Source organism: Vulpes vulpes, chromosome 9, assembly GCF_048418805.1.
Source record: "Vulpes vulpes isolate BD-2025 chromosome 9, VulVul3, whole genome shotgun sequence".
NCBI classification, from domain to species: Eukaryota; Metazoa; Chordata; class Mammalia; order Carnivora; family Canidae; genus Vulpes; species Vulpes vulpes.
Window position 1 is genome coordinate 27850501 of NC_132788.1, and position 288358 is coordinate 28138858.

Here is a 288358-nt window from a genome sequence, read left to right on the forward strand (position 1 = left end):
CTTAAAGTAGGCTCCATGACCAGACTGGGGCCTACTGGGGGGCTTGAACTCACGACCCTGAGATCAAAACTTGAGCTGAAATCAGGATATGGACACTTAGCTGACTGAGCTGCCCAGGTGCCCCTGGAACATATTTTTAAATACAATCAAACTACTAAGCATAGTAACAAAATTAGAGGACAAAGTTATGCCATCTTTATATTCATGTTAATATTTACATCAGAATTTGAAATTTTTAGTCATTACCAAACTCAAAACTATCGTTGGCTATATATAAGATCAATATAGTATTAATGTACTACAAATTTACTTTAACTGAATACAAAGTAGATAATTTGAAAAGAATCTACAAATGAATTATTTTCCTGTTGTATGAAAGCAATAGATATTTAGCCAAATATGGGCCAAACTAGCAATGCTATTACAATTCAAGAGCTGCTGACACTCTTAACTACCATTTCTTAAAATAGAAAAGGAGTATTCATTTCCTTTCAAGTGATCCTTATACTTTCATATTGTATTCTGCAGCTCTCATTGTTAAAGTCTAAATTGTTGAACATTTTGATACAGAGCTCTGTAAATGGAATAATAAATCGCTGGCCTTAAAAATACAACCTTATTAAGATAAAATGTACAGTTATTTCATCTATTATGAGTGTGCAGTTTAATGATTTTTTGGCTAATTTATATAGTTGTGCAACCACAATCCACATTAGAACATTTTCATTTCCTAAAGAAGTTCCATCATTGCTTCTACCTCAAGGCCCTGCTTAAGGCTTGCTTCCACCTTAAGCCCTAGGCCAACACTCTTTACCCTTGAGTCTATATATTTGCCTTTTCTAGAAATGTCATGGAGATGGAATCATGTAATATATTGTCTTTTGTGTTTGGCTTCTTTCACTTAGCATGTTTTTAAGGTTCATACATTTTATAGCTTTTATCAGTGTTTATTTTTTCCTCCTCCACTCCTTTTTATTAATAGATAGTATTCAAGTGTATGGATATACCACATTTTTGTTTACTTAATTATCAGCCAGTGGACATTTGGATTGTTTCTAGTTTTTTATAAACTGCCAAACTATTTTATATAGTAACTGTACTTATTTTACATTCCCACCAGTAATGAATGAATGTTCCATTTCTCTATGTCTCCACTAACACTTGCTGTTTTTTGTCTAACTAAAGCCATCCTAGTGGGTATGAAGTGGTAATCTTACCGTGGTTTTAATTTGTATTTCCCTAACGATTAATAATGTTAAACATATTTCATATGCTTAGTAGCCATTCATCATTGTCTTTTTTAGCATAGACTAATTTAGGACCTGTGTCCTAAAGGATGAGTTTTTGCACATACACACATATATATATCTCATATATAGTTATATGTATATAAACGTATCTATGTAACTAGTACCCCCAAATACAGCATGCTAGGCATATGATTTAATTACTAACTTTTATCACTTTCTGAATGACGGAAGACCCTTATTCTTCTTACTATTTATGTTGTTATATATTCTACTTATACATGTTGTAAAAACCCGTAAGATAGGGATGTCTGGGTGGCTCAGCGGTTTAGCGCCTGCCTTCAGCCCAGGGCGTGATCCTGGAGTCCCAAGATTGAGTCCCACATTGGGCTCCCTGCATGGAGCCTGCATCTCCCTCTGCTTGTGTCTCTGCCTCTCTCTCTCTCATGAATAAATAAGTAAAATCTTAAAAAAAAAAAAAAAACCCATAAGACATTATTATTATTGCAGTTTTAAACAAGTAATGGTAATAGTCATTTTAAATTTACATAATTACTCTTGCTTGGGTTTTTTTTCCTCCTGAGGATTTAGGATCATTTTCCTTAATCAGGACTGCTGGCAACGACCTCTTTCAGTTTTGTTTGTCCAAAAACATCTTTATTTTGCCTTAATCTTGAAAGCTTTTCCCCTGGATATAAAACCTAAGGTTAGCATTTTTGTTTTTGTTTTTCTTTAGCAATTTAAAGATGTCATTCTCTAGTCTTTTGGATTTCATAGTTCTGTTGAAGGGTCAGCACCCACTTTCTGCTTTTTAAATTTTGCTATGTCTTTTTTCTCTGGTCCTTTTAAGATTTTCTCAGTCTTTAGTTTTCAAATTTTTTATTCTGATGTGCTCCAGATGATATGTTACAATAGAGAGGATGTGGCATTTCCTCTATTAGGCAGAATCAACCCCTGTAATAAGTAGAAGGATATGACCCCTGTAATAAGTAGAAGGATATGGAATTATCTTAATCCAATGGAGGAATGAGTTGTATGTATTCAGGCTGGGCTGTAAAGTTTTAGTAAGACCCAGTTTACCTCTGGCTCATTCCTGTTCTGTAGACATTGTTTCATGGGCTTTTGATTGAGGGCTTGGTGGTCTGTCTCTGTCTCCTTAGACCAAAAACACTAGAAAATTCATTTCTGCTTTTTGATGGTTTTGAGCTTGTCTCTTTACATTCCCACCTACATAGCTTCAAAAAAAGTGGTAAATATCTCTGGGAAGAGACCGGTCTTATGTTTGTGATAGACCTTCTCCCTCCAGACAGACTCTTGTCCCCTAAGCACTATGAAACCTTGGGAGATTTTGCTTTGTTTTAAGAACCTTCTGGTACAATCTTCTAGCCTTCTATACCATTTCAGAATTCAGCTCATGTAGGTGGAAAAATAAATTATTATGTATATTTATGGGTCCTTTAGTTTCCAACTGATTTTGCTAACCCCACACAATTGCCAAAAGCTTGCTGGATTGATCTCTTTCCCTTAGTAAAAAGTCCTTCTACCTGGGACAAGGTCTGATTGAGCCTCACTTCCACATCTAAAATATATAAATTCTTCTCAAAAATCATCAGCACACCTAGGACAGACAGCATACCTGTCTGGAATTTTAGTTTGGATTATCTTCCGATTGCTTCCATAGATCTACAATGTATTTAAAAACATGATTTTTGCAGTTTATCCTTTTAAAACATGATTTTTGCAGCTTGTACTTTTTTTTTTTTCTGATTGTGGCAGTGAAGGCTTTTAGAAAGTAAGTAACTTTTTGGTAGACATTTAGTTCAAATTGATTCATAAAAATAGTAAATGGTTATTCTGAAGAAAACAGACTACCTTTGTCTTACCATTTTTCATTGAAAATCCTAGCAGTAGAATTAAAGGTTTTTGTCTTTTCTTAACCTGCATTTTCATCTCTTCAGAAATATATTGTTGAACTACATCATTAAATTGAATCTCTGAAGTCTATGTACAGTTAGGCCTCAGATCCACTGGTGTCCCCAGAAGTGGATGTGCCTGTTTGATAATACTCTTAGTATGCTTATCCTTCCCCTCTCACTCCTTTAAAAACAACCTAAAAATATTAAATTTCAATATAAGACTAATCTTTGAGAAACTAATATGTGTGCAGGATAGTGGTTTTCAGTTTTTTACATTAACTAGGCAACTTGAAAGAACAAGACTAACCTTAGAGAATACTTATATTGTGGCTAACTATATTAATAACAAAATGGTAGGAAAAAATTGAGTTTATTATTTATTGCTTTGTATGTGGGGGGAGGGAATTTACAAAAAAAAAAAAAAAGGAAAAAAGGAAAAATAATACTCTCTTTTATTAAGGTTTTCCAATCTGGTTTGATGATCACATTACAAAAAAAATCCAAACTTTTAAGGATAACTGAATGAGAAAAATGATTGGAATTTCAATAGTTAGCACAACCCAGATCATTTTTACACAATCCTGTTAGATTGACATCATAGATAAATTCCAGTTTATCTACAGAATAGCTATTTATACATATAGGATTTGGAACCTACTTTGGAAGCAACTTCAATCTTACTCAGAATTACCTTATTACTAAATGTTTACATTGCTACAATTTGTGAGAAGCTGAACTGAGGCAAAGTTTGGCAAATAAAATTCTATAATGGTATCACCTAGGAGGATCCTTTGGTTAAATCATTTTATTAGAAGACTAAGATGACCGAGTAATATTTTGTAATCTAGTTTAGTCTATATGATTTATTATATTTGAACAGCTATAAACTCTTTAACAAATACTGTTTTGAAATAACTAGGCTCACAATTAATTGGCATTTTTATAACCAAAGGACTTCCTAGAACTTGAGTTCTTTTCAACAAAATTGTTACCTAACAATAGCAAAGTTGAAATATTTCCCACATTATGAACACATCCACAGAATTATAGAATCATACAGTTTACAAGCTGAATGGTAACTTAGCAATTATCCCCCACACCTCATTTTATAGTTTGTCAATCAAAAGCCTAGAAATGTTAAGTGTACTGTTCAAAATCACAGGCCCTTGCTGGATTTTATTTTTAAAGATTTGTTTATTTTAGAGAGAAAGCACAAGTGAGTAGGAAGAAGGGCAGGGGGAGAGAATTCTCAAGTGGACAACCCCCCCCGCCCCCCCCGGGGCAGAGCCAGACACAGGGCCCAATCCCAGGACCCTGAAATAATAACCTGAGCCAAAACCAAGAATCGATGTTCAACCATCTGCACCATGCAGATGCCTCTTAATTTATACATTCTTTATGAAGAACATAAATACTTTCCTTTTCATCATCTTTTAGGAAGATGCATCATACTAATGATAAATTTGGAAAATTATTTTTAGGATATATGAAATTAGTATGTTCCTGAAAAGAAATGGCTTTAAAGTTGAATTTTAGGAAACAGTGTTATTTTTCCATTTAGTCATAATAATAGAAACAAGGGAAAGACCTTTAGGGGTGCCTGGGTGGCTCAATCAGTTGAGCATCTGACTCTTGAGCATCCAACTCTTGATTTTGGCTCAGGTCATGATCTCACTGCCCTGGGATAGAGCCCATGTTAGGTACATTGCTCATTAGGGAGTCTGCTTGAGGATTCTCTCTTCCTCTCTCCTTTACCCTCTGCTCCTACTCCCTGCTTGTGCTCTCTCTCTCTCTCAGTAAATAAATAAATCTTAAAAAAAAAAAAGATCTTTAGTATTATATCATTATAGGACATTTTAGTTTTCTGATAAAGTCCTAACAGTATGCCAGGTAATTCATAATAGTGAACCAAACCTCTTGTGTATTTAACCCATTTTTACAGAACCACATTTGGGACTAGACTTTTTTGTCTGTTACCTGATTCTGTATATAATTTTTTTATTAAAAAAAAAAATTTTTTTTTTTTAAAGGGAGATTCGGGCAGCCTGGGTGGCTCAGCGGTTTGGTGCTGCCTTCAGCCCAGGGCATGATCCTGGAGAGCCTGGATCGAGTCCCATGTCAGGCTCCCTGCATGGAGCCTGCTTCTCCCTCTGCCTGTGTCTCTGCCTCTCTTTCTCTCTCATGAATGAATAAATAAAAAAATCTTTATTTAAAAAAAAATAAAAAGGGGGATTCTGTAACCAGAATAGTCTAGATCTCACTTAAAATTTATTTATCACTTCACTGTGTTTTTTGATGTTACTTCTAGGCCAGGAGGTACAGCCTAAACTGAAGTCTTAGCATCCAAGGTAAAAGCAGATTAAATACAGAAATGTTTTCCTGTTTTCCACAGTGATGGAATAAAGAATGGAAATTGGTGTGGAAAGGGTTGGTTCCTTCTGAGGGCTGTGAGGGAAGATTCCAGGACTTTGTCCTTACCTTGTAGATGGCTAACTTCTCCCTGTATCTGTTCACGTTGTCTAACCTCTGCCTTTCTCTCTGTCCAAATTCCCCTATAAATTTTATAAGGCCCAGTCATTGTATGAGGGGCCTACCTAACCCCCTATGACTTCATCTTAACTGATTACATCTGCAGTGACCCTATTTTCAAATAAGGCCAGTTACAGCTACGCTAGAAAAAGCACATAAAATTCCAGATCGACAAATCATACTACGTTATTCAAATGGCAATACACATTATACTTACAAAATTTATTTTTAAATTCAGGGGTATTAATACATGCGCAATGTTGTGCAACCACCATCTATTTCCAAGGAAAATACATTTTTAAAACCTAGTTTTTATTAGTAAATCTAGATAGATTTTGAGTTATTATTGACTATGATTACTGAATACAAACCAAATAGGTAACGCACAGTCTAACAAATGCCAGTGAATTTACTGAGAAAATAACAATATTTAAAATCTGTTGAAACTGTCAGTGCTACACCTGGGCTAATAGGAAAAAATAGACCTCAAAACTAAATACAACACAGAAATAGCATCCTAAGATGTCAGTGAAAGCCCCGCTACTTTGGGAAAAGCAGCTCTGTGATGTTGGTAAGCAGTTAAGGTAGCTCTAGTGCTGTCTTACAAGATTCTTAACCTGGGCCTGGAGGAGCCGGTAAAGTGCCGCAACACGCACGGGCTAATACAAGCAGCCGGGGGGGGGGGGGGGGGGGGGGGGGGGGGGGGGGGCGGAGAGCATTCACTGCTTTAATGAGGGTCTCAAAAGGATCTTTGAATTTAAAAGTTCTTACATTATCATAAATGAGGGACGGGAGACGAGAGCCAGAGGTGGACGGTGGCCAGGACCCCGAATCCTCCGCTGCGCTGGTGCGCGCGAGCCGGGGCCCAGCGGGCGGGCCCAGGCCTGCCTCCCGCCCCGCACAGGGGGCGGGGCCAGGGAGACCGTGCCCCCTGCCCCGCCCCTCCGGGAACCCCAGGGCGCCCCTGTTTACCTCCGGGTATCGGACACCCGAGACAAAGGGGGAAGGGAGGGAGGGGCCTTCTGGGGGAAACTCCACGGCGGGAAACGCCTGACTGGAAGGTCGTTTTGTAACCCCCACGAGAGGCGGGAACAGCCGCCGTCCCGCGCCCCTTCCCAGGTTCCCCGCACCTCTGGCCTTACTGGGGTTCTATCCTAGCCTCAGCGACAACGGGCGGAGCTGGGCAGTCGGCCATCCAGGCAAGCTCCTCAGCCCCTCTCCATTCGTGACTCTGGACGGGACCAAGGCGACTCTGTGGGGTCGCACGGCAGAGGGACTGCGGCCCCAGGAGGAGACAACGCTGTGGGGCCGAGGAGAGCCAGAACCTGGACAGTGGTCGGGAAACGGGTACGGCGGGCTGCTCGTTACCTCAGTCCCGGGAAACCGTGCCGCCGCCGACCCCTCGAGAACCACCCTGTTTCCCCGACTCGGTATTTTTAAATCTGGCGGGGCTTTCCCTTTCAGGCCAGCCACTCCCCCCGTTTACCGCCCCAGCCAGTCACCGTCAGGCCCGCCATTTTTCAAACCCTTTTCCCGCCGCCAATCAGGATCGAGCAGTACATTCCTCTCCTGACCGGTTCTAACGGGTCTGGGAGTTAACGACCTGGGCGACCCACCGAACCTGCTAGGCTGGGGCTGGAGGGGCGGGCCTGGTGAGACACCGACCAATCGGAGGCCTCCCTGGCGACAGGGTGGGGCCTACGGGAGTTTGAATAATCACCAGAACCAATCAGAGGGGCGGGGGTGTGGCCTGTGGCCCGGCTCGTCAAGTTGCCGTGGCGCGGAGAACTCTGCAAAACAAGAGGCAGAGGATTGCGTTAGCGATAAACCAGTTCACGCCGGAGCCCTGGGAAGGAAGCGTCTCTGCTGGCTCCGGCCTCTCCGCGGGACTCTGAGGAAAAGCCGCCACCAGGCAAGAACCCCGTTTAGCCCCTCCGTGTTCGTGGGCCTGCCGCTTTCCCTTTCCCCATGGCCTTTTAGCCGGGCCGGGCACTGCGGCTCTCGGGGTTCGAGCCGGGGAGCGGAGTCTGAGGGGAGGGCCGGGGAGGGCCGGGGGCTGTGGAGGGCGGGAAGCGGCGTCCGGGCCCGGCTTCAGTCGTTTTTTTGAATGTCGGTCGCGAGGCGACAACTCTTTGAGTCGGGCTGGCGAGGTGGAAGCCGGGAAGGCATTTCTGTCAGGAAACGGGCTTCGACGGCGCCCCCGGCGTTCCCTGCCTCAGCCCGGGCCTGGGCGGGCGGCGGCGCTCCGGGGCCTCCGGAGAGACGTGGTGGCCGCGCGTGAGGCGGGCGGGCGGGCGCCGGGAGGAGGGCGTGTGCGCGCAGGCGGCCGCCGGGCGGGCTGGTGGAGCCGCGGCGCCGGTCGCCGTCCTCGCGAGAGGGGGCGGGCGCGTATTTGGGCGGGAAGCGGGGCCCCGCGGGCGTCCGCCCACCGCTCCTCTCCCCACCAGGCCGACGCCGCCCGGCACCATGGGTAAAGGAGACCCCAACAAGCCGCGGGGCAAGATGTCCTCGTACGCCTTCTTCGTGCAGACCTGCCGGGAAGAGCACAAGAAGAAGCACCCGGACTCTTCCGTCAATTTCGCTGAATTCTCCAAGAAATGTTCGGAGAGATGGAAGGTGAGAGCGGAATTCGGGCAGCGCTGAGGGCTTTTCGGATGTGTTTTTCTGGGGCCAGGACCTTAAACACGGAGGTGACTTGTAACCTACTGCGGTGGTGATTCGCCCAGATACTTTGAGTTTGGGGCAGACTACCTGAGGTTTTCGTTTACTTCCAAGACTGCAAAAAGTAAAATGCGGCCCGAAAGGAAGACCTTGATCCCGTTTGGGTGCCTGTGGCTCACATTGCTTATGTACTTTTATACCGCCTCTCATGTCCACAGACCATGTCTGCAAAGGAAAAGTCGAAATTTGAAGATATGGCAAAAAGTGACAAAGCTCGCTATGACAGGGAGATGAAAAATTATGTTCCTCCCAAAGGTGACAAGAAAGGAAAGAAGAAAGATCCCAATGCTCCTAAAAGGCCTCCGTAAGTTCGTCTTCAGATGGGTCAGATTGCCCCTTAATTTTCCATTCAGTTTGTTAACACTGTCGCTTCTTTTCAGGTCTGCTTTCTTCCTGTTTTGCTCTGAACATCGCCCAAAGATCAAAAGTGAACACCCTGGTTTATCCATCGGGGATACTGCAAAAAAGCTGGGTGAAATGTGGTCTGAACAGTCAGCCAAAGATAAACAACCATATGAACAGAAAGCAGCTAAGCTAAAGGAGAAATATGAAAAGGTACGTTGTCTTCCCTTTTTAAAGCCAAGGTTAAAATGAGACCTATTTTCTGAAAAAGACTGTTAGAAATAGGTATCAGCTATGGAGTTAAGTTTAATCTTGTCCTTATGGTTGTCAGCTGTATTTGGAGAGCCTAGTGAAAATTGTACGTTATAAGCTAATTGAAACTTACCTTTGTTTTGACTGAAAGCAGTGTTTGTAGCATTGGTAGATTCCTACATAGACTCTTAAAGTTCTGGGTCTGTTACTTTTCAGAAAGGGAAGGCCAAATATTTTGTTTTATGTAAATATATTTAAGAAGTGGAGGGGAGTAGATAATGTGAGATAATTGGACATTGATAGTGAAAGTTCTGACATCTACTACAGCCCCATCATTTTATACCATTGACTTTTTAAAGCTGGAGGGAATAAATGCTCTCAAAACTGAGTTTAGATTCTGCATACCTTTTTAGACAGTCATCAGGGTTATTGGTCAATGATCTTAGATTGTTTACAACTTAGTGGTTTTCACAGTTGAGTAATGACACCGGATGCTGATTTTATTTTTCGACAATATTTCAGGATATTGCTGCATATCGCGCCAAGGGCAAAAGTGAAGCGGGAAAGAAGGGCCCTGGCAGGCCAACGGGTTCAAAGAAGAAGAATGAACCAGAGGATGAGGAGGAAGAGGAAGAGGAGGAAGAAGATGAAGATGATGAGGAAGAGGAGGAAGATGAGGAATAAATGGCTATCTTGTAATGATATGTGTGGAGTGTGCGTGTGTGCTCAGGCAATTGTTTTGCTAAGAATGTGAATTCAAGTGCAGCTCAATATTAGCTTCAGTATAAAAACTGTACAGATTTTTGTATAGCTGATAAGATTCTTTGTAGAGAAAATACTTTTTTAAAAATGCAGGTTGTAGCTTTTTGAGGGGCTACTACATACAGTTAGATTTTAAAGCTTCTGATGTTGAATGTTTCTAAATATTTAATGGTTTTCTTAATTTCTTGACTTGTGTATTGTAGCACAGCAGACTTGTAGGAATTAGTATCAATAGTAAATTTTGGGTTTTTTAGAATGTTGCATTTTGTTTTTTAAAAAAAATTTTGTAATAAAATTATGTATATTATTTCTTTTGTCTTTGTCTTGATATGCTAGGTTAGTTTTCACCCTAAAAATTCTTAGAGTCTGGAGCCATGTCAAGATTTTCTTGTTAATTTCTGCCTAATAGTTCTTAGAGTTGATTGAGTAAAATGTTTGGTTAAAAGTAAAACATGCCCTTATTCTAATTTACAAAGTGTTCTTTAAAAAATAGACCTGGAATTTAATGAACCTCTACAATTGGTGCAGTTTTACAAAGTGAGTAACTTTTTTTCTTGACATTGCTATTGATTTATTACTAACTTTTCTGTTGGGTTTTTTGTTTTTTTTAAACTGACACTGTTTTTTGGGAAACTGTCTTTAATAAAAGGCAGAGGAGCTAAAACAAGTACATAACCTAAAAAAAACTTAAAAACATCATTAGTAACAGGTTTAATTTTCTGTTGATTGTGAATTAGTTCAAGGTGAATACTAGAATGCATTTTGAGTTAAATCTTTAAAAATGTAGTGTGCTATTAAACTTTAGAATTTTGGATAACCTTAAAGCATTTGAGGTAGTTATGGTCTGCCATGACTAAATTTCACTAGGGTTTATATTTACTGGGTAAATCATTATTTGAGAAATGCTCCGTTGAAGGAGCAATTTTGCTCCTCTTTGAATTAAGATTACCATTTTGAAGTTATCAGAGGCTTCTAGTGAAAATCGACCTCTGTTGGCAAAGTGATGACAGAACAAACCTATTTGTTGATTGTTTTATACTTGATCTGATAATCCTGATTACCTATCAAATTTTAAAATAGTCAAAAGTCTTATTAAACAACCATGGCAGTTTGTTGTCTCTCTTATGCCATATTGGGGTAAGTATGGTTAACTGGGAGTGAGTCAGGTATTAGCATAATTACCAGAATAAAGAATCAAAATCTGCAGACCTCTGATTGCCCTCCTAATCCCAGTAGTTGCACATTTAAATATGGAGTGTTGCTGATCAAAATGAAAATTTTATTTTAAAAAATAATTTCTAGTGTTGAGTGGCTTAATAGCGCGAAAAAATTAGGGTAATATGTTTTTAGAAACAACCTTGGTCTGAATAACAGTTTCCCAGCTCTGTATAAATACTAGCTTTATGAACTTTGACCTTACAGCTTCCCATTTGTAATACAGGGTCAGTACATGCTTCACAGCTTTTCAGTGTTAAAGGAGAATTACAGCTATCCAAAATTGGTGCATAAAGGGATGTTAACTAAGAGTTAGTAAAATTGAAAGAGGGCAAAAGGGTTGTTTCCTTAAGGATTTCTAAGTCTCGTAAGTTAGACCCCATGAGGCAGACCTATCAGATTTCTTGTCATCTTTTGGGGAGTTTTTGTGATTGCTTTAATTGTTCTTTATATAAAGCATGACACATCTAAGCTGTGAGAATGACTCATTTCTTTTAATTAAGAACTGCTCTAGAATAAGTTGAGGATTTAGGGTGAATCATCCCATTTAATATTTTCTAAGTGTGGATCAAAATTCAAATCCTTCTGAAAAATTGTATCAGTAAAATTTTAAGACTAGGTATCTTTTCAAGGATTGGGTTCTGTTGGAAAGCACTGAAATGGGAATAAGAATTAGTTTCCAGGGATTCCTGGGTGGCGCAGCGGTTTGGCGCCTGCCTTTGGCCCAGGGCGCGATCCTGGAGACCCGGGATCGAATTCCACGTCGGGCTCCTGGTGCATGGAGCCTGCTTCTCTCTCTCTCTCTCTCTCTCTCTCTCTCTCTCTCTCTCTCTCTCTCTCTCTGTGACTATCATAAATAAATAAAAATTAAAAAAAGAAAAAAAATTAGTTTCCACCCCAGACCAGCTAGTACATGGAGGTGTTATAAGAACTCTTATTTTAAGAAATAACACATCTTAGTAATATAAAATGTAAAAGAGCTATGTAGTAGATGGTCTATATACTTGATTCCCAACTGCCTGATTCTCCTAGGAGGCAACCACAATAATTTAGCCTTCAAGAGAGACTTAAGCTTAAAGAATTTTATATATATATATATATATATACACACACACACACACATATACACACGCGATCATACATTTTATATGTATTGATTGCTCTTCCCCTTATTCCTATTTTAGAGAATGTTCGATCAGTACTGTACAAAAAAACTGATACATTTCAATAGCTGCATAGTATCCCATTGGATCGTAATTAGCTCTAAAAGTCATTTTTCTTATGAATAATATTGCCATGAATATCCTTGTTTGTGATTTCCAAAAAGTCTTTAAAATTTTTTTGTACATTTTAAGATTTGATGATTGTAACTGCTAGAACCTGTACAGTTGACCCTTGGAACAACATGGGCGTTAATGGACACCAAATCCTGCCCTTACAGTCGAAAGTCTATATAATTTCTACTCCTCCAAAACTTTATTAATAGCCTGTTGACTAGAACCTGTATCGTAATATAGTTGATTATAACACATACTTTGCATGTTATATATGTGTTTTATTCTTTTTTAAAGGAAGTCTTTCCTTTTTATTTTATTTTTTTAAGATTTTTATTTATATACTCCTGAGAGACACACAGAGAGGCAGAGACATATATAGGCAGAGGGAGAAGCTGGCTCCACACAGGGAGCCCAACGTGGGACTCGATCCCGGGTCTCCAGGATCAGGCCCTGGGCCGAAGGCGGCGGCACTAAACTGCTGAGCCACCCGGGCTGCCCGTTACATTTTATATTGTATTTTTAAAGTAAGTTAGAGAAGAGAAAATGTTACTAAGAAGATACTGTACCGTAAAAAAATCCACATTTAAATGGACAGTGCACAGGTCAAACGTATTTGGTATATGCTGGAAACCTCTTATGTTTTGTTAACTAAAGCCTGCCAAAATTGCTCTCAATAGAAGTTGTACTGATACATACTCAACAGCAGTGAATGTTTTAGAGTATCGATTTCCTCATCTCAGCAACATAATAGTTATCAAACTTTTTTTAATCTTGTATTTTAATTTACAAAAACTGGTTCCTCCTATTAAAGAGTTGAGCATATTTTTAAGGGCCATTTATTTCCTGTGGTCTGTCTCAGGTTTTTGTAATAGTAATCTGTGGAGAGTAAGGGAAGTGACTGTGACAGGCATTGTAAATACTTTTCTCCTTGTCATTTGCCTTTTGACTTTATGATATTTTCTTTATGCGAGAATTTATTTTTATGTAGGCAATTTTATTAATTCTTTAGTGGTTTTGGGAGGCCCTTCCCACCCAAAGATGATAAAAATTATCCACTTTCTTTTAAAAATGTTATTATTTAATTAAATCTTTGATCTTTCCGGAATTTATTTTGGTCAAGGACTCAGGTAGGGGCTCAAATTTCTTTCCAGATGGCAGCTACTACTTTTGGTTTTTTTATTGGTAAAGCTGGGCTAGAAGATCCTAAGGTTTCTTATATATTGAAGCAGTCAAGTGGAAACTTGCTCATTAGATGACAGTATGCCTTTTTTTAAGTATTTTGCTTTTTAACAGCATTATTTATTATAAGTAGTAGATTATAAGCTTGTCTTAGACTAGTACAAATATAGCATTATCTTAAACCCGACTATTACAAATATGCCACTAAAAATGTTTTATAAAGCAGTAATGATCTTATTTCTTGAAGAATAGCAAGAAGAAAGATAAAGGAGCTGTTAGGCCACTGCATAAGATCCAATCCCTTTAAAACATTTCACGAGAAATAACCCATTTTTAGACTCCTCATGGTATTCTTGTTGGACACTATGGCATTTTCAGAGAAAAGTAGAATATTGGCAGGAAACGCAAAGATCCATAGACTGTAGACAGGGAAAAGGACTGGGAGTGGTAAAGTGATGAGCATACACAAAAATAAGATGTATGAGGGCCATGAATTTTTATTTTTGTATAATGCTCTATACCCTGTGCCAGAAACATAGGTACTCTATAAATACTTATAAACAAAAATACTGTGATGAAGAGGACAGCTACTATTTAATTCAGTCTTGTTGGATGGAAATGTAGGTCTAGGATTTCCAAGTACCCCAAATTTTCAAATGGAACCAAAAATCTAGATTTTTATTTTTTAAAGTGAAATCTGAATCAAATATTAGCAATGAATTCAAATGTCAGGTTCAAAGAAAACGTCTATAGGTAAGATTCTACCCAAGGAATGCCAGTTTGCCACTTATATAAATTAAATAGGTAAATGTAAGATGATTAATATTTACCCGTTAGGACCGTTGCTAAGTTTATGTGTGCTTTCCAGCTAAGCAGCATTGTTTTGATAGTTGTATAAGAAACTTTATTTCACCCTAACTGGAAACTCCTCTAATTTTTTATCCCGTAGTAAATGTATGTATAGACATTGTTTCTGAGATCGTAATGGAATTTCATTGTGCTCCTGAACCTCTCTTCAGGATTTATAGTGCAGACTTTTCCCTTAGTGAGCTTCTTCTAGGAGTTACCATATCTATGGAATAGTAGGCTCAGGAACACAGAGCGTTATATTAGAAGAAAAGAAACATTTAAGCAACATGGAGCATCAAACTTCAGAACTGGAATTGATCTTTTATGTCAACTGATCCAATGTCCTTCCTTCAGGAAGACGTGGCAGTCAACTAGGACATCAGGTAAGATAATAAAACACTAATTCATTTACTTTTGTTTTGTTATTCTTTGATTCTTCACATTTTTCCAATAAAAATGAGATGGCTTATACAAAGGATAAATTAAAATACAGACAGGGGGCACCTGGCTGACTCGGTTGGTAGATCATGCAACACTTGATTCTGGGGTCATGAATTTGAGCCCCACATTGGGCATAGAGATTACTTAAAGTACAAACAGACAAAGAGAAAAACAAGGTTATAAAGGAGATTAAGAATGAGATAAGATGAGAAGAGCTTATACTTGGGACTCGGATTAGTTTGAATAGGTCTCTGTTTCTTACTGGTTTGGTAACATCAGACAAGTCCTATAACCTTTCAATTTCCTCATCTATAAAGTTAGAAATTTTGAGGATTAAATACAGTAATATAAGACACCTGAGTGGCAAGAGATAATTAATAATAAATATTAGCTAAAAGTATACATACCAATACGTATGGGTTAAGATAGTTGCTGTGGTAGGAGTATCTGATTCAGTTGAGATTTTTTTTTTCACTTGAGATTTTTAAAATCATTTTATTTTTTCATCATGATAAGTGTACTGTTTAATCATCATCTCCTGTTTCACCCATCCCCCTATGCACCTCCCCTCGGCAACCATTAGTTTTTTAAGTCTGTTTCTTGGTTTGTCTCTCTTTTTTCCTTTGCTCACTGGTTTGGTTCTTAAATTACACATACAAGTGAGGTCATATGGTATTTGTCTTTCCCTGACTTACTTTGCTTAGCATTATACTCTCTAGCTCCGTCCATGTTGTTGCAAATGGCAAGATTTTCTTTTTTATGGCTGAGTAATATTCCATTTTATATACACACGCATGTGCACACACATCTTTATCTATTCATCTATCAGTGGACACTTGTGCTGCTTCCATATCTTGGCTATTGTAAATAATGCAATAAATAGCTGCAATAAATTGCAGCTGTAAATAGCTGCAATAAAAATAGGGGTGCATGTTTCCCTCTAAATTAGTGTTTTGTATTTTTTGGGTAAATACCCAGTAGTTGATTACTAGATCGTAGGGTAGTTCTATTTTTAATTTTTTGAGGAACCCAGTTCTGAGATTTTTGACAGTCAAGGTAGAAAGGAAAACTACATTGCATGTAAAACACAAATAGAAATTCTTCCCACATGGTTCCGGAGGTACTGATAGAGTTGTTTATGTCCTTAACTTTATGTCCTTGACTCTTAACACTAAATTTGAACTTGGACAAGGTATTTAATCTATTACATATATATATGTGACTTCCTGTATGTTTTAGTTGCCTTTGATTTTACAAAAAATATTTGCTAATGACATCTTGGGAATTGCTTTCTTCACTTAACATTATCCTGACTTGTTTGTTAACATTATCCTGACTGACTTGTTTATAAGTACTTCATGCTCATTGCAGTGTAATGATTATGAGTATTTAAGTTGTTCTTGGGGTTTTTGCTATTGTAAATGGCAGTGTTATAAAAATTCCTGTACCAGTCTCCTGGTGTTCAAGTGCACTTCCCTCTGGTAACCCCTGTAAATTCCAGCTGTCTCAGCAGCACCTAACTCTATTGTCTGCCTCCTCAGCTCACCAGTGTCACCTCTGTTTGAGCTCCATTTTCCCGTACCATGATCATGAAAGTTCTCCCAGACAGACAGACAGACAGACATGGTAAACCTGAGGTTTACCTTACATGTTTCCTTTGCAAGGAAAGTATCAGTCTCCTTTGCCTTTAATCCAATCATTAAAACAGCCCATATATTTTATACTTTATAATTGTTTAGGATAGCAGGGTAAGCCCAATACCAATTACTATGTCATGGAAGTCCAGTTGTATTTTCTACGAAAAGTTTTAGTTTTGCTTGTACATTTAAACATTAAATTGGAGTTTATTTGCCCATATAAAAAACCTGAGATATTCCACTTAAAGACATTTTCTTAAACATTCTTCAAGATGCACTTAGTTCTACCCAAGGGTTAAATCAGACTGCTAAAAACTATATTTTACACATGCTATGTAAGTGATGTGAAATAGAGATCATTTATTCCCTTAAGGATAAACATTTTACCCCAATTTAAGCAGCAGCTTAACTTCTGAGCTTCATTCGTAAAGCATGGGTAGTGTTCTCTCACATATGAAACATAGGTACACACATGTAGCCTTTATATAGGGTTTGCAGTGTCACTGTCTTGATTAAAAACAAAATTTAAGGCTTTGAAACCAGATCATTACAGCTAATATTTATTACTGTGACTATATGCTGGGAGCTATCCTAAACACTTTATATATATTCATACAATATTAGCAAAATCCCACAAAATAGGCACAGTTATTCTCCCCAGTTTGCAAATGGGAAAACTGAGGTGAAAGGTTCAATTAACTTTCCAAGTTTACATGAGTAATTTGTAGTGGAACAGAGATTCAACACAGACTAGTCCACCATACTATATTTATTCAGATGAACAGATTGTAGCATCATTCTATTATGAAAATGAGGCGTCCTCCCCATCCCAGCTCTGCTCGGATGTGGGCTCAATTAGGGGCATTTCAAAATCGTCAACAATTGCAAAACAATTATTGGATTTGGTTTAGAATCCATCGTTCCTTTAATCTCAATTCCAGGAAATAGTGGACTACAAACACCATTCTCTGTCCATTTTCCTGCAACTGACTGATTCTAATGAATGATAGGCATTTTCATAGTGCTTGATATTTTAAATCTACTTTTACCTAGATTAATTTTCACATACCTAAATGACTGGCCTACTAGTTACCTGGCTCAGATGAAGTACTTACCATGTTTTCCATTGAATTATAAGTGGATTTTTTTTTTTTATTAGAATCTGTCCGGAAATAAAATATATCCCAAGATACCTATAAGACTGTGTCTTAACGGATGAGAGGTTTACTCCAGTCTGGTCCTATGTGACTTTTTCAGATCTTTGGTATAGCAGCTGAGAATTAGAAGATGTGACAATAGCCAAGTCAATTGAAAGTTTCTAAAATCAATACTGTCATTTATTGGAACATTAGCGGCCATATCTTTTCTTGAGATGGTGAATACTGTGCCACAAGGTCCTATGGGCTATTTCTATTTTTTTGGTAGGTTTCCTTTCTCTCTACTCACTTGATTGGTCAGATTGTAAAGAGTTTTGACTTAAAGAAATTTTTGCTTTCAATGGGCAATTTTATAGTAGAATGCGGTGCCAAAAAAGATATGTTGCTGAGTTGGTTTTTATAATTGAATAAGTGACTTTAAAAAAGAAAATTGCTATACATAGGCAACCAGAGGCAAAAATAAACCTTTATGTTATGTTACCTTCCTACTATATGTAAGCTCCAAGTTTTCCAAGCACATTTTAAGCAGAATTATAATTAATATTCAAGCATATATTCAACATATAACTATATGATATTTTAGCTATTATGTTAGTGTTATAAAGATTAAAATCAAATTATTTCAAGCATGCAGTGTTTGGATTTAGAAATGATTACGAATACTGAAAAAAAATTCATGGATTAAAATACAGTATTTTATTTTTTCTCACCTAAAAAACAAGCAACCCAGAATTAAGATATACATAAACTTCTCAAAATTATCCCTAATAAAATTTGAATTTTATACAATTTCTACAGAAACATACAGTGTATCAAAATCTGCATAAATCAAATTTATAAAATGTGTAGAAATGCATAGTGATATTATTAACTTACAAAGCAAGGATATGGGAATTATTTCCAAAGCAGGCTACAGTAGAAAATAGTCATATGGCAGCAGCTTCTGATGTTTTTCATGTTTGGTAAGGTTTCTGATTTCAATAATATAGAATCATTTTCATAGAGTATCAACGAATTGCACAAAATACCCATTTAAAATTTACATGCACAGTTTATGTGCCACCTTTCTTAGGCCTATGCATAGTTAACAAGTTATAATCTATTCAACAAGGAAAATGGAGCCTATTTGCAAAGACACAAGTAATTAAAGTACCAATTCTCTTAGTTTCCTTTTTATTGTTGATTTATTTTGCAATTATATAAGCATATATAAATGTATTCTTTTTAAACATCCCTAGAGATGAATGAAAGTTAAAATGGTTGATCACAGATCAGTAGCAAAATATAAATTGACAATTCAAAATCATAAATAAAATTGTTCAGGATGTTTAACTCTGACTCTCCAAATTTAGGAGCTAAGCTTGGAAGAAACAAATTTGTAGGCTTTTCTTCTAAACAAATGTAGATTTTTTTTTCTTTCCTTTTTTAAGCTTTAATTAAAAACAGTTCCCTCTGGCAGTAGTTTGTGAAATTCCTTTCATTGTAATGATATCATGATTACAAGATCAAAAATGCTTAATTTACTTGCCATTTCCCACTTCATCAGATTTCTTTTTCCTTTTTCTTTCTTTCCTTTTTTTTTTTTTTTTTTTGTACTCAGTGTAGCATTTTAATCTTTTGGGTAACAAAAGACTTATTTAGATTAAAATTGAATTGACCAGTTGCACTATTTGGTTTTCCTATAGTAGCTACTATTAAATAAGTGTTTAAATCCAAACAAGTCTTCTTTTCACTGGAAAAATACTAATAGAAATATGCTTCCTAAAAAAAAAAATTAAGAAATACTAGGGAACTAACAGCTAACTTAACAGAAGTTCATATTTATTAATGAACTATATTTTTAAATAGCCTTTTTTTATTTAAAAAAATGTAGAGGGAATTTCATTTGGATGAAGATATACATGAAACACCCATTTACTCTTGGCTTCAGAGGCTGCACAGCTTAGGTTATAATGCACAGGAGTTTTGTAAGGCTGAATCTAACAAGGGCTTGGGAATTCTTACCTTGGTCAGAATGAACCTTTGATGTGTTTACAGCGGTGTTTTACTGTTTTTGTTACCCCTGCACACTTCAAGGTTTCAAAATTAAGGATTAATTTTCTGTAGTGATAAATATTGGAGAAAAGTAAATCCCAGATACTAGTGGACAATTTTTCTCTAGTTGATAGTTCCCCTTTGCTATCTTAGCAGTCAGTATCAACAGTGTTGGGAATGCCAGCAAGTAAGGGAATTAATGCCATATAATCTTCAACCCTATGAAATAGCCTTGGATGTTCTATACTGTATTTTCTTTTTCAAGCCATACAACATTCAATTTCAGAGCAAATGGTAGCACATAAATTCGTTTCTGAGTAGTAAGAATATTCCTCATACAGATGACAATTCCATCATTACTGTCTTATAAATTTCATCAAAAGCTCTTGAAATATATACTGAGAAATGAAAGAGGCACTAAATGTCTTGAAATTCACCTTTCAAAAAAGCAGCATGACTGTGAAGGAAGGCCACCTTGGCTAAGAACCTGTGGCAGTGCTTCATAAGGATGTAAAATTAAATAAAGACACAACAGGTTGATAATCACCAAGTTATATATGAAAGTCTGGTTACTCCAACCTTTTTTCAAGTGTGTTAAAAAAAAAAAATCAAACTGCCTTTCAGACCCCTGAGTGTAATCCCAAAGAAGACAACAATGCTTTTAACTCTATTCTAAATAAAACAGAGCTAAATGCACAAATTACCAACATCATCTTAAAACAAAAAAAGATGTAAACATCTACAAAGTTTAAGGTAAAAGCAGTTTTGTAAACAGTAACTGCAGATGATAATGTTATTGTAAAATCACAGTTTATCAACGTCCTTCAAACTGATCAGGAGGTTCTGGGTTCGGAGCTGTACAGAGTTAATAATAGTTGCAGCAGGTTTCAGGCGATTTTCAGTCCTGTATAAATGTACGTGTCAGTAGGTAGGTTATTGGTTCCTTTTATTCTTTCTAAACACTATGGATGTTGTTCATTTCCCACTTTTGAGTCATTTTACTGGAGTCGCAATTGGAGATGAACACTTGATGTAGGACGTCTGAGCGATCTAAGCACTTTCCTGAAGGAATGTGAGTAAATCTGTGCAGACTCTGCAAAACAAAGGACAAAGGAATTTTAAATTTGTACTCTTTTTGGTATCACTGACATTAGAAGTCATTACCTGACTTTCCCAAGAAGATAATCCAAGCAAATCGGGTGGCTTAAACCAAACATACCTCAGACTTTGGATTTTTCCTGATTGTCAGTCTTGTAAGCCCCTTTATTGTTAAATCATAATGTACCGCTGGTACCTGGTACCTCAAATTCAATGGTATACAAACTTCAATTCTGTCTTCTCCTCCAAACCTACTTCTTCAATTCCCATCCTGGTTAATGGCAAATCATCCTTCCAGTCCTCAGGACAGAGACATTTCATGCTCCACTTTCCTTCACTCATTCAAATTGTAGCAGTCACCGAGGACTGATATTTGCAATGTCTCTGATCTATACCTCCCCAGGCCCACTGCATATGGCTTAGGTTAGTCCTCATCCTCTGTTGTAGATATCTTCAGTATAGCTCAGGGCTTCTCATACTGTAATCCTTAGACTATGATTGGGTTTGTAAAGTCAAAACTATGTTTATAATAACCCCATTTGCCTTTTTCATTGCACTGATGTTTATACTGATGGTGCAAAAGCAATGGCAGGTGCAAGTGTTGGGCCCTGAGCATAAATCAAGCAGTGACATACGTGTGCTAGGAGTCTCATTATTCATGGCCATACAGCCACAGCTAAAATGCTAGTTTTACTTAAAGATGTCTGTGATGAAACAGTAAAACTTATTAGTAGGGGAAAAGGCAGAGGAAGTGAATCTCAAGCAGACTCACCACTGAGTGCAGAGCTCAATCAATGTGGGGCTTGGTCTCATGACCTATGAGATCATGACTTGAGCTGAAACCAAGAGCCAGATGCTCAACCAATTGAGCCACCCAGGCACCTCTACCCATGAGTATACTTTTAAAAAAATTTGGAGATGAGGGATGCCTGGGTGGCTAGTGGTTAGGCATCTGCCTTTGGCTCAGGTCATGATCCCAGGGTCCTGGGATCAAGTCGTGCACTGGGCTCCCTGCTGGAAGCCTGCTTCTCCCTCTGCCTATATCTCTACCTCTGTGTCTCATGAATAAATAAATAAAATCTTAAAAAAAATATTTGGAGATGAAATGGATAGTATGCATAAAACACTTTGGTATAGTGAGGTACAGTGGTTTTCTTAAAGGAAAGCACATGTACCCTTGTTTGACCTGAGAGTCCAATTAGGTGCTTTTTCTCATGTAATGTCATTTTGACTTGAAAGGATAACTCTAGACAAATCATGATTATTCAAACTTGGGACTGGGTAGACATTTTCTAGAAAATGAAGTAAGCCTATCACTTAAAAACAGCAACACTAACCTGACAGTACTTGCTGCCACTGATAGGATTTGACTTTTCAAGCACAAAATTAGAGTTGTAGAAAGCTTGTACCCAGCATGAACTTGACAGAGTCACCATGAAATCAGTTGTTATATTTGTAATTTTTTGACACTGTATAATGAAACGTGTCAACATCTGGAAGATCTATATAACTTAGTGAGCCAATATTTTTCACACAAGCAATGCATGATGTTACAAAAGCAGACATAGGTAAGAGACCCATTCAGAGCATTAGACAGACCAATGGATTTTAATGTAACTTAGGGCAAAATGTTCACTTATAAGTTTCAGATTCTACATTGCAAGTAACTTTTCAGAAACTACCACTTATTTAGCCGTGGAGTAGCATCAAAAAAGAATACAATTATCTGAAAAGGCTATTAACCCTCTCTTTTCTAACTGCATGTTTGAGGCTAGGTTTTCCTCATATACTTTAATCCAACATATCAAACTGAATGCAGAAGCAGTAGGAGAATCCAGTGATCTTCTATTAATCCAGACATTTAAGGGGATTTGCAATATCCTAAAACAATGCCATTCTTCTCACTTTTTTAAAAAAAATAGTAATTTGTTATTCAAAATGTTATTTATATTAACATGTAGTAGCTTTTACATGAATTAATACATAGATACAAACAGAATACCATATAAATACATACTTATAAAATTTCTCAGGTTTAATTTCCATTCAGAAAATACTTTTAGCTATGACCTAGATAAACAAAATCTGTTGTGGGGGGGTCTCAATAATTTTCAAGAGTGTGGAGATAATCTAGAGACTGCAAAGTTTGAGAACTGCTGAATGAACCTATATGCTTATCAGTCCATACTTCACAATGTTCCCAGAGTTATTTTCCTAAAAGTATCCACTGTTTCACTGTGTTGCTCAAAAAAAGTCATGCATTCTCCAAAACTTACAAAATGAAGCTAGTGTTCTTTCAGGTGGACTACAATTTAGGGAGACTAAACTAAACATGATTCCCAGAGTTTTCTACACACTTTAATTCCGTGCCTTTGCTCACCCAGTTTTCTTACTTATCCTTTATTAAAAGACTTTTTATATCTCAAGACTTGGTACAATGATACTTCCTCTATGAAACTCATCCTAAATAATTCCTCCTATTAATCTCTCTTTTGTTAACCTATGATATGTTGCTTATTTTCATTTCTGTGGTTTTTTCTTTTCTGCCATTAGAGTATTTTTTTTTTAATATTTTATTTTTTTTATTCATAGACACAGAGAGAGAGGGGCAGAGACACAGACAGAAGGAGAAGCAGGCTCCATGCAGGGAGCCCGATGTGGGACTTGATCCCGGGTCTCCAGGATCACACCCCAGGCTGCAGGTGGCGCCAAACCGCTGCGCCACTGGGGCTGCCCTGCCATTAGAGTATTTTTTAAAAAAAGATTTTATTTATTTATTCTTGAGAGACATAGGCAGAGGGAGAAGTAGGCTTCTGGCAGGGAGCCTAATGCGGGACTCGATCCCAGGACCCCAGGATCACACCCTGAGCCAAAGGCAGATGCTCAACTGCTGAGCCACCCAGGTGCCCCTCTGCCATTAGAGTATGATGTGCTTTGATTTCTTTTTTAAGCCACCACATCATCGGGCCCTAAGGAATATTTAGTAATGTCTGAGGCACAAATGTATATTCAATGCTGTGGCCTTTGAAATATCTAAAATATACTGAATTACTTCTGGATGATAGTTTCTGGTCTGCAATAGCCTTCTTTTACTATTTTATTAATACTGTTCTCACTGACTGCCATCATTTATTGTTAATTATTCATCTTTCTTTGTGGAAATAAATGCTCTGTTCTTCCGAGTTTATGTTAATCTTCTCCTTCCCAAGTTGTTATAAGAAAAAAATCAGCAACTGACACATACTTCCCACTTCATAATAAGTACTTATGAATGATGATAACTGGAAACATAAAGCTGGGTCATAATAACATCACTACATCGCAAATAAGTAAGACATCTGCAAGACAGACACAGTACGATACCAACTACTAGATGAGTAAATAAAGTTGAGGGTTGCCAGGTTCTTTCAGTTTGGGGCAGCTTTCCCAACTCTGCATCTCACAATAAATTGATTTAGTCAAGTCTAGACACTGAAAATTATACATAAATACATTTACATGTTGGGATCTTCAACTTGGCAAAGAACTTTGAATATTCATAGCTAAAAGAGAAAAACTGCTCCTGTGGCTGATGTCAAGTGAAAAACTAAACATGACCTTTAAAGCAAGCAACAGGCAGTATTTACCCAGTTGCAATAAAGAAGTTGTGAAGTCTCAGACTTCTAAGTGTTATTTGTTTGTCTCTATCTCCACCTGCTGGACAACATGAAATATAAACGCAATATGTAAAAATATTTATACATATATAATTTCAGTAATATATATAACTTTTTAATAATTTTACTTTAATGAATGACTCATTTAGGTTTAAAAAATCAGATTTTGATATTAGAACAATGGTGATAATTGCATCACAGAATAGGTTTTCCCATGCTGCTGAAATTAGCAGTGGGTCTTGGTTGATATTCTGTGACCTCATTACATGACAACCTCACACCAGAGAATGAAAGTGATGTTTCTTTATGGAAAGAAGGAGTCACTCAGTGCTCAGGGAACAAATGGCTAAATGAAAGGCAAATGCAAGTCAATTTGAATGCACGTTTTCAGATTTATACATCTAAATTCCAGATGGTAGATGGTATTAAAATGAAATAGCAAATAATATTATTTCAGGACTTGAAGTGCACAATACCTTGAAGTACTGCCATTCCTTAAATTCATTTAGATTACAGTGTGTAATCATAATTTTTGATCCATCAGGCCCCTTTGTTAAACACTGGTCATACTGCATGAGTTGATTTGCTTCGTTGATTCGAAAAAGCTATTAAAAAAAAAAAGAAAATAACAAGGCACTTTCTCTGCTTATATACACTATTTTTTAAAAAAATTTAACTCATAATTAAACTCAATGATTATCTTATTTTTAAATAATTTTTCTGTATTTTTAGAATTCTATGTCCAAAGATAGAAACTATATTGATTTTGATATTAGGGAAGACTCCTGCTAACACTTAAAATATTAAAAGATTATGTTCTTTAGCCTCTTAAATATAGAATGGGTCATTAACACATATTTATTATGTATCCACAGTGTAAGCAGATGAAAAAGTGGAAAGAATGCTGATGAGGTTTCATAATCCTAATCAGAGACAAGAACAATATACCCACATAAGGAAATAAGAAAATATTATTAGTGAAATATGCCTTCCTGGCAGTAACATCCCAGCTTATTAGTGGGAAATGTGGAATACTGAAGAGTACCTGCAAATAAAATTATTAGAAAGCTAGGCTATACATGGTTATATACTCACATAGGACTATATTCTAATCTCATGTCAGATACAAATTCTAGATTTGGAGTGCTTATGTGAAAACCTAATACTGCTATCATCTCCCTCATCTAAGTAAATGCTTTAGCACTGTCAGTTTTTTTTTTTACAGACAGAATTAGCAAATTAAAAAGCACACTAAATCCTGTGATCATAAAGAATGGCTGCCCCAATGCAGCAGACTATGAAAACATAGAAGTGTGGTTATTCACCTGATTGCCTCCCATCCTGTGGCAGGGTCCTAGTTCAACAAATCCTCCATTTGTCTTCCCCATGCTGTCAATGCAGTAAACAGTCTCAAGCCCTCTGATCTACAAAAACGAACAAAGAACCAAAAAGTGGGCAACAGTTTAGCATTCATGTGGAGACATCAAGTAGCATGTTGAATCCACTTGTCTGGGCTCTGGGAGAGAGATTTGGGCTGGAGATAGAAGTTTGAGAGTCATCAGCATGAAGACGGTTTAAGGCTATGAGACTGAACAAGATCACCAAGAGGATTCATTCTCTTTATGTAGATGGCACTGTACTAATCAGGAGTCCTTGGAGATTAAAAGATAACCAAAATGTGGTCTGGACTTCAGGTGCTCATGGTTTAGTTAGGAGTCAAACACAACTTGCTATAACAGAAACAGAGGTGAAGTAAGAGTATGAGGGGTGGGGGGGAAAGATATTAAACCAAGAGGAGCACAGCATTAAGTGTTGGCTTCTTTTATTTCCAAACCCAAAATGTTGGAATTCCTTAGGGACAGATCCTGTCTTCTTTTATCTATATTTTCTCCCTAAGTGAGTTCATTCAGTTTCATGAAACAATCTACCTGCTGATGGATTCAAATGTACTTTCATCTCTGGGCTTCAATATCACCTAGTCTAATAACTACTTGGCAGCTGCCCCTGGGTGTCTCACAGGCACTTCATACAACCAGAACACCAATAAAGAACTTGCCATTCCCCAACGCTTCCCCCTCATCCCCTCCACCAGCGTCCCCATCTCGGCTGCCACCTCAGCAGCTACTCAAATAAAAAACAGAACTGGTGGGACGCCTGGGTGGCTCAGCGGTTGAGTGTCTGCCTTTGGCTCAGGGTGTGATCCTGGAGTCCCAGGATGGAGTCCCACATCAGGCTCCCTGCATGGAGGCTGCCTCTCCCTCTACCTAAGTCTCTGCCTCCTTCTCTCTGTGTCTCTCATGAATAAATAAATAAAATCTTAAAAAAAACCCCACAAAAATAAAAATTGGTCATCTTGGCCCATATCCTTCACATCCCCATCCATTAGTGATTGCCTCTAGATGAATTATGTATCTCATTTGTCTGCTTCTCTCTGTTCCATTTTTGACAATCCTGGTCTCAGCTACCACTGCTTCCCACTGAACTACCCTACTAGTTTCCTAACTGGCATCCTTGTTTCTACTCTAGGCTCTCATGACAGGGTAATTAAAAAGCAAACCATAAATCAACTTATGTTACCTGCTTAAAACCCTTCCATGGCTTTCTACACCCATAGGATAAAAGCCTCCCTCCTCATTAATCTCCTCTTTTCTGATTATCCCAAAGGCAAAGCATTCTTGGCTCAGAGCCTCCAACCTTACCATTTTCTTTCCTTGGAACACTTTCTCCTGACTCTCTGGTTTGTCATTCAGATCTCAGATTAAATGTCACCTCTTCAAAGAAGCTATCCTTAATCTGTCCCTGCATCCTCCTGAACATCACCCATTTATTTCCCTTGTAGGCTTTACCACCATCCACCATTACCTTCTTTGTCTTCACTGTTGTTCTCTCTTTCCCCCACTCACCCAAGGAGAGAGACCTTTCCCCTAATGAAAGGGACCTGCTTGTTTTGTTTCATGTGTAGACCAACTGGCACATAGCAGGCCTTTGACCACTAGTTGCTGAATACATTATTAAGCAATAGTACCTAGTTTTGAAAGTTCATGGCATGTTTAATATGCCCATGAGGCAGCAGCATAAGGCTCATGGGTGAATGAAATCAGAAATGAGGTTATAAAAACAAGTCTGAAGAAACAAATGACACCACCAATCAATGCCTTGGCCTGACTTTACTTCTTCTCAGTTACCATTCATTCATTCATTCATTCATTTGACAAGCACTGTTTGAGTCCCTACTGTATATGGGGGTCTCCGCATTAATCCACTGGGACACAATCATGAACCAGGTGTTAAGCACGGAGACTGGCTGAGGGATAGGCAATCATGAGTGTTACTGAGAACCCATGGAAAGATCAAGAACTCAATCTTTCTGATGGAGTGGGGAAGAGTAAGAAAGGCTTTTCAGAATTTATGTCTCTAAATTGAGAGCAATAGGATAAATTAGAATTAGGAAAAGGGAGTTGGAGTAAGGGGCAGGGAAAGGATAGGAGCTGCAGGGAGTGGACAGCATTCTACGATGGAGAGCCAGAAGTCTGAAAGCTGAGAGCAGGGGACACAGTGGTTGGGTCATCAGGGGAGATGTTAATGGTCCATTGGAAAGGTGGGGTAGGTTACCAGACAGTTTTTAGAGAAACTTTGCCCCAAGAATTCTCTTTCACTCACACATTTCCAATCTCTCTCTGCCTTCACCCAAACTGAGCCTCCAAACACACACACATTTTGAGATCTGAATACCGGATGGTACTTACTTCTCCCCATTCGACATTTTTGGGAGGTAGAGGGTAGTGTGAAGTTATATCATAAGCTATTTCTTCCATGAACCATTTGAAACTTTTGCAGTTGTGATCTTCTCGAAATTTTTTCAGCTCAGATATATCTCCATATGGTAATGCCTTTGATTCAGGACGACTAGCATAAAAGTAGTCTTTATATTCATCCCACCAAACCTCTACAACTCTAACGTAATTCTGTAAAAAGGAAAATATCATTATGAAAAAGAAAATTATCAGCAATGCCATAAACAGCCCATCTTAGACACACAAAATATGAACAACATGTAACAAACTCCTATTAAAGGCACCTGATATTTAATCAAACAAATGCAAGTGAACTAAGGACTCTAACATGTCAATTGCTAAGGATAAAATGTCATCATGTTCATCAAGAAGAGATGGACAGAATGTGACATCACTGAGCTTAAGATTATATATTCTAAGATCACATGTTCTATCCTGCTTCTAGAGGAAGAAGGTGAAGCCCAGAAAGAGCTTAGGAGAGGCTGGCTGGAAACTGATGCTCCCTCACCTATAACAATCTCTTTCTATTAGAACCGCACTATCAGCAATGTGTGGGGAAAAGGCTCATTTCGAAAACCATCACAAAAAAACAGTAACTGTTGAATAAAACACGTTTTTTTGCAAGTGGCTTTTTGGATCATGTTCCAACTATAATAGAACCATTTTGCTATAACCCAGAATTAGTTGGATATTTTCCACAGTTGATGTACTTTAAGGAAAAGCAACAATAAAATAAGCTGACATTGTGATAAATGACACAGATCTATCTTCTAAGGTTTAACTGAATGAATGCATGCAAGCATGAATATAACAGATTTAGTACATCCTCAATCTAGTCCCTTGGTCTTCTACATGGTTCATTAGCCAATCTTCTCTATTAAAGACCAGAGGGTAAGTATCTTTGGCACAGTGGGCCACACAGTTTCTGAAGGAACTATTCAGCTCTGTTGTAGTGAGAAAGTAGCTGAACATGATATGCAAACAAATGGGTGGGGTGGTGCTCCAACATAACTTTACTGAAAAGGGCTGCATTTGGTCCACAGGCCATAGTTGCTGATCCCTGTTTTACAGCAGGAATAGAAAATTAAAATTCTCCTAGGCTATAACTACCATAGAGTGAACATGGGTGAACAAGGGCATGCTGTTGCAAAAGCCCTTGGAAGAGTTTTATGTGGTAGTATCTTAAAAGAACACACATACATACATACATATATATATATATATATATTTTTTTAAGATTTTATTTATTTATTCATGAGAGACAGAAGAGAGAGAGAGAGAGAGAGAGAGAGAGAGAGAGAGAGAGAGAGAGAGGGAGGCAGAGACACAGGCAGAGGGAGAAGCAGGCTCCATGCAGGAAGCCCGATGTGGGGCTTGATTCCAGTACTCCAGGATCACACTGAGCTGAAGGCAGATGTGCCCAACTGCTGAGCCACCTAGGTGTCCTGAGAACACATATATTATTGCTAGCTATTTTTAATTTTTGCAAATTCATCCAAAACTAGACACAGCCCCTGTCTTCTAGACACTAATGAACATGAATAATTAAATGAACACACATAAGGTTACAGCAACAAAAAGAAGGTACATTTAAAGCATTTGGGATGGAGAGGGCCAGAGGGGCACCATGCAGGGGCATGGGACAATTCAGTCTTAAAGGAAGTGGTTAATTATGTGGGAATAGCATTAAGAGCAAAGAGAAACCCAAAAGAAGTATGACAAATCATGGCGCATTTGGAATCCTAGGAGCAGTTTTCCACAATTTACTTTGTTGTGTTTTGTGAAAATTAAGAAACATTTAGTGTCTGATATACACTAAGCACTCAAAAAGTGTTAGCTATCATTTTTTTAAAAAAATTATTTTAAAAGATTATTTTTTTATTTTTTAAAGATATTATTTATTTATTTTTTAAAGATATTATTTATTTATTCACGAGAGACACACAGAGAGAGGCAGAGACATAGGCAGAGGGAGAAAAGCAGACTCCCTGCGGAGAGCTTGACGTGGGACTCGATCCCGGGACTCCAGGATCATGACCTGAGCTGAAGGTAGACGCTCAACCACTGAGCCACCCAGATGCCCCTATTATGCTTCTTTTTTAAGGATTTTTAACTTTATCCTTTAGCTGAGAGTCTTCAAAAGATTTTAAGCAGCTACAGACAACCAGTTTAATTTTCAGGGGAATGATGTCAATAGTGGGCAGAGGATGGACTGGAGGGGTGGCATCCAATGGCAGAGAGCCAAGTAGGAGGCTATTTAATACCTGTGTGAGAGACTTGGGGACCTGCACAGAGCATAGGAAGGAATGGATTACAGAGATATGTATGAACTAGAATCTTCACGGCTTGGTAAGCGGGGAGGGCAGGGGGGCAGGAAGGGAGAAGACTACCCTTACAACCCCCTCAGGTTCATTCATGGGCAAACAGAATATAGGAAAAGATATTGCTTTTGAGAAGAAGTTCCAAAGTTCAGCTTTGACTACACTGAATTTGACATGCTGGAGGGCCATTGAGAAGATTAATTCTAGGGGACAACTGCCCATCAAAGTCGGAAGCTCAGAGAAGACAGATGAGCTGGATAAATAAATGTAAGCCACTGGCACACAGTGGTTGAAGTGGATGATACTAGAGCTGGAAGGAAAAATAGTGCCTGGCACACTCTAGGCACTCATGAAGTGTAAACTGAATGTTACACTTATCGGGTTGTTTTTACAAAATGTACAGTTAATTTTCAGAATGAATAAAGATTTCCCTCTCATCGATTTTCCTTTCCCTTATAGCACAAACCTTCATGAATCAATGTGACTTTTCATGAATTCTTCGTGATTATGAGTCCAGCTCCAAGGGCACTCTTTTCCTGCCATGCCAGTCAGGTCTGTTGTTAATTTGGTGCTCTTGGTTTTATTGTGAATATTTTAATCTCATGTCCTTTTGTAGCTGGGGCTCCAATTGGCCATTTCTATGACAATTTGGCTAGTTAGGAAGCTGTGTTCATTCCTAAGGCCTTTCCATTTCTGCTTCTATTATCTACTTTCCCTTAAGGAATTATCCTAAGTTGTACCTGCATCAAATAATAAACTTCTGCTTTTGACTTGGTTAAGGGCTCCAGAAAATGAATGGAATCAGACTCCTATGCTCTTAGAATTTATGAAAGCAGCCCAACTAAAGAAACTTCATAGCTGCTCAGTCAGGAATAGAGGACTTCATATCCCTAGCAGCAGGACATTTAGCCTCTGTGTGAAGCTTTTCTGGTTTGCCCCTGGTTTGAGGAACAAAAGATATTAATCTTTTGTAAGCATTGTTCAAAATTGATTTTGTTTAATCCCACAAACTCCTAATATGATTAACTTTTCAGACCAAAAAAAAATAATATTTTACTTTGTGTAAGTAACAGAAGCTGATATTTTCCTTTTAACTACTTTCCCACAGAGTGGCAATTTTGTTTTTGTTTTTTTTTGTCTTGAAATATCTTCTCGTGGAGAACATTCAATATAGAAATCTTAATTGGAATGGGATACAATGAATACTCTTAAAAAATAATAAGATCCCTGATGAACATAGATATCAGCAAAAATCCTCAACAAGATATCAGCAAGCTGAATTCAACAATACACTGAAAGGTTTATACACCATGATCAAGGGGGATTCATTCCAGGGATGCAAGGATAGTTCAATATCCACAAATTAGTCAACATGATAAACCACATTAATAAAAAGAAGGATAAATATTGTATAATTTTCTCAATTGATGAAGAAAAAGCATTTGATAAAATTCAACATCCATTTATGATAAAAATTCTCAATAAAATGAGTATAGAGGGAACATATTTCAAAATAATGGAGGTCATATATGACAAGCCCACAAGCCAACATCATACTCGATGAAAAGCCAAAAGATTTCCATCTAAGATCTGGGACAAGGATTCCCACTCCTGTCACTTTTATTCAACTTAATGTTGGAAGTCCTAGCCATGGCAATCAAACAAGAAAAAAAATAAAGAGTATCCAAATTGGGAAAGAAGAAGTAAAGCTGTCACTATTTGCAGATGACATGACAACACTTTATATAGAAAACCCTGCAGACTCTATCAAAAAGCTATTAGAATAAATGAATTCAGTAAAGTTGTAGTATACAAAACTAATATATATATATATATATATATATATATATATGTCTGTTGTATCTCTATATACTAATAACTATCAGAAAAAGAAATTAAGAACAATAACATTTATAATTGCATCAAAAAAATCTAGAAATAAATTTAACTAAGGTGGTGAAAGACCCATACTCAAAAACTATAAGACACTGATGAAAGAAATTGAAGACAATACAAATAAATGAAAAGATATACCATACTCTTATGGTATAGCTTATGGATTGGAAGAATCAGTATTGTTAAGATGTCATACTACCCAAAGTAATTTACAGATTCAGCGCAATCTCTATCAAAATACCAACAGTATTTTTTATAGAACAAGAACAAATAATCTAAAAATTTGTGTGGAACCACAAAAGATCCAGAATAACCAAAGTAATCTTGAGAAAGAACAAACCTGGAGGTCTCATGCTCTCTGCTTTCAAACTATACTACAAAGCTATAGTAAACAGAACAGGATAGTATTGGCACAAAAACAGATACATATATCAATGGAACAGAGAGGCCAAAAATAAACCTAGGCTTATATGGTCAATTATTAAAAAAGGCAAAGGGGGAAAAGATGGTTTCCTCAAAAAATGTGGGAAAACTAGACAGCTACTTGCAAAAGAATAAAACTAGACTGCTTTTTTATACCATATACAAAATAAACTCAAAATGGACTAAGGCTTACATATAAAACCTGAAACCATAAAATTCCTAAGAAAATATAGGAAGGAAGTTCTTGGACAACATTTTTTTGGGGTCTATCTCCCCAGGCAAGCGCAACAAAAGAAAAATAAGTAATTAGGCTACATTAAACTAAAAAGTTTTTGTATACTGAAGAAAACCATCAATAAAATGAAAAGGCATCCTACTGAATAGGAGGATATTTGCAAATAATCCAACCAAACAGGGGTTAATACCAAAATATATAAAGAACTCATATGACTGCATTAAAAAACAAACAACCCAATTAAAAAATGGGCACATGACCTGAATAGACATTTCTCCAAAGACATACAGGTGGCCAATAGACACATGAAAAGATACTTAACATTACTAATCATCAGAGAAGCACAAATTAAAACTACAATGAGATATCACCTCACAGTTATCAGAATGGCTATTATCAAAAAGGCAAGAAATAACATGTGTTGGTGAGAATATGAAGAAAAGGGAACCCTCCTGTACTGTTTCTGAAAATGCAAATTGGTGCAGTCACTATGGAAAATAGTATGGCGATTCCTCAAAAAATTAAAAATAGAACTATCGTACAACCTAGCAATTCTACTTCTGAGTATTTATCCAGAGTATAAAAACACTAATTCAAAAAGATGTGTGCCCCTTTGTTCATTGCAGCATTATTTATAATACAATTTATAATAGCCAAGATATGGAAGCAACCTAAGTGTCCAATGATAATACTGAAAGATAAGACAGTTGTGGGGTATATAGATACACACACACACACACACACACAATGGAATATTACTCAGATATAAAAAAGAATGAAATTTTGCCAATTGTGAGAAATAGATGGACCTGGATGGACAACATGGGTGGTATTACATTAAGTGAAATAAGGCAGAGAAAGACAAATACCATATGATTTCACTCCTATGTGGAATCTAAAAGACAAAACAAACAAAGCAACACAGAAACGGATTCATAGATGCAGAGAACAAACTGATGGTTGCAAGAGGGGATAGGAATAGGCAGATGGGTGTCATAGGTGAAGGGAAAGGGGAAACAATGCACAGCATATGGAATAGAGTTAATAATATTGTAACAATTTTATGGTGACAGATTGTAGCTAGATTTATTGTGGTGGTCACTTCATAATGTATGTAAATGTTGAATACTTGTGTACTGTATACCTGTTAAGTAATATAACATACATAACATTATGTATCAACTATACTTCAAATAAAACCAAAACAAAACAAAAACATAAGGTGTTTCATGAATAAGTGCAGCTTAAGTTAAAAGGGAGAGCTGGCATGACTGCTTAAAAGATTTATCCCATTCAAGCAAGCTGACAGTTAAGTGACTACCACAGCATGTGGTATATAAATGTGGCACATGTGGTGTTCATAGTTTCCTCGGCTTCTCTCCTTTTATCCATTACCACACTGTCTTGATGATCATAGCTTTGTAATACAGCAGGAAGTCCAGAACTGTGATGTCTCCAGGTTTGCTTTTCTTTTTCAACATTCCTTTGGCTATCTGGGGTCTTTTCTGGTTCCATACAAATTTTAAGATTGTTCCAGCTCTGTGAGAAATGCTCATGGTATTTTGATAGGGATTGCTCTCCTTTTATCCAAAAACTCACCTTTAGAGTTGGAGAAGACCCAACATAAATGGGTGGAGGATTCCCTTGCCAACCCTCAAGACGGTAGATGTGTCCAACACGAGAGCAAGGGACAAACAGTAATTTGCCACCACACTGCCATATCTATCAAGGAAAAATATATGTGGAAGTTGTTTCAAAGATCAAAATAAATTATAGTTGAAATTTTGCCTTATAGATAGAATATAAAATCTAAATTAGATACAGGGTCCACGGGGAATTCATAAACTAAACACATCTTAAAATAGGGCCTTTTTCAAACTCATATAATAACAAACAAGGCAACAGGAAATGCAGTATTATTATGCTTCTAAGTCCCTTTTGTGTATCTGTAGCTTTAAATACCCTCTTCCCAGTGTAACCCTGCAAAGTCACACAGATTCTTCATTCCTGATAGCATTCGCCATTTCCACTGCTAATGTATTTCCCACCTGGGTGATTCAAACTGGCTTCTTCACCTCCAGCTTCTCTCTACTCAGAGCTATCCTTATATTTATAGTAAGAGATTATTCTAGCTGAAGGGCAGCTTTGGGTTATGTTAGTCCCTTGCTTAGTGTCTTCAATAGGTTGCCACTGCTTATCAAATTCAGTAAAAATCTCTAGACTCCGCATTAAAGGCTCTTGTCCATATAGTCCTAACGTACCTGTCCATTTCCTCTTCTTGGATATCTTTCTTACTCATGCCGTCAGAGTCTGCTAAACTGTGTTCCTCACTGTCTCTGAATGTGTTCTTCATGTTCCTACCTTTGTACCTTTCCCCATTCTATTTGCTTTGAGGTCTCCTTCCCCTCTCCTTATCTCTGCTTATCGATAGCATGCCCACCTTTCTAGTCGGCTTCAAATTCTACCTCCAATATGATGCTGTTTCTTAATCACACCAGTTGAATGCCAACTACCTTCTTATCGTATTATGAATTTCAATAAAATTCTAATCTTTTCTTATGAACCCTAAGGTTCTTGACAGCAAGGTCTGAATTCTTCTTCTTCTGTATCTGGCCATTTAACACAAGAAACAGTAAGTATCTGTTTAATTCAAACTGTGATTACAGTTCTCATTCTTTCTTTTGGGCAATGGGAGGAAGGGGTTGGAGCATTAACAACAGGATGGGTACTGCAGGAAGGCAGCTCCAATGTCAGTCTGAGGATGCACATTCATAGCTGGGATCTGCTTCAATCCCGAATCATCATGTGATAAAGGATAACTGTGTCAGTGGATGGTCAAATGTGGCCCCCATACATGCAGATTTTCCAAAGGGCTTTTATAACAAAAGGCTTCAATGTACAGAAAGCCTAAAGGGTAAGATGGGGAGCGGGAGGAGGAGAGGTATTTTTATTTTTTAAAAACAGGGGCAGAGGGAGAGACGGAATCCTCTAGTAGACTCCCTGCTGAGCATGGGGCCTGACATGGGACTCAATCCTGGGACCCTGAGATCATGACCTGAGCTGAAACCAAGTCAGACACTTAACTGACTGAGTCACCCAGGCACCTGGTATTTTCGTTTTTGAAGTTTGCTGGATCCAATGGTGAGATGAGCCATGTAAATATGTAAGAAGTCTGGAGTTTGCATTTTGAGCTATTTTTCACCAAAGCATGCATTTTTGTTAGTCATTCTTTATAATTTAGACAAATGCATTAAACAGCTTTTTCCCCCAAAGAAATCAGCCTTATCCAAAAGTGACAAAAGTCAGTAACTACTTAGAGAACTACATTTGTTTAAATGAAATATTACCTTATATGAGATCTCAAAGTTTTCACCACCCCAAATCTGGAGACCTGGATCATACAGACCCAGTTCAAAGAAGAAGTCTCGTTCAATGGCAAATAATCCACCAGCCATGGCAGGGGACCTAAGCAAAGAAACACTGCAATAACTATTAAGGAGAAACCCCTAGTACACCTCCACCAAAAGACAACAGCCTTTTTGGAACACAGTCTAAATAAAGCATAGAAGAGACAAAACTTATGGCCAAACATTAGGAAATTACAAAGCCTTCACAAAACTGTTTACAATTCTTTAATGAATTTACTGATTTCGATCTGAAATCCAATTTATAGTTCATTACAGAGCATTGCATCATTTTGCCATCAGAGGGCGCCTCAGGTCCTTTATTGGTGTGATAATTTAGCCTCTCATTGAGAGTTAGTTAAGATAGAATTTTCTCTTTCACTCTAAAAATACCGAGCCATACAGCCATGGTCTGCTAACTGCTCCTACAATGATTTATGACTCATTCTAGGATGAGCGAAACCATAGACCATGGAAGTAGTCTGTCATTTTTTAATTTTATAGCTCAGAGGCATGCCAAATAAGGGTGTAAATCATGGTAGAATAGTCACAGTTCATTCAGAGTTTGCAAATGTAGCACAGAGATGACACAGGAGAATTAGACATTAGCTATTTACTGTGTCGGGGGTAGGAATGCAAAAGGGTGATCTCTGGGGCTTCTTGAAAGGAATCTTGAATTGGGTGCTTTTTAGGGACAAGCCACTCGTGTCTCTAGAGGAAGTGATAAGGGGAATCATTTTCATCCTGTTCCCCATCCCTCCCCCATAATTAATTATTGATGCATCATGATTCTTAAGTTGACTCCTCGAACTCCTCCTCCTTCCTCATCACACCTAATACTCAATCTGTCACACATTCCTATTGATTATATCTCGAGAAGGTATCTTGAACCCTGTCTTCTGCTGTTCTACGTCACTGCTGCTACCATCCCAGACCAAGCGCCCACCACTTGGACAGCTATGGTAACACCCCATTGTGTCTTCTCTTCTATTCTGGCCATCCAAGTCTAATCACATGGCAGACAGAGGAGACTCAACATGGGTCCAGGTGATGCCAACCTCTCCCCACTCTCGAGGTTCAGGGAGCTGCTTTAGCCTGGGTTCTTCACTGCTCTGCTCATGCCCCGAATACAACAAACTCTCTTCTATCTCAGGGATTCACCGATGCTGATCATTCTCCCGAAGTAAGTCTTCCTCTTCCACAAGGCTGACTCCTTGCCCTTTGGGTCTCAGCCTGAAGGACCCTTTGTCAGGGAGGTTGTTTTGGCTCCTCCCAGCTGGATTAGGTTCTCCTTCCCATAAACTCCACGGACCCTCTGATTTTTCTTCAAACTGCTTTTTGCGGTTGTTGTTCCAGTTATCGGTGTAATGATCGGTTTAATTTCTGTCTCACCCATTATATTTTAAGTGCCACAAGAGAACATATCTTTGAAAAATGCATCCCCAGAAAACAATGCCTGACACATAGGAAACACTCATTAAATATCTGTTGAGTGGATAAGTAATAAATTAAGTAATACTTTCAACATTAGAGGAAATCGCATCAAGTGAAAGTCATTCTCTTAGCCTCTTCTTAAGGTATGCTGCCTAACTCGGTACGCAGAACTATTACAACTTTGGTTATTTTCATGTCACATTTATTTATCATTTAAAACTACTCTATTATAATTGTGCCTTTTTGATCTTTAAAATGTATTCCTGTTTATCTCAGTATATATTTTAAAATGCATCTTAATATGAAAACTGGTGAGTTATTTCAAGGGAAAGCTTCACAAAGTTTTCTAGCCCCCTTAAAAGATTGCTTTACTAACCAAACCCATAGAATTGGCAGAAATACAAATAAAATCATTGCCCTTTATTTTTTATGCCCTGAAGTACTCAGTAAATCAAGTAAGTAAGCAGTAAGTTCCTGGACTGTTTCTTTTCTTCTTTCTTTTTTTTTTTTTTTTTTTTTTTAAGATTTTATTTATTTATTCATGAGAGATTCAGAGGGAGGGGCAGGGACATAGGCAGAGGGAGAAGCAGGCTCCCTGCGGGGAGCTGGGTGCAGGACTTGATAACAGGACCCTGGGATCACACCCTGACCCAAAGGCAGAGCTCAACCACTGAGCCACCCAGGCGCCCCCTCCTGGACTGTTTCAAAAAAAGAACTTCAAAGGGAAATTTGGAAAGTGTCAAAGCTTAAAATTCTGTAATTTCCTTATGTTTGCCATCTTACTATCTGGATATCATGAAATGCCCATATCCCGCCAGCATTTGCACGACATTGGAAACATCTTCCCAAAACAGAGTTCTAACACATCAATAGTATAAGAAAGAGAGAGAGACCAAAAGCAGAACCGTAAGATCAGAACAAATTAGACATATTAGAAGCTATACTAACATAAGACAAACAATATCACTTGGAGTCACTCTTGAAAAGACAGTAAATGTTTCAATTAAACGACCAAAAGAATAGAGTAGCATAAACTGTTCTATTGGTCCTGTAAGAAAGGACAAAAGCCGATTCTGGAATATAGTTGCCTTTTAATCAAATACTCTTCTGAGAAGAAAGTAATAAGGATTCTATGTAAGATTTTTCAAAGTCATGTATTTTTATGCATCAGACTTAACCAGTACAAAATTAGTACTTATGAGTTAGAATACAAAACAAAAAGAAGAAAAGACAAGAAATATCCTGCCATTTGCCTTTCATTGTTAACACTATAGCCAAAGGATCGAAATGGACATAGAACGTGGATTAGAAATAATTTATGCATTTTAAATTTACAGAATGAAGTTATGGTCAAAAGAATAAAATGTGATCTCTAGTCTAGTAGGACGAGAGGGCAAAGATTTCTTTCACTCGTATTTGAAACCAATGCCATAAACCTTCCCCTAGACCCCCGTGTACCCCCCCCCCATGCCAAATGGAGCTTGCATTTAGGGAAAAAGCAATTACAAAGGAGCGCACATGAATTCATATCTTGCAATGAATGCAAAGGAAACTCTTACAGAATCTGTGACAGCATCTATAGTTTTAATAACACATTTTTTAGCTTGGCAAGAGGTTAATATGTTAGCAGAAAAGAAAAACGTAAGTGATTTAGTGATTACCGATATGGTTCAGTTTTTGTCTTTCTCATTCTCTTCTCTCGAGGGGTCAGAGGCACCCGTTTCCAGAGCATACTCCAATCCCATGCTCCTCGGGCATACCCATCTTCATCACCACCCCCTTGGGGTATAATTTCATATGTGTTGCCATTTATGACATCTATAATCGGCACAGTGCAAATGGTTCTGTGTTGGGTTGATGATGGCAGCAAAGATGAAATGGAAGGGTATGTGTGAACCCACATATTTATACAAGTACATGGGGAAGGAAAAAAAAAGTACTTAGATAGACATTCCACATAAGAAAATGAAGTAATAATCTTTACCGATAAGGTTCAGTTTTATGTTTTCTTTTGGCCTTTTCCTTGTGGCTTAGAGGAATACGTTTCCATAGTAAACTCCAGTCCCAGGCCCCTCTGGCAAAACCATCTTCATCCCCACCTTGCTGTGGTTCAATGGAATAATCATTCCCATCTATGTAATCTATTAGAGGCACAGTACATGTAGTTCTGAAACATTTACAGAAAATGAAAAAGCATTTAAGAACCCAAAACTGACTAGTTTAGTATGCCTAACCATATTATCTCTTTTTATTGTTGATTTTCTTTTTCCATCAGGAGACTTTAATACCTAATGGGGAAAAAGAAGTAAATGAATGTTTTCAAAAGCCAAGGAGCCCTTTTTTGTAAGAGGACACAGGAGACTTCCCTCAGCTTACAGACAGATGTCAGGGACAAAGAACCATGTCTTTGAACTTAATAGTGCTTTCTCATTTTTAGTTTTGTCCTACAGACAACTTTTCTTAGTAATTTTGCACTATTTACGAGATTTTCCTGCTTGTTATTTTCCCTCCTTATTCCTCCCTTAAAAAAAAATGAGTATGAATGTGTGAGTGTGAATGAGCATGAGAATGTGCGTGTGTAAATGTGTGAACGTGAGATTGTGTGTATCTGAGTGTAATGTGAATATGAACATGGTGAGAATGTGTATATCTGAGTGTGGTTGTGGATGTGAATGTGTATGAGCAAGTGTGTGTGTACAGAAATAATACCCGCTACATTCTTAGAGGTTCTCCTAACCCTGTTGCTTTCTATTCCTTTGGAAAAAGTTATTAATGAAAATCTGTTTCTGTTCCTTTACTTGATCTTCTTTTCCTACTTCTTTTATTGCAACAAACAGCTTTCATTGCACACACACACAAAAAGTACTGTGTTGTATTCCTGCTTTTTTTAAAAAGAAAAAGAAAAAAATTCCCTCAAAACCTGGTGAAGAACTTAAGTAATGGCCTGAGAACTCAAAGTCAAAAAATACCTTGTATTTGGGCTTCATAAAATGCTAGTACTACTCTATCACCAATTAGGTTAAGGATCAACTCTGCAAAGATAATTTTGAAAAAAACAAAACAAAACAAAGATAATTTTGGCACCCAGCTTGTTTTAATGTTCATCTTATCAGACAGGATTTTAAAATGCATTTCCTGAAATAGAGATTGCAGCTTTTCATAACCATGTAAAGGTGCTTTTCTGATATTTAGAAACCAAGGAGAAGAGAAAAACCTACAGGGCTTAGAATTCTGATAGGGGGGAAGTGGAATTGAGATAAGTGCTTTATTCTCTGCAACCAGTAGATTCCCAGGGGACCGTGGGGGTGGGTTCACTGGGGGATACGTGTGGGATTCCCACAGGACTCTGTGAAAAACCACTTCCTCATCATGCCTGAGGACCGCTAGCTTTCATCTGGAGAGGTGAGGGTGTGTTCTCTTTCTTTACTTCTCATGAGTCTCAGATTTCTAAAGAAATAGTGTGAAGTGTCTCAGTTTGATAGTTTATTAGCTGTTTGGGGCAAATCAATTCACTTCTCTAGGCTTTAATATCCTTTTCGGTATGACAGAGCTAATAATATCTATCTTTCAGGGTTGCCATGAGGATTAAATCAGCGTGTGAAAAATGTTTATGATAGGCCTTCATACTAAATCTTCCGAAGACTGAAACCCCCCAAGCTCTCCCTTTGACTCATGTCATTCACCACAAGGACATGTTTTATTTCCCTTGATTCCTGAATAGAATTCTGGACCAAAAGCTTTCTATTGTTTAGACATTTTTGTAAATGTAATGGTGATGGCCACATTTCCATGGACTAGTTGTCTATTTCTAAACCTTAAAGTTTCTATAGGAACCCAAAACCCTGACACGTGTCACAACTGGTCCTTTTTATCTGAAGTAATAATTCAAAAGGGCATAAAGGACCAATAGGTAAAATTTCAAAGCATGTCTCTTCAAGTATTTAGAATTGTTACTACAGTGTAGAGGGAGCAAAATTGCTTGTTACTTTTGGAGAAAACTTTTGGAGCTAGAGGATGTCTGTTCAATATGCCAACCATAAGACAACTCTGGAGTGAGACACCCTAGGTTCATCCCAAATGCCCGACTGCCTGTGTCTGGATCAACCCAAATTTATCAGTCTAGCTCCACCCCAGGAAACAACTAGCTGAATGCTAACGCTTAAAGCACAAAGCTTGAACTGGAATCCGAAGAATGAAAATTTTATTTGTCCCTCTAGGGCAAGGTTTACTTTTCACCCAGGAAAGAAAAAAAAAAAAAGCAAGGTAACGTTACCTGTCCTTAGATATGGGAGCTACAAGTGGTGCATACCAGTTAACCGCCACCTCACAGTGGGCATCAAGGTATATCAAAACCTTAAAAGAAAAAACAGGCAGGGTGAAAGAACACTCCTCATATATGGCACACTGTATATCACACACAATTTAAAATTAGATGCTACTATAAATCAGCACAAGAGTCAGTTCTGACATAAGTTATCCATTTAATAAAGCCAGCATTTTCATTAATTAAAAAAAGGAATCTAAAGAGTACTTAAAAACGTATATGATCTTTTGGTTACCAGATCCAAGGTGTTGACATTGTAAATTTCCAGTGTTTCCTACCTGTCCGAGTTTGGCTTTCTGAGCACCAATACTTCGTGCTTGAATCAGACCTTCCCTTCTCTCATTTCGAAATACCTTCACCAAGCCATTCCACAGCTTAATGTAGTCATCTAGTTTTTCTTTTAAGTGTTCTATGAATAAAAAATATTCAATGAACATTATAAATTTTATTTATGTAGACCAACTACTTATACTACTATTTTTCTCAAGAAACAGGAATAGGCAACAGGTACTTTGGGCAATTTTAAACAGACTGAATGTTTATAGGGAAGTAAGGTAAAGTATATTACTTGAGTGAATTTTTGAACTTAATATGCCTACAGAGAACTGGTGAGCCTGAAAGTGATCAAACATCTCTCCAAACATTAGATATATTATGACTAGGCCAGGTGACATGAAATCTTTTTTTTAAAATTCACATATTTAATGTCGTATCAAAGCTTTAAGGCAAACATTTTGTTTGCTTCGGCAGAAGTAACGGCTCCAGATTTCTGAAGATACACGGACTATAAATAACATTACATGACTTTACTGGAATCTACATAAAGTATAGGTTAACATTTGTTTCTGGGCCATCTTCCTCCAGCTATAATCAGTGTTGAAGGTTGCAGTCTTGGTATTATAAATATAGCTCCCATTAAGTTGGCAAATAAGAATGAAAGGATCCAATTTTCTCTGTATTTTTGGTATCGACAAATGCATGTATGTATATATGTATGTGTATATAGAGGTTTATAAAATATGTATCTATATGTATATGTATTTAAATATAATACTGATTTATATATGATGAATAAATATACATGTATATATTGCTATCTGGTAGAGGAAACTGCTATAAAAACAAGACACGGGGTGCTGGGTGGCTCAGTTGGTTAAGTGTCTGCCTTTAGCTCAGGTCATGATCTCATGGTCCTGGGACTGAGCCTCTGCCTTTGCCTGCTGCTCTCCCTGCTTGTACTCTCTCTGTCAAATAAATAAATAATCTTTAACAAAAACAAACTAGCGAACAAAAAAATGAGACACATTTGCCAAAGTTTAAAACCTTGGTTTCCCAGTAGCTAGAGAATAGTTTTTGTTTGTGTCACAATGAGCCCTTGAAAGTGGCCCGTCACAGCCACAATTCGCTCTTGGATCTCTAAAGAGGTTTCTTGGGGACACAAAAATTATTTTAAGTTGTTTAAAATATTGACCCATGAATATATAAACAACAAAGAAGCTATATTTATTTACTTATTTTTAAAGGTTTATTTACTTGAGAGAGAGGCCAGGGTGGGGGGAGAAGAAGGGGCAGAGAGAGAGAAACTTAAGCAGACTCCACTCTGAGCACAGACCCTAATGCGAGGCTCGATCTCACCACCTTGAGATCATGACCTGAGCTGAAACCAAGAGTCAGAACCTGAACCAAATGCACCATCCAGGGACCCAGAAGCTATATTTCATGATGTGCTGGTGGTTAAGTGGTCAAATCAGGCTGTACACTTAATACCTGACTAATTTTTAGGGAGCTTATAATTAGCAATACACCTACACATGGGTATTCAAAATTGAGAAGAAAAAAGTTACCTTTTTCTATTTTGGCATCTAATTTGAATGAGTATTACAAATAAAATTCTCATGCTGAAATTATATTTTTCCCCAGAAAATCTAGGTACTTTTCCCTTCAATTTAAGTGATTTTTTTGTTTTTAAATCTTACTTTCTCATTTTTCTCAGCTCAGTACAATCCAAATTATTTTTTAAGACTTTATTTCTATGAGAGAGAGAGAATGAGAGAGAGAGAAAGTAGGGGGAGGGGCTGAGGGAGAGGAGAAAGAATTTCAAGCAAACTTCCCGCTGATGGGGAGCTGATGTGGGGCTTGATTTCACAACCCTGAGATCATGACCTGAGCCAAAATCAAGAGTCAGATGCTCAACCAACTGAGGCACCCAGCACCCCGTGTCTTGTTTTTATAGCAGTTTCCTCTACCAGATAGCAATATATACATGTATATGTATATAAGTAATCCTAAATTACTTTTTAAAAGGCCCTTCTGAATAGTATCTCAGTGCTCTTTTGGCTATGCAATCTAAATAAATCTAAAATAAATTGTTATGGCCAGAAATGAGTTGATGGCCTGTTCTTCAAATTCAGATTCTTAGTTCATGTGGTCCAAAAGATTTATTGGTTGATCAAATGACTTCTGGCTTCTTTGGGATCTCAGACTGTGGTCGACTCCAATAATGTTCAAAATATTCGCCCCTCCCTGGAGAATAATTCTTCACTCCAACCCCATGAGGGCAGGCTAGACCATGTGCCTTGCCCTGGTCAATGAGAGGACAAAATGACATGAGGCACTTGGGAGCAGCAGTGTTAAAATCCCACTGGTGCTTCACCATTACCTCTTCCTCTGCACAAAGCCAGCAATGTAGGAGATTGGGCTGCCCTGCAATGAAGATGTGGGGCAGAGCCGGGGCTCAGCCACAGAAAACACATAGTATAAACCGGAGAACTGCATACACTGACTGCGTGGAGTCCTGTTTTCCCTTGGTCCCACTTAGCCTCCGTTGGCTGATGACAGGCATGGAGGAGTGTGCTCTGTTTCCCACACTTTGTTTAGAGAGAAAACAGTATTTTCCAGAAACCCAAGTATTGGGAGCAGCGAGCTCCTTTGCAAATTTTTATATTAGTATTTTGTCATTAAAAGAAAAATTATAACTCAAATTTTCAATTTCTGAATATACTGGAGAAAAAACAAACCAAGTTTTCACTCACAGGACAGGACTGACATATCTTAAGGTGGTTTTGAAATTGGGAAAGTTAAAGACTTTCTGTTCTTCTATTCATGGGTAGCCCCAACACATGCCTCTCTGAGCTCTGTAAGTTGAGTGGGCCTTGCACTTGATTACTGTTAAAATGTGTTAAAAGGCTGAATATTAGAGGTTTGTAGCAACAGGAACATTGATCACAAAAAAATGAAAGATGGACAAAAACAGGTCCAAAATTTTGTTCTCCTTTTCTGAAGCCAAGCAGTTATTTTAGGATGGGAAACACATTTTAATGTATCTTTAGTTTTTTTTTTTTTTTTTTTTTTAAGGACATACTAAGCTCCTACTTGCATTAATAACATAGGGCTTCTTAAAAACAGCATAATCACATACATGAGATTTCTCAGTTGTTTTTGTAGATGTAGGTTTCCTAAATCTCAAATAGGTTGGTAGCAACAGTATCACTTTAAAACATATTTTCAAATATTTATCTTGAGACAGGAATATTTTTTTTAAGATTTTATTTATTGATTTGACAAAGAGGGGGAGGGAGACGGAGAGAGGGAGAGAGGGAAAGAGAGAGAGAGAGAGAGCTCACAAGCAGGCAGAGGGAGAAGCAGGCTCCCTGATAAGCACGGAGCCCGATGAAGGGCTCAATCCCAGGACCCTGAGCCATCCAGGCACCCCAGGAATAGTACTTTTTTTTTTAAGATTTTATTTATTTATTCATGAGAGACACACAGAGAGAGGCAGAGACACAGGCAGAGGGAGAAGCAGGCTCCATGCAGGGAAACCCGACATGGGACTGGATCCCAGGTCTGCAGGATCAGGCCCTGGGCTAAAGGCAGCACTGAACTGCTGAGCCACTGGGGCTGCCCAGGAATAGTTCTTAATTAAAACACTCCTGTCACAGAAAATTACAACCAAAGTAAGATGTCTGAGTTAAAGGGCATTTGATAGGACTAAAAAGTTTAAAGTTTATGTTCTTTACCATAATTAAAAGTGATTATTTGAAAAAAGTGATTAGTTGTTCAAAGATGATGAAAAAAAAAACAAAAAACCAGGCCATATTGCTATTTCTTACTAACATATGTTAGCACCGAGATCAAGATTCTAGTCACGTCCTTGCCAAAACAGCAGAGGTTTATCTAGACCTCAAGAGTTACAAATTAAGTTTTGGAGAAGGCTTTTGTAAAGCTGTTCTGAATGGTATTTTCATGCTACTCATGTTCTGTCTTCATCTCTAGCATGTATATTCAGTGATATCACTATTCTTACACAAAAATTCTCTGCAAAACTTATTTGCCAAAAAAGCAAATATCCTGTTATTATTGAGTAGCCTGAGCTCTTTGGTCAATTTTCAAAGAATTCAATTCAGTTTTTTATGACAGTTTTGTGGAGTTAGGAAACATCCACATCTGGGTGTCAGCAGCATAACTTCATTTTTAACTTAGCATGCTGATTTGGGGTCTGAACTGTAGGATTATCTATCTTCTAATACTTGTGCCATTAAGAAGATATATTCAGCTTACAATAATGGATTTACTTAAAGAAAAAAATGTTAATTTAAAAAGCCCACTTATCTGGAAAACCACTGCTCAATCTCTTTCTTGCCAAGTTGAACCAAGACTAACCAATACCTCTCTAAATGTTATAACAGCTGACTCCTTAAAAAGAAAAAAAAATACAACACAATTTCCTTTTAGTCAATATATTAAATCAAATATAGAACAAAATAAGCTTTAGTAGGTACTTTCTATCATAAATAACAATGGTCCTCAGTTTCTGGTCAAATTCAGTATTTGCATCATTATTGAAGGGCAAAATATGGGCTATTAAATAGGTATATGGATTTCAGTTGACAACCATAGATGGACCATCGGGTGGTATTACACTATATAGACAATTGCATTTTTTTGGTCTTTCAATAAATTATCTCCATGACCAAATTTTTGCAAAATCCAAGGTGCAAAGAATGACATAGTGTAAGATGGTAGTTAAATACACAGATTTATGAGCCTCTAGATTTGGATCCATCTGTTAACTACTTACTCTGTGATGTTTGGCGAGTTATTTAACATCTCTGAGCCTCAGGTATAAAATAAAGATAATATCAACACCAGTCTCAAGGACTGTTTTAGAATTAAACGAAATAATTCATATACAATGCTTGGCACAGTGCCAACTTCTGATAACAGATGCTATCAATAGATGCTAATTATTAATTTTTAAAGGCTAATTGTTTTAAAATTACATTCTGTAATTGTTCATAATTAACTTTTTCATAGACAAAATGGCAATTTTCCATAGCCATTACCTTTATTACTGAAATCATCAATTAACACAATTTCTGCTAAATATTTCCTCGGAGTCCTTTTAATTACACTGTGGACTGTTCTCATGAGGGTTGACCATCCTTCATTATGGAAGACGATGACAACACTGGAAGTCAGCAGGTTTTCATCATAATGCCAATACTTGCATCTGCAAAAGGAAAATTTCACCGTATATATTTAGAGGTAATCTATAATGCGTGGTTTCAAGCTTACTGTGATTATGTTTTCTGATTGGATTAAATATTATTGACTTAACCAACGTTAAGTGAATGAAATACAACCTTTTATATCTTAACAGAAACACAAAACAGAAGAGAGAAGCTGCTATGAGATGCAGTGACTCATAGAGTCCCTTCCTAACCAACTGGCACTTGCTGTGCAGATAAAGAGAATTAATTTCTGAATATATGCTTCCCAGCTGGGGATGCTTCAGATATTATTTACAGCTATCATGGCTGGGTTGTGTTCTTTCCCCCAGGACTTAGATCTCAGTTTTTCTTTTTTAAAGCTTGACTTTCTAGTGCAAAAGATTTATTTCACTTGCTGTGTACAAACCACTATGTAGCTGTGTTTGAAAGCTGTTCTGTTCTAACGTGGCTAAAACATTCAGAAAAAAAAAAATTAAATAGGCTGACCAGTAGCAATGCAGCAGACATGAAAGAATTTAACTATTGAATGAATTTTAAAGGTTCTAGTAATGTTAGTTGATTAGCTAAAGAATACTTAGCTATTTTATACAAAATTATTTGAAACTGTAGTAGGAATAAAGTTGCCAGAAGCCTTTTTCTGAAAGGAAACTCAAAACGAGGCCTGATAAATACTCAAGGAGCCAGGGAAGGTTCAGTGAGTTTCACAAAATATCTACTTTAAAATGTCCTCAGGTATATATGTGTGTGTGTGTGTGTGTGTGTGTGTGTGTGTGTGTGTGTATGTATGTGTATTCATGCACATTTATATTTCTGTTTATGTTTCTTAACCCCAAAGCTTTTCTTGAAGTAAATAAGCAAATAATCTTGTTCCCAATATTAAACATAAAGCCATAAAAGCAGTAATTAACATTATCAGCTTGATAATCTATAGCAGCATTTAGAATAATAATCATTAAATAAATAGGGCCTGACCTGATATAGTTGGAAACAGCCTTTTGTCCAGGTGTTTATTTTCCTCTCAAAAATTGTTCTAAATGTCTATGTTCTTAGTGGTTTCTGTAGAAATGCAGACTGAATCTAGTAATCCATTTAAGTCTTATTTCCTATATGTCCATTTTCTCATTAAATGAGTATTAGTTACCTATTTATGCCATGCTCTAGGTCAGGCGCTACAGCTATAGCATTGAAGGGGTCAGCACAGTCTCTGCCCTTAGCAAGCCATGGTCTTACAGGGGATTCAAGACACAAACTAAATATCTATACTTTCCCTGAGTGTGTTAGTGCAAAAACCAAGGTGCATATGACAGGTGGACCTCACCTAGCCTCAAGATATGTGGTCAGGGAGGGCTCCAAGAGCCAGTGATTTGAGGGTGAGACTAGAAAGATGATGAAAAAAAAAAAAGAAGTACTGGGCCTCAAGAAGTGGGGAGAGAGCGGGGAGGAAAAGATGAAAGCACAAGAATGATTCATGTGCATATGATGCAGATATTGTAAGAACTTGGAAGATCTATACTTATAATTAATTAAAATGTGAAAAATAAACATAAGTTAAAGAGAAAAAATTATAAAGAAAGGCATTTGCAGTATAACAAATAACATCATGTACTTATTATGTGCCAGGCACTGTTCTAAATGCTTTACTTTATTAACTTATTTAATCTCTGAACATCACTATGAGGTTCATCCTATTAATGTCCCCATTTTACAGACGAGGGGACTGAGGCTCAAAGAGAAATGATTTGCCTACAGGCAGGCAATAAACCTAGACTATCTTGAATTTATAAGAAATCTTGTTAAACATGAAACAAATGAAAAAATACTAGCTATACCTATGTATCAATGGCTAAGAACTGACCTAAGATCTAAGAATTGATGATGAAGCTGATGATCATTTCCATACAAGGCACCCATGAAGTATACTGTTATGTCATGGAAGCCCTCTTCCCTGCCCCTGGCAGCCAGGAAATGGCCCCAGTAATGGGGGAAGGAGTGGTGAGGTATGGCTCCCTCTAGTAACAGTTAAACCAAGAGCACTTTCTAGTGTAACCCAAAGTTGAGATGGGCCAAATGCTCTTTCAGAATAACAAGTTAAAAAGTACAGGGACACCTGGGTGGCTCAGTGGTTTAGGGCCTGCTTTCGGCCCAGGGCGTGATCCTGGAGTCCCAGGATTGAGTCCCACATTGGGCTCCCTGAATAAAGCCTGCTTCTCCCTCTGCCTGTGTCTCTGTCTCTCTTTCTCTCTCTGTGTCTCTCATGAATAAACAGATCAAAAATCTTTTAAAAAAATACAGTAGTGGGGGGGAATACATATCTTGAAAGATGTGATGAGTGTTTCTGGAGAGAAACCAGCCCAGGCAGATAGTATAGTATTAGATGGGTAAGAATAATAGTCCCCCAAAACAAACTCTAACCATGATGGAGGCTCAGGCAACCTTTTTCTTTCTCTAACCATTGGTCTTATAGCAGCAGAACTGGATGGCATGATAGCAATTTTGATTTATAACACACCACAGTTGGTGAAAATATTTAAAACATGGAAGGATGGGGATCCCTCAGTGGCTCAGCGGTTTGGCGCCTGCTGTTGGCTCAGGGCACGATCCTGCAGTCCTGGGATCGAGTCCCGCATCAGGCTCCTTGCATGGAGCCTGCTTCTCCCTCTGCCTGTGTCTCTGCCTCTCTCTCTATGTCTATCATGAATAAATAAAACCTTTAAATAAATAAAGTATTAATTAAAAAAAAACATGGGAGGACATTTGGGACTTAGTGTTTTCTAAGGCAAAGGATGACAGCTTGGGAGGTGCCTAGATGTCTTAGTCAATTAAGCGTCTGACTTTTGATTTCGACTCAGGTGGTGATCTCAGGGTTGTAGCATTGAGCCCCACATGGGACTCCGTGCTCAGAGAAGAGTCGGCTTCAGAATCTCTCTCCCTCTCCCTCTACTCCTCCCCCTTCTCGCTTTTGCTCTCTCTCCCTCTCTAAAATAAATAAAATCTTAAAAAAAAAAAAAAAAAACTTGGGAAAACAAGCAGACAGGGACTTTGAATGGGAGATAAAGGAGCTGAAAACACAGAGGGACTGAAGGGGTGGGGGACAGGGGGAAGGTAGAGTGCACCCAGGGGACAGTGTGCATGGGGGGACATCGTCACTGTCCTACGAACTCTGCATGTGCAGACAGTTTAAAGGTCTGAGTACACTACCTTGCCTTCTTCCACAGGACAGAGGACGAGTGAGCTGGAGTAGAGTGCATTATCTCACCCTTTCATCCCCTCTTACCTATGTACAGTTTGGAAATTACTCCAAAGAGGGACACCTGTGTGGCTCAGTGGTTGAGCGTCTGCCTTTGGCTCCAGGCGTGATCCTGGAGTCCTGGGATTGAGTCCCCACATCAGGTTCCCTGCATGGAGCCTGCTTCTCCCTCTGCCTGTGTTTCTGCCTCTCTCTCTCTCTCTCTCTTTCTCTCTCTCTCTCTCCGTGTCTCTCATGAATAAATAAATAAAATCTTAAAAAAAAAAACCACAAAAAACCTCCAAAGATGTAAATTGGATTGTGTGCCAGTAACAACTCTCAGTGTTTATTTTTCCTGTCTGTCTAAAAAATTACAAAATCAATATACAACATAGGGGTTTATTAAGGTGAAAGTTCCCTCCTTTCCCTCTTTCCATCTACGTCAAATCTCACCTCCTAAGAGAAATCATGATTAATAGTTGGCTATGAATTTTTAAAATACTCTTATACCCATGCAGACACATGTGTGTATATATATATAGACAACATATATCCAGATTAGTATGTATAAATTCTTCTTCTATGTGAATATGTACAGACTTATCTTATTATCTAATTCTTTTTTCACTATTGCATAATATTCCATAGTATGGCTGGTCCATAATTTACTTAACCATTTCCTTATCAATGGGCATTTCACTGGACTCTAAAAATAATGTTACAATGTTCATCCTTATGCTTTTGCGTAGACATCTTTCCTATAAAATGCTCAAGGCTGTGTGCTCCTTAAGGATAGGAGTCTCATCTATTTTGCTCACCATAATCCAGCACATAATAGCTGCTCCATAAATATTTATTGAATTGCTTTGGGGGCATTTTTGGAAGAATTGCTCTGGGGATATTTTTGGAAGATCTCTTGATGTATTCTCTTTTCTCAGTAATGTTCACTGTCCATACTACAACCCTTTTATTTTGAGGCATCCTCAAGAACAAGTTCATATGGTAGGGGAGGAGGGGACACAGAAAGGAGAAGGAAAAGCATTTCTAATGGGGAAGGGTAGAAAATCTACAGGGAACAAGATGGGAATAAAGCAGATGGAGGAAAGGACATGCACCTGGCCTCTAATTCTGAACTTGAGCAACAGGTGTGGCTGTAGCACAGAACAGAAATAATGTTAAGGGGTATTTAGGCAGAGAGGGTTAAAGACAATTCCCTTTCCCACCTCTTCTTTGCAGTCTCCCTTGGTTCTAGGATGGAACCGGAGTACCTAGAATTTCCACATGCTTTCAGGGCGAACAGAGAAGGTAGCTGAGTGTTAAGATCTAGGGGCCTGCCAGGAGTCACCATGGTAAGGGGTAAGATGATACGCAGCAAAGCTACGGGGTAGAAGGCTTAAGCCAAGGACTGGCCCTCAGGGTTCAGAGGATCCACAGTACCAGTGAAAGCCAAAGTAGAGGTGAATCCCCGGAGTGGGGCAGGCATGAGAAGGGACCATCTGTCCCAAGGGCAGCAGAAGTGACCAGAAATCACTGCAGCAGGGGTTCCTTCAGCAGCAAATGAAAAGAGGTCAGCGCTCCTGGGAAGACGGGAAGCAGCAGCAGAGGTGGGGGGTAACAAGTCCATTACTGCCCACAACACCTCAAGAATGCAAGACCTTTCTATCACCAGGATGCTACAGAAAAAAAGACCAGACACAATGGAGAAGAAATAGCTCAGAGAGGGAGTTTGAACTTTAGGCTACTTGGACACTGGCCCAAAGGAGACCTTTAAACCAATACAGATTGGGTCTCCTTAAATGACTAGCTTTCGTTGGCCACCATCAGCCTGAATGTAGGCTCGCAAGAAAGTTTAGCTCTTGGGATGGTTCTCTGATTTTCCATTGTTACCTGAAGCCATTGAGTGAAACATACAGAAACAGAACTCATAATATACAAAAGCCTTAGCATTGAAAGAAGGACCCATGGTATTGAGGTAAAACCCCCTATTTTGCATCATTTCTCTCACTTTACTAGTGTAGAATTTATAAGTTCTAATGAGGAAGGCCAGCTGAAACAAGATTGCCACATTTAAATGGATGGGTTTTATTACAGACTTCTGACTAATTTCTGCTCTCTGGCACTTCATTTTCCAAGAGAGCTTATAAATCCTCTAGTGTCAAGGACAAATCAAGGTCACAAATATTCACATTCAGATCACAGGTTTGCAATGATTAAAGCTAGTTTAATAGCTTTAATAAAGCTCTAGGTATTCTTAGTCATTTAACAGTATTTTCGTGGTGGCTATTTGGGCCAGGTGCTGGGCATTAGAAGAAAGGATGGGAATAAAAATTCTCACGGTGACTTTTCCATAATTTACAGAAGTACATTTCAAAACCAAAAATGAAATGCCTGGGTAAAATTTACTTGTATTCTCTCTGTACCAGCTATGTTTTTAAGATCTGTAGCTTGATATATGGTCTCTTGTATTTAGATTTTATCAATAAATAATATCTAATTCAGCAGACTATGAAAAACATAACATTTTTAGGCTGTAAACCCCTGCAATCCATATATATGGTCACTAATCTATGGCAGTGTGTGTACATGCATACACACACTTTTTTTTGGCATAGGAAACAAATCCTCAATTTGGGGAATACTTTTTTTTTAAACTATCTACTTTTACTTTTAAATAAATTAGGAACCTTTCCTGTCTCCATCTAAAACCTTTTTTGCTCATTCCCATGATAGAAGTAGAAAATTGCTTATGATTTACATGAAACAGCGCTGACACCCAATGGCTGAATAAATTAGTAATGTAGTATATAAAATTTAACTTAGCATTCAGAAACCAATATACATTTTCAATGAAAGAATTATCACTGTTAAACCAAATCACTCAAGCTCAACAGACTGGGAGGAGTGGATTTTACCCAAGTATTTAGGTTCTATGCACTCTGCTTGGAATGACACGAAATAAGCTCCTTGAGAACATACTATGGTAGACTTTATTCCTTACAGTTCATTACACATACTGAAATAAAGAACTTAGGCATCAAAGAAATTAATAAATTATATTTCCTGATCACCATTCTCTGGATATGGCTCCTTTCTGTCAACGTCTTTCCCAGAAGAGCTTGCTATAATCCAGACGTAGACTTGTCAACATAAAGGTGCAATATTACAACCCTTAATTTGGATACAATTCCTTTACAATTGAAAATTATATTTGCACTGGGTATATGTTCTACAACCATATCATACTGTTAGTTCACAAACCCCAACAACTTTTCTCCCCTAATTAAGGGGAGAAGCCGTTAAGCCAACTGTTTTCCATTCTGTGTTTCTGCAGTTGAACTCAACATAAAATACCTTGTTTACACTTAACTGCATTTTACATTTTTTGGGTTGGGTGCGTGCTCCAGCAGGTTCTGCTCTCTTTGATGATTTTTGTCAATTGGTTTATATAACCATCTCTCTTCATTTTCTATGTTGAAAATTGGATTAGTAGAATTTCTATCTCTGTATCTAATGTTTGGATGAATCTAATATGGATGAATATGAGAAGATGAAATATAGTGCTTGAAAGCTATGTGTAATCCTTGAGAGGCTGCTATCACTCCACTCATCAAATTCATCTAACTGCACTATCAGACTACATTTCTTTACCTAGTTCCACAGGGATCTGAAAACTTTACTCAGATCTGGCTAAATCAATATGAATTAGGTATCCCACAGTCTCCTGGTCCACTAGTGTAAACTCATTTTTTTTTAGATACAATTACTATTTAGACTCCTTTTCATAGACCCAAGCTGGTACCTAGTGAAGGTTACTTTTTTAAGTATGCATACGTGATTTCTCCTAGGATCTTAACAGAAGTACATCAGTGTCAAGTTTCCAAAATCAAAATTTCTCTCTCCTCTTTGATAAACGTAAGGCAATACTTTTCCACCTCCAGCTTTCTACAATCTCTCTTCTTCTTCACAATACCTCTGTATTATTGATAGCACTTCCTCTCAAACTTATCTGCTAAGTTCCTCAGTACCTATAAGAGGCTATAAGAGGCTTTATTTGTTTACAGATTTATTTATTTAGAGACAGTGAACATACGAGTGAGGGGAGGGGCAGAGGGAGAGGCAGAGAAAATCTCAAGCTGACTCCCTGCTGAGCGCAGAGTCCAACATGGGGCTTGATCCCATGACCCCTGAGATCATGACTCGAGGCAAAATCAAGAGTTGGACGCTTAACCAAATGAGCCACCTAGGTGACTCATAAAAGGCTTTAAAAACCTCAACAATTTAATGTATTCAGGTGCTTCCTTTCCCATGCTCATTATATTTGGAATTTAATTCCCTCTTTAGCGTGGTGTTATCAAACTTTCAATATGGAGATCACTCCTGCATCTAAGAAACAAAAGAGTATGCACACGTCTATTTTTTTTCATGTAAAACCACATAATATGCCCTGATAATCTGCCTACTCTGCTTTTTAAGAAATTTTACTCCAAACAGATTTTTTAAATGATTTTTCCTTGGTTATCTTTGGCAGACACCATTGGGGATACATGCCTGGAATGTCACCTGCTTTTCTGAAAGCTGTCCATCACTCACAATGCCCAGGTGCATTTCTCTAAGAGTCTCCCTCAATAATAGTCAGAGTAGAAGTCATCCTGGCTAGCTGGATGGCCTAGCAGTGAACACTTGCTCAAGCTGGCCCAAAGGCCCCCTACTTGAACTCTGAGCTCCTGAGATTCTAGTTGATTTCCATTAAACTCTTGAATGATCTTGTGAGGCAAGGGCTGGGCAGCTACTTTCATGGATAAACAGAGAGAGGAAGAAGTAGAAATGAGAGTCTATGAACCACAGAAAGAACATACGACTTTTCATTTCCTGGTTCAGTCAAGTATACTTCCTGACCTTAGGTTCCTGAAGATACTCCTATATCTTTTCAATTAATTGCTTGCGACCTCACAACTTCCACCCTTTTTTTTTTTTTTTTTTTTAGTTTAAGCTAGTTGAGTAGTAGTGTTCCTGGCAAATAATCCATGTTTAACATGCGACTCTTAACATCTGGTAAACTTTAGTTCATTATGTATATGTCTCCAACAGAATTTAACTTAGAGATTTTTATTATCATTTAATCAATCTATCTCTTAAAATTTGAGATTAACAAAGATGATCTTCAATGATCACTGCTGAAGTTTACAGAAAGATGAACCAGAGGTGGCCTTACCAGAGGCTAGTATTATTTGGTACGTCCTAAAAAATAATTTTTATAAATGTACAAAATTGAGCTTAAGAGAATTATACATGATAACCAAATAGAAGGCTGGTATGTTAAATTGATGTGAAAAAAAAAAACCCACAAGTTTTCATGTAGCCTAGTAATCACTACAAAATTTGCCTACAAATTCTTTTTTTTTTTTTTAAAGATTTTATTTATTTATTCATGAGAGACACAGAAAAAGAGAGGCAAAGACATAGGCAGAGGGAGAAGCAGGCTCTATGCAGGGAGCCCAATGTGGGACTCGATCCTGGGACCCCCGAATCACGACCTGAGCTGAAGGCGGATGCTTAACTGCTGAGCCACCCAAGACGTCCCAAAAAATTCTAATTACAATAGGAATGTTGCTTGGTGAGCATGGAATCTTGACAGTCTTACCAGTTGTGAAAACTCATTCATCTTCATCCACAAAAGGGTTGATTGAACAGAGTAAATTCAAGCTGGCTGACTCGGGTCCCCTCTCCCATGGATAGCTGGGGGTACAATGATCAGAGAGTTCCTTTGGCTCTATTCTTATCCCCATGTAGACTATTTCCTTCTTGACAATATATTCTTTTACTAGGCACAATAAAAGGAAGCTTTTTTTTTTAATTTAATTATTTTATTAAAATTCTACCTCTCGATGTCTTTAAGAGTTTATATTCCTTTCCTTGATTATTAGAAGCTCTAAGATGATCTAGTTCTTCTTCATTCTTATCAATTCCTCTTATTGGTCAGTCTTCCCTTGAAGGTCAAAATTCAGTCTATAATAATAGAACTCATTCTTCCTTAACCATCTACAAGGTGAAAATGTCAGTATAGCTAATTATTAGAAGTTCTGCTGTTAGCCAGAAGACAATTTTCATGTATTACATTAATAATATATATTGGTTAAGTTGACCTCAGAAACTTTTTTAGGAATACACCTCAATTTTGTACTCTATCAAAGAATACCAGGCATTCTCTTCATTAATGAGTTAAATATCAATGAAAAAGAGAATAATAACCTTTAGTTTCTGCTCTGTTGTGGTTAAATGTCAAAATCATTTAGTTGGGTGTACAAGAGTGTTTCAAGTATACCACCTTTTGGGATTAAACGGGGGAACTGAAAACAGCTTTGTCATGCTTGTTTCAGAGTGTAGTGTATGGTGCCATAGTTGGAAGGCGGGATACCAGAAAGGGTTTGAAAGAAGGGAAAATGGGTTGCTTTAGCTCATACCCATACTCTCTGTCAGGTCCACCCTCCCCATCAGTTTGATCTAAATAAAAAACACATGCTTGCTGTGTGTGCCAGGCTCTAGGACAGGTGCCCCCCAGTTCTACCCAAGTAGCTGCGTTTAAACTTTTCCTGGGCCAGATTTCATTTTCCAGGGCAGAGCGGAGGTGTATGGGTTTATTTCATGTCCAAAAAATTCATGTATTAGAGGAAAGGGGGGAAATTCTTGGCTGAGCATAATAACTAGGACCAGAAACACTTTAGCTCATCACAGTGGATTCCTAAAGAAGCAGCCATAAAAAAGAGCTAGTACATACCACTGATTTATGTAGTTTATGTAACAAAGAGCAGGGCCATTGTCTATCAGCCCAGAGCACTTGTGGCCTCCTGAAACCCAGGGCTAACTGAAAAGCATGTATCTGTATTTGTTTCCATTCTCTCTAATCTTCTGTGAGGGAACCAGTTTCCTGCCCCTGCCCCCTCCCAGTTAGTGGGAGACAACTGTCTAGTCATCAGCCATGACAGCTCACCCACCCATGATCTTCAAAACACAGCCACAGTACGGTTAGATTTCACAGCTCCAAAACACCAGAGGCTTCCTAAAGCTTACAACACTTTTGGGTCCCTCAGCTTGGGGTCTCTGTAGCAACCTTAGATAACGTGCATGAGTCTGGGACAGAAATCTTCGAGTCTGGCTTGACAGAAAACCTCTGTCTCAGCCATCCCACTGATGCTCCTTCTCATGGTGTGTGTGTCCTGACAAACCAACCAGCGAAGGGCACTTTCTCCATTTTGAGATACTCTGAGAAGTAACATAGGAGAGAATCTCACAGTTGACAGGTATCAAGAGTGGTCACACAGGGTGACTTATGTCCCTCTGGTGAAGACACTACTGGCATCAAGGAGCTCAGGCCATGGATTTAGAGAGCACTGCCTAAGTGAGCAGCAGTGGAAAGCCCCTCACCTCAGTGAATTACAGAGAAGGAACTTGAATAACCCCCGAAGAACCCAAAACGATTCTTTCCCAAACATGTATTCAACAGCCCCAGCTGGCTCCCGGAACTAGGTGGGAAGAATCTGAAGAAGCTAAAATTCTAGCAGAACGGACAGTATGTGAGCCAAATAGTGTCTTTGCTCTTAGTTACTGTGATCTCATTTTACCCCAGACTGGGGAAAGGCAGTTGTAACAGCTCTTAGAGTTTCCAAAGCACTTCCTCACGCATTAATTCCTCTGGGTTGCACAGGAGCCTTCTGGGGTCTCTAGGACAGGCATTAGTATTATCCACTTTCTACATCAGGGGACTGAGGCTCCATTAGGTTATATGATTTGCTCAATGTCACACTCAGTAATGGAGGCGAGGTTTTAAAATGAACCCTTTCTCTTAAACCAAAGGTTTACTAAGAATTATATAATATACCCCTCAAAAAAAAAAAAAAAAAAAAAAGGAAAATGAATTCCTTACTTTCACTCAATCCTACATGGCCACTAACAGAATGACTGCACACAGCTCTGTGGATTTCTCTGCCTGATTTTAAGGGTTGAGAATACTAAATAATACATCAGGGCAAACTAAGAATGCTGAACTGTGATTGTTTAAATGTCTTCAAATTTATGTTTTTGTTTTTTTTTTTAAAAGGAAAACATCCTTGGACAGATGTGCCCACTTAATGATCTGAAATGTCAAACCATAATTTAAGAAAAAACCTGGCAGGGAATCTATGACTGGACATATGTTCATGTGCATTTCTTCAAAACTCCCTGGGAAGGGAAAATGAACATTTCACAGTGTGAACCATATGTTTATAGCTATATTGGACTCTCATTTCAAATATGAGCTTACGTGCCATATTCGGATGTTACAGAGGCACCAGCTCATCCAATAGCACCATATTTGAGCTGAAACAACGACCACTAACAGAAGTAAGGATCAAGTAAGGTGCCATGGTGTGGATAATGACACTAACAGCATGAACACAGATCTGCACCTATTAATTTATGCTGCATCTTATTCCACAAAGGACTCTGGGCAACTTACAAACACGCAGAGAATGCAACGATATTATGAAAATTAAAGATAAGAGGGGGAGAAGATGGATAAAGAAAGAATGAGGACAAAAAAGGAGGAATTGAGAATGAGGTGTTAAGAGTACATACCAGTGGGCCCAAGGTCTCTCTTGGGCACAATTCTGAGATATTGTTCACAAATAATACACTACAAATACCACTACCCTGGGTTAGGCAACATGGTAGCTTTGGGTGCCCTCTAGCCCCTACTTATTAGTGGGGAGGCCATAATTTGGCTTGCATTTCCTAGCAGGGAAACCCAGTCTGATCTGTGTGTTTAGCAAACCAGTTGTTCCGGAGAAGTATAATAATCTTAGTGTGAGGACCAGATGGGACTTTTTTTTTTTCTAGAGGTCCTCCTTATGGCAAATGCAGCAGTGAGTTTCACTGGGCTGTTATTCATGAAGGCTGTCAATGGAGACCAATGGCATTACACCAAAACACAAGTTAGTAAAAACAGTTGTGCAGAGACAAACTTGGTAATTTAAGTTCAACACAGATTTGAAAATCACACTTTGCAAACATTCTTTAAAATGTTTATTGAGTCATCTCCTATTCCATGTTTCATCACTCAGTAAGTGAGTGTGTGCCTTCTCAATGTACTCTCATTACAAGAAGGAAATCACATCTACCATATGGAGGACTCATATTTCTAAGAGCAAATTTTGATGCTGTTAATGACGAAAGGGGTATAAGCTTACAATGATAGCATGGTAACTTTAGGTTGGAGTTAGTAAATAACTTCCCAACAAAGAAGTGTGAGATATCAATAGAGGCTGTGTAATATTTACTTATGGAAGTCTTTTTTTTTTTTTAGATTTTATTTATTTATTCATGAGAGATAGAGAGAGAGAGACAGAGACATAGGCAGAGGGAAAAGTAGGCTCTTCACAGGGAGACCGATGAAGGACTTGATCCCAGGACCCTGGGATCACAACCTTAGCCAAAGGCAGACACGCTCAACCAATGAGCCACCAGGTGCCCCTACTTCTGTAGTTAAACACTGACTGATGCTAATGCTCCTATAGCAAAATGAGGAGCTGCTCTAGATCATTTTTTAAAGACTCCCAATTATTAAAATATGATCACAGATTTGGAAAATAGTACATAATGTACAGCAGTTAATATTTATTGATTCACAGAGCAGACAATTTCTGGGGCTAATAAGAATATATTAACTGTTTAGTAATTCATCTTGTTTAAGGTATTAGGAAGCCAGGTTGTTCATTTAGCATGTAATATAATTGACACATATGAGATGTTTAATAAATACGGTGGTGAAGAAATCTGGTAATACTATTTCAAGAAATCATTAAAGCAGTCTACCTCTTTTCCTGCATTAACTGAATTACCTTTACCTCTCTCTTACCTCTTTGCTTCCTTGTAACTCTCCAGAAAATCAAATCCTCTGTTAGGAGGCTAAGGAGTCCCCAAAAGTGAGTTGAAGTTAGTTATCAAAAAGTTTATGGCTCAAAGATGAGATGGAATTTATAAGGTAAGAACTGAAAGGATATGCTAACTCCCCCTCTGAAGAAGGCAGAGGACAGGAAATCTCAAACCATAATTTTGAAAAACATTTTGGTTCATTAAAATTGGGCAGGAAACCCAAGAATACATGTCAGCTCTAGAAGTGACGTACAGGCAGTTGTCATCTGGAGACAGTAGATGATCAATGTGTTACCTTCTCTCCTCAGAGCCCCTGTGTTTCTAGTAGGTCTAGAGACAGGTCATATACAAGGGAAACCAACTATCAAAACAAAAGAAAACCAAAGAGCAAAACAAATCTGTTCTCTGTGAGGTGAAGGTTTGGCAGAGCAGTGTAGACCAAAGATACAGTAGACAGTGGAGGGGAAGTTCCAGAGTAAAAAAAAAACTAGTAAAAGGAAATAGTTATTAATCCTTTCAACTAGTGATTCCACTAAGAAATCTGTCCTATTGAAGCAATCAACAGTGGACACGATGATTGGGCCACAAGCTTGTTCATCGCAGCATCGTTTATAATAGTGAGAAATTGGAAACCCAGTGACCTCAAATGAAGGACTGGGGAAATAAATTCTGGGCATCCATGTAGTGGAATATCTTCATTAAAAACAAAACAAAACAGAATTTCAACCTGGCAGTAGGTGATTTTTACTTTTTTCATTTTCTTATCAACATACGCTTTCCTCTTTTGAAACCTTTAAAATTGCTACTTCAGACAACTACAAGTGAAAAGAACATTACCAGGCGGCTTTGGTAAGCAGCAACCCCTGGGGAAGGGGTCTATCCTAACTCTTTTCTTATTAAAGCTATCACATGAAGGCTTTCCCTGGAGCTAGAGCCTTTACCTTAGTAACGGAATTAGACCAAACCTTGGCATCAGCTTTGTAGACGGCTTGGCTGGAATGCATCTAAGAAGTGAGGGCACATTTTTAAAGAACATTACTATTTACACTCATCTGCTTTTTGGTTCAGTAACAGGATAATTGAGGGATTCGCAAATCATACTTAACGGTGCTTCTGCATTTCATTTCTGCCAGTCTCTTCCTTCCTGATACTAGCTGGTTACTCTACCTTTTTTTTTTAACTTAATTTTTTTAAAAAAAATTATTATATTTGTTGGACAGAGAGAGAGAGAGAGGGCGAAAGCGAGCACAAACAGGGGGAGGGGGAGGCAGAGGGAGAAGCTGACTCCCCACTGAGCAGGGAACCTGATGTGGGACTCAATCCCAGGACCCTGGAATCATGATCTGAGCCGAAGGCAGATGCTTAACAGACTGAGCCACCTGGTTACTCTACTTAATTCCACCTGATTATAAAGCCCTCCAGAAAGTTGCCATCCTGTTGGGATGGATCAAAAGCACCCTCAGAACAGAGCTGCCGAGAAGACTACTGTTGCTCAGAGGGCTAGAGCAGCGAGAAGAAAAGACAAACGTGCTGAAGTGGGAAAAGAAAACACAAAGATATAAGAGCTCTGTTGGAAGAAATCTTTTATGAGGGCCAGCTGCCAACTTTTGGAAGTTCATAAATCCAAGCAGGAAAACCAGAGCTTCTGAGTTCCAATTTCGTATTTCAGATATCACTAAGCAAGTAGGCTTAATTATCACCATTTCAGAAATAAAGGATTTCATACGGTGGAAAAAATTATACCTCTTTACAATCTACCAAAAGACTTAGAAAGCCTCGATGTTCTGAAGCAATTCAGGAATGTCCAATTATGTTTTTCAAGAGTGAAAAGGTCTGCCTTTTAAATTCCTTTACAGGGAGCAATGAGTGGACATCACTCCAGAGTAATCTAAAGAACCGTACTGATTTAATACTCTGACTTTTTAGTTCCTCTGCTCTCCGAGGGCCCTTCTGATCCGCCCTGCCATTTGCGGCCAGTTTGCTTGTGTCAGAGTGCCGCCTGTCATGCTGATCTTTTATATGAAAGCCTTCATGAAAGAAAGGAATTGTCTTCTGCAGCTTCTTCATTACCCTAGACACTGGAAGGCAGGACATCATTTCCCCCTAAAATTTGTATTCACAAAACACTTGTTACCAAAATAAAAAGCTTTTTTTTTTTTTCAAGTGGATAAACTCAGTACCACACAGGAGCAATTTAATTGAATCTCTTTGTACCTAAAATCTTATTTTATGAAGCTGATAGCAATCTCTGACAGCTTTATTCTGGGGAACAACAGACAACTAACTGTAAGGGTTACTGTCACAATTTAAAGGGGGAAAAAAAAGCACTCTTCTATTTACCTCCAAATTATTCCCATCTTAATTTTTAAAAATTTCTCTATGAAATCATCCATATGCTTTCCCACTGGCACTCAGCAGCTCTGAACCTCTGCAACCTGTTAAAACTAGTGGCTACACTTCAAAGCACGTTTTATATGTTCGGGTTCTAGAAGTATATACACATTTGTATTATCTTGCTCTTTTATTCACAGGACTTTTGTAAATAACTTTCCCATAATCAGCTGTGGGATGAGGTCTCTCTAGTTTTACTGGGCCCCAGGAGTATGTAAACTCTCCCAAGCGTCACGCCTGCAACTTCTGATCCTCAAAAGCCACATTTCTTCTCCTGCCATTATTACAATTGGAATTCATGGCCGAGAGAATTCATGGAATTCTCTGTTTCTCTGAGACCAAGACTAAAGTAACAGGTGTGATATCCTTTTATTTATGTGCTACCTGGAAATAATTTGAATCATTTCTCTTGAAGAGGGACGATAAAATCTAAAATTAGTAAGTATTGCTGATAAAAGCCTAGACTAGTTATAGGAAATTAAACAGATTCAATACAGGATCTAACCAGTAGGGTAAGGTAATGCACTTGGGGCCTGAGAGCAAGATCCTATCAAGTTAAATGGTCATTGGTACCTCTGAAATTCAGGTTAGGTGTGCTAATCAACAGAGACTACTTCATCACTGAATCTAATAAATATTCCAAACATTGCAGAAAACCTCCTGTGTTTCATTGCCCATGCCACAGCCAGCAGCAGCCTCTGTTGAGCACATTCTGGCATGATTCCTAATTCCTTCCCAAGACCATTTTAGTAGTAAGATATAGTAATGGAGGTGGGAGGGAGGTAGGGGTGGAAAGGAGAAAAGAATGATTAATTATGGAGGTATATTTATAATAACTAGGCCAGTTTATTTCCATTCTTTGAAAAGAAAAACTTAATATTCTACACTTTTTGGTCTTGATATTTCTAAAAGCCATTATCGTATTTTCTTTTTTTGGCATTACAAGGTAAAAAATTACAAGGTAAAAAAGACTCAGTTTATTAGAATTACCATTTTCAGTGTTCCTGAAATTTGCATTTACCATAATGGGGTAGTGGGCACTATATTCATTAACTATATACTAAATACACCTGTGATTGGGACGCCTGGGTGGCTTAGCAGTTGGGCGTCTGCCTTTGGCTCAGGGTGTGATCCCGGAGTCCCGGGATCGAGTCCCACACTGGGCTCCCTACACGGAGCTTGCTTCTCCCTCTGCCTGTGTCTCTGCCTCTCTCTCTGTGTCTCTCATGAATAAATAAATAAAATCTTAAAAATATGTATTTCTGTAATTAACCTGAGCACCATATTCAAATATACAAAAATGCAGTGGGTCCTTATAAATCCTGGAGCCTGTATTTGTTAACCTGTGCACTCCCTAAAATTTGTTTGTAACCCCAAAATCAATACTGGGGACACTGTTACAGTCATTTGTGAACATGTGCAAAGCAGCAAAAAAAACCCACAAAAAACAAAAATGTGAATTGCGACTTGAGCTGCCCACATGCAGACACAAGAGGATACTCTACTTTCCTGTTTCTGACAATTGTAAATAGGGTCCTTTTCATAGTCTATTTAGGGTCACCTTCTCCTCAGTTTTGTGCTTTTCGTTGGTGATTTCACTGTTTGAAATGGTTCCCAAGCCTAGTGCTGTCTAGCGTTCCTAAGTGTGAGAAGGCAGTGCTGTGCCTTCTGGAGACACGTGTGTCAGATTGGCTTTCTTCAGGCATGAGTTCCGGTGCAGCTGGCCATGAGTTCAATGTTCAGATTCAACAATACATGTTAAATAGGAAAAAAGGAAACCTAATCTTTCTGTCAATTGCTGCTGCTCAAAAGGCAGGTCAAATGCTGATCAGCTAGTCCAGGTTCAAGGGGTTGGGAGCCTTGTGTCAGGCACACGGCCATGGGTCAGGAGGAACCAGAGACCATCCTCACTTCAAGACTCATGTCCACTCAGGCCCCAACAACCTCTGGTGCCTTCCCTGCCCAGGTCCCTCACTCTTTCTGCAGAAACTACCTTGGTCTGGATCTTTCTTCTACCAGTGGCCTGTGCAATATTTATTGGTCTGTCAATTTCTCCCCTGTCCCCTCTCCCAAAGGAATAAATCATGTTTAATAATAAAAAAAATACATGCTAAATTCTTAGAAACACACATATATCAAGGCTATGTATTGGTCATCTAATGAAATGTTGTGACCAGAGGCTTGTATTACAGGACGATTACAGGAAGAATCTAACCTTGTGTCTCCCCTAGGAGCAATGCTTCTGTATTTCTAACCCCGTGTTCCCAGTGATCTTATAGAACACAACTACCTTGATAACAAGGATCAACTGCACAGCAAAATACACATGGACAGAAATTCAATTTCACCAATAAGGACAGCTACAGAAAAGTCATCTATAAAGTTTGTCACTCCTTTGCACTGCCTAATATAAAGGGGAAGCATGACAGGTGAATGAATTTCTGTTTTATAGGTAAATGTTGTTGGTTGCATTGTAACTCTAACTTGCAAAGATTTAAGAGATAGAGACATTCTCTCAATTAAATGCTTTGAAAACAATTATTATGGCAGAGAACAGGACTTTAACCAGCAGGGTCATAAAAAGTCAAGGTAAGTATGGAACATTCTGTAAATCATTCAGGGATACCTTATATAAAACATGTGCCCTGAAGATTACAGGAAGGTGCAAAAAGGAAACAGGACAGAGACAGAGTGAGAGAGAGGTCTTTACCATGAACTTGGTAGTAACCTAACCAAGAGCCAGCCACTCAGAAGGGAGTCTGTTGCACAGAGAAACCTACCCTCTAAAAGACAGTGTGATCTCTTGCTTAAATGACAGTCTAACACTAAAAAGAGATGCTTAGAGTTAAAAGAAAAGCAGGGTTAAATTAGAAAACATTTATACTTTTAGAAATGATGAAGGTGTTCACTATTATGAAATATTTGCATACTAAACCCCACAGCCAGGACGCCTGGGTGGCTCAGCGGTTGAGCATCTGCCTTTGGCTCAGAGCATGATCCTAGGGTCATGGGATCAAGTCCCACATCGGGTGCAGGCAGTCTGCTTCTCCCTCTGCCTGTGTCTCTGCCTCTCTCTGTGGTCTCTCATGATTAAATAATTTTTTTTAAAAATCTTTAAAAAAAAACCACCTAAACCCCACAGCCCTGATTCATCTTCATATTTTCTTCACTTCTCTTACTGATGCCAATTACAGGTTCGATCACCCCGTACTTTTGAGCAAGTGGTTCTTTACTGTGTGCTGACATTAAGGACCCCCTTATGTTTTCTGACTTCAGGACTATTCCTCCTAAGTAGCAGAATGTGGGGGATGAAAGACAAAGATGAGGCTAAATACCACACACCTAGTATGAGGAGAGACCTATATAGGAGAAAGAGCTTCTGTAGGTTTCTCTATGCCACACCACGGACAAGGGTGGCTTCCAATCGCTGGGACTTCCAACCAGCAGGGCTTTCATTACCTACTATGTTATATGCCTTTATGTTCTTCATCACATTTCATCATCACAGTGACTTTATGGGCCAAGTATTTCCCCCACATTTGTTAGAAGAGGCAAGCAAGGATCTCTAAATATTAGTTATCATCCTTTGCTTTTTCAACTGTGTATGGGATCCCCAAGAGGTACATGAGGTCATGTACACTCATGAACTCAGTACTCTCAGGTACCCTGTAGTACCCCTTTTTTCCCTCTAGCTCAGGAACCCTGCAACAAAGGGGCCTCAGCAAGCTGGCCCCACTGCTGCACCTGCTATAAGACAGGGTTATGTTGAAGGCACTTGCCAATCTGTGCTAAGGCATGGTTTTCTATTGCTGCAGAACTCACTGGATGGTCATCTACTACCAACTTTGATGTACCTTTAAATAGGAAAATTTGTTGTCCCAGAGTTCTGCAGACATTCTAGTGAGAAGTTCTTTCATAGCATCTCCTTGGTACTTGGGTATGGATGAGTTCAGGGGCCTGGCAGGGAGCATGATCTAACTTGACAGGCACTGTACAAATGTGCCCATTCCTTTAACACTGATCCTCTGCTCTGGGACCACACTCAGGGGCCTTTCTGCACAATCCTTATGATGGCTTCTTCCAACTTAGAGTAGCAGAGACCTTTGCTGCAAATAGTTGGGATTTTATTTATTTTTTTTAATTTTTTTTTAAATTTATTTATTATAGTCACAGAGAGAGAGAGAGGCAGAGACATAGGCAGAGGGAGAGAAGCAGGCTCCATGCACCGGGAGCCTGACGTGGGATTCGATCCCGGTTCTCCAGGATCGCGCCCTGGGCCAAAGGCAGGCGCCAAACCGCTGCGCCACCCGGGATCCCAATAGTTGGGATTTTAAATGCTTACATTTAAAGAGAATCACTCTGATAACATTCTTTTTTGTTTCTAAGAAAAAAAATTTTCTTACCATAAAAATGTCTCAAACTTAGAATGGCTATTCTGATAAACACTTTCCTGATCTTTTACCTGGTGTGGTGAAATATCCCAGAGGCTTGGATTACACCTCCTGGCAGCCACATCATCCTGGGTAGTTGTTTACTTTTTGGACTTCGGATTCCTTAGCCACAAAATGAGGAAACTATCGGGGACCTCTCTGGCTCCAATTAGCTCAAAATTTTGAGTCTATGAAACACTTCATACATTATGAGCAAGGTTTTTGAAGTGTCCAAGCCATGCTCTTTAAAAATTGCCATGTGGCTCTGCAAGTGCAGTCTTTGGCACCTGGTTTCCATCCGTTGTGATCAGCGGTTTACCGGGGCCAACTGAGGCATGAGAGGAAAGCAGAGAACCAGCTGTAGGATGGCAATGGACAGATGAGGCGAAACCGTGGATGGGAGTGTGTGAGAACTCAAGGTAACCCGTTTGCTTGGGAGGAGTAGGAGAATATGGGCATCACTACCACCATAAACAGCACATCCTTGCTGCCTCGTTGGTGCTAGCAGGATGCTAAGCATGCCACGAGCCTTAGGTCACACAGGAAAGGCTGGTGAGGCCGAAGCATAAGGTACAGAAGACAGTGTGGGGAGTGATGAGCTTACAGAACAAGTTTTTTATGTTCTCGATAGCATGTATGTATGTATATAAATGGATGGGGAGAAAGAATTTGACAAATATTCAAACAGTAGCTGCCTCTGGGATGGGAGAACAGAGACTTTGACTTCTTGGTTAATGTGCCAAAATGGGTTTCCTCCACTCCCTGGAGCTGACACATACAATGGTTAACAAGAGGAGACATTCTCACAGCAGGATTACATCTGAGAGATACCAGCAGGGTTTAGCTTGGCAATATAAAATGGCTGATTGTCTTCTAGCTAATTCATTCTGCTCCCCTTCCTGCTCCTGGGGAAACCAAAGAAGGGTGAGCCTGGTATCCTGGCAGCCAGTCTGATGTTCTCTCTGCCAGGTCGGGCATAGCGCTGAGGGGCTGGGCATCAAGTGCAGGTTTTGCCAAACAGTGCGAATTGCTAACGGGCTGGAATCAAAGCAGTACTCGCCTCTGCCTGGATATGGCATAGCTAAGTTAATAGATGTCGCATCTATTGTTACTTTCCAAGAAGCGTTGTCATGCCTGGCGCTGGCCCAGGAGCTGCCAGGCTCCTTAGCTCTTCCAGGAAGAGGAGGCAGTGCCAGAACAGAAAGCACTCTGCTAAGCTGGAGTGGTAACAGCTGCACACCAGCTGCTTGCTGGCCGGTTCTATTCAGCTTTTGTATCTAGAGAAGCGTTGCGGAAGACCCAGGGGAGAATGTAGAAACATAGGAAAAAGTAATTTTCCAATGGAAGAGACCTTGGAAGATGTCTAGTGGTTTCCAAACTGAATTAAGGAGCCCAGGATTTCAAGGAGGTGCACAGATCCAAAGCATAGAGTCACGAAGGAAGTCATCTGAAGAATGGATTCTGGGGATTGTGTGGCAAAACAAGTTAAAAGCGCTAAAAACACCTTCTTTTTACGGATATGGAAATTGAGACTCAGAGAGGACTATGGGGAGTATTTTCTCAAAGAACTCCTACTCGTATCAAGATTGAGACATAATTAACAACCAAAGTGTGTACAAACACAACGTACTTTATTATGGACACTGGTGGGAAATATAAGACTTAATTTGACTGTCTTATAGAGCTGGCTTTTTCTGGTTTTATTGTGTATCTGTTTAGTTTTACAATCATTAGAATAGAAATATAAGCACCTTCTGACTATTCAGGTGTTATACAGGAGATCTTTTTCTTTTGAAAATGGAAGGGTGGGGTGGAATGAAAAAAAAATTAAAGCATCACCTCAAGTTGCTGTATTTTTCTTATTAAAAATTTGGTCCTAAAAAAAATTTTTTTTGGTCCTAAGACTAATTTTAACTTTGTAACTTATTTTGTCTATATAAACTATACATATAAAATACCAATAAAATAGCATGGGGGGGTGTCTAGCAATTTGCTGAAGAGAAAGATCTTGAAAGGAGTAGCTTTGCAGATGTCCCGAACCAATGAGCTAGCAGTTTGGGAGCTTACAGCTTATCTGTATACTGTCTGATAAAAAAATTGTCATGCTAAGGGGTGCCTGGGTGGCTCAGTCGGTCAAGTGTCTGCCCTCGGCTCAGAACATGATCTCAGGGTTCTGGGATGGAGCCTCACTAAGGGCTCCCTGCTCAGCAGGGAGGCTGCTTCTCCCTCTCCCTCCCTTCATTCATGCTGGCTCTCTCTCAAATAAATAAAATCTGTTAAAAAAAAAAAAGTCATGTTAATACTATTAGTTTCATTTATGATGCATTTGCATGGTGTATTGATATTCTAGTACTAGCACTAGACTTTAGTAAACATAACTTTTGAGCACTCTGCTGTGAATTCCTGAAATGCCAAAAATAGTCAACACAAAAACATTATTACGATAAAGTACCTGGCCAAAAAATCGTTGAGCTCTGAATCCTTGGGGTTGAATCCCTGTTTACTCCCACAAGATTCTTCCTGAATCATTAAATTATTTATGATAAGAATAAAATACTCCAAATTTGGAGACTTGTTGCACCATACCATTTAAAACATTTCTGTCCCAGGAATATTAAGGCTGGCCATTTTGTGTGTGTGTGTGTGTGTGTGTGTGTGTGTGTGTGTTGCTTTATCCATCAGTCCCATGTAATTAGTCTAGTGATAGAATCTCATACTATCAGGTCATCTACCATTTTGCAGATATTCTAGCACTTTTGTAATATAAAGTTCTTCTTTATCAGTTAATTAAAATAGGGTCCAATTAAATTTTGGATTAGGTAAGTGTCTTAATGATCTAAATCATCACTAACCATTGAATCCAGTGAAATTACCAGAGAATCAGGTATAAGAATTCTAACTTTATAAAATAACAAAATTTGTCAGTGATCAAACAAAGACTAAAGATGACAATTTTTTCTGAAGTCTCATTTTTATTATTTATCTAATAGATTCTAAAATCTGTAAGTGATGCTTAAAGTAGGATTCACAGATCCCTGGGATCCCCAAGATTCTTGCAGGAGCTTTGTTAGGTTGAAATTATTTTCATGATATTAAGGCCTTACTACCTTTGTTCACTTTGTTGATACTCTCTCTGATGGGGCAAAAGCAGTGGTGGGTAAAACCACTGTTGCCTTAGAACAAGTCAAGGTAACAGCACCAGAAGGTACTTGTGTTCATGGTATTTCTCATTGTCCCACACTCAAAGCAAAACAATGTCATCTATGCCAAATGTCCTTGATGAAGCAATAAATCTTCCTTGATGAAGATTTATTAATTTTATTAAATCTTGCCCTCGAGTACATACCTTTTTAATATTCTGTGAGACAAAAATGGGAAATATGCAAAAAAATATGCTGCTATATTATGATGGTTGTCTCAAGGAAAAGCACCTGTACAATTGAGTTCCAAGCTGAACTAGCCAATTTTTTCATAGAATGACCTTTTTGGTTATTTGGCCTTTTCTCAACTGTAGGTGAAGGGCACCTGTCACTTCAAGGAAAACATCTGACCTCATTTATTTCTGATGATAAAACCTGAGCTTTCAAGCAATTTTGGAATTATGACTGCTTCCCAGGAGTTCAAAGCCTTTCTAATGAGAACTGATGATGATATATATAATGGAATGGTCAATATTGGGAAGATGTACATTACTTGGGATAGGAGCAGGTGTTACTTCATTCAGGGGAAAAAGACTAACATGCAATATAGAGTAGCAACAGGGTAATTAAGGGCTCCTTGGTATGACTGCAGATTCTGTGTGGCAACTACTTTTCCAAAACTACTACATGTTGTGTTCTGGCACAGTATCAAGGAAGAATATCCACAATTATCTGAAAAGGCTATTAAAAATACCCCTTTTTCAATTACATATCTGTGCAAGGCCAGATTTTCTTCATATATTTCAACCAAAACAACATATGGGCATAGACTGAATGCAGAAGTAGATATTGGAATCTAGCTACCTTCTATAAGCCAGACATTAAAGAAATTGGTAAAAATGCAAAATAAGTCTACTCTTACCATACATTACATTTTTTTTTCATTTTGGAAAATTTGTTTTTCATAAAATGTGTTAACATTTAATGGGCTTATTACTAGTGAGTAATATATAACTTCTGCTTTAAATTTCAATATGGTTAATTTTTATAGATCGGTCCAACATAAACCAAAGTCTAATAATTTGGGGCTCTTAATAATTTTTAAGCATGTAATGTGGGCCTGATACCAAAAGGTGAAAAACTGCTGGCCCACAGAATCTGAACAGGCCAATTCGCTAAACAGGTATTTTGTTGTCGGTTTTACCTTTACATAATTCATTCTAATATTTGCTGGTACATAACTAAAATATCACTGCTGTACAATGGTCCTAATAAGTATACTAGGGGATCCCTGGGTGGCTCAGCGGTTTAGCGCTGCCTTCAGCCCAGGGCATGATCCTGGAGTCCGGGGATTGAGTCCCACATCGGGCTCCCTGTAGGGAGCTTGCTTCTCCCTCTGCCTGTGTCTCTGCCCCTCTCTCTCTGTCTCTCATGAATAAATAAAATCTTTAAAAATTTTTTTGATTTAAAAAAAGCTAATAAGTATACTATAAAATTATCTTTGCAGGCTAATAACATAAGCATTGTCAATATTTATTACTTAGAATAATTTCCCTCACCAACAAGTATTAGTGATCATCCAGATTTAAAAAGGAGGGAGGTGGAATAGAAATAAGAGTTAATTCAAGAGAAGAATGGGTTGAATAACTTAGGATAAAGTTCAGACCAAATGTACTCAATTCTGAAAATGTCATCAGTGGCCACCACTAACTGCAAAGTGGGATTAAATCAAGGGCAAGATTGGGTCTTTTTTTTTTCTTTTGATAGTGGAGTAAAGCACAGCTCCTTGATTACACCCCAAGTATTTGTAACATGGAAAAAAACTGAGAAAGATATCCACGTATCTATGAATGATTACTGTGATCCCACTGAATTTCTGCCACAATGTAGCCTGAGACTCATGACAAAAACCTCCACTTTGAATAACTAACTTCATTTTACACCAAGGATCAGATGTTCCTACTTATTTGGCTCATTCAATCAATCCGTGCTTATTGTTGCTTATTCTTTTCCACAGTGCTATAAACCCCATCTCTGTTCTTTCCATTGTATTACCACCACCCTCACCCTACCCACTGAAACATTACCTTGACTGACTTCTTAGAGCAGCGATTCTTAATCAGGGGAGATTTTGCCCTACCTGGAACACGTGGCAAATTGTTGTTGTTGCTGTCACAACCAGGGACAGGGGTGTGTGTGCTACTGGCATCTAGTGGGTAGATTACAGAGATGCTGATAAAACATCCTACATGCACGGGACAGCCCCTATGACAAGGAATGTGATAGTGCTGAGATCGAGAAACCCTGTCTTAGAGGCAGAAAAAAAAATCTGCAATAATGAGATAAAAAGCCCTTTGCCTTTTCCTATCTCTGTTTTTCTTTTTAAGAAAGTTAACATACTGGGATGCATGGGTGGCTCAGCAGTTGAGCATCTTGCCTTCGGCTCAGGGTGTGATCCCGAGATCGAGTCCCACATCAGGTTCCCCATAGGGAAGCCTGCTTCTCCCTCTGCCTATGTCTCTGCCTTTCTCTGTGTGTCTTTCATGAATAAATAAATAAATCTTAAAAAAAAAAAAGTTAACAAGCTGTAATATCCTGTAGTGTACCCCCCTGGCCATTAGTTTAGCATCACTAGCAAGGCAATGTGCTCTAGAAGCCAGATTTTGAAATTGATCGCCACCATCTTATAGTTATGGGACCTTCAAATTACCTACTTCTCTGAGCCTCAGGTACATCACCTAAAAATACAATGCAAAAAGTATGCACTGTCTCAATATGATTATAAAGATCAGAGACAGTGTATTAAAGACCCCAGCATACTGCCAGAGTAGGTGCTCAATAAAATGGACAACGATGCTATTGATCTTGTCACTTACTGAGGATCCTCTGTCTTCATTACCTGCATCAGAGAAGAACGCAAAGCACCATCACAGTGACAGGGCTGAGTCCATGGAAGTAGCAGTAAACTGCATTTAAAGTGACAGAAATATTTCCCAAAAACCACATACTAAAGTATAAATAAATGCCCTAGGGCTGGAACCTACCCTTCTGTGTCTTTCTAGATCAATGGCATACGTCCCCTAGCACACCCTTAACTCCAACCTGTCCTGCCCCTAGCCCTAATGTCCGACATATGTTGACTGTGGAGGCAGACACTAGGGCCATATGACAGAAGCTGAAGATGATTAAGCAGCAGCCAAACCCAATCTCGGCTGTTTCACTGTCTACTTAGAAGACAGATTCTTCTTTGCTTGATTTTATTTTTTTTTAAGATTTTTTTATTTGAGAGAGAGAGAGAGAGAGAGAGAGAATGAGTAGGGGGAGGGAGAAGAAGAGGGAGAGGAGCTGAGCAAGGAGGGCCATGTGGGGCTCAATCTCAGGTCTCCGCAATCATGACCTGAGCCGAAGGCAGATGCCTAACCGACTGAGCCACCCAGGCGCCCCTCTGCTTGATTTTAAAGAAGACTGACTACCTGACGCTACTTTCCCACTAAGTTATGGTTCACACATGCCTTGACAAAAACTTTCAGCAGAGCTTATCTGCCTTCCTTCATTGCTCCTTTCCCACTCTCTCATTCAGAGAAGAAACAAGCACAGAAGCTCTTCCTAGGAGGCACCTGCGCCAGCAGCCCTGCAGCAGAGCACGCTGTGGCTCAGGAGGGAGCTCCTGCCTCACGAAAGGCAAGACACAGCAGTTGGCTGTTCACATTTGCTTGCGGTGAAGACTTCACAACTCTTTCCTTGAAAGTGACAGCAGTGCCTCTCCAGGGTTGGAAGAACATGCCGTTTGGATTCTCCAATCTTTCTCCAGAGCCCTTTATCCTGGTTTTTGATTTGCACACTGGGACCTGCTATTCTGGAGAAGGAGCCAATATTTTTCTTTTGATTAAAATGGCATTGCTTGTTCTAAAAAAAAAGTTGCTAGGTTATTAAAAACGTGATTTTCCCTCCCACACATTGACTACATTTTGGAGAGCGGAATCTCCCTGCAGGGATGCCGTGAAGAGGAAAGCAGAACTATGGGCCATTTCCTAGTAATACACTGAAAGATATTACTGAATTTAAACTGTATTCTAACATAATTTTGACTCATGCCATTAGGTTGACCTTTTTACAAATGTTCACCTTGTATGTTGCAAGAATGATGAGTAATTCTATTTGTAAGATACTAAGTCATTTTTTTTTACATACTCAAAGTGAGCAAAGACAAGTAATTTACAAATGCATTCAAGAAGTTGTACAACAAATTATTCATCTTACTACTTCTACAGTACTTGCTTATGAGAAAATAAAATGGTACCAGTGATCCTGATTTAACAGTTCTCCACTAAAGACTTGTCTTCACTGTGGCGAACGCTGTCAAAACTGCCCCACAGATTGAGGAGTGGATGTCAGCCTGAAACTCAATTTACCAAAAGGAAGGAAGGCTTGACCTGGTTCAACCACTTTTAAAGACTGCCATCTCTCCCAGACCCTACTTTGTGCTCCTCGCCAAAACTAGTCCTTTCTACCGGATATCCCAGAGGTATCTGCATGTGCATACGTGGAAGCAGTTAGGCTGTCACCTTGGGTTTTTCCAGCCCTATTGTTACAGTATTGAGACCTGGCTCTAACCTGGCCTAAGTTTCTCCCAAGTGTGAGGGCCAACGTGAGTACTCCTTTACCGATCACTACTTTCCAGAATGGTTGTAGGGCTTCCAGAATAAATAAGGGAATGGGTTCTTCTTTTCCTTAAATGTTTGTTTATGCTTGGCTCAACAGTTAACCAGTTTCATGTACACAGTTAATCTTTAAACATGGAAAACACCTTATACTTTGACTTTGCTGTCATACTATGGTCCTATGTCCAGAAGTTTGGCTTTAACTACCATTTATTTAGGTACAATTCAGACATTTCTGCTACAACACCAAATAGAGATGGATAGATAGATGGATGAATAGATATCTCAAGGTAAATATCTGGTTTGCAAAATCATGTATTTTTTAAAAATTTAAAAAAAAAAAAAGGATTTAAAGAAAAAATAGGAATAGGACCAGACTACTCTAAACTTAGAGAATGCTGGCACCAGAGCTCTGAGGAGGACAAAATTTGTCAGTATAGCTAAAATCACCACTGACATCTGTCTTTGTACCACAGGCCATGCTTCACAACCTTTAAACCCAGGGGCTTGTGTTTCCCTTCCTGTAGGTCCTGGGGGACATTTGCCTCCAATACAGAGCAACTTCACCAAAATGAAAAGTCTGACCCAGAGATACCCCTCTCCACCAATCCATTTCTTCTCAGCTTCTCTGGATGCACTAGCAGCTTCCCCAGATAGCTTAACAGAGTAGTAAATGTAGTTTCTGGGTCCTGAAGCCACTACCCTTCCCTCCCTCTCTTGAACTGTAAAAAAAAAAAAAAAAAAAAAAAGTATTTCTGCAGGATTGTCAGCTTTTTTCTTAAGGTCTTCATAAATATATTGTTACAGCAGTCACTTTGCAAGAAATCGTGCCATGATCACTGCCAAACATTTACAAGCAGGAGATGTAGGAACCCCTAGGACTTCCACATTGAATTGATATCATTGCTCTCATTCCCCAAACACAAAAGAGCCAATATGCATTAAGGAAACACACACTGGAATAAACAGGCTGTGTCTAATGGTCCTGGCTGCATCTACTGGTCGGAGCTGCTAAATTACCAGAGTAAGTGGAGCCAAGCCCCGTGGGAAGGGACGTGTGTTCTGACGTCCACACTGCACTGTGGCTGCCTAGGTCTGTCTATGCCTGGAGCTCTCCTTGGGGAAGAATTGACAACCTTTTAGCAGAGGACAAGGACTAAACACTTTGAAATGATTATTAGCTCCAAAACTGAGATGCTCTAGTAGGAAAAGGCACCAAAAAAAAAAAAAAAAAAAAATTCCCTTAACCTCCATGGCAGTGCTCCCCACAGGTGGGAAAGTTATCCTAAAGAGGAAAGAGTTTTTAAAAAGAATCAAGACTTTCCTTCCCCTGAAATTGTCTGTTTTGGGGGTGGATGTTATGGTATATTCTTGTGGTGCCTCTAGAAATATTTTTCTGGGATGCCTGGGTGGCTCAGCAGTTGAGCATCTGCCTTTGGCTCAGGGCGTGATTCTGGAGTCCTGGGACTGAGTCCCACATCGGGCTCCCTGTGAGGAGCCTGCTTCTCCCTCTGCCTGTGTCTGCCCCCCTCTCTCTTTCTCTGTGTGTCTCTCTCTCATGAATAGATCTAAATAAATAAATACATACATACATACATATATATATATATATATATTTTTTTTTTTTCTAACTAGCCCATAGGAAACTCACTCTAAATCCCTGGTGGGGGGGTGGAGGGCTTTAAAAAAGCAAATATGAGCCACCTGAGTTTATAATTTTTCATCAGGCACACCTTACACTTTTGTAAAACTGGTGATGGGAATGGAGAGGCAGATAAGGCAGGGAAATGAAGCTAAGTCCCTTTTCAATAGAGCAACTTGGAAAGTGACTAGAGAATGGGAAGAACCCTTACCAACCAAATGAAGTCTTGGCAGAGAAGACTGTTTCTACCAAGGGAAATGAGCCATCCCAGAATACCACCAAGGAAAGAGCGGCACTCCAGATTGCTGTTAGTCTGCTCATGGTGGCTTAGAGCAAATACCCTCTATTTCGAGGATTTTTAGGCTCACTTTTGTAGTCCTCTTCTCAACTGCCACGGAAATTGGGGTGATCTAAGTTACCTCCCGATCTCTGTAATAATTCCACTTTGGCTAAATACATCTCCTGTTGTCAGCCAGGACCTTAAACAAAAATCAGCTCTGCCACCATAATTGAGAAAACTCCAAAGTACAAAATGTGTGTGTGTGTGCGAGTGTGCGCAAGTTCCTATGTGTGTGTCCAGAAAAAATGGAAAAAGAGAAACTAGGCATTAGGACACAATTTATTTTTAAAGTTAATCTGGAAAACCTCTGAACTCCCCAAAAAAAAGTGGCTTCTAAGAGTAAAAGTTTTCAAGTCAGTTAGAAAGTAATACTTTTGGGAGAAAAAAAGCAGCAATATGTCCATCATGGGTCATCTGAAACCAATTTCAAATGTGCTTCCTGCAGATTAGATCTAAGGTGCCAAACTGTAGTTTGAAAAATAAGACACGCTTTGAGCCATCCATGAGAGGAAAGGACAATGTGTTAGTAACTGTGATTGGTATAGTTTGGAGGTCCACCATATATTCTGATAATAGAAATTGGGACAAAGTGTTAAAATACATATGTGTATATAAGGTTTATACATTATTCCAATAATTTGTTTTAACCTTTTATGACCAGCTCCTTAGAGTTTTTGTTAGCTCTAATCTATGGGTCATATATAGAAACTGAAATTTAAAAGGAACTGTACTATTTCAACTAAATAAAAGTTTTGAAAATAGCATCTGCTTTATAAATTATAGCACTGTATTCTAAAAGTGATGTATCAAAGACTTTAACATGAATAGAAAAAGAAAAAAGCTCATGATCACAATTCACCTTAAATAAAATCAGTGTATAAACACAAATATTTTGGAATCAGGTAAGAAGAGAATTGTCCAGTATATAAGGCATGAGTGTCAATGTAAAATATCTTTAAAAAAAAATCCTTCAATTTCCCAAAGATAAGCTTAAGGAAGTTATTAACAATTAATCATATTAACATTTGCATAGCTCTTAGAATTTTTGAAGCACTTAAACATCTATTATTTCACTTTGTAAATGCAATGAAGATAGGTTTCTACAAAATAGAAATGCAATCGGTGTGTAGGTAGGAGGAAAGGTTAAATATTATAAGCAGATGAATGTGCTCAAGAAGTCAAAATATTTAATTCATTTGTTTGAAACAAAATAGCTTGGATTATATACCTCTGATTGTCTGCCTTCTTGGGCAGAAAAAAAGGGCAAGAATAATTTCCATGCATTTGCATCAGCAGTTAGTTCACAGCAGGGGAAATAAAATCTGGAGCTTTATTTGAAGAAAATCTAACATATTCACAAACAGATCATTCCACCTTTTCCCACAAGCAGGGTCCCCATCCTGCTGGGCTCTGCATGAATTCATGTAAAGCCGGGGAGAAAAGTGGCTTAGGTAACTGAGCTGTGGGCAGAGCAGCTTGCTGTATCCCAACCATCCTTTTCTGTTAATAGCACCATTCCCTTCAAAGCCTTGGATTTATCTTTGATTCCTCCTTCCACTCCATCAAGCTGCCAAGGCCTACTGATTCCAACTCCTCAGTTCTCTTACATACACTGAGTCTCCTTTGTCTGGTTCTGTAACCTTCACTGAAGCTCCCACTCAAATGCTACTACCCCTCCAACGGGTCTCCATCCCCTAATCCATTTAGTGGGTCCATCCAGTTAGTGGGTCTTTCCTGACCACCAATCAGCATAGACTTTGGCAATAGCCCTGTGGTCTTTGAAACATGACCCTACTATCCTACTAGTTTTTCTACACAAACTACCTGATCCAAGTAGACTATACCACCTGCTTTTCTCCTAGTCAATGCATGTCTTCTATATGTGTAACTCTTCCTGAGAAAACCCTACGCATCCTCCAGGCTTCATCCCTGGTATTCCCTCTCTCAATCTTTTTCTGACCCTCCTGGTAACTTGACATGTCTCTCCTCCCTCTGAACCACATCCTTCTGTTCATCCCTTTCCTATGATCTTACGGTATAGATTTCTTTCCCTTATCCTCAGGGACAGATGGGGAGCCCCTTAAAGGCAGGGGCTGTATTTTGTCATTATTGCATCCCCTGATGGGTTAGCACAGTGCATTGCTCATTGGAGACTCTCAGTATCTGCTGAACTGTGAAAAAAACTGTATGTGTTTTTTATAGAAAATTTGTGTGAAGGCAGGTGAAATCATTCTTGGATCAGATTTCTAAAAAAGAAATAGGCCTCCAGTTCACTCAAAATACAGTTACTCACTCTTTTAACAAGCAATCAACAGCCAGTAAATTACTCAGCCAGTGCATGTAATTCAAAGCTGTAACATACATAAGTATGAGTCACCTTGGCAGCTGGACAGTTCTGTCTTGCTTCTAAGGTAGAGAACATTCATCTGAAAAGACTATGGAACAGCCACAAGAACAAAGAAGTTGACCACAGTGTCAGATGTCACAGTTGGACAAACAGCCCCAAAGCTTTGTTTCTAAGCTCGGCAGGTGGCTCATTTAAATGTCTGACGGAGGCCAGAGCACAAGGCGGATAAGGCCTATATTTTCCAAAGCTGCAAAAAGTCAGCAACACCAAGCCAGTCTCTGGTGGGCTCTGTGTAGCATACTCTCCATGTGGGATGAGCATGAAGGAGGCTGTATGTGTGTGATATGGATGCATGCTATGTTTTCCAGTAAAAGGAGAAAAGTGCTACTATGCATATTAGAGAATATGCAAAATTTAGGAATGTTTTATTTGTTGTTGACTTTTTTAATTTAAGACTATCTACATCCTAATTTATGAATTACTCTATTTAGAAATTATTTATTCTGCATTGAATTTTCTGTGTTCAAAGAGGAATGAAGTCTTTCTCTCTTTTTTTGTAAGATTTTATTTATTTATTCATGAGAGACACAGAGAGAGAGAGAGAAAGAGAGAGAGGCAGAGACACAGGCAGAGGGAGAAGCAGGCCCCATGCAGGGAGGCCGATGCAGGATTCGATCCTGGGTCTCCAGGATCACACCCTGGGCTGAAGGCGGCGCTAAACCGCTGAGCCACCCGGGATGCCCTCTCTTTTTTAAGTATGAGAAAGAATCAAGTTTGAAAAATAATCTGGATTCAGATCACCTGGGTGGCTCAGTCAGTTAAGCAACTGACTCTGGGTTTTGGCTCAGGTCACAGTCTCATGGTTGTGGGATCCAGCCCTGCATTGAGCTTTAATGCTCAGCACGGAATCTGCTAGGGATTCTCTCCCTCTCCTTCTGCTTTTGCACTTTCTCTCCCTCTCAATAAAGACAATCTTGGGGGAAAAGTTCTGAATTCAGTCTTAAAGAAGTTGGAGGTGAGGGCACCTAGATGGCACAGTTGGTTAACGATCCAATTCTTGATTTCAGCTCAGGTCATGGTCTTGGGGTCCTGAGATTGAGCCCCATCTCAGCCTGCTTATGATTCTCTTCCCCATAGCCCTCTGCCCCTCCCCCTATGCGCTCGCTTGCACTGGCTCTCTTTCTCTCTCTCTCTCTCTCTCTCTCTCAAAAAAAAAAAGTTTCTGGGGGTGATAGTGTTTAAGTATTTTGAAGCATAAGAGTTTTCTAACTAGCAAAGAAGTTTAAAGAGGGACTTAGGAGCATTTGCTAAGATAAGATAGCCTTCGATCCTTTTGTTTGAGCAGGAACACCATACTTACAGGAATGATACACAGACACATGCAATGTCTTATTTCTAAATACTCTGCAAGAGAAAAGAGTATGGGAAATGATCAGCCTATGCAAGGCATGGAAGAGAGGGAGAGGAAAGAGAAAGAACGAGGGGAATGCAACGAGGAAGGCAAGAAAGAAAAGACAGGGGAGAGGGAGGAAGGAAGGATATTATAGGAGACCAAGGAGGACTCAGAGAGATGGGGGGGGGGGGGGTTCAGGTGGCAATTGGCGGGTCTAAAATACTTATCAAAGGAGAGGTGAAGGCTTTGCCATCATGGAAGGTACAGTAGAAGCAAGATGATGTAAAGATAAGGCAGTGCATAACATTTATATTTTTCAAAAAGCAAGAGGACCTTAAACTTAAATAGTAACTCAAAACACTAAAATTTTGACAAGAGGGTATGTGACCTCAAGAAAGTGCCACAGCAATAGTAGAATAATAATAATAATAATAATAATAATAATAATAATAATATTCAAGAACACTTAAGTTTCTAACCACTAGGCCTATAACAGGAGACTTTCAGCCTGTTATGTCATTTAATTCTAATGCCAATCCCGGGAGATAGGTATTGTTAGACCCATTTTAAGGATCCGAAGACTGAGGGTTAGAGAGGGGAAATAACTGGTCTAAGATCTCACCTCTGGTAATGGAGCCAAGGTTTGAACCCTAGCAGATTCCAGGCATTTGAGTCATTCATTCATTATCTCAACAGATATTTACCAACTGGGTGTCAGCTACTAAAAGTAGCTGGTGAAGAAAATAGACCATTCCTTGCTCTCAGGACCTTATCATGTAGTAAGAAAGGCAGGCAATAAACGACTAAGTAAACTGGTATCTCTATAAATTTGATAAACTGTTAAAATTAGATATATACTGAGAATGAAATGGCCAGAGGACAGCATTAAAAAATAAAGCAGGGTATTATCAAATTAGACAGTGTGGTTAGAGAGGTTCTAAACCTAAAGAATGGTACAGAGCCAAGCACAAGAAGGGAAAAAGCATTCATTGAAGAGGGAAGAGCATATGCAGAGAGATGAGGAGAGACTAGCCCAGCTACAGTACTGGGAGCAAGGAGCACAGTAGCAAGAGGAGGCTGTCAAGGCAGGAAAGGGTTGTGGCTGCTGATCAGGAGTCTGGGTTCTATTTCAAGTGCATCAGGAAGACAAAGAATCACTACAGATAAGCTAGATTTGTGAGATTCAAATACCACACTGGCTTCCGTGTGAAAAGGCAGGAGGCAGAAGCTAAAGTGGAGAAACCATGAAGGAGACTCTTGTGGGATTCCAAGAGAGATGATGGTGGCATGGACTTGGCTGGTGGCAGCAGGGATGAGAGAATGTGCCTCAGAAGTAATCTGAGACATATTCTGGTGGCAGAAGCTAAAGGCCCTGCAGACAGACTGGATGTGTGGGGGTGAGGGCGAGGAGAAAGGTGGTCTCTAATCCCTTGTACTTCTCTTCTTGGTTTTCTTAGCCTATTTCTTATATTGAAAAGTGAGCTAGATTTATACTGGCATTTTAAATGATCTATCTTTTATAAATAACTCATGTGTTGGGGATCCCTAGGTGGCTCAGCGGTTTAGCGCCTGCCTTTGGCCCGGGGCGTGATCCTGGGGTCCCGGGATCGAGTCCCACGTCGGGCTCCCTGCATGGAGCCTGCTTTTCCCTCTGCCTATGTCTCTGCCTCTCTCTTTCTCTCTCTCTCTCTGTGTGTCTCTCATTAATAAATAAAATCTTAAAAAAAAAATAACTCACGTGCTAAAAATCTCAGTTTTGACACTAAGTTCATGCCGTGACTGTAACACCACACCAAGGCATAGCACCCAGGGGAAGACATACTTTGAGGTGAGGTGTGGTGGAAAGATAGGGCTTTCTCACCAAACCACCTCGGGTTGAACCACAACTTTGCCATTTTGCTGGGCAAATACAAAGATGTCAGAGCTCCCAGCTTCAGATTTTACCTACCCAGGTAAAAGCTCTCACAGTTTGGGTGGAAGAAATTAGAACCTATAATAAGTCCCAGTATGTACTGTAAGGTCGATCCATGTTACTCTCCCCTTCCCTTCCTTTCTCAGTGATGAGAATGCCATCAATAGGTCTTCAAAGAACTTTCTATAATAGAGATGAACAGTTATGTTTGAGTACTATATTTTAAATAACTAGGACACACTCTGGATAAGGGACTGCAGAGCCTCCTACAGGTCCTAAAGAGTACTCGAGTGGTGGTTCTAGCTCTGTAATGGCCACCCTTAGCCCCTGACTGGAAGAGTACAGGACTCCAAGATAAATTCAGGTTTCGGATAAACAACCATTTTTTTAAAGTATAAGTATGTCCCAAACACTGGTTGGGATATATTTATACTAAGTGTTTTTCACTGTTCATCTGAAATTCAAATTTAACCAAGTGTCCTCTATTTTTATTTGCTAAATCTGGCAACCTTATGACTAGACAAGCCTCTACTTTGATTTGGAATAAATTGCTCACTGTCCCTTGAGACGCTCTAACCCCTCTCACCATCATGGTTCTGTACTTCTATTCCTTCTTTCTTTTCATATTTCATTCATTCCCTCTCACTTTTACCAATTACTGTGTGAATACCCAAAGCCTTGGGATTCAAGAAACAAAAAACAAAGAAACCAGACAGATGAACATATGGGAAGGGGTAAAGAAAAAGAAGGGGGGGTGCGGGGAGGCAAACCATAAGATACTCTTAACGATAGAGAACAAATACGATTGATGGAAAGAGGTGGGCGTGGGATGGGCTGGATGGATGATGGGTACTAAGGAGGACACCTGTTGTGATGAACACTAGGGGTTGTATGTAAGCAATGAATCCCTGAATTCTACTCCTGAAACCAACACTGCCCTGTATGTTAACTAACTAGAATTTAAACAAAAATTTGAAAAGAAAAAAAAAAAAATCTATTGAGTAATACTATATTATTCTTAGTGGTCATAAGGAATGCTGCTGTGGGGTTGCATAAAGGTGTTTATATTAACAGTACATCCTCAGAATACATTTTGAGAGTTTTCTGGTAGCACGGAATTAAATTTGCTCTCATGTTAATGGAGGCTATTTAGATCCTATGTGAATAGAACCAGTTATTAAAGAAACTGGAAGAGAAAAGCTTTGAGTTCACTAAATAACCACTGTCTATCAAAAGGTAAGGGTCAGAAATCCTTTCTTTTTAAATCAAACTACATGAAAATAATTTGAAAGTTTAGGCCATAGTTTTATAGTTTGGGCACTTCTTTTACATAGAGAGTTCCAGTGTCCGAGTGCAGTACTGAGAAAAAAAAATTAAGGGAAACATCAGTATCTAGTTAATTATAGGAGACGTCTAAAGTAGCCTTACTACTTGTTATTATTCCACAACAAGACAAGGAGCTTGATCCAGAATGAAAATCAACACATTGAGAAAGTCTTGTTATTAAAAAAATTGTCGCTGGTACTAAACAAAGTATTTAATAGTTGGTTTACATGCTGACACAAGTTCATGGTCTCATTGTGGACTGGTAACAAAAACTCACAGACTCTTGCCAGCCAGGGACCACATCTGAGTAGCACTGATGTAAAAACCTCAGAATTTTGTATGTCATACCTTCAATCTAATGGCATAAATGAAGCGATCTCCTCTTCCTGGCCATTTTGCAGACTGAAGAGCCTTTTATTTCCTTGAAATTATTCCTTGAAATAAAGGCAAAAATATTTTCTCCCTTCTAATAATCTAACTAAATATCTATCAAAACAATAGTTGCCCCAATTTTAGAAAGAAGAGGACGTGTGCTTACTCTTCTTGTCGTAAGTCATTGACGCTGCGGTCCAGTGAGATCATGTCACTTGCCACCATGTTAAATCCAAACTCTTTAATGCTGGCTTGAATTGCATGTTTGAATTCTGGTCCCAAAACCAATGGCTTCGCGTTCTCTCCAGGGCCACCAACCACTCCGTGAGGCTCAGGTTCTTTGGGTTCAAAGTTACCAAGGATCCCTGGACGTAGCACAGGATCTCGGTAGGTGAATGTCTGAGGCTTAAATGTGAGATACTGCCTCTGCATTATGTCTTTCTGGTTATCTCCACCAGCATGTCGCTCTTGTTCATTTTTCGCCTTGTTTTTTCTTCTAATAGACTCTAAGTCCACTTCTACGCCTTCAACATGAGGCCATGGTACAACAGGTTTGAATCTGTCATCCCCAGGAGCTAATCCATCGCCTCCTCGGTTAGGCATGGGGTTATTGACATCTCTGTCTTCCTACACAAAAGGGAGGGGGACATATAATGAGTACATGAAGGCAAACCACAGCAGAGTTCATGATATGATTTTCATGTTTAATAGAAGACTGAGGCAAAAAAAAAAAAAAAAAAAAGAAGACTGAGGCAACTAAAATGATTTAAAATTTTAAATAGAAACAGGCTATTAATCAGGAGCTCCCATTAAAAGATATCTTTTGTGGAGAGGCAGGAGGACATCCCAAGAAAGAGACTATTTCCTTGCCTTACCATTCCCAAATAAATGAATGGATTTTTTTTTTCATCTCTCTCCTTTAAAACTAACTATCAAAGACCTCTTAATAAAGCACATTGTTATGGATTAAAGCAATGGATTTTTAGGAGCTCTGACAAAAACAGACATTTCATAGGCCATGTACAGTGTGTGGTTTTCCCAGATGTCCGGTGTATGATAAATATAACTGTTTGTCAGTAATACAGCCATATGGTGGCCGTGGTATTAGATGTCCCCCACCATGACACTGGCTTTGTGCCTCTAAGGGCAGAGGAAAAGGCAGGGACATGCACTCGACAGTCGGTATTTTCTACACAGTGAGAGTTTAGCTGAATTCAGGACTATTTTTAAAAACAAACACACAAAGACAGAATGTTAAAGACTTACCCAAGGCAATTTTGGCTTTTAAGCTACCCCCAATACCTAGTTGGCCCCATTCCAGAGGTAGCCCAAGTAGAAACAGATTTGGTGGGTGCAGATACTCTGTAAGGGCTGCCTCCTGAGACTGTGGGGACCCTCCTCATCACCTATGCAGATCCCTCCATCAGAAATCCTGAGTGCTTTTGCTTCTGAGGCATTCTATGTGAAGTTTTTGCTAAATTAGTACCATTCTTTGCACAGGGCAGTGGTTTTCAACATTAGTGTCACCTCAGCGGCTTAAAAAAAAAAAATACTGACGTCTGTGTGCCAACCCCAGACTTTGTGATTTAATTGGTCTGGGCATTCTGAGTTTTAAAAGCTCCTCAAGTGATTTTAATATGCATCCAAGCTTGAGAACCTCTAGCTCAGAGGGAGAGCTGCTAGCTATAATTAGACAAGAGGATTACTGCATATGCACAGCTGGGAAGAGGCAAGGTGAACTTGGAACCACAAAATAGGCGAATAGGTCCTGCCGCTTCACACCACACTGAGACCATCTGGGTCCTCCAGAGATTCAAAATAGAATGAGTACCGTCTGACCAAAATGTGTCTACAGTGGTAGAACTATCTAGAAAAGTAAAGTTAAAAACTTGATTTTCAAGAGCACAGAAGTAAAGTGCTAGGTGTAAGTTGCTATCTGCTGGTACTTGATTGAGAAACAAAGATTCTCTTTAGAAAGCCAGTTAATTCAAATATGATTTTAGCTGAAGTTTTGGTAAGGGCTAGCTAGCTAAGGACTGATTGGGGCGGGGAGGAGGAGGGTTGGGTGAAAAAGGTAGGTTCTGGTTCTCCTGTCTCCCCTTTTATAGAGGCCATCACAGCTCTTTGAGAATCTGTCTAGAGATGTTAAAGGCACGTATAAACATACATGTGTGCATGTAACAAAACAATTTTCTTAACATGGGACTTCAATTTTAACTGACTCATGAATTAAAAAGGGAACCTGATGATGATACAAGTGGTCCAAAGGTGAATCCAAAGAACAAATATCTAAAGATCAAGAATACTGCAAAGGATTTATAAAAAGTTGCAAAACTGGTAACATTGGTCAATATCCACAAGGCAATAACCAATTGCACCACACTGTACACAATTTCCATTTCAATGGATGAGAAGCTTTTGCATTACCATCAGTATTCTATCATTTCTAGCACTGTAAAATAGCTCAAAGATAAGGAAAGGGCAAGATAACCAGAAAGTGAATCAGAGAATATACCTAATAATCTTTTTGGTCCATTTCAAAGTTTTCCCACAATTTTCCTCACTAACACAAAACTAAACATAAAATGCAACACTCAGCTTGATTATATAAATGTGATACCTTTCTTCAGGCATGTGTTATAAGGTAGATAACACTTCTGAATCAGGTTTCGATCATCACACACCACAGTAGCAAGGATTTAGCTGGAGCCTAACCTGTGAGCCCTACTGATTTTGAGGACGGAAAAAGTATATGTCTCTCCAATTTATCTCCTGGTTCTCTCCAAAAGAGAAGTATTGTGGCAGTGTGGTAAGCAAGTTAAAAGAGAAAAATCACTGCAAAACTCTAATATACTGGACCCAAGATATTGATATTGAACCAAGCATAACACATAAAGAAGAAAGACATCCCTCACTTCAATTTTTCACATCAAGGCTCCAGTGAATTGGTAACTGGGGAGGTAAAAAATGACGGGAAGGAAAGGTCAATAAATACAGAAAAGCAGATTAAACAGGTCATCAGATGTCAACTTCCAAAACCATAGCATCTACCATGGGTTGCCTAAAATTCTAAAATGCAAAGTGCATACTGGAAGAGTATAGAATATAGCAATACATGAAATTATAGCACATGTAAGACATGCTATAGTTTAGGTTGGCCTATGCTAATGCAAAACTTGGCGAATTTAAGTATTTCTCAAATTTACCCACCTCACCAGGAGAATATTTAATGGATTTAAACTTCCTACTTATCTTCCTCCATATTAATTAGATGTTTTCTTTGACTTAACACTTCTCTGTCTAATCTTGCACTGCTGGTGTCCCTTATAGTTCTTTTAGATGTCTACCTATCATTCTACCTTCATTTCTGGATTATGTCATTCTTTTCCAAGCATCACGACCAGATTACATCAATCATTCCTACATCCCTTTCCTCAGCTGACATCACATTTAAAAATAAATAAAAATACTTTGATAAGAAATACCTTAAGAAAAAAAAGATTTTTTTTAATTTTAGTCGGGGGAGGGGCAAAGGGAAAGGGAGAGAGAATCCCAAGCAGACTCTGCACTGAAAGCAGAGCCCACTGCGGGGCTTGATCCCACAACCCCAGGATCATGACCTGAGCCAAAATCAAGAGTCCAAGGCTTAACCAACTGAGCCATCCAGGTACCCCAAGAAACACCTTTAACTAGAAAAATCACACCAGTATCTTTTCTCTAGCTCCACTTTCACCTGCTCTTCCTAGGTAAATGAGCAACAGGGACAAAGAGGTCAGGAAAGGACGTACTCAAAACAAGGAGGTGCCAGGAGAAACAGGGTGTGCTAGTAGGCCGCGCCTCCCCAGAGTCTTAATAACTTGCGGCAGAAGTTGGGAGGTAGAGCAAGTGCTCCACCGTCAGTACCTTGGTTTCTCTCTGATTAGCTGGAGATGGATTCTTAGCCAACCCATGTCTGCTGACATTTTGTGCTGGCTGAAAACCATTCACTCCTGCTCCTTCAGAGGACTGAGAATCACTGCACTGGAGGGTCAGTGGTCAGTGGTCACAAGAGGAAGGGTTGGGGTCAAGTGATTTTCTGTGTTTAACTAGAGCTGAAAACAGAAAAACCCAAGATTAAACAGAGACCTTACTAGTCCTTGAATATCTAAGATGTTCTCCCTTATGAAAAGAGACCTATCCCAAGAGGTGCCTGGAGGTTAGTCGGTTAAGCATCTGACTTTGGCTCAAGTCATGATCTTGGGGCCCTGGGATCAAGCCTCACACTGGGCTCTGCACTCAGCAAGGAGTCTGCTTCTTCCTCTCCCTTTCCCTCTACCTCCCTTGCTCAAGCATGTGTTCTCAAATAAACAGAATTTAAAAAAAAAAAAAAAGATCCAGAGGAGCACCTGGGTGGCTCAGTAGTTGAGCATCTGCCTTTGGCTCAGGTCGTGATCCTGAGGGGTCCTGGGATTGACTCCCACATCAGGCTCCCCACAGGGAGCCTTCTTCTCCCTATGCCTATGTCTCTGCCTCTTTCTCTGTGTCTCTCATGAATAAATAAATAAAATCTTTAAAAATAAATAAAAATAAAGATCCATAAACTAGAAAGAGATTGAAGGCCAATGGCAAGGCCTCTGTTAGCAACTAGGGCAGAACTGAAAATGGGGAAGGGTGTGGCTTATCAGTATTACATTCTGATAGAAGAAATAACTCCTGAAAGAAATAGACTCACATAGCAGGGATTTCTATTCTCCTTCCCCCCTCTCTGCAAAGGCCAGGTTATAAACCAAAAGGTAACAGAATGGAGAAAACAGCATGGTTGACATCATAATAATTGCCCCCACTAAACGAAATCTAGGTCGGCACTTCTAGTACTAGAAATTAACTTTGGCAGGGTAGCCACTACTCAAAGGCTAAGTACTACACAGTAAGCCAGATTGACCCAGACTTCTTCCAGGGCCTGCAACACTGAGACTGGAAGGTGGACAGGGGCCTATTACATAATACCTAATGATCAGTCCTTTTATTTTCTCTCATAATTTATAATACACTATGGCAACCACAGTTTCAAATGGGTAAGTTAGTGCTATAGTTTTAACCACCTACAGAATTTACCAGGTTCATATGGGGGCATTTTGAGTCAATTAAATGCCACTTCTCCTTAATCAAATAAGCAAAATACAATATATAATACAGATCCTGTACTATCGTGAGTACTACTGAAATAGGTGTCTTCTTAAAAAGTTAGCTATGTCACATTTTGAACATTTAGTCTCCTTAATAAGAGAGATTTCCATTACAAAAAGAGGCTCCCAATAAATCCCATAGTTGTGCAACTAGTTGGTTTTCGCAGATTTGGATTTTCATACATATCATATGGTATTCTTAAGAGAAGTATCCATCTGCACTGACACAATTTTCTGAAGATTTCTGCACATTTTGAATAATCACGGTCAACTATAGAATATCTAGATATGGCAAATTTTAAGTCTTGGGCTCTTTTCAAAATTCAAAACGAAATTTAGTTCAACCAAAGTAAATGACCGAGTGGGTTACGATTACAAAATTTATTATTATTTTTTAAGATCTTATTATTTGAGAGAGAGAGAGACACAGCATGGGGGGGTGGTCAGGGCAGGGGCAGAGGGAAAGAGAGAAGCAGACTCCCCACTGAGCAGGGAGCCCAACTCAGGGCTGATCCCCAGGACTCTAAGATCATGATCCAAGCCAAAGGCAGATGCTTAACCAACTGAGCCATCCAGGCGCCCCATAAAATTTACTTTTTAAAAACCATGTCGAGGCTATGCCTTTTTAAAGGTATCAGACTAAACTATAAATTCCTCAGTAATAAACATTTTCCATTTTCAACATCTAAGTTAAAACTATAATTGAAAACAGGGAGATTTCATGCAAAATCCTTCCCCTTATTAATACCATGATCTCTAATGTTCTATTTTGTAAATGTGAAATTACCATTAAGCAGCTCATGCCAGCAGTTCTAAACTCAGCAATCAGTTCCGAGTATATTCCTCCAGCAGCCCCATGAATATTTCTAACACTGCTCTACCTGAATTACCTTAGTATCTGTTTACAGGCTTCTCCCCAGCCAGGCTGAGGGCTCTTTGAAGATAGTGAGAGTGTATCTGTGTGTCCCCCCAGGGGGGTAGACGGCAGGGACTCAGCGCATGTTTCTTCACAGACTGAGTTAATGGAGAACTACCTGTGGGTCATCTCTTATGCTGCTGGAATCTAAACTGACTTTGGGGCCACTGTCTTCTACCACCGCTTGGCTTGATTTAAGCTAGCATTTTGAGAATCCAAATGAAATCACTAAAAACATTATTTTCTCCACTAAAAACATTGCTTTCCCTACAAATCTAAAATTCGAATAATCCTTTTTTTAGTTTCTCCTCTTCTTCAGATTTGGATAAATCATGTCTGCGAGTGAAATTTGTTACTTCATGGAAAATGAGTACTTTATTTAAACATGAGAAAGTAAATCTGCTGGTGTTCATCTTAGTCCTCCAAGCCAATTTATCTTGCAAATGGTTTCATACTAAATTTGGTGCTTGTTTTAAAACAGTCATAAGATAAGAGATTCTAAACCGGGTCAGAAAAATATCAGATAATACTCAAGGGGGAATAAATTAAAAGGAGAAATAAGCCACTAAATGACCAAAATGTAGGTTAATGCCTACAATAGGAAAATAACAAACTGGTTATCCTTTTACATAAAAAAACTTCTATTTGTAAGACTGCTTAATGGCCCAGATAAAAGTTAATATCACAGACAACTAATGGGGTCTATGAAACATGAAATTTAAACATATTTATGCAATCCAAATAATTTTTTATTTTCCAGAGACCTTATGAAAAATGCATGCCTCAGCTCATGAACTGAGTCACATATATACTTCATAGGCTTAACAAATATTTATTGTGAATATTTAGCATTAAATCTTTAACTGATTTGAACTGAATTTTAAGAATCAAGCACGCATATCAAATAATGAGCACTGGGTGTTTTTCTGTATGTTGGTAAATTGAACACCAATAAAAATTAATTTAAAAAAATAAATAAAAAAAATAAAAAGTTAAATTGGTCAAGCAAAAAATAAATAAATAAATAAATAAATAAATAAAAAAATAATGGTCAATAAATCATTTTGTAGTAGGTTCCAAAAGGTGATGAAGCCATAGTTGTCAAAGTTACGCCATCATTTCAGTGGTAAGAGTACCAACGACAAGACAAGGTGGATCAACGCCACTTAAAAGCTTCAACTCCCATGGGTATTAAAAGGCAGATATAATACCTCTTAGAAATCATAAAAGGATATAGTGGGTAGATTTTTAACTCTCTTTGTGGGCTAAGCAATTACTGAGTTTCAAAAAGAAAGCTAAGAGGCATTTTCATTCTAAAAATGGCATATAAGTTATGCAAAATATTTTAATAAAATTGCTGATATTTTACAATAAATATTCTATCATGTTATTCCTACAAAATGACCTGTCTGAAAATAAGAAGGCATTAAAGAGGAGGAAAAAATGAAAGCAAAGCAATGAGAGAAAGATTATAAAATAAAATCTGTGAAGATTTCTTTAACACATGAATAATTTACGTATGCATACATATGACATACACACATGGAGAGAGGAAATGCACATTTAAAGACCAGACAGCTTAGTAGGATAAGAAGTAAGAAATTATCCCGGCTGAATGGACCCTTCAAAAGAACATTGATGGTATTTCATCAGGTGGAGAAAGGAGGAACTACTTAAAAGCTCAATTGCTTGAGAATAAGGTCCCATCAGCTCCTCTTTGGCCCACTCACATGATGTTCTGGAACCTTCTTTCGGTTTAAGCCAATCAATTCTACCTTTTTACCTAGAAGAGCTAAGAATCTCTTCACTCTCTTTCCTAGATCATTTTTAAAATACTTCAAAAGAGCAATCCTAACACCATTCCTTGGTGATCACACTGTTCACACTCTTTCTTAAACCCAGGACAAGTGTCTATTTAGTCCTATCCTTTGATTCTCTTTTCCAGTGCAACAATGCGTTTTGTAATCTAATACCTGCCAAAGCCAGACACTTTAATTCCTAATTCTCCTTCACATTTGGCAATCCCAGTGAAAGCATGTAATGATTTCCAACTCATCCTGAAAATGTTATTGGAAATTATGTCACCAGCACAACCATTAATAATTCTTATGACACTAAGGAAAACGTTTTACTGAGTGAGAGAAGAATGAGGTCAAATGTGGTATTTGTGTTGGGAGAAAATGTTTGTAATACCCTTTTGAAAGCTGAAAAAGCAATGTCCTATTATCCCTCTAGGGGAGAAATTCTAGAATGAATACAGCACTCCCACATGAAGTGTTACTACTCTCTGCAGCTGGAAATGCATAAAACAGCCTTTCCTCTACTGCTTCCTTGCTTTGCCCTGAAGCTTGGCTTTCATAACAGCTCATGAAAAAGTACTGTAATGTGTGGCTTCAGAACACATACATTTTGATTGCTGTAAGAATCTCTTCCTGTAAATCTTAAGGAAAAAAAAAATCTCAAGGAAGAAAGTATCTCAGAGTTTTCAGGGTGGAGCTATCATCTTAAAAAGTGTAGAACAACATTTTGCTACCCTGTCAGGACTAAAAATCCACTTTAGAAGGGTGTGTCAAGGGAACTTAACCCTTTGAGACAGAAAAAAATACATTCAGGGTAGATTGAGGTTATTTATGTAATAAACGTTTGGACATTTTACTTTTCAACTATCAACAGGTTGGATTCCAAGAGGAAGGCTCATCCAGTGATACTCTAGTTTATCATAATTGTTCTTTGGCACGGAGATTAGTATTTACATGTATCATTAAAGGCAAAAGAACTGTCCTTTTAGTTTTTCAAATATTACAGGTCTACTATCTGCCAGGCGCCTTGTGCCCTACCACAAAGGGGGTGGTAGGATGCAGGAAGGGATGTCTGAGTGGGCTGGCAGTGACTGAATCTCTGCTTTGAAGCAGCAGACACTCCCCAGCACATAGGTGGTGAATAGCTGGTAGGTAAGGAGGTGGGGGGAGAAAGTGGAGTTTGGCAGCTAGTCTAGACTGAGGCAAAGGCACAGAAGCATAAAAGAACAAATGGTTTGGTGTAATGAGCGCAGGGGACATATGGGGAAGCGGCAGGAGAGGAGACTTGAGATACTGGCAGTGCCTCCAAGCGCCTCTTAAGAAATGCCAAGAAGTTCAGACTTTATGGGAGCCATGAGAGGGGAGCATGCCAGATCAGAGCTGAATTGTGGAATGAGTACTCTGATGGAGCAAATGAATGGGAAGAGGCGCCAAGATGTGTTCAATGGGATAAGGAAAAAAAGAACTTAGAAAATATGGGAAAAAGCAATGCAGGAGAGAATTGCAAGGAGTGGACAACACAGCTAAGAACTGCAGGCAAGTTGTTAAATTAATGAGAATTCCAAGGTCTAAAGGTACAGGCAAGGGAGTTATTTTAGTCTCAGTCCTGCAGTGTGACTCACTCACCAGCTCTCTGCTCTGTGACGTTGTCAGAGGCCCCAGGAGTATGGATCCAGAGGGCCTCAGGAGTCCTCATAATTACCTCCTACCCAGCTGCAGATGGAACTATCTTATTTGCTATTATATCTAGAAGGCCAGAGGCATTTCTGTGATCCTCCTGTTCTGCCCTAGACATTGTTCTGAAATAGTCTGATAGGTGACAAATATGTGTTGAGCACCTAATGCTGTACAGGCTACAGGATACGATGTTGGGCAAACACATCCCTGCTCTTGTGAGCTCTCTGTCCAAATGGGGGGGGGGGGGACATACAATTAACCAGTCACACAAATATGGTGCTCTACAAGACTTTTGAGGAGAGTCCATCTAATCTAGGATGCTAGGAAAGGCGTCCTTGAGGATGAAGGACTGCTGAGCAGAGGTTTGAAGGATGAGAAGAAGCTAAGTCAGTAAAAAGAGGAAAGAGGGGTGCCTGGGTTGCTTAGTCGGTTGAGTCCAACTCTTGGTTTTGGTTCAAATGGTGATCTTATGGGTTATGGGACTGAACCCCAGATTGGGCTCCATGTTCAGCAGGAAGTCGGCTTGAAGATTCTCTCCCTTTGCCCCTCCCCCCACTCACACACTCTCACTCTAAAATAAATCTTTTCCTAAAAAAAGAGGAAAGAATATTCAGGGATAGAGAACATGTTGTGCAGAGTCGCTACAGCAAGAAGTTCTGTGGTAACCAGAAAGAACTAAATGTGGCTGGAAGGGGAAGACCTGGAGAAGTCTGGTGCCAAATATGGCAGACAGTGAGTAGTGGCCCGACTAAGCAGGGCTCTGGTATCATGGTAATGACTTGCGTTGTAATATGGAAGCCTGAGCAGCAGTTCATAGTTTTGATGCTCCTACCATAGACAGGAGCATTCTGAAGAGAGCCCACTGGCTGAGGAGTAAGAGAAGACACTGGAATGAGGCCTGAGTGGATGAGGGTTAATCAGGAAATGTACACACTGAAGGATGGATTCAGGTGGTGTCAGCGATGGCTCTGAGGTGTCTACCATACAAGAGGACGCTATTCGCTGAGAGAGAAGCACTAGAAAAGACTGAGGTTGAAGATGGTGAGGCCCTTCTTGGACATGCGGACTCTGAAGTATGCTTCTGAAACATTCAAGAGAAGATGGAAACATAGAATTTGTATCTCCATAACTGGACTAGAGATGATAAATTTGGCAGACATCTTTATATAGATAATAACCGACATAAGGACCTGGATGCTATTTATGAACTGACCATAAAGTGAGAATAGGAGAGGATCCACTGACCTCGCCTTGGGGAATCCATCCCTTAGAAGACTGGTGAAAGAGAGTAGGACTACCAAGGACAAAGAAGACTGGCCCAATATGTAGGAAGAAAACCCAAACCAAGACAGTAGGTGTGGGACAACAAGAATGGTCAACAGTGTTAAATGCTGGTTAAAGGCACGTAAGAGGAGCACTGGGATGAGCAAGAGCCATTCTAATGGTATAATGGGGTCAGGAGCCCAGGGCAGGTGGGTTTGAGGTGTGGAGTTGGAAGGTATAGAAATGGTGCAAGCCAAAGTAGGCACATGTGTGAAAACTGCCCATAAAGAGAACAGAAATGGCGAGATAGCTGGAGGAAAAGAGGTGAGGTGAGGAATTTTGGTTTGTTTTTAATGGGAAAGTCCTGAACACCTTTAAAAGAAAGGCAAGGGCAGCCCTGGTGGCTCAGCAGTTTAGCGCTGTCTTCAGCCCAGGGCGGGATCCTGGAGACCCGGGATCAAGGATTCAAAATCCTTTGCCTGGCTTTCTGTCACCCCTGAATACACACTCAAGCTATCCCCATATCCTATTCAGCTGGCCCCCTTCAGGAGATCATAAAAACACATTCTCAGCCTGGCCTCTAGTTTGGCTCCTGCTATCAGCCTTAGCCTAGAGAACTGTCCTGTTGCTCACCTCTTTCTTTCTAGATTTGGTTCCAATTCCTTTGATAAAGATTCAGCCCTGCCATCTGTTCTAGTTCCAGTAAAGTTTTCCCTCTCATGAATTTCTACTCCTTAATACTTTTATAATTCTCTAACTATCCCACGTGCTAGTTTTTTTTCCCCCCAGACTAAAAGCTCTAGCCGAGGAGAGTCTTAGTCTTATACTCCTTTTGTGCAATAGGAGTTTGTATTATGTATCTTTCTTTCTCCTAAATTCTCTGACATTTTTATTTCTTTATTCTTATCCTCCTATGTAAAATAACACCTATTCAATACGAAACACGATGGCCCCTGAGCTCCATATTTCTAGAGGGAAGTCTGCCTTGTGTTGTTTAGGTGGATCTTGGGGGAACAGCAGTGAAAAGTTTGATTTAAAAAATAAAATAACTGGACATTGTTAAGTATGTTACATTCTCCAATGCTCACAACAATCCTATGATCGGTCCTATAACTTTACTTTCACATTTTATAGCTGAGGAAGTCAAAGATTAGAGAGACTAAATAACATGTCCAATATCACGTAATTCAGCAGGGACTGCCCTAGGACTTGAACCTGTCAGCATAATCATGAATTCTGAGCATTTAGCCACAATGCTAAGCCACTTGACTTACAACTACTTGATGATGACTTCTACTTTCTAGAAATTTACAAAAAATTTGAGAGGCCTTTAAAAATGTTCATCTAGTATACACTTTCATGTCTCTTTATTCTTTCTTATATTTTACAAAGCCGGTCTTTGGCAAGTATTTACACCAAAGAAACAGCCCATTCTGGCAATCTAAACAATGAGATGTGCCCTGTCAACAGTTTTTTCAGTCTAATGTGTTCAATGATGATTTGCTCTGACAGCATGTGAAATAATGGAAGGACATTTTAAACTAATTTTATACAAAGAATTAAGTCAGTCTTCTCCCATAAGTAAGGACTAAAATATTTTTGGTCCTGTTAAGCTGACTCTTCTAACTGATGTACTTGCTGTGAATTCCAAGCTGTTCAAACTCCCGCTAAAAAATACTTTTGCCTCTTTGTTACTAAAAACATTCCAGAGGCCACGGAATAAAACCAAATTATTCACAAGCCTGTGATTATGAATTCACTAATATTCTACTCTAAAATGGTTCCATAAAGATGATAGAAGAGAATTACATCGTCACAGGAGCTTACTACATTTTTCAGAACATGCTGCCCATATACATGACCGGAGCTCCAGTTTTTTTCTTTTCATGGTGTAAGAGATATCACTTAGGGAAAGGAAGAAAAAGCCTCCCAGAGTATATACCCACAAATGCCACAGTACATTTTCTAGGATACACTAGGGTGCTATGAAATCCAAAGGAAGGTGAGGAGTAGCATATCAAGACACTGCTTTCGTACAGAATAACATAGGGTGTTTTCCTAATCTAATCTGACATACCATGTAGTAAGTAGCTTATACTTAACATCAGAATGTTAAAAATATGACATTAACCTTAACTTTCCAGTGCTTTCCAGTTCCATTTCTTAATCTTGCTAACCACCACCTTTTAGAAATTAAAAGTAGGATTCTAACTCTACCATAACTATGTTTATAATACTGACATCTCTTTCTAGAATATCTTAAAATGGCACTGGGGGAGGAGGAAGCATAGCAGCTATTGAGAAATAGGAAGCAATTCTATCAGTTAGTGGAGAGAAGCCAGTCAATCAGATATATGCTAAATTTAGCCACTCTAATCCATTCCAACCAGCTTCATTTGGTCTCACATAAGCTAAGAAGTAGAACTGAAAATCTAAAATCCCTTTGCAACTAAAGGTGAAATTCCAACAAAAAATATGTACAGTGCTTAGGATGGTCAAGTCTCACCAAATACCTCAATTTTATTTTGACATAATTTTCTGATGACCCTAAGTCACTTAGGTATTTTTTTTTCTATGAAAAAGATTTCCTTTTTACCTGGCACAATTAAGGTAAGAAAAACATTTATCTTTATATCTATGAATGAATGGAAAAAAAGAGGCTCACTGTTACTATAGCACATGCCAAAGATAGCCTGCCAAAGATAACCTGCCAATGTGTCAGTCAAAGCATTGTCAAAGTTAGCAAAATTAGCAAAGAACCCCTGAAGACTTGAACAGAAAAATGGAAAGAGTTTAAAAACAGTGGTAAATCAACTTATCACTAGAAGTATTTTTATTGAATGCTGATGATGCATTCATGATGATGATGATGATAAGATGGTAGGGTAAGGAAGACGTAGAAGAGCCCTTACAAGGTTACCAGCACTATTCCAAGTGCATTCCACCTAACTCTTTTCATCCTTGAAGTAACCCTCTGAGCTGGGTACCATCATTATTCCATCCTGCAGATGAGAAAACTAAGGCACAGAGTTTAAGTAACTTGCTGAAAGTCAGACACTCAAGAGGTGGTAGGGGCATGATTCAAATCCAAGCTCTCTGGGCTCCAGAGCCCATGTAATTAAACATTACTCTCTCCAGCAGGGAAGGCATCCACAAGGTTTTCAGAACTTTTAGCTATATAAATTGACAGCTTTAGGATTTTTAAAATACCAAAACCAAAAATATATTCCTTAGAATTTCAGAGTTCCCTTTAATAAAAATCTTATTTTATTTTAAAACCAATATAATGTTATTAACAAGAATTTGTAATAAGATAGTTCAGAAAGGGCTTTTTTCAAAGAAGTAAATTTCCAGAAATCAATTCGTACTTCAAAAAGCAGTAACAACTTACTATGAGGCCCACTAGCCTAGGTGAATATCAGGATGTAGATAAATGCAATATACCTGAGAATGATGCATTCGCATGATTTTTTTCTACAGAGAAAAACAAAATTATTTTCAGTTAGTAACTATGGCACAGGAGACCATTAAACTGAGCTGCTAAGCTTGCTTTTCTGATTTCACAGAAACACAGAAGGGTTTTCAAATATCTTCTATTTGTCTGCCACTGACAAATATGAAGTAAATAAAAGAGGGCTTTTCAAATTGACACTAAGGAAGAGTTACCCCCATTTCTACTCCCTGAGGTACAAGAGTATTTCTGAAAGACATCCTCAGTGGGACCATATGCAGTCTCACAAAGATCACATTTTCAACAATTTCTTGCATAGCTTCTTCAGGGTATGCCTTCACTAGCCTTCTAGAAAGCTAAAAGTCAGTGATGGTTTCAAGAATCATAAAATCTCTTTTTATAGTATCAGTGGTTCTCAACATTTTTAGGGTCATGAAGATCTTGGATCCTCTCCTAAAAAAAATAAAAATACAAATAGTACATTGTTGGTAGAGTTCTTTGTAGAGCCATCTGGCTGTATGTACCAAAATCCTTAAAAACACTCACTTTTTCTGACTACAAAAATTCAGAGCTGGGAATATATTCTACAGAGATCATTCTAATTACAGAAAAAGATATTAATACATAAGTGTTCACCGCAGCATATACTAGCAAATAGACTAGAAACAAATAGAATATTTATAACAAGAAAACAACCAAGAAAATGATGTTACCCTTATACAATTGGATAGTTCATAACTATAAAAGTATTTAAGAAAAAATAATTCTTGGGAAAATTTCTTATGTTAGTTTTTTTAAAAGTAGAATACATGCATTGAATATACAAACTGCTTATACCATATAGTCCCAAATACAAAAAAAAAAAAAAAAATCAAACAAACCAGAAATGACTAGCAAGAAAGAAAAGTAGTAGCTGTCTCTGATGGGGAAGAGTTAGCTGATATTTTCTCATCTCTTGCTTTTCCTTAGTTCCCTATATTGAGCATACAGTTTGTATGAAGTTTTTAGAGTTATAAGCTTCCTCTAAACTTTTGAAATTTATTAACAAAACTCCATTAGAAAACAGTTTATAATAGTAACCTGAGATTTTGTTTTCCATTAGGAGGTTCTATATCAATAAACAGTGAAGTTTGTTGATTGCCATAGAGGTCACCGTACATAATTTAGTGATGAAGAGAATATACAACAAGTGCAGTTGAGAGAAGGCTCAGAGAAACAATATGTACAACCACAAGAAAATTAGGCATAAAGTTCACAAACAGAGCATAGGTAGGAACATTTTTCATTTGAGTATGCTACCTGACTTTAGACAATGTTAAAAAAACAAAAGAAAACAAAACCAAAAAACAGCTTCAGTAAGTTTTTAAAAAGTACAAAAAACATTGTAGTAAATTCAATGACTCACTCAGTCATCAATTATCAATTTCTTAAAAGCAAAGAGGAGAGAATTACATTGTAGGACATCCTCTAAAACAAGACATTCATGGGGTAGAAAAGCCCTAGTGCTTTATATGACGATGTATACTTTTTTTTTTCAAAAAGAACACTTTTTCACACTATATTCTCTACTGATCTCTCCTGCTTATTACACCTGCTCCCAGTTCATCCTCAAGACACTTCTTTAAAGGGAGGTAAGTTTTAAAAATGTTTAAGTCAAAAAATTAAAGAGGTTAAATTAAAAGCATTTCATTTCTAGGATACAGAGTATCATAAAACAAAGAAATTAAGTTGTTGGGTGCCAAAATTCAGTGCAATGAGAAGTGATTAAGTTTTAAAAATTACAGAACATATTGAAAGTATTTTGAGATCCTCCAATAAAAATGAAGACTAGATTATACCCCTAAGAGGGATAACAAGTAGTACATTTACAACATGCAGCCTAACCTAGTTCAAATTTTGAAAATCAAGCATGGGACACCTGGGTGGCTCAGTGGTTGAGTATGCCTTTGGCTCAGGGCATGATCCTGGAGTCCTGGGATCGAGTTCCACATCGGGCTCCCTGCATGGAGCCTGCTTCTCCCTCTGCCTATGTCTCTGCCTCTCTCTCTGCCTCTCATTAATAAATAAATAAAATCTTTAAGAAAAGAGAAAAAGAAAATCAAGCATTTCTTTTGTTGAGAACACTTACCCCCCATTCACCATCCCACAAGGGATGCGGTACACCAGGTAGGAGGCATGTGGCAGTCAGTTGTCACCATATTCCAGCCCTTACTATCCACAGATCTAAACCAACAGGTGGAAGTGGACCTACATGAACCAGATTGCTTTTTCCGCCTCCAACTACAGATGGAGGACAGACTGCTAAAACCAGTGGGGAGCAGACTAAGAGAGCAAGTCATTTTCTTCACCAGAAAATCATGGGATGGGGGTGCCTGGGTGGCCTTAGTCAATCATCTGTCTTCAGCTCAGGTCATGAGTCTCAGGGTCCTGGGATTGAGCCTCACATTGGGCTCCCTGCTCAGCAGGGAGTCTGCTTCTCGCTCTGTCCCTACCCCCACTTGTGCTCACTCTCATTCGCTCTCTCTAATGAATAAATTTTTTAAAAAACATGGCAGGAAGGATGCATGTTGAGTGTAAAGAGACTGCTTAAACAAAGAAGGGTTTGAAATTCAGGAGATTCCAAGCTTGAGTTCATGTAAAGACTATCTCTTGCATGGACTTCAAGAACCTCCTTGAGCATGGCTATAAAGTGAAGTAGAGTACAATTCTGGTGACTGGATAGAAACAATAAACACGTGATGTCTAAAAACAGCACAAAATTAGCTGCATGTAAAAATTGTGGCCCAGCCAATATCATACAAGGCAAGGAGCTAAAAGTGATTCAACTGGGTTAAAAGGAAGACGACTTTAGGTTTATGATGAATGGCATGAGAATGAACTTCCTTGAACATGGATTCAACAGGAAAGATAGGAGATAACCAAGAGAAAAAAATGATCTTTGTCAAGAACAATGTGTTTTGGAGAAACTACAGCAAATCCATTGCAGAGATTGTGAGCACTGTCATAACCACCCACAACTCCGCTCCAGAACTAAAGGACTTACCCACCCCCCCTCCGCCCCGCCTGCTGGTGGAGATGGCTGTCAGCCCTTGTTGGGATCACCTCTGCTAAAGAAACCGCCTTGCCCAAAGTCAAGCCTCCTTCAGGGACAGTCTGCACAAATCCCTGGTCACTGTAGAGGTAAAAAAGGCCCAACCTCTCCACTCCAAATTGGAACAATTCTGAAGGACCATCCCAGCTCTAGGAGCCCCCATGGGGTTGGCTAAGGACTGCGTCAAGTTGGTTCACAGCTCAATTTTTTTTTTTTTAAACAGCTTATTGCTTTATAGAAGGGGTGGGGGGAGATGTCGGAAGGCTCGACTTTTCTGGGTGTTTGTGCTTCCAACCTCTCCCTTCAGAGCTGTTGATCCTCAGATCCTCTCTCCAATAGAAACTGCATCCTCACCTCCATCTCAGAGTTGGCTTCCTAGATTGCCCGACCTGTGGCAGAAGGCAAGACTTGTATTTTCCTTGAAACATTCCATAAGCAGATATATATATATTTAAATCAATTTCCTCACTTACAAAATTGGAATAATATGTTAGTATAGAGTTCCTGCAAAGATTAAATGAGGTAAAGTATAAAACACCGAGTGCCTAGCAACACCAAATATGCATTATAATGTTATGCCATGATTAAATGATTAAATAAGTATTAAAATGTCTTTCAAATCAGGATTACCATTTAAAACCTTCTGAAGAAACATAGGTAAGATGTTGTAAAGAAGGGGACTCTGAAAATACAAGAAGTTATTCACTTTTGCTTCCCCCATCAACCCTTTTCCCATTTGTTTGTTTTCCTCTCTGTGCCAATTATTCAACATTACATTATAATCAAATTATGAAAATGTCTTAGGAGGAGAAAAAGGAGGTGAGGATCTCACCCAAAGCAAAACAGATCCCACTCATTCCAGCAATTCTGAGACTGACTAGGGCAGTAGGTCTTGGGCTTGTTATTTAAAAATACAAACTTAGGAGCTGACACCATTTTCTCCCCAAGATTCTCATGCAAAAGGTCTGAGGGTAAAGAAATTTTTGTATTTAAAAACTTCCCAAGTATAAGAAAAGTTGCAAAGAAATCTCAAACTTCAGTTTTATTTTTTGTAGTAATATTGACACTGGGACTTTAAACATGTATATATGAAGCAAATAAGCAAATATATAAACAAGAACCAAGATTTTCAGAATAACAGACATAAATGTATTAAAAAAGTAGAGTTAAATTTAATTAGAAATATCAATATGATGATTAAAAGAAGTAAACATATTTCCTTGCTTAAAGGGCCTAAAAGCAGGGATATAAAAGAATAGACATGCCCAACCCTTAGATCTTGGTTTCTAAATACCATGCCCTACTAAAAGGAACTCAGCTCCTTGGAGAAGTGGCTGATTGTAGATCTGAAGCAGAAAATCACAAAGTGAGCCAATTTAGTTGTGTAAGAAAGAAAGTAGCACTGAAAAAAAAATAATAGGGAAATTTGATTTAGTGAGATTTACTCCAAACAGAACAATTATAAGGGAAGAATTAAGTCTTTACCTTAACTTTTAGAATAAGCTATAGACCACCCATTTGGATGAAATAATCAGTTCTGAATGAACATAGTCTCTGGCAGGAGCCATGCTTTGGGATGCCAAAACCTTTTGGTGAAAGGTTGTTGGGGAACAGAATATTCACATGGTACCAAAGTAATACTCACACACACTTGCTATGTACAAAACGAGATCTGTCAGTTAGCACTATAAACAGGTGATTAAATAGCATCATTAATAATGGGATAATCTGGCATCACTTGCCTCCTGAAGTGATGTGGTATGAAGTCCACACATCAAAGAGATATTTTTTACCTAATAATTTTACCTATTTTTTACATAATATTTTACCTAAACCAAATCAAGACCTATACAGGGAGAAAAGAAGGAAGAAGAGAAAGAAAACAAATTTGTCAAAATATTGACAACTGTCAAATCCAAGCGGTGTTCCCATGGGTGTTCATTGTATTGTTCTCCTAAATTTTGTGTGTCTATGTTTATTGATTGACTGAAGGTGACACACAGTTTTACATTAATTTCATGTGTACAACATGGTGATGGGACAAATCTGTACACTACGTTATGTTCATCACAGCATGTCACCATACAGCACTATTACAATACCACTGACTATATTCCCTATGTTGTACCTTTCATCCCGGTGACTTATTCATTCCCTCATGGGAAGCCTGTACCTCCCACTCCCCTTCCCTCATTTTGCCCATTCCCCACCACCTCCCTTTGTATATTTGAAGAACTTTTTCATTATAAAATGCTTAAACTTTTTGCTCTTAAGTTCTTTGAATAATTTAGTTTGACACAGTTTGGACTAACGAAGTAAAGGAATTCCTAAAGAAGGCAAATATTGTGGGACCCAGGAAATTTAACAAAAATCCCCTACCCCTGGACAAGCAGAGCAGGACTGACTCCATTTTGGGCTGCACCCGCCTTGTGCCCACCTGCTTAGTGCTTAGGGCGCTGCCCCACCCTAGTCAAGCCACAGGGCACACCCTAATGGAAATCGGCTCAGTGATAGGCCAGTTCAAATGGATACTATAGGTAAAATGTAATTCAATCAGCCACCTGAGTGTGTGGACCTACGTGACTGTGCAACTTTCTGCGATCCCACTGGCCACTGGCCCCTATAAAGCTGCTAAGCCTCTTAGTCTTGGGGTCCAAGTCCCCCAAGGGGGGACTGTGTCGGGTACACTTGGACCCAGGCTCGAGCTGGTAAATAAACCCTCATGTGTTTGCATCGGTGTTGGCTCCTGGGTGGTTTCTCGGATTTGCAATCTCGGGCACAACAAATAATATTGTACAATTCTTTTTAATTCACTAATAACACTTTCATTATTGAACAGACATATTCAAGAATTATAGAACTGTAATGAGAACTAGTATGATCTGCTTTTCTTGGATCAAAGTTAAACTAATATAATGCAAGCTTAGAAATCTTGTTACACTAATTTTTAAAAACCCTACTAAACTTCCTCACTAAATTTATTGACACTTAACATGGCAGGATATAGTATAAAAAAGAAATGGGGGGGATCCCTGGGTGGCTCAGTGGTTTGGTGCCTGCCTTTGGCCCAGAGCATGGTCCCAGAGTCCCAGGATCGAGTTCCACATCGGGCTCCTCGCATGGAGCCTGCTTCTCCCTCTGCCTGTGTCTCTGCCTCTCTCTCTCTCTCATGAATAAATGAATAAAATCTTTTAAAAAAATGGGAAGAATTACTGCATTTAAAAGGCAACGAAAGGAATCCTATGCAGAATACAGAGACTGTCTGACTTGACCATTTTAAATTATTTTTTAAATGATGATTTTACTTTTTCTTTTTTTAAGTAATCTCTACCATCAATGTGGGGTTCAAACTCACAACCTCAAGATCAAAATCAAGAGTGGTCAGAATTCTCAAAATCACTCGTTAGACATCTTTAAAGGACTCCTCTTTTGTTAAAAATGAAAGGCTGCTTATTTCTAGGAAGCTCCTTCCAAGTACAAGTGGCTCCCAGAACTGATTCAGAGAAGTGCCAAGGGTAGGACAGAATTTTTTTTTTTTCCTAAAGGATGATTCTCTCTATGAAGAAAATTATACTACTACTTCCAGAAAGATCCAGGGCCTGAAACTAACAGTCTGGTGCTTTGACCTTAGCAGCAATTTTATTTAAAACACTGTGAGGGAGGTCAATGATAAAGGAGTTCAAGCTCAGCTCTAAAATAGGAGTCAGGAATTCTAGTTTTCAGTCCATGTCTTCCACTAATTAGCTATATAATCTCAGAGAAATCACAGTTAAGTCATTGGTAAAATGGGAGAAATAGTGTCCAACCTCACAAAGCCATCACGAGGATCACATAAGTTGAAGTATGGGTGAGCACTTTACATCAAGTCCTATTTAAATATATTTACTCTAGAAGGGACAGGAAGGAACAGTTTAAAATGTCTAAAGTGCTCGGAATATAAAAGTCTTTGTTTCATACCTGTAACTTTTAAAAATAGCCAATGTAAAGGCAAAGCAACATAAAAACATACAGATTTTTTAAATAATGTTAAGATCTTCTCCCTGCAACAAAACCCTCCATTCATGCCCATGTTTATTGAAGGGCTACTAAGGATGTACTAGCGCCATAGAAGCAGCAATCCTGGGGCAGTGTTGGCACTCCTTGAGAGGGTAGGTACAGAAGTCAAAGGCAGCATTTACAATCTTTAAGGCAATCAATCAAATAGCTTAATTTTATGTCTTCTCAGTCTAATTCTGGCTCACATTTTGCATTCTCCTTTTAAAATTGCCATTTTTCTATCAATTCACTTTTACTGCATTATATAGAGTATCCATTTGTGACCAGATAGAAATAAAAAAACGAAAAAACCAAATGTGGTTCTTCAACACAGATTGTTTCAGGAGCAGTACTAGAGAGCATAAGGTGATGAAAACAGTGCCTGGCCCCCTTTGACTCATGCTAAAATTTAAGTATCTCTCTCACTAGATCAATCTCCCTGAACAGTAGTGACTGAAGAGTGGACAGAGTCAAATAAATTTGAATGACACACCAGTGAGGTAACTGCAATTAGTTAATATCCTTGCGCAGTTAATAAAGTCTGATGTGACAGCAAAACTTGCCAACATTTGAGTCAGAGCTGGATTTTAAAACTGGTACCGGCCTTTCACCTTTTTCAAATAAAAGTAAAATAAATAATAACTGTAATAGTTAATACTATTAAAACAGTATTGAAATAAAGTTCTCAATAGATCAAATGCCAAGTAAGGAATCTCCCAGGTCTGCATCGAGACTGTCATTTTAGATTTGTGGTTTTGTTCTGTGGGCAGGGCCGTAATTTCAATTAGTCCCTAAAGAAATAACCCTCCCCAATTTAAAAAAATGGGCTAAATAAAGACCTTAACAGGCATCTTACCAAAGAAGATCTACAGATGGCAAATAGGCACATGAAAAGATGCTCCATGATATATGCCATGAGGGAAATGCACATTTTACAAATGAGATACCGCTACACATCTATTAGAATTATCAAAATCTAGAACAATGCTGGCAACAACGTAGACCAACAGGAGTGTTCATTTGCTGCTAGTGGGACTGCAAAATGGTACAGCTATTCTGGCAGTTTCTTATAAAATGAAACCTACTTTTCCCATGCAGTACAGCAATCACGTCCCTTAGTATTTACCCAGGAGTTGAAAACTTATGTCTACACAAAGCCTGCACACAGAATTTATGGCAGCTTTATTCAGAATTGCCAAAATTTGGAAAACCACCAAGATGTCCTTCAGCAGAGGAACAAGTTATAGTATATCCAGACAACAGAATATTATTCAACACTATAAAAGAAATAAGCTATCAAGCCATAAAAAGACATGGAAGAAATTTAAATACGTATTACTTAGTGAAAGAAACCAGTAAGAAAAGGCTACATGCTGCACAATTAAAATTATATGACGTTTTGGAAAAGGCAAAACCACAGAAAAAGATCAGTGGCTGCCAGGGGTTGGGGAGGGCATAACAGGTGGAACACAGATAATTTTAAGCTACAGGATACTATGATGGTAGATATGTATCACCATACATTTGTCCAAATCCATAGAATGAATGACACAAAGAATCAATCCTGTTGTTAACTTTGGACAATAAAGATGTGTCAGTGTATGTTCGTCCATTCTAACAAATGTACCATTCTAACAAGGGATGTTGACAGTAGGGGTTGTGCATGAGTGGGGGCAGGGAGTATATGAGAAAATCTGTCCCTTCCTCTTACTTTTGCTGTGAACCTGAAACTGCTCTAAAAAATAAGGTGTAATAAAAAAAAACCTCTAATATTATTTCATTTATTAATTAGCCTCTCGTGAAAGGATTGTCTCTATACTAGTATGATTGACAGCTCACTCTATTTGAAAAGTTCAGCTCGGTTCTGGTTGCTTTATCTCATTCATGTTGACTATGACTCGGCTAGAGAATAACTCTGTAAAGGAAGCGACTATTCTTGTCTTTTTTTTTTCCTGCTATATTTCCTGCTATAATCCCTTCCTAAGTAGATCTCCAGGAAGGCAGATATTGATGAAAAGAAATAAAATTATAAACAACCAATATGACAAAGCATTTGGAAGCGGGTGGCTCCTTGTAATGAGGCATCATGACTCATTCATCTTTACACATCAAGCAACTAGCTACTGCTAGAAACAACAGGGGTCAATAAATGCTCGTAGGATAAAATGAATGAATGAATGAATGAATGGGAGCACAGGGCAACTGCCAATACTTAAAAGATATGCTTTTAACTCTCTACTTAAGATATTTTAGTATTTATTTACTCTATAATAATAGTATATTATTTATAATTTACTATTAATATAATTTATAATTTACTATTACTATTATAATTTAATAATAGTAAATATATTAAAAGAATATGCTTTTCACTCTACTTAAGATATTTTAGTATTTACTCTAAAATAGTAAATTATTTATAATTTACTATTAATAAATATAAGTATAAATTATGTATAATTTACTATTATAATTTAATAATAGTAAATATATTAATAATAGTAAATATTTACTATTATTTATACTGGATACTGTCAATCCTTCTACAATTAACACAATGTGAATAGTAATACTCAAACTAAAAAGAAATACAAAATCTAAGGGGCTGAGAATCTTTTTTTTTTTTTTTTTAAGAGTATGTGTATATAATTCCCTTCAAACACCAATTAAAAACTACTAATAGGGCAGCTCAGGTGGCTCTGTGGTTTAGCACCGCCTTCAGCCCAGGGCCTGATCCTGGAGACAGGATCGAGTCCAACGTGGGGCTCCCTGCATGGAGGCTGCTTCTCCCTCTGCTGTGTGTCTGCCTCTCTCTCTCTCTCTCTCTCTCTCTCTTTCTCGGTCTCTCATGAATGAATAAATAAAATCTTACATAAATAAGTAAATAAATAAATAAATAACTACTAATATACACACACCCTTCTCAATGGCTACTGCTGGATGTTGTTTCCACAGCAAAAGACAAATATTCAGAGAGAATTCTAGGTAAGTGCGATACTATCTCAATCCCTGTAATTAAAAAACAAAACAAAATCCTCTCACATTTGTTCAATTAGAAAAGAGTTAAAACAAAACTCTTCACCCAACCTCCGAATTCCAACAATTGCTTCAAAAGCCTGGATTTGCATAAGATTTGTTTTTATATAAGAAGCTGTATTTCATTCACAAATGAGAGGACTTCCAACCTACAGAAAACGTCTATGCTAAGATTTAAGGATAAATCAGTCTGTTAATCTATATTATCATATAAACTTTAAAGAAACTCTGCCAGAACCAAAAAATATAAGGTATTGGAATTTAATCTGTCTTCCTACCCTGTCTTCAGAAGCCAGGAGTAAATGTACTGAAGCAATTCAGTCAAAGAAATTAAGGTTATCATGAAATGTAATCAGAACTCTCTGGAGCCTGATGGCTTTATGGAGGTATTTTATAAACAACTGTCAGCATCCTTAGCATTTTTTTCAAAATAGCAGAGTATCTAATAGTATGGACTACCTTCAATAAGCAAGGTTGCAGGTTTATCAGCCCCACCGTCAATGACCCTCGGAGGGAAGTCAGGCTGCAAAATATCTATACCTCACCAAACCTGCACATTAGTTCGATGTGTATTAAATTTCCCCCTCATTGTGTATCTTAAAGTGCATTTGGTTAAACAGGTAGAAGGGTTTATTTAAGAAAAAATACAAATAGCAAAACCACCATCTCCTGTCATTTAGGTAAAGAAAAGGAGAAGTCAAAACCCTGAATCTCTGGGCAATACAGCTGTTAAACCCAATTTAAATAAAAAGGCTATGCAAGGGGATTTGGGTGGTTTTCTTTGTGCATTTTAAAACAACTTTCCGCAAAATTAACATGAATTCATTTCAGCCTTGTCAGATACAAATATATGTTGCTTTATTATACTTCACAGACATTGCATTTTTTAAACATAAATTAAAGGTTTATGGCAACCCAGTGATGAACAAGTCGATCAGTGTCATTTTTCTAACAGCATTTACTCTGTCTCTTCATAAAATATTTTAGTAATTCTTACAAGGTTTCAGACTTTTTTTCACTGTATTTGTTATGGAGATCTGTGATCACGTATCTTTGATGTTATTACCATAATCATTTGGGGTCATCATGAACTGCACTCACCCATATAAGGGCACACATAATAAATGTGGTCTGTTCTGACTGCCCCACTGACCAGCCATTCCCCCATCTCTTCCTCTCCTCAGGCCTCGGACACTAGGATACTGAAAATACGTAAATAAATTACCCTAATCCTAATAGGCCTCCAAGTGTTCAGGTGAAAGGAAGACACACATTTCTCTTTTTAAATCAAAAACTGAAAATGACTTACTTAAGCTTGGTGAGGAAGGCATATTGAAAGACAAGACAAGCTGAAAGCTAGGTCTCTTGTACCAAGCAGAGTTTTGAATGCAAAGGAAAAGTCCCTGAAAAAAATTAAAAGTGCTACCCTGGTGAACATATGAATTAGAAAGTGAAACAGCTTTACTGCTGATAGGGAAACGATTTTAATGGCCTGGACAGAAGATCAAACCAGCCACCATATTCCCTTAAGCCACAGCCTGATCCAGAGCAAGGCTCTAACTCTTCAATTCCATGAAGGCTGGGAGAGGGGAGGAAGCTGCAGAAGAACAGCTGGAAGCTGGCAGAGGTTGGTTCATGAGGTTTAAGAAGGCGTCTCCATAGTGCAAGGTAAAGCAAGGAGTGCTGATGTACAAGGCGCAGCAGTTATCCAGAAGACCTAGCTCAGAGAATTAATAAAGGCGGCTACGCTCAGAAGATTTTCAACGTAGTTGAAGTGGCCTTCTATTGTAAGAAGATGCCACCTAGGACTTTCATAGCTAGAGAAGAGACGTCAATGCCTGGCTTCAAAGCACAGGTTCTCTTGTGAGGGGCCACTCCAGAAATTCTAGGACCCTCAAGAATCACCCTGAATATATTGTCTGTGTTCTGTAAATGGAACAACAAAGCCTAGGTGACAACACATCTGTTTACAACACGGTTTACTATTTTAAGCCCACTGTTGAGAACCACCCAGGAAAAGAAAATTCCTTTTGAAATATGACTGCTCTTTAACGATGCTATTGGTCACCCAAGAGCTCTGATGGAGATGCACAAGGAGATCCATGTTTTCATAGCTGCTAACACAATGTCCATTCTCCATCCCACAGATCAAGAAGTCTTATTTAAGAAATCTATTTTGTAAGCCTCTAGCTGCATAGTGATTCCTCTGATGGATCTGGGCAAAGTAAACTGAAACTTTCTGGAAAAGATTCACCATTCGATGTACCATTAACATCTGTGACTCATTGTAAGAAGTCAAAATATCAACATTTATAGGAGTTTGTAAGAATTTGATTCCAGCTCTCACAAATGACTTTGAGGGGTTCAAGACTGCAGTGGAAGAAGTAACTGCAGATGTGGTAGAAAAAGCAAGAGAACGAGAATTGGAAACAGAGCCTGAAGATAGGACTGCGTTGGCCCAAGCTCATGATAAAACTTGAACGGATGAGGAGTTGCTTCTTCTGGATGAGCAAAGAAAGTGGTTTGAGATACAGGCCTACTCCTGGTGCAGGTACTGTGAAGACTGTTGAAATGACAATAAAAGGACTTAGAATAATTTTACATAAACTTAGTTGATAAGGCAGCTGCAGGGTTTGAGATGGTGGACTCCAATCTTGAAAGAAGTTCCTGTGAGTAAAATGCTATCAACCACCATCATATGCCACAGAGAAACCGGTCATGAAAGGAAGTGTCAACTGATATGGTAAACTTCATTGCTGTCTTATTTTAACAAACTGCCATAGGGATCCCACAGCCATCAACACTGAGGCAAGACCCTCCACCAGCAAAAAGATTACAACTTGGTGAAAGCTCAGAATAGGTTAGCAAATTTTAGCAATAAGAATTTTTAAATTAATGTACATTTTTTTTAGGCGTGATCCTATTGAACACGTAACAGACTACAGCATAGTGTTAATATAACATTTATACGCACTGGGCAATCGGGCAGCCCCGGTGGCTCAGTGGTTTAGTGCCACCTTTGGCTCAGGGCGTGATCCTGGAGACCTGGGATCGAGTCCCACATTGGGCTCCCTGCATGGAGCCTGCTCTCCCTCTGCCTATGTCTCTCATGAATAAATAAATAAAAATCTTTAAAAAAAAATTTATATGCACTGGGAAAGAATTAACACTGAATCATCTTAGAAACAGTATCCAGACATCATTCTCTGTAATCATTAAAGCGAGTTTCAAAGATCTGAAAGCCTGTAAAACTGCAGTTGTTATTGTCTATCTCAAACCTAATTATTAAAACAGTTTCAAAATAACCGACAAGAAAAATTGTAGTTTTTAGATGCTTCTGTAATTCTAACATTTCACTAAGTACAAATGAGCTTCTCAGTTAATATTAAAAGGTAAAGGTTTATTCTGTCACATAATTGAAGAATTCTTGAGACTGGCACCCCGTCAAAATAGTTAAACCTAGGGGCACCTGGGTAGTGCAGTCGGTTAAGCATCTGCCTGCGGTTCAGGTCACCCCAGTGGGGTGGAGCTCGTGTTGGGCTCCCCGCTTAGCCAGGAGTCTGCTCCTCTCTGCCCCGCCGACTCTGCTCGTCTGCATGTGTGCGTGCGCACTCGTTCTCTCTCAATATAGTTAACTCTAAAGCAGTATGAGATTTTCTATAATTGACCTTACTTCCTGAATTTCTTCATATCGATTTCAGTTGTAATTTTACCCTTCTCACAAATGAAAGCACAGGCATGTTTTAATTTCATGCCTTTGTAAGAATGTCCAGAGAAACAAATTCACACAGACTTTTCTGTTTTGCTTGTTTCTTTTAAATAGAAGATTACTGTGCTCACAGCTAGAAAAAGATACTAATGTCACTGCCACTGGAACAGTGATCCCAGAATGCTCCTTGAAAGGATCCCTTGAGCCCGACATCTCCAAATCCTGGACTTCTCAGGTACTCAGGTCAGCAACGGGCCTTCCACAGGCTAGCAGCTCTGATCCTTATTTAATTCAGTTCCCCTAGGCTTCAAGTGTATTAAAGACAGAAAAACAGACTTAGTGGGTTAATTCAGAAACTCCTGGATAACTGGATTGGCTCCTTCAACCAACCACCTTTGTGTACCCACCATGGTCCTGGTGGACTCACCTCTGGGAGGTAACAGAGAGGAAAGTCATAGTATCTGCCTTCTAACAAGCTTCGATTCTGGTGACGGAGAAAGAAAGCAGGCAATTCTGATAGGGTTACAGAAAGGAATGGGTCCACGTGTCCAAACCACAACTTGGCTACACGAGCTGGCATTTGGCCATCACCAAGGCAGCCGAAGTATGAACATGGGCTGGATGCCAGGATGCGTGGGTACTGCCTCTGGTATTAGTGTTGAATAACACTTTGGAAAATGCTGTCCAACTACTGGGGCTCAAGGGAATATAATGGGAAAAGAAATCCATAAAACTGCAAATTTGGGAGCAAGTGAAAAGCAAAGGTGACAGCCTACTACTTACTGCTGGAATGCACCAAGGCATTCTACAAACTCTCTGCTGCCAAGGGCTGGTAATCTGATTCTACCAGGCTTGAGAACCTGGGTTTGGCTTCTTGATTGGAACAGGTCCACCGAGTGTGCACATAAGTGTACATGTACCAAATGCTTCACTTTTCCTTAAGGCTCATCTGGCCTGTGTCTCTTTTCTGTTTGAAGATTTCTTACAAATGAAGATTTCTTACAAACTCCGGTGTTTTCTTAGGTGCCTTTGGTCTCCTAGGGACTCAATTTAATCACAAAGAGATCTTGCTCTTTCTCTTGGAACACACTCTGTGTCCCAGAGGAGCAAGCTAGTTAGAGATAAGAAGCCTGAAGCCACTATGACCTTACAGAGTGATCTGGGTCAAATCACAAGTTAATGACTTCTCTAAAGAAAGCGTCTTTGGTATCAAAATCCAAAGGCTGAAATACTTATCACAATGTGGACTCATAAGAGCTTTTAAAGAGCTTTGTACTCTTTCAAAATGAACTTTAAAGGAAATACAACCTTCTATTAAAACATCAAGATTAAGGATATAATCTGATGATCACATCCTAGTTAGGTCTTCCAAAAAATAAGTAATATTGGGTTGTATATTATTTTCAGAGGTGTCCTGATCTTCTTTGCAAACCAGAGATTGAGGTTTACTGAATTTAACTGGAGCAATATTAAAGTCCATATATTAACTTTATAAAGTAAAATATACATTAGTAAAGTGCAGTAGTCAACATTTCAGAAAATGTACAGAAGAACCCATTTAAATATCTAAAAGCTCTCAGTTCAAAAATCAAAGTTACTAGAAAAACTAAGAAGAATCCTTCGGAGTAATAGGAAAGCATGTTTGTGTAATTCACTTAAGGAAAAGAGACTTAAAACCAAAGTTGGTAAAAACAGCTACATTTGATGTGCTGTATGCATGGCAGTGCTTTAATATTTACCAAAACAGCTGTATTTTTGTCATTTATCTTTAATTTCATAAGACTGAATTTTATTACAATTTTTTTGGTTGGCAGACCTTCAAAAATAACTAAGAAGTAATCACCATATAGTTATCAAATTATAGTTTTCAGGATATGTGCAAACAGGCTCCTTTATTTGATTGTGAAGTACAGTGCATAATAAAAATATCAATCCAGGACTCTAAGACAATGTATGATTATTCATATTTGTTCATCACAATTCAAATGTGTTAGAGATGGCTGCTCATTGCCTGATCAGTTTTTACAAACATTGCCAGAAAAATAATTCCTTTTTTCATACTGGCTTTCAATCTAGTTCTCCTTTACATGCTCAAATGGCAAATGCTTAGCTTCTAAGAAATTCCCAGGGTTTATGGGGAACCATTCCTCACTGAAGCAGCCTGAAGAGCACAGAATTGAGGATCAGGTTTACCAGCTTTAATTCTGCAGTAAAAACTCTGTCCAGTATTAAAAAGAAGAATACCATTGGATAAGAGGAGACTGTAAACAAATATTTTTTTCTTATTTAGCTTAAGGATCTTGAATACTAAGAATCCATCAGAGCACTCAAATAAGGAGTCTTCCATTTATCATTTGGTTGGCTGGAAATTATTAATGTGCACATTTTCTCAGATATTTAATACATTAAAAGCCAATTAGAAAACTCTTATGTCCCAGTACATTATATATACAATTATACATACATGCCCAATATAAAATTTTTTCTTGAAGTGATGTTAAAAAAAGAAAATCAGGGTTGCGGTTTCAAGTTTTAATATTTTCCATAAAAACACTTCAAGATTTTGGTCACTGTACTCAATTTTAAGAAACCTACTTTTGAAGAAATAATCATTCTCTATTTAATGCCCAATGATAAACAGAAGGAATTTTCTTTTTTTTTTTTCAGAAGGAATTTTCAAACACTGAATTCACGCTATTATGTTCATTGTCTTGTGTTTATAAGTCTAATAGATCTCAAAATATTTTTAATAATTGTTATAGCAAATCACATCTTAATAAGCTATTACAGCTACTAAAGAGGTCATCATAGCCAATAAAAAAGGAAAAGTCAGTGGAATCAGAAGATAGTGGCAGACCAGTGTGACCTGGAGTTAATCCCTTAATCTCTTTAGATCTCAGTCAGAACTTTTTGTTTGTAAAGAGAGAGAGGGAGGCAAAACTAGATATTAAAAATAAAATAAACATCAGTGGTTGCCAGGGGTTGGATGGGATAAATAGGTAGAGCTCAGAATTTTTAGGGCAGTGAAAATACTCTATACAATACTATAATGATGGACGCATGTCATTATATAGTTGATCCTTGAACAATAAGGGTTTAAACTGTGGATCCAAGTATACAAGGACTTTAAAAAAAAATACAGTACAGTGGGGCAACTATTTTCTCTTCCTTAGGATTTTAACATTTTCTTCTCCCTAGCTTATTTTAAGAATACAGTATATAATACATATAACATAGAAAATATGTGTTGATAGAGTACTTGTTATCAGTAAGGCTTCCTTCCAGTCAACAGTAGACTATTAGTAGGTAAGTATTTAGGGAGTCAAAGTTACAGATTTTCAACGGCACAGGGATTGGGGCCCCTTAACACTGTTATTCAAGAATCAGCCATACATTGGATTTGTACAATGTACAAATCCAAAGAATGTATAATATCAAGAGTTGAACCCTAATGTAGGCTATGTACTTGTGGGGGATGTTGCTCACAGGAGAGGCTATGTAAGTGTAGGGGCAGAGGGTACAGGAAAAATGTATCTTCTCAATTTGGCTGTGAACCTAACACTATTCTTAAAGTCTTTAAAAAGATAATATATATAATATACATATTATCTAGATTATATATACTCTATCTATAGCCTAGATAATGTAAACTCAAGACACTCAACTGAGTCCTATCACCTTCCTAATCACTGTTGAAAAATCTGTTTAAATAGACTTTAAATGATCTGAAACTTTAAAAAGCTTTTTAAGCATCCAGTAGTTATTTGTAGGGCACTATGGATACCATTCCTTTATTTAATAGACCTTCTTAATTGCTTGTATTTTCTGTAGACTTAAAATTATTTTTAAGAAAAAAGAATTATCAATTAAACATCTTGAAAATATTTCTTAAATCTGCCTGCCTATAATTTATCTAACTTTAAAATTCAGTCACTTTGTGTAAAATTAGTGTTAAAAGCAAACATTTTTCTCCATATCTTCAACTAATCTAAAATAATCCTGGCATTACCTTTGGATGACCTCTCTGAGATTTATTATTTTGCAGTATAATACTTGTGCTGCCCTTGTCAGCTCTATGTAAAAGAAAGAAAGCCATTGTGACTCACCCTATAAAAAATTCCCATAAAATTACAGAGCAGCCAACCATACTACCTGCTGATATGCGGCAGTCTTGTCATTAAAGATATGAAATTTTAACCTGAAAACTCAAAAGTTGAATGTGTTTTTCACACTTTGAAAATTGATAGGCTGTAGAACTCTTAGATCATGATATCCAGAGATACATTAAAATAATTGCAATAAACCCAACTGCTATTTTGAAATAATTTTTAAAAGTAATTTTAAAATAGGAGCCCATAATGCTAAATAACACTAATATCTAAAAGACATGGAGAATGGAAGTACATATAAAATCCAGTCAGGCCCATCACAATGCAATTTCATTCAACAAAAGCATTCAGGTAATGTGTGTGTAGTCATACCTGCACTTGTTACCACTATGGTATTCTACACTTAATTTCCTCAAAAACTAAAGATAAATCTGAAAATCTGTTTTGTTGCCTGTGTCTTTTATTATTGAAAATCCACATAGGGACACCTGAGCGGCTTAGTTGGTTAAGTTTCCAGCTCCTGATTCCAGCTTAGGTCATGATCTCAGGGTTGTGAGATGGAGCCCCATGTCGGACTCTGCACTGGGTGTGGAGTCGGTCTGGGAATCCTCCCTCTGCCCCTTCCTCACCTTAAAAAATCCACATAGAATATGCATAGACTTTCTTATCCAGTATGGTAGAAATGACAAGCAGTATGGTATGACAAAAAGAATGCCAGATTTGTCATTGAAAGACTCAGGTCTCTATCATTACTCTTTGGAAAAGCTCATCATGCTGGGTATGCTTAGTCATAGGTAAAATGAATAAATGGAACTAGCTAGATAGTTTTTAAAGGTACTTGTTATAATCACTTATGTACCTTTTTCGTGCCCAGACTCACACAGATTTTTGCCTCAGTAGATCTTGTGAGGGTACAAACAGAAATGCATATTTTGAAAATTTTTTGAGGTGGTTCTAGACAAGCATCATCAGGCTAAGAACCCCTCGAAATGGTTAACTTGAATACAAAAACAAAGTAAGATAATCCAAAACCTAGAAAACGATCTCACATGTGGCTACTGAACACTTAAAATATGTGCCAGTCTAACTTGAGATGTGCTATCTAACCATATTTCAAAAGAAAAAAGAATTTAAAAGATCTCAATCTTTTTATATTGACTATAAGCTGATAGGACATTAAATATAGTAAATTAAATAAAGTATTTTAAAATTAATTTTACCAGGACGGCTGTGTGGTTCAGTGGTTGGGTGCCTGCCTTCAGCTCAGGGCGTGATCCTGGAGTCCCGGGATTGAGTCCCACACATTGGGCTCCCTGCATGGAGCCTGCTTCTCCCTCTGCCTATGTCTCTCTCTGTGTGTCTCTCATGAATAAAGAAATCTTTAAAAATAAAATTAAAAAAAATAAAATTAATTTTACCTGGGTTTTCAAAACTTCTCAATGTGGCTACCAGAAATTTTAGATTATATAAATGACTTGCATTTATTTTCCTGTTGTACAGCACCAGAATAGAGTTTCAATAAAGTATCTCCTACAGAAAACATTTCAAGATTTTAATTTCTGTTGAATTATCAAAAAAAGAGGAATGAGATTAATATAGCAAATATAAAAGGAAAAGGAATAAAGGTGATTTTCTACTCTCCTTGGCTCCTGGAAAGGTTTGTGCACAGGTTACCATTTTTCATTTTGCTCTAGATGGGTTCACGAAAGAGTCAGTGTAGATGACTTTCCAACTGTTGAAATTCTATCTACCTCAAACACATGCTCCATGCCCATAGGGACTCCAAAGCATAGGTTTCCTGGCATTTTTCCTACCAGGAAACAAGTGCTCATTCTTCTGGCTGGAATGAGTCATGTTTATGCTGCAATGTTTCTGTGTAAGTATAATTAAATATTTCTTGAATTGTTAGGTGCCCAGCTCTGCCTGAGCACAGAGGCATGCAAAGTCAGGAACTTTCTGCGCTGGTACCCAATGGACGAAGGCTAAGGATGGGTTGGCAGATGGGGCGAGAAAGGAACCTGAGGAAGTGGCCTCAAGGCATGTACACATTGCTGAGGAAAGCAGTGATGTAGGCTAAGACTGCTACAGATAGGGAGAGTAGATTAGGTGCTGGGGAACTACTGGCAGGTGCCAGGGAGTGGAAGCACACCTGCAGAATTAATTGATAGTGAAATCTGGCTAAGTGATTCTTTTCCTTTGGGCTCCAAGTAACTACACAAAAATATCAATGAGACATTACATACGTTCACACAATCAGAAGAGTTAGGGTTATTGGCAACATACTGCATTTTCCAATTCTAGTCTTGGGAGCAAGAGAGAACAGCTCTGGACAAGGAATTATTGTAACACAGAAGTTCTTCTCCAGCCCAGCTGGAAAAAAATACTGAAGAGCTAAGAAATGGGTTAACCAATGCAACTTTATTCAAAATGTAGAATGATAAAGCAAACTTTTCTTCCTGGAGAAGGGAAGACAGAACATATCAGCTAAGAATATTTTTAAAAAGAACAACCATGGTAGAGGAATGTGGGGGGAGACTTACCCTCCAGATATTAAAATGAATTTTGAAATCACAACAATTAAAACTTGGCACCAGTATAGATAAGAGACAGATTATTGAATCAAAGTGCACAAACAGATACAAATATATATTAAAAACCAAGTATTCAGAGGCACCTGAGTGGCTCAGTTGGTTAACCATCTGACTCTTGATTTCAGCTCAGGTCATGATCTCAGGGTCATGCGATTGAGCCCTGCACTGGGCTCAATACAGTCTGTGGAGCCTGCTTAAGTTTCTCTCTCTCCCTCTTCCTCTGCCCCCCCCCCTCTGCTCACATTCTCTCACTCTCTAAAATACAAAACAAATACAAAAAAAGAACCCAAATAAGTATTTAATAAAAGGTGGTACTTCAAAACTTTATATTATTTAATAAATGATATTGGAGCAACTGGCTAACCATTTGAACAAAAGATAGATCTCTAAACCATCCCACTCACCAAAACAAATTCTAGAAATAAAGATTTAAACGTAAGAAACAATTCATAGAAGTATTGAAAGAAAACAATCAAATTGAAAAAGGACTTTCTACACATGGCACCAAAGATAGAAACCAAAAGAACTCATTTGTAGGTTTGATTATGGAAAAAACAGTGTTTAATTCTCTATATCCAAAGCCACTGTAAGATTTAGGGGGAGATGGCAGGCTCAGCATGGTCTCATCTTTCTGAGAATTCAATTTAAGATAGAACCACAAGGAAGGAAACTTGTAACAGGCAAGAGAAAGGCATAAGCAAAAAGGAGTCTTTCTAGAAGACAAGAAGCAAATGGCAGAGGGCTGGGAGATGAACCAGGCTAAAGAGAGGTAGTGGAGATGGATGCCAGTCCTGTCCAGACTACAGAGGAGAGGGAAACTTCTGGAAAAGCTCTGGTCTCTAAATTCCCAGGTGTAGATGGGCAAGGGAGAGAGAAGGTGGGCCCAAAGGGTAAAGATGCTGATATTCTCATTTTATAAAGTAGGGAGGATCAAGAGAGGCTGATAATGAAATACAAATATAGATGATGATGTGTGTTATTTTGAGCCAATAAAGGTTAAATAAAACAAGAACATCTAAAAATCTCTACTTTTGGTAGAATGAAAGGTAAACATAAAAAACTAGGTCAAATTTGCATCTTTTATATCAAGGAGCAAAAAGAAACTTTCCATTGTTAAATCAAAATTAGGAAGACTTGCCTATTTTCTAATGCTGTTTGAGAAACAGTACAGACAGTAGCTTTTCACTTTTAGCTACTTAAATCTTTAACCATGATTAGTATTTTAAATTTAAAATACAAAAAAAAAGAAAGAAAGAAAAGAAAAGAAAAGAAAAGAAAGAAAAGAAAGAAAAGAAAAGAAAAGAAAAGAAAAGAAAAGAAAAGAAAAGAAAAGAAAGAAAAACAAAAAGCTGGGGATACATTTATAATTATATGGCAACCAAAGTGTTAATAGCCTTAAAATTCCAGCCAATCCCTCCCATACAAAAACAAAAACAAAAACTCTTGCAAGTTTTTAGGAAAAACACATCAATGGAAAAGAATGGAGAAAAACATAAGCAGGCAATTTACAAAGGAAGATATTTAAATGGTTAATAACAAAAATGATGCTCGACTTCATTAGTATTTTTAAAATACTAGCTAAAAACAAGATTTCTTTACCTGTAAAATTGACAAAATACGAAATGATAATTTCATATCAGGATCAATGAGGTTTCCAATTATTAGTAAGAGAGTAAACTTTGTAAAAGGCATACCCTTTGACTCAACTATTAAAATTCTAGAAATCTGGAGCACCTGGCTGGCTCAGTCAGTAGAGCGTATAACTCTTGATCTAGGAGTTGCGAGTTTGAGTCTGATGTTGGGCATGAAGTCTACTCTTTAAGATTTCATTTATTTTAGAGAGTGTGTGCACTCAAGTGTGCACACAGGGGTGAGGGAGGAGTAGAGGGGAGGAACAAGGAGACCTATGCAGGGCTTGATCCCATGACCCCAAGACCACAATCTAAACTGAAATCAAAAGCTAGACCCTCAACCAACTGAGCCATCCCAGAGCCCTGAGCTTGTTTTCTCTATTTTCTCAGAGAAAAATAGAGAAAGAGAAAAAGAGATAGAAAGACAATTCTAGAAATCTATCCTGAGGAAATCATAAGGCTACGGATGACTAACAACCTAAGTTACTCCTCTCATGTACATATATTACTTTAAAGATAAACCAGGAAGAAAAGGTGAAAATACGGTATTTAAGAATGTGCACACAAAATTAGCTATATTTCTTATCACAGAACTGTTTATGATAGTAGCAGAGAGGTGGGATGCAACCTAAATAGAGGTTTGACTTAGTAATTTCTAAATAATTCAGAAAATATGATACAGAAGATAGTTTTTAGAGAAAAAGTCAGACTGCTAAACTACAGAAGTAAAATAAGCCTTACACACCCCCCTTTTCAAAAGTGTTTATAGATTTTACATGAAAAAATACATAAGCAGATGTGAGGAAATGTTAGAGTAATAAATACCAAAATTTAGCAAGTTATCCTCAGGTGGTAAATCATTCTTTATTCTTTGCATTTTCTACAAAAATTTATTATTTTTTGAACTGCAAAAAAAAAAAAAAAGCCTTTATGATGGGGCAACTCTCATGGCAGGATCAACTTTCATTCTGGGGTAGCAGGCACATGATTAGCCCCGGGTGACAAAGGTAGCAGGCCCCTTTGGAGAAACTCTAGAGTCCCGACAGTCCCAGGTACTAAAAATAGTTCTAATTGACACAGCTGTAAGAAGGAAGGAAAAGACAAGTTACCACGACTTTTGGACTCATGTCCACATACAAGGCAACACCGGAAGAGAGCAGACACAGTCCACTTACTGGACCGTGACCCCCAGCAGACAGGGACGGGAGATGTAGGCAGATGCAGATGTAGGCAGAGAAGCTGGTGACGGCCACAGTGATGGACACCAAAGCGCCCAGACAGCTACAAAGGCAGTCTCCAAAGACAGTGGCAGCAGAGGATGTGTCACATCTCGGCTGCAAGCTGAGTTTTCTAAATCCAGAACTACTTAGCAGGAGGAAGACCTTGGACTGGACAGTAGGACAATCTTTCCTCACCCCACCTGCCCCTCCAGTGACAGGCTTCCTGGGGCCAGTGCACACTGCACAGATGTAAGAAGGGTAACTCTCCCTCATCCTGCCATATTCCCTTCTATTTCCCATTTCTTAGAACATAAGAGAGGCAGGAAACTCTTGGAGAACCTAACAAGGAGTTTGGAAAGTCTCGGTCCACACAGTAGAGGCAAGCGGGCTCTGAACCAGAAAGATCAGGTCTCAAACTTGGCTCTACTGCTTCACAGTTTTGTAACTGGCAAGAGAGGTCATCTTTGTCTGTAAATTTAGGATCATGATAGTACCTATCCCAAGGAGATGTTGTGAAATAAAAACAAGCTCCTACCTAGTCCGTATCCAACACAATGACAGCCTTTATTAGGAAACACCAGGCGGTATCCAATCAAGGGCCATGTCAGATGGTGCAACAAATGCTGTAAGCGGCCAGGAAAAGATAAGGTTGCGAGCGGGAATGAGCAGGCCAGGCTTCCTGGAAGAAGAGGATTTGAACTAGACTTTGACATCTAGGTAAAGATTGAAGAGGCAGGAAACAAAGTAAAGAGGGGGTAGTCGAAGACAAGACAACTGCGTGATCAAAGGCAGGAAGACAGATCCAACCCCTCATTAACGGATTTTTTGGGCTTTAACCACCGTAGATCTGCACTAGGCTTGGGAACTCACGGGCTTAGAAAGAAGTAGGTGGCAGTGGTTTCTGCCTTCTATAATGTCTGGTGCAGCTAGACCCACAGTGATCTGTGCTCCTCCTTCAGAGAATTCCCATTCACCCCAGCTGTCTGAGCAGCCAGAGATGAATCAGGAGAAGCACTTTTTAAATAACGTTTGCTTCTCAAGTTTCCGGAAATACAGGAATGTTTCCCCTTGGCAAAATGAACAGTTGATATCATACAATATTAAGCTTGCTAAAGAGCAATATCACTGTCAGAAGAAAAAAAAATCAATGCATATTATGAACTTGAAAATCAGACTTCCTAATAAACAATTCAAAGATAGGATCTGCTGTGTTTTCTTTTAGAAAGATGTTCCTCTCTTCCTCGCTTTAGAAGTGTAAGATCAGATACCCTTTTACAATAGGACTGCCACTTTTCTCAAAACTTCAAAACCCACTAGGAGACGCAGAAGTCTGAAAGTTCTCTGCCTTCCTATTAAGGAAAGGCTGCAAAATGGCTTCCTAATGAGCTGATAAAAAGATGTTTGTAGGGTTCTGGACAACCTGGCTAAAGCATTACTAGGCACTCCAAGCCAATTAACATGGAAGATTGTAGGACACAATCAGCAATTACTGGAAAAAGGGTGCTCTTTCTAAGATGTCCTCCTTGATATCACTTGTTGGTCACATGGCCTGAATGGGAGTTGGCATTTTCATTAAGTTAAAACAATGTTGAATTGAATCCTATAGACTGAAGATGACGTACTAGTTTGGCTCAATATAGAAATAGAATATAACCCAGTTCTCTTTGCTCAAAATAGATTGTATTTTAGTCATACAAATAGCTGTGAATTCATTCAAAGCACTTAAGTTTTCTTCTTTATCTGGATTCCATAGGCAGCAAAGTGCATTAGGAACAGCAAGTACTTTGCAATTAATCATATGTGAATTTGTATTAATACCTGGCTCTTCCATTTCCTATCTGGGTAACTTTGGCCAAATTTGTAGTTAATTGACTTAATTCTACCACATACTGAAAAGGATAGGAGATGGTCTATCTAAAAACATATCCCAAAAATAATTTTAAAAATATTAGGCAAAAAGGAGAAATGAAGGCAAGAAAATGAGGGGGGGGGAAGATAAATACAAAATTCATCCTAGGGGTACTTGGCTGGCTCAGTCAGTGGAGTATGTGACTCTTGATCTTGGGGTTATGAGTTTGAGCCCCATCTGAGGTGTAGAGATCACTTAAAATTTTCATTATAAAAAGTATTATACAATTTCTAAAAATAAGTAAAAACTTTGGCTCTGAACTTTAAAAACATTAAAACAAAGTCAAAATAATAATTTACAAAGCCATTAGGCAACTACTCAATCTGAACAATTTTGGGATGGATCACAGATTTTAAAGTTTTATTGCAGGAATTACATCCTCTATGAAAACATCTAGCATATAGTATCTGTCTCATAAGTGTACTTTCCTTCAAGATTTCCTGTGATACATCTATTTTAATCTGAGGTTCAAAAATGGTATTTGAGAAATGCTCCTCCAATCTTTTTCTCATTCCGAACATTACTTTTGTCTCACTGAAATAAAAAGCAGCACTCACACTCTACCTTACAGAATTTCAGAATTATAGAATATTGTACTAAAAAATGGAAATACCTGTATCCTACAAAATATATTTCCTGTAACATCCTTTAGGAGCACACATTTACCTCCCACTCCTTAGCATACTCTAAAGACACGATAGCCCTAAATAAAAAAATACAAAAAACTATTAGCAAGCTATGGAGAATATACACTATTCAAATAACTAGAATAACATGGTCTTGCACATGGAATCCTAAAATAATTTGTAGGAGGTTGTCAGCTCTTTGATATTAGTGTGTTAATTAGGATTCCCTAGAATAAAATGGTATGTCAAGAGAGATACTCATTTTTTTCTTTTCTTTTTGAAAGAATAGAAACCTACAGATTTTAGAAAGCAGTATCCAAGAACAAAGTGGTCTTAGAACATGGCAGCATGTTTTAAAAATAGTTTTAAAATAGATTAATCTCAGTGGCTTTCTTTCTACCTTGAATAATCAAGGGAAAGCCTGGCTCTCTGTAACGGAAAGACCTGACATTTTCGTTCTCTTGGCATAAAATTGTCATGTTGCAAAAGGTGAGTGACTTTCAATAGAATGCAATTAGATTAATTCCAAAGGGCTGCTACAGAAGTTAGATATATAATTGGTTAGCTAAATGGCTTCTTCCCTGTACAAAATAGCTTAATAATTTCTTTAGCTTTATAAAAATATTTCATTTTATTTAAATAGTTAGGGAAGGAATTCTTCAGGCCATGAATGTTTGCAGCAACTGGGACTTTCTTGTTCTATACACGGATTGCCAATTTTCTAAGAATTAGAAATCAATAAATGCTAAGACAATTCAAAGTAAATTTCAACTTTTGTTGATTCAGAAGGAACACGGTGAATCTTATAGTGCCTGAAGGTCACTTGTGAGAATGCATCATTATTACAGAACTAGGATTCTCATCTAACCTAATCCTTCCAACAGATTCTCATTTGTTCCTTCCTACCCTAAATAAACCTTGTTACCAACTGGCCCCTTACCCAAAATAAAAGACAATCAGACTTAAAGTTTATAAATCCTTAAGAACTTTTTGTTGTTAAAAAAAGTTAACTTGAGTAGAAAGTAGATGAGAGGCACCTGGGTGGCTCAGTCAGTTAAACAACTGAAGCTTGGTTTCAGCTCGGGTCATGATCTCACAGGTGGTGGGATCCAGCCCAGGTCTGAAGCCAAACTCAGCAGGGAGTTGGCTTGAAGATTCTCTCCCTCGTCCCCTCCCCCCACTCACATATGCTTGCTTGTTCTTGTTCTTAAACAAACAAATCTATCTTTTAAAAAAAAAGGTAGAAGTAGAATCTCCTTTGCAGGGTAAGGATAGTTCATACCTAGTGGGTGATCACATACAGGACTCTCACAGGCAAACCTGGGTCCTCTTAGGAGATGAAAGCTATCCAGGCATCTGAACTGTGCCATGGCATGAGGTAAGTCTTATATGGTGATGCCGTCATTTCCTTCTGATGATAGTGACAACGACATGACAATGCTTGTACTAGGAATATCACATCATCATCATCTATTTTAGCAAGCGGAGCCTATATTACAGACCCTATTTTAACAACTCCGAATATACTAATAGTCCACTGAAAAGAGACACCATAGGGTCCCCTAAAATTCGGTCAGAGGCTCAGTAACTTGCCTGAGGTTTTAAAGCTAGTGTGAGGCCAAGCTAGGATTGGAATTTAGGCAGTTGGGCTCGCCCTAGCCTCAACCACCACAACATGCTGCCTCCATCATACCGCTTAGCACTTGTCCCCTGAATGTTGGATCTTTCTCCTCTGAACTACTCTATTCTTTAAAACATAACTGTGTTCTCTGTCTGTAGCACAGAGTATCTAGAACACAATGCTCAATAGATTAACTATATATCATACATATAAAATTGGAATTACGAAATCCTTCTCACATGTATTTCTTTGCCTTTATTCTCCTCAAAGTGTGCTCCAGAAAACATGAACTCCTTTTTTGATTTTCTCTCTGCCTAGAGGGTTTCTACCCCTGAGACTTTTTGCAAATCTAGTTCAGTTGCATCATTCCATTTACCAGTCAGATTCCAGCTCAAATATCACCTTTCAAGAGGCCTTTTATGACCATCGATCAAAAACAGTTCTCACCTCTCATCCACAGCACTCACATGGCTCTAAGACGTCCAAAGTCTTTATCATTATTTCAATCTCTTTACTGTCTCCACCTGCCCTCAGCTCTCTCTGAGGCAACCTAGGATAGTGTCTGTAGCACACAGCAAGTTCTCAAACATTATTTACTGAAATAACAGGGTTAAAGTTAAATACATTTTTCAAGACTTTTCAGTCTTGTGACTATTTTTTTTTTAAAAGATTTTATTTATTTACTCATGAGAGACACAGAGAGAGAGAGGCAGAGACACAGGGAGAGGGAGAAGCAGGCTCCCCGTAGGGAGCCTGATGTAGGACTTGATCCCAGGACCCCAGGATCGTGACCTGAGAGCCAAAAGCAGATGCTCAACCACTGAGCCACCCAGGTGCCCACTCTTGTGACTCTTTAAAGGGATGAGGGCATAGTAAACAGTTTTTACCAAATTTATCCAGCCATGAGAATTTTTTATTTTTAATGGGGCCCCTCACAGGAGGGCATTCCGGGAAGGGCCACAGAGATGTATCTACTCTAGGAGAGGGTTCTAGACACTGCTTCAAGCAGTGGCCTTCTCTTGGGCAGCCCCAGTGGCGCAGCGGTTTAGCGCCGCCTGCAGCCCGGGGTGTGATCCTGGAGACCCGGAATCGAGTCCCATGTTGGGCTCCCTACATGGAGCCTGCTTCTCCCTCTCTGTGTCTCTACCCCCCTCTCTCTCTGTCTCTCATGAATAAATTAAAAAAAAAAAAAGTGGCCTTCTCCCCAAACCTTTTTTCACTAAAGAACAGGTTCAGGACAATCATTGAAGCAAGTTAGCAGCAATGTAAGGAGGAGAATTTGTGATCACAAAGCTGAATACCCAGTTAACTTATTTATATATTTCCCACTTGAAAAACTTTCCACCTAGCTTTGATAAACCTCCCCCCTTCTCACATTTTTATGTGTCTGAAAACTCAAAACCAACCAAAGAAAGGAGGAGGGCTTTGCCTTTAGATATTTTTCTTAAGGAGAACAAATAATAGTAGCCAAATCTGGGAAAGAATATTTTACTCTCAACTCAAAGTATCAGCTCGTACGTGTCACTTCTTTATATTCTTTTTCACAATCGTGAAGTTAGAAAACTAGGGTTAAACAAGCATTTATATTCCTGGAGGCAACTTTTCAGTCCCCACCACCCTCTAATTCCTCACACGCACAGAGCCCTGGGCTTCTGCTACACCCAACTATGTGTGCTTCTTCCTCCCCCTACCACACCTGGGATGTAAGGGAGGCCAGGAATCATAACATGTAAACATGCAGTAAGCTGTGTTTGAATCCTTCTGACAGCTCTGAGAGGCAGTACCAGCTCCATTTTACAGATCACAGGGGCAAGGCTCTGAAGAATTAATATACTCCATTACACCTAGGAACGAAAAGGATAGACCAAGACTCAAATTCAGAACTGTCAGGATCTAAAGCACATCCACCTCCCACTATCACATACACCACCTCTTCATCTCCCAGCTTCTCTCCAACCAGAGCTTGGACATGCCGGGGTCTGGGCTTTGGGATGAGCCCCAGTGAGAGGTGGCTAGCCAGGATGGAGCAGAAGTAGAGAATCACGTATCTCCCCCTTGGGCTTATGCTAAGGTGTGTACGAGTCCCAGACAAGAATAAACTGTGTCCAGAGTTTAATATTTGACAACATTAGGTACTATGGAACCTAAGCTTAAAAAAAAAAAAAAAACCTGACAAGTAAAATAACCATTTTTCACTATTTTTCATCCCTTTAGGAGACAAGATTTGAGGAAGAAGAGAAAGGTCTTCTCCATATTTCTGAATTAAGTTGATTGGGAAATAAATTACTTTTATCATAAAAGTCTGGTTCAGGGTTTATCAAAGCCATCCTCCTGTTTTCTTTTTCCCCCATATACTTGAAATTTCTTTACTGTTCTAAGAGAACATGTTATAATAGGTTCCAGATGCAATATAAATTTATAAACACTTAGATTACGGAAATCCTGCATAGCAGTACTGTTTGATTTAAGACAGGAGTATAATTTCAGTGATAACAGTCTGAAACTCTGATTACTTCCCAGAGTTTGTAAAAAGAAGGCATTCACGGAATTAGATCCCTACTATCCACTATCCATATCTTGACAATACTAAATGATATATAGTTCCTTCTGTTCCCCCCCCCCCCCCCCAAAAAAAAGATCTAAACATTTCACCTTCTTTGAAACACATATACCTCTCAAATGTACTCTGACTGCCTGGGCAAAGAACTTAACTTTGATATGCCTTAGTCTGATATTTAAACAACAGGAATAAAGGACGATAATGTTCAGGAAGCATAGCAAAGTACAAACATGGAAAGGGCTCAGAGGTTAGGCCATTACACAATGGCACCATAATCAACAGATTAATCTGTTTTCATGACAACCAAACAATCTTCATATTACCAATTATTAGTGCCTATCCCTGCTCCAAATTTCAAGTTCTTTTTAGAAAGTCTTATAGAACACATAAGATGTTTTCATTTTAAACAACTTGAATACATTCCAACTTTTGACTCTCCATCATTAAAATATGAACTAGGAAACTGTATTGCAGCTTTATATAATTTGATGTAATGCACCACCCAAAAGGGTTTTTTTTTTTTTTACAATTAATTAGGAAATTATCAAATAACTAAGTATCTCATTCACACCTGAAAGCAAAGAGAGTAAGCAGTTTGTAGTTATTAGTAGTTTCCATTATTAATTTGAAGGCAGTTACAGTTACTCTTTGATGGTATAACATCAACAAGAGGCACATTTTAGTTTTAGGGTTTATTTTTTTTAAGATTTTATTTATTCATGAGAAACAGAGAGAGAGGCATAGACACAGGCAGAGGGAGAAGCAGGCTCCATGCTGGGAGCCCGATGTGGGACTCAATCCCGGGTCTCCAGGATCACACCCTGGGCCGAAGGTGGTGCTAAACCGCTGAGCCACCCGGGCTGCCCCAGTTTTAGGGTTTAAACTGTCAATCAGGGGATCCCTGGGTGGCTCAGCGGTTTAGCGCCTGCCTTTGGCCCAGGGTGCGATCCTGGAGTCCTGGGATAGAGTCCCACGTCGGGCTCCCAGCATAGAGCCTGCTTCTCCCCCTGACTGTGTCTCTGCCTCTCTCTCTCTCTCTCTCTCTCTCTCTCTCATGAATAAATAAATCTTAAAAAAAAAATAAACTGTCAATCAAAGCCACATGGTAACTGTATTCTTTTTCTTCATTATTAAGGCCCACCCATGTGACATTTTTGAAAGCATCTTTGGTTTTTATGCCAGATCTCCGGTTTCTCTACTGTCTTAAGAGACTACACATCTGAGTAAACCAAACATAAGTTCCTTTACCTATCTCATCTAAGTCACCAATTTAATCTTAATAGCTGTTTAAGAGGAACAACTTTCACAATAAGCATGCAACAGAAATTCTTTTTTTTTTTTTTTTTTTTTAGGAAGAGAATTTTTTTTTAGAAAGAAAAAAAATTTTTTTTAAGATGTTGTATTTATTTATTCATGAGAGACAGAGAGGCAGAAACACAGGCAGAGGGAGGAAGCAGGCTACTCACAGGGAGCCCAATATGGGACTCGATCTGGGATCCTGGGATCACGCCCTGAGCGGAAGGCTGACGCTCAAGTGCTGAGCCACCCAGGCGTCCCTGGAACAGAAATTCTTAACGATAATTACAGGTTGCCCCAAAGAGGCTCATGAGGATGAGGACAACTCTGTTCCTACACTGAGAAATTGTCTTCAGGATCTAATGTTCCAAGACCTAGGTTTCTGGATTATACTCAGATATTGAGGGCACAGGGAAGGGGGTGTTTTTATGCCACTTTAGTTCCTTTGCAGAAAAATCCTAGGATCCTGGAAGAGTTATCAAGTTTACCCCAGAGAAGGTAGAGAACCAACTCAAGAATTTAAAGGTCTTCTGGAATGCAAAGGTATGAAGTTCAGAGTACGATTCCAAATATGAAACTCACTTCAAAGTCTAGAACTAGACCCAGTCCCTCAGATCCCCCCTTCCATTTTTAGAAGCTTGTTCTGCTTATTCATCATTTTAGTATGCTTTAAAAAATAACTAAATTTAGTTACAAATACTCAAATGAGGCTGAAAAGTAAAAATAATCCAATTATAAGAGATTCCAAAACCTAAAGGCAGACTTTGTAGTTTAATTTCAAGACCAAAGGAAATAAATGGCTTCATAAATACCTTATGCATGAAACCAAATCTTATGAACGAGTTTTCATTACTAAACCAGTGCTGAAAATTAACATCTGCTAACTTAACCCAAGTCTAGGTTGAAATTTAGCTAAGGAGATCTAAGTAAGACAGAGCTTCTTGGGGTTACAAGCCTTTCATTGATCTCTTCCATAACAAAAGATGGAGAGGACATTTTCAGGTTTCAGATTTCATGCGCCTGTGGCCAAAAGCCAGATTACATTTATCTCCTATAAGATATAATCTTAATCAAAGATTCACATGAAACCACCTCCCAAAAAGTAAGTAGATTCAAAACCTGATATTAGTTTCATTTTATTATCAGCAAACATCATCTCTCCCTCGTTTCTGAAGATAATGAATTCTTAAATTTACACTCAAAACTACGGAAGATTACTGGAATTGTGCAAATGTTGGCAAACAAAATTCCAAACAGCTTTCCAGTTTCTAAGAGTTGCAATGTACTGTGTACTAACCCTCAGGCAATAAGACGGGCTTTCCACGATGATAAGTAAATTGCCTACTTTAAATTTAAATGCCCCTTAAAACAACTCAAGGCACGTACAGAATAGGCCTCTATAAATACTGTATATTAACATGTTCTATTAAATCTGACAATAAGAACTCCAATTAGTTTATATCATAAGTCTCCTTAACATTCTATTATCTCTTAATGCTTTTAACATTCTGTAAAGTGAACACAGTAAAATAATAAAGTCATGAAGCAATTAGTTGAACCATTAAAGAAATATTTAATTAGTTCCTAGACTATCAAAAAGAACTTAAATCCATTTACAAATAGGAAAGTTGAAAACTAAGTCTAATTACTTTCATAGTACAATTCTATAACTATATAGTATATGAACAAGATTTATATTAACCCAAAACTCAGTAAATAGAGCAATAAATTCTTAGTGTTGTTAACAACTGAATATGTTTATGCTTTTTTTTTTTTAATTTAGTAGTCTACAGTTTTTGGTCCAATCATCTGTTTTATAAGCCACTCAGTACTTCCCTAGTAAATGACAGATTTCTTTCAAAAGAAAGAAACCAAGTTAAAATGATACTTTTCCTTAGCCAGAAAAAAAAAAAAAGATGTATATGTTTATGTATACATATATATGTATATGAACATATAAAGTTTTGGGATTTTGATTAAATAAAATGTAGTACTCCATCAGCAATAAACTAAAACTAAATACTAACAAGTCTGAGAGGTTATGAATTCCTTTTTTCTATCTTGTTGTTTTCTGGGTGATCATTCATTTACACAGAAATTTCTCCAAATTTCATATTATACATACTATACAGAGTCATGCTACATATCATAGTTATTCTTAACTGTCAAAAAAGATCGATAAAAAGTCAGACATCTTAAACTATAGAAAAACAAGTTTTACTTTTGTACAAAAACATGCTTTATCTTCTTTGATCACCATACCTCAAAAACAAATTTGAAGTGGGGGGGAAAGACACGACAGAGGCAGCAATAGACATAAGATGCTGGGGAAAACAATTTCTTCTATGTGTCTTGAGAGCCCTATTCAAAATCTTCCTCTCTGGCTTATATATGAAATTTCTATGATGGTAATGCCTTTAAGGTTAAAAAGTAAGAGATGGGTTAAAAAGTAAGAGATGTTACTCTAACAATTTGTTATACAAGATATAGAAACATATTTAAGCCAAAGGGCATTTATTATAAGGATTCAGGCAAATGTTACAGAATTCAATCTGCAGTTAGAACGGGCAGGTCTCATGGAAATTAGAAGGTATTAAGGCGGAAGTAGTTTTGTCTCTCCATAACATCTTTCTTCTCTGCTTCTAGAAACAAAGTCTACTTCATTGCTTTCTCTGATGACTGGTTTCCTCAGAAAGATTTCTAGGTTTTCCTCCCCTCAATTTTACTTTTTATGTGACTCTGATGCTTAAGGAGTTGACTGTGATGCCAGGCCTACGGACCAACTCTGCATCATCTCTAGTAGACAACACCCATTTTTGAGTAGATTCAAAAATCCCAGGACTGAAAACAGTTGATCTAGCTTAGATACCCCTGTTCCAATTACCTATATCTATGGGATAGACAGAGAACTGAGACCAGGATATGGCTTGAGAGGTTACAAAAGAAGTACTGAATTATGTTATACAGAGGATGATATTAACCACTAGCACAAACAGGAACATTGAAGGAGACAGGACCAGGCAGGTGAATTTTTATTCTTTCCGTATAGTTTAATTCTCTTCCCTACCCCCTCTCTTTTTAGACTGATTTACTTTAGAGACAGAGCACAAACAGGGCAGGGGGGCAGACAGAGAGGGAGGGAGAAAGAGAATCTCAAGCCACCTCCCTGCGAAGTATGGAGCCCAATGTGGGGCTTGATCCCATGACCCTCAGATCATAATCTGAGTCAAAAGCAAGAGTCCGACACTTAACGCACGGAGCCACCCAGGCGCTCCAATTCTTCTCCCTTTCAAGACAATGATGACAATTCAAGAACTCAACTGTAATATAAAAGTGACCTGCCTCTTCTAATGATATGGTGACCAGGGCCAGTCTTTTACTGGTTAGCATTTCTGATACTCAAGACAGCCTTTTCTAAGTGGGGAGGCTCCACATAGAGAAACTAGAAACTGTTCTGTGAGGGACAACTAATATAAAAACAGACGAGCCAGCTTCAATTTGAAAGTGAAGTAAAATAGGAATCTTTAGTTTATAAAGGTGGCTATCTTAGCAAGAATATGGCTGAAATATAGAAAATCATAATACATGGGGGCAGGAGGGAGGATGCCTATCAAATTCAAAATTCTGAAATAAGGAGAATCCCTTGAAACCAAAACAAGGACATCTTTAGGGCTAACTGAACAATATTACTTCATACAGAAACTGGTAAATACATGCCAAATGCCATTACAATAATTATCTCTCTTTCCTCTCAAATTTCTAGTTTCTACTTGCTGCCTTCCCCTACAACACGTACCTACACACACTCCTCCCTCAGCCTGCCAAAGCTCTACTTTTGCAGGTAAGCCCAAAAGTTAATTCTCCTCCAAGGACCTGCTCTTTTCTACTTTCCAGGTACAATTCATTCTATCTTATTATTTAACATATAATACTACTGTCTTCCCATTTGCCCTGTACCACAAAGGAGGTTGTCACTTTCCTGAGGACACAGACTGTATCTTAGTCATCTTCGTATCCTCGAGGCCCAACACAACGCAAGACACCTACAAAGTCTAAGTAGTTTTTTTTTTTTTTTAATGAGTCACAGATACTAGAAATAAACTCAAGAAAGCCTCAAGGAAATGTTTAACAGTTTCATAACAGGTTTCCAAAGGAAAGAAAGGAAAATCTCAGCTGCATCCTTAACACATGAGGATAGAAGGATGAAAATCATGCTTTCCTGCATTAAAATAGCTCTGGTATGGGTATAAGACAGAGTATCAGACTGGGCGGACCGCTGTTCTACTTAGTATGCAAGTGGCACTTGGCAAAGAAAGGCTATTCTTGTCTATATTAAGAAGTCATCCCTATCGCATCCAGTCCAGGTCTGATTTTTGTCACAATACTATTTGGCCCCAAACTTTCTCACATGAACTTCCAAAGGAAGACTCTATATCTAGTACCATGTTGACTATTAAACTGCTGTCTCTCAGCTCCAAATCCACTATATAATTTTTTATAGTACATTTTGTTTTCCTCTCCCTCCTTCTATATTCTGCTTTGTGGTCTGGAACCCTGCCAACATTTCTCCTTGCCAACCGCCTCTGTTAGGCTTCACCAACAGGGGACGCAAAAGAGATTCATTCTTTGCTTGCTGTTAAAGTTCAGACATTTTGCCAGGACAGCTGTAGGTGGCTCCAGCCTCTAGCATTTAGCCAACCCAGCTCCATTAGTTTCCCCCCAAAACATTCTCATTGTATTCTAGAGATACAATAGACAGCTGGCCAGGGTCCCATCATGCCACTCCCAGAGATCTGAACCCCAGCTTGCTGGGCCTTCCTGGGAGTTTCTAAATTCTGACGATCCCAACCTCTTCCTTTTTCCATGCCGTCACCCCTCGACCTGCCCTAGATATGGAAGCTCTTTCAATAACTATTCTGTTTTACTCTAGATCCCAATTTTGCTTTTTCAATTCTCCAATACATCTTGCCAACTCTAAGACCTACCTCTTTATGCTACTATGCAAAACCACAGACTTTTGCTAACTCCTCCAATGACATATGCCCTTTCTGTGGTCCCCTGACTGCCAATAGCAAAGAGGTCTGAGAATGACTTTCTGGTAACACATCTTCATCAACCCTGAAAATTCTGTACCTCCTGTCTTTCTGATAGTAGATAGAAAGCTGGAATACAAAGAGTATGGACTGTTAACAGTTGTCAGGAAAATTTAAAAAAAAACAAAAACAAAAACAAAAAAAAACAAGAAACTACTAAATCTATTATCAAAGAGGCAAATGAGGCAAAATTTTAATAATCCATGATTCGATGTGACATAAATTTACTGAACATCCATATCACTGTTTGGTGATAATGAGTGCCTAAGAGAAACTTAAAACCTGGTCTTGTTGATTGGAGTTTAGCAAACAAGTCTGAAAAGCATTTGGGTCAACAGTTAAGAATCTTTTTTTTTTTTTTTTTTTTGAGAGAGAGAGACTTTTACAAACCTTATTAAGAAACTTACATGCTGTTATGTTGTAGCAAAGACTTTTGTACCTCCAGACAAAAGTATTTTGTATTCTTCCTTTTCTTTCTTAATAACCTCCTTGGGACACGTGGCTCAGTGATTGAGCATCTGCCTTTGGCTCAGGGCCTGATCCTGGAGTCCCGGGATCGAGTCCCACATCAGGCTTCCTGCATGGAGCTTGCTTCTCCCTCTCTGTGTCTCTTACGAATAATACATAAAATCTTAAAAAATAAAATAAAGAAAAAACACCTCCCCTAACCTCTTACTTTTAGCTATTCAGATGGCCACCCAGAATAAAGACACATTTCCAACTTCCCTCAGAGTGACTACCTTTTGGCCAATGGAGTATAGTTGAGTGGGATCTGTAACAGATGAAGAGAAGGAAACTCCCCCTGCAGTTTCTTTCCTTCCTACTGCTAGAATGTGGACAGGGTGGTGAAATCTCAGACCACACAGATGAGAGCAACTCTATAGGAATAACAGAAGAACAAGGGAGAAGGCGTATGGATCCCTGATGATGTCACATGGTCTATGAAAGTTGCCAGATTAGTTTGGCTAATTACGTAAGAGAAAAAAAAAATCTAACTTTCTAGATTTCTGTGATAGTCAAATCTGTATTCTAGTGGATATAAACTCCAAATACCTAGTACTACCCCCTTAAAATTCACAGAGCCAACAAATACAACTGATAACTGGACCTTTGGTTTGCCCTTTTCATATTTTCCCAAAGGAGTTTGGGTGGCGGTAGAAATCACCTGTTTCCCAGCAGGTACCATCCAAAGACTTCCAGAGACATTTAGGTACACTAAATACAGAGTGAAAATAGTCAAGACAGATGATGTTAATTTTGTACACACAAGAGCCTTGGAGCAAAGGAAGAACATCCATAATTACTACAGGGAGTTTCTAAAGAAAAGGTGGTACTTTCAGGGTGAACTTTATTAGACTCATATTTTAAGAAGCACCTCTTAATCTTGCTTATGCAGAAAAATTGATCCACATAGCATATGTGATAGGGTTTTGGCTTTATGTGCCTACAGGATATTTATATAAAAGCATTTATTTGGTTTGGGGGACCTATTTTGGTATTTTCATGATGTGAAAGTAGTTTTCAGTAACTGAGAATTTATGCACTGGGCATCTATTTCCATGTGAACAGTAACCTAACATGGGTTATACTTAAAACCATTTGTCTCACAACCAAAGTCAAGGAACAACCTGTGTTGGGATTCCCTGTATGAAAGAAATTCCTCAGTATGAATATTTGTCGGATTCATTGGGCTACTAAGACCACAGAGAAAGATGTAGGTGACTGCAAAGCAGGGGCTGTCCTAAGAAACCTATTTTAACTGATCAGGAGGATTTGTGTGTGTGTGCGTGTCATTGTAAAATACTGTGTCTGAGAATTTACTACGGTCATTTTTGACAAAGAGCAAGATCAGTGAGTTGTGTCCCATTGGAAAGCAACGCGTGTCAGGACTACGGATGTCAGTATCAAACAGGGGTTCAAGTTGGAGGATTAGGAATGCACGCCAGTGTGTGTGTGTGTGTGGGGGGGGGTCATGGCCAGGAGACAAGGAGTACTTGTCAATGGAACAAAGGCTACTAGAACAATGTGGATCTCTCCTCTCTAGGACAACAGGAAGAGAGAGACTATAAAACAGGGCCTACCCTCAAGGAGCTTAAGACCAACTCTGAATGGTGGTTGAGAATCTGCCTTAGGCTCAGGGTGTGATCCCAGGGTCCTGGGATCGAGTCCTGCATCGGGCTCCCCACAGGGAGCCTGCTTCTCGCTCTGCCTATGTCTGTGTGTCTCTCATGAATAAATAAATAAATAAAAATCTTAAAAAAAAACTGACCAACTGGGAAAACAGTTCCATACTAAGGAGTATTACAGTCATTCACAGTCCTGTCCCATAACAAGGAGCCTTTCTGAGATTGGAGATACCGAGTGGACTATACTTAAAGAAAGCTTCATAGAGGTAAAACCTGGATGGATCTTGAAGGACGGCAAGATTTAGACAGCTGGAGGAGGACATGCCAAACACGAACACGTAACAGGCTAGTTGCAGAATTCAGCAAGTCTGGGCAGTTAGATTCCTCCTCTGGAGACCAGTGCATCTGTCCACAGACATGAAACAGTAACCTAACCCAGACAGCGCCGTACTTTGATTCGGCTATTAGCAAACCGTTCTTTCAGGACAGTAGAGTTCTTTACAGACAGAATCAGTGACCAGGTCAACTTGTGAAAGACAAGCTAATAAAAAAATTTTTTAAGTTTTATTTCCTGTAAGACTTTTCAGGGCTTTTAACATACCACTGTGCCCTGTGAATCTCTGAGAGGGTGATACAACATGCAACATTTCTCAACCTTACTGACCCAAGAACCCTTTTAAAGTAACCCCTACTCTGTTCACAGAACACAGTTCAGAAGTGGGACTTGGTGGTATTGAATCCGGCCTGAAAGGGCAGGCTCTGCTGTCAGCCTGGATTTGCACTCTGCTTCTATTACCTATGAGGCCAGATGACAAGGAAGGTATTTAACTTCTCCAAGCCACAAATTTCCTCATCTGTAAAATGTCAGAAGGTTAAATTAAGAATTTAAACACACCTAGCAGAGGGCATAGTAAGAATTCAATAAAAGTTCCTTATTAGTCATTTGATGGTTCAATCAATTTTCACACTAGAATTCTGCTCCCACAGTGCTGTTATTACATACAATTATAAGCATAAATATATGTGTGTTTAAAATAAGATTCAAGGAAAACAGCCTTCTCACTGCACAGTGACACAGGTGTAGCCCAACTACACAAAGACTAAAAGAAAGGGCATAATTTTCGTTTTTAAATGTTAATATGGAACATAGCATTTAAGAAAATCCAGGAGTCATTGAGCTGAATCTGCAGGAAGAAAACTTATTCTTCACAACAGGGAGCCAATAGGAACAAAGTTAATAAATAAAATTAAGAAGACAATGTATTTACCACACCTCATAATTGACCCCATGGCAGTGACTTGGATTTCTTAATACTTACTAAGCAGAGGTTTAAGAGCTTTGGAATGGTTCAGCAACCACAACTGAAAATTAAATTGGGGACTAGGCTTCTGGGACGAGTAAGGAGGAGACAATAAAAACAAGTAACTTCAGTAGTTGCTCCTCCAGTTTTGTTCTCCCTCAGATCACTTGTTTTGCTCCATTTAATTGATGGTTTAGCCAGAGGCACCCAAAATTATTTTAAACATCAAAACTTAAAAATTAAAAGCATCGGTTTGTTTCCAAGGGGCAGGTTGGAAAACAATTCAATTTTGTAAATATAGTGTACACGACAATTTAGGACCTATAATTCCCAACACACTTGTATTTCTTTTTTTTTTTTCTTCCTAATGTCGTCTTCCCTTAAACCATGTCAGTGCTAAAACGACCAGATCCTAAAAGATGAGTGTACAAGACAACGTCCTAAAAACAATATGTAAATTAAGATATTTCTACAGTAAAATAAAATGAGCAATCCACAAAGTAGTATATATGTAGTCCATGTCTACTCTTAAATTCAGGCAAGAAATACACCAAACAGATCATAATTAGCTTTGAGTAAGATGGATTATAGGTGATTTTTAGTTTCTTTGCTTTCATTTTTTAATATTTTCTACAATGAATATATATTTATATTGAGAAAAATATATTTAAATTTTTTAAATTTGGGAAGGGGGGGAACAGAGGGAGAGAATCCTTGAGTAGACTTCCTGCCAAATGCAGAGTCCATGATGGAGCTCAATCCCAGGACCCTGAGACCATGACCTGAACCAAAACCAAGAGTCAGCAGCTTAACCCACTGAGCCACCCAGGAGCCTCCAAAAAAGAGTATATTTCAGAAATAAACAGCATTTTCTGATGTGGGAAACAAAGGCAGAAGAGGAATTATTGCATTTTTTTTACTCCCTACAGTCCATTGACAAGTCCTTGAAACAGGCAGAGGGACATTGGAACTCAGTTGCCTCAATGTTGATACTTTGCTGAGGGCAAAAGGCAATCTTGGCCTGACCCCACTTTAACATATAAGAATTCCTTTAGAAATGTCATTTATCTCTAACCCCGCCCCCCCAAGATACATGCTGGCAATCATTCCCTAAGCATACGACCCACCAATATACATCTGAAGGGTTTCATGATTCAGGTGTCACTAGGCAGTAATATGACCTTTTCCTAACAACAGCTAACCCCCTCAAGGTCCTGGTAACCTTGCTTCCAAAATACCTGGGAGGCTGTTTACAGTATCCCTCATCCCCTCCCAACTTGAAAATCACTCCTCATGACCCCAGAGCAGCTTTTTCTGCCCACAGGTCCTGTCCCCATGCTTTAACAGAACCACCTTTTTGCACCAAAGATATCTCAAGAATTCTTTTTCGGCTGTAGGCTTTGAACCCTAACGTCATTTTCCTCTTTCCCTGTTTTAAAACACTGGTTCCTTGAAGAACAGAACTTTTAAGGCAAAAGCCACAGCGTAGAAGACTCAGCCCCTTTCCGTTTCTAATTCAAAATGGCAAATTCATAACAAATTCATGTAAGTATTTTCATTCCTTTAAGCACTTTTGAAACCACGTACAGATTATTACACTCATCCAAGAAGGAAGAGAAAGAAGGGGAAACGAGGTGTAAAACTTCAAGTCAAATGCTTTCCTAGGAGCTCTGGTAACGTTACCCCAATGCAAACCCAGAAACGATGCCTCACCTCTTTTGCAGATGAAGGAAAGGAGGCTGAGGGAAGACCAGTCGCTAGGCCAAGCTCACCGAGGCTATCAACAAACAGTATTTATAACAGGACAACTAATGTCAGAGTCCGTTGTATTTTTACTAAACAATGATGTCAGCTTTTATTTTTAATCCACCTTGTTCTTGAGGAGCTACATCCCACACAGTAATTTTAAACATCAATGTAACTTCCCCAGAATATTTAGTATTTATGGAGATTAATATTCACAGTTATCAACTTATTTTTTTTTTAAAGAAAAACACACTTAGTGGCTTAAAATCCCTCTTTCCCACTCCCTACACAAATGATTGGTCTAAACCATGACCTTGTACTATTCAACGTTCCTTCTCCTTTTCGATGGCACACCTTCTCTTCTTCCTCCTACACCTTAAAGCTCAAACTCCCTACCTTTCCTAGTAAAGGATACTGTAATTCACTTGAATGTACCTTCCCCAGGAATCTTTTTTTTTTAATTAATTATGGACTTCAGTTTTTCAAAATCTCAATGAGGCAGCAACAAGAAAACACCACTATCCTATCAGATTATCCCAAAACCATGAGGTTGCTGAGTCTCCTAAACCTACAGTTTCCCTCTACTTATTTGACTAGCATGTCATTTACCTAACAAGAGAACTGTCACAGTTCACAAAACAGCAAATACAAGACGGGCAGGCGCTAAGGCTTACATAAGGAAATAAACTTTCCCAGCAGCACAGATTCGATCTCAACTACTTCCTGATAACTAGCCCACAGTAAACGAAATTCTACATTTAGTATTTCTGAGCTGTAGCCCGTGCCAAATATCCAGTACATTTTAATTCATTACACTGCCGGAGACAAGAAGCATGGAAGTAGGATCACAAAATCATACAAATGTAGTACCCGTATTCTTAGAAAATCAAGGAATTCTCGCAGTGAAATTGTGGTGATCCAAATCCTAGAGGATATTAGCTTCCCCTACCCAAAAGGAACTTTTCCGTTTTTCTTTTTGAGACTTGCTCAGCTTCACTCCTAGCAATAAATTAGGCATATAAGAGACATTGCCCTTTCCAGATTTCAGGTGCCACTATGTGTACCATTTACTCTTGAAATACATTCAATGAAGGCACACACACTACATGCTTTCACAGAACAGCGAAGAGACTGGAGCCGACCTAAGTCTTCTCTGAGCAAGGCAAAGGTGATTTCCCAGTGATAATGAGCCAACTGAAACACAGCAAATTTCTCATGCTTTCTGCCTCACCATAAACCAGCTGAAGCATGACAGTTTTGGTTATTGTTGTACTTTTTTTTTTGAGGGTCAGTCGTCCATCACAAATGTCTTTAAATAGACACTTGGGATATCCTAAATAAAAACAAGTATGGGTACTGGTACTGGCTCATGAATTTAGGAAATAACTAAATCAAATCTACATCTGAAGGGAAGGCAATAGAAGTAAAACAGGAATCTGAATAAGGCTTTGTATATTTTCTAATCTTTATTTTTTAACCACTTAAACTCTGAAATGGACCATTGCCTATAGTCACCTGATGAGATGGAAGGAATGGAAAGTAGATTGAAACTTACTTTTAGGACACTAACATTTCAAAATCTCAACACCACTATTCTAGATCTTTTTTATTTCTCAAAAACATTATCTGGAAAATGTTCCACATAGTATTTTAAGTTTGATTCAATTTTCATCACTGCATATATGAGGCAATTTTAAATTAAGCCCATGCCAAGGAAAATCTGCAGTCTGACAGAAAGCAATCTCTTGCAAGAAAACCAAAACTCTAATTTTTCTTCCATTTCTAGTCAGTATTCATAGGATGCAACAGCTTCTGAGAGCATTTGGTCAAAATGAGACATGTAAGAGGAATTGTGGGTAGGGGCATATAGAGATTGTAGAAAAAGCAAAAAGTTCTTTTAAAAAGTTATCTGTATTTTAGAAATGAAATTTTATCTTTTCATTAGTTTAGACTCACCACAAGAGTTACAGGTATGCTAAAGAACTGTGAAGGTTTGGTTATCTTTAATTAAAAAGAATTGGGTATATTCAGAAAACATAACCCCTGCCTGTGTTAGAAAATCAGGAGTAAGTTGCTGGCTTCATCATTCGGAGGCAACACGCTGTGTGTCCTAATGGCAGTCTTGGTTTTTCTAGCTATCTCGAGGTCAATAGAATATATGGCTGACCTTTTTAACCTTGAAGGAATCATTCTCACATTTAGCACCCACTGGGACCCAAAGCAACCGACCAACTGCTCAACAAATGTCTCACAATCGACAAAAGAAATCCTATGTCCCAAGGAGGTAAAAAATAGATTTCAGTTATTTTCATGAAGAATTGAAAAAAATACTAGGAAAGTTACAATTCATTAGAAAACAATCCCGAATATATGTTGCCTTTACTGTTACCTTAAGTTCCCGATATTCTATATTAAAAACCTACTCCTTAATTTCCACTTACAATTGCCTTTTAGCTACTCTTCATCAGCCTTTCTGAGTCATAAATCATTGCACAAAACATACTTGCTTTTAAACACAAGCACCTGTTATTTAAACTAGAGAAGGAGATGCAAATGAGTACATTTCAAGCCATTCACTTTATCTTCGGGAAGTGATTTTTGCCAACGCATAAGAAAGTTTTTTAACATTTACTTTTCTCTTAGTGTTACCAGTTAATTGAGCAGAGGTCAAGGATGATAACTGCCTCTTACAAAGCATGATTGTGCCACGGTGAAACTATTTATTAGGCTCTCTGGCTGAGATTCTCTTCGGGTTAGTCACAGGTGTGGGCCTGCTCAAGAAAGACTGGCTGGCACTCTTCCCTCCGTAGTAATTCATGGAAAAGTGAAATGAAGTCCTGGTTTATTAAAAACTTTCCTCAGATATCAAAGAGGATGTTGGAAAAAAAAAAATCTGAGAATACCCATACTTCAGATGATACCAGTTCTTTTCTTATGCTAAGGAAAAAGCAGGACCTGGGAAAAGGTGTGGTATATTACCTTTGCAGGTATGATATCACTCTTCAAAATTTTCAGTTAACAACTGATCACATGTATGCTACATTTGTTTTAAAACATAAGTTATAGGTGCCATGGTTTGGAGTCTAAACATTAAACTACGAAAAAAACAAGAGTTATCCTAATTTCACAAAGAAAATATATTTCTTTAAAATACCAAGGCACTTGGAAATCACCCTTTTTAGCTAATTTTTAGAAGACAGAATTTCAGAAGGCTATTTGCTAGAAGTATTTTTCTCTTTGCCACCCACCAGGATCTCCCTGAACTGTAAGCAAATTTATTTTAATTGACCACCACAATGCAACACTATTCTCCAGCCTTCTTTTACAAACAGTGGACATCAAATTTCCTCTGAGACCATCACACAGAGAGCAGCAGTAAATGAAAGTACATGCCTATATTTCTGCATTCCACCAATCCTTTGCTTAAATGTTAAAATGTAATTATATATTTTAAATGATCAAAATTTCCAATTTTGACAGTGATCTTTTTAGCTTAAACCAAACATTCAACAATAGTAGAAAAATCTGCATGTGCAAAGTAGTAAGATTTCAGTCATTTCCATTCCATTACTCTAAAAAGCACTTTGTAGTCATTTATTCTGTATCATTATTGAGAGCTTATTTGCCAAAAATCTAATGGATTTTTTATTCATTTTAAATCACCCTGGCAAGACTTTTGAACAGGAGGTTTTAAATGCTTTCTTTCTAAAGAAAAGATGTAAAACCCTGCAAACAGATTGTAGAGGTAACAAATACTGACTTACATGGGAGACACCTTACTGTATTAGAGATTAAAAGACTAATCCTGTCAGATTAAATTTTAAGAAGCATAATGACTAAATTGTCTAATAAGAATTGCATAGTAAAATATTCAATTGCCAAGGAAATATTGGGGCAAGAGGTTTGGATTTAAGTCCTCCCAAGTAAGCATAATTGAAACTTATACCTAATAAGCCAACTATTTTAGAAAATATATTAAGTTTTGAAATGGCTATATTATGAAATCAAAGATTCACTTAGGCACATGGGCTGTTATTGTCCAAAAAACTCCAGCTGGTAGGATATATTGCACGGCAATTTTCTCTAGGCAAATATCTCCCATCACAAAGATGTATTTGCCATAGCTGCATTTAACAATCAACCAGACAAAAATTTAATTGACTTACCCCTACTAGATTTTTTCCTGAGTCATTTTTGAAATGTTTATACAATTCACAAACTATATCTTAATAGAAATGGAATCTACATATCATGCTTCTTCCTAGTTTTCTGTATATGAACATCTTTTTCTTTCTCTTATCTATCCTATCTACCTTTCATATAATCTGGCAAAACCAAATTTACATGACTCTTTTAAGTATACTGATCATTTTTGGTTTCTTAAGGGCTTTAAAGGAACTATTTTTCCAATAACATGCTAATGAAATGCATATAAAATATTTAAGTTAAATTGAATAAAATTTAAAATGAAGTAAGTGCTGACAAATAAAGAACCTCCAGAGCACTTCAAATATCATGACTTAAGTACTTATCTTTTTAATAGTAAATTGTACTTTTTTTTCTATTTAGCCTTTCTAGAGTTTAAAAAAAAAATTCTCAGAAGCATAAAGATATATTGGTATTATGATAATACTTCAAGTGTTAATTCTGAAGATTCTATAAAACTGTTCACAGGCATCTCATACTACATTGCGAACCTGAGACCACAGTTTCACTTCAATAGCTAGCCTCAATGGCTTAGTATGAAATCAAAAGTTCCAGCTGGAGGAGTTAAGCATTCACACATTTGTAAAAGCTATCTGCAAACCTTGCTCACATCAAAGAGTATCTTATCACCGTGAGTGTGTGAGAGTGCGTGTTTGGTGTTTCTAGTAAAAGGGGAAAAAAAAAAAATCAAGAGTCAAAGGATAATTACAGTCTAAAAAACAGAAATGGTAGCCCACCCACTGTCTCATAAGAGTGATTAAAAAAAAATAAAAGCTTTGGGAATTTCTCAGTTAATGTTTACTTAAGATTTACTCTTTAAAATTTTATTTAAATTCAATTAATTAACAGTGTGTTATTAGTTTCAGGGATAAAGAATTCAGTGATTTATCAGTTGCATATTAACACTCAGTGCGCTTTATAAGAATTGGTCTTAAAGAGTAAAGTGTACACATTACCAGTGAATACAAAGTACTTCTCAAAGTACTTCAATACTGAAGTACTAACGCATATTGTAAGATATTTTATAAAAGAACTACAAATGCTAAAATTATGTTTAAGCCAGATAATCATTAAGCAACTATGTTTATTATTAAAGAAAAATAGCATACTTCCTGAGGCCCAGATGTATTCTTAAACCCAGGGACTCAATAAAAGATTAAAGATTAAAAAATGATTAGGTCATTTATTTTATTCTCATACAGAACTGCTCCCAACAGTATATGATTTAATTTTAATTCAGTTTAAAATATCTTTGGTAATAACAAATTCCAATTGCTTTGCTTGGAAGCCTATTAGCAGACTAGTTGGTATTGATATAATACTACAGTTAATTGTACCTTCTAGATTTGGGAAACCAGGCTGCTCTGCAGCAATTCTATAACCTAATTAGATAATGCAAAGTTAATTTTTTTCCTCAAGTTTCAGTGTACCAGTTCTTATATTCAGTGAACTGAATCAGATCTCCCTATTGGCATGTTTAAATGTTTCTCTGGAGTAATGCTTTAAAATGCTACCAAGCCCAAAAGGGAATTTATAATGGAGCAGAAATGAGAACGTTTCTCATTTTGAAATATTCAGGATTCTTAGCAAATGAAGCAACTGAAAGGTTGCTTCCCTCTCCAAAACAGACTTCAGCCCTGGGTAACTGCAGTTTATGTTGCCTCAGCATTGCTTTCAGGATCACAGGACTGAACTAGAATTAAATGGTAGACCTCACTGTTTAAAAAAAAAAAAAAAAAATTTTTACCTGAAATGCTGAGCAGGCGATTTTGCTATTCTGTTTCTTCCTGTAATTACACGTCAGGCAAATTAATGTGTTAGAAGCTAAAAACTGCCTAATACTCTGTGGATAAAGTTTCTTCTCCAACTTCAAATATGAGAATGCTGTTCTGGTCGCAGCCTTTTATAAGTTACTGGATTTTAGACCAAAAGAACGCAAAAAAATGCCTACTATGCATTATAATCATTTTAATATAATGTGTATAGCATATAAAGTATATATTTCCACAAGCACTGAATTATGGTTTGGCTTAAAATATGTATGTACAGATGTGTCTCTATACACACAGGGGGGGCTTAGAGAGGCACCTGATTCAGGCAGAACAAACAGAATCCAAAACATGTTAGTTCTCCCTTTGATAATTAAGTTCTCTAATAAAACCCTTCTTCCTCTTTTTGTATTTTTCTTCTAGTGAAGGTGATTATTCACCACTTGAACTTTTTCTTCCGAGCCAGCTCCCCTGGGTCATTACATTTACTGAGATGCCCGTGAGGTGCCACTGTAGCCCCTCACCAGGACCCAACTGCTGCAGGTGAGTTTAGCAGGCAGGGAGGCACACGCTTCCACAGCCACTTACGGAGTCCCTAACTTTGATCAATTCTTGCTCAAATGCTGCAATATTTGAAATTGCTGATGGTCCTGCTCTTAAGTTATCTTTGCCCATATTTTCTACTGGGCGATGTTCTCTAAATTTTCTACTTCTGCCTATGCCTCCTTTCATCTCGTCTCCCACCCCCCTCCACACTCTACCTCCCTTCTTTCAGGTAAGAAGGCCTTTTATGAGTTTCTTTTTTCCTACTCCTATTTCTCTCCTCTATCCACACACAGTTCCTTTGTCACCAATCCGGTACTCAAGCTTCAGACATATATTCCTGCCAATGATTTGCACACTTTGCATCTGGTCCTATTCTGAGCTCCATCTACCCAGTAGACACTAAGATATTACATGCCCTCCCTACCCCCAAAAATAACTACAGGCCAAACCAAACCAATGTTTTGTTTTATTCCCCTCCAATCTACCCATCCTCTAGACCAGTACCTCTCAAAGTATGACCCCTGGACCAACTGGGGAGCTAGCTAGTTACAAATTCAAATTCCTTGCCTCACCTCAGACCTACTGAATCAGAGATTCTAGCCAGGAGGCTGGAGTACTTTGCTTTAACAAACCCTCTAGGTGATTAGGAGGCCTACTGAAGTTTGAGAACCACCACTTTAGATAGTTCTATTCCTTCTAAGGTCTCAGCATACTCCCCTTCCAGTATCCAGAGGGCTCCTCCTCCTACCAGCAACACCAGCTAATTCTACTTTCATAATCTTTATCTCTCTCTCTCTCTCTCTCTCTCTCTCATACTAATTGTCTTGGCCCCTTTCCTAACTTTAGGCCTCATGTCCTAGCAGACACTTCTCTCCTCACTGAAATCCAGCCTGCACGGTTTCCAGATTATTCCGTTTAGCCCAGCTCTGCCATTCACAGTATTCAATCTTTCAGGGTTCAGATGCTTTCTAGAGTTCTCTTTCCCATTCTTCCACTCCCCAATCCCATCTTCCAGCCATGCAGTCCCCAGGGATTTGCTATAACCATTTACGCCTTTGCATATACAGAAAGCTTTCTAAAGAGCTTTCTGACAGCACCTAGACCTTACAGACTAGATACTGCCTTTTCTGATTCCACAGGATCTGGTGGACTTAGCTAATACAGCTCCTGCCTTACCACTGCAACATGTTTAAAACAACAACAAAGTCATTACTCATTTTATCAAGGACCATACAATTTATCATCCAACCCAGAGCCCATTTATATCTGCAAGCTTAGCAAATACTGTACTCCCTCTAAACTCACCATGTTCTAGGTCACACTGGCCTTCTATTTTTCAAACATTAGACTCAAGGACTTTGCACTTTCTTTTCCCTCTGCCTGGAACATTCTTCCCTTAGAATTGTATCATATACTCATTCTTTGGCCTCAGCTCAGCCACTGCCCCCTGAACTTCCCTGCATGGTCCCCACTACCTGTTTCTCCTTCATGTTATCCTTTATTGTCTTCAGTGTTTTATTTGAAATTACCTCCCTACTGTCTCTATGTCCTCCTTTCAATGTAGTCCACTTGAGAATGTCTATCTTGTTAAAAATCTTAGTGTTTGATCAGAGCATAGCTCCAAGTCCAGATACACGAGACTGATCTGGCTCTACCCCTAAGTAAATGGCCTGAGGCAAAGAGTTCACCTCTCAGACTCAATGGTCTCATCTATAAAGTGACAATTACAACGGACTTGCATTAGAGAGTTATTGTTACAATTAAACATAATACAAATAGAATGCTCACCTGGCACGTAGGAGTCAAGTTATGTTATCTGTTATCATTGCTATTATTATTTACTGTTCTATAGGATTTCCAATGCCTAGAGTAATGGATGGTACTCAGTAGACACTCAATAAATATTTGAAATACTTGAGTGAATTAGTGAACCAAGAGCTGATGATGAATGGATGTTACTACTCCCACAACTCTACTTCAGAAGCTTCCAAAAAGCTTCTCTAAGTCCTGACTTAATCAAGCCCCAACCCAGTTCCTTGGAGTACCATTTAATTCCTTTCAAAATGTGGCCCAAATTCACTTTTCCAATCTTAACTTTTATCACTTTGTTCTAGTAAAACAAAAAAACAAAAAAACAAAAAAAAAAAAACTTTCTTCTCACCATATCCTTTTAGTGTAGAATGTTCTTCCTTATATCTCTCCCTGATCCGACACTCCAGGTCTAGTCAAATGCCACGCTCCTGCCTCTGCACATGCACCTTCTCCAGCTCTGTAAAAACCTGCTTCTTACTACTGTTATTGACACAGATCATCTCGCCTACGAGAGGAGACCTGTGTTCTTGCCACTTCTGCATCTCCAGGGCCCAGCTCAGTGCCTTGTGGAAAGCAAGCCCCAGATATATTATTTTGAGCAAATGGGCAGTTAGAGGTTGGGAGGGATTATAAAAAGACCCAACTTTACATATCAAAAGAAAACTGCCATTATTATGGACAAAACATCTGTGCAGTTATTAGGTCAAGACTTGAGTAACATCTTTATTATGTCAACACTTTTCATCTCCTCCACCATCCAGTACAGCATCTCCAATGCCTAGAGCCAGGGGTGGCATTTGGTAAACACTCAAATATTTGACACTTGTTAAGTGACTCATGCTTATAATAAAAATATATCTCCCAATTTTACAAAAAATTCTGCCCACAATGTTAAGGCATATTTCACCCTCTCACCCTTCCTCATCTTCTGCCATATAAAAGCCAACCATAAAATCATTCCTTTCATAGACTCAAGCTATGTTCATTTTATTATAGAAATTGTAAATTCTTAATTTAATCACTTCTCTCCTTCTGTCAGATTGTACATTCATTCTTCAGGAAAGAAAATTATAATTCAAAACACAAACAAAGACAATGATCTAGGTTGAAGTCAGATAATCACAATCATTTTCCTACATTCAAGAGCCACTCAAATCTTGCTGACCAACTCTTTTTTAGAACTCTGGAGTTAGAATTTACAAATAGTCTGTTTACAAATGGTCCAAGCTCAGAATTCTGATTTTTCATTCATGTTGCATTATTTTCTCTCTCCTCCTGCCTCCAATTTAGGATTGGCTGATCTAATGCAGCTTATACTAACACCAAACTGTTGCAGCCCACACCTTATCTCCCATTCCACACAGCCAGTCTCAATCACAAAATAGTTACCCAAATTCAACTGGCTCTTTAACACTTTTTCACTCCTTCTTTACTAATAACCATGCACTCTCTGATGGCTCTTTTCCACCTTCTCCACCTATAATTTGGCTCTTGACAAAATATTCTGTGACAGCTCTCAGTGTTTCCTTATATTGCTACTGGATTAGGAAGAAAAGAAGGAACCCAGGCCATGCATGTATTGAATATCTCTTCAACTAGGAGATCTCTTTACAGCAGGATCTTTTATTTAAGGTGTTCTTAGTATTCTCCAATGGGGTCTTGCTAGAAGGAAGGTGAAGAAGTGTGGTACAGTAACAGGACTGATGCCTCACCTTTGACCACTGGATGGGCAACCCATCCACAAAACCCACAGATCTAGGATTCTTAGGAAGGTTTGCATTTCTAGGGTGTCCAGACCTAAGGGGGAGACATCAATGAAGGCTTCAGCACCTTGGTAGATGGGGTAGATACTCCATGAGCTACTCCAAGAAACATAAACCCTGCCTTCAAAGGATTCAGTCAGTGGTTTACAGTAAAATGCAAAAGCTTCTGAGTCTCAATCCCCTCCCCCCCAAAAAGCACATATACATAGATGTCTGCATTAATTTCAAGAGGTTAGGGATGCGTGGGTGGCTCAGAGGTTGAGCATCTGCTTCGGCTCAGGGTATGATCCTGGGGTCCTGGGATCAAGTCCCGCATTGGGCTCCCTATGGGGAGCCTGCTTCTCCCTCTGCCTGTGTCTCTGTCTCTCTTTCTCTCACGAATAAATAAAATCTTAAAAAAAAAAAAAAAAAAAGTCTGCATTAATTTCAGGAGATCTATAATGCCCAGAGTTCCCAGGCTTGGTATTATGGGAGTTTTTCATTACAGGTGGGAGGGAGGACAGTTACACAGAACAAAAACAAATCCTGAGGCATTTCAACTGAAGAAGTGAGACAACAGTGACCACTTAAGGCACTACACTTTTGCTAAGTGATAGAGCTCTATTCCTAATGATATCAATGGAGCTTCCATTTGAAATCAAATCTTAAGGTCAAGAGCAGAGTCTTTCAGGTTGCAATCAATCGTCACAGAGATAAAAAGGGTTTGGTAAGGTGGAACTGGAATGTGACAGGGTAATCAATTCAGTCACTCAGCCTCATTTAAGAAATATTCTTCTCAACGGGTCTTAGTTTGCTTATTGCTTAACACCTCTCTGCCTAGGAGGATTCCTGAATTAGCCCTGCTATGTATGCTCTAAACCCAAACGGCATTAATGGTTTGACTAAGGTCGCATTTGTACCTACAAAGAATCATCAGTTTACCAGCAGCTTCTCACCAAATCCAGTACAGGATTGGTACAATAAAACCACTGAAGATCTCTCAACATTTCCATTACAAACCTTTATTGTCAGAGGCTTATAATTCAGCTTTAAATTCAGGACTAAAACTTGGGATATATGGTCTGAGAGTTACTATAATTTATTTAATTAAAAGGAACTTTCTGCACCTTGTAAGTACTAAACAGATGGTCTTAATAAACGTTGACCTAAAAATATCCAGAGGATAAAGCCTAAAAAAGTAAGCCTTCCCATAACCATAAAATAGAACATAAAAATGTGTGAATGTCTGTCTTCAGAACTTTGAATGTGACAAATAATCAACCTAAACCTCCTGACACCTTCTTCTCCACTCCCACATCGAATCAACTAGTCCTGATACCTTCGCATCTTTAATAGCTCTTGAATCAATTCTCCACTTCCAGTCACCCTGCCAATCCAAGCAACGTCATGTCCCATCTGAACTATTATAACCTCCAATAGGATTCCTACTATCTGCTCTCTTGCTCCAAATCAATTTATACTCCCTGCAGGAAACCAGAATGATCCTTCTAAAACACAAATCTGATCACATCTCCCCTTCATCGAAAATCCTTCAATGGCTTCCTACTGCTCTAAAGACCCATATCACATTTGCATCCTCATTCCACCCCGCCCCTCCCGCTCCATGTTCTAATTATATTGGTCTTCTTCCAGTTCCTCAGTTCACCATACCACTTCCAACCTCAGGACGTTTACACATACTTCTCCCTTTAAGGAATGCCTTCCTCCCACATCCAGATCAACAACTATTTGTATTCAAATCTTCAGCTTTCAACTCAATAGTTATTTCTTCAGGTAAGACTTTTATGGCCAAATTCCTGTTCTTTTATCCCCTATGGCTTTTTTTCATACCAGCTAGAATAATTTTTATTTGATTTGTAGAGTCTTGCTTAATGTGGAGTGTTCCCCCCCGCCTCCCCAGGCTGTAAGATCCATGAGGTTAGAGGTAAGTAGTTCAATAACTAACATTAGGGATGCCCCGGTGGCTCAGCGGTTGAGCACCTGCTTTCAGGAGTCCCGGGATTGAGTTCCACATCGGGCTCCCTACATGGAGTCTGCTTCTCCCTCTGCCTGTGTCTCTGCCCCTCTGTGTCTCTCATGAATAAATAAAATATTTTTAAAAAATAACTAGCACTAGTACATAGCAGGCACTCAAAAATGTTTGTTGAATAAATATCATACACAACAGAGTACCATTTGAACAGTAAGATCATCTTTCATATCATTCACCTCAGAAAAACAGCAAAAGGCCCTGCGAGAGGACGGAGATAACAAATGTGTTTCTCATCTTGACCACGGGTATTAGGTTTTATAATATGGACCTCCATACCCCCAGATATAAAGTAGTAGTCCTGGCTTAAAATAAAAACAAAAACAAAGGCGCAAGTTGCTACAGATTTTATTGCCCGGAACATTGAAAGTACAAGACAAACAGTGGCACAGGGTGAAGCCACAAGTACAAGCCTGCCAGGGTAGAGGCAGAACCTTTATTTTTATTTGGTAGATTGTTCTAGCCTATTTCAAGCCATTTACAGGGATTTATAGGGGACCCCCCCCCCCCAAAAAAAACCCACAGGTGGATCGGCATGAAAGAAGAGGCAGGTGTCTCACAGTGGGTGGAGGAGTCTGCAGTCATAATCAAATGAAAAAAACTGGAAGGCGGAAGGGAAACTCAGGAGTCTGAATCTGCTTACTAGCAGAACCTTCCCTAAAGGAAATGTTCTAGTGTTAGATCTCAGAAGTTCTTAGGATAGTTTTTAATAAAAGGAGGCAAAAGTCTCTTATTTATGCTCATGATGATTCATAAGTTATGCCTTAAATTGCTTACTTAACATTTGCCTATAAGATTAATAAAAGGTTTGGGCTTTCCTGATACACAAGCAGTCTTGCAACGTCAATTACATGTAAGAAGCTACCTTCTCTCTTTGGTAAGTGACAGAAATTACACTGGACCCAGTGACAAACTATCAAATAAGTTGGGCCAAAAATCAAGATATCACCACCTGCTATTGAATAATCAGCCCTGTGGCTTGGTACTTATAATAGCCACCCTAATACAGTATTTCAAAAAGAGAGGAGTCTTGGTGTAGATGCTCCACCATCTCTTTAAAAGACCTGTCCCGGAACTACAGGACATTTTGAATATGGCTAGTTTTGTCGGACTTTCCTCAGTTTCTCTCCTAGAAAATGGAGTTTTAACACTTCTAGCTCTCTGTAAAAGGCCATTTGAGGACTTAAAAACTCCCAACTGCAATATTCAGTTATCCTTTATCAATCATTTTGAAAGCAAAAAAAAAAAAAAAAAAAAAAAAAAAATCCTAGAGGTCACCGTCAGCCTGTGACACCTAGGAGGCTTCACACCACAAACACACTAAAAGGAAAACTTAGAACTTCTTATTATCATTACCTTAGATGACCTGGATGGGACGCCACCCCAGGTTTCACGAAGAGATTCCCCTTCAGTTAAGACCTCACATACTAAGTCTTAGGAGTAAAATCTAATTTCATCCTATCGACAGAAACTGATAAGGAAGTCTCCCGGGATTCTTAAAAGGATGCCTTCCCACTCAGCTTCCTGATGCTAATGTCAAGGAAAGTTAATAAAGGAGATCACAGAGACGCAGCGTAGAGAATATTTGCAAAAGGCACCTGGCTACACAGCCCAAGTCCTCCCAAGGCCCCGGGGCCGCGGGGCGGCTCTGAACTCGGCACCGCACCCTCCCCCCCCCCGTCACCCCCAGGGCAGCGGGACATCCCGGGGCACCCCGGGCCCCGGCGTAAGGGGGGGGGTGCGGCGGCTCGTTTTCCGGGGAGAGCCGGGCCGGGGGCTGGGGGAGTCGGTGAGGAGCCGCAGTGCCGCGGCGCGGGGCTAGACCGTCCACCGCGAGGGGCGGGGCGGGGGGGGGGGGTCCCGGCGAACACCCGGCCCCGGCGGCTGGCAGGTGCGCCCGGCGGAGCCGCCCGAGGTCCGCAGCGCGGCGCCCCTCGGGGTCGGCCGGGGGGCAGACGGCCAAGCCCAGCCGCACAAGTTAGTTTTCCGGCGCGGGCAGCCCTTGCCGCAGCCCGGGCGGAGGAGCCGGCCGCACACCCCAGCCCGGCACGGCCGCCCGGCGCCACGCGGATGCGGAGGCGGCGACCTCCCCGCGCAGCGTGGACTCCCGGGCCACCGCGCCTGCCCGCCCGGGGAAGCGGGACCGAGAGCCGGTCCGGTCCGGTCCGGGGCGAGGGCGAGGGCGAGGCCGCGGCCGCACACCCACCCGGGCTCCCGGCCGCCGGCGCCGGGGGGCGGCGCTGTCCGTACGAGCCGGAGGCGGGGCGCCGTCTCCCTCCCTCCCTCCCTCCCTCCCTCCCTCGCGGCGGGCCGGCGGGCGGGCGGGCCGGGGGAGCCGGGGCTGCGAGCATCCCCCGACGCGCGGCGGCGGGAGGGGAGGCGGCTCGGGGCGGCCCGGTCCCGGGCGGCGGCGATGGCACTGGCCGCGTCTCGCCTCCTTCAGGCCTGCTCCGCCACAGGCCGCAGCCTGGACCAACCCCGCGGCCCCGGCCAACCGCGGCGGTCCCCGCACGGAGGAGCGGGCGGCCCGGCGGCCCAGCCCCGCTCCCCGCCACCCGCTCTCCCCCGGCGCCCCTCCCGCTCCGCCCCGCAGTCCCGGCGTGGAGCCGGGGCGGGGAAGCGCGGGAGGAAGGGGCGGCGAGGGGGCGGGCCGGCGGCGGGCGGCGGGCGGCGGGCGGCCGGGAGCCGGTGCGCGGGGCTCGGCGCCCCCGACCGGCACCACCTGCGGAGCTGCGGCGCCGCGACCGCCCCGGCCGCCCCGGCCGCCCCGACCGCGACCCGACCCCGACCCCGACCCCGCCGCGCCGCGCCCCTGCCCCTGCCCCCGCCGCGCGCGCACAAAACAAGTTGCAGGTCGCCGCCGCCGGAGGGGGCGGGCGGGTCACTCACCCTCATCCTGCTGAGCGGGCTCGGGTCGTCCGGGCGCGGGGACAGGGAAGACCAGAGCAGCACTAGCCCCAGGAAGCTTCCCACCACCAGCAGACTGCGTAAGAGGAACCCGATCTTCAGCCTCATCTTCCTCGGCGGCGAGACACGGAGCCCGGCGCAGCCGCCGCCACCGCTCTCCCCTCCCTCCTCCCCCTCCTCCGGCTCTGCACCTCCTCCCTCCCCCACCCGGCTCCGGCTGCCGCCCTCCCAGCTCCCGATCCGGAACTCCCCTCGGCTCTGCCTCCCGGCCCTTCCCCCGCCCCCTCCCCTCCGCGGCGCCCCTGCGCTCCGCCGCGCCCCCCGCCCCCGCCCCCGCCCCCGGCCCCGGCCCCCGCCGCGCTCCAACCGCCCCTCGCCGCGCTCCGCCCGGCTTCGCTCGCAGCCCCTCGCCGCTCCTCCCCCTCCCGGCCCGCCGCCCGCCTCTCCGCTGACCACGGTGCCCGAGAACCGCTTCCCGGCCCCGTTGCCGTGCGGCTAACTCGCTCTTCCCCGGGGCTGCTCCCAGCCTTCGCCCCACGGCTCGGCTCTGAAAGCTGCCAGATTCCCAAACTTTTGTGCTAATGATGGGCCGTAACTCTGCCCCCAAGGCCCGTGCCCTCCGGGATCCCGCGGCCCGCCGCCCGCCGCCCCCCACACCCAGCCCTGCCCTGCCCTCCCCTCCCCTCCCCTCCCGCGGGCCCGGAGCCGCTCCCGGTCGCCCCCCGCCCGGAGCCCCCCAGCCCCGGGCTTCCAGGAAGCCAACCAGGAAGTCAGGGCCGCCGCCGCCGCCGCAGCTCCACGTGGCTGATTTATAGCTGGGAGGATTTTTTTCTTATTGATTGTTCTTGCTTTTTCACACGGCTCCTTAAGGAGGTGGATTTGTAACTGAAAGGCCCAGGTGTGATGTGCACGTATCACTGGCCTGGAGGGGCTCGCCTGGAAAGCCAAGATCTCACTTATTCTGGGGCGAATTCGAAGAATGCCCGTCTCCTGATAACACCAACCTTACTCACGGACCGAGGATTTGGGGTTTTTAAGACAATGCTCTACCTTCGTTGCGTCCCTCAGACCTGATTTTTGCCACTTGATGGAGGTTCCTTGATTTCTGTTTTTCAACCCCTTTTCTGCCCGTGAGACCTAAATTATACAGGAAAGGATGTTGGCAAATGTGTAGCCAAATGCCTCACCCTAGGGGAATAATTACACAGCCGTATCTCCAATAAAGATGCCAGTCACTTTATTGCCAAGGTTATGGGATTACCTTGTCAGTGCAGCGTATCTTAAACTGCCTAATTCAAGTTAAATGGAATGGTGATGTCTCAAATCTAAAAGGACTTTAAGAAAAGTAAAACCTAAAAAAAAAAAAAAAAGTAAAACCTGGTTATTCAAATTTTTAAAATGATATGGAGAGTTTGAATTCTCCAGATAAAGAATTGTACCAAACTAACTTCATGTACTTCATAATTTGGGTTACATTACCGAGTATATTGGGGAATTCTGTAGATGCCATAATTTCAGAATTTCCACAAAATATTTGAAGTGATGTCCTTGTGAACGACATAGGGAAATGTAGAATGGATGACAGTTGTAGGTAGGGATATTCTTGTTTGGCTGAATAATTGTACACAGTTGCAATATAAGCTACATATATAGAGCACGTGGAGGAGGGATATCAGGTGTTGAACACAAATAACTATCTGACTCAGCATTTTTATCAGCCAGGTAGGTTAAAAGCTAGTTCTTTTTAGTATAAGATGAGGGAGGTTTTGCTGAAGACTTCTTTGGTGAAAAGGACCTGAATATTTAACTGATTAAGTATGAACCTGCTGCATAACAGAGAAAGCTAATGGCCCACTGCTGGGTCAATTCAGGTCAAATGTTGGATCCCAGAAATCGTCTGTTCCTAAGTACGCCAGGTGATTCTGATCCAGATAAGCTGTGCGGGGCCTTTGGAGAAACAGTGAAAGGGAAGGGGTGCTTGGAGAAAGATTAACCTGGATATTCTCGGGAGGCAGGAATAAGATCATTTTGTGAACCCAACTTGAGCTGCTCAGAAGGGAGGAGGAGGACACGTTTGCAAAGTAGTCAGTTCCCTAGACAAAGACTGGGCTTAGAACAGGTGACCTTCAAGGAATCCTATTCTGATCACATGAGAGAATAATTCCGTTTCAAATCAGCAGCTAAATGAAGTTAAACCTCTTGTTTGTGCTCTACTTTTACAGAGAAGACAGGTTTTGTTTTTTATTAAGAAAATAGGAAGCTTCATTTTTACTGCTATGAGCATAGTTGGGCAGGTATGCAAATTTAAGTGGTACTTATCACTCACTTAAAGTAATAGGAATGATTCTTGGGCAGAAATGGTATTCAGAGATCAGGCCATCCTCCTTTATTTAGTTTTGCATTTGGAGAATGCAAAAATTGTGTCAAAGGATACAGAGTTAGAAATTGACAAATGAGTATGTAGTTGTAAAAGCCCATGTTTCTCTGAGTCCTAACAATGTTTGAAAGAAACTAAAAGTATACTTAAGATATATGCTCATTGCAATATTTGCTGGGAGGCAGCCTCTGTAGAGTGACACAGCTCTACTTAGAGAATGAGTTACATGCAAAGTTTATGACAAGGTTAGTCCCTTAACCACTCTGCCAAATGGTGATTATAATACTCATTTCACATTATTATTAGAAGGAATAATGGAGGTCAAGTACATATGCAATAGAATATATGTAAGTATATAAAATATAAGGATAGTGTGGTGGAACAAGTCTCAGTTGTGTATGGGCATATATATATATATATATATAATTTTTTAATGAGTGCTACAGTTATTGTATGACAGGGATTTTTATGCTGGGATACTTCTAGTTTGTCTCATCCCGGGTTTACCGAGGAAGAGGATAGAGACTAAAACTATAGTAAAGGACGTCGGGCATGGCCAAGAGAACACTGCCCTCTGTCAGGTATGGGGTCGCATGTGGTGGAGGAGGCCAGCAGAGGGCTCAGAAGCAAGGGAACGGGACGGGAGAGAATTTGTGTGAATGCCTAATGTGTGCATGATGCTTCACATTTGTTACTTCATTTTAATCGACGCAACCTGGGTAAGGTTGGTATACTACTGTCCTCAAGCTGGGATTCAAAGCAGATCTTTCTAGCCTTGAATTCTTGGCCACTGCATGCAGACTCCTCACCAAGCTGTGCTAGCTTTCTGGACCTAGAATATAAATAAGTGTTCTCAGACAGGATGCAAAAGGTCAAGGCCTAAAGATTCGTTAGGTTTTTAATTCTCTCTGGTGCCTGCACTTTTAAAGGAGAACCCACCAAAAGGAATTGTGTCCATGCTTGGGTTGCAGTTTAAAAATGTAGTGCACTCCCTGGGGTCTCTGGCCACTCCTTTCTGTTTTATGCTGCAACCAGGCTGAACCTGAGTTGCTAAACGTATCTAGAACTCCCTTGCCTTTAGGCCTTTGTATAGGGAGTTCTTTTTGCCTGAAATGACACCTTCACAAAAAACTTACCCGCACTCCCACCCATATTCCCCCCCACCCCGTCACCCTCCCCCCATGTCCCTCCCTACCCAATGTACTGGGATAGATTGGTACCCTGCTGGGTGCTACCACTGCACCCCACACTTTTCCTTCTCTTCTAATTACTACTACGTTGTAATTGCTTAATTTCTTTTTTCCGCTCTCAGATCAAGAGGTACATGAGGATGGAATGAGGATGGAGTTTTTTTGTTTTTGTTTTTAAACAGTGCTTTGCTTCTGCGACTATCCAGCAGCTTTTTTTTTTTTTTTTTTTTTTTTTTATGATAGTCACACACAGAGAGAGAGAGAGAGAGGCAGAGACACAGGCAGAGGGAGAAGCAGGCTCCATGCACCGGGAGCCCGATGTGGGATTCGATCCCGGGTCTCCAGGATCGCGCCCTGGGCCAAAGGCAGGCACCAAACCACTGCACCACCCAGGGATCCCGAGGATGGAGTTTTGTCTGTCTAGCTCATCATTATATTCTTATGCTTAGTGTGTAGAAAGCATTCAGTATTTTGTCAATGAAATGCTGAATGAATAATTGGATGGAGACTGTAAAGTGAAGATGAAAGGTAGACAAGGGCTCAGAGCTATGTCAACTGATCTTCCTTACGTGGAGGTTTTCCTTCTGAGGATAAAACTTTAGAGGTTGTATCTAATTAGAAAAGTGATTATTTTGCATGTTGTCAGCAGCAGCTGGTAGACCATTGTTTTCCCCTTTACTCTGCATCCTTCTAGGGCTACTCAGGAAAAAAGGAAAATAATAGTTTAATTTAAATTTAGATTTTTGTATTTACTGAGAATCCACTCCCCGCCCTCTGCCAAAAAAAGAAAGAAATTAAGTTGTATTGAAGTGGGAACATGTAGCCATGGGCAATTACTATCTACAACTAAATTTCAATTTTAGGTATGTCTGGCTGCCAAGAACTCAGGTTAAATTAGAATCAGTGACCTATAAATTACTGGGTAAATCTCCTATTACCTATTCTGTAAACATTTAATCACCTTTTTTCAAAAAAGAACACCCATGGTTGTACTTTTAAGTCAAAAATGTATTTTATCTTTCAGAAAAGAATTACTATTTAGATACTTTTAAAGTGTTGATAGTTTAAGTTTATTGAGAATATATTAATATGTATTGTGTTTATTAGTTATGTCTTACTGCATGACAAACTACCCCCAAATTTAGCACTTTACAACAATAAACTTATGGGACACCTGGGTGGCTCAGTGGTTGGGCATCTGCCTTTGGCTTAGGTTGTGATCCCAGGGTCCTGGAATGGAGTCCCACATCAGGCTTCCCATGGGGAAGCCTCTCTCTCTCTGTGTGTCTCTCATGAATAAATACATTATTTAAAAAAAATCTTTTATTATTTCACGTAGTTTCTGAGAGTCAGGAATCCAGGAGTGGTTTAGTTGGGAGGTTCTGGCTCAAGATCTCTTACAAGATTATTGCCGGGCCATCAACAGGGGCTACTGTCATCTCGTGGTTCAACGAAGCTAAGAGAATCTGCCTGCAAGCTCACTCACAAAGCCAACAGGCAGGCCTCACTTCCTCACTGGCTCTTGGTGGGAAACTTTAGTTCCTCATCACTAGGGCCTCTCCACAGGGCTGCTTATGACATGGCAGCTGGCTTCCTCCAGAGTAAAAAGATCTGGGGGGAGGAGAAACAGCTCAAAAGGGAAGCCATAGTCTGGTACAATATGGGAGGAGACTAGACAAGGGTGTGGATGCTAAGAGGTAGGTGTCTTTGGAGGCTTAAGAACATTGGGAATCCAGTATCTGGGTCAGAATACTAGTTTTTTTATTTATTATTTGTGTTAACTCAGTTATGTAGTATTCGTTATAATATGCTGAAATCTTTCAAAAAGAATCCAGATCTTAAATCATTGCTTATTTCTGATACCTTGCAAAGAAATACTCTGTCTACTGTCTTCAACTATAACATAAAGGAGTTAGAGCAAATGATCTTTAATTCCTTTCAATACTGAAATTTTAAGACTTTCTTGTGATGTTAATGTATGACTGAAACTTTAAAATTTATACTTTACCTTGCTGTATTTGTGTAGAATACAGCAAAGTAAAATTCTGCCTTTATACTTTTTTTTTTTCTGACATGGATTACTGTTTCTATCATAAGCTTAAGAGAGATGGATAATTCCTAAATTGTGCTCATCTGGAATAAAAGACTTTTGTCACTAGGGCTTCCATTTGATGAGGTTAATGGTCTCCTACAGTGTTTTGAAGGCAAAAATGCTTATTTAAAAGCCCTCTTAGATTTAACGCTGTAGAGCACTACCTCCTCATAATTCAGCACTGTTTTCAGACTCCCATGATTCAGAAGCACTCTCCTGATTTTAACCACTTATTTAAGAGGTGATCGAAGCAAATTTTATCTTGTAACCACTCTTGTGTGGAACCTGTTCAGCAGCATCCCACTGCTTAAACCCAAATTTAGTATTAAACCCGTATTTCTCAATTTATTACAAAGACCTCTGTGAGTTTGCCTCTGCTTACCTCCACAGCCTCATGGCTGGTCAATGACTTCTTGCAACTCAAACTACAGCTACAATGACCTCTCCATTTCTGGAGAGAGGCCAAGGTCTCTCACTTCTAGAAAGGCCTTCATGCATCTCATTCCCTTACGTGGAACACTCTATGTCAGCCCTGACTCCCTTCTACCTAAGTCCTGATCATCCTTCAATTCAGTCTATAGTTCAGTTCTTTCAGAAACCTCCTGAATGGGGGTACCTGGGTGGCTCAGCAGTTGAACATCTGCCTTCAGCTCAAGTTGTGATCCTGGGGTCCTGGAATGATATCCCACACCAGGCTCCCCACAGAGAGTGCTTCTCCCTCTGTCTATGTCTCTGCTTCTCTCTCTCTCTCTCTCTCTCTCTCTCTCTGTCTCTTGTGAATGAATAAATAAATAAAATCTAAAAAAAAAAAAAAAAAACCTCTTGAATGTTCTTTTCAGACCCCATCCTTTGTGAGGTTAGGAGCCCCTGCCTCATGCTTTCAAAGCACCCCATGTACTCTCCACTGTGGCACATAGAGTTCCACTTTCTAATTGCTCCTTCAGTGGTCTGTCACCCCCATTAGACCAAATTTCTTAAGGGTAAGGGTCATATTCTCATTTGTGATTGTATTCCTGGATGTTCATCATGCCTGGCCCACAGGAGATGGTTAATATTTGAGAGTAAATGATTAAAAGTAGATTTCCTATGTTCACTGTTCATACACTCACCCTGTGTTTTAAGCATAGAGAAGTTTGGAAGCATTGTGTAATAAAAGTTATATTGTATACAAGGCCCAGTGGGGAAATGCGAGGTCTGGAATTCATTCCTGGATATGGAGTCATGTCCAGCCTCTCATTTCTGGATCATTTATGGTGATGTCTATGTATAATCTCTCTGTAGTCTGTACCTCTGTTTCATTTTGCATGTGCACCTCTGCTTATCTCCTCTGAGATGTCTGAAAAGGCTTCTAGACCTAGTCCATCACTAAAAATAATCTTACTTACAACTAATTTAAAAATATGTCAGGTAGTTCTGCCACTAAAAACTAAAAATCTTAGGAAATGAAGCTCCCTTCTTCCTGCACACTACTCCCACTCCACCTCGACTATGAAATTCTTTTTTTTTTTTTTTAAGATTTTATTTATTTATTCATGAGAGACACAGAGAGAGGGAGAGGATACCCAGATCCCAGGACACCCAGATCATGACCTGAGCCGAAGGCAAATGCTCAACCACTGAGTTATCCAGGTGCCCACGGCTATGAAACTCTTTGCCTTCCTTTTCCCTCATCTTTATGAGTCTCTGTCTTTCTACAGCTTGATATTGTGTATAGAAATGGAGATACATTTTCTTCCCCCATGCTTTAGTAATTTCTAATTAACAGATCTTAAGAGGGGATAATCGCTAAATGTTTTACATAAGTATTTTAGAGTTCAGTGACTTTGGCCTTTTTTAGGAGCTGGGATAGGAGAGTACACTGTTCTAAGTTTTTACTGACCAAAATGAGTACTTGAATTCTTAGATAATAAACTGATAGCTGTTTGAAACTACCTATCTGCTCACTGATGCAGAAGTTTATATGCACAAATTCTAACAGGACTTACAGTAATACCTCAACAAATGTCAATGTTAAAGACTTCTCATGTCTTTTAACCACACTCTGCTGAGAACTTGAGTCTTTATTCATTGAATTTCATATTTTAATTTCATGAAATTTTAGCACTTGGAGGGAAATTAGAAATTAAGGGCCTAGCCAAATCTCTTGTTTTACATGTGACAGGTGGGGTTCTCTGTCCCTCTTCTGACATAGTTTCTTTTCATTCCACTCTGTTGCATCAAAGTGATGCTCAGAGAGATTATCAGTATTAGAAAAAGAGAGGCTAGTTTGTCTTGAAGGTATCAGATTCCCATAGTAAAGAAGGTGAGATTCTGGGCTATGTGTTTTGCTGAATCTCTGGCCTGACTGTGAAAGGTGTAGATGGATAAACAGAATCTCTGGAAGGATGTAAGATGTGTAAACCAGGAGGAAGAGACATTTCTGTGATTGTCCAAGGCAAACTACAGCCTAAAAGGCACATGATGAGAACAACGAAGAAGTCCTTTGCGCCACCTTCTGAATGTTTTTTTTTTTTTTAATTAATTGTAAGTGGGTGATTTTTAGTAATGGACTTGTGCCTTGAAGCTATTTCAGACATTTCAAAGGAGATAAACCAAGTTGCATGCAAATAAACTGAAGTATAGATTCCTGAGACACATGCAAGAAGATTATCCTAAATGATGGAATTAGCGCCTGGGCAGGGAGAGGATATCTAGCAATTCCAAACCTTCTATTTCCCTGGTGGGCCATACTGCATTTTGCTGAGGCCTGAATGCTTTCTCTTTTCTGCAGGTATTTTCTAACAACTGAACAATGAACAGGTACATTTTCTCTTTATTTGAACATGTGGCCCTATGTTAAATGACTATATTTGGAGAACCACATCAGGGAGATGTGAGCCAAGAGTGCTGATCTTCAGAGAAGCTCAATATACTGTCATTTAGATAAATGACCTTTTGGCGTATTGCAAGGAGTTTTGAAATTTGAAATTTAATTATATTTCTTTGTGGAGAATGGTCTATGAGGACTTGGTCTCATAGGATGTCATCTATTTTCAAACTGGGTAAAATGATTTTTAACAAATCAAACCACTTTTATGATCTTTTATTGTATATGTATAGCTGTTTCTATTCAACTCTTTAAAGCATGTATCATGCTAGGCATTGTTCTAGATGATGGGATACAGCAGTAAACTAAAAGAACAGAAATCTCGGTTCTCATGGAATCAGATAATAAACAAGCTATGTAAATCATTATCTATTATTACCAAATAAACTGATACATCACTTATAGGCCAGGCATTGGTCTAAGAGTTTACAAGGTTAACTCACTTATTTAGATAGTAAAGCAGAAGATAAATGCTAGGGAGGCAAATAAAGAAGGGAAGTGGAATTTGGAATACTGGATAAGAATGAGGAAGGTTGGGCAGCCTGGGTGACTCAGTGGTTTAGTGCCTACCTTGGGCTCAGGGCATGATCCTGTAGTCCCAGGATTGAGTCCTGCGTTGGGCTCCCTGCATGGAGCCTGCTTCTCCTCCCTCTGCCTGTGTCTCTGCCTGTGTCTCTGCCTGTCTCTCTCTCTCTCTCGCTCTCTCATAAATAAAATCTTAAAAAAAAAAAAAAAAAGAATGAGGAAGTTTTCAATTACCAGTGGTCTGAGAAGGTCTCATTGAAAAGACAGTATTAAAGGGATGAAGGAACAGGCCAAATGGCTATCAGAGGAAGATGGCTCCAGGCCTAAGGAGCAGCAAGTGCAAAGGCCCTTACGCAAGAACATTCCTGCCTGGTTTAGGGAAAGCAAGGACTAGAGAGACTGATAGCTGATAAAGTGAGGGGAGAGTATTAGGGCAAAGCAGTGACTGTGGCTTTCATTCAGAGTGAAATGGGAAGCTATTGATAGCTCAGGGAGTGGGCAGCATGGTCTAATTTACATCTAAATAGGATCACAGCCTCCAGCTTCTGGATTTAATATGTGAAGGAACAAAGATAAAAGCAGGGGCCAGTTAGGAGGCTATTTTTAATAATCCAGATGGCAGGTCATGGTAAAATGGACTAGGATTAGGATAGTGGAAGTGATTAAAATAGGTCAGAATATGGATATATTTTGATTATTCTTCAACTATTATGGTTCCAAATAATCGAACTTTTTGTTTTGCTTTCAGAGTCTCCATAAGTAATTAAATTAATAGTCTGTAAAACAAACTCTTTAAATGCTCTGGCAGCACATTATTTTAAGAAGCTGTGTAAGCAATTACTCGACAATTTGTTCTAGATTTTCATATATATGGTATAATTTCAAAGGAACAACTTCTGTTTGGAAATAAAATCTCCCATGCAACAATGACAGTTTGGATGCCAGGATCAATTGATCTGACAAAAATAACTAAAAATGACAGGTAAAATATTTTTTAAGTCTTTCTAAATGCATCCATGGATAACAAGAAAATAAAGAATACTAAGATCAAAGATGGAGTAGAGAGGATCAGTTAAACACCAAAGCTAGTTTTTTGTTTAATGGCTTTCTCCAAACCCCAGATACCTGAGTATCACTTATATTCTGAGTTTAAGGATTTAGGAACAGAAAACAAATTCAGGATCCGCCTCAAGTGGAGAGTCTAATAGTGCCTCCAAAACTAGGACCGCAAAGGGTTTCATCCCCAAGGTGAGTGAGAACTAAAAATAATCCATTCCCCTTACTCCCTAAAGAGAAACCTTCCTCTGCACATACCCCACATCATCTAAGAAATTAGTCATTTAAATTGGCACTCATGGAATTTGTAGCCAAAATCCACCACCTGGATGGCTAGAAAACCCTCAAATCAAGAACTTAAAGTGGTCCTAGACCAATCATGTTATGAGGCATCTGAAAAGCAAATACAACTCCTTTTTGAAATAACTCTTTTTACCTCATGCTTTGAAAAATATTCTGTTCCTGTGGTCCCTAAGAAAATGAGTTGCTCACTGTTGAAAATCACTGAACACCCAAGGTACCGTGAGGGCAGTTTAGCAGAAACAATGTACTGCAAAATACACTGCTAAAAAAATCAGCAGTTGAGATTCCTGGATGCCTCAGCGGTTAAGCCTTCAGCTCAGGACGTGATTCTGGAGCCCCGGGATCGAGTCCCACATCAGGCTCCCTGCATGGAGCCTGCTTTTCCCTCTGCCTATGTCTCTGCCTCTCTCTTTCTGTGTCTCTCTCATGAATAAATAAATAAAATATTTAAAAAATTTAGCAGTTGGAATTATTTGACACTAAAAAATCATACTTAATAAATTTCAGAAACAAAAAGAGCTAGGAGTTTTTAATATTTGCATATATTGACCCATTCACAAGGTTTTACCTATGTTAATAATTGTCACACCTAACCTTTTAGCTCAGACTTGTTTTCTAAGCATTAGACCACAGGACATTTCCTACTTAGAGCTTCCAAGTCAACATTTCCAGAGTGTAATTTGTTTGTTTTCTCACTAAATCATCTATTTTTCCCAGGTTCCTGATTCTATTGACACTTTAAAAAGAAATTTCTAAGACAAATTCCATAGTTTCTTCTAATTTTCCTTCCAGATACAGGTATTAACAAGTCAGGACCACTCTATTACTGATACTTCCTTTTGCATCTGTTCCCATTGCTATGACTCAGTGTCCCTTGCAGTTTATCATGTTCCCATCTTCCAATCCCTTGTTTCTTAAAACCATTCTTCCTACTACTACTAGAATTATTTTTCTAAATATAAGTTTAATAAGTGAATGTAAGTTCAATCATATCACTCTTGGAACAAAAACCTTTAGTAATTCACCCATAAAGGTGGTAATCCATTGTATCCTGGGGGTATAATCCCCCCAGATAAAGTAGTAAAGCATAGTGTCAGTGATCTGGTTGGAATACATCCTGAAGGTTGTATGTTTCATGAACTTTTTGGCACAGCATGTTAGAAAACTAGATAGATGGTGGAGAAGGAGATGATCCTGTATTATCTTACTAGTTAAGTCCTTGAGAGAAAATATGTCTTATTGGGCAAATTCATTCACAGCAATCTACTCTCCTGCTTTGGATGTGAGAAGTGGTGGTAAGTGAAATCAAGTACATTCACAACAAATTGACAAATGACTTCGGGATTAAGTAAACTGAAAAAGTCAAGATAACGCCAATAGAAAAAGTGGCACAAAATGAGGGAACACGAGTTTGGAAGTTTTCAAGACTTAGAGGAAGAACATACATGAATTAGGATAGGCTAATTACTACGACAAAAAATTTCAAATTTCAGGGGCTTCATGCGATAAAAATGTACATTTCTCTCTGTAGGTTGGTTGAGGAGACTCAAGTCTCCTGTGGAGACCCAGGCTCTTCCTAGTCAGTGGATCTACCACCCCCCGAACAATCCAAGCTCTCTACTATATTCTTTGTATCTAGCTAGCAGTTTAGGAAAAAAAATTAAGCACATACAGGATGTCCAGGAAGTGTTTTAAAAGTCAGGTTTAGGGGTAATGAATATCTATTCTGCCCGATTTTATTGGCTAGAACTCAGCCACATGTCTATTGGTAGGTGAATAGTTAAATGGTGTATTTGGTCCTTCAAACCACGTTTTAGAAAATATTTGGTAACATGGGAAAATGGAAAAAATAGAGGAAGTGGGAAAAAAAACATGATATAAAAGTAAGTGTACTCTTGTTCCAACTCTGTTAATAAGAGAAATAACATATTTTTTACTTTTAAAAGACTATAAGGAGAGCATCTGGGTGGCTCAGTTGCTTAAGCATCTGCCTTGGGCTCAGGTCCTGATCCCAGGTTCCTGGGATGGAGTCCTGTGTCATTGGGCTCCCTGCTCCATGGGGAGTCTGCTTCTCCGTGTCCCTCTGCCCCTCCTCCTCCCCCTACTCATGCACACACTCTCTCCCTCTCAAATAAGTAAATAACATCTTAAAAAAGAAAAAGACTATAAGGAAACAACTCATTAGCATTTTGATCTCTATCTAAATAGGATTGTTGGGAATCTTCTCAACATTTTTCTATCTTATCTAAATTATTAATAATAGAAGTGTTACTTTTTAAAATAAATATTGTCACAACTTTTTAAAGAAAGAAAATGGTGTGTCTTTAAAGATTTCTGTATTCCTGGAAATTACCTATCAGAGGCTTTGTACACAGTAGATACTTAATGCATATTCATTGACTGAACTAGTACAACCAAATAGAATAATTAAATGGAAAAGCCTAAGAACAAAACATTAAGGGCAGTTATTTCCCTAGTGATGCTATTTAAATGTGGCAACTGATAAGCCAAATTACTATACTTTCTTTCCAGGATAACTTGATTTTATTTCTATGACTTAAATCATATGCTAGATGTGATACCAATACTAGGGAATAATCTGGGTAGTGTTTCCTGAAACTTATTTATCTTGGTACTACTTACCCCAATTTTAGTCATACCTGGAGTAATACATGTATTATTGCTTTTGTATTTTCATTAAAATCACCCAGGGCACCTGAGTGGCTCAGTAGTTGAGCATCTTCCTTTGTCTTAAGTCATGATCCCGGGATCCTGGGATGCTTTTATAAACATAAATTTAGCTTTTTAAGCAATATGAGTAAAATCACAGGATTGTGGTATTGATTTTTCTATACATATTAAAATAAATACATAATTACCAAGATCAAAATACATGGGACACCTGGCTGGCTCGGTCAGTAGAGCGTGTGACTCTTGATCTCAGGGTCACAAGTTTGAGCCCTGTGTTCTATAGAGAGGTTGCTTAAAAGTAAAATCTTAAAAACAATCAAATATATTTGTGTTCTACTTAATCATCTCTTTTACCTATCACCCTTAGAAATAACTGACCTATCATATGTTATATTTACCTATTGCATGTTTTAGGTTCAAGCTTCTTATGTGTTTGGGGACCATGAGTAACACATTTTTCCCACCAGAGAGAATATCTAGTTTTATGATTTATGATCTAATTTTGTGACTTTGTTCATATATAGGTACCAAAAAGTGAATCTTTAATATGTAGTATATATAAATTAACATTTTTTAAACAATTTTTTAAAAATAGTGAATACTCTATCTCCCCTATACCCACCCCATTTTCAATGGAATTCCATAGAATATTTCTATGACAAAATAGAATAAGTTAGTCAAGTTATGGAATATTTAAAAAAATTATTTATTTAAATAATCTCTACACCCAACCGGAGGCTCACACTCACAATCCCAAGATCAAAAGTCACTTGCTCTACCAACTGAGCCAGCCAGCCACCCCCTCTATAGAACATTTTTAAAGACTAGAATTCTTTGGTTTGCATGTAGCTGAAATGAGTAAAATAAAGAGATATCTATTGTAATCCTATTCCCAGAGATGATGGATAAGTAACAACAAGAGCCACAGAAGCTGGTCATTAATTTTACACTTTATGTGAGGTTTCCTTTTGAATGACAAAGAAAAACCAAACTAGGGGTTTTGACACTTAAGTAAAAAATACAGAGGGTACTATAGAATCTATGTGTGGGGAAATCCTTAGGATAGAGACCTGTTTGGGATGATTTATGCGTTGTCCAAAAGTATGGGTGTGGTCTCTGTTATTTCTGGCTTTGTGGTTATTATTATTAAGTCTTGGGGTTTTTTGTTTTTTGTTTTTTGGAGCCAAGTGTTAAGAAAGGAATGGAAACAAGTCAAGACAGGGCAAAGTCAGTAAAATAATAGTTGAGTTGCATAGCCAAACAGAATGACTTTATGGGTTACATAAGGTAGGTTAAATGAGAAACCTACATTATTTTCTTTCCCTGTGTTTTTAAAAGAAAATGAGTCTCCAGCAAAAATCCCATCTACAAAGACTTTGGAGGATTTTGTAGAACAGCAGTTGATTGATGAACATTAACATTCATTGTGAGGCACAGACTTTTGGAATAAGCCCTTTCCTGAATACTGATGACTGTAAACACCTAGCTGAGCTATTTGTTATTATTACGAATTAGATGTGACAGAGTTTCTATTATACATAACTCATTCCATCATGTGATTTGACCATTGGGTGTATTTTAATTATTGAGCCAAGACATGAATAATTGGAAAGGAGGACACCTAAGAAGAAATACTAATTCTTCTGGATTGTCCTACTTCTAAGGAACTATAAATTATTTTGTCCCCCTCTTGATATATATACATATATATATATGTATATGTATATATATGTATATGTATATATATATGTATATGTGTATATATATATATATATGACATATATCTATAAGACAAAGGTAAAGAGCAAGAATATAGAGGAATGTAACGTTCTGGATTGAGGGCCCATAGTAAGATGTCCCATGTACCCTATGTTTTACATCCTTGGACCCTAACTCCTATATAGATAGCTCCAGTGCTCAGGCTTCCTCATGTACTGTGCTCCCTCTCTTCTGACAGTACCTGATCTTTTCTGTTCTTCCTGCATGATTTAAACAGCCTGTTTCATGTATTACTCTAAATTGCTTCATCTATTTTGAAGTTGGATGTAAATTATAAATAATAAATGATGAATTTGGCCTCAGTTTTGACTGACCTCATTAGACTTTAAATGGGAATCTGAGAGACCCACAAATGTACATTCTAGTTATTTTGGTGCTGAGGAGTAATGGCTAAAGTTCATAAATAAAATAACAGAAATGATTCTCTCTTACATGTACTGCCGGGGAAACAACACAGAGAGATGTACCCCTTGGCCTGCTCTGGTCAGGAAGCTGGAGGAATCACTGGGCTGTGCATCCCCAAGAGGCGGAGCTGCAGACCTGCCTGTTAACACTGAGTGGTTCCAACTGCACTGAAGGCAGTCCTAACTCTGCTCTGTGGCGAAGACTATTGTTTGATTGTTGGTCTTTGTAGCCGCATTGCACCAAAGCACCTCTCCTTGATTTATCACAGTGCAAGAGTCTCTTTGCCTCATAAACTGTGATGTGAGCAAACTAAATTAAACTATTTTACTTGCTTTGTTGGAAGAAAGGGACCAGGGTCAAAGTAGTCCTGAAAGCACATTGTGCTGGTTTGATCCCATTTCTACAAACTTCTAGTCCACACTTCCCTTTACTCCTACTTCAAGTTGAAGACCTGGTTCATTTGTTCACTTTAATTAAGTAGTTGTAAACTGAACATGGGTGCTAGAGATAAAGTGGTGGACAGGATAGAAAAAATCCCCTCCTTTCTCAAAACTTACATGCCCAGAGGGAAGACACACAGTAAATTATATAATGTGTATTAAGATAAGAAATACTTCAGATCCAGTACCTGGTTGCATGAAGGCACATAATGCTCCCTAACCTAGTGTTTCCAAAACGGCCTCTTGAAAGACGTGGTGTTTAAGAGAAGATGAGCTGATGGACGAATGGGTGATATCCAGTCACAAAGGTGGCATGGGATGAAGCATGTGTGGAATGCCTGAGATCTGGTAAAGAAAGAGAAAAAATCTTTATGACTGGTATGAGTATTCCCAGATGGGCAATAACGAAACCAAACCAAAGATTCTAGAAGCGATCCCAAAGGCAATGTGAAAGACACGGAAACAGACTGCCAGTGAGTACAGATCAAGAGTCACAGAGAGCCTTAGCATCATTGGCTAAATACCCCAGAATATACATCAGCTTAGAGTCCCTGCCTCATCTCATCTGATAATGTGAAGAATGCACAGGTATTTATTTTCCTAAGGGCAGACCGGAGGAAAGAGAAGCCAAGGCTCTCCTACTTGATGCTATCCTTCAATTTACTCAATATATGTCCATGAATAGCTGCTGTATTCAAAGAAAGGCACATGCACAACTGGTACCAGGCACTACTGAAGATTCAGTGGGCAAGTGAATATGTGTTGAGTGTCTGCTTACACGTGACACTCTCTGAGTTGTGGTTATGGGAGGGCTTGTTTACAGTAATCTGACAGGAAAAGAGGAAAAAACAAACTAAGATGGCCTTTCTGCAAACAGATATTATACAGATGGCTAAATGTTTTCATAAACAACTGAGATGATCTCAGGATTATATCCAAGGATAAGAGAACTTTTGGGTTTTGGTGTTTAAAAAAAGATTAGCCACAGATTTCAGTTTCATGCTACCAAATTACTTTTTGTTTTAAGATCTGAGTGCAAACCATATGCCAGGCAACATATCAAGGATACAAATGGAAGTCATTGTTCCTGGCCTATGAGGAGGCTATAGGCTAGTGGAAGCTATAGACAGATGAGCAAATACATTATAGTTATATAATAACTCCTACTGACAAGGAGTTAAGGTAATATGGGCAACTTTGTACCTATTTAATTTGTTCCTTCACACTGCAAAAATGAGAGGAATGCCTTTCCTGGATTTTTTATGTTGACATAATTTTAAATAAAACAGTTGAAATCCAACACATTCCTTTTTTCTTCTAAAATTTTCTAAAGGACAATAAAGTTTTCTAAATGAGGCACATGGATGGCTCAGTCCATTAAGTATCTGCCTCCAGTTCAGGTCATGATCCCAGGATTCTAAAATTGAGTCCCACATCAGTGAGAAGTCTGCTTCCCTCTCTCCCTCTGAGCGACCCCCCCCCCACCCACTCCCTGCTCATGATCCCTCCCTCTTTCTTTCTAAAATAAATGAATGAATGAATAAAGAAAGAAAGAAAAGAAAGAAAGAAAGAAAGAAAGAAAGAAAGAAAGAAAGAAAGAAAGAAAGAAAGAAATTTTCTGACTGGAGCAAGAGGTCTAATAAAATTATAAAAGTGATGAACCATTTTCTGTTTGGGGAATTAATCTTTTTGTAATCAGAGAAGGAACAGTTAGCAAATTGCACTCTACAAATGAAATTGTTTTAGTCACAAGGAGACATTTTAAGTGATGAGGCGGTTTTCTATCAACACACGAAAGAAAATCAATAATGGATGAAGCCCCAGAAAACTTTATAAGATTGTCCAGTTTGCTTTCTTTTTTAAAAAGACTTAAATACCCTATTCATGGCATTAAGTAGAGCTTTCTTCTTACATGCTACACACCAATTTTCATGTCTCAACATGAACAGGTTTCTGGTTGTATTTCAAACCTGCAAAAGTATCATGTCTTACCATTCATAAATGATTTCATTGACATGTGCATTCAACAAATATTGAGTGCCTAGCTATACCAGACTGAGGATATACAAAGTCTTACTCTTCTAAGAGTTTATAGCCTGAAAATCTGAATGAGAGGATTAAGGTTATAGAAAGTATTTTTAGCCATTTTTCCCAAAAGAGAAGATATTTTATAATAAAAGATTTATTAAAAAAAATTAAGGTTACATTTTATAAACATTTTCAAATCTCTCTCTTTTTTCTATTAGAACTGTTTGAAAATGCTCTTTTTTTCTGGGCATCTTCCATTTAGTATTGTGCCATAAAGGCTCACATCATGAATTTGTCAAGGAGATTCACTGCCATGATTCACCTTAGTTAATTCTTTATGTTTAAAAAGGGAGGAAAGAAGGGAGGAGAGAGGAAGGGGGCAAAAGAGAGAAAGAACAGAAGAAAGAAAGAAAAGAAGAAAATGCTAATGAGCGTAGCTATCCATGAAGCTCCTTCTGGATAATGTATAACAAGAAAAGGGGAAAAAATTAAGCAAAATTTTTGAGGAAGAGCACTTTGAGAACATAGAAAGAAGGAAAAGCAAAATATAATAAATAGCATTGTACAACAAATCAGGTTTATTGTTATCCAAAGTTGGGAAAACAGGTGGTCAATACAATCTGAAGAAAATCCTCAATTACATAAGCTAAGGACTGAGATCTTAAATCAGATGTTATCAAGAGGAAATAACTTATTGCAATTCCTTAATTCAGCATTAAATTTCAGTCACCAATTGCCCTTGTGAGATCTACTAAGTGACTAGAACTATCTATGTTTCTTGCCCAGAAATAGGTCAAAATAACTCATTGTAGAATACTATGTAATGTCTGATTTCATAAGTTATTTAATGTTTAATAATGCAAGCAAATCAATCATGGGGAAAATAGTTCAAATCTGTTTAAGTTTTAGATTTGATTTTGCTGCTCTCTTTTTGAAATCTCAGCATTACAAATCAGAATTGTTCATTACTTTTGTTTTTCTTTCCTTCAGTCTCAAGTGCCAGTTTATTGAATTCATTGTATTGCATATGTAAATTTTAAAGTGCAAATTGCTTTACTTCATAGGCTTTAAAAAATGTTGATTGCACAGATAGAAAGTGTTATGAATAAGAATTCATGCCTGCACAGTAGTAGGCACTTTTAAAAACTGTCCATCATTTTGTATATACATTCTCATACGTTAGGATTAGTGAGTTAAAAGAGGAACTACCGTTTAGAGTTTCTATAAACTTGCATTTACTGATCACCCAGAGTTTAAGCACAAGTGATTTTAATAATATGACAACCCCACTCAGTAACACAGAGGCTCCTAACCAGCCCTTTGCCTTCATTCGGAGCCCATCGTCCACCATCCAGTTCAGACCTTATTGTAGTTTTAACTAAGATTTGGTAAAAATCCTTTCTTATTTCTATAAATTTGAAGAATAATTGTTTCAAAGCATAAAATACAAGAAAAGTGTAAATTGAAGGACTGAATACTAGATTTTTGTGGGGAGTTTCTGCAAAGCACACATTCACAACCCGCAGGGAGACTAATGGTGGTGCATCAAACTCCATCTCTTTCTTTCTTTCTTTCTTTCTTTCTTTCTTTCTTTCTTTCTTTCTTTCTTTCTTTCTTTCTTCTTTCTTTTTCTTTCCTTCTTTTAAGATTTTATTTATTCATGGGAGACACAGAGACAGAGAGGCAGAGACACAGGCACACAGGCAGAGGAAGAAGCAGGCCTCATGTAGGAAGCCCGACATGGGTCTCAATCCCGGGTCTCCAGGATCACAACCTGGACCGAAGGTGGTGCTAAACCGCTGAGCCACCCGGGTGGCCCCCTTCTAAAGATTTTATTTATTTATTCATAAGAGGCACAGAGACATAGGCAGAGGGAGAAGCAAGTTCCCTGCAAGGACCCTGATGCGGGACTTAATCCATGATTTTATTGTTAAAAATTAGCATTTCCTTCTGTTTTTTTCCTACCGGATATTGCAGTATGTTATAATGCTGTGGTAATCAAAACTGGAACAATGATGATGCTGCAAGAGACAGATCAATGGATTGACATAGAAGACTCTTCTGGGTCATATTCAACTGTATATGACATATGTCACTCTTCTGTATCCTGTTTATGTATACAAAAGCATATATAAGTACATATGTTTCTGGTCTTCTGAGTGAACATCTTGTGTTCCCTATATTCTGTTTTATTTCTTTTCTTTTCTACATATATATTTTAAAAACATAGTGCTATGGCAAAGCCTCCAAAAAGGCTCCCATTGTATCCCCACCTCCCAGTTTATACCCTATGCTTTTGGATCCCTTGCTCTGGGGAAGTAGGCTGTAGTAGGAGAAGATGCTCCCTCTGGTACAGCCTCTGGAGAAGCCCGATGAGACTAGGAACCAAGCCCGATGAGACTAGGAACCAACCAGTGAAGGCTGCCAACAAACAAGGGAGTGAGCTTGGAAGTGGATCTTCCTGCAGTTGAGCCTTCAGATGACTGTAGTTCAAGTGACAACTGAACCAGAACTACTCAACTCTCCCACTCCCAGAGTCCTAACTCTCAGAGACCATGTGATATAATAAGTGTTTGTTGTTTTAAAAGCAGCTTTGCTAAGTTTTGGAGTAATTTGTTATACAATAGATAATTAAAACACATGGCATGTAAATAAAATCAATAAAACCAATGTGGGTATAGGATTAGTAAGTTAGATGCTTTGACAGGTTTTGATACTTCTGTTTCATCTTAATTGTTGGCCCCAAAAGTAATCCCTTTGGGTAAAACATGTTAAGAGTGGTTCCCAACAGGACATTAGAAAAATTGACAATTAGCTTTGGGAACTAAAGTGTAACCACAGCATTATTTTCCATTTTATTAAGCTCATTAAATAGTATTGCAGTGTATTTGTTTCTATTAAAAAACATGATATTAGACTCTGGGAGAAAACCTATTGCAAATTAGTCTGGAACTATCATTTCTTTTTAGCAATGTGTAATAATATAATAATTGCTTAGTGGAAGTTCCTAAGAGATAGATTGACTTTAACATATATTTAAGCATAATATTATAGACAAACAAGTTCCTTTGCAGTATCTGAAAATAGTTTTTTCTTGTGAACATCCTCCTTTATTTTACTAAGATGGTTTGCAATCTCTGTCATTATTCTTGATAGAAAATCAAACTTCAGTAGAGTACCTATGTGAATTTTAACAATTTCTGAACTAGTGAAGTTCCACATAATGAAGATTTATTATGTAAGGGAACTGGAAAAGGCTAAAATCCCAAGTTATGAGTCAAGGCAATAGTTTCAAGCAGGTTGTGTCCTTGTCAAGATTACACCACCAGTGTTCTCTGTGCTCCACTAAGGTTGGAATTCAGCTTTTGGTACTAAATTGTCTTAATCTTGGCCAGGGAGGTAATTTCTTGGTCACAGGTTTTCCTACTTGTTTTCCTTCAACTAGAATGACTAGGGGCAATTGATTTTTTTCCATGTAGAAAAAGAATCAACTTGGAAACTTGGATCCCTATTTCACAATCTAAAAAAAAAAAAAAAAAAAAAAAATCCACAGGAATCAAGGGCTTTTATAAGAAAAGCAGAAACAGATCTTTAAGAATTTTTAAAGCAAATGTAAAAATTATCTTTATGACCTTGGAAGAATTTCTTCATCAAAATATAAAAATTGCAAATCACAAAGGAAAAGATTAGAAAATGTAGCTATATCATAAACTGTTCTCTCTCTCTTTTACTTTTATTTATTTTTTTTTCAAAGATTTTATTTATTTATTCATGAGAGAGAGAGACAGAGACACAGGCAGAGGGAGAAGCAGGCTCCCTGCAGGGAGCCCGACGCAGGGACTCCATCCTGGGTCTCCAGGGCCAGGCCTTGGGCCAAAGGCAGGCGCTCAATCGCTCAGCCACCCAGGCATCCCATCTTTTTTACTTTTAAATGGTATATTACTAACAAGATTTTTTAAGGGGAGCAATGTGATTTAATTAGTCTCATTATTTTTGCAACTTGGGTACAAAACTTAGTAATACAGAGTCGAGGATCTGGCTCCAAGATCAATTTGTGTGTGTGATTCTTGGTTGTTGTGCCTGTCCTAGCCTTATTTTCCTCATTCATATTTGTCTCAATTATATTCTGAATTTTCTTAATTTTTGTCTTCTTTTCATACCATAGTGTCTTTGTAAGTTACATCAAAAACTAATTAAAGTAGGGAATAAATAAATAAGTTGAACAAACCATCAGATTCAATTTATGCTCCCAACAAATAAGCATTTATAACTCAAGCCTTCAAAAAATTGTAATAATTTCATAATGAACAATGGACAATTTATGGAGACTTTATGGCAGCAAATACAATTATGGGTAAATTGTCTCCAACAAACTAAATTCTGGAATATCTGGATTCCCTATGACTTCAGAAACAGAATACCAAACGTATCATAAGAGATGATATTTTCCACTCATCTAAAGATTCAATTTGTTAGATTACCTCATTAATTTTATCAGCTTGTGTCTTATATTGCATTTGCTAAACAGAAGAATAACCACTCAGACTTTACCTGAGGTTCCTATAAGCCTTCTCAGAACACAAAGAAGGATGAGAGACCAGCTTTTGTTCTTTACAATTCAATTTTGTTATATGATGCAGAAGTTGCAAAGCTTTCATCAACAATTACTGACTACTTTCATTGTCATCCCCATGTGGGAGTTCTGAAAGACTGTTTGAAATTCGTTCAAGTAACAGAGGAGAGTGCACAGTGCAGCCTTCTGTGTTAAACAAAGAATAAGAGAAAAATATTCACTTCTATCAAAGGTGCAAGCAATAGAGCACCAACACGAGCAAAACAGGCATAAGCCTGCAGAAAACCATGGAAGGAAGATCAAAATTAGATTCTTTAGAAGGTGAATGTAGAAAGAAAATGCAGTGTTATCTGCAAAACAAATTTTATAAAAGAAAGTCAAATCTGAATCGACTGTGATTAGCTAAACACTTCTTCGTAAACTGAATTTCAGACAGTGGTTCAAGTCATAAGGACGCCAGCAGTGCCACCACATGCAAAACCGAGCAGGAGTTCACAAAAATATTCTGCCCCTGGCATATTCAGGCCAATGCAAATCCATCCAAATCATCTTCAATCAATAAATCACTAAAACCTAATTTATTGAAAATTCATAAGTACTTCATACTTTTTTCTAAAAATATTAGGGTTGGGATGGATTATGAATGAAGGTATATTAGAAAAAACCTACAGATTTCTTAATAACCACTTGTTGTAGTTAATTCATGTCATTAGAGCAGTTGAGCAAATTCCAACCCGGGGTGAAAAGCCCACAGCATTCTAGACTTATTCCTGCCTCTCAGAGGTCTAAGTATTTTATATCAATATCACTCTATTTTAAATGTATTAAATGATTTACTTCTTTGACACTAAAAAAGCGAAATGTCTAATTAGAGAATATATTCAAGATTTATGTTGACACCTGACAGATATTACAAGAACTTCCCAAACTTAATGCACTGTTATAAATTGTACCAATTGATCATATTAGCATAAATGTCAAAGTAAGATTCTGAATACCTGAAAGCAATATTGCTTTGGGAGGGAAGAATATAATCAGTAAATAGCTCCTGTGATAATCACTATGGTGGTTTGCATTTTCCAGGCTGCCTTTCTTTCACAACACATGGTAGGGCTGTGTTTCCCTGTGTGCTTAGAATTACGTGTGGCAAGTAATTTCTCTCGCAAGACAAAGTGAAAGAGGTAAGTGTCTCCTTCACCACATCCCTTTTTCCCTCTGGCTTTGTGATTGACCATATTTAAGATGGCAGCTGCTCAGCCAGCTGGGAGGCCTGCGAGATTATCAAAGGCAGAGTCCTACTTCCAACCTGCGACAGAAATAGAGCAAAAGAAAAAATAAGTAAAATTTATGCTTTAAGCCACTAAGATTTTGAAGTCAGTCACGGTGTCACAACGTAACCGATCTTGCTACAATACCATATACAAAAATATACAAGAACATTATTATCAAGAGTGAAATAAAGAGGTTTTTTGGCCTCTATTCTGTTTGAAAAACCACTAGTAGTTGTTAAGAGAAAGATATTCCAAATTGTGTCAGTTTGTTGGAATATAACAAAGATGTGGCTGGCAGAGTTGGGGATAGATGGTACATATTATAAGACACAATAGAAGGAAAAATGTTGGCCATGTTAGGCTGCTTATTGTGCGTTCTTTTGCATTTATTTCTATTAAATGAATAGGAAAAAGTAGTAAGAGTTTATTTTTTAAAGGAATTGATTCCCATTCCATGGGGCTCTGGGATTTGTCTTCCTGACTAGAAATGAGCCAGGGTAGCAACTTGGGAGTCTATTTATTTATGGTTGCCAAATGGTCCTTTTTTGAAATATTTTCCTTTGTAGTTCTCAACCAGCTGGGCACTCCGCTGCACCACTGTGGATGTCATCTCTGATGTCATGAGGGTGGCTGTGGTCAACATCACAACCCGCAGGCTGGGTAGCCCCCTGGATCTCTTTAATGATTCCAGAGAGTTCTCTGGCTAAAGAATGGTGCCACATCTGTCGGGCAATGTTGACAATCTCATCAAAAGTGATATGTCCCCTGTGTTTAATGTTTTTCTGCTTCTTTCTGTCTCTTGGTGGTTCCTTGAGGGCTTTGACCAGCAGGGCAGCGGCAGAAGGCACCACTTCAATCTGAGCCTGTCTGTTCTGAATGGTCAGTTTCACTGTCATCCTCAGACCCTTCCCATCACCAGCTGCCTTGGCGATGTCATCACCAAATGTTTTTGGAGACAGACCGAGGCCACCTATCTTTGGGGCCAGAGCAGACGTGGCACCGACCTCCCTACTGGTGCACTGTCAGGTTTATGAGTTTGATCGCAACAGAGTTGAGCTTAGGCAGCACGGTGGAGGCAGCGTGTGTTGGATGAACCCGGATTGGATGAACCCAGGCGACTGAAGAGGCTTGCACCTCAGCCTCCTCTGAGCTGAAAGCCAAAAGCACTTATTTACTTTTAAAATTCAAGTAATATTCTAGATACCATTGACTTTAAGGTTTTTAATTATGTTAGTTTTATGAGGGAAGGAACCTTGTTATCTTGTTCAAAGCTCTGTCCCCAGTATCTAGAATAGTAAAAGTAATAGACTTAAGGGCTTTTCTTTTTTTAAGATTTTATTTATTTATCCATGAGAGAAACAAAGAGAGAGAGGCAGAGACACAGGCAGAGGGAGGAGAAACAGGCTCCTTGCAGGGAGCCCGACGTGGGACTCGATGCCCAGACCCAGGATCACACCCTGAGCCAAAGGCAGATGCTCAACCACTGAACCACCCAGGTGTCCCATCAAGTATCTTTTTAAATGAGTGAATGAATCTATATTTTTGCTAGAAGTTTTTATTAACTGCAAGGTCAGTGTTAGTTAACAGTCTGAAACGGCTTTCCCAAGACCCAAATGCCATGTTAAGCTTCCAGCAAAAAAGTACAGGTATCCTCTGCTTTGTGAAAGTTTGTGTCCCTCTACTCTTTTACAAAATACCTACATTATTTAGTATAGTAACTGTTTTCATTCACTGAAAGAAATCTGAGGAGGAATTTGGCTTTTACAAAAAAAGTGGAGAGTTAAGATAGCATTCAGCATTTGTTTTGCAGTTATGTGGGCAGCGTGCACCCTGAGCAGAGAGAGAGGCCCCTGCCCCGCCGAGCTCCTTCCCAGGGACCTGCACCCAGCACCCAGGCTCCTTCCAGGGAACCTACACTCAGCACCACAGCATCAAGCCACAACAGCTTTGAACTGTGTCTGTGAGCATTGGTTTTATCTCCATTTATTTTGTGTATCCATTAGCAACATGTGTCCTGAGGAATCAGAAAAGCTTAAGAAAGATTATTTTTCAGACCTGGGAAGGCTCAAAAATTTTTTTTTCCGTATAAATTAATGGTAACTGCTTCTCCGCTTTCTGTCATTTTGGCTAATGCAAGGTTTCAGGGGGTACACTCTACTTTCCTACAACAGAGGAACCTGTAACATGTGTAAGACGAATGAAGAATATAATCCATTCTACTCTTCTTTATCTTCTGGAGTATAACATCTAGTTAAATTCAACCACCCCACACCAAGACAACATTAATGAACTCAGCTGCTGTGTTGCCCTAACTTTTTTATGCCACGGTGACCCCAGAAAGTGACAACATTTGTAGGATACAGGTCGGGAGGGAAAAGTCTTGCTGGGCCACATTGAGGGCTGAGGTGCTAATACACTGTTAAGAACTAACATATTTTCTTAGAGAATCTTTTATTTCTAACAAAAGTTGCTGTTTAAATGCTGATCATGAAGGAATACTCTCATGACAAGGGAGAAAGACGTTTTTAATGTTAAAGAATGCTTTGATACCCAGGAGGGAACAGAAAAACCAATAGGGTGCTTCTCTCATCTGCTCTGCCCTATTGTGTCAGGAGAAAAACACCTGGGACAAAGGAGCAGACTTGAAGCCACAGTATGTAATAAACTAGCCACAATTAAGTAAGTACCTCCAATAAAAGGTACTCTGCATACATTAGCTAATGTAACCCATTTAACAATACATGGGATGGGTTTGTTTCTTCTCTTTTCCATTAAGGAAATTGAGGCTTAGAGACATTTAATGTCCTGTCCAGGTCCTTGTAAGTGGTAAATGTCAGAGCCAGGTTTTGAATCTTTGACCCCAAATCCCATGTTCTCTCTGCAAACAGTGAGACATAAAGAGCTTATGTGTACATCACTGTCTTCAAATAGTAACGGACTCTTATGTGGCAGAGAAAATAGAAATTTCTAATACTCTAAGAGGTCAAGCTAGTACCTATGAGTGGAATCATGAAGGAAGACAGGCTTTACTTAAGAATAAAGAAGAGATGATCATCTCATGAAGGTAGAACTTCTCACCCCAGATAGTATTTAACAAGTGATTACTTCTTAGGGAATTTTAGAGGCGGCTCCTGCTTGGATGACCTCTACTTTCTTCCAACGTCAAGAGTATGGTATTAGAGTAAGTAAAAAGCATGAGAACATTCTGTTACAATATTGTCCCTCTTACATGAATTTTCTAAGGAGGGATTTGTATTTTAGACTAACTACATATGGATCAAGAGCTCAAATGAGCTCATTTGAGCTCTTGATCCAAGAAAGAAGGATCAATAATACTCCAAAGAGCTTATAAGTACCTTTCTTAGAAGACTGCCCTGTTATTCTGGAGTTTCCAGGCCTGGTGAGCAGTACATTCATTCTGAAAAATCAAAATGCAATCTGAAACCTCCACCACCGGCATGATTGCAATAGAGCAAAGAGGATCCCATTACCTTTCACAAGCCTTCCCAAAAGAAGTGAATTGACATCGACTAACAAGAAATCTTGAAATCCATAGATTATCCTACTCTGAGGAATGGATTAAGTAATTTTTCATGTGATCTTGTTGATATGCATAAGAGAAAGTACTATATTTTCAAATTTTCTCTTTTTTTTTTAAGCCACTTTCTTAGAGGGTAGTACCTTTGCCATTTCCTTATCATCTCTTCACAAATACACTTCCAGTTTTTGCTTTAGGATATCAACTACTCTAATAAATCTAGGGTTCTGTAAGAAGAGTATTTTCATCTTTGAGAGGGCACATGAGATTTAAAATAAATATATGCCACTGGCTGGTGTAGAGAACATGGAGGGCCAGTCAGCACTCCTGCTGATACCACCCCTTTCCCCCACCACTCCGTGTCTTTGCTCCTTCTCTCCCTCCTCTTTACTGTCTTTAGGCAAGAGTGCTTGGTGCCCCATTGAATCTCCAGTCCCTCGAAGAGTCTGAAATGATTTTGGAACTGCAGATGTTATCCCGCTCGATTCTTCATTCTCCCAAACCAAAGGTGGTTAAGAGACAAAACTAAACCATCACAGGGAAGGAAATTCTAAATAGGGATGTGACTGTTCAATCACTTGCAAACGATCTCCCTTTTCCTTGGCTCAAGATATCCTTCCTTACAAGGAAGGAAGAATGATCAAAGGCGAGGGAATGTCTAGTGGATGTGGATTTCAGACAATTTTGTCATTAATAGCATTGGTTAATCACCTGTTAAGTGAAGGTGAGCACAACAATATCAATAAAACTTGCTGAACAATGTCTACCTAGATAAAATATCTGTACAATTTATTTCCTGTCCCACCCTTCCTATTTTTTAAAAAAACAGGCACATAGGAATTGATCAAAAAACGATTGTTGAATAAAAAAATGATATAGCGTGATTGGGAGATAATGATAGAGATAATTGTAAATGTATAGGTAATTATAATTTCATCATCCTCGATATCCATTTAAGATAATTGCCTGGTTAAAACTGAAAGTCCTGGGCAGCCCCGGTGGCTCAGCGGTTTGATGCTGCCTTCAGCCCTTCAGGGGGCGTGATCCTGGAGACCCGTGATCGAGTCCCAAGTCAGGCTCCCGGAATGGAGCCTGCTTCTCCCTCTGCCTGTGTCTCTGCCTCTCTCTCTCTCTGTGTGTGTCTCATGAATAAATAAAGTAAAATCTTAAAAAACAACAACTGAAAGTCCTTTCAGTTCAGTAGATCCACTCAAAATGCCTAATTTTGCAATAGGGCCAGTGATCATTATTTCTCCTCCTCCTCCTCCTCCTCCTCCTCCTCCTCCTCCTCCTCCTCCTCCTCCTTTTCTAAGGATTTTATTTATTTATTCATGAGAGACACACAGAGAGAGGCAGAGACACAGGCAGAGGGAGCAGCAGGCTCCCTCAGGGGAGCCCGATGTGGGATTTGATCCCAGGACCCCGGGATCACAACCTGAGCCAATAGTAGAGGCTCAACCCCTGAGGCACCCAGGCATCCCATCATTTCTTCTTCCTTTAAAGATTGATTGATTGATTGATTTTAGAAAGAGAAAGTGTATGTGTGTGTAGGGGGAGGAGCAGAGGGAGAAAAAGAGACAATCGTAAGCAGACTCCCTACTGAATGGGGACCATGATGGGGGGCTCAATCTCACGACCTTGAGATCATGATCTGATGTGAAATGAAGAGTCTTACCGAACCTTGACCTACTGAGCTCCCCAGGTGCCCTGATCATTGCTTTTTCAATGAGCGCAGAAAATAATACAGTGTTTAAGAGTCTACATATTCAGGATTGAGACGGCTAGACTCCAGCTCCATCACTTATTAGCTTTACCGCACTGAGTGAGTTTCTTATCAAGGTTCTCTCCTCTATAAACTGAGAATAACTCAAAGGGCTATTAGGAGGATTGAATCGAATAAATCTTATAAAGGACTTTGCATAGTATCTGACATATAGTAAATATTATATGTTAACCATTATTATTATCATTAATCTATCAGTATAAAGAATAAAAAGAAATATAGGGAAGTATAACACTAATGAGTAAAAAGGTAATTTGGCTGCCTCTCATATCTGGCAATTAAATTTTAGGGGATTTTAGGGCAACCCCGGTGGCTCAGTGGTTTAGGGCTGCCCTCAGCCCGGCGCCTGATCCTGGGGACCCGGGATCGAGTCCCATGTCCGGCTCCCTGGATGGAGCCTGCTTCTCCCTCTGCCTGTGCTGTGCCTCTCTCTCTCTCTCTCTCTCTGTCTCTCATGATTAAATAAATAAAATCTTTAAATAAATAAAAATCAATTTTAGGGGATTTTAATTACTGTATATTATTTTTCTATATTTGTACATGCTTCATTACTTACGGGAAAATAAACTAGTAAACCCTACCACCTTACAGAAATACATACAAAATGATTAAAAGGTTTGTAAAGTATTATCAAATCTAAAGCTGTTAGCTGTTGAGGTTTTGTTTACTCCGTCAAAGAAACTTTTATATTTTAAACACATACTACCTCTAGAAAGTATGAACAGGGATGCCTGGCTGGCTCAGTCAGTGGAGCATGTAACTCTTGATCTCAGGGTTGTGAGTTCTAGCCCTACTTTCAGTGTAAAGATGACCTAAAAAAAAAAAAAAAAAGAAATGGAAAAAAAGAATCCACAGTCTCTTTCTTTTATATGGTACCAGGACCTTTGTTATTCTGAAGTCTGGGGACATAAAGCCATTAAAGTTTGTAAATGGATTGACAAGTGCTTCTGAGAAGCCAGGACAGAGTGAGAATATTATCTGAGAATGTAAAGAAGAATACTATGTAAATAGAGTTGCAAATCTCTTTGTATTGAGCTGACAGTTCAGTACCTTAATAATCTCACAGTCACTAAAGTTATTCAAGTTTAAGACAATCCCTGATGAATTAGTTCAATTACTATGATGTGGGCCAAAGAGCAGGGTTACATATATCCTCATTGAGAGAGGTATCATTTTATATTAGTTTTCGGGCTCCTTCAGTTATGTTCCACTGGGTTTTTTGGTTTCCTTTTTTTAAAACAACATTTAAATTTAACTTCTTGTTCACCTTCCTTACTACTTGTTTTTGTCTGGCATGATTTTTATGCCTTCAGGTGCATATGAATTATTTATGCACCGATATGATTTTCTTTCTACATCTCCTTGCTATGTTTTAAGTGAAAAGTTATGAAGGAATATTAAATAAGATGAGAGCAAAGCCAAGGGAAATGCAATTTAGTTATGTGGGTGTACTGATAATGCCAGTCGTCAAGTATTACTGGACTCAGCTGAAAAAAACAAATATGTAACTCCCTTCACCAGTTCCTTATTTTATATCACCCTAAGGCAAGATTATTCCCTAGAAGACATCATTCTGTAATATTACCTTTTCTCACCTCTAAATCTCCCTAGCCCCCACTCCAAATACCAGGTAATTTTCCTAAATCATAATACATTTTGTTAGCAGTATGGCAAAAGAGACTAAATGAATGTTGGATCATCTATTATGCCAGCAGGTAAATTACAAAGTTCCATTTCTCTGGATCAAATGCATTTGCAAATCAAATCTGCAGTAGCTACAAAAAAAAGCAGACATTGCTAGAGTCATATTTTACATTCATTTTAAGTCATAAATCTTCAGAGAGTCGTTTAAGTTCACAGATACAATTATATGTCTTTCCGTGCTGTTCAGATAAAATAGAAGAATTTGCCACACTTGTACTGTCCTATCCTAACAATTCACATTCTTAACGGGTCTTTTGCTGAGACCCTTCTCTCCCTTAATCTTCTCCCAAAGCCATAACACTCATTCATTTTTCTATGATGGAAAGACAGTTTTAGTCTGAAATCCCCAACTTTGCATTTTCATCTTCAAAGTCTCCTCTCTGTAGGGAGTTAGGCCCTTTCTTGGCTTTAAAGTAAAAAAAAAAAAAAAAAAGGAAATCATGCTTCAAGTCTAACTTGATATTATGTGTCTTTCTATTGCCTGACACCTGTTTCTTTCTTCTATCCTCACAGTTGGCCATACAATTTCTGTGTTAAATATTAGACCTCATCCATCACAGAGTTAGAGATCAGGAAAAGTGCCTATCACAACTGTTGTGAAAGAAACCATATGCTGACTTTCATCTGGCTTCCCAAGAAGGTGCCAAGTAATATATTTTAGTGGCTTGCAGCATCCAGAAAGGAGGAATATAGGGCATTGAGTCAACTACAACAAACAATCCGTGGCTTTTTCCATCTGATACCTAAACCTGCTTTGATACATCTAAGGGAATCTCTGTTTCTTTTTCTTTGGCGACTAAAGAAAACACACTGTCATGTAAAATCACCTCTAAGACAACTGTACGGTAATGGGATTAGAGTCTCATGTTTGGAGTCTAGAAAGCAAGATGGGCTTGCTGTATGATTTCTAATAATTCTCTTATTTTCTTGGTGTCCTGTGATTTGTTTTCTCTTTCTGCAAAAATACACTGCCTTTTATCTACTATCATAAGAATAGAAAACAAACCTTGGGGAACTCTCAGCCCAGTGTTTTATAAGAATTTTAAGTTTTGTGTTTTTGGCTTTTTTATTTTAAGGGTCACAAGTTCATTTACTTCCAGATATTGTCTGTTATCTGGAAGCTTTATGTTTGTAGTCCCTGTGTATCTACTATTTTAGCTACTGATATCATTCCATATTTTTTGTGTCCCCCCCCCCCAAAAAAAATGGCAGCTGTAGGGCCTTCATGTTTCTCTTTAATGTAATACCTCTATTAAGCAGTTTATTTTTTTTAAATAGCAAAGTTTTATTTTATTTTGAAAGATTTTATTTCTGTTTTATATATTCATGAGAGACACACAGGGAGAGAGAGAGGCAGAGACACAGGCAGAGGGAGAAGCAGGCTCCATGCAGGGAGCCCGATGTGGGACTCGATCCCGGGACTCCAGGATCCCGCCCTGGGCCCAAGGCAGGCGGCTTAACAGCTGAGCCACCCAGGCGTCCCTATTAAGCAGTTTATTTCAACTTCTTTCTTTTCCAGAGTGTTCCTGTTGGAAGGTACACCTTGTAAACTTCCCTCTAGTAACGATAAAATGGACTAGACTTGATAAATCTTTCTGGTATAGATTTTCAAAACTCCTATTTATCTGCTGTGCTTTTATGTTAACGAATTGAAACATCAACTTTAAAACAAAATAACTTCAGCTCCAGTGCAGAGGAAGCCAGCCAGCCACTGCGTAGTTTTGATACCAGGAGGATTTCAAAACCTTCCCTCTGTAGATGATCAGTTACACACCCACGCTGGAGCACCAACAAGAAGGTGAGGACCAGCATGGAACTGGTTGATGGAACTCTGCAAGTCCTTCAGGTGGGTCTGGCTCAAGTATAACTCGGCTATTCTCCTAGAAGTACCATCACCAGCCCCATGGGTCTGTGGCCAGTGGTCGGAAAGGAAGTCATTTCTTGTCCCTCTAGAGATGGACAGGGGAAGAGAACTGAAAGCCGATGTGCGTTGACCTCACAGCTATATCCTGATACATATCTTTTTAATACTGTGATAGTAACGAGCTACTCTTTGTTACCAATGAAGAGTATTTTGCCTTTGACAACTGAGGCTCTCTGCTTAGATCCCATAAACCTCCACTTCACTCAGTAGGGATCAAAGTATGTGTGTAAATTTTCTGCAAAAGTTCAGTTTAAACAAATTCAGATAAGGACCAATGTTTTTAGAGAAAGCTTGAGAATGTGAAAGGATCAGGTGCCTGGGTGGCTCAGTCGGTAAAGCATCTGCCTTCACCTCAAGCTGTAACCCCAGGGTCCTGGGGTCAACTGCATCAGGCTGTCTGCTCAGCGGGGGGTCTGCTTCTCCCTCTCCCTCTGCCCTCCCTGCTTGTGCTGTCTCTCACTCTCTCTCTGTCAAATAAATAAATAAAATCTTAAAAAAAAAAGAAAGTGAAAAGATGATTATCAAGGGTTCTCTTTTTACAAGCTGCTTGCCAGTATGTAGGGTGGGATGAGATGAGATGTGGCAAGAAAGTGGCTCACTTCCGCTTCCAGGGGCCCCATTTTTCATGGCTTCTCAGCCTCCACGTTCCAGTCTTTTCATGGGTCGTGAGGCGGAGCTGGAAGCAGGGTTGGCCACATAAGCAATGTTGGTGAGCAGGGTTTTTAGGAGACATGGAGGGTGTGTAGTGACTACTGAGGCAAATCCTGTTTCCTGGCAGAAAATCATCTATGCTGCTTTCTCCTCTTTTCACGATTTTTTTTTGTAATTGCTCATGGATTGACTGTGTGAATTTCTTTGTTGTTGTTTTTCTTATTTTGTTTTCTTTTCACAATTTTTGACCTTCAGAGCTCCAACAGCTGGTCTCATCTGTACAACATTAAAAGATTTATTCCCGTTGTGTTGTGTGCATGTTCAAAAATGTTTTACAACAAATGTGTATATGCCCTCGACAGAAGTAATAGTCTCATTTTACATTTGTGTTAAGTCTCAGAATACAACAGTAAATGTAAAACAGGTGCTGGAAAGAGCCTACAGCAATTATAGCAAGGATGACACATCAGTAGTTGTCATAATGACTTAACAATTAAGGGTTAGCTGAAAATCTTGTTAAGCTCAGGAGACTGCTCCGTATCATCATCATGTAGAAGTACAATAATTAAGCTGACTTGCCCTGCCATGTCGTTATTCGGAACTGAAAACACCCTTTGGACTCATGTTTCCTCATTTCCCGGCCTGCTCATTTTACCAAATGACAAGATTATGTGACTCTGGTAGGATTTGACTTGCTTTCTATTAAGAGGTTTATTTTTATGTGTTTTCTCCTAAATGCCCCATGCCCCCAGCTTAAAGCTGTGAATGAAATTGTATGTTCTGGTAAACGATGCTCAAGTCACAGATGTCTTTATTTCATAAAGTTAAATTGACTTTATCTAGTGTCATTCTTTTTCTTAGCAGCACGTAAAAACTATTTTGGGGGAAGTCAACAAAACATACTCAAAATCAGTTGAGAATCCTTTCACAGACTCCAAATGCTAACCAAATTTTTACTGATATCAATTTATGGAAGGGGAGAAGCTAAGTTTGATTTCTTCTTCCAAAAGCTAAAATTCCGGTTCACTTTTATTTTCTTAAAAAAAAAATTGTCTTGGATAAGATTTCAGGTCCATGTGTACTATTCCCACTTCCATTTAAAGGCTATAATTAAGTCTTTTGTTTGTTCCAACTGCAATTCATTCCTGGCACTGGATAAGAGCTAAAATTTTGCTTTTGCCCATTCTTGCCACAATGAAAGTGAAGTTAACAGCAGAGTGATGACTAGATTTTCTAATGTGAATTATAATACACATGACAAAACAAATTCGCCTTAATATGAAATGGAATGTAGAATTTTATTTCATCAGCCACCTGTCAAGCGAACCCACTTACAAGTTCTAAAATAATATTAATCTTTGCAATAATGTTTCATTCTATTTTCACTCTCAAAACACATCAAGTTTCAAACGCCATGCCCATTCTTGGGTTTCTGTATACTTTTACTTTTTAAGAGCAATTAACAGGGGTACCTGGGTGGTTCAGTGGTTAAGTGTTCAACTCTTGACTTTTGGCTCAGGTCATGATCTTAGGGTGGTGAGACTGAGCCCAGTGTTAGGCTCTCCACTAGACATAGAACCTGCTTAAGATTCTCTCTCTCCCTCTCCTTCTCCCCCGCCCCTCACTGCTCCTGCCCAGCCACCTGTACATGCATTCTCTCTTTCTCTCTACAAAATAAAAATTAAAAAAAAAAAAAAAGAAAGAAAACAGAAGCAGTTAACAGACTATGTTAAAGTATTGCTTTCTTCCAGTCTGGTTTTTTAAGGTCAGAGTTAAATTCAGCATGTCTTAGAACTAGGTGCTGGGAGAGACACCCTTCTTTCTGGTTCCTCTTATGCAATGTCAAGTCATCTTCTTTATTATGAAGGGGTAAAATGGGCATTGGGAAAAAGAAAACTGACCTCATAAGCTTAGGCTTAACAGAAGGTTATATATAGGATAAATATCTTTTAAAAAAGTACTCCACTTCCTGAAAAACAATAAAAATCTTCACATTTTTCGGATGAATCTTACATAGTATTAACTCCTTTGTAATTAGACAACTGAGACCTAAAATCTAAAAAAAAAAAAATTTAAGATTATAAAATGGGTCAGGAAATGGGAATAAAAGCCAGGCTTCAGACTCTTTGTTCTGTGTTTGATTGACTAGATAAAACAGGGGCAATAGCCTTCATCTTCTAAAGGACATGTTCCCTCCATTGAGTTTTTCTGGAGTTGATCCCACAGACTTCACAGTTCTCTGCCTATTAAAGGCACTTTGCAATGTGACCTTTTCTTACTTATTTGAACCAATTTGCCCGTAAATGCCTCTACTTTAGTCAGACTTTCCATGAACACACTGTGTTTATTCCCGCTTCTTTGCTAAGGCTCCACCCGTTTTCCCATATAATGCTATCTGTAATCCTGCTTTCTGCTGTTTGGCTTTCCATCCCTTAGAGTTCAGCTCTCGCCTTATTTCTTTCATCCAGCCTTCTTTTGATGCTTGCAATTAATATCAATTTCTCTCTCCTCTGAACTCTGAAACTTATACTATGTCATATTTTTATTTTGTTTATGTATGACTTTCTATCACATGCTCCTTATGAACTATATTTTATACTTTTATATCCACCACCAAAATAATCATTTTATACATCTTATTTAATTGAATCTAAGGGTTAAAAATTGCCAATGGGCTCCTTTTGTTCCTTTGTCCATCACCCAGTTCTGGTGATGTGAATTGAAGACTAGGTGCTATAAATGGAATGTTTGCATAACCTTCCGCACTACCCCCTGCCAAATTTATGTGTTGAAGCCCTAATCCCCAGCATGGTGGTATTTGGAGGTGGGCATTTGGCATGTAAATAGGTCATGAGGGTAGAGCCCTCGTGAATGGGATTAGTGCTCTTATGAGAAGAGACACAAGAGACAGGGTGTCTCCACCATATGAAGACACCACAAGAAGGTGGCCATCTATAAACCAGGAAGAGGACTCTCACAAGGAATCTGACCATGCTAGCACTTTGATCTTAGACATCCAGCCTTAGACATCTAGCCCCCAGAACCTCAAGAAATAAATGTTAAGTCACTCAGTCTATGGTATTTTTGTTATAGCATTCCAAACTGACTAAAATACTTAGCAAATGAATCAGAAAAAAAATCAGAGAATCCAAACCAAGTGGTTTAATAGAATTTAACATGAGGAACTGGTTACAAAGGTGTTGGAAAAGCTAAAAAGGCAAACAGCAAATGATAAAGCCAGAGATTAGTAATAGCAAGAAGTTGCCAGCACTTCCAGGGCTGGAGGGACAGAAAGAGGAGGAGCTTTCACCAGTCTTTAGGAGCTGGGTTGGCTTAGTGGGAGCTGAGGCCACCAAAAATAGGACTGATTGTGGGAACTGGGACCATGGAGAAGACACAACCACTGCTAGAAATACTGGCCCAAGCAAGGAAAGAAGAAGAGACATACTCTGGCTTCTCCCCATCTTCCATACTCCAAACTCCTGCTAATGACTTTTATTGGCCAAACTAATGAGAAGCCAATTGGCAAAGAAGCCTGGGCAATGTGTTTTGCAGAAATCAAACTTCTGTAGTACAGAACAAGCAGAAGAAGCAGAGAAAAGAAATCCAAGAGCAAATAGGCAAATGATTAACAATTGATAGGCCAGAACTGAACAAATCTGCAGCTATTCTATATGTGATGAAACTACAAATAGTTCAAAATAACTCCTAACTAGTTTCTAATATCTTTAGTAGGATTGCTATTTCCAGATGATCACGGTTTATTAATTTAGACTTCTTAATAATTTGATTCCTTTTATTTTCTTATAAATTAGAAAGGAAATACCAAGTCTTTTGATCTTTGGCCTGTTTCAAAATGGTCCCAACTATACTGGCATCTGTCATCTCTCAAGAAATAAATTCCAAAATACTTAACTTAGTTCTCTACATTCTAGCTGCTTTCTCCCTGATAAATTTTCCATCTGTTAACACGTTGAAAACTAATCTCATTCTTTCATTATTAGCTAAGACTTTTTCATTTGAAAGAAATAGAAATCCAAGTCTAGCATAACCAAAGTGGGAAATGTGTTGGCCTAATCTAACTGGGAAATCTGAATCTTGTATTTCAGGCATAGCTAGATCCAGGAACTTAATGATATCACTTAAATTTTATTTCTGTCTCTCTTTCTGTCTATGGTTTTCTGTCTGTCTTTCCTTACTCTGCTATGCTTGTCATGGTTTAGTTTTTTTTAAGTTTTTATTTAAATTCCAGATAGTTAACATACAGTGTAATAATAGTTTCAGGTGTATAATATAGTGATTCGGCACTTACAAACAGCACCTGATGCTCATCACAACCAATGCCCTCTTTAATCCCTGTCACCTATTTAATTCATCCTCCCCTCACCCTAGCCTCTGGTAACCATCAGCTTGTTCTTTTTTTTTTTTTTTTTTAATTTATTTATGATAGTCACACAGAGAGAGAGAGAGGCAGAGACACAGGCAGAGGGAGAAGCAGGCTCCATGCACCGGGAGCCTGACGTGGGATTCGATCCTGGGTCTCCAGGACCGCGCCCTGGGCCAAAGGCAGGCGCTAAACCGCTGCGCCACCCAGGGATCCCCATCAGCTTGTTCTTTATAGTTTAGAGCCTGTTTCTTGGTTTTTCTCTCATTAATTCTCAGATAGGCTAGCTTCATATCTGTGACATATGCAGAATTCAGAAAGAACTCTTATTGGTCTGCTTGGATTACATGCTCACTAAGAGAACTTTCAGTAAGGCCAAATCTATGGCGATTCTGTTTGGCTAGGCCTAGATCAGAAAAGTACTGCTTGTAGATGGCTTGAGGGTGTGATCTTTCCCATCCAAATGCCATTACAGTTTGAGGAGTAGGTTGTTTCCAAAGAAAAGGATACTAAGAAGATAAAAACATATACTCATTATATTCTTCCTTCTTCCTCCTACTAATTTCTTTAAAATTTTTTTGTTTTTGCTATTAGAAATTTGTCAAGCATGTTATAAACCACCTACTCCCTATCTCTTGCCTCCAGACCCAACCACCATCAAACCCTATCACTTCTTCCTTGAAAATAATTCTATTATCTGTCATTTGCTTTTATTTTTTATTATTACCTTAATTTAGACCAGGTTTTCTCATCCTTGGCGTTATTGACATTGTAGGCCAGATACTCTTGCTGTAGGATGCATTGCAGAATGTTTAGCTGTATCCCTGGTCTCTATCCAACAGATGCCAGAAGGACTCTGCACTATGTGACAACCAAAAATGTCCCCAGACATTGCAAATGTCTCCTGGGAGTTAACATATGCCCTAGTTAAGAACCTCTGAGACAAACATTTGTTATCTCGCACTTGGATTATTATGATAGTCTTTTAACTAGTGTTTCTCTTTTCATTACATATCCTTTTACCTTGCTTCCTTATAGTACTGCCACAATAGTATCCTTAAAACACCACACTGATTATGAAAATCCTTTAATAAAATTTTGTTGATTTTTCTCTACTGTCCACTGAATAAAGACCAGATTCTTTAATTCGATAACTATTTTTGAATCCATAACCTATTACTACCCAGCTTAACATAAAGGAGTATTTTTTGTTCCAACTGGACTACCCATTGTTTCCTGGCTCTGCTTGTGTTTTCCAAGTTGTTGGTCTTGCTGCTCTGCAGGCCAGCACTGTCTTCTCTCAACTTGGCTTGTCAAACCCTCAAACTTCTACACATTCCCCAAGGCCAAGCTCCAGTGTCACCTTCTCTTTTCGTCTAGGAAATCTCCCTTGTGTCTTTCTCCTTTGTCCCCAGTATACCCTTATCCTCATCTGCTTTCACCTCTTTAAAACACTTATTACATTTTGGCTCTTGTCACCCGTTCGATTCATAGCACATACATCTTGCATTGTTAGTTTTTATGTTAATATCTTATCATTCCAATTGGAGGGAAGAAATTGAAGTACATGATATTATCCCTAGCATTGGCACCTAGACGTGTCCTAGGGCAAGTTATGAATTTTCTTGTGTTTCTGTTTCCTAATTAGCTTAATGGAAATAGCTATGCCCTTTCTGACTATTTCACTTGTTTTTGTTTTCTGAGAATAAAATAAATAAAATGAATTCATCTCATAGGGATACTACAATGGACAACACAGTTTTTATTAGAATCCTCAGAAGATTTACTGTGACTTGCTATTGATGGTCAGCATACATTTGGGAATAGATGGGGAAGTGAGAACAAAATGTTTACTCTGGAGGGGCACCTGAGTGGCTCAGTGGTTGAGCATCTGCCTTTGGCTTAGGTTGTGATTCCGGGGTCCTGAGATTGAATCCCGCATCAGGCTCCCCACAGGGAGCCTGCTTCTCCCTCTGTCTATGTCTCTGCCTCTCTTTCTGTGTCTGTCATGAATAAATTATATCTTAAAAAAAAACCTTCACTCTGAAGAATAATTATTTGTGTATGAGATTGGATTAGGGATCAACTGGGTATTTTGTACTTTTGCTTAGATATTAAGTTGGTTACCACTTTAATAGTTTTCAGAGTGGTAGAAAAGATGGAAGAGCCACCTGGGTGGTTCAGTGGTTGAGTGTCTGCCTTCGGCCCAGGATGTGATCCCAGAGTCTCAGAATCGAGTCCCACGTCAGGCTGCCTGCATGGAGGCTGCTTCTCCCTCTGCCTGTGTCTCTGCCTCTCTCTATATATATATGTCTTTCAAAAATAAATAAAATCTTAAAAAAAAAGATGAAGGAGTCATGGGTACATAAACTGGTGTAGCCATCTTGGAAAATAGTCTGGTAGTTTCTGAAGTAGTTGAGCATAGAGTTACCATCTAACCCAGCAATTACACTCCTAGGTATCCCCTCAAGAGAAATGAAAACATATGTCCTCCCAAAAACTTGTATGTAAATGTTTATAGTATTATTCATCTTAGCCAAAATGTGGAAACAACTCAAATGTCCATCAACAGATGAACAGGTAAGCAAAATGTGGTATATCCTTTCAATCAATTATTATTCTGCTATAGAAAAGAATGAAGTACTGATTTATATGACAATGCAGATAAACCTTGAAAACCTTATGCTGAGCGAAAGAAGACTGTCAACAGCAGATCTCATTTCATTTACAAGAAATGGCCTGAAGAGGTAAATCCATATTGACAGAAAATAGATTAGTGGTTGTTTAGGGCTGGGGAAAGAAGAGAGAGACAAAGGAGTAATACCTAAAGGGTGTGGGGTTTCTTTCTGAGATTGTAAAAATGTTCTAAAATTGTGCTGATGGTTGCACATAAATGTGACTATACTTAAACAAAAAAACAAAAAATAACATCCCACAGGATTGTATCCTTGAAATTGTACACTTGAAATGTATGGTATGTGATTTGTATTTCAGTAAAGCTGTTATTAAAAAAAAGAAACTTGAAAACCACTATCAAAAAAAAAAAAAGTCATAGCCTACCAATGTCTTACAAAGTTTCTTGAATCAAAACAGGTAAGATAATGAGAGACTAAAATGTTAAGTCCAAGGATTGTATTATGCATATTTTTGGTGTTAATCCTTTGTTTGCTCCCAATTCATTCATATTACCCCGGCTGAAACTGTTCTGCTTTCCCTGCATCTGCATTCCTACCTGACACTGAACTTAGTTACTCGTGGGTCCATAGAATGCTATTGACTCACCAATACTAGTTCTCTGTTTTTAACTTAGCTATGTCAAGTTGTCAAACAGAAAATTTTACCAAAAGGATTATACTTGTGGTGGGATATAGAGAAGAAAATCCTGTGCTTTCAAACCATCAGGAACCCTTGAATGGCATCAGTTTCTCCCAATGGGCTTAAGTTGTGACCAGTTATATACAAAGAAAAAAATAAGTGTATGCAGACCATGACTTTTATTGTTGTCAGAGGTATCCTACTTTCTTCACTCTCTCAGACACATGGTAAAATCACCACTGAATCACTGAAGAGTTTTCATTTCTCTGTGTAGTGCATAGACTGTTCTACACAAACTCAATTTCATTTTTCTGGTCTATTTTTTCTTTTAAGTGTAATAGGAATGTATGAGCCTCCCAACCCTTTCCTGAGGGTGGATGTTTTAAACTACATGAGTCAATTGGGGAGTTTGGCTTTACCATCTTTCTTGCAAATATTGTCTCTAGTGTCTCTGACATTCTGGGTTTCTTGCCTGACACGATGGCCTTTGTGTCTTAGCACATCAGTGATTAGGTGGCTTCTCCTTCTCTTGGTACCAGAAAGAACGGCATGGAGAAGACTTTGATTCTTCCTCTTGTTCCCTTGACCCTGTAGCCTCTTTAATAGGAAAACATCAAATGGCACGGCATATATAATACTTAGCAAAACCCAGTGATAGTAATAAATGGAAAATAAATATTAACATTTGTTAAGTGCTTACTATTTACCATCTGCTATGTTGGATGCTTTACTGAATCTCGACAACTCTACGAACATGTACTACTATTGTGCCTATTTTATAGGTGAATAAACCATGTTGTAGAGGCGTGAAACAACTTGCCCCAGATCCTAGGCAGTCTCACCAATGCTCTTAATCACTGCCAAGATTCAGGTTCTAAATACAGTTGACCCTTAAAAAATGTGGGAGTGGAGGGACACCAGCCCCCCACCCCCACATGGTCAAAAATCCACACACATATTATTAACCACTAATATCCTATTATTGACTGAAAGCCTAACTGATAACATCAATAGTCAATTAGTGCATATATTGTATGTCATATACTGTATTCTTAGAATAAAGTAAGCTAAAGATAAATTGTTTTTTAGAAAATCATAAGGAAGAGGAAATAAACACATTTACAGTGCTGTGCAGTATTTATCGAAAAAAATCCACATGTAAGTGTACTAGGCAGTTCAGACCTGTGTTGATCAAGAGTCAACTGTAGTTTAGAATTTTCTTTTCTTATTTTAAGTAGGCTCTACACTCAAAAAGGAGCTTGAACTCACTACCCTGAGATCAAGAGTTGCATGCTCTATCAAGCAAGCCAGTCAGGGACCCTGAGTTTGGAATTTTCTTTGTGCATTTAAAGGAAATAACCACAAGATGCAGGGTTTCACAATGTGAGTGTTCATGTGCTGGACACCTTCTGTTTGTCCCCTCCAGATCTTCTGTACATTTCCCCACCCTGTCTTGCGCACCAGGAATTGACCTTGAATTATGTGGACAGCTCCCTTCCCTTTGGCCCCAAGGGGAGCTATAAGCAAGAGACTGGAGGGAGAAAGGAAGAGAAATCAGCTCTCTCTTGCCTTGTCACCGCCCACTCGCTGAGTCTTGCCACCATAGATGCCAAGCTCGTCATACGGCTCTTTCCACTCAGCATTTTTTGTCTCAAGTATCTGGTAACCATTTCCCCACTTTGTCTAGCTAAGGGTGGTAACACTTATAGTACCAGCCCCAGGAATTACACTAATCTTTTGTGATTTCCCTACACCCTGCCCACACCTTTGTAAATAGACCTTTCATCAAACTCTCTGTGGATTTCCCTCTATGAATATGCCATTTGTTTCTTGCTGGGACCCTAACTCCAGTCTATATAGGTGTTCCCCCTTCCTTGACCTGGTTCTAGCTTCAGTTCACACCCGTGACTTCTGTGCCCTCTGGGTAAACTCTGCTACCTTCCATAGAAGGATATTGCTCAACTCTGGGTCTTTCCTGATTCCTGCAGGTTCAAGTAGTTGGGAGAGTGGTGGGCCTTGGGAGAAGGGGAAGATGCAAAGCTTTCCTCCATTTCCAATTTGGTCTTCCCACCTAGGATGGCTTCTGGAACTGCTGATGCCGTAGTAACTAATTACACCTCTCAAGAACTAAGAGTAATTTATTTTCTCAGTGACAAGATGGCCTAACCAAAGCTGAAGAAGAATATTTCTCCTATTAGCAGGGCTGTGGCCCAGATCTGCACAGTGAGTCTTCATTACTGACCCTAAAAATCACTGTCTCCTCCTCCTCCTTCTTCTTCTTCTAAGATTTTTATTTTTAAGTAATCTCTAACCCAACATGGGGCTCGAACTTACAACCTTGAGATCAAGAGTCACATGCAGTACTGACTGAGCCAGCTAGGTGCCCCTCAGATTCAGATTATTTTCTGCTCCATCTGGGGCCCTGGCAGCATATACAAAAACCCATAATAGCTTTTAGTGGCTTCCTGAAGAATGTTATCAAATGCAATAAAAATTACTTTGGTTTGGAATTTGGGGGTGGAAATTTGAGAGATGCTCACTGATTCTTTCTTGTTCGTAAGCAACTGAGATGAACAATCTGGCTTCTATGTGGAGCTGCCTTTCTGCTTCACGTTTTCCCTGAAATTCTGAATACAGGAGTAAATATAGAGTCCTTAGGGAAGACCTTCAGAGATGCATTTAATTCAGTTTTGGAAGGGTCAAGAGGTCTTCTGGGAGGAAGTTACAGATGTTGGCCGGGGATTTTCTAGGTGGAGAGAACGGTTTGTGCGAAGGCACAGAGGCAAGAGAAAGTGTGAGAAATTCAGGGGAACCAAATACAGGATTGTGTGATTCCCAGGGTTCATCTGGTTCAAAAACATCCTCAGACTTGACCAAGGATGAGAGATCAGATAGAGAACCCACCAGGCCCCACCAGGGTATATAGCTGTTCAGGTTGCTTAGCGCCCTTGAATAAGGGTGACTAAATATCCCAGCTGCCCAGGGCTGCCCAGGGCTGTTAGTACTAGAAGTTCCATATCCCAGGAAACCCGTTAGTTCCAAACAGACTGGGATAGTTGATCATCCTCTGCTGCTATAGGCGTTGTTAGACATTTTGGACACCACCCCTGCATCAGTATGTATGCACATATACATTAATGGAGATAATGTTTTCTGAGTGTGTATTTATGTTCTTGCATCCTTGCTTTACAAGCTTATGCCTTTAATAGCACTTCTGCTCTTACAGTTTTGAGCAGGATTTCTAACCCAACGCTGTATTAGGTATCATCTAACATGACCTCCTCTTGCCTTGACAGTCTAAAGTATTTTTCCATGCATGTAGTCTCTGAGGCATCTTGAACTTTCTTTTCCTGCTATCAGAGTGAGTTTCCCTCAAGGATCTTTGAAGAACTCTCTTCCGACTTTTCTGCTTAGAGGAAATTCCTTTTGAATCTCCGAAGATGGCTGGCTGTATTAAAAGAAGCGCTGCTATGACTGGAATGTTTGAAGACTGCTCTAGAAATTGTGGGCTCATTTTGGTTTTAATTTTAGCCCTTGAATTACGTATTTAATATAGACCAATTTGCAAGAATAGCAGATGTCCCAGCTGACTTCTGTGGCAGGCAGAGCGTTCTTCCTATCTGCCATTCTCTGAGCCAAACAGCTGTGCTCTGAATCTGCTCACCAGGCAGCTGCTGCGGACCGCAGCCCTGCTGGAACCCTCTCCGGCTTTGAGGCCACACCTGGAAGCCTAGAATGTCACCGGACAAGCCACCCTGAGTGATGCACACCACAGAAAATCTGTTATCATCCTTCCTTTACATGCCTGCCGCTCACAGGCATCTGCAAATGATTTGCCCAAAAGGAACGTCCTTGTTGAGTTAGAGGCCTGAGATCTGCCTACTTCATGTAAAGACATATTCATGTTGGAAAATTTTTTCTCTGTTTTATGTTAGATAAAACATTCATCTATGATTCTATGAGGACAGTAATTATCTCCAATCTTGCAGAGTTATCATCACCATCACTACTACTATTTTCATTTTGCTGGAAAATCAGCTTTGGAAGCACAACAGGATGAAAACTGCCCAGGTTCATGTCCCGAGGAGTGACTTTCATGCTCCACTCCAGTCCCCAGGGTCACATTTTCTGTGTCTTAGCTTTGGCTAAATCCATACCAATAGAGAAAAGCTGGAAGGTTCCCTCTGCTCCGGCCTGCTCGGCCTGCTAGACATTACTTAGTTACAAATCAACAAATATTTATTGAACCCCTCCCACATGCCAGGTCCTGGTGATGGATCCCCACCTCTGTTGTCCGATTGTTGGCAGTTTCAGACCAGCTTGGAAGGGATCGTTAATGTGGGTCAACTAGCACCTGCTCCAAAGTTCTATCCCCATTTTTCAATGATTTGTGGAGGAAACATGAACAGTATTTAAGATCATTAACTACTTTCCATGCAGCTGTATACTTTTGGGGTTGAAACGGATTTGGTAGTCCTGTGGTCACACATTCTCGAGGCTGTTCCACTGACTTTTACATATCTGTGTTTATTTGCCTTTCTACCTTTCCCCTATCACCATGTGAGCTCCAGGAGAATGGGTGGAGTCATATTAGTCATAGTTTTCCCAATATTTTAGTTTAGTATCAGGTGTGTGGTAAGGGGTGCAAATTGACTGATAAGTAGATGCACAAAGGGACAGTCCCAGAGAGGTAAGTGACTTGATCAAGGTCAAAAATCAGTGGCAGACCTGAGACTCAGATTCCCTGCCTGTTCGAATCCAGTGCTCTTCCTATTTCATTATTTGTAGCAAGTTTGTTTTATTAAAATATTTTATTTATTTATTTTTTAGAGCTACAGAGATAGAGAGGCAGAGAGACATAGGCAGAGGGAGAAGCAGGCTCCCTGCCAGGAGCCCGATATGGGACTCAATCCCAAGACCCTGGGATCATGTCCTGAGCGAAATGCAGATGCTCAACCACTGAGCCACCCAGGGGTTCCTGTAGCAAGCTTTGAAACAGAATACTCAGACAAGGCTGAGCTGGTGTGAAAGCTTCCTCTCAAAGAGAACCAGACACAAGGGGTATAGAGAGAAAGTGAAACAACAACAATAAAAGTATATGCTTTCAAGCTTAAAGATTCCAATATAATGGCATGTAAGTTCTATTCCTTAACAAATCGATATTTGGTTTCACTTATATGCCACACAGTCTGGGTTCTGGAGAGGCCGCTTGTCATTTTCTTATCATTTTAAGGAATTACTAAGATGAGATATTTGGCTGAGTAACTGTGATTTGCTATTAATCATTTACCTATTAAATAATTATCTTCTCTATCCTTCTGTTGAAGGCCTTGGGGGTGTGTTCTCAGGGTCCCAGCACTATTTGGAGCATAGTTTGTAAATTCCTGATGATGTCCATCCAATCCCTCATTGATCAAGAAACTGAAATCCAGAGATGTAAAGGGCTAAAGGTTTGCTGTGACAAAGACCGTGGGAAGCAGAGCTTAAGATACCCTGGATTTGCCCACCAGTCGAGTTCTTTTTCTCCAAAGCCTTGAGATACAGCTCAGGAGATAGTGGCTGTGCAATTTCTGTGTGTACCCCATTAATACTTTATTACCACCATTTAAACCTAGTAATGAGAAAGCCCAAAAGTCAGCCCAATGTAGGTTCTAAGATGAAGTGAGAGGCCTGAGTCACACACACAGACAGACAGGTCCAGATAGACCAGAAGAGTCACTGTGAATTATTGCTTCCATATCATGAAAGCACCTGGCAAATTGAGGATTTATGGGTGGAGTTGAATAAAATTAAAAGCAAATGCTTGTCTAATAGGAAAAAGAAGCAGGAAGAATTTTGAAGAAAGCCAATATTCTACATTTTTCTGTTGAGAAGGTTAGGGAGAGGAATGTTGCTAATCCAATAAAAAATTTCCTTTTATGATGCCACTTTTACAGAAAAATTAAGCACACATAATAAATTGTGAAAGGTGTATGTACTAAATTCTTAATAGAGGTTGCCTTGAGGGGGGTGAAGCCAAATTACGAGATACGTTTATTTACATTTTTTCATTTCATTCAATTTTTCTTTAATTAGTGGAAACAAGAATGCCCAAAAAAGGATAGATTTATTTTTTATTTTGAGAATTTGATCAAATAATTAAAATTTTATAAGCCTTGTATTTAAGCAAACACTTGTTGGAGCCTCCATTATGAGCATTAAACTCAGTACTGCGTATGGAGGAAGCTTGTCAGAAATGCTGGTGTATAAGAATGGTCTAAATATTGTGCTGTGGGAATGTAGGGAAGGAGTGGGGGTGGGCTTAGTGCTAGTTTCCAGCAAAAGGTGACATTGGAGCAGAGCTTGAGACATGAGGAGAATTTCCTTAAGAAGCAAATGTGGAAGATTTCTCCTTCCAGGTTGAGAGAACAGCATGAGCTCCGTGAAAATGTGACAGCACACAGTCCTATGGGACAGGATAATAGATTTGTGTGAATAAAGCACATTCTCTTGGGGGAGGAAAATGAATGTTTGATGTAGGAGCTTCAAATGTTATGCTAGAAAGCTGGGCTATTCTGTAGGTATTAGGAAGACATAGGAAGCTTTGAGGAAATGATGCAATTTTACTTATATGTTTGAACATTAAAAAAATTATATACTATTTATATATATTTATATACTGTTTTGTAATAATTCCCCCTTCCCATTTATTAACATTTTGTGAATGTCCTTTCATATAAATATATATAAACACATTATTTTTAAATGTAATATATGGAAGAACTGTAATTTATTTTACTAAATCCCATTGATGGATGTCTAAATTAGTTCACATATTTGGATTTATTTATCATTATTTTTAAAAGATTTTATGTATGTATTTATTTGCAAGAGAGAGAACAAGAGAGAGAGAGAGTGAGCATGCATGAGTGGGGGAGGAGCAGAGGGAGCGGGACAAGCAGACTCCTTGCTGAGTTCTAGAGCCTGATGTGGGATGTGGGGCTTGATCTCACCACCTTGAGATCATGACCTGAGCTGAAACCAAGACTTGGGCGCCTAACTTGCTGAGCCATCCAGGTGCCCTTCACATAATTTGGATATATAAACAACCCTACCACAAGGATTATTTTACATATACCTTTGTTTTTGTGTGTAATTATTTCCTTTGAACAACTTTTTGTAAGTGTACTCTCCCATTTCTTTCTAGATATCCAATTTTTCTTTCATGTTTCAGAAATTCCTTCCCCTACTCCATGATTTTATCAATGTTCACTTTTATTATTGTTCAACACTGAATGTTTTATTTTTCTATATATAAATCTTTTTTTTAAAGATTTTATTTATTTATTCATGATAGACATAGAGAGAGAGAGGCAGAGACACAGGCAGAGGGAGAAGCAGGCTCCATGCCGGGAGCCCGATGTGGTACTCGATCCCAGGACTCCAGGATCCCGCCCTGGGCCAAAGGCAAGCACTAAACCGCTGAGCCACCCAGGGATCTCCTCTATATATAAATCTTTAGGCCATTTTAGATTCGTCTTGGAATACACTGTCAGATGGGGAATCTTACCTAATTAAAAAATAGTTCACCAAAAAAAATATTTTGCCAGTTGTCTTGCTGACTATTAAAGAAAATGTTTCTGGGACACCTGAGTGCTTCAGTCAGTTAAGTGGCTGACTCTTGATATTGGCCTAGGTCATGATCTCAGGGTTGTGAAATGGGCCCCTGTGTTGGGCTCTGTGCTGGGTATGGAGCCTGCTTAAGATTCTCTCTCTTCTGGGACACCTGGGTGGCTCAGTGGCTGAGCATCTGCCTTTGGCTGAAGGCATGATCCTGGAGTCCTGGGATGGAATCCCACATTGGGCTCACTGCATGGAGCCTGCTTCTCCTCCCTCTGCCTGTGTCTCTGCCTCTCTCTCTGTATCGCTCATGAATAAATAAATAAAATCTTAAAAAAAAAAAAAGATTATCTCTCTCCCTCTGCCCTTCCCCACTCCTCTCCTTCTCTAAAACAAAAATAAAACAAAAACAAAAACAAAAACTGAAAGGAATATGCTTCTTTCTTATTGGAGTACTTTCTTAAGCATACCCTAAATTCTTACTTTGGATTTAATTTTAAATTGGATTTAATTTTGGGATATAGTATTTATTCCAACCACCTATCCTGGATGCAGTGCCACAAAATATTACTTTTTGTAGCTTTACAATAGACAATACACAATAGGAAAATCTTACTATTTTTTTTAAAGATTTTATTTGTTTATTCATGAGACACACAGAGAGAGAGGCAGAGACACAGGCAGAGAGAGGAGAAGCAGGCTCCCTGCACGGAGCCCAATGCGGGACTCGATCCCAGGACTCCAGGATCACACGCTGAGCCAAAGGCAGATGCTCAACCACTGAGCCACCCAGGCGTCCCAGAAAATCTTACTATTAAGTAGTTTCCTGTATGTGCTATGGCAATTCCCCTCCATTAAGCCTCAATGTTTAGTGAAAATCTTCACACTTAATAGCCTTATGTTAATGATACTTTCAGGAGCGATGTGATTGGGAGTGTCCACGCTTAAAGAAGGTGATGCCAGAGGAGGGTCTATATGCAGAAGTGGATGATCAATGAAAGGGTGGAATGTTTAGAAAAACTGAAGACATTATTTTTTTTTAAAGAAAGTGAATCCAGATGGCTTTAGATGTTGAGGACTCAAAGCTTATATATATTACGTATCATATATATATATATATATATATATATAATTATAAATATATATAAGGTTATGTGTATTTTTTAATAAAGTAGTATTGCATTGTGTTTACAATTTTGTATTCTGCTTGCTAAAAAAATTCACATTGTTTTAGAGGCATTTTCTTTAAAGATATATTTTTGTCCTTTATAAACCTTATTTTTATTGGTTGCATAATATCCCATCTGTTGGATGTTATAGGATGTCATGGTGCTTTGTAAAGTTGCATAAAATACTTCACAATCAATGTCTCCTAGAGGTCAACCACAGAGGAATAACCTGGAAGCATTAAAAGGTGTCAGAAGAAAAGATATTTCTCTCTATGGCTCTGTTTCTCTGTGTTTGACTTAAATTACTTGACTTAATGGTTTTCAGATTCAAATGGCTTTTGTAGATTCACTCTTGAGAATTATGTGCTTGAGTAGGTCTTGCTAATTTATAGATCTAGCCTAGTTATTTACCTTCTATAATTATTTTTTAACTATAAGTATATTGTAAGTAATGTTTGATTCTTGTTCTCCTTCAGAAATTTTTTTTTTTACACAGGCAGGTGAAACAATTTTATTTCACAGTTGTCTTTAAAACCACATACTATGTTCCTCATATAAAAACAGTAGTACGATAACTATACTTTCTAGAAAATGATTATATAGACCCTCTCAAAGAAAAATACATACCATTGTATGGCTCAGACAAGTTACTTGGGAAAAATACATCTGGACTGATTCCTAAAACATACCATAAGACCACCCTGCATCTTTTGGTTCAAAGTATAGATTAGTGTCATCAGTAAGGGCCCCTGCATTATTACATATTTGATAATACACATATAGACTGGTTTGTGACTTAATGCTCCATTGGTTCATCAGCAGGTTCATTCTGCAGGTTCATCAGCAGGTTGAGCAGTCTGTGCCTTTCTCTGTGGTCTTTCTTCAAGACCTTCCAGGAATGGAGATACATCATCATCATCATAAATTGTAAATTCCAAATCTTCACCAACAATTCCAATGAAGACATTTTTTTGTAGTTAGGTCCTGTTCTGCTGGAAGTGTCTCTCCTAAGGCACACAGACCATGTTTAACCATTTCATTCAAATTGCACTCCATAAACCCAGACATACGTCTCTCCAAGTAAGTACGAGCTGATTGAGAACGGGCTCCAATGGACATGGTTCTACAGTCAAAATAGTTGGCAGATGGACCGGTTTGGAAAATGTGAGGGCCCATATCATCAGAACCAGCAATAAGCAGTCCAACACCATATGGCCATATCGTTGTGTTGGTATCTGGGTCTTCCTTCCAATTAGAGATACAAGACGAGACACAGAAAGAGGTCTGTCAAATACAAATCTGGAATCCAAACACCTGGCGCATAAAATTACATAACAGTCTAGCATCAGCAGTAAGTCCCTCAATTGAGATACTAATATCGTTATCAACATGGAGAATTTTCTTCGGATTAGCTGCAAGCTTTGACTGTGCTCTCTTCAATGCAACAAACATTGCATGGATTTTTTATTTCAGACCAACTGTGGCTGAACCTTGCCTGACAGCTTCCATTGCATATTCAGTTTAATGAAGCCTGCCCTGAGGGCTCCGAACAGTGACATCATTGTCATACTGGTTGCCAAACATGGTTCCAGCGCATCTGGCTATGGCCTCTTGCCGAGGTGCGGATTCAGGAGCGCCTCTCCTTCAGAAATCTTGGTATGCCATTAAAGTTTTAGGAATGGCCCTACACCTCTGGATAAGGAGGCACTTTCATCTTTACACAAATGTGTACTTATGGGGCGCCTGAGTGGCTCAGTGGTTGAGTCTCTGCCTTTCCCTCAGGGTGTGATCCCAGGGCCCTGGGATCGAGCCCCACATCGGGCTCCCCACAGGGACCCTACTTCTCCCTCTGCCTATGTCTCTGCCTTTCTCTACGTGTCTCTCATGAATACTTAAAATCTCAAAAAAAAAAAAAAAGTATATTTGTAACATTTAACTTAGGACGCCTGGGTGGCTCAGTCAGTTAAGTGTCTGTCTTCAGCTCAGGTCATGATCAGGGTCCTGGGATCCAGCCCCATTTCAGGCTTCCTTCTCAGAGGGAAGTCTGCTTCTCCCTATGCCACCCCCTCCCCCACCATGTGTGCTCCTGCACGCTCTCTCTCTCAAATAAATAAATAAAATATTTAACTTTATGATCCTTAATAAGAATATTATAAAATCGTCTTCCCCATTCTTTAAAATCTTATTTTTCATCATTTATTTTTAAATTGGAAGATATTTTAAAAATAAACATTAGGTAACTCAGAGAGGCTAAGTGTTTTGCATGATCCAGGACTAGAAGGTAGGTCTTCTGGTTCCAAGTTTAAAGGTTATTTTTCTTTCTTTCTTTCTTTCTTTCTTTCTTTCTTTCTTTCTTCTTTCTTTCTTTCTTTTTTTTTTATGGTTATTTTTCTCAAATGTCCCTTTAGTGTCGTGAATCATCCTTGCACTCTTTGTATAAACTCCATTTATGCATAGAGTGATGGATTTTATATTCTAATACCTTATTTATGATTTGAATCTGTATTTAGAAATGATATGGGGGGCAGCCCGGGTGGCTCATGTTTTGGCGCTGCTTTCAGCCCAGGGCCTGATCCTGGGATCAAGTCCCGCCTCGGGCTCCCTGCATGGAACCTTCTTCTCCCTTTGCCTGCCTTTCTGCCTCTCTCTTTCTCTCTCTCTCTCTCTCTCTCTCTCTCTCTCTGTGTGTCTCTCATGAATAGATAAATAAAATCTTAAAAAAAAATAGAACTGATATTGGCCTACATTTTTATTTGTATTGTGTTTTCCAGCTTTGGTGTCAAAATTAACTGTCATGTTTTTTATACTTTTCTATACTCTAGACTGTATTATGTGATATAGAATGATTTGTTCTTTATTTGATGGATTTGCCTTAAAAATATCCTAATCCTGGTAGATTTTTAACAGTTTTTCCTGTTTTGCCTTTTATATTTTCTTATGGTTTTTGCTTTACAGTATTAATGTTTTTACCTGGTTTTGTATCTATTTCTGAAAATTTGTCTATGTGATCTAGATTTTTAGATATATTGGAGCAAAATTATGCTTTATTTTCTCTTATAATTTAAAGAAATCTTTTTTTTTCTGAAGCATGCTACATTCTAATTTCCAATGTTGTTTATTTTGTGTCTTTTCTTTTACTTTCTTGTTGAAAGTTTGTTTTAGGGGCACCTGGGTAGCTCCATGGTTGAGTGTCTGCCTTTGGTTCAGGGTATGATCCCCGGGTCCTGAGATCGAGTACTGCATTGAGCTCCCCATAGGAAGCAATGAATAAATAAATAAAATCTTTAAAAAAGGAAAGTTTATTTTATTGATCTTTTGAAGTATTAGCTTTTATTTATATTAAGAAGAAAAGAGGAGAATATAAAATATATATGATCTACATATAGATCAAACTTATTACCTTTTTTCTACTTAGTCTATTTCTAAGAGAGAGCTGTATCAAAGTCACATTTCTGTTTTTCTACTAGCGATTGCTTTATAGGTTTCAGAGTTGTGTTCATAAGTGCATACAAGTTTACTACTGTTAAATATTCTTTCCAATTTGTACCTTTTATAAATGTAAAATATATCCTTTTTTAAAACCAATAAATGCCCCTTTTTAAAAATTTTATTTGGTCTAAAATAATACTGCAATATCTATTTTCTTTTGTCATAATCAGTCTGTTAAATGTCTTTATATCACTTTATTTTTTACCTGTTAGTGTACTTTTTTTTTTTTTTTTTTTGCTTTAATGTCTGCCCAACCCAGGGCTGCCTACATCTCTCTGGTTCATGTCATAAATTTTATTTTGTTAATGCGGTAAAAGAAAAACACCATGTGCTAAAGCGTTCATCTAGTCTTTATTTCCTATCCTTTGCAATGCTCAAGTAATATCTAAGTAGTAACAACATTGTTGCAGGTATCAGCTTGAAGGTGGAAGTCTTTAACAATTCAAGTAGTCTTGGATTCTGAGGCTTACATTGTTTACTTAGTGATTGAAGAGTGAAGGAACAGACAATAGAGGGGGGTTATTCTCAGCTAATATGAGGAAGTAACCTGCTTTGCATCTACAGAAGCTCTTTTGATTTTTTTTTTATTTGTTCTTTGGAATTCCTCCATGGTTTCTCCATGAATATTTTTCAATTTCTCTGCTTTAAATTTAGTGTTTTTCTAAATTTCTGGGATTTTTTCTAACATTCTTTAGTTTGGTTTCCTAACTCACTAATTTGCTCCTCAGCTCTGTCCACTTTGCTATTTAGTCCATTGACTGAGTTTTTATTTTGCCAATTACCTTAAAATTTTTTTTTTAAAGATTTTATTTATTTGAGACAGAGAAATAATGCACAAGGAGGGTGAGCAGCAGGCAAAGGGAGAGGGAGAAGCCGGCTCCTTGCTGATCAGAGAGACCAATCTAAGGCTTGATCTCAGGACCCTGGGACCATGACCCGAGCCAAAGGCAGATGCTAAACTAACTGAGCCACCCAGGAGCCCCACATTTAAAATTTATCACAGATGCAATATCTTCTTAAACCTCTCCAAATATAATAATTACTCTTATGTGGTTGATATTCTGTAGGTTAACAACCTCCTCTGTCTCTATTCTGGGTATTGTAATTTATAAAAACCTTCCATAATTCTGGCCAAGTTTATTGGTGCTGTCTTTTTATTTCTTGTCTTCTCGTTCAGAGGATGCAATTATATATGGTCTGGAGTTTCAGCAGTTATTTAAGTCATCAGGACAAAAGCCAACACTCTAAGGATGGGAAAGCAGAAAGGTGGAAAGAGTATGGATCCTGATGGCATCAATGAAATGCTACACTAGCTTTGGACTACCACCCTTCATTCTTTATAGAACAAAAATAAGTCTAATTTTCAGTTCACTTTTAGTTGGATTTGCTATTATGCACAACCATTTGCAATCCTTGATGAATGTAACTGATTCTAAAGTTCTTTACTGATTGCTCCACTAGCTTATTTTTATTAGTTTTATTAGGTCTTCTGCTTACTGAGTTTGGTGCTCCTCTCATGGTGTGGGTTCTCTTCAAGTAATTATAATTCTTGTTTGACTACTCATCTCTTTAATTAAGAATCCCTGCTTGCCTATCTGTAGAGATTACTTTGTTTTGTCAATAATGATTGTTGGAGAGAGAGAAACTGTTTCTGGGGAGAGACAGCCACATGTCCTTGGTCTGGGATCATTTATCTTTCTCGTCAGGAGTCACCTGGGGCCTAGTCCTGCTTCACTGGCACACCCCCCAAACTCTGTTATAATGAGTAAGGGCCACAGCTGCCTGGGACTTGGCATTAGCAGGGTTGAGGAGGAGCACAGAGATGCAGGAGAGTGGTCAGCCCTGCCCAGGTATACCAAGGCAACCACCTAAATTAATCACCAAGGGCTTCTAGCCCCCTCAACCCTGAAACGCCCCCCCCCCCCTTCTTTCATAAAGTAATCTTTTCCCTGAACTGCTTCTGCCCTAGTGGACATTTTCTCCTGCATGTGATAAGATTTGAGTATCCAGTCCAGTGTGCTATTTCTCAGAAATGTCTCCAATTTTTTTTCTGCTGATGGTGCTTTCTTCTGTTTTGAGGCTAATCTGGATTTATTCTTTTTAAACCATGGCCTCTCAAACCTTAGTCTGTGTGAGAATCACCTGGAGGTCTTGCTAAAACAGATTGCTGGATCCTCCCCTCCAGTGTTCCAGTAGATGGAGAGACAGGCAGGGGAGATTTGCATTTCTAATAAGTTCCCAGGTGATGCTGATACTGTTGGCTCAGGGAACCACACTTTGAAAACCACTGCTTTAAAATATACCTTTCGTTTAATGAAACTTTGGAGAGTAGTATGTTCATGTTCATGAGATTAGTTTACTGTATTAATCCAATCTCAGAAGTTTGGTTCATTTCAAACAAATTTTATTTTCTAAAGCCCAAGATTTTGATAATCGGATATTAAAAACTGAGGGGCAGACCAAGTAAAATGCTCATTTTAAGGTTATTATTATTATTATTTTGAGAGAGAGAGAGAGAGAGAGAGAGAGAGAAAATGCAGGGCAGGGGCAAAAGGAGAGGGAGAGAGAGAATCTTAAGTAGGTTCCACACCCAGCATAGAGCCCAACATGAGCCTCGATCTCACAACCCTGAGATCATGGCCTGAGAAGAAATCAACAGACACTTAACTGACTGAGTCACCCAGGTGCCTTTTAGTTTTAAGTTTTAAATCATGCCCATCATGCTTCTTGTCCATTTAAAAATATTTAAAATCTTTCTATTGCTCCTGAGTAATCTTGTATCCAATGTTGCCTTCCAGAACTCAATGTTTTCACATAGTTCAAATTCTAAGTGAAGAAAAAAAAAACAAAACCCTAGTATGTGTGTTGGTGTGTGTATGTATGAGCCTACTTAGATATCTTTGCATATATAAATATGTAGTATTTATGGACAAAGAATTTGAATATCTACATATTATTTCAGAAATCTACATTTCTTTAAGAGTAAAGGTCCCAAAGTGCCGCATACACAATCTGCAGTATAGTCAGAGACTGACTCAGATAATTTAACCATCTACTGAAGCCAATCCACTCACAGTTTTCCCAAAGTAGCCACTGGTACCTGAGAAATCCAAACAGAAGGGGGATGCTAAATATATACTGCTTCTTTTTGTCTCATATCCTGTTTCTCCTTTCTTCTTGGGAATTTATTTTCAGGCCCAAGCACATGATTAAATGCTGGTTTTCAAGATTAAATGTTCATATCCACCTTATGGTATGTTTTTAGGGAATGAGTCTAAATACATGAATGCATTTAGAAGAATTACTTGTATGCGTGTACCTGGAGGACACAGAATGTAATACACGTACTAACCTGTATGGTTTATTTTAACCTTGAGGCCTCTCTCCTTCCTTACAACAAGACAGCCTTCCTTCCTCCGAGTCTCCTTAACTTAAATATTTGAATGTGCTCTGAGGTTATATTATTCCCAGTACCTGTCATTGAGTGCTGAGCTCAAACACTGCCTATTTTAAGCTCTAACTACTTTAATTTAAATTTGCAAGTAATTATTACCCCCTCGAATTTGAAATGCACATTTCTTTAAGTGTAAAAATCACACTCAAGTGAATCCGTTTAGGTATAAATATAAACAACCTTAGAGTAAAGGAAATCTAAATTAGCCAATCTTGTATTAGCTGTAATCTGAACATATCACACATATATTTTACGCTGCAACATTCCTACTATAACCTAACAACTAAAAATACTACCTGTGTGCTTGAGGGTAAGTTATGACTGTCATGGGAACCATAATTTTGAACTTGAAATTTGTGAGCATAAATCTCAGCTCTGTTTCTGCCTAAGCCTTAACTTAGAAAAGAGTGTTTGAGAGGCTCCTTTGCATATTGTAATGATAGCATTTGGCCTGACTGTGAGCTATTGAAATCATTATCTATTTTTTTCAGACATGGCTACGTATGAAGATGTCCCCCAAGATGGGACACCAGCTATATAACACTGACCTTCTGAGCATTGCCTGACAGCAGTGTAAACACACTGGGAAGGGCCAGATTAAATGGTCACTGATGCAAGAGAATTTTCTAGGTGAAAGAAATGAAGAAAGAAGAGTAATAACATCTTGAAAGTCTTTGTATAGTATTTGGAGAAAAATAGGACAGCTGAGCCTTGAACAACAGGTTTGAACTCCGTGGGTCTACTTACACATGGATGTAGAGAGCAAGATGGAGTCACTCATGTCAAGCAGTGTCTTATGTCAAGCAGTTGTGTGAGCAGCTAATGGCAGTGCAGCTAAGACCAGAAAGCACCAAAACCAGCACAGGGAAGACACCCAGAACTGATGACAAGTAGAACCAGAGCAGGTTTACAAAGGCCCAAACCTGATTAAACTCCTTTATAGAGGGAGGATTTTGGCAGTAAGCTGTCAGACTCTCCTGACACTGACCATTTCAGGTCTGATCACATCAAAAAGGCAACTGCTATGGAAGGCTCTGCCCAATTGATCTCTCAACATAACAGAGATCCTCCACTGCTTGAATGTAATTATCAGCACGTAGCAAGAGCTGACCCTGACCTGACAGGCCTCATCTCAACTGCGTGCTCACAGGCTGACTTTGAGTTTAGTTCGTTAACTTCTTACTCTTGGTTGTTATCTTGCTTGTCGTGTGACTTTGTGTGGTGTTTTGCTTTGCAACAGACCTTGCTTTATGATTGAATAAAGCTGACACTATGAGAAGACACAACTCATGCATGTGCCTTCATAGCATGCTCATGATAGGATTGCTTCTGCAAATCTTGGAAGAGGTGAGGTCACTAGTCTGGTTTTGCTTCTTCAAGAGATGCTGGGTGCCCTTGTGCTTCTCTTCAATAAACTCCTGAGGAAGTGGCTTGTGCACTCTATAGTCACATTGTCACATTGGAAATAGAAGCCCAATATAGGGGCAGCCTGGGTGGCTCAGCCGTTTAGCGCCACCTCCAACTCAGGTCGTGATCCTGGAGTCCGAGGATGGAGTCCCGAGTTGGGATCCCTGCATGGAGCCTGCTTCTCCCTCTGTCTGTGTCTCTGCCCCCCCACCCCTCTCTGTCTCTCATGAATAAATAAATAAAATAAAATCTTAAAAAAAAAAAAAGAAGCCCAATATGGTAGCTTGCTTCATTAACATATGTGAGCCAAGGAGGCAGCAGAGAAAGTCTGCGAGCAAGATGAAAGTCTCAGCTTCATGTAACCTAATCATAGAAGTGACATCCATCAACTTTGCTGTATTTTATTGGTTGGAAGTGTCGTATAGGTTCTACCCACACTTGAGGGGAAGAGATTACACAAGGGTGTGAATAGCAGCAAATGGAGGTCATTGGAGACTTAAGAGTCTGCCTGCTGTCATAGCTAACACGGAAATAATAGAGATTGCAATTATAGCAAAAAGTAGCATCGTACTGACTATGCACCATGAACTTCTCTAAACATTTGCATTTGTTATTTACTAATCCTTCCAGCAATCCTTTGAAGTAGAAGTTATTATTATCCCTTTTTAGTAATCCACACTGGAGTTAAAAGAGCTTAAGTGATTTGGCTAAGGTTACACAGCTAGTAAGTGATAGAGCTGGGGTTTGAACCTTGACATTTTTAATTCCAGAGTCCTTATTCCTGACTACTATACTATACTGCATATATTCTATAGCTCTATACCATAAAATTATAAATAGTGATTTATACAAATACGGAAGATTTTTCTGTATCTAATTTCTGTATTTAAAGGAGTTACCTGACTATTAGAAGTATTACCTGAAAATAAAATGTTCTATGTAGTATGTATTTCTACATAGTAGATGCTCAATCTTTGTTAGTTTCCTTCTCCTAATAGGCAGCCAAGATGGGCACAGGAGCATTAGGGCAGCATTCAATGGAGTAGTCACTGAATGACTCGAAATTTAATTATGTTTCCATATTACTAGCTTCCTGAGGACCCAAAATACTTAGAATTATTTGTTGGGAGCAGAAAAATATCCCTAAGCTGAGGTGATATTAGGATTTTTGCTTTTAGAATGGCACCCAAATAGTACTTGAATAAATCATTGTGTTTGGGTAAGTGGATTTCAGTGGTGTGGTTGAATAGCATTTGTTTAGAGGAGGATTGTTTTGCTCCCCCCCTTAAAATTTTGTTATAATTCTCTGAGTCCTAGGATAAATATATTTAAATTGGATACTATAAAGAGTTCCTTTAGTTTTCTGCTAGGTCTACTCTTATTATTTTGAGGCTCTGTTTCATGCTTTTTGCTATATAACCATCTCTCCTACTAAATAAAATAGGATAGAGGTAGCTACATAATTCCAGAAAGCGTCTTTCCTACTCTTTAAAAGTATGGTCATCTATATAGAAAGTCATGGAAAAGTTACACTCTTGGTCCTCTGAATGTTACTATTGCTTCTTATAGGACATTTGGTTACAAGAATAGAGTAGGTGCAAAAATACTTTTGATTTAAAAAAAATACTTTTGATTTCAGATCATCTGAATATTCACTTTACATCTTCAGTAGTATGGATAATTGAGAACTGAATATATATGACCATATATTCCACACATGTATATACACATGTGAGAATATTGGTCACAAGGAAGAAAAACTAATTCATTATTTATTCCTTAACACATCTTTAACAGTTCTAGACCATTAACAACCATTATTAGCAAGTAAAACAATGTGCATTAAACTCATATTATTTTAAATGGCATTATGGATACCTTTTGGGATGCTGTTATGGACTGAACTGTGTCCCCCTAAAATACATATGTTGAAGCACTAATCCTCATATTTGGAGGTAGGGCTTTTAAGAGAATAGTTAAAGTTAACCATAAAGATGGGACTCTTGTCCAATATAACTGATAGCCTTATAAGAAGAGGAAGAGTCAATGGAAATTTCTCTTCAGGGCCCAGAGAGGAAAGATCATGTAAGGATCAAGGAGAAGGTGACCCCCAGCAAGCCAGGAAAAGAGACCTCACCTGAACCTCTACTGGCACCTTGATCTTGGACTCCTAGTCTCCAGAACTATGAGAAAATACATTTCCATTGTTTAAGCCATCCAGTCTATAGTATTCTGTTATGGCAGTTCTAACAGACTAATACAGATGGCTATCCAGTTAAACTCCCCATCACCTATAGCCCTGTCTCCATTGCCCATTTTCTTCTAGTGAGTGAGTTCCCACAGACTTGGCTAAGTTGTTAATAAGTGATGATATAATGCCGCCCCCTGTGCACAGCCATTTATCCCAGCAGCTCACAACTGATCCAAGCTTGTCCAACAGATTTGCTCTTGTGGGAATTAGAAAGAGGGACTCAGAAACTCTAGCTAGTTTGATGTGATGTGTAACAGAGAGAGTATTGAAGCCTAGGCTGTGGTGACCTTGTGCATGCTGACTTAGAGAAAATAGGTCTTTGGGGAGAAAGAGAAGAATGAAGCAGATGTTCAGGGAGAAGAAATAAGAATCCGAGAAAGTGGTCTCAGAGAAATGAAAGGAGAACCTTACTATGGACTTCTAGTTCTGACCTGCAGTGTGTCAAGAGGTCCTGTTCAAGTTTTGCACTTGGTTTCCATGAAATACCTCTAATTCTTTATAAAAATTCCTCTTTATTTCAGCTGCCTCTAGGCAGCTTGTTTCATGCAACCTAAGAAGTTCTTAATAAGACATATGGAAACATGTATAATTAAGGCCTAAAGCATGAATTAAGTAGAAATCCCATAATAAACAGAAGGTTAATTCATGAATTTGCTAATCATTCTCTCTTGCTACGGAAATAATGGGAATTTTATTCTTAACCTCATGACAGTTATAGGTCGCTATTTAGTTCAGTTATTTTAGTTTCTTGTTCATATTCTACATCATGAGGTGTTTTTTGTTTTTTTTTTTTTTTTTTTTTTTTTTTTGAGGAAGGGCCTGTCTATGACCTATAACAAGGATAGGGAGAATATATTCTATTCATTCATTTGTTAAATTATTGAGTATGTCCAAACAGCATTTTGGACTCAATCTTGGGCAAACAAATTTGAATTAGACCTTATTTCTATCTAAGTATTTCATGTTAACTGGTAGAGACAGACACAAGGGACCCAGATTTGGCCATGCAGACTGTTCACTATATATGTGCCAGGGGGCACATTTGAGATTGCTATGAATAGCGATCCCTGGGGTGTGTAGAACACAACAGTCATAACCAAATGCGGAACTCTGAAACAACTAAGCATAAGGCTATGCAATCACAGCTATAAAATGTATGAACAAGTCAAATGAGGCATAATTAATTCTGCCTGGGAGGAGTAGAAGAAAGGGAGGCTGCACTAAGGATGGGACATTTGATTCCTGAAAGAGAATTTTCCAAGTAGCATAAACAGAGGACAAGTACATGCCTAGTATGGAGAACAAGAATAAAGATACAGTGGAATAAAAAAGTGCTTGAGGGAATGGTGGAGTAAGGACCTCCAAACACCGACTTGTTCATAAAAGCAGTAAAACTATTGGTGCGCCTGGGTGGCTCAGTTGGGTAAGCATCTGCCTTTGGCTCAGGTCATGATCCCAGAGTTCTGGATTGAGCCCCACATCTGGCTGGGTCCCTGCTCAGCCAGGAGCCTGCTTCTCCCTCTCCTCCCTGCTCTCTTGTACTCTCTTGCCATCTCTGTCTGTCTCTCTCTCAAATAAATAAATACTATCTTTAAACAACAACAACAAAGCGGTAAAATTGTCAGAATCATTCTTTTCAGAACTGTAGAAATTAACTAAAGGCTTGTAGCAACCTAAGAAATGCTTATTCAAGAAAAATGGCAAAATCTCAAAAAAGGAAACAAACAAAGAAACCTAAGAACCGAGCAAGCCTGGTGACATTTTAACTTGCCCTAATCCTGTTCCTCTCTCCAAGTTCTGCTAGAGCCTTGAAACCCAACAGCCTCACAACTGGAAATTGTCCCTGACTGAGTCCAGGGACTTACTAAGCAAAAACTTTATTTATTTATTTATTTATTTATTTATTTATTTATTTATTTATTTTTAAGCAAATACTTTATTTTATTTTTTTAAGCAAATACTTTAAATCACCTATTATAAGCATGTTCATAGACTATCCCTCATTTAGGATATTAAAAATTATTATGAGAAACAAAATAGAGTTCTGTGGTCATATAAATTGATGAAATAATGAGTTGAAAAATTCTGTATTGCAGGCTATGTCAGTACCTTCTCTGTGCTAATATACATTGTCATTGTCCAACAGTGGAATTTTATAGGCATTTTCCAAATTCCTTTAACTACAGAAACAAATGTCAGAAAATATTTATTTATAGCTTATGGGACAGTAATGATTCTTTACATATAGTTTGGGAGACAGAGGCCTAGACTATGATCTCTTGTAACAGGGTACTTACTTAGTAGGAACATGGTCTTATCTAATTTGCATGCAGCCTGGTACATTGTCCCCTGCATCCCACATGCTCTGTGATTGTTAACTGGAGGAATAAATATAAGAAGAAAAGCTGGGGGGGGGGGGGGGGGAACAAATTAGAAGAATAGCAACAGCAACAAAAGTGGGATAAAGATACCTACCCCCCAGCCTCCATTTACCATGCCTACTCTAGTTATCCCCCCATCCCCATATCACCATACCTGCATTGTTGGCCATACCCTTTCATCTCAAGACCCAACCTGATCTTATCCTAATGCAGACCTCACAAAAGCACTTTGAATTTCAACATTGCCCTTCACTAGTTCCAGTGTTCTGCTGGTCCCTAAGCTAAGTCCAGATGGACAGGAAGATCTTATTTAACTCTTAGCCAGATCCAAAGCCCTGATGTCTCAGTTCAGGTTTCAAGGACTTTGCCAAGCCCAACCCTCAAGATGCCCATTTCTCAGCCTCACTTGAGTAGATATTTCAAAGTTCCCTGAATTATCCTGATACGGATACTATCTCTTTCAAACACTTGCATGTCCAAGTCAAGTTTCTTCACTGCATCAGTGACCTACCTCTACTCTTCATCCTTCTCTCCTTTTCCACTCTCCCATGCAGCACAGGGTTAAACTAAATAGCAGAACAAGGGAGTGAGTGTTTAACATATTTAGTGTGGGTAGGATGAGACTTGGTAATGGAAGATACCCTAATTAGGCAAGGGCGAGCAACCCTAGTCCTAGAAAAAATGTAATATTATCTACTGAAGACTCCACCAGGTATTTCACTGATGAGGGGAGAGTGCAGGGGTCTTAAAGAATGCAGTGAAGAAAAGAGGTTAAGAAATTAATACTGAAAAAGAAAAACTAAAGGCATTGAAAGTGTGAGAGCAGTGATGCAAATTAATCTTATGTAAGTGTGGAAACTTACTAGGAATTCTTCAGAGCTCTCCAGCAAATGTGCATTTAAGCAACAATAGTCAATTTTCCAGGAAACATTTTTATAGTATATTTTGATGTGGACCTTTTGAATGAAGCAATCAAAAGTGTTCTGATAATGAATAATAAAACTGCATCTTGAAAAAATGAGCAATTGAGAGGGGGCAGCTTGACCAACTATGAAGATGATAAAGAGAATTCCAATTGCTTTTACTGTCAGAGTATCTGGAACTGTTTAAGAGCCCTGTCAGGAGAGCTACTCTTCACATTTAATTCAAGTTCCCAACAAGTGCCCCTATCTTTTGGGATATTTGGGGGAAACCAGGAAGGTCCAGATAGTCTCTGGAGTAAGGTCATTGTAGAAGAATTAAAAGGGGTCACTAGATGATACACAGGGCAAGCAACCCTTCCTTTCATCAGCCAATGGTAGCTGTTGGCAGTTATTTGTCCTGCGAAACAGGACAAAACTCAGAAAACTTAGGGGCTGAAAAGAATACACCTCATAGAAAAATAAAGCATACGGAGCATCTCAAAATTCAGAACTAGGGAAAGTGCCAAAAATGTGGAGGCAACATTCGCGACCCAGCAAAGAGAGAGTGGGCGAGCCCTGGGCAGGAAGGCTGGGGACAAAATGAAACAAACCACATCCGGTAAAAGATGACAGGAAAGCTAAAGAAATACATGAATGGAGACATATACAAATGCAATTTGTGTTTATGTGTGTAAACATCAAATTTGACAGCTATCTGTTGAAAATGGATTCAGTAAGGGATGTATCACATCTGAAGGATGTCATGCTACCAATATCCATCATAGTTTGAAATTATTGTTTGCTGAAACTGTTTCCTTGTATCTGCATAGGATTTTGCACTTTAAGGACTTATATTTGATTATCCTAGAGTTAGTGTGTTTAAATATTTGCATTTGTTTTCCCAACACAAAATGAAACAACACAATTTACATTTTGTTTCTGATGAGTCGAAAACTGTGAAGGGTCTAAGATTTTACTCTTCTTGAAAGATAACAAGTTAGCTTGCCCCAGCTTTAGGTATCTACTGACAGAAGAATATAAGAACCCTGGGTCAGAGAAACAGACCATTTCTTACTCACAGCAAGAACAGTAGTCAGAGCATCATTATCAGTATTGGTTCTCAATACCCTAATCCCCACCTGGAGATGTGGTGAGGGACTGAGGTTACCTGTGCATTCAGTGGGACATCACTGAAGAGGAGTCCCAAGACTGGTAGACTCTGAGCTAAATGGGATTGCTGGGACATCCCTTTCTTTCCTCTGGAGAGAGATGCCTCATTATCCCCGAATGTACACCAATGTCTTTGGGTGGAAAAGAAGAGGGCTTTATCTTTACAACCCTGGGATGTCTCTGGTGAGATACATGTCTTAATCTGTAGCTTCCAGGCTGCTTGTCTTTCAAACTTGTCCTTTACTCAGAAGGCTTAGGCCAAGGCTTAGGAATGTAAGAAATCCATGGAGAACTGTCTCCCAACAGCTTATATTTCTCAAAACTTTATTTTATTCCTTTTTAATACAGTTGTTCCTAAAGTTCTATCCTTTTATGTTTTACCATTTTTGACAAATTCTTCTCTTACTTACAGGCTTTTTTATTTCTATTACACAGTAAAGTCTCCCTCAAAACTGATTCTTTGTGCCTTCTTCTTTGATTTCATAATTTCCTCAATATTAAACATGATATGGATTATGCATAATGTCAGAGACAATTCAACAGTATAATAATATATAAAATATCCTTTAGGGCAGCCCTGGTGGCTCAGTGGTTTAGCGCTGCCTTCAGCCCAGGGTGTGATCCTGGAGACCAGGGATCGAGTCCCACATCTGGCTCCTTGCATGGAGCCTGCTTCTCCCTCTGCCTGGGTCTCTGTCTCTCTCTCTCTGTGTCTCTCATGAATAAATAAATAAAATCTTAAAAAAATATATCCTTTAAAATCCCATGATCCAAAATAAAAATAAAAATAAAAATAAAAAATAAAAATAAATAAAATCACATGATCCAATTATAACTGGGTATATAAATCCACATATTGAGATACAGTATTTAATGTTAATGAAGTCATTAACATGCAATTGTGAAATCTTTCATGTCATCTATTTCTTTTGTTTATTAACAGAACTACAGCATGCTTTTAATATTCGAATTTAATTTGCCACTGATATAAGACACTTTTTTAATGGTGGAAAACAACCATGGAGGAGGAAGCTGCCCCCAGAGATTGCTTCTCCAGTTTAAAAGTGTTCTATTTTCTTTTTCTTTTAAGATTTCATTTATTTATTCATGAGAGACACAGAGAGAGGCAGAGGGAGAAGCCGGGTGGCTCCCTGCGGGGAGCTTGATGCACAACTTCATCCAAGGATCCTGGGATTGCAACCTGAGCCAAAGGCAGATGCTCAACCATTGAGCTGCCCAGGCGCCCCTAAAACAGTTTTCTAGTTATTGATTATCCACCTATTCTTTAAAAGTCTTCAAACCAAAGCTCTTCTATAAAACCTAGCATTTCCCTCAGGCCAACATAGTAGATCCATCCTCTTTGTAGGGCACAACATTGCACCTTGTTTATCATCTTTCTACCATACACACTAGGCTTTACGATAGGAAATTTATCAACCAAAAAAAAAAAAATTATCAACAGTGTTAATTGCCTCAGCTGTTAACCGCCTTTCTGCCTTCTCTCTCTTTAACACTTGATTTGGAATATTTTTGTTTCTTTAAACTATTGACTTTTCTTGCATATGACATTAAAACCAAAAGTTTTCTCAGATAATCCTTGAAGTTTAAAAGAATAAAACAATGAAGTTATGAACACAGTTCTTCCACTGCTTAGCGTCTTATTCACACCATTTGGAATAGATTAAATGTTTGCATTGCCCCAAATTTCTTGTGTTGAAAACCTAATTGCAAACGTGGTGGTAATTTGACGTGAGGTCTTTGTGAGGTAATTAGGTCATAAGGGTGGAGCCCCTGTGAATGCCTCAGTGCCCTTATAAGGAGGCTCCAAAGTCCCTTGCCTTTTCCTCTGTGTGAGGTTTTACGGAAAAGACACCATTGATGGAGAAGCTGGCCCTCATCAGACCTCCAATCTGTGGTCCTGTGGTTTTGGACTTTCCAGTCTCCAAAACTGTGAAAAATAAATTACTGTTGTCTATAGCTACCTAGTTTATGGTGTTTTGTTATAGCACCATAATAGACTAAGAACAATCATTTTTTATTGTCTCATATAAATTTGTTCAAATAAGCAAATGAGTTTATATTTATATGTGCTTATTCATATAAATGAATCACCCTCCTTTACAAGTTGGACTCCCAGGGAAACAGACTCTGAGATGGAGTTTAGTGGGCATACTATTAATTAAGGAATGCTTTTTAGTATCAGCACATAAGAAAGGGAAAAGAGGAAAGAATATGGTGGATGGAGAAGTGGAGTTGGGCTGCAGACCTAATGGCACCCTCTGCCTGGAGATCTGGAACTGGAATGGCCCTTTACAGTTGTGTCCAAGTGGCTGGGCCATTCTACCCCTGTATTGAACCATCATGGGATCTGGGCTGTCCTGGGAAGGGATGTGATCCTGAGTGAGGCTCACTTCCCAACTGAGGAATCCTTGAAGGAGCTTCCAGCTGAAGACCTGCAGTGCTCCCGGGAGCTGAGGTAGCTTCACTAGTTGCAGGGGATCTGGGAAGGGCCCCATAGGATCCACCGCAGCTCCATTACAATCAGTCTCTTCTGAGACTTGTTCTGGAAACAATTCCATGCAGTGCTCCTTTTAAAAATCTTTTTTTCTTTTCTTCTGGCTCAACTTCAATCTATTTCTAGGTCCTAAGCCTACTATCATCCTTTATTCTCCTCTTGCATACTTAAAATATCTGTAGGTAATGTCTTTAATCTTGCTTGATTTCTTTTCTTCTCTTATCAGTCTTGACTCTGTTGACAGAGTTGTCTCTTGGATGTTGTCTTTTGATATTTTCCTCCAGTATTTTACCTTCACTTTTTCAAGCTTGTACGTGCTGAATATCCTAGCAGTTGGGAATATTTACTTTGCTCTTTAAAATCTTTGCCTTTGTGCAATCTGTCGAGAGTTTTCTATATATCATATTTTAATAGGTTCCCCTGTTTTCTGACACACTGAAAGGACAGATCCTCACTCCCTTAGATCATTTCTCTTACATTTTCAATTTCCTTCTGACAGGAATTTTTTTTGGTTTTTCATTGCTGAAACTCCCATTTCAGGAACTTCAATAAATGAAATAGAAGTCCGTATTTGAGTCTATTCTGGGAATCAGACAAGCCTGAACTCATAGGTGGGGCTGTAAGAACTTTATCTGCATGAAATGAGGTGAAGGCATTTTATGGTGGGCCCTGGGGAGAGAGAGAAAAGGAATGGAGGGGGCAGTAGGGTTTATGTCTTTGATTTGATACAGGATCTCACCCATGAATGAGTCTTACAGAGAGAGGGGCTCCAAAGAGAAGCTGAGAGAGCTGTAATCACAAGGGGTAGGCACTGCAATACAGGGGTGCAGGTGGCTCTGCTCTGGGGCCAACATGAGCAATGTGACCAAGTAGGGAGCAGGGCCTCTCTCCTCTTCTTCAGAGAACTCACTCTAGCTCATGGAGGACTGCAGGAAACACAGGGCTGATTTGGCAGCTTGAAGATTTTTCAGGCATCAGAGGCAGTACCTTGTCATGGGACCCTAGCGGTCAACTGGTCTAAAGGACACTCAATAGCAGAAAGATTAATATGTTCACTGTGTGCTTCCCATTTGTTCCACCTTTCTCCCTTCCAATGACCTTCAGATCTTCAGTAACATCCATTAGCTTCATAGATACTAAGAGCTGGGCTCTTATTTATTTTATTTTTGTGAACATCGAGGAGGTAAGGGGTGTATTGTGCTTCTGGATCATTGCAGAGCAGGATGGAGAATGCATCAGAGCAGGAGCCAGAAATAAGAGCTGGCCTCGACGATATCAGTTCCCAGGGAAGTCACTCATGTATTCGGAAAGGTTGAATATCTGCTGGGCATGAGGGGGTTCCAATATGATTATACTTAAATTTCAAAGAGCAGGGGACCCTAGGTAACATGTAGGTCATGTGGCAATCTCATTGCTGCTTGGCAATATGCTGGCAACCCTGTTGACTGCTGTTATGGGTTGAATTGTGTCCTAAAATTCACATGTTGAAGTCCTAATCCCCAATACCTCCAGATGTTTCCTTATTTGGAAACAGGATCGGTACAGATGAAATTCGTTATGTTGGGATGAGGTCATCCTGGAGTAGGTGGTTCCTTAATTCGATATGACTGGTGTCTTTATAAAAGGGGGAAAGTTTGGGCACAGACGCACAGAAAGAATCAGGTGAAGAGACAGAGTAGATGTCCATTTACTAGCCAAGGAGAGGCTGGGAACAGATCCTTCCCTCACAGCCCTCTGAAGGAACTAATTTTATCCACACCAGGATCTCAAATGTCCAGCCTCCACATCATGAGACAACACATTTCTGTTGTTCAAGGCACTTAGTTTGTGGTACTTTATGACAGTACCAGCAAATTAATAGAGTCACCAAGATGAACCCAGTCACCTCCTACTTCATCTTTTCATAGTCAGTGTTACAATTTTTAAAAAATTAGTTTTAAAAATGTATCTTGAGCATGGTAGTTGTCTCGCCACCTATCTGCTTTTGCGCTATTTGTTTTAAATCTCCCTATTTGGGGCACCTGGGTGGCTCAGTGGTTAACCATCTGCCTTTGGCTCAGGTTATGATCTTGGGGTCCTGGGATCAAGTCCTTCACTGGGCTCCCCGCAGGAAGCCTGCTTCTCCCTCTGCCTCTCTGTGTCTCTCATGAATATGTAAATAAAATCTTTAAAAAAAAATAAATCTCGCTATTCAAAGTTTTTCTTTTTCCATGATTGTATGACATTGTTACACCCCTAGATTTTCTATGAACTCCCCTTTTCTTCCCCACTTTGACTCCTCAGGTTCCACCTTTTCATAAAATGATATATTTCCCATTCTTATTTCCATCCTGTAATTTATAGCCTTTGGCATTGCTTTCTCCTCTGGAGCATTCCATCCACTGCAGATCTAGGATTCTTAATTTCCTTGTTTTTTTCTTTTTTTCTCTACAACTACTCTGAATGTCCTCACCTCCTGTCATTCCAGTCCTAGCAGTTGCAAACTTATTTCTTTTGAAATAAACATGTTTTTGATTGCTTTTCTTTGGTAAATATAGTGCTAGCTCATCCTTACCTATTTTGTTACATTTCACCTTTTCACAACCTGAAGTCCATTTTTAAAAATTGTAAATAATCTATATCTCGTCTGGAAATCCCTACATAGAAACTTTATTTTTCTTGGACTTCTTATTTTCATTTTACCCTCCAAGATAAAGAAGGTAACATAGTTATGCTAAGTCCCTCCTTTCCCTTTCCCTTTGCCTTAAAAAAAAAAAGATTTATTTATTTATTTTGAGAGTGTGTGTGCATACGTGTGCATGAGCACTTGCAGCTGTGCTGCATGTGCACACGTGAAAAGGAGCAGGGGCAGAGGGAGAGAAACCTCAATCGGACTCCCTACTGAGTGTGAAGGCTATGTGGGGCTCCATCTCACCACCCTGAGGTCATAACTTGAGCTGAAATGAAGAGTCAGGTGCTTAACCAACTGAGCCACCCAGGTGGCTCACCTCTTTGCCTTTTTAATGATGTTCAGCATTTAGACATCTTTGTCTTTTTTTTTTTTAAGATTTTATTTATTTATTCTTGAGAGACACACAGAGAGAGAGAGAGAGAGGCAGAGACACAGGCAGAGGGAGAAGCAGGCTCCATGCAGGGAGCATGATGTGGGACTCGATCCTGGGACTCCAGGATCATGCCATGGGCCGAAGGCAGGCACTAAACCGTTGAGCCACCCAGGGTTCCCCTAGACATCTTCTTTGTGATCAAAGTTTCTCAGGAACATTTTCTTGCACCATCACACCCAATGAACCTAGTAAAAAAAAAAAAAAAGGCAAAACCCAGTGAAGCCACATGTCTTTTGGGTAATTATACAGTTACTTTGATTTTTCATTTGTCATTGAATAGTATTAGCTTAATGCCAACACAAACTATCAGAGAGGTCATACTGATGAGCCATAAATGTCACAGAGTGAAAACAAAATGATTGGAGGTTTTGTTTTGTTTTGTTTTGTTTTTTTTCCCCGCCTGATGCTATAACATTTTTAAAGTATTATTAACTTCATTGTCTTAATATTTACCTGCAGAGACGCTCATGATAGCCTTTATTATTAGTTTTTTTTTCACACTGGGAAAAATAGGTTTTGAGCCTACATTTTATTTTAATGATCTTAAACTTTTATGAAAGCATTGGAGGCATTGCAGTAAAAAACTAAAAGCCTTGGAGGCTATTAATAATTCAGCATCTCAAGTTCATGTGGGAATGTTAATCCCACTTACCAAAGAAGAGTTCGTTATGACTCATTATGATTAAGACCTTGTAACTGTGGAGATGTGGAAGTGTGAAAGTAGGCTATTACAGACATATTGAGCATCAAATCCAGATATACCAGCTGAATAGATTATGAACATGAGTCTCTGATGAGTTTTCCTTGAAGGTCTTACTTTAAAAGTTAAACTCCAGTCTAGACTTGCAAAAAGTGGAACGTTATCCCAACTTGCTTCTGAGATTATCTTGCTAGATCTATAATGGGAGCATCAACTATCTTAGAGTTCAATTAGTTAAATAAAAAAATGAATCTTTCAAGCAATAGTGTGTATATTTTAAAGAAATGATTACATCATTTCAGAGGATTTTGATAGACAGAAATGATAGATTTAGAAGAATGAGAGAAGATGGCCCAGACAGGTAGATGCTAAGACTCTAGGGTTGACTTTGGCATGGTCATTTTGGGGAGAACAGGAGTTTGCTCATTTTTCATACCCCATGTGCCTCTGGGATTAGGGGTAGGGTTGGTGTCCTCCTTGCTGTTTCTGTATCACTTCCACAGTTTGGTTGATTATCATGCTTCATGGAGGCATATGCCTTTTGGCTCTACTAGCCATTCTTCCTATTCATTGTTATGACCTCCTCATTACTCTTATTATTAATGAGTTTTGTATTGCTCTAATGGTGATCATCTCACTCCAATCTCTGCTATGATATGTAAACTCATGACCCACCCCATACTTTGGACTCCATTTTCTTGACCTTTTCTGTCCAATGACTTTCTTCTCTATTTCACTTCTATCCAATCCATGAGTCACACCCTGGAGCTTTAAACACCCAACACTTAAAAATTCTAACTCACAAATCTGACATTCACTCTGTCTGACTAAAGCCAGACTTTTTGTTCAATTACTTATACTAACATCATCTTTCAAACTCATGTGGGCATCAATTCTATTAACAGTTCTGGCTTCTCTCTGCTCATAAGCCTATTTTATCCTTACTTTCTTCCATATATTAGCTTAGATTTTGAACTATCATTTCAATGCATGTCCCTCTAATTCTGGTTGAAGAACTATGGGAGAAAATGTTACAGTGGGGCAGATATTCACCACCACAAATTTATGACTAGACAACTTCAGTTGTCTTTCATTTTTTTAAAGATTTATTTATTTATTCAGAGAGAGAGAGAGAGAGGCAGAGAGAGAGAGAGAGAGAGAGAGAGAGGCAGAGACACAGGCAGAGGGAGAAGCAGGCTCCATACAGGGAGCCTGACGTGGTACTTGATCCCGGATCTCCAGGATCACACCCCGGGCTGCAGGCGGTGCTAAACCACTGAGCCACTGGGGCTGCCCTTCAGTTGTCTTTCAAACATTATCTGGAAATCTATCAATGCTACTCTGATTAACTTGTTTGCCATCTCAGGCCACTACTCTACTCAAACCTTCAATTCATCATTGCTCTGGGCGTAACCTCTTGCTCTGGGCGTAAACTCTACTCTTTACAAAGAAAATAGAAACCAACAGAGAGAATGTTCTCAACTTTCTTCTCCCTTTTCTCTAAGTTTGGTCCTTACACATGTGGTCAGGATCCCATCTTCTGCTGATTTAGAAAAGTTATGTCTTCCATAATCCACTCTCCCTTTGGTACCACCGACTTTTCCTTCTTTCAGTGGATCCCTCTGTTCAGCACTGAGCTATGTTCAAATGTCACCCATTTATATATATATATATATATATATATATATATATATATATATATATATATATATTTTTTTTTTTTTTTTTTTTGGCAAGATGTTATTTGTTTATTCATGAGAGACACAGAGAGAGATGCAGAGATATAGGCAGAGGGAGAAGCAGGCTCCTGATGCAGGACTTGATTCCAGGACCGTGGGACATTCAACACTGACATTCAACACTGAGCCACCCAGGTGCCCCACCTATTTATATTTCTTATGGACCTACCCCATTCCACTTTTCTCTTCAGTACTCATCTTGCATCTACAGCCAACTTCTTGGAAGATTTGTTGTCTACACTCAATTTATCCACCCTTCTACTCCTTAATCAACATGCTCTGAAGTAGTTTCTGCTCTTTTGTAGAGATGATTCTTTTTAACATCAGAAGCAACCTTCATGTCACTAATCCAGCAGGCACTTTTAGTTCTCTGTGAAACATCAGCCTTTGTGAAGCCACTTTTCTGATTTTCCTATCTCTCTATCTTCTCTGTCTCCTTTACCTGTCTGTCTTCTTCCCACAGCATCACTTTACATTCTCTCCCTAGGCAATCTCATCCGTTCTTATGTCTCTATCATCAAGATTCCAGTACAATATCTTTATCCCATATCTCTCAGCTGTGGGATAAATATGCTACTTTCCAACAATGTATATGTACCTGATATCCCCAAAGCACCTCAGACTCTGCATTTCTAAGCTAAACACATTGTTTCTCCCACTACCACCCCCTGGCCCAGCTTATCTGTATGAGGGTTTACCCTCTTGATGAATGCTGTCACTAGCCATTCCTTTATGGAAAGAAGCTCAAAATGAAGAACTCATCATTGACAACTCCATCTCCTTTGTCACCTATAACCCAATCTATGATTAAGTCCTGTTAATTTCTTTTGTTTTAAAGACTTTATTTATTTGAGAGAGAGCAAGAGCACAAGCAGGAGGCAGGGGCAGGCAGAAACAGAGGGAGAAGCAGACTTCCCACTGAGCAGGAAGCTAGACATGGGACTCAATCCCAGGACCCTAAGATCATCATGAACTGAGCTGAAGGCAGATGTTTGACAGACTGAGCCACCCAGCTTCCTCTAAATCCTGCTAATTTCATCTATTTTCTTCCATCTGTACTGCCATCATCCTAGGTTTAGCTATCATCATCTCCCTCCTAAGCAATTACTATACCCCTAACCTCTTCCGTACATCTACTTTTGCTCCTCTTGAATCTCTTCTCCAAGTTACAGAAAATGTGATCTTTTAAAAATACATTTGTTATTACTTTCCTGCTAAATCTCCTTCAATGGGTCTCTATTGCTTTAAGAAAAAAGATCAAAATCATTACCTTGTTCCTTAAAGCCCTGTAGCATCTGACAGCTCTTTAACCTCATCTCTACCACTTGTCCTGTTATTTCCTCTGCTTCAGTGACTTTTCTTCATCTCCTCATATGCACCATGGTCATCTGCCCCAGGGCCTTTGAATGTATATCTCTTATTCCTTGGATATTCATACCCATTCCTTGTTCTTGCTTCCTTTACCAATAACTCATTTTTGTGGAAAATCTCAGGATAACTCTTATAAACCTGAAGGCCTTCATTTTCTGCTATGAAAAAAATGTTTCTTTTTTTAAAAAAACATTTTATTTATTTTATTTGACAGAGGGAGAGAGAATTTTAGCGCATGAGCAGGTGGGGAGGGGCAGAGGGAGAGGAAGAAGCAGGCTCCCCGCTGAGCGCCCCCCAAAAATGTTTTCTTCTTATGGAAAACAATTGGAACCAAAGTGTCTATTGTCTGTTTTTCTTAAGCAAGTTATACCAAGATCTGTGATTCCCTGCCCCAGAAGAGAAAATATATACCTTCAGAATGTCTTGTTCAGAGCCATTCTTTTGTTTCATAAGAATGTCTTGTTCAGAGAGACAAGTGTTCAAAAACAAATGTTTTTGTTTTGTTTTGTTTAGAGATTACACTTGCCTGCCTTTTTATATTATTAGAAAAAACGGGAGAAATTTGTTCCTTGGCATCCTGGATAAGGCAAGAGAATAAAGATTGATTTTCACCAAAGGCTGGCAATTTCAATTCTTAGAGAAGGTAATAAAAAGAATCAAAATGCCTTTCCCGTTCCTTTATACAGTGGCCCACCAGCACTGCAGAGGTATGGGCATTTGCAGTGATGTCCAGAATCTTAAAGATGTTGGAAGAACCCCACCTTTAGACAGAGAGCTAGAAGCATTGAGTGTAGTATTTTTTTTTTTTTTTGAGAGACCATAAAGGGGACAGTAAAGCCTTTTGACTCATCTTTCTCTCTGGGCCCTGATACTTACATCATGTTATATTGAAAACAAAAAACAAAATGATGCCTCAACTGGCAGGTCTTAAGGATACTTCTACTCATCCTTTGGAACTTAGGTAAAATGTCATTTCTTTGAGCAAATCTTTCCTGAGGTCACAGAGGAGATCAGTTCCTTCATTGCATGCTCCCACAGCTTGCACTGGTTTTACCGCAGAATAACCATTCCATTTGTGGTTATGATATGGTGAGATTATTTGATTGGTATTTGACTTCTCTGTTGGGATGTTAACTCCAAGGGAACAGAAACCACACCCACATGGATCACCACTGTACTTCAGAGGTCTCTGCAGTGTTGGCTTGTGCTGGCTTGATAAATATTGGTTGAATGAATAAATAGAGTGAATGAATGTAAGAGTGGAGAAAGTCTTTCATTTATTATTTATCTATCCACTTAGTAGTCTTGGAAATATAGAATCATAACCTGAAAATCCTATTAAATTTATACTTCAACATTTTTTATTCAAATTTTGGGGAAATTTCCTAAAGAGAGAAAATAGCATTAAAATAGAGCCAATTTCTGGGATGCCTGGGTGGCTCGGTGGGTTGGGTGTCCGACTTGATCTCAACTCAGGTCTTGAGCTCAGGGTCCTGAGTTCAAGACCTGTGTTGGGCTCCATGTTGGTCATGGAGCCCACTTAAAAAAACAGAGTAGAGACAATTTCTTTGTGGATATAAAATACAATTATTCAAAGGTTCTCTTCCTGCTGACTTTGCTTTCTGAGATATCTATTAAGAGTGCTGAGCTCTTTATGTATGAGAATGTGTGTGTGTTTCATGCAGTCCTTCCCAGATCCATCTACAGTATGGCCTGGGTTTGGTGACTGTGGTGGCTGTTTGCAAAACCTGCTGTTCTCTTTTTGTTTGTTTTTTTTGGTTTTTTTTTTTCCCTCTCTCTCTCCCTGTGACGCACAGCTCCTGTATTCACAATGACTCACTTTCTCCCAGGTGCTGCTACTGCTTCCCAGCAGGTCACGGTTATTGCCACTTGGCCTGATTTTGTGCTCTTAATGTTCCTTTTGTGGATCTTGTTCTATCTCTGCTCTTTGCATGACAAATGCCTGCTCGGCTGGCCTCCCTTGAAAAAGCAGGCTGCCGTAAGCATGACAGCAGGACTTCCGAACAAGCTGCATTCCAGACTGATGCTGAAGATCCTTGCCCTTCCATCTGTTTTAGGGAAGAAAAGACAAATTTAAACCTGACCTTGAATTCCTAAGTGTCATTTGGGAAGTAAACAAAATGACTCCGTGTTTTTGCAGCACATTAACTCTCCCACTAATACCACTCAGTGCTCTCTAACAGGCAATTTTCGTAACGAGCTTTTACATCATCCTGTCCAGCTTTGCACTTCTACCCCATTTATCTTGCACCCAGCCCCCGACCTATATGGTGAAGAACCCACTTTGGCTAGTTTTAAACTGTACCTTCCCTCCTGTTTCTGCCCATTATTCCTGGGTCCCTTCCCTCTTAAAAAATCTCTTTTGCTACCCCACCCCCCACCCCCACCCCCACCCCCCACATACCTGCTTTTGTTATTTTTGCACTAAACAGCTTCCCTCTTCTGGAGATCCTCTTTGTCTTTTGCTTCTGCTGCTTTCATCTGTGCTGGGTAAATTAATTTCCTCAGCGACCAGTTCAGCTGCTGGAACCTCACTTTCTGTGTAGAATCTACTGGCTGCTGCCCCTGCTGGGCACCACCCAGTCCCACCAACCAGGATGATGCAGACAGCTGTGGGGTCAAATTAGTTTTATGTTTCTTCCCAGAAATTTTAGTTTAGACAAAACCCAACCTTCCTGGGTGTTGACACAGTTTGGAACAAAAAAGTTTTCAGGATGAGTAAATTTGGAATGTTCACTGTACAATGAATGATGACAGATGATCTGTCATTTTATTTTTATTTTAAAAAATATTTATTTATTTATTCATTCATTCATGAGAGACACAGAGAGAGGCAAAAACATAGGCAGAGGGAGAAGCAGACTCCCTACGGCGGTCCCGGTGAGGGACTCTATCCCAGGACCCTGAGCCAAAGGCAGATGCTCAACCACTGAGACACCCAGATGCCCCTGCCATTTTATTTTTAGAACAAGAAGTCCAGTGTTTCAAATTTCAATGTGCATGTTCTACATTTATATGAAAATGTTAATTTGGGGCAGCCTGGGTGGCTCAGCAGTTTAGCGCTGCCTTCTGCCTAGGTCGTGATCCTGGAGACCTGGGATCGAGTCCCACATTGGACTTCATGCATGGAGCCTGCTTCTCCCTCTGCCTGTGTCTCTTGCCTCTCTCTCTCTCTCTCTCTCTGTGTCTCTCATGAATGAATAAATAAAATATTAAAAAACAAAACAAAATAAAAAAGAAAATGTTAATTAGGAAAAATTTTTGTTTGCCATTTATGTAGAGAGGTGACATTATATTTATATTACTATGGTTGTTTAAACACTTGCTTGACCACCTAGATGTTGAAGGTCCATCCCGATATAGCCTCATCTATGATCTGTTAGTTACTCCTGCGGACCTGGGTGTCCTCTTTGACTCTTCTACTCCTGTTTTGACTAAAGCATGTGAATTTAGCACTATTCTCTTTATTTCACCACTTAGCTACATCCTTCTTTGCACTTTCCTCTTCTGTTATCATTGCCATATCTTCAGGGAATCTCAAAATTGAGATTGTTTTGTTACAACTTGTAACAAGCAGAATCAGTACCTGAATAGAGGCTATTTTGTTACCTCGTGATACGCCTTAATTCTTGTCATTCTGGTTTGATAAGTAATCAGTCTGAGGCTGCCCACTATTTCAGCCAAAGCATGGGTCTCGTGAATTTTTTGTCAAATTGCTCCATTGCAGAGAGGTAGGAACCAGGATGTCATTTTTCTTTTCCTGCTGTGGAATTTTCAATTACCATATAAAATTAAGCACGTACCCATTAAAACCATCCACCACATAGCTTTTTGACTGTGAACTATCATTTTCAAATGCATAATGACATATTTTCACAGAATCACGGATTATGATTAATCCCCTCTCCTTTAAATTCAGGGACAGCTTAGTTGTGAAAAACAGAATGGGGGCTGTCTGGAAGTCTTAGTCTAAGGTCCTCTAAATGTAATTAACATTCAAGTCTACTTTCCAATATCCTTTAGATTGTGGAAGCTGCTAGCATTTTGGAGCATTTCGTTTGCATTCAATGAGTTTACAGCTACAGAGAAACTGCAAATTTTTTACTCTTTAATCAATTCTGCATATTTTAGATTCCTCTGGAGAATTAATTAAATATTCAGTTATTTTAAAACTTGATCGTTGAGGGGGAAATTGTGATTAAATAACACTCTTGCTATAAGAGACACTCAAAAACTTCGGTCTAGAATATATCATGTAGGAGGAGGTGTAACAAGCAGTCTCTCACCTTCAGGTTTCTGAGTTTCCCCAGATGTCTCCTTGTGCTCATTTTTTCCATGGTAATTATATTAGTGTTTGAGAAAGAATGATCTGGTAGTGAAGATCTAGAGATAGAATTGGCATGATGACATGGTCTGAGAGTGGAGACTTTACAGATGACACTGACAGTCTGACTCTTCAAGATGTTGCTCTGTGACCTCTGCCGATGGCTATTTTTTTCAATGCCATAGTTTGGATCTGCTGAATGTTACACAGTTGGATAAAGGCTAGTGATCTGGGGGAAGAAATAGAACCCTGGTACCCTCCTGGATTAGACTAGTGAACTTTTCTATAGAAAAAAAAATCTATGTAAAAAAGTATCTGTGTACAGAAATGCTTAGAATTTTCTCATCTTATTTGATATTATAGATCTGTATTACTTTCCCCAGGTAATTCTTTAGAGAAAGAGAAAGAGACAGGTGTGTGTGTACATTAATTTGGTTTATTTTTTTTTAAGATTTTATTTATTTATTCATGAGAGACACACAGAAGGAAAGAGGCAGAGACACAGGCAGAGGGAGAAGTAGGCTCCACGCAAGGAGCCTGATATGGGACTGGATCCCGGGTCTCCAGGATCACGCCCTGGGCGGAAGGCAGTGCCAAACCGCTGAGCCACCTGGGCTGCCCCCATTAATTTGGTTTAAAATGCATAATTTTAATACTAATAGGATGCTAAGCATGTACCCATCTGTGTATTTATTGAACATTATAAATAAATATACTTATTTAAGTATGTAGACTTAGGAAAAACTTGTAGTTGATTTCATTTGCTTGCCCACACATATTGGTTCCTGCCTAAAAATGTGATTTGGCAACAATAACAGCTTGGATTTTAGGATTTTTATTCTGTCAGATTCTGGACTAACTGCTTTGAATACTTATCCCATTTTATCCTCACACACTTCTAAAACCCATTTTACAACTGAGCAAACATGTTTGGCCTCATGAGGGTTCCCCATGACTGCTTTAATGAGGAAGAAGCGTTTTGAGCTAGACTTAGTGTTCTGAACCCCTGGCTGGCAGGAGTCAGAAGTGTATTGTGCAATTTGAGCCCATGCAGTCTGGCCTGAAGGAGTGATGAAAGTTAGTCTTTCCCCAGGGAGGAACTCTGAGCAGCCCCTATTTTTTATCTTTTAAGTCTGGAAAGGAGAATGGCCTGATGTAACATTTTGCACATTACAATCAATGAGTAGTAGTTTGGTTGATGACAGGTTTTACTGAAGACCTTAGTTAGACATGGTCTCCCACACAACTTTGCTCTGACCAAGGACTCAATTTATAGTGAATCAACAAAGGCAATGGGTTCATACTCAGTTATTTGTTGATCTTGACATGTTCCCTACAATCCAGAAGCAGCTGGCTCTATAGAGAAACCTACTGAAGATTAACTTACGGTGCTAGCTGGCACATAGGTACATTGCAAAGTACTCTATGCAAGTTTTCAACTTTATGCTCTTGGACCAATTTATGGTGCTTTTCCTGGTTAGAGTACACGAACCTTAGAACCAAGGAATATAAATAACTACACCTAACAACCAATGCAGAATTTTTGCTTCTATTCATGTGACCCTGGGTCCCGTTGGTTAGAACCTCAAACACTCAAGGGTTGAATGTGATTATAGGGAAACAAAACAATAGTCCCACTGAATTGGAAATTGTGATTATGAGCAGCCAGCAGCCACCACACCTGCAAGACCACAGGATGGTAACAAACCCGCTGAGACTAGTCAACCTCAACCTAGCACAGGGGGTTACAACCAGCCCAGCCTAGGATATGGACAGAGTAACTACAGTTATCCCCAGGTACCTGGGAGCTACCCCATGCAGCCAGTCACAGCACCACCATCTTATCCTCCTACCAGCTACTCCTCTACACAGCCGACTAGTTATGATCAGAGCAGTTACTCTCAGCCAAACACCTATGGGCAGCCGAGCAGCTATGGACAGCAGAGTAGCTATGGTCAACAAAGCAGCTATGGGCAGCAGCCGCCCACTAGTTATCCCCCCCAAACTGGATCCTACAGCCAGGCTCCAAGTCAATATAGCCAACAGAGCAGCAGCTACGGGCAGCAGAGTTCATTCCGACAGGACCACCCCAGTAGCATGGGTGTTTATGGGCAGGAGTCTGGAGGATTTTCCGGACCAGGAGAGAACCGGAGCATGAGTGGCCCTCATAACCGGGGCAGGGGAAGAGGGGGATTTGATCGTGGAGGCATGAGCAGAGGTGGGCGGGGAGGAGGATGCGGTGGAATGGGCGCTGGAGAGCGAGGTGGCTTCAATAAGCCTGGTAGACCCATGGATGAAGGACCAGATCTTGATCTAGGCCCATCTGTAGATCCAGATGAAGACTCTGACAACAGTGCAATTTATGTGCAAGGCTTAAATGACAATGTGACTCTAGATGATCTGGCTGACTTCTTTAAGCAGTGTGGAGTTGTTAAGATGAACAAGAGAACCGGACAACCCATGATCCATATCTACTTGGACAAGGAAACAGGAAAGCCCAAAGGTGATGCTACAGTATCCTCTGAAGACCCACCAACTGCCAAGGCTGCTGTGGAGTGGTTTGATGGGAAAGATTTTCAAGGAAGCAAACTTAAGGTTTCTCTTGCTCAGAAGAAACCTCCAATGAACAGCATGCGGGGTGGTATGCCTCCCCGTGAGGGCAGAGGGATGCCACCGCCACTCCGTGGAGGCCCAGGGGGCCCAGGAGGTCCTGGGGGCCCCATGGGTCGCATGGGAGGCCGTGGAGGAGACAGAGGTGGCTTTCCCCCAAGAGGACCCCGGGGTTCCCGAGGGAACCCATCTGGAGGAGGAAACGTCCAGCACCAAGCTGGGGACTGGCAGTGCCCCAGTCCGGGGTGTGGAAACCAGAACTTCGCCTGGAGAACAGAATGCAGCCAGTGTAAGGCCCCGAAGCCTGAAGGCTTCCTTCCACCACCCTTCCCGCCCCCGGGCGGTGACCGCGGCAGAGGCGGCCCTGGTGGCATACGGGGAGGAAGAGGTGGCCTCATGGACCGCGGTGGTCCCGGTGGGATGTTCAGAGGTGGCCGCCGTGGAGACAGAGGGGGCTTCCGTGGTGGCCGGGGCATGGACTGAGGTGGCTTTGGTGGAGGAAGACGAGGCGGTCCTGGTGGGCCCCCTGGACCTTTGATGGAACAGATGGGAGGAAGAAGAGGCGGGCGTGGAAGACCTGGAAAAATGGATAAAGGTGAGCACCGTCAGGAGCGCAGGGACCGGCCCTACTAGACACAGAGACCCCGCAGAGCTGCCTTGACTACCAGATTTATTTTTTAAACCGGAAAATGTTTTAAATTTATAATTTATAATTTATAATTTAAACATTTATAATTTAAACATATAATTTAAACATTTATAATTTAAATTATAAATGTTGGCCACAACATTATGATTATTCCTTGTCTGTACTTTAGTATTTTTCACCATTTGTGAAGAAATATTAAAACCAGTTAAATGGTAGTGTGCCGAGTTTTTTTTCCTTCTTTTAAAGGTGGTTGACTAAAGACTAAACAATGGGAACCCCTTGTGAGCATGCTCAGTATCATTATGGAGAACCAAGAGGGCCTCTAACTGTAACAATGTTCATGGTTGTGATGTTTGTTTGTTTTTTTTAAATAAAATTCCAAATGTTTATAAACAAAAAAAAAAAAGGAAATTGTGATTATGACCTGACCATTTTGATCTCCTCCTGCTATTGCAATAGAAGGCTTTGATGTTGATACCCATCTTGATCCTAAGTGTCAAGATAAAGGTGACCTGTGATTGTGACATCGAGGTGATGTTCTGGGGATAATTCCTCCTTCTTTTGTAGCCAGAGGTAAAGTTGAATGGAGTGCTACTGCAATTGCCTACAGGCAGGAACCCCAAACCCAGATCCCTCTGAAATTTAAAGATTTGAATGACTTTACCAGGAAACAAAGCCCTGAACAGCAAATTGTAACCAGGACCCAATGACCACGTAGACTGATACAATGTAGTTGTGGATACAATGACTATGGATTTCTTCCTACTTGAATTTCCTTCTTTGTGGTGAATGTGTAAGAACATCTCTTGCTGTCTGACTTCTCCCCCTTTAAACTCAGAACCTGATGGATTTGAGTTAAACAGATCCCTGCATGTTTCCTTTTTCTCTCCTCTGCCTTCCCAACATGGTAGCAGTAGAGCTATTCATGTTATAATTTGTCATTTGTTTCTGGATACTGAGATGTGATTATGATAGAACAAGAGGTCTTGACATTGAGAGAGCCTGGATTTAAACTGGTGTGAGAACCAGTGCCCTGTCTTCCTTTTGGGAGAGGGTTTGTGAGCTTTTGACTTTATAAGGGTGGTTGCATTTTGTTAGGTAGGAACTTTGGGGGAAACTTAATTAGAGAAAGAATAATCTAGGCGAAGTTGACAGCCAAAGACATGAACTGGAATAGATGTTTGTCCTTTTTCTGGCTTCCCAGCACTCAAATCTGCCTTCTAATTTGGAGGAAATCTCCATGGGAAGCAGAGCCCTGTCTTCAACAAAAGATGAAAAAGATAAGATACTCCCTCTCTGCCTCCTCTGGCAGCTATGAAATGGGCATGTGTCCTAGATTTAGCCATTCAAATGCTCCCAGTAGGGAATTAGACTCAAGTGAGAGAAACAAGATGCAGAGATCTCTTAAAATTTACCTCATGGTGAATGGATGGATACTAGCATCTCGGGCAGCCCAGGTGGCTCAGCAGTTTGGCGCCGCCTTCAGCCCAGGGCGTGATCCTGGAGACCCAGGATCCAGTCCCACGTCAGGCTCCCTGCATGGAGCCTGCTTCTCACTCTGTGTCTCTGCCTCTCTCTCTCTCTCTCTCTCTCTCTCTCTCTCTCGGTCTTTCATGAGTAAATAAATAAAATCTTAAAAAAAAAAAAAAAGGATACTAGTATCTAGTATTGAGTGACAGCAGAGTCTAGTTGTGTATGATCCAGCAGTAGTGGTGGCAGCAATTTATGTAGTGACAACCTAACAAGACAATTTCTGTGCCATAAGCTTGCTCATAGTTTGGAGCAACTTAATTTCCATTCATTTTCTCCACCTGGTTGCTTCTATTTAAAAAAAAAGAAAAAAGGAAAGAAAACCCACCAAAAACAACAAAACAAAACAAACTAGCTCCCCATGTCGTCCCATCACAGATCTTTCCTTTTTTTGAGAGGAATTTTAGGCAATTATTTTCTATAAAAAAATAGAATTCTACCCTTTTATGAAGGGCTTTTCTAATCCAAAGGACTGGAAAAATGCTCATTTGGTTCTTGGTGAAGTCTGACCTTTGAAAGCTTCCTGAGAAGATGGCTCATGGTTCCCCCGAGGAGATGTTTCACTATCTGGCAGCTTTTTTTCATTACAGGCATTAAGTAAAAATTTCTCTGTCCTTAATTTCACCTCAATTTATTCCTTCTCCTGCTCAGTAATGACTCTGACTGTTGTTTACACTCTGTGGACACTTTCCAATGATAGTCACGTCTTCTCTTGGTGGTTACTCAGCAGAGCTGGACATTTTAGAACCCTTTAATCATTTCTTTTCGTATGTCAGTCCCTTTGCCCTCTGAATCAGATTTGTGCTCTCCTCTTAACTTCCTTAAGTTTCAGCCCAATTGGATATATGATTAGCATATAGATTTTTCCTGCTTCTGGCAAGGATTTTGCAAATGGTTGCAAAAAGAAGCTATACGCTTTTTAGAAGACCCACGTTCTAACTCCCTAAACTCCATGATTGCATGGACCAATATCCTTCCTTAACTGTCCTTCGATACCAAGTTTGCTGCTGCTAATGGGAAGTTAATCATAGGGCTTTGATACAAAAATTCAGATGGAGTTTGTATTTTGCACAGCTCTTCTGCCTCAGGCTGTGAATCTCAAATGATAAAGTAGAATCACAGATTTCACTTATCTTCTTGTGCTCATCTTCAGGCTATGTCACTTATCTTCACATTGATTGTGGAATGCTTTAAATATATCTGCGGTGGCTTATTGCTCTTTTAATAACCAACACTCTTTTGTAACAGGTATCTTTCTTGCCAGGGAGAGCTCCTGTGATCCTGAAACTCCGATCTCTTCCAGGATCTAAAGTTAATTTTTTGCAGCTGTCTTGTTATCCAGCATTGTCCTTTGTTTTGCTTTAAGGCTGCCACACAGGCATATCTATCAAGCACTGTACAGTTTAACTGCCTATAAAGATCGAGCCTACGCTATTTACTTATTGGATTGGTAAATACTGGCAATTGGGATAACAGTTTTCCCGTTCCAATAGCGGTACAGGTGGCACATTTCCTGCCGGGTTCGAAAATACCAGTGAGCTGTTTGATATGCTTATACTATATCTATTTTAGGAAGAAATTTGAAGTCAGTGAATGAAAAGTGGAAGCTTGCTTCATGTTGGTAGAGTAATTGCCACCTAGTTAGTTAACATTTGATCCTTAAGAGTTTGATTTGATCAGAAATGTGTGCCTGACAAGACTAAACATTATTCTTCACTGGTTGGCTTTTTAAAAATATTCTATGTATTTATTCATTGAAGACACACAAAGAGAGACAGAGACAAAGGCAGAGGGAGAAAGAAGCTCCCTTTGGGGACCCTGATGCAGAACTTGATTCTACGACCCTGGGATCATGACCTGAGCCTAAGGCAGATGTTCAACCACTGAGCCATCCAGGCGTCCCCACTGGGTGGCTTTTTTATTGTCAATTTGGAACTGAGTGAATTCCTCAACTTTCACTAGAGCCTTATGCTGTTTCCTCAGGACCTGCCTTGGGTGGGAAAGCATTTACTCTACCTCAATCCCTCTAATTGACCCTTAGAGACGAGAGGTCCTAAGGCACATAAGAGTGAAAGATTGGTAACTAAATTTCTGAGATGTCTCTTCTCAGTCTTTGTGCTGTGTTGGCAGTGATGGAGAGTCTTCAAACGCCCTGTGGTCTCCCCACAGTCAGAATCGGGGGTTACCTTCAATTGTCAGGACTAACTGTGACCATACCCTTTTCTTACACTATTGAGAAAGCCTGCCAGAGAAGTGAGTGAGAATGATATTATTTTAGGAAAAATTCAAATTCCTTTAACTCAATCAAAATTTAAAAACTTGGGAGTTTGCATGTTATTAATAAATCAATTGTGACAAGAAACATGAGGAGAGCCAGCAAGGAGTTGAGGTGCCTTTCCCATGCTCCCGTGTCAGGACTTCAAGGGTGAAACAGCAATGTTCTCTCAGCTGGTTGGACCAGAAGGGAATATTTAGGAGAATGAAGGAGAGAGGTTTTCTCTAGTTTCCTTCCTATATTGAAGATAACTAGCTATTTTTATTTTATAAAAGTTAGTCTTCCAAAGTACTCATATCTTCTTTTCCTTTCTTTTTATCCTATTCTTTGAGAGATCTCCAGTCATCTATTCAAAACAATAGGAAAGGAGAGTAAGATTACTACTAAGAATGTTTTCCTTGAAACATTACATCTGGCTGTGGTTTTGTAATCCGATAAGCAGATTTTTAGCCTGCTGGCAAGGTTTAGAGAGTATCTGACAGGCCTCTCTGTGAATTCAATTATGTAAACAGTTTCATAAGAGAAAGCTTTGCCATGAAGCAATATTATAGGTTTTTGAGAGCTTGTCTGATTAGCGTCTACCATTCACTCACTTCATAAATGTTTGCTGAATGAATGAATCAATAGCCAATAGACTTAATACATCTTCAGCCACTTGTAATATCAAAGGGCTCTATAATTCATTATCTCATTTTTCTATGGTGAATAAACTTACTTTGTTTACTCTAACATTGCCAATGATTATTCTTATCCCAACTCTGTAAGGGAGGGAAAAATATGTTCCACAGTCTCCAGATTGTATTCTTGTAGCTTAACATGGATCCCTTTTTTAAACTTTATTGTTATTATGCAATCGCAGAACTTTCCATTTATAAGGGATGTTAGAGTACAATTTAGGAATGAATATTCCAAATTATAGGTATCAGGCCATTCACTCAGGGTTATGGGGCTGGTTAGCAAAGTTTAACTTCTGTGAAATTAGCGTTGATGACCTGAGGGATTAGAAACAAAAACAAAAACAAAACACCAGCTTTTCTATATTTATGGGAAACGTTGTTCTTCTTGTGGTGACTTTGAAGAATAAGCACAGCTGGTCTAACGCAAGGTGCCTTGGAGAAGTTTAAGAATATTAATTCACATCAGGTCAAAACAGTAACTATTAGAAAAGCAATTACTGTTTCCCTTGCTTTTGATTATTTTCTATTTGTGTGATTCAGCAGTACAAGCCAAATGAAGTGAAGTTCGTAGGTCAAGGACAGTCAGGAAACCTTCCATTAATTCTGAAGCCTTTGTCTTTGTGTTATAGCCCGATATTTGCCTTAGACTGGCCTCCTTTCTCAGTTTCATGCATTTCTTCTTGCTTAATTAGTTTTAGGAATCGATGTCACTATCCTGAAAAGCTTCCAAATCACAGATTCCTGCTTGCAAATAAATAAATTCGAATTTATTGGGTAAATGTACTTACATGGCTTCCACCATTTTTTCCCCTCCCTGAGCACCTGGTGCCCCAAGGCTCTATCGGAAAAGGTTAGTGCTCATTCCGTTAACAGCCAAGAGGCCAAAAACCGTATCACCATGGGAAGTTTCTGCCTTAGCTCTACTGAGGTCTCAGGCATTAAAATGAATGTCTCTTTCAAGGGATTCAATATGATGTGTCTATATTTTCCATTTCCATCAATGAATAGAAAGAAGCCCTATATATGTAATGTGTATACTTACCAGCTTGCATTGGATCATTTTTCTTTTTCTCAGATTTCTTTCTCTAACAACGGATGATCTCTCAGACATATCATTGCTGTGTACATTTAGAAAGAGGTGAAGTGTCAGCATGAGCTGGGAAAAAGAAGGGTAGTCTTTCTGGTATGTGCTTCTTCCAAGAGGGGGATTGGCACATGAGAGAGTTTAAGTGGTTCAGAGTTGTTAGAGGCTCACTGCAGGCAGGGATTTGTGTGCTTCTCTGGAGACTTTTTCCCCCCCTATTCACTGCCTAATGGGGTATATTTTGATTGTGTCACATTTTTTTTCTTGGAGCAACAATTATGAAATAACTCACTACATCAATCAAAATATCCAGTAAAGGTATATTTCTCATGCTTTCGAATGCAGACCTCCACTTATATCACTTTTCTTCCTCTCTCAGTCTCTCTCTCTTTCTCCCTCTCTCTCTCTCTTTCACACACACACACACACACACACACACACAATTTTGTCTCTTGTCTCTGTTCTTCATTTTCAAGATTGAGTTATGGGAAATATTGAGAATAGCTCAGGGAAGTAGGCATTTTCTTTCCATTTATCCATCCATCATTACACAATTTTTAGGCATCTAATACATACATGTTTTAGATAAACTGATTTCTATCCACACAAGTCCATTGCTAGAGTAGCACTTAGGCACCTTATGTTTGTTTTTGTTTGGTTTGTTTGTTTTGGTTGGTTTGTTTGGTTTATAAAACAGATGATATATTGTCTCCTTATTTTTGTAGGGGAGGCAATATGGCTTGTCAGGAACACATCCTGTAGAAAATAGCTTCATTTCTAGTAGCCTTTCCCCATTGTCTTTTGTCTCAGGATGCAATGAAATTGAACAAAGACAGCTCATCACATATTCTGAAGCTGGGGCACATATATCAGGTAAGTCTATCAGGCATTATGACTATCATTTTGATAGAGGAATTACCTCTGGTGCAATGCAAAACCAAGGAAGTAAATTAGCAATAAAAACCTAATGCCTTCTTTACTAGTTTATTTTATAGCTAGAGTCTCTGACAGCAACCCCCATCCCAAATTCTCATTCATCAAAACCGCAATGCTATTGGCTATCTACATAAAGCAAACTACAAAATAGTAACTTTAATGTTCTGAGAGATATTTAATAACTCAATTGTTTTATAAGCTCTACTTTGCTTTTTTGTTTATTTTTAATTAAGTATATATAATTGCATATCAAAACAGAGGAGACTATCTTTCCTTTATAAAGTACCTTCTTTATAAGGTCTTTACTTTTATATTCTCTAAATTAAGCTGGTTATGATTATATTTTGGATACCTTGATTTGATGAATAAAGATTTTAAGGCTACTTTCAAGCAGTGAATAGCCTAGATATGATAATCTAGCTATAATAGCACATGAACACCTTAACTTTAGAGAAAGCTTCATGCTCAAACTTAAAAATAGCAAATAGAACTACATAGCCTACATGATTTCAAAGAACCTCCCAATAAGAGAATCTAAGTACTAAAACCCAAATCCACTTTGTGAACCCTGAAGGGGATCAGGATATGCCACCCCAAAATATGCCACCTTGGCATAGAATTATTTTGAGCCAAGACATTTCAGGATTAAAATCCTTTATCTGCCAAAAGCAGAGCCACCCGAAAGGACTCAAAAGAACTCAACTGTCATAAAGCCCTATTCGGGGAAAAGTTCTAATCTCTTTTTAGAGACAAGAAGTTTGCACCACACCTAAAAAAACATTGTCACAAACTGTCTTATCTGCCATCTATCCTCCTAAGGGCCTATGTATATTTCCAAAAAGTCACCTGTTTTTTCATTCAGTACCCTTCTCTTTAACTCCCCTTCTGAGAAGAAATTTACTCTCTCAGAAGTTCCCCTCTACCCATCTCCATCGTCTATTCAGATGGTATAAAACCCCAAATTCTGTCTCTTTGAGTCACATTTTTTAAAGTACTCCTTTACATAAATACTTAATTATATCTGTTTTTTTTTTTCCTTACTCATCTGTCTTTTATCACTTTAATTCATAGGTCCTCAAAACTGTACAAAAGAGGATGGAAGAAAATATTTTTCCTCTCCTAAATGTTGGCTATGTGGGTTTGGTTTAAATATTTCATCTTTTCAGGGGCACCTGGCTGGCTCAGTTGGGGAAGCATCCAAATTATGGCTCAGGTCAGGATCTCAGGATCAAGAGATTGAGCCTTGTTGCATCGGGCTCTGCACTGGGGGTGGGGCCTGCTTGAGATTCTCTCTCCCTCTGCCCCTGCCCCCTAGTTCTAAAAAATTTTTTTTCATCTTACCCATAAATCCTTTGCTAGCATCATTAAGAAGAGGATCATATGTCCTAGTTTCCCCACCCTTGGTTCTCAAATTTTTCTTCCACAACTATTAATATCTCATTTCATTCTCAGAAATTATCTGGTTTGTACGATGAATAATATAGTCATGCTAAGAATCACTTTGTTACACTGTAAACTGCTAGAGGACAGACTTTCAGTAATATTAACTTGTTTCATTTACATTTTGCCTCAAGTTACATGGCAATTTCTTATTCATTATCATATTTCATCATTCTCATGAAGAAGAAGACTTAGAGGGGCTGAAGATTCACCTAGTTTCAAATGGGAGGAAAGGGCCACAGCTAGGGCAAGAACAGAATTTTTGGACAACTAATGAGACATTTTTTTTCCTAGCTATTTGTACCTTTTGTTCTAAAGTGAAGTCTTGCTGGTGCTGGTATGCAACAAACATTTATTGAATTAAATTTAGAGAGAGCACTGGGTCCTCAGAGAAAGAGGCCAACCTACTGACATTGCCTGAAACAGTTTTTCTTAGTTCCAGGAAAAGTAAAACATAAAAGATGATGCGAAGGAAGATGGGGGGGTTTTGCTGTTCTAACATTTCTCTCTATCTCAACAAGAAAGACGCTCTGACTTCCTCAAGTCACCTGATATTTTAACTTCATTTTTGGAGGAAGTTTACTCAGGATTGATAGAAATAGGGGAGAATTTTAAAAGAAATGGAAGGAGAAGAATAATTTCTCAATGAGCCTTGCGAGTATCTTTGCATCTTGGCCAATGGCTCAGCTGGGTAGCAAGTGTGGAGATATTCATCAACGTCTTTAGAAGCTGCCACCAAAGCTGCGGGCTCATTTTTTCCTGTAGCCTTTCTCCCTGGCCATTTTAAACCATCACTGCCTCAACCCCACAGGCGGTTTTCTGGCAGCCAACCGATGTCTGAGGAATGTAGAAACAAGGTCATTAGCTCTCCCCTGGTGAAGGCTTTCCTGTCACTCACCATAAAAGAACCTCCTCCACTCCATGTCCTTTCTCAAGCAGAGGCATTTATTATCTAGATGAATTGCCCTAGAGATTGTTTTATTTTAAACATTTCAGTGACTCTGCATAGTTATTTAATACTTGTTTGAGCTCCCATTCTCTATAAATCCTTGTCTTTGACTCAACGCAGTTTTAGAGAATGTGTGTGTGTGCCTGTGTCTGACCCTCACCACTTGCCAGTGGGTAGATATTAATGAGAAGTGGCTCCTTGCTTCCAGTGCAGCATTTCTTTCATGAGATTATTTCATTGACATCTCACTCACTCCGACACTTCCCTGCTGGTTCCTCCAGGACATTAAAAATATATATATATCTTTAGGAAAATAAAGCATGGCTGTTTCTCCTTCTTTCTCTTAACCTCACCCTCCTGCCACTTCCCCATCTCCTTTAATCCCTTTGTTACTAGGATAGGGGAGCATTGGTGAGAACTTCACTGTCCTTGGTTCTACTAGCATTAAAAAGAATCAAAAGTCCTGGTGATGGAAGTTTATCTTTTCGATTTGAGATTCACTGTCTAGATTTTGCCCTAAAAGAAGTTTTTGCATCTAATGTATTTTTTCCTCCATAAAATCCGAACACATGTGGCTTGAAGCTTTGGCTCGTGACAACGTTATAAATTCTGTAACAAACAATTTGCTGGGTGATAGAAATTTGAATAGCAAATATCAGTAAAGCAAAACACCTTTTCCTATATGTTCTTTCATGCACCTACAGTGCATGCACATGCGTAGACACACACACACACACACACACACACACACACACACACAGAGAGAGAGAGAAAAATGGTTGGTAAAAATGGGGAGAAAAAGGAATTTGGAAGATTTACTCTGTGTGCCATTAGGGGTTAAAATTCAAATAAACTGAAGGAAAAAAATGAAAAGTAGTCTCCGTTAACTTTTATTTTTGGAGACAGAGGATGAGGGAGAAATAACCTTTAAAAAAGATCTTAGTATTTATTTTGAGTGAAGAGAAGTTTACGAATCCAAGAGAACCATAGTTTCAACATGGCAGAAGTACTAAGGTTTTCTCTGTGTTTTGCAACTATTTCTAATGAAGTTACTGAACTGAGTTGAACATAGTGGGATATTGTTTCACTTAAAAGACTTTTAATTAAACTTGCAGCATTTTTCAAAGATGAAAGGAACCATGGTTCAGTCATTATCTGCACAATGGTTTTGAAAGGAGCTTGGCCAGGTATTTGCCACCAAAAAGTAACATTTCTTTTCCTAAGACAGAACTGAAGAAAAAGCCTGGTCCAGGTCAGGCAGGATGATATAATGAAAAACAACGTTAAGTGAATTATTTAACCATAGTATGCTGTCTTTTGATTTCCGATACTATCCTATAGTACTATGAAGTTTAACTAGCTGTTTAGGCTAAATAATGTGATGCTCAATGCTAGGCACTTAATGGTAGGGGTCTTGGTATTCATTACACTTTAGTTGAGAAATGTAAGTGATTAAAAAGATATTTACTGCGATACCATAATACCGCCTATTCTTAGTCTTCTAACTCTGTAATCCTGATTTAAGGAGCTGTAAGAGAGGCATAAATATTTATTGAACTGAGTTAGACTCATTTGGATTTTGAGTGAGTTGGGTTTACTCATTTCCGCTAGATGGCTTTTAAATATAACCATGGTTTCTAACTACACTCAACTATCTTTAAAAAGGTATTTTGGAAATGGCGAGACTATTGACCTACACCAAAGTGTGGATCCCAGACCATCAGGATCAGCATCACCTAGAAATTTATTATAAATGTAAATTCTTGGGCCCCATCCCGGATAGAATGAATCAGAACTACGGGGGGTGTGGCCCTGAAATCTGCACTTTACCAATCCCTCAGGTGCTATGGTTTAATAACCCTGGACTAATAAAAAGAGGATTTTTTGAAGCAAAGTGTTTTTGGATATGTTCTTCTCAATGTAAGTTTAGTGGTGGACCACGGCGGGCCATTCTCTCAGGCTCCTGTAGCCCGTGCATAGGAGCAAGACAACTGTGTCAGAAAATTAACTTGGATTTATGAGTGGTAAAACATTAAGAGCTGTGACACAAGGCAATACATTGTGTTTTCAATTGTAGAATTATCTGTATCTAGCAGCCTTACCCAGATATTCTGATTTACTGCCCACAGAAGAAATACAGTGCTGCAGAGAGAGCTCACCTCAGTGCATTTAGAGAGTTTTAAAATGGCTAAGAGAGGTAGCTGGACAGAACCTTTCAGAAGTAAGAATAGCAAAAGAGGGTCAGTTGGGAGACTTACTGAAAAATAAATGCACAATTTCTGCTTGGTGGCTGGCTCCCTCCCCTCACCCCAGGGCTGAGCCCATTAACAATCACAAAGTACAAGTATTTGCTTTAGGATTTTCTTCCAGAGCTATGCAAATAGCTTTAGTGGATCACTTCTTCAAAGTACCCTGAAAATCTCATGAAGGGGAACTAATGCTAAATTCATTTTGGTGTTCTGACTTGAATAAAGCTTGTGGAAAATAACAGCTACAACAACAACAACAACAACAACAAAAACAGGTGCAGAGACAAGCAAACATAAATAAAAGTTTAAAAATGGAGGCGTTTTTGAGGTCACTCAGTAGTCTCATATTTGGTTTTGCTGTGAACCAGTGACCCTATAGTGAGGTATGAATCACCGTGGGGAGTGGAAGGAGCCCGGGGTTCAGCATCACAGAGGCTGACTTCTGGTCCTGGCTCTGCCATTAACTCATCACAAATTAATAATAATTACAGATATGGAAAATGGCCACTATCAACTGTTGACCCCAATCCAGCGAGCCTCCTGACTTTGAGCCCTTCCATTTAATAAGGATGGTAATACCGGGACACCTGGGTGGCCTAGTGGTTGGGCATCTGCCTTCCGCTCAGGTCATGATCCTGGAGTACCAGGAGTACCAGGATCCTGCTTTGGGCTCCCTGCATGGAGCCTGCTTTTCCCTCTGCCTGTGTCTCTGTCTTTCTCTCTCTGTGCCTCTCATGAGTAAATAAATAAAATCTTTAAAAAAAAAAAAAAAAAAAAAAAGGATGGTAATACCATCTACCTCTGAGATAGGGTGGGATGAGTTAAATGTAAAATCATTTCAAAAAACAATACCAGTAATGCAAAGACTGTATCTACCTATCTACCTACCTTCCTAATCTATTTCTATCCTGTACCATAATACTGAGAATTAATAATGTGGTTAATGGTGATCATTAACTGTTTTTAGTTTGGAGGAGTTGAAAATGACTTTGTTGATTTCAAATAAATTTTTAAAATCATGAAAAATTCAATTAGAGTTATCTTAGCAAAAAGATTTAGGTGGGTATAAAAACTCTTAATTGAAAAGCTCCCATGAAGCAATCTGGAAAGAACCTGTCGCATATGAATGCAATAGGCAATCAGCAAATATAACTGGTTTCTGTTTGGCTCTGTTTGAAAAGAAAGAGTGAGACTAGTTGGTCTCTTGCAGATTGTAAGCATTAATTTTAATTGAGTTTTTTAAAAATTTTATTTATTGAGAGACACAGAGAGGCAGAGACACAGAAAAGGGAGAAGCAGACTCCCTGCAGGGAGCCTGATGCGGGACTCCATCCCAGGACACCAGGATCACAACCTGAGCTGAAAGCAGATGCTCAACCACCGAGCCACCCAGGTATTCCTCTAATTGAGTTTAAATAAATAATCAAAAAAAGACTCTAAGCAATAAATACAGGACATTTTAACTTTCCCTAAGGAATCAAGGAAGCAGGCAGTGGTTTATAGTGACCATCTAATTTGCTATCCAAACAAGGATACTTTTAAGAGGAAAAAGGGCACTATTCATACACAGGACAGCAGGCATAAACCAGGACCCTCTCTGGTAAATCAGGACCTCTATCACTTAGTTATAAACATCTCCCCTTCAGCTCTCCCCCAATTTCCTCCCTCCCCACCAAGGTGAGAAATGTCAAAATAAAAGCATTAATGGTAAAAACAACAACAACACAGAACAAACAAAAAAAGAAAACATTAATGGTATGATTCTGCAATGTAGCCAGACTTGTTGAGGTTGGTTGAGGGAGTGGGGCAGAGGGGGAGACCTGAAACAAAGGTGGAGAGTGATAGACTGTGGCAACCCAGGGCGGGGGGCTATTGTGTGGTGAGCCAGAGGGGGCTGCTTCAGGCAGAGTGGGGGGGGGGGTGGACGAAATGTTCCCAGGTTCCTGTGAAGTGAAGTATCAAACATGTGCCTGAGCTGTTGTCTGCTGAGAAGCCACAGTACCAGACACAAGCCTGGTGTGTCAGGTGGAGAGATGAGTGACTGTGAATAAAAGCTTCAGGCCAATGTCAAGTCTACCAAATAGAGTTGCAAACAGCTCCCGGTTCTGCAAGCAAAGGCTACAGACATAAATCAAAGAGCAATCTCTCGACATCGGCCGTGTGGGCAGGACTGGCCACTTGTCACGCTTCGGTGTCCTCAGCCACAGTTTCGCACATAGAGTAATTACAGTCAGTGGTGTCATCTGAGAATTACGACGGCAAGGATGGAGCTTGTTGATGAGGTGAATGGAGAGCACCACACACACCCATGTTAGAGGTACAATTTACCTCTCACCATTTGTGTTTACTCTCAGAATCGTGGAGAACGACTTAAAAATATTTTCCCTGCGAGGTGTTCCTTCTCAGAATTTATATGACATGCCTTATTTCCTTGTCTTCAGTATCTGTTTAGGAAAGTGTATTGTAGCCTTCCATTTCTGCCAGGGGAAGAAAGCTAAAGAGATTTTACAAAGGAGGTTCTCAGGGATAAATCAGTGTTCACAATAATGACATATTATTAGGATGGTTCTGAATTCTAAATAATGTAATCTGGCAGCATTAGAAGGCATGTGGGTGGGGTGGGGCATGGGATTGTCCAACCCTGGAAAAGATTCTGTAACAAGATGGGCATCAAAAGCAGTTGGTGACAGACCTTGCCATCAACTCTGTACTGGTTTCAGATACGTGAAGGCCTGGGCCAGGAAATGTCGCACAGTGGGTGAGTGTGGCCTTCTTCCCTGACTGGACAGTTGGCTTCATAACTGAAATGTCTTTGGCTGTTTTGATGTATCTGACATGGACTTTACGGCCCCAGTTCCAATAAAGGACTTCTTTATTGTTATTTCCTTACTTATGAAAGAATTGGAATAGAAGGTTTCCACGTGAAGGCAAGAATCACAAAATATATGTTTATATGCCCATTATATATTTTTTGGCTTTAAAAAAAAACATGTTAATTGTCCCTAAAGGAAATGGTGTCAAGTATTGTCATTGGTTTTATGGGTTTTGTTTTGTTTTTTTATATTCATGAGAGACACACAGAGAGAGGCACAGGCACAGGCAAGAGGCAGAAGCAGGCTCGCTAGGGGAGCCCGATGCAGGACTTGATCCCAGGACCCAGGGATCATGACCTGAGCTAAAGGCAGATGCTCAATGACTGAACCACCCAGGTGCCCGGTTTTATGTTTTGCAAGAACACGAGCAGAATGGGCCCAAACCTCTCTTTCATTGATGCTAAATCCAGTTTGTTATATGTTATGCATCTCTTTCTATATTACTAATTCACAAAGTTCTGTATTACTATCCACAAAATAATCCTGGAATTCAGGTTATTCACTGAGGCCTCTTCTGTAATGAATACAGTTAGTCACATGATCATATTCATATTTTTAACTAAATAGCAATAGATATAGAAGCTAATGCATTGTTATTACCATGGAATCCATTCAGCTTGAAACAAAGTATAAATCCCATCCTTAGTTCACAATTGTTTTTCAACGTAGCATTTCCTCACTAAATACATAAGGGTATATAAAATTAACTATGTTCTAACTTCTGGCAAAACCATTTCTTATTATGGAGAAGCAGCAATTCTTGAAGCCAGATTAACTTTATGCTATTTTCCGCTCTCATTCTGATAAAAGGGTAAGTCAGGACTGTACTGTTTCATGTCTAAATCATGTTATTTCCAGGAAAGAGAATCTTCTTGATAGCCAGTCAGTCCCCTTTGCCAAATAAATATACACATGTACATAATTGTCTATTTTTCACAATAGTAGAGGTTTTTCAAGCAAGTGGAGTCCCAGCCTTCCGAGGTCCTGGAATGCCTCCCTAAATGCACTTATTGGCAGGTTCTGGCCTTCTGCTAAGAAGTAGATTCTCTGGGCTTCAGTTTAGTCTGGATGTTCCCCATTTACTCACATTTAATTGCTTGGCAGTTTGAAATTTTATTTTTGGCTTTAATGTCTCAGGCTTCTCTTAAAATTTTTTTTATTTTAAGTTTTTATATTACATCCTTTTGCTCAAAGGTAAGATTAGATCCAAGAGGTGACCCCTTCTGAGACAGGGAAACCAATCTTTGTTGATCCTGGGTGTTATCCTCAATTGATGCGGTATTCAGGCTTTCTCAGAAAACAGAGCCAAACATGTTAGGCTAGCTTCCCATGATTAGAGCATCCTGACATATTGCAAATCTGGGCTTTCCAGGGTGCGGAACCTGGGGCGGCTCTTTGGTGGAACTGTAAATAGCAGTCAACTGTTTAATGACATAATGTGAATTTTTATAGGTTCCTCTAATTCTGCAACCAGATTGCTTTCTGAACACTTGAGATAAATCTTCACTCACTCTCTGGAATTGTTCAACACACAGGTTAATTTTTCACTATTGATTTTCTCTACTCTGCATCTCACATGCTTCAAGATCTCTTGACCTACACCGAAAATCTCAGTGACTGTCATTTTAAAACAAATGGCTCTTCAAAAGAAAGCTTGAAAAAGCGGTAAAGATAATGAAATAACTTCTCCCCAGCCATTGGCAGGATAGTTTAACTGGATATTTTGATTTGATTTTGAGGAGAGAATAAAATCATAAACATTTACAAGAAGACCTTTCATATGTTAAAGCTGCTGAATGTAAATGCTACTCTCATAAGCATCCCCAGGGAGGCATAATATTCTCATCTAATGAGTGAAAATTTCAAATTACATCTAAGTCAGAACCAGAAACACTTGGGGGTAACAAGCAAGGCAAGACAGCACAGGAGGAAGAACGCTGGTCAGAAAGAACCATCTGCTGCACCAGGAATCAGGACTCCTCTTTGGCCTTTTGTTATCCATCTGGAAAAACAAAGGGGTTAGATTCTGAGTCTTCCCAGTTCTAAAATCCCATGCTTCTATATCGAGGACAACATATACATGTTTGTTAGCTGAAAACCTAAGTTAAACGAGAACAATAAAAGCTACATAAAACCTTTTTCTACCTGAAAAAACTTGAGAAATGTATAATAGACATGACCCCTTCATCTAAAGACCCATTCTGGTCCCTGCATATTCTTCCCCCACCCTTGTTAATGATTGAAAAGTAAAAACAAAACAAAACAAACAAACAAAAAAACTTTTAAGGATTAAATGTTCCATTTAGTTTAGTAATCACTCCTTTCTTAACCCCTAAAATACTGTCTCATTAACAGAAAGTGGTGTCAGAAGCACTTTATTAATGGAAATTCCTTCTGTGAGCTTTCAAGTAAAACAAAAACATCATTAATATCAGCAATATAAAACAAACAATGAAAAAAACCCCTGAAACGAAACAAGTGAAAGCAAGTCTGTGTCCCCAGCACCGATCAAACAGAATGGAAGTGAACCGAGCCGTTTTCGCACATCACTTGGAGTGTAGATTTATTTGGATTTTAAGGATCTCCTAAACAAATTACATCAACCTCACTCCATTTCCTTCCTTAATAAAAAGTATGACTGGACAAACATCAGACTTTTAAGATTCTAAAAATAATAGAAAAGTAAAAATAGATTTCCTAGGGAAATCCCTCTCCTAAACCTTACATGGTTTTGCTGCTTCTGTGAAATCTTTCTCTTTGGAGTAACTTGGTTAGCATAGTTTTTGTTTCGTTTTTAAACTGAATTCATACAAGGGCACTGAATTAGAACTTCAGCTGATTGATGGAGCATGAGCTTTGATGAACAGCAAGTTACCTCTGCTCTAAAAGGAAATGTGAATGAGAGAATGCGAACACTGGGAGTTCGTTTCATTATGTAACTTGAGTCTTGCATTAGACAGCGCGCCCTCATTGAAAAAGAAAACAAGAGAACAGAATGGTATGAGCACTCTAAAATCATCTGCAGCACTTTGAAGGGTTAAACCTGCTTAACCCATTCTTAGTCAGAGAATGGCACCAGAGAGGACAGCTCACCCCTTAAGCGTGGCTAGTTCTAAACCTGTGGTATCCTCTGGTTGTCAGAGCAGTCATGCACTCTATTTTCGCCCCCCTCCCACCCAGTTAATAGGATCCATTCATAGCTACTCACTACTGCAGGATTTGACCTGAGAAATGCTAGGATTTATTAACTCAGCAGTTGTTTTTTGAAAAGTCCTTAAATAATCTTTGCCCTTGGCCAGCAAGGGCACTGCTAGTCTCAAGTTCTCAGATGCAGCTGGTGAGGTTCTCGGCCAAGTTCTTCAGATGCAGGAATTTCTGCAGGACAACCTACTTTGACATGGCATTTACAAATCTTTAAACCAGGCTTCCTGGATCTAGGAAATGTTATTCCTGACTCCTTCGACCCAGATGCTGGCTAAAATTTAGTTTTTATAATCTGTAGGTAATCACTCATTCTCTTCTCCTTCCTTCTTTCTAGGAGCTGGCATGGTGGTTAAATTTTTCTAAAACAGTCATATTAATATGTTCAAAAATCCACTGCTGAGTCTCGGATAGAGGGTCACATCTGGCCATGAAAATCTTCTTCTCTGCGGGGTTGCAATCCATGCAGCTGTTGCTCACAGGATGGAATAATGTTCTGTCCTGGAGGGATCAGAAAGAAAAGAAAGGACTGACATAATAGATGGTGAGTGGTTAGAACCCAAGATATACAGAGGAAGTAAAATATCCCTGTCTGTATTTCAGTATATACCCAGGGTGTGAAAAATAGACCATCTCTCAAATTAAACAACAGCATGTCGGATAACTACATGGAGAACAGTCTCCTAGGGGCCGCTGGCAAGTATGTAGGGACTCCGAACAGGTTCCATCAGAAACAAAAGATTCATTCCTCCAGGGATTTGGACTTCTTCTTCTTCTTCTTTTTTTTTTAAAGATTTATTTATTTATTTATTCATGAGAGACACACACACACACACAGAGGCAGAGACACAGGCAGAGGGAGAATCAGGCTCCATGCCCGGAGCCTGATGTGGGCCTCGATCCCGGGACTCCAGGATCACACCCTGGGCTGAAGGCAAGCACTAAACGGCTGAGCCATCCAGGGATCCCTTCTCTAGGGATTTGTTAAGAAAGCAGTCACCCATTTCCTACTCTGCAGTAAGCATTTTAAGCATTTTGCTACATGCTTGGGTTTTAAAGATACTAAGTATATGAGGTTGCTTGCCAATAGTTGCTAGCTAATAGTGTAGCTATTTGGGGAGAGGCACAATTACAAAAATGGTAATTTTGTCCATAGCAAACAACAGTAGTGTGCATGTACACTCACACTCACACATACACATACACACACACACACACGACCAGAAGAGTCTTAATTTTTCTTCCCTTTGTATCCAGCCTCTAATGGGAAAGAAAAATAGAAAAAGAAATAGGAACCAAATGAGCTAGATGCTCAGTTGCCCTCTTCAGGAGATAATGGGGTCAGAAATATGATGCACAGGTAATATCTCAATGTACGAACTCAAATTTGTTAGTTCTGGAGCTTCAGAATCTTCTCCAACCCCCCTTTCTGCCATTGTAGCTCTTCCTGTGGTGCAATTCTTATTGCTTTCTGTAGAGGGGAGGAGGCTGCATTCACTTAAAAAAATGTTGCTCAGTATATATAAATGATAAAGATAATGGCTCTGAGAGAGAACGGTGCTATCAGGGCACAAAGTTTAAGCGGCAAGCAAACCCACTATCTGAACACACACCTCTTTTTTTTTTTTTTTTTTTTTTTTAAGTAATCTCTACACCCAGTGTGGGTTTCAAACTCATGATCCTGAGATCAAGAGTCCCACAGTCTTCCAACTGAGCCAACCAGGGGCCCCAACACACACCTCTTTTTATTGTTCAAGTTGGGAAAAGGAAGTTAATGGAAAGAGAAAATGATCTTTCCTTAACTAGTCATAAAAACTTGTCTCTTACAGCGTCTGTGCAAAAAATAAAAAAAAATAAAAAAAAATTGCCAAGAACATGTAAAAGTGTTCTCACGTCACTGCTTGAATTTCAGGGCCAAATACTATTTTTAAGGAAATGTCCAGAGTTTCTTATTATTTTAACTGAGGAATATTTGACTCACAATGCTTTCAGAGTGAAAGAGTTTCTGAGGCCGCCTGTGTCAATATTTCTGGGTGGCTCCTGGATGTTAAGATTCCATCAACCAATATTTAATGTCCTCTTAGGATCCGGATGTTTGCACAAGTTAGACCCGGAGTGAAGGGAGGATAAGGAAGGACAGAGGCGGTGCCTGTGATTTAGTGCTCGGTTCTGTTTTGTGTCAACAAGGAGCTCTGCCTCACACAAAGGCTCCCTTTTCTCTTTTGTTTTAAGTTTCCTGGGTTTACTGTGGATTTTATTTTACTTCCACAAAGAGGTGTCCTTCCCATTTTCTTCACCTGGGGCTTTGCTAAGGTGGCTGCTGTCTCGGCCAGGGGAGGCTCTGCGGAACCCCTGGGGCTCAGGGGCAGGGAGCACACTGCAGAAGGGAGGCCAGCGTGCTCTGCAGCTCACCCCACGCCTACTTCGTTCTTGGGGTGAAGCTTTTGTTCAAGATTTCGCCTCACAAAATCCTCACTTGGGGACCTCGCTGTGGGGTCCCCAGGCAGCTCTCTCCTTTGTGTCTACTCTCTTGCTCCCCAGCATCTCTCACCCTCAGTCTCCTGCTCCTTCTGCCAGGTTGGCTCCAGGGCTTCATATATTTAAATCAGGTTTTCAAAAAGTATTCCCAAAGCTGTTCCATTCCTGAAAATTCTGTGTGACCTACTGAATTCTAATTTACTGCGTTCCACCTACGTGTACTTCTGTTTTCCCCTTACTTATCTGTATTTCCTTCTATTGTTCCCTTTGTCCGGTAGCTTAAGTGGGGACCTTTATACGCTCACGGTTTCTCTGCCAAAATACATATCTCTTTGAAAACTTAAAGAGAGAGAGAGAGAGAGAGAGAGAGAGAGAGGGAATAGAACATGTTTCTATTCTCTTCCCTTCACCAGCTTGTGTACTTCAGCACAGTTGCAAAAGCCAAACCAGATTTTCTGATCTATGAGGTGATCATATTTCTCCCAATCTCAGATTGGACCACATGCTCTGACAGATAGAGGTACGTGTAGGAGGGCAATTGGACAGTATATGCAAATTCAGGACTGTACTGAAAAATCCAGAATATGTTTTCTGCTATTGCACTTGGTATTCTCATATTAGTTGAAAAGTTGAATTCCCTAAATCCATCTATGGCCGAGAAAGCCTCTTCAGTCAAAGGACAGGGTGGATAAGATTAATCTGTAAGGCCTTTCCTGGCCATAAAATTGAATGAACCTTTTATTCCAAAGTTCACTGTGGACAGAGATGAATGACAGGGCATCAGACTAGAAACTATCAACAATACTCAGTAGATTGACAGATTGACCATTCTCTGGCTATAGACTGAGCTCTGTTCACCCTTGTCTTTGGAGGATCTACCAGGTCCTAGAGGTGAAGCTTCTGGAGACATTGTCAGCTTCTCCAGAGCATGCTTTTTCCACTTTTGACCTTGGGGGCTGTGCACATTGCCATCTTTAGACTTTCTATTCAGCTAAGCTTTTGGATGACTACTTGTCTTTACTGATGGTTTTCCTGGCCGGAATTAAGTCAGTGGACCGAGTAATCATTCGTCAATATGGTCTCTTGTTCTGTGACAGCCCTTTGCACCTTTACCTTTCATCATCACAAGAGATGGCTGTAAGAGAACTGAATAGTTTTTTTTTTTTTCCTCTGGAAGGGACTTCTGTGTGCTTTGGCAAGTTGGCAAGTCTGCTGTTCCATAACAATCCTTCCTAAAGGGTGCTTTTAACTGGACTGTTCATTGTTCAGTCCTGAGAGGAGAGCAGGGAGAGCAGAGCTTTTGCTCTGATTGTGAAAAGTGCAATACAGCAAACTGTGTCTCCTGTAGGTCTCCCACCCACCCTGCCCTCCCGCCCCCCCCCCCCCCCCCCCCCCCCGTGATCTTTCTGTTTGGTTTTGCCTTAAGAAAATGAGAAATCTTTGAGCAGGAAATGAAAAAGTTTAGATCCAGGACTGTGGAACCACCCTTCCTAATCAAATCGGGTCAGACCCAATGTCCAGTTCTGGCCAGTCAGTCCCTACTGTGAAAGGCGTGGGTGGGACCTTCCAGGGAGCTCCTTGAAAGGGCTGCCTCTCCACAGCACGTCTGCCATGTAATTGGCATCTGGCGACGCTCAAGGCCGGCACTAAATTCTAGTAGATTCCCTCCTTCCACAAGGTCTGCACTTTGGAGGCACGAGTAAGTTGTAGGAAGCATTCCACACTGTGTTCAGGTTAATCAAAGAACAAAACACCACAAATGCAAAGACAATAAAATAAGTGTGAGTTCATAATGGATGGAAAGATGACTCAGAATAGAACTCACACATGGTGGGAGGGAGGACAACCTATGCTGGGTAAAGGGCTGGGATTTTTTTTTTTTAAAGATTTATTTATTTACTTATGAGAAAGAGAGAGAGAGAGGCAGAGACACAGGCAGAGGGAGAAGCAGGCTCCACGCAGGGAGCCTGACGTGGGCCTCAATCCTGGAACTCCAGGATCACGCCCTGGGCTGAAGGTGGTGCTAAACTGCTGAGCCACCAGGGCTGCCCAAGGGCTGGGATTTTGATCTGCAGGGAATTTGGATCAAATTCCAGTCATATCATGACCTTGTTGTGTGACCTTGGGCAGTATTTAATTCTCTGAACTCCAGCTTCCTCATCTGTATAATATACTCTTCACAAATTTATTGTAAGGATAAAATGAATTAATATATGTAAAATCGCTGGCACAGGTCCTACATATAATAAGTGATTCCACTCGGCATCTTCCCTTAATTTATTTTTAGTCAGGGAGCATCCCCAATTCTAAAAATCAGAATGTACAAACCATCTGGTCGGAGACCAGCTATTCAGGACCAAATTGCATTCTCTGAAATCCTGGCAAAATAGAATTTGCAAAAATCAGCACCCGCCTCAACTAAGTTCTCTAAATTGATATATCAGTGCCTCCCTTTTTAAGCAAAAGGATTTACAGAACATATATCAGTGCCTCTCTTTTTAAGCAAAAGGATTTACAAAACAAAGTTGCTATATGGCTCTAGAATGAGCTTTTCTATGTAATTATGGTCAGAGTTTGTATATGATTCATGTGTTTTAGTCCCTTGCCTGAAATGCAATGCGATTCAGGTATTGGAGTTCAACAAATATTTATTGAATGCCTTTTATTTTCTGGTATGTATTAGGAGACAGGCCCAGAAAGATAAACGGAGATGCATCTCCTGACCCAAGAAGTAGGGGAGACCAACAGGCAAACAAATATATAAAGTAAAAAAAATACCAATGAGACTGTAGATGAGGGGGAATAAGATGTATCCGGGTATTTCAGACAGAGAGGAACAGGTGAAAGGAGAAATGTGATAGCATGTGCATTTATGCATTTGATTTATTCACAAAAAATTATTTGGGACCTACTATTTTTTGGGGGGACCTAATATTTATTAGGCACTGTTTAGGTGGATTGGATATTTCAGTGAACTAACAAGCCACACCCCCCCTCAATATTTACATGCTGGAGGCAGAGTGGGGGTGGGGAAGTGCAGCACAGACAATAAACAGTGAGTGTTATAGGTAAAATATATAGCCAGTGTGCAAATTTAAATAGGGGAGCAAGCGTCCACCTCATTGAGAAGGTGATATTTGGGTAGTCTTGAAGAAGGTGAGGGAATTAGCCATGCCAATATCTGAGGGGAAGAGAGTTCCAGACAGAACAGGGAGTGCAAAGGCCCTAAGCAGGAATTCACCCGATGTGGGTTAAAGGAATGAGGGGGGGGGGGCGGGGGATGGGTTAGAGTAGGGGAGAAACTGGTGGGAGAGGATGATGATTTCAGAGGTAATGGAGAGCTAGATCATGTTCTGGGGACTGGCAAGTCATTTAGAGCACAAGGGAGGTGAATACCAGACGATGTATCCAAGAGATAGCATTCAGAGACTAGGCTACATTGCTAAGGCTTATTTTCTCTGTTTGGGGGGTGGCCACTGGAAGATTTAAAAAGGGGAGTCACAGACTCCATATTTTGGGTGGATCATGCTAGTAGCAGAGAGGAGGATGGAGACAGGGTAGGGAGGCATTGGACTCTGGCCAAGAGAATCGAGAGAGGCTACTGCAATCATCCAGACTGAAGCTTACAAACCAAAACCCAAACCAACAAGGGGTGAGTTGGGGATGACCTGAGAAATGATCTGAGAGCTTTTTGAGAAGTAAATGTATAGGACTTTCTGATTCATGGCATGTGGGGATTAAGGTGAGGGAAGAAGCGGATGACTAGAAGAAAAGCAGTGCTGAGACAAGAAATGCTGGAAGAGGCTCAGGCTGAGGCAGTGGGGAGGAGAGTGATTTCTATTTTAGGCATAATGAATTGGAGGCAGCTGTGAAACATCCAGGTTCAGATGCCCAGTAAGCAGTTGGATATAGACTGGACCTGAGGAAGAGGTCCAGTCTATACTTTTGTGTGCACAGTGGGGAGAACTGTTATTGCCTTTCACTGACTATTCATTTCTGGGTAACATACATTGAAAGAGAATGCTTGGACTGCCTGGGTGGCTCAGTGGTTGAGTGTCCGCCTTGAGCTCAGGTTGTGATCCTGGGGTCCTGGGATCAAGTCCTGCGTCAGGCTCCCAGCAGGGAGCCTGCTTCTCCCTCTGCCTATGTCTCTCTCCCTCTCTGTGTCTCTCATGAATACATAAATAAAATATTTTTAAAAAGAAAGAAAAGGTATCTAATATGGATATTGCTACTTACGTGTGTGTGTGTGTGTGTGTGTGTGTGTGTGTGTTTTATGTGGGGCTTGAACTCACAACCCTGAGATCAAGACCTGAGCTGAGATCAAAAGTCGGACACTTGATCTACCGGGCCACCTAAGTGCCCCAAGATATTGCTAATTTTTAATCCTGATTTCATCCCTGACAGTAATCTTTGCTGGTCACTTAGTTTGTCAGTGATCTAGGTTTTCCAGCTTCAAAGTGAATGGAGTGGAGGGGAGAAGAGTGGGATGAGATAAGATTTAGAATATCTGCCTTCCCACCTCTTAGTGGGGTGGAGAAAAACAAGGTTGATATATGAATGTCCTTTGTGCTCTGGGAGAAAGACAAATTAGGTAGTTTTTTGCGGCCTATTTTTACTGTTGGCATCTGGGCGAATGCAAATAATACCTTGATAGGCATAACAGGGACAAAGCAGTCTTACTGTCTATCCTTTTCCATTTTTTCTTTGACAGGTAGAATTTCTCACAGGAGGAGAAAATTGGTCTTCTTGCATCAGTGCCTAATTCGGCCAATCAGAAATAATGCTGCTTAATGTCCTGACAGAGCCCCTGGGTGTGTGTAGTGAGGCAGTGTAAGCCACAGCAGACCTCGAACCCCTCCTCCTTGCTCTCCGCACTGGCTTTTCTGGGCTACAGGCAAGTGATGTACCTGAGTGTATCCTCAATTCTCTTGACAGTAGCCAGGATTGTTAAAAAAAAAAACTAATTTGATTAGACCTCTGCTCTTCAAACCATTCAAAAGCCTTCTTGGCCTCTTAGCTAAATTCTTAGCATGGACGGCAAGGTCTTGTATAGTCCTATCCCTGGCCAGATGTCTGATCTTGTATACATAGTTCATCATTTTCCCTCACACTCATACCTTCCAAGTGGCTTCTCTTGTTTTTCCAAGAAAACTAAGATGTTGCCTACCTCAGGGCCTTTGCATTAGCTGATACTGTATCTGGGGTCTTTTATTCTCTTACTTCCTTCATTTATCTAATTCCTGCTCATCTTTTAGATCTCCACTGAAATGTTAGTTTGTCAGAGAAACTTTGCCTACTTCTCTGACCTGGATAGAGCCCAGTGTTCTGTATTCTCATATTATCTTGTAACTTAATTTATTTAATTATTTTTGTCTGCCTCCCCACTGGACTGAAAGCTCCAAGAGTAGAGAAAACCCATCTGTTCCATATCTTGTTTCCATCTGTCCATAGCTCCTTATCTCCCCTCAGTAAACCTTCTGGGAGTCATACAAATATAATAATAGCTATTTATTAAATATGAATCTATGTGTCTAGCAGTGCTAAATATTCTATGTAGATTTTCTCATCTTATCTATGTAAAGCACATAAGGAATCTGAAGGAATAGTGAATGAGGAGAAATAGGAAGCTAGGTTCATTTATTCAACAAATAATAATTACATGCCAACTATATGCCAGCCAGTGTTTTAGGTACTGGATAAAAGAAAGCAGAGAAAAACCCCTGCTCTCATGGAATTTACATTTGAATATCTAGCTATAGCTAAATAATGAAAATGGTATAAAAATGTATAATATAGAAATACAACTAATTAGCTCATCTTTTCCTATATGCAAACTTGTTGAAGAGCTAAGAACAATCAGAAGATAATTTGTTGAACACATGTTTGCAATAGCTAACACTAATTGAACTCATGTGCTAGGTACATTTAAATTTTATTTAATCATTACAACAATCCTCTAAGATAGATACTATTATTATCTTCATTTTATGAATGAGGAAACAAAAGCACATAGTAAGGAACTTTCCTGAGATCCCAGAGCCAGGACCCACCCAGAAGCCAGAACTCCAGTCTTGGATCTCACAGGACCCAGAGCCTCTGCTCTTGACTTCTGAATTATGCTTCATCACTCTTCTTCACTGAGCCAACCAGTGGTCCTGCTCCACCTCTACCCTGCTCACCAGCAGATACTAATTTAAATTTAAATACTAACATAAATTGTGTATAGTTCTTATTACCAAGATGCTTTTCTGTGAGTCTAAATCTTGGCAGGCTTTTTTTTTTTTGGCAGGCATTTAATTCAAGAAGTATTAATCCTGATGTTAGAGTCTGATGTTAGAATCTGGGATAATCTGTGATGGAGATTTTCTTGTTCTGAGTGACCAGAGAATGGCAGTTAAGTTCATTAGGATATTCCTAACTGGTATATAGAAATAGCAAAAGCCAAGAGGTCACAACAACTAAGTGAGACATACAAATAAAAACAGGATGGGAAGATAACACAATTGAAAAGGTAGCTTCATTACTGTGTTAAATGCATTTCCCTTCTGGGAGTTAGCTTCCTTCTTGGTGGAATCCTTATTTTGAATGGAAGATCATAACTTCTTAGGGTACAATGACTTAAGTCTCCTATTACAAATGGGAGTATGATGTAGACATTGTGCATATTGTTTTCAGCAAGGTGTTTGAAAAGCCCTTCTTTGTTCTCTTTTGGGCAAACTGGAGAGGTGTGGGCTAGAAGAAATAACTAGATTTATTTTTTTTAAGATTTTATGTATTAATTCATGAGAGACACAGAGAGAGGGGGGCAGAGGCACAGGCAGAGGGAGGAGAAGCAGGCTCAAGGAAGGGAGCCTGATGAAGGAATCGATCCTGGGACTCCAGGATCACGCTCTGGGCAGGCGCTAAACTGCTGAGCCACTCACGGATCCCTAGAAGAAATAACTATTAGGTAAATTTGTATCTGGTTGAATAACTTCATCCAAATGGTGCTCATTAATGGATCAGTGTCTGTATTATATGATAAAGGGCTCAGTTCTTGGCCTTGTGCATTGGGATGCACAACTTAGATGAAGGAATAAATGCATGCAGATTCATCTCATGGATGGAACAAAACTAGTTTATGGCTAATAAATTGGAACAAAGAGTTAAAACCTAGGCTGAGGTAAATCCGGTGAGATAGAATTTAATGGAAATAAATGGATAGCTACACAAGTATAAAAGATGAATTATACAGACATGAGACGGTGGAGATGTATCTGTGTAGGAAAATAAAAAAAGACTGAGTTTTTTTTAAAGATTTTATTTATTTATTCGATTGAGAGAGAGAGAGAGAGAGAGAGAGAGAAAGAGAGAGAGAGAGGCAGAGACACAGGCAGAGGGAGAAGCAGGCTCCATGCATGGAGCCTGATGTGGGACTCGATCCCCAGGTCTCCAGGATCACGCCCTGGGCTGAAGGTGGCACCAAACCACTGAGCCACCCGGGCTGCCCAAAAGACAGTTTTTATACTGAAAATTCATTAAAAAGCTAAATATGTAAAGTTAAGGTAGAAAATCAATCAACTAAATCATAACAAAGAATGCTAGAAACAGATTCTACTTTCTTTGACCAGAACACACCTAGAATATTGTGTTCTGAGTATCATGATACTTTCTAGAACTATTTGGAGTATGTTAAAAGTGAGTGTCCAGGAAGTTTGGGTAGATCCAAATTAAGTCACAGGAAGAGTAGTGGCAGAAAACTGGGCCATTTAATCACAAGTAAAGAGTAAAGATAGGGCAAGCACTGTTCAAATATTTGGGATCTGCATTCAGTGAGGTAGATTATATTTAATCAGTGTGGTACTAAAGGCCAGGGAAGAACTTTTTAATACTTGGGACTGTCCAAGAAATGAATGGGTTGAATTGGGATAGTGTGACTGCCTAAGTATTACCACACATCCAGGATTTTGTAGTGGGGCTTCATACATCAGAACCCAAGTTGAAATACATGCCTTTTAATTAAACTCTTTGTATATACTTCCCTCATTTTTGGCCCTAAATCAATATCTAACCAGAACACTTTAAAAATAAGAACCTTGTGGCCTTCCATCTGGCATCTTTGTGGACCAGCAGGATTTTACGAGCTGAGAGGCCAAAGTCCTGGCATATATCACAAGTTACAATAAATAGTCAAATGTAGGCATAAGCCAAGAATTCCGCCCACTCACTTTTTAAACTAATGTGACTGTTGCAATGTTATCAATTTAGCCTGAAAGGAAACTTCTTATCTGTATTTCCTGTTTGATGTTATTTTTAAGCCCTTTCTTATAGCAGTTAAAGTACAAGAACACCCCAGGGAGTAACTAAGAATAGTAATTTAAACCTTTCACTTTTGGTCTTTGGGGAGGCTGTGTATGTGGTTCTGAGACCAAGAAATGTGTTAAGTGTTCTTTTTTTTTTTCTCCTCCTTTCTTTTTAATTGAAATATGGTTGACACACAATGTTATATTGGTTTCAAGTTACAACATAGTGATTCAACAACTCTATACCTTATGCTGTGCTCACCACAAGTGTAGCTACCATCTGTCACTATACAACGTTATTACAATACCATTGACTATATTCCCTGTGCTGTACTTTTCCTCCTCATGACTTATTCATTCCATAACAGGAAGCCTTCACCCATTTTGCCTAGCCCTCATCCCCCTCCTCTCTGGCAAACATCAGTTTGTTCTCTGTATTTATGGATTTGTTACTGCTTTTTGTTTGTTCATTTGTTTTTGGATTCCACATATAAGTGAAATCATATGGTATTTGTCTTTCAGTGGCTGACTTATTTCACTTAGCATTATACCCTCCAGGTCCATCCATATTGTTGCAAATAGCAAGATCTCATCCTTTTTTGTAGCTGAGTAATACTCCATCATATACATACAGATATATATATCTGTTATAAACACACACACACACACACACACACACCTGACGTCTTTTCTATCAACTCATCTATTAATGGACATTTGGGTTGCTTCCATGAGATATGTTAAATTTTGTCCAGCACAACCTGAGGTTCATGAAGAAGACCGTATCAATAATTGAACCCAGTAGTTCTTTAAGCCATTTAAAAAATGCTTATTTAGGAACTTCGTATATTTGATATTAAGCAGGCCATACAGAAATAAAAGAAAAAGTTCCTGCCCTCAGGTAGTTAACTTCTAAAAAGGGAGACTATGTAGAATACAATGTTCTTGGTACAAAAGAAGAAACAATACGGTATAGGGATACAAAAGGGGGGGGGGGCAGGAATTCCAACTAAGGCAGGAGGGAGGAACAGGGTAAAGAAGGTAGGTAAACAGGCAGCCTGGGTGGCTCAGCAGTTTAGCGCCACCTTCAGTCCAGGGCCTGATCCTGGAGACCCAGGATCAAGTCCCACGTCGGGCTCCCTGCATGGAGCTTGCTTCTCCCTCTGCTTCTGTCTCTGCCTCTCTCTCTCTCTGTCTCTCATGAATAAATAAATAAAATCTTAAAAAAAAAAAAAAAGAAGGTAGGTAAACATTGGAGCTGGAAAAGGGATTCTCCATCAGCTGCCTATGAGAATACTTTAGGAGCCTTCAAAAAATACCAATCCCCAGGCCTCACCTTCAGGGGAGCCTCAGTCAGTCTCAGCTTATGTCGACAGCACACTGCATTAAATGCACCATTACAATGTCCTGGAACTGGCACATTTATAATGTTTGGTGTTTATTCTTTTCCTTGGCTAACATTTTCTTGACTATCCTTGCCTCTTTCATTTCCATATAAATTTCAGAATCAGTTAATCAATTTCCACAAATAAACCTGCTGGTCTTTGGGATGATTTTGCTTTAAACAGTTCAGGTAGGTCATAATCCCAGGGGCCTGGAATGGAGCCCCACATCAGGCTCTCTGCTCCGCGAAGAGCCTGCTTCTCCCTCTCCCTCTGTCTGTTATTCCCCCTGCTTGTGTTCTTTCTCTGTAAAATAAATAAATAAAATCTTAAAAAAAAAAAGAAAAAAAAGGGAAAACCCCCAAACAGCAAATAAGCATGTGATATCACTCTACAACCACAAAATGAAAAGAGGAAAATAAAAAGAAACAGATTGCCAAGAGTTGACAAAAATGTGGAGCAACTGGATTCTCATGAGGTATCTGCATACCCTGCCTACAGCTCTTCAGGCCTCACCAATTCAGTGCATGCTGGCCCAACTCCCAGCAGTTGGTCTTGGTATCTCACTCCCTAAGGGCTTTTTCTCTCTTCTCAAGAACTGTTCTGTCTGTAAGAGCAACAGCCTGGAGATGTCAGGGAACAAATGCTCCTCCCCTTAGGAATAAACTTACCCACAGGTCGACTAGAGTGGTGAATAAGTGTACCGACTCACTTGCTCTCTGATACATGCTCTATACCATTTCCAGAGATCTTTAGAAGGATTGAGTTCTAATTGTCCCCAGTGGTACTTGCTTTATAGTTCATGCTTTATTGATTCCCATCCCTTCCTCATTCACTTACTTCCTACCAAGATTTTGGTAGGCCATCTCCCAAATAAAACACCCTCAAAATCTTACTTCAGATATACATCTAGAGAAACCCAAGTTAAGATATATATTATACTCCAATTAAACTTTATTAAAAGGAAAGAGACATGGGAGATAACTCCTAATTTTTTTGGGGGGGCGGGGAGGTGAGTAATAATAGTTAATATTGCTTAGGATAGGTTGCTATAGTGATGTGGTACATCAGGATATATCTTATCACTATTTTCAGTTTAAAAATTGCATTTGTCACCCACATGAATATAAGTTTGATCATGTGTAATTTTTACACGGTTTAGCTCACTTAATTATTATCCCTATTATGTTGATAAGGAAGTTGAAAATCACAGATGAAATATAACTTATTCAGGATCACATGACTGTTTCAGGATGAATTAGGATAGGCTAGATGGAAAATCATTACGATGACCAGATTGTGAAGGGTCAGGGGAAGAATTGAAGGAAGGCACTTTATCTTCTACCTAATGGGAAGCCAAGTAAAGTTATAAAACAGAGGAATGCAATGACCAGGTTTTGTAGAAACTTCGTTTGAATTCAGGATGGAAGATGGGTGAGAGAGAGAAGGGACAGGAGGCTGGATCACCTTGAGAGAGCTCTGGCAGTAATTCAGGGTAAGATAGGAAGGGCTATAGGTAGGGCAGGGGCTGTAGGCACAGCAGAGAGGATAGATTTTAGAGAGATTGGCTGGGAGGGGATTGACAAATCTTAGTGACTAATTAAACATAAGGTTACTAGAAGAGGGAAGGAAGTTTTTTGTTTTGGATATCATTAATAATTTAAACATTTTTACTGTCATCAGCAGTCATTATTTTTGAAAGAGGGGTCCCCCTGGTGGTAAAAGATAATCATGAGTGGGATTCTTTATTCTTGGTACTTGGTATTGTGAGACACAGCTGTATTACTGAACCTAGTTAACAAGACTGTAAAATAGGGATTCCCCTCTTTTTTTGTGGTGGCAATGGCCCACATCTAAGAATAATTGAAAGCTGAGTGGTGGGGTTGGGGGCAATGGGTATAGGTGGTCAAAAGGTATAAACCTCCAGTTATAAGAGGAATAAGTTCTGGAGATAAAGTACAACATGGTGACTATAGTTAATTATATATGTTGTATATTTGAAAGTTGCTGAGAGAGTAGACTTGAAAAGTTTCATCACACAAAAAAATTGTAACTATGTGAAGTGGTGGATGTATTAACTAAACTGATTGTGGTGGTCACTTCAAATATATACATATATCAAATTAGTACATTGTATACCTTAAATGTACACAATGTTATATGTCACTTATATCTCAGTAAAGCTGGGAAATGACCCAAAAATCTCCTTAAAAAAAAAAAAAAAGTACCACTGACGGATCAGAAGGTGGGGCCTGACAACAGCCTTCACCCACTCAAGCAAAATAGCTTCTGGCCACCTTTCCTCTCCAAGAAATTGCCATGTAGCTAGGAGGAGGGGTTGCTTGCACTCAGTGGTGCTGAATCCAATAGGCACTGGGAAACTCCCCCCGGGGAATACTGATCTGCTTTCGTAAGAGCACAGCAGAGGAAAAAGGAGAGACTTTAAACCCAGATGCACCTGGATCTGAATGTTGGCTCTGGCACAAACATGCTAGTTCTAGTTTCTTCCTCTGTGAATTACACGTAATAGAAACTAGGTGGTTGTGAGGTTTGAGGTAATATATGTAAAGCACTAGCTCAATGCTTCCTTAACAGTTGGAGATGATGATGATGATTACCTTAGGAGCTTAGGAGATGGCCCACTGTGGTCCTTTAGGCAATTAGGAGAGTCTTAGGGGTCCTGTTTATTCATGACTATGCTAATAAAAACAGAGAGCTCCACAGTTGACTCAAAAGATGCTAAACTACCTGGAAGCCCCCAGGGCCGAGTAGTAAATAGACAAGGTAATACCCCAGAGAGACTTCTCTCTTTGTGCTTTCTCTCTTTATGCCTTGGGAATAGCCCATGAAATAAACAAGAAGCCCTTTCAAAAACAGGTGCATTTGAATAAGCCTGAGTCATCGACCAAGATGAGATATTTCAGAAACTTTCCATTTTGAGCTTTTGGCATGTTCCTGATTATGTATAAATACCTTGCTTGTTATATAAATACACAGTGAATGTAACCTTTTGCTAAGTAATGCAAGGCCAAGCTACAAAAGCATCTGAGAAGGGAGCCAATTGCATCTAGTGGTTCCCTTTCCAAGCCCCTTAGGGTCCTGGAAAGGTTTAAAATGTTAAAGCTGTAAGAGTTACCTCTTGAAATCACCACAGCCATTTTTTTTCTCTCTCCAGGAGCTCTGTGTGCATGTGTATTAGTTGGTTTTATCCATCTGTAAGCTTTTGTAAGCTCCCTAATGAAAACAACTGTATTTTCTTGGCTTAATTGCACATTATTGAGTGTTCCGTCTCTCGTGCTATAACTGTGCAATAATGAGGAATGGTTTGTTCATTAGGGACAACCAGCATATGAGGCAAATGGTGAATCGGGTATTTTATTGATGTGCCGAGAAAGGAACTTCTTCTTTTTTTTTTTTTTTTAAAGATTTTGGTCACTATGTTGGAAGGTTTTTTTTTTTTTAACTTTTATTTATTTATGATAGTCACACACAGAGAGAGAGAGAGAGGCAGAGACATAGGCAGAGGGAGAAGCAGGCTCCATGCACCGGGAGCCCGACGTGGGATTCGATCCTAGGTCTCCAGGATCGCGCCCTGGGCCAAAGGCAGGCGCCAAACCGCTGCGCCACCCAGGGATCCCGAGAAAGGAACTTCTTAAAGATCAGAATATAACTATAAAAGCAAAACAAAACAACTTTCTTATTGCATCACACATAGATTGTATCATAGCCAATAACAAAAAGGGTTTGGTAAGATTAATCACTTATGATGCAGTTCATAAGGAAAACAGAAGGGTACATACAACTGATGTTTTGTACTTTTTCTGGACACAGAGCCAGAATCTGCCAAATGCTGTGTGTGTATTTGGGGTGGGGGGGGGGCTGGGTGGCATACAGAACAAACCTATATAAATGAGTCTGCCTTTGAGTATAATTTTAGGTGCCCACTCCTGAAAGGTAGATACTGGAAAGCTTATTAGGTATCAAAACCAGTCATCCCCCATATTTGATTCTCTGAAGATTCTTTCCTTTAGCTTTCTGTAATGCCAGGGATACTAAGTTTTGCCTCAGCCACAGGTTAGCCAAAGTGCATGATTAAAGTGGTGGGTGTGACATTTCCTGTATAGTTTAGGGTAAGACTGGCACCTTCTTCCTGGCTAGGAGGGCACCCAGCACATCTATGAACTTGAGGGGTGGAAGGAGCTTACTGACAGCCAAGTCCTGCCCTAAAAAACCAAAAAAGTGGAAAAGAAATTTGTGCGGTATCCTCAAAAGTTATCGAAAGGCAACTTGCTGAAAATAGTTTAAAATAAAAACTTAATTGCTCTTTATCAACTCAATAAAATGATTTTTGTATTTGCTTTTGAACTACCTTTTTTCTATCATTAAATGTTAACTTGATAATTTTTTAAACTTAAATTACCCAAATAAGTTCTCTTTTGTTATACTTGCAGTTTGCCAAGTTGCGAATGGGTCAGTCTGTAGAAAGATCGCAACAATTACACCTACGTGTAAATCTAATTGTCTTAACCTAGACAGGTCCCAAGCAAATGAGAATGAGATATAAATAAATGGATATCTTAAATGTTTGTGTGTGACTCAAGGTTCTTAAAAATTATACATGTGTGTGTTTGTTTATTGGGCACATGGTCCCTCCATTTGGTGGTTGTCTGGGCTAAGACTAGTCCCTTCCCTTGCAATATATGTTCTGGTTCTAAGCTATTTTTCAGTCATAAGTGATTATGGTGGGTGCACAGACAGCAAGCAAAGCCAAAAGCAATGCCCCTTCCAGCAGACCCTGTCTTTCCCTGAACCTTTGCTGGAGGTCTCCAACAAAGTTGGAGAGGGTCTCCAACAAAGTTTCTGAGTCCAAAATGTATACTTGTGTCCAGGCAACAATTTAAATCAAAACAGTGTGTTGACAAACTTTTGAGTTAGAAAGCCTTGAGCCCAGCAGTTTGAGAATGCCTGCAATGAACTGAGTCTTACCTTTCTGTGTCCCCAGAGCTGGTTCCCCTTCATGCCATGACAGTCATAGAGAGTGACTGGGCTGTTGTGTGAGATGGCATCGAAGCAGAATTTTCGGGTGTGCAGTGGCTCACCAGGTCGAATATCTTCTCTCCATCCAAAAGTAAAGAGCTAACAAAACAACAGTAACATAAAAGCTACAGTGAGTTTAGAGTCTGGAGAGCATGGGGTGGGGGTGGGGGGAGGTATTTTTTTGCAATGTGGAATTTGTGCTTTGTGATTTACCCGAAAAGAACAACTTCTAGGCATAATAGAGGTGTTGAAAAAGGCATGTAATCATAAAACTCTATAGCTGCAACAGGGCACCTTTGGCCTGGGCTGCCAAAAAATACAAATGAGGAGTTTCCAAATAGGTACCAGAAAAAATAACAAAGGGGTGGCATGGAAAGAAAGAGGGAGGGAAGGATGGAGGGGTAGGGGAGAGAGGGAAGGAGAGAAGCTCCTTTTTTTAAAAAAAATTTTAAAAATTTATTCATGAGAGACACAGAGAAGCAGAGACATAGGCAGAGGGAGAAGCAGGCTCCCTGCAGGGAGCCCGTTGTGGGACTCGATCCCAGGACCTGGGGATCACGACCCGATCCCAGGACCTGGGGATCACGACCCGAGCCGAAGGCAGACGCTAATGGCTGAACCACCCAGGTGCTCCAGAGAGAAGCATTACATTCTTCATTTAGATAAAATGTTACTGGATCAAACACTACACAGCCCAAATAAACAGATTAACTGCAAAAAGACCAGGAGCCCAGTTGAGCTGGATTGATGCTTGCAGTGTGCAAATTTTGATTTAAATGGAAGCTGAGCTTAATGAAGTAAAGAATACGCAAATTAATTTTCTAGGGTTGGTATGAATAAGTCAGCAGGGCGACTTAGAAAGTTTTGGGCTATACCACACTGTAAGAGATACAGTTTACACACGTTATACAAATTCTTCCTTCTCAGATGAAAACACAAGGATATTTATTCTTACTGCATTTATTTTTTTTAAAAGATTTCATTTATTCATGAGAGACACACAGAGAGAGAGACAGAGACACAGGCAGAGGGAGAAGCAGGCTCCATGCAGAGAGCCCTGGGACCTGATCCTAGGACCCCAAGATCATGCCCTGGGCCAAAGGGAGGCGCCAAACTGCTGAGCCCCCCGGGGCTGCCCATCTTACTACATTTATTAGACTCTGGTATTCCATCCAATCTTCTCCTCGTTTAGTCTATTCTATCCTATCCATCCCATTCTATTTTTTGAAAAATGCTACTTCTGAGGCACTAACGTGGATTTTACAGTATATTAAATTAAGACAAAAACCACTTCTGTAAGTGATTTATCACTGAAAAGTGTTGATTTTCTTGAGTTGGAGCTGATCAACCATCTGAGGAGTTCGGTAGGAGAAATCCTCAAGTAAGTGGGGGAAATAGATTAGATGAGCCCTCTGCATCCTTCCAATTCTAAAATTTCAATGAGGTTAGGGGCGCTGGGGTAGGCTCCCCACAGAGAGCTGCTTTTCCCTCTGCCTCTCTCTCTGTGTCTCTCATGAACAAATAAATAAAATCTTTAAAAAAATAAATATAATTTCAATGAGGTTATATAATTCTTAGAATAGGACTTAAGGAGGCCTTTGTGAAGCCAAGCTGTGAATTGCAGGATAAAGAGCTGTCAAAGGGGCCTTGTTGATACAAAAGCGAGCTGGATGCTGAGCTGCGGAGAGAGAATACACTTGGCACTGATCAGACCCTCAGAACTTTTCAGTTTTTCCATCCTACCTGGGTGAGAAAAATGTAGAGAATCTGGCAAAATGCCAGGAATGGCTAACAAAAGACAGTGAGGTGGTGGGGAGACTGCAGAGAACTTGAAAAAACTGGGTTAAATGGTTGGAAGAAAATCAGAGAGAAATTATGCGAATCAAAAGATATGTAAGTGGATTGCCTGGATAATGGTGAGTGACTATATTCTGTTTCCCTGGAAGACAGGACAAAATAGAATGTTTTTTTTTTTTTTAAATAGAATGTTTTAAATAGAAGGCCAAAGATTTTTAGGTGAGGCATGTGAAATAGATTCATGAAGAGACATTGTGTGGTCTCTTTTTCTTATAGTCCCCCCCTCCTTTTGATTGTGGACCGAGACATTTTTAGATTCATTTAAATTAACAGGCAAGAGAGTGACTTATCAAGGAAAAGTGTTGAGCAGCTAGGTATTTCCGATTTGATCACTCTTTAAATCAGAACTCACGACTCCCTTGGCTTCTGAAACACTGTGCTCCTCTGTTACCCTTTTTTTTTTATCTTGCTCATGTCCCTTCTGTATGTCTCTTCCACATAGGTATGGCTCAGGGCTCTCCCTTGCATCCTGTCCTTGTACATCCTCTAGCTGCTATTATGCATGCTCAGTTCAACTCTCTCCAATACTTGGATACTAATAGTTAGTAACTTAGCATATGATATGCCTGACTCCATGCAGGATTTCCCACCTGCCTGTCCCATGGATATCTTAAGTTCAAAACACCCTAGATTCAATTGATTCTGTTTCCTTCTCAGCCTGTTCCTACTCCTTTATTTTGTTTTAGTTGGTGGTCATAGTACTCACTTGCCAATCTGGGAGTCTTTCATCTTTTTTTCTTTTCTTTCTTTTTTTTTTTTTTTTTTGAGTCTTTCATCTTTAACCCCTTTGCCTCCCTCACCCTCCTTATTTAATAGATTAGCAAGTCTTACCATGTTTGTCTCCAAATATTGCTGGAAGTAGTCCCTTCTCTAGCTCCACTACCTTTGCCCTCAGTATTTCTTTTAAAGATTTATTTTTCTAAGAATTTATTTATTTATTTGAGAGGGAGAGAGAGATTGAGAGAGCACAAGACTGCAAAAGCAGGGAGGAGAAGCAGACTCTCCGCTGAGCAAGGAGTTCCACAGAGAGCTCCATCCAGGACCCTGGGGACCCCAAGATCATGATCTGAGCCAAAGGCAGCCTCTTAACTGATTGAGCCATCTACGTGCCCAGGTTCTGGGCTACTGAAATAACTTCCTGATTGGAGTCTTTCCCATCTTCCTTCACAACCGTTTGACTACGTTACCTCTTGTCCTAAAATCTCACAGTGTTTCACATAATGCTTAGAGACCACAGTACAAACACTTTAACATATAAGAATTCCCCATAATCCGGCCTTTGTATTTCCCCCCTAGCTGCATCCCTTTTTCTGTTGTTTAAGTTCCAGCAACAACAAAACATTGGAAAGTTGCTAAGAGAGTAGATCTTAACAGTTCTCAACCACCGGAAAAACAAATTCTGTGACAACGGATGGTTCTGTGTGTTACCTAGACTGGCTGCGGTGATCGCTTTGCAGTATGTACAAATATTGAATCATTACGCCATACAACGGAAGCTAATATGTCCTACGCCAGTGATATCTCAATTCAAAAATGTGTGCAGTTCCTTGCACTGATCAAGCTGCATTTTCCCTTTTGCGACTCTGATCATGAGAATCCCTGTGGTCAGGAGGCCAACATTCACCACTTCACCAGCCACCCTCGTCCATGCTCATGAGTTCCTTGAGATTCAGTCCAGGCACCCACTCATCCAAGAAGCCTTCCCCTCAAACCCCTTACTCCTTCTCTTCCTTTACCTTATTTCATCATGATTGTCCATCTATGTTTCTTTATCTCTCGCTAGACAGATTCTTAATGGTTGGAATCATATCTTTCTTATCTTTGAATTTCCAGCATCCAGAACAATTCATGATGCATAATAAATATCCATCAAAATTTCTATTTAATAAATGAAAATGTGCACCCCTTCTATTAACAGAAAGGGCTCTGGGATAACTGACAAGATTAATCAATTGGTCTTTTTTGTCTTTCAAATGAATTTGTGCTGCTTGTGTCAAATCACAACACTGTCAATGATAATATTATTTTTTGAAACTTCATCTTCAGAGATTCTGGACTTGGTTACCTATTACTGAAGTAGAAACTTCCTGTCCTATAAACCTGTCATTAGCACTGATTAAGTCTTAATTCCACTGAAATATCACATTTCCATGGTACTGTAAGCAGCCCAACCCATGCAGGAACTGGTGGTCTTGATTGATTTTTCCATTTCCTTCTGTGCCTCAGCTTCCCTTTTTGGCCAGAGCTGAAAGGAACAGTCATCATTACCTAGCCTAGCCCCTCATCATTCAGCTGGGGGAAATCACATCTGCAGGAGTTAAATGGTTGGTCCCTACACACTTCAAGTGTTCAGGGTTATGTCTGTCTTTCTTTTTTCTTTTTTTTTTTTTTTCTTTCTTTCTTTCTTTCTTTCTTTCTTTCTTTCTTTCTTTCTTCTTCCTTCCTTCCTTCCTTCCTTCCTTCCTTCCTTCCTTCCTTCCTTCCTTCCTTCCTTTTTGTCTTTCTGTCTTTTTAAAGATTTATTTATTTATTTTGAGAGAGTGTCCAGGGTGGAGGGGAGGGAAAGAGAATGGGAGAAAATCTCATGCAAGGCTTGATCTCATCACACTGAGATCATGACCTGAGTCGAAATCAAGAGTACCATGCTTAACCAACTGAGCCATCCAGGCCCTCTAGCTTATGTATTCTCGCTCTCTCTTTTTTAAAGATTTATTTACTTATTTGAGGGAGAGTGCAAGTGAGCAAGTAGGAGGAGGAGGAGAGGGAGAGAATCTCTAAGCAGAGTTCCCGCTCAGCGGAGAACCCAACAATACAGGGCTCCATCCCACCACCCTTGAGACCATGACCTGAGCTGAAACCAAGAGTCAGATGCTTAACTGACTGAACTACCCAGGTGCCCCTGCTTATGTAATCTTTTTAGATAGTCTTTAAAAAATTTTTTTTGCTTTTTTTTTAGATTTTATTTATTTATTCATGAGAGACACAGAAAGAGGCAGAGACATAGGCAGAAGGAGAAGAAGGCTCCCTGTGGGGAGCCTGCTGCAGGATTCTGTCCTAGGACCCTGGGATCATGCCCTGAGCCAAAGGCAAACACTCAACTCTGAGCCACCCAGGTGACCCACTTTTTGCTTTTTTAATTTTTACTTTTCTTATTTTTTATTATTAAATAGATCAGTTAAGTACAAAAGAATTCCTCTATTAAAGCAAATGTCAACAAATTCTTCTTTTGACAGACTTATTCATCTATTGCCCAAATTCTATCCCAAGGTTCCTTAGGTGACTTTTATTTCTTGTTTCTAGGTTTGTCATTATAGTGAGGTAATCATTCTCAGATTTGTAGATTGATTTTTAGCTGGTGGTCTCCACAGTATTTTATGCTGTATCATCATCATTATCATCACCATCATCATGATTATGTGGTGATTACTTTCCTGCATTCCAAGTGACATTTCCAGATGATATCAACTGCTTTATTCTTCTGCACCTACCATCAGCTAAAATTTTTCTCTTATGTCTTTGAAATGCTTTTTTATTGCCATTCATCTTATCCTAATGGCCATGTCAGTCCAATCAGGCACCAAGCCTTTCATTCATTAAGCACACTTTCTCCTGTGCAATTTTGTCAAACCAGAAACAAGCAGACATTATGAATGTATTTTCATTGTTTGCATTCTGTGATGTTATTGTGACATTTATGGTTTGTCTCTCAGCCTTGGGCTGTTCTTTACTGATGGAAGGATTTAGATTTCATTCAGGTTTCCTGTACAATAACTCTTGATTTTTTTTTCAACCTCAAATCCTCAGTTGTAGAATAAATTGATGTTCATCTCTCCACTTCTTGTTTTTTAGTGATACTTTAAAAAAAAAAGATTTATTTATTTATTCATGAGATTCACACATACACACACAGAGGCAGAGACATAGGCAGAGGGAGAAGCAGGCTCCTGGCAGGAACCCGATGCGGGGCTTGATCCTGGATCCCGGGATCATGACCTGAGCTGAAGGCAGCTGCCCAACTGCTGAGCCATCCAGGGGTCCCAAGTGATACTTTTAAATGCAAATCCAGAATGATACATAACTTGTACTTCTTTGCTCTAATGTCAGTGTGGTACATGTGATGTTGCCTGGGTTTATAGTAATATAAATATGCTTACTACCTTGATCTTGCTACCTGATTTGAGAAGATTGAAAATATTTTTCTCTCCTTGGTTAATTATATTTTATTTTCTTATTAGGTGGTTGGTAGGAATCTGAGCCACTGCATGTTCCAGATGGTACTTATCCCTGTTCTGAGCTGTGTACCCCAGGATCAGTTCTTTGCCCCATACAATGACTTGCTTTTGTCTCTGCCTGCACATCTCCTCTCCAGGTCTTGCAAAGGGAGCATTCAGTCTGCTTCCTCAGTGGGAGGAAGGCCTGGCCTGCTGCAGTGCTGCCTCCCCAGCATGATATGGCCACAGAAGGCTCTACTTTCTCCCTTCCCCTCTCGCTTGGACTTGTAATGGCATTTGGAAGGTATTCTTTTCAGACCATACAGTCCTATTAAGGTCTATTTGCTTTCTCTTTTTTGATCCCTAAAGGAAACTAAAAGCCAGTACACAAAGCTACAGTGATCTCAAACAGCTAAATAGATGGCCCTGGAAAAATGAGTCACACAAATTGCTTCCTTCACAAAAGCCAAATTAGTCATCACTGGTGTTCTGCAACAAAAGGCATCTTCTTATAAAGGTGCTTCTGTAGACTATCCTTTATTTCCCACGTAACTATTTTGTTTATTCCTTTGTGTTTTATTTTTGCTGTTTGTTAAAAAGGATCATTTCAACTCTAATAAGTGCCCATTGTGTGTTCTTTGAATGCTTCTGAATAAAAAAGAATACCTATAATTTTTCTCTTCTGATACACTTCTTTTTTCACCCAGGCATTTTAATCTAAATGGAGGAGAATGAGTTTTAATTCATATAAATCATTGAGTAATACAGTGAATAAAGCTTACAGCTAATTGCAAAAACAAATCAGCTTGTAATGTTTTAATCACCAAGTCGATATATGGTGATACATATTTCAAAGATGATTCATTTTTTACCTCCTGTCAACTTTGTTTAATCTCCCTGTAGCTCTGTTTTCAGAACCTAGAGACCAGAAATCTTTCTAAAGAGCTGGATTAACTCGTCTTCTTGGGCTTTGTATGGTTGTCTGCTTGTCTGGTGCTGCCCTCTGGTGACTATTTCTTGAATAACATGACAGATTTTAGCAGGTCATCATGAGGCGGGAAAAAGAAACCAAACATTTTTAAAGTGTATGCAATATAGTTGGTTTTATTTATATTGATTTTTTGGCTATCAACTAAAACCTGTGGTCTAGAGCATATTTCACTCTAGAACATTCCAGGGAATAGAACTATGAAACCTGATGCAGGCATTCAGGCAGGCATGCTTCCTAATCAGCTGGCTGGCTAGATGTGTTTCCTGGTGGGGCTGCACAGGGGTGGTAGAGAGAAATTTAGCCCAACAGACATAGATTTTCCATATGGCATGCTTCTTTTTATTTTTTCTTTAAAAAATATCCCTTTCCACTCTGGTAGGCCTCTGAAGCCTTCTCTCTTGCTTCCAGGGTGAAATCACAATTGCTTCTTGGAGATGACAGGCCAGACTATCCCTCACGTCTCTGGTCACACCCCTGTGGCACTCATAGAAGATGGGTGAAGGAGCAGAAAGTCAGCTTTTACTGATACTTTATTCCCATCAGTAAATCCTGGAGCTGCAGAGCCTTCTTTAAAACCCATCTGATAAGTGTCTGCACACTGAGCAGGATATATTTGAGTGAATGATAAATAGTTTTTGGTTTTGGCGGCTGCCTTGGACCTGGGAGAGATTTCTAATTTGGGTTTAGTATAAAGTGTTCTGGGGGAGGACATGTCAGAAAGCAGAAGGGAAAGTACATTTATTTAGCCCCTACCACACGTGCAGGATGCTGTTATATCATAGTCATGGTTTATTCTCATAATCAACCTGTTTGTGAGGTGAATATTCCTGTCACTATTTAGAGGTGGGGGAACCGCAGCTTAGAGAATTTAACATGGGACGGTTGGGTGGCTCAGTCAGTTAACTGACTGCTTTCGGCTCAGGTCATGATCCCAGGGGCCTGGGTTCGAGCCCCACGCCGGGGTCCCTGCTCAATGGGGACCTGCTTCTTCCTCTCCTCCTCACTCGTGCTATCTTTCTAGTTCTCTCTCTCTAAATAAATAAAATCTTAAAGAGAGAAAGATTCAACAATTCCACAAGGTCACACAGGTTAAAGTGGCTGAAATCTAGGCCCACAAGGCCCCCGGTCCTTCTGGAACACCATGAGGCTGTGGGTGAGAGTGCAAGGGCCAGATTACTGGCAAGGGGAAGGGCAATGTTGGTTCATTGACTGATCGCATTAATTCTGGACTGTGCTGTGCACTCGATCCACTGCTGCTTTCCTGAATCATGCTGCTCTGCATTGTACTGTAGGTTATAGGTGGGGTGGGAAGGGACAGCGGGGTGAGGACGGGGAGGGGGGGTGCTAACGTGATGTACCTCAGCACACCCGAACAGCTCTTTAAGATCCTAGGCTGGGCACAGTTTGTCTTCACTAGTTTAATATCCAAGCTATAGAAGAGAACTAAAGCCTTACTGGAAATTGCTTGTCTATTGTTTTCGATTTTCATAGGAGAGGGATTATGGGCAATTCTGGGAAACAAAGCACAGGCAATTTATACTATCCTGAACATGGGATGTATCCTTTTGCAGAGGGAGAGAAGAGAGTAGGATAGGGAAGGGGCTTTAACTGTACCTGTAAATTTTATTCTTTTAAAAAATATGGCAATAGCTGCAGATACTTATTAAATCTGTATAGTGAGTGTACCAAGGTGTGCTAGAATATTTTTATAGTTTCCTATTTGATGTTTCATAATTAAAATATATTTTATTTATTTATTCATGAGAGACACACAGAGAGAAGCAAAGACATAGGCAGAGGGAGAAGCAGGGTTCCCATGGGGAGCCCGATGAGGGACTCGATCCCAGGATCTCAGATCACAACCTGAGCCAAAGGTAGATGCTCAACCACTGAGCTACCCAGGCATCCCTGATTTTTCATAATTAAAAATTAAGACAATAAAAAGGGGCAGACACAATTTTACCCACTATCATTTCTCTTTTGCAAGTCACATGGTGTGAGGAAAATCCCTTATAAAGACCATCAATTTTCAAAGTGGGTCAGGAATTGCAACTTGCTTAATAAACAGAATTGCACTGAAATCCTTTTCAATCGAAGGCAGTAAATGGTTGTAAAGTATCCCATGAAGTCTATGTTGGGGTCTATGCCTCAAAGTTGTCCTTTGTGTGTAAGATTACGGACTGCTACGGCAACAAAAGGTGTATGTAGAGTATACTTTTCAACATGTAGCCAGAGGGGAAAATAAGATCAGATAAAGTCACATACACACGCAAAACTTACAAAATAACAAAGAGTCTTTCAATAAAACTGTGAAATTTAGTTGGGAGATTACATGGCACTCTATAGGCTTTCTGTGGTTTGACGGTTACCATTCCGGGAATAGAAATGTGAGCCTAGGGTCACAATCCACGTCTCTACCACCCTTTCTGTTATGCAGAGCATGTCTTCACGCATGATCTCAATTGATTATCACATCTGCTCTGAGACAGACAGAAACGAAGAAGGTAAGTAATTCGCTTGACTACAGAACTGGTTGGTGGCAGGAGCAGGACCCCACTGTAAGTCCTACACGTCCCACTTAGAGATCTGTCCTCTCCCTGTCCCTCCATGCCTGCCTCAGCCCGGCTTGCTTCTGTCACTTCCCGTGGCCAATGTACCTGTTCATGAGACCATGTCCTTTCGGAACCATCCTTGACACAGATGTCCAGCCTCAGCTCAGTGCCCGTCGCTCCATGCTTGCTGTCCACGCACAGATTTGCTGCCACGTTTCGAATCTGTGGAGAGAAGAAAAAATGAGCCTGGGGCTGGTTTTGATTGCACCCCTAGCTCTTGGCAATCCTGCTATAGAAGCAGTAGTTATCTTGTTTTCTTTTTAATCTACTTGAGAAAGAGAGAGAGGGAGAGCAAGAGAGCAAGCAAAAGAGAGAGAGAGAGAGAGAGAGAGAGAGAACAAATGAGCAGGTTCAGCCATGAGCAGCGGGGCAGGGGCAGAGGGAGAGGGAGGGGGTAGAGCGAGTGCACATGTCTATGCATAGTGGGGAGGAGGGGAGTAGCAGACTCTGCTGAGCAGGGAGCAGGTGCAGGGCTTGGTCCCAGGACCCTGAGGTCTGGACTTGGGCCAAAGGCAGATGTTTAACCAACTGAGCCACCCAGGCACCCCTTATTAGTTGTCTTTCTGATTACATGTTTGCTGAACGATGCTTTAAACTTATATGCAACTTGTGGAGCAAAAATCAAGGAATTAAATATAACATGGCTTAGTGGGCAGGTAAGAGGGAAACTGCAGCTGGCCGCAGCAAAGGACTGTGTGATAATGCAATATGGAAAGCAGCCTCAAGTTCATGACTTTCATAAAATGGTGATTTTTTTTTCTTCAAGAGGTTCTTAACTTGGAATTTGTTATCTTCTTGCACCAGAGGATCTTCTACTATTTCTGCCTTAGCTGGGAGAGAGATCTGATATGGAGCAGCAAATGCAAGTAGAGTGGGTGACAGAAGAGAATGACTGAGCACTGCATGGTTCTGTGCAGGATGTGGTGACATGTCCCAGTTTGCCTGGATGATCCTGGTCTACACCTGTTGTCATGGTGTAGCATTTCTCCTGGATGATGAACTCAGTGTCACTCTAGAGTATTAACAAAATAGGAATGAAGGTACTATTGGTGCAATGCTACACTGGATGAAGGTTCTCTATGTGAAGTCTGAACTTTGAAAAGTTGCAGAATGAGAAAAAAGTGACCAATAATTCCTTAAAATTATCGTGTTAATACTGATGTAAGGAACTGAGTGGTTAGAGGTAGGCAAAGAGTGGACTATGTGAAGTATCAACAATAGAAATAGCAACAGAGGGATCCCTGGGGGGCTCAGTGGTTTAGCGCCTGCCTTTGGCCCAGGGCGCAATCCTGGAGTCCCAGGAATGAATCCCACATCGGGCTCCCTGCATGGAGCCTGCTTCTCCCTCTGCCTGTGTCTCTGCCTCTCTCTCTCTCTCTCTCTGTGTGTCTCTCATGAATAAATAAATAAAATCTTTCAAAAAAAAAAAAAAAGAAATAGCAACAGAAAGAGTCTGGTCATGGAAATGTGTTCCTTTGTGAAGTCTGCCTGGCTGAGGTTTTCACCAATTCTGCTGACATTGGAACTGCACCCCGTGATAGAGTTGGATGTTGCTTATGGTTTGTTACTCAGGTGTCAACGTTTCGCTAAGCTCAAATATCTCAATCCTTTTTATGCCTTTATATAGTGTTGGATTATAATAATCCCTTAGGTATTGTTAAGAATGGAAACAAGGACAGGATGTACTCAGGTGATAATTTTAGTCAAGGCCCCTTTGCCAAGAATGAGCATGAGCAGATAAGGAAAGGAGTCTGTCCAGGAGAGAAAGACAGCTGAGGCAGACCAATTCCTACTGGGGCTGAGGCGAGAGAAGGGAGAAGGTTGTAATGAAATATACTGAGTATCATGAAAGGAATAAATGATGCTGGAATGGGATTGTTGGGGAGAGAGCACTTTCTTATTTCACTTACTGTAGGAGTAGAGGTTGGTATAGCATCATTTGTGAGGAAACCAAGGTGGTAGATACCAACTTCCCCATTCAGGGAATTTGGCAATAGTATAGGGGTTCATCACCCACTATTGGACTATATATTCAGGGTCTCTGTCCCTTATTTCACAGGGAATTGTGAAATAATGTAGAGCCCAGGGCAGCAGTTCTTAACCTAGTTTGGTCTATAGACCTATCTGAGAATCCAAGGAAAGCTATGGACACTTTTACAAAACCAAACTAACAAATGAAACCATAGGTGGATACCGTGTTCATTTTCCTGGAACCTAAACTCCACATTTGAACCCTGAATTTGGGAAAATGCTTTCTACCCACTCCTTAAAAATTACTTGTATCCTGCCTCCGTGTAGGGTGGGAAATCCCGAAAGCCAGGGAATGGATTCGGCTGCTGTCAAAGTGCACCTGATTCACTCTCACTTCTCTTTTCTCCACCTTCCAGGGAGGTGTGGTAGCAGGGAGGAATTTTAGTGCGGAATTTGGGGAGCCAAGCCTAAAATCAGCTTTTTGTAAAATCAATTCCTTGATGTGTGATTGAGTTTCTGTGGTGAAATAGAAACATCTAGAAGGTCAAAAGTTTTTTTGCCACTGACTTGAGCCTGGCACACTCCGTAAAGCCCCCACTTAATCTCCTTATCTGAATCCAGTCTGTTGGTTTTCTAAAGCTGCCTCTAACCTGAGAGCTGCCCCACAGAACTCTGGGCAGGACTCTTTCCATTGCTGGACCATTGAACTCAGAGACACACTTTAGAGAACCAGCATCAGTTTGTGCCAGAGACACCTTCAGGGCACTATTGTTCCCTCTCCTTGAGTCCAGAAGCTCTGAACCGCATTCAGGAAACACAGCAGCTGCTTATGGTTTATGGCCAGTTGGCCACTGAGGGAGAAGTGTGCTCTTCTCCATGGGCTGGCACGGTGCTCCCTCACTGAGGGGCTCTGCTCCGGGGAGAGGAGGATGTCGGGAAGAAAAGAATATATACAAGCCAGGGCTGCCGAATGGCAAAGCTGCCAAATCTGCCTGCAGCTAAACCCCAAAGCCCATCAGAGAGCCTTGTTTTGGTTTCTCAAATGCTGTGAGCTTGGAGGGCTCTGGCAGAGATGGAGGAGATCATTTTCTAAACTCTTGAATTTTCTAAATTCTCACTCAAATGGCATCTGTGTCGACAATGGGATAAACTGCTTTGGAAGCCAAATTTCAAGTTTCAAGGGTATAATTATCTACATCTGTGTAAATTCCAGCACACAGTTGTGCCAGAGAAGGAAATAGGATAAGGGAGGCACCTGGATTCATGCCTTTCTCACTACCAGGACTTTCTCACTTGCTTCTCTCTTCCCTTTCATTTTATCCTCACCTCCTCAGTACACACTCATGTCCTCTCCTCTCACTCACAAATGCAACTCCAACAAAACCATACAGAGAGCAAACTATTGGTTATCAGAGGAGAGAGGAGTGTGGGAATGGGCAGAAAGGGTGAAGGGGAGTGGGAGATCGAGGCTTCCAGTTTGGGAATGAATAAATCATGGGAATGAAAGGCAGAGCCTAAGGGATATAGTCAATGATACTGTAATAGTGATGTAATGGGACAGGAGCGACACTCATGGCGCACATAGCAGAATATATAAATGTCAAATCACTCTGTTGCATGCCTGAAACTAGTCTAACATTGTGTGTCAACTATATCCCAATAAAAATAAAATAAAATGAATAAACAGGTGAATAAAATTCCAATAGAAGAGATTGTTTATTCGTTTGAATAAAGTTTAAAAATAGAGATAAGAAACTTTATAAATGATTCATGCCTTTTCAACAGGGGCTCTGTATCTGGCTGTAAGTAAAGCAGTTCACACATGCACACACCCAAATCTAGGACACAGAACACTGACTAAATCTATGACAGGATAGATACGATTCATGCTTTATTCTTTTGATGTCCAGCTCCAGGGCTTGGCATCATTAAAATTGTGTCAAGAAATCCTGAGAGGCACCGAACAGGATTAGAAAGGTAGGTAGTGCTTGACTAGGAGTGGGTGGGAAGCTGGAGAAATATAGAGGAAAAGAAAATCATTATGTATGACAGGATTACAGAGATAATCTTCTTTTGGGGAAGGCTTAGGAAAAGGTCTGGCAGAGAGTAAAGAATGTCTCAGATTGCAAGAGAAGTCAGTCTCAGCATGAACATTTTTTTGCCCCCTCCCCAACACAGGAAGTTTTGAAAAAGAGGTCCTAGAGAAGGGAAGTGAGGTATAAATGTCACGGTGGCTAGTAGGTATAGGATTGGTTATTCTGTTGGTTGTTAGAGACTAGCTTCAGTTTAACAAATTAAGAGACATGGTTTGATGATTCTCCCCTTATCAGGGTCTTTTAAATAAGAAGGAGTGGATTTATGATTCACTCAATAAATTTGGCGCTATAACACATACTGGGTACACAGTGAAAAATAATAAATAATCACTTCTGGGGGCTGGGGTAGGTGAAATAAGCAAAGAGGGTCAAAAGGTACAAACTTCCAGGTATAAATAAATAAATCCTGGGAATGTAATGCACAGCATGCTGATTATAGTTACTAATACTGTGTTGTATATTTGAAAGTTGCTAAGAGAAAAGATCTTAAAAATTCTCATAAGGAAAACATTGTAATGATGTATGGTGATGGATGTTAACTAGACTTATCGTAGTGATCATTTCATCATATATACAAATATCCAAATCATTGTGTTGTACATATGAAATTAATATAATGTTTTATGTCAGTTATATCTCAATACAAATATTTGATAAAAATACATTTGAATTTAACAACAACAACAACAACAACAAAATTGGTCCCCTCCTTTATGTAGTTTGAGGTCTAGTGAGGATATTAGAGAGCACATGAGTGGAAGAAAAAGGCTTGAGATTCTCAATATTTCTGGCTGTGAATTTTTAACATAATGAAAGGAATCAAGACACTTCTCTTTCATGGACAGTGGTTGGTTTTAGAATGCAGTTTTGTGTGTTGAGCTAGAAAGAAAAAAGATGGTAGGGTGGTATGGAGAAAGAACTGAATGGAGACCAAGCAGGTCTGGGTTCTCCTCACCAGTCACAAAAACAGGTTCCCCCTAACCTTAGCCACGTATTCCTTTTAAAAGCTTATCCATCCATTTATAAAAAGTCTACTTATAAAGAGTGCTTCTGAATGAAAGGTGCTTTGAGAAGTACTGATGGAGATCCCAGGACAAAAGAAAAACAGTTCCCGCTCCCAAGGAGCTTACAACCTTAGCCGGGAGATGGCATTTGGAAGGCATTTTGTTAGATTACTAAATGCTGAGTGAGGATTGAAGAGGAAATGATCAATTCTGAGCAAGACAGCTTGGGGCACTTAGAACTGATGACATTGGAAGGGGCTCTAGAGGACAAGTGGAATTGAATCTTCCGAGTGAAATGACAGAAGGACACTCTAGCCTTAGGGATCAGAAACGAACACATACATGGAGGCATGACAGTGCAAGGGAATGGCGCATAGTCATGACTCTGCGTGAGTTTTGTAAAATGAGGACAATCGACCTTCTGAGGTTGGTTGAGAAGATTGAATTGATACATGCCAAGTGCTTAGCATGGTGTTAGTACGCTGCAAGAGGTCAGTAGATGTTAGCTACTATTTATTTGCTTATTTACTTTCTCAGCTGTATCAACTATGATGGTAAGTGTGGTGATGTCACAGTCAGATCCTATTTCTATTACACTGTGAGATGTCCCACAGGCACTTCAAATACAAAGAGACTACAACTGAACAAGCTGTGGCCCATCACTCCAGACCTATTCTTTACTCCTGATCACCTGTTAATCTTGATGTTATAAGCAGATATCCAAGATCTCAGTCTGGCAACTTGGGTGTCACCTTAGACATCTCACCCTCATCCCCAATTAACTGTCTGTTGATTCTGGCTCTTAATACTGAATGCTCTTCTCCTTTCTTCTCCTTTTCAGTCTTCCAAGACTTCAACATCAACTCATGGGCTTTTAAAAAAAAATTGTGGTAAAATATGCATAGTATGAAGTTTGCCATTTTCACGTGTAAAATTCAATGGCATTAGTAGACACAAAATTCTGTTTAACCATCACCACTATATTCAAGACTGTTTTCATCTCTCAAAATAGCAACTCAGTAGCCATTAAGCAATAATTTCCCCACTTACCCCACCTCTGGTTGACTCTATTCTACTGACTCTATGAATTTGTCTATTTTATTTTTTTAAACACTTATTTATTATTTGAGAGGAAGAGTCAAGGAGAGGGGCTTGAGGGAGAGGGAGAGAGAGAGGGAGAGAGAGAATCTCAAGCAGACTCCGTGTTGACCATGGAGCTGGATGTGGGGCTCAATCTCAGGACCTGAGATCATGATCTGACTTGAAATCAAGAGTCAGATGCTTAACTGGCTGAACCACCCAGGTACTTCTGAATTTCCTTTTTTAGATGCCTCAGATAAGTGGAACCATACCATGTTTGTTTTTTTGCATCATGCTTATTTCACTTAGTATAATATTTCCAAGGTTTATCCACATTACAACGTATATTAGAGCTTTGTTTCTTTTCAAGGCTGAATGATACTGCATTGCATGTAATATACATATTAATATACATACACACCGCATTTTATTTCTTTTCATCCATTGATAGACACTGGGGTTGTTTCTACCTTTTGGCTATCATAAAAAATGATGCTGTGACCATTGGCATATATATGTCTGTTTGCTTACTCATTTTCAGTTCTTTTGGGTATATGCCGATAATTCTATATTTATCTTTTTGAGAAACCACCATACTGTTTTCCATAGTGGCTGCACCATTTTACATTCCTACCAGCAGTGTAC

The 288358-nt window shown here is 39.3% G+C and overlaps 3 protein-coding genes, 1 long non-coding RNA gene and 1 pseudogene across 7 annotated transcripts in view; 2 read left to right on the top strand and 3 right to left on the bottom strand.

Annotated features, from left to right (window-relative positions):
• The first annotated feature begins 7432 nt into the window (after positions 1-7432).
• HMGB2 (high mobility group box 2) lies at positions 7433-10076 on the top strand. The gene is made up of 5 exons (XM_026017553.2): positions 7433-7604; positions 8140-8308; positions 8572-8717; positions 8794-8968; positions 9530-10076. The coding sequence occupies exons 2-5, from the start codon at positions 8159-8161 to the stop codon at positions 9689-9691; spliced, it is 633 nt and encodes a 210-aa protein (XP_025873338.1). The 5' UTR covers positions 7433-7604; positions 8140-8158; the 3' UTR covers positions 9692-10076.
• An 8121-nt stretch (positions 10077-18197) lies between these two features.
• On the bottom strand, positions 18198-155966 carry GALNT7 (polypeptide N-acetylgalactosaminyltransferase 7). Of its 4 annotated transcripts, none has more exons than XM_026017545.2 (12): positions 155728-155966; positions 84909-85369; positions 47486-47652; positions 42422-42552; positions 42093-42172; positions 39481-39663; positions 36329-36446; positions 34581-34703; positions 28059-28277; positions 25638-25736; positions 24789-24917; positions 18198-20651 (listed from the first exon to the last, which is right to left on the bottom strand). In XM_026017545.2, the coding sequence occupies exons 1-12, from the start codon at positions 155851-155853 to the stop codon at positions 20514-20516; spliced, it is 1974 nt and encodes a 657-aa protein (XP_025873330.1). In that variant the 5' UTR covers positions 155854-155966; the 3' UTR covers positions 18198-20513. The 4 variants fall into 4 exon arrangements, with proteins under 4 accessions (XP_025873330.1, XP_025873331.1, XP_072575771.1 ...); XM_026017546.2 differs by lacking the exon at positions 39481-39663 and adding an exon at positions 39804-39986; XM_072719670.1 differs by lacking the exon at positions 155728-155966 and adding an exon at positions 154195-154368.
• Positions 155967-226017: 70051 nt separating this feature from the next.
• Positions 226018-232428, bottom strand: LOC140593851 (uncharacterized). Its single transcript, XR_011994188.1, has 3 exons — positions 232317-232428; positions 231732-231960; positions 226018-226266 (listed from the first exon to the last, which is right to left on the bottom strand). It is a non-coding gene; the product is annotated as an uncharacterized lncRNA (long non-coding RNA).
• A 3207-nt stretch (positions 232429-235635) lies between these two features.
• Positions 235636-237488, top strand: LOC140593691 (RNA-binding protein EWS pseudogene; annotated as a pseudogene).
• Positions 237489-253867: 16379 nt separating this feature from the next.
• GALNTL6 (polypeptide N-acetylgalactosaminyltransferase like 6) overlaps positions 253868-288358 on the bottom strand; it is a 1143667-nt gene continuing 1109176 nt past the window's right edge. The window contains exons 11-13 of the mRNA XM_026017526.2: positions 281608-281724; positions 271841-271990; positions 253868-255210 (exon numbers count right to left, since the gene is read on the bottom strand). Of these exons, the coding sequence (XP_025873311.1) occupies positions 255043-255210; positions 271841-271990; positions 281608-281724 (435 nt within the window). The 3' untranslated portion in view covers positions 253868-255042. The remainder of the gene's footprint in view (positions 255211-271840; positions 271991-281607; positions 281725-288358) is intronic.

Coding starts and splice junctions, on each gene's coding strand:
- HMGB2 (XM_026017553.2), top strand. CDS start 8,159: ATGGGTAAAGGAGACCCCAACAAGCCGCGGGGCAAGATGTCCTCGTAC. Junction 8,718..8,793: donor AATGCTCCTAAAAGGCCTCC/GTAAGTTCGTCT, acceptor GCTTCTTTTCAG/GTCTGCTTTCTTCCTGTTTT. Junction 8,969..9,529: donor TAAAGGAGAAATATGAAAAG/GTACGTTGTCTT, acceptor ACAATATTTCAG/GATATTGCTGCATATCGCGC.
- GALNT7 (XM_026017545.2), bottom strand. CDS start 155,853: ATGAGGCTGAAGATCGGGTTCCTCTTACGCAGTCTGCTGGTGGTGGGA. Junction 42,173..42,421: donor AGAAAGCCAAACTCGGACAG/GTAGGAAACACT, acceptor TTTTCTTTTAAG/GTTTTGATATACCTTGATGC. Junction 36,447..39,480: donor ACAAAAACTGAACCATATCG/GTAATCACTAAA, acceptor TTCTTTGCTTAG/GTCCCCTGCCATGGCTGGTG.